Below are 278,709 nucleotides of genomic sequence, written 5' to 3' on the forward strand. Positions count from 1 at the left end.
CCAGATTCTGAAAAAAAATTTGCACCCCTGGGTTATAGTGTATATGCAAGGGCAATATGTGCTAAGCCACCCTTCTAGTTATTCCTAAACCTGATGGTGACATTAGAGTGTGTGTGGATATGCGACAGGCTAATACAGCTATTGTGAGGGAAAGACATCCAATACCCACAGTGGAAGAGTTGCTTTATGAGCTTAACGGAAGTACTGTTTTCAGTAAATTGGACTTAAAGTGGGGATTTCATCAAATTTTACTTGATGAACACAGCAGGCATATCACTACATTTAATACACACAAGGGATTGTACAGGTATACTAGACTAATGTTTGGTCTAAACTCTGCCCCAGAGAAATACCAGAAGATTATATGGGATGTTTTGAAAGGATGTCAAGGAACTGCAAACATTGCAGATGATGTTACTATACATGGGCGTACAAGGAAAGAGCATGATCAGAGGTTGTTTGCTGTGTTGGATAAAATGTCTCAGTGTGGTCTGACACTGAATGCTAAAAAGTGCAAATTTCGTATGGCTAAACTTACCTTTTTTGGCCATGATTTGAGCAAGCAAGGGATTAATCCAAGTGAAGAGAAAATAGCAGCAATCAATAATGCTCAACCTCCCAAAACTGCCAGTGAAGCAAGATCTTTTATGGGATTGGTGCAGTTTTCTGCAAGGTTTATTCCCAATTTATCTTCAATTGCAAGACCCATTTTGGATTTAACAAAGAAAACTGTCAAGTTTACATGGGGCAAGGCCCAGGACATTGCATTTGTAAGACTGAAGGATTTAATTGTGAAAGCAGATACACTTGCCTATTTTCGTAATGACTGCACAACAAGAGTAATTGCAGATGCTTCTCCATATGGATTGGGTGCAGTTCTGACTCAGTGGCAATGTGGTCAATGGAGAGTCATATCTTATGCATCGAGGAGTCTTACTGATGTTGAAAGAAGATACAGCCAAACAGAACGAGAGGCATTGGCTCTAGTTTGGGCTTGTGAGAGGTTTAATTTGTACCTGTTTGGAAAGAAGTTTGAATTGGAGACTGACCATAAACCACTTCAGTTTATTTACTCAAAGTCATCTAAACCTCCAGCACGTATTGAACGTTGGGTGCTGAGACTGCAAGGGTATGATTTTAAAGTTGTTTACAGACCAGGCAAAACTAATATTGCCGATGCATTGTCAAGACTTAACTTAGCATCTGTATTGACAACAGTGTTTCTGAGGACTTCATTGGACAAGTTGTGGAATACAGTACCCCTGTTGCTATGTCATCAAAAGAAGTGGAAAGAGAATCTGAAAATGATGAAGAACTAAGAGTGGTCAGTCATTGTCTGAAAACAGGTGATTGGTCAAAATGTGTGAATCCAAGCTACCTACATGTGAAAAATGAACTCAGTATATATGGAAACCTGATACTTAGAGGCACTCTACTTGTAATTCCAGGTAGTTTGCGCCAAGCTGTGTTAAAACTTGCTCATGAGGGACACCAGGGTATTGTGAAAACAAAGAACAGGCTTCGTTGTAAAGTTTGGTGGCCAAAGATGGATAGAGATGCAGAAACCCTGTGTAAGAAATGTCATGGATGCCAAGTAACTAGTGAGTACAGCAGGCCAGAACCAATTGCAAGAGTTCTACCTCCAAGTCAACCATGGCAGGATTGTGCAGCTGATATACTGGGACCTTTACCAAGTGGAGACAACATATTGGTGTTGGTGGATTATTATAGCAGGTTCTATGATGTAGTGATTATGAGGTCAATTACAAGTTCCCGTGTAATACAAGCGCTAAGCAAAATATTTGCGCGATTCGGTATGCCTTATTCACTTCGGACTGATATTGGTCCACAGTTCATTTCTAAAGAATTTGAAGATTTTCTAAAAGAAAATGGTGTTGAACATGTTCATACAACTCCACTTTGGCCTCAAGCTAATGGGGAAGTGGAGAGACAGAACAGAACTCTAATGAAGGCAATCCGTGTGGCTCATTTAGAACACAAAGATTGGAAGGCTGAGATTAGCAAATTTTTAATGGCGTACAGATCAACACCACAGTCAACAACTGGAGCTTCTCCTTATTACTTAATGTTTGGTCGTGAAATGCGAACAAAGCTTCCGGAGCTTTGTCAAGAACCAAAGGTGACTGAAGAAGAGTTTCATGACAGAGACTGGAGCAACAAGTTGAAAGGAAAACTATACACTGATGAGAAAAGAAGAGCAATTTCCTCCGGAATAAAAGTTGGTGATCAAGTTTTGGTGAAGCAGCCCAAAACCAACAAGCTTTCTACTAATTTTGATCCTGAACCTAAAAAAGTTGTCAGTGAAGAAAGTGGTCAAGTTACAATTCAGAATGAGGAGGGGGTGGAAATGAAAAGAAATTCATCATTTCTGCGAAAGTATGTCAATGACGAAAGTAAATCAGAGGATGTTCCCCATGTACCACCATTGGTCGATGTGGAAGCCTCATCCCCAAATTCGAAGTCGCTCTGGGCGACAAATTGTAACGCCAATGCGGTTTCGTGATTTTGTGTAACATTGTTATGCACATGTGTTTTAATTTCTTTGTTGTGATGTTTAAAGTAAAAGGGGAGGGATGTAGTGTTTTATAATGTGCTGGTTACCATCTTGTGTCGTCTGTTGCATGAACCGTTGTGTGCATTGTTATTCTACCTAGCGTGTGCTGACTGCTGATGGTGTGCTGCGTATTGGACAGCAACATTCATAAATCTGGTTTAATCCCGCAAAGCGTGAGTGAGACGCTACAGTCAATAATGAGAAGGAACGCCAATCCAGACATTAAACAAATTGGATATGGATTGTCTAACATTTCTCAAAGAAAAATTATTAAAAAAATAAAGGGAGGCAACACCACATTCGGAAAATCCAATGTATGGACAACAGAGTTGGGCATGGATCCGGATCGTGATCCGGCAGGATCTTCGTTTTTTGACGGATATCGGATCCGGATACTACTTTACAGCTGCCGAATCAGGATCCGGATTATCCAATCCAGTTTTTTGTACGACATACTCAGGCAAAATAATATAATTTTTGTTGTATAAAATATCATTCTTTCTCCCGTGCATACTGCATAGGCCTAGTGCACAAAATAAAATGCATATATGCGAGACTTAGGGGGGAAACACTGAATAACTTAACTATAACCAACTAATACTTGGAAACTCAGTTCTAATAAAATTTGAAAATTTCGGATCTTATTGTTGCTCGAAAATTTTGGATCCGGATCGGAAAATCACAATTCAGGATCGGATTTCGGATCTCAAATTTCCCGATCCGCCCATCTCTGATGGACAAGTGTGTGTGAAGAACCATTGGGCAAAAAAATTAAAAAATAAATAAAATTCTGCTGCAAGTTTTTCAACGATCATGCTTTTTATTGTGGTCGTTCTTCACATGCAAATTTTGAAATACAATAATACACCTGTTACGGGCATTGAGGAAACAAAATGGCAATACAAATAAATGTCAAAGAAGATAGTTGAATTTATACTCCAAAGTGGGAATTTCACTTGGATATCCGCTTGAGATCACCACGTAGCCCAGCTGACTGAATTGTAACGACCGCTAGGTGCGCAGCCTGGCCCTGCGCCGTTCGTCACACTAGATAACCTTTTTTGTAAAACGCGCCCGTCCTACAGCCTGTCCTCCAAGACGACCCACTCTTGCATTTGCAACGAATGTTCTTTTTTGGCGATAAAAGGCAACGCTGACGAATAAACCAAGACGACAACGTCAATAGCAACGGTTTTTCTGTAATCACAAATAACATACATAAGCCGTACGTACACATTATGACGTCATAGCGATAACTACACAATAACCTTTTTAACAGTACACACAGGTTTTAAATTAAATCTACATCAATCGGTCATATCTTACATTAAATTACTTCCAGATTACTCGTAATAAGTCCAGTTACGGTTTTAATACACTTTGACACAAGTTAAACACAATCAAATAAGAACATAAAACATACCAACTGTTGGGTAACCAGGGCTTTACTAGCACGCGGCTAGAGGTTCCACAACTGACAATTCAGCATTTTAGCTATTGCTCTTAACATTTACAGTTTCACTATAAACAAACAGACACAAGAAATTAGGATAAATTCACTTAAATTGACTGCAAACCTAGCAACTAACGCAGCTCACAAAAACGTGGCATTCAAAGCACATGCTCTGTCGCGGATGAATATTTCAATACGTCACGAATAAAGGAGAACTTAAATCAGCCAAGCGGAACAATTAATTCTCGCTGTAACATGAATATTTGGCTTTTTGAGATACTTGTGAAGTGTAAATTTTGCAAAATTGTGTGACAGAACTTTAAAAAACAACACGTAATCTAATACTTGAGTTACTGAACCAAAATCCACTTTCAATTGGTCACACAACTTTTTTATAAAGTTACAATAATAAACATCATTTTTTGCTCTTTCTAAAAGATTTGTAAAGTTAATACGACGCACCTCTTTTTTAATTTCTCTGCAATGATTCAGATTTTTTTTCAACTAAAGTAACATAATGAGTAGTGGCATGCTCCTGACATAAACTGTTCAATATTGGTGTTTGATGGGGAAACTTTTTTGTTGCTTTTCTTATCAAATACCCAGACATGTATTCCAGAATCTCTGCAAATAAGACAAACAAATAATTCGTTGCAAATGCAAGAGTGGGTCGTCTTGGAGGACAGGCTGTAGGACGGGCGCGTTTTACAAAAAGGGTTATCTAGTGTGACGAACAGCGCAGGGCCAGGCTGCGCACCTAGCGGTCGTTATACGACTCAAAAAACTTATTTACAATGACGAAATTACACCCATTGCCTGGGCGTTATCTGCCATTTACAGCCGCCATGCGCCCATGTCACTCAAGCGTGACTGCGCTGAACATCAAAAATGCATTAAAGTATTAACGTTTAAATCAAAGCTCTTTTTGTATCAACAAAAAACAAAAAAGCAACAAAAAAAACATTTTAGACATACATGCCAGTTTTTGTTGTATTCCGAACTTTAATTTTAAAGATATCTCCGATTACTTTGTACGCATAAATTAGACGGTGTAGTCCAGCTTATAGTAGTCTATGATTGCGCTACTCCGTTGAACGGTTGGGTGATTTTTGAAGCAAATTGAAGCGTAATGGCGGCTGAAAAGGAAGCCCCAAAAATGGGGTCGACTAAAAGCCTGACTGTCTGACTAGCCTGACTGGCCTGACTTTGGCGGCAGTATTTCACAAAATATTTTTCGGACTGACTTGTTTGAAAAGTATGACTACTGTTGATTGGGAAAGGCCTGACTACGTAAAGCGTCATCGGAGAAGGCCTGACTTAAGTGATTGTCGATTGGGAAAGGCCTGACTGCAATATGAAAGGGCCTGACTGCAATATAAAAGGCCCGACTTGGGTGATTGTCGATTGGAAAATGCCTCACTGCGTAAAGCGTCATCAGAGAAGGCCTGACTTTCGTGATTGTCGATTGTGAAACGCTTGACTGCGTAAAACGTCATCAGAGAAGGCCTGACTTTCGTGATTGTCGATTGGAAAAGGCCTGACTTTCGTGATTGTCGATTGGAAAAGGCCTGACTGCATAAAGCGTCATCAGAGAAGGCCTGACTTTCGTCATTGTCGATTGGGAAAGGCCTGACTGCGTAAGCGTCATCAGAGAAGGCCTGACTTTCGTCATTGTCGATTGTGAAACGCCTGACTGCGTAAAACGTCATCAGAGAAAGCCTGACTTTCGTGATTGTCGATTGGGAAAGGCCTGACTGCGTAAAGCGTCATCAGAGAAGGCCTGACTTTCGTGATTGTCGATTATGAAACGCCTGACTGCGTAAAACGTCATCAGAGAAGGCCTGACTTTCGTGATTGTCGATTGGAAACGGCCTGACTTTCGTGATTGTCGATTGGAAAAGGCCTGGCTTAGGTGATTGTCGATTGAGAAAGGCCTGACTGCAATATAGAAAGCCTGACTTGGGTGATTGTCGATTGGAAAAGGCCTGACTGCAATATTAAAAGCCTGACTTGGGTGATTGTCGATTGGGAAAGGCCTAAATGCAACATGAATGGGCCTGACTGCAATATAAAAGGCCTGACTGCAATATAGAAGGTCCGACTTAGGTGATTGTCGATCGGAAAAGGCCGGACTCCTCGTAAAGCGTCATCACAGAAGGACTGACTTTCGTGATTGTCGATTGTGAAACGCCTGACTGCGTAAAACGTCATCAGAGAAGGCCTGACTTAGGTAATTGTCGATTGGAAAAGGCATGACTACGTAAAGCGTCATCAGAGAATGCCTGACTTTCGTGATTGTCGATTGGAAAAGCCTGACTGCGTAAAACGGCTTTAGAGGTCTGACTTAGGTGATTGTCGATTGAGAAAGGCCTGACTGCAATATAGAAAGCCAGACTTAGGTGATTGTCGATTGGGAAAGGCCTAACTGCAATATAAAAGTCCTGACTGCAATATAGAAGGCCTGACTTGGGTGATTGTCGGTTAGAGAAGGCCTGACTTGGGCGATTGTCGATTGAGGAAGGCCTGACTGCGTAAAGCAGTGGTGGCCAACCTATGGCGCATGCGCCATACGTGGCGCATTGCATGATTAGAAAGGGCGCATTGCCTTCTTTTGATAATCATGAAAATCAAATTAATAAACTAATAAAAAAATAAAGTAAGCCAGTCCTATTATTTATATATATATATATTCATGCACAACATTATTCAAACATATCTTTATTTCCACTATTCTTATTTTGTATTACTATCCTTCTCATGCAAAAGTTGTTTCTTTCTCTTAATCTCTATATGCAAAAAGTAGTCATAGAAGGTGGGGTTACGAGACATTTATTGGGCATCCAACACAGTATGTTAAAAAGTTGGCGAATGGTGTGTAGAAGGTTGGCCACCCCTGGCGTAAAGCGTCATCAAGAAGGCCTGACTTTCGTGATTGTCGATTGTGAAACGCCTGACTGCGTAAAACGTCATCAGAGAAGGCCTGACTTTCGTAATTGTCGATAAGGAAAGGCCTGACTGCGTAAAGCGTCATCAGAGAAGGCCTGACTTTCGTGATTGTCGATTGGGAAAGGCCTGACTGCAATATAGAAGGCCCGACTTGGGTGATTGTCGATTGGGAAAGGCCTGACTTAGGTGATTGTCGATTGGGTAAAGGCCTGACTGCGTAAAGCGTCATCAGAGAAGGCCTGACTTTCGTGATTGTCGATTGGGAAACGCCTGCCTGCGTAAAACGTCATCAGAGAAGGCCTGACTGCGGTGATTGTCGATTGGGAAAGGCCTGACTTTCGTGATTGTCGATTGTGAAACGCCTGACTGCGTAAAGCGTCATCAGAGAAGGCCTGACTGCGGTGATTGTCGATTGGGAAAGGCCTGACTTTCGTGATTGTCGATTGGGAAAGGTCTGCCTGCGTAAAACGTCATCAGAGAAGGCCTGACTGCGGCGATTGTCGTTTGGGAAAGGCCTGACTGCGTAAAGCGTCATCAAAGAAGGCCTGGCTTGGGTGATTGTCGATTGGGTAAAGGCCTGACTGCGCAGAAGATTATGGGGAAAGGCTTTTTGTAGTAATGTATTACCACATCGTTTATCGTTTTTTAAAATTAGAGCAATCCATTCTAAGCTTAGTTACAAACGATACAAAATATTTTATACGTAAATAAAAAGGTAATTCGCAACCACCTACTGCTTGCATCAAACACCTGGTCAACACAAAACGAAAGGTATTTATTGAACATGCTGTGGCCGGTTTTGGGGAGTATTATAATTGCATAATTTACAAACATAGTATAATGACGCGGACGAAACTTCTCCGCATGTTGAGTGAATCCATCTTCGGCACACACAGCACATGTATTGGATCTCCTTTTCGGTAAAACCTCCTTTACACCAAGGCGCTGAACAATCAGACCAGCCACTAATGGAGTTATGAAGGTTGTCGGCCAGAAAAAAATGGCCCGATTCAGTGATGACCTATACCAACAAAACGCGATTAATGGTTTTGCAGTTTAAAATTCAACACTTTGCACCTAAGGCTCAAACATTTTCGCCGTTATTGCCCCACATATTCGCTTTTTTCTTGTGTTGTCAACTTGACGATTGGGTTGAGGGAGGATGAATCTTTTCTAGTCAACATCGTGTGTACAACATAATTTCTTGCACAAGTTGAATCGAATGAGGCAAGTGGGCATTTTGATAAAATACAATAGGCATTGACAATGACATGAATTCCACAACCAAAGCTGTTGTTCTGTTGGTGTGCGGAGTTAAAGCGAATTACGGACCAGGAAACCATGACACGCAGAAGTTCAGCGGCAGCATAAAACGATTTTATGAATCTCAAAACTGTTTGACCGATGTTTTTTATCCTTGTGGATGACGTTCTCGACATAGAATCAAACAGGTAAATCTGTTGTGTTTGGACAATTGCCACTGCAAGCAACCAATGGCAAGATTTGTGACAAACGGGAAAAAAGAAGATATCCCGATAAAGCGGGGCATGTCGCTGAATAAATCCAATAATGCAGTCTAAGCGATTATGTTCTAAAGCAGTGAACATGTGGGAAGGTACAACTAAAGCATAGGAAGTTGACTCGTCAATAAATTCTGTAATGCAGATTTCTATTGAGTAGTCATCTATCCATTTTGCTGTTTTAACCAGCTCTATACTGTTCCAAGTTGTCGGTTTTCAACTGTTTTGATAGGCATATCTGAAACATTTTCCCACGGGTATGGTATTTTGTTTTCTTCCTTCACATCTAACGATTTGTCAGCTGGATCCTTTAAGCTTTGGTTGTTTATTGTGGAAGAACGAGGTTCTGTCTGAGGCTCGTCCAATAAAAGAGCATCTGTGTCATTTTTGTCCACTATGATTTTTTTCTTCTTAAGAATAGGAGATGCTGCTGGACTTTTTGCTGGCTCACTAAACTCAGAATTTATTTTTTCTTTGATAGGCGTTGAATAATGGGGTGTCGGAAGGGTGGAATCTGGAGCTGGGATGGTGTCGTAATCATAATCTCTGGTTCTCGGTTTTTTTCTCCCAGACTTTCCCTCGCCTCTTCTAGACCGTTTGCGTAACATGGACAGAGAACATGTTTTTTTTGTCTCCAAGTGAAACTCCGATTGCCATTTCTACCGCGTAAATGTGGAAACACTTGCCAGTACTGTTGCATGAACACCTTGATTTTGGAAAAAGTTGTAATTCGTGCGATAATTTAGAAAACCTGTTGTATACTGTAAATGTTTGACAGAAAATGACAGTGTAACGGCATTATTTTTTACGCAATCAACTGCCAAAGCTTTCTGTGACGTGCGGTGCGTTGGGTGATTTTCCACAGACTTTGCAATAGGTTGAAACTTGCTCTTAATTTCTTTTACAATCGATCCTGCCGATGGTATTTTTTCGTGGGCCCATTTGCATTCCTGTGCTTCTTTAATAGGAAATTCCGATTTGAGGGTACCATTTCCAAAACCACAAAAACTTCTTTCAAACTTATACAATGTATACACTGGATAACGATGTAGAGCAAGTACCGTGCAGTCTACTGGCATCTCCGACCATTCAGACCATTCCTTCAAAAACTTTGTTGAATGATTCAGAAATGTTATTAGTGCACAGGATGTCGTCCCCAAATGCTGAAAACTTGTTGGTGACAAACCGTCAAGTGTGATTGAAAAGGTCATTTAAACGTTTTAACGTAACGTGACATTTTACGCAGTCAGGCCTTTCCCAATCGACAATCACGAAAGTCAGGCCTTCTCTGATGACGCTTTACGCAGTCAGGCCTTTCTCAATCGACAATCACGAAAGTCAGGCCTTTTCCAATCGACAATCACGAAAGTCAGGCCTTCTCTGATGACGTTTTACGCAGTTAGGCGTTTCCTAATCGACAATCACGAAAGTCAGGCCTTCTCTGATGACGCTTTTAACAGTCAGGCCTTTCCCATTTGACAATCACGAAAGTCAGGCCTTCTCTGGTGACGCTTTACGCAGTCAGGCCTTTCTCAATCGACAATCACGAAAGTCAGGCCTTTTCCAATCGACAATCACGAAAGTCAGGCCTTCTCTGATGACGTTTTACGCAGTCAGGCGTTTCCTAATCGACAATCACGAAAGTCAGGCCTTCTCTGATGACGCTTTTAACAGTCAGGCCTTTCCCATTTGACAATCACGAAAGTCAGGCCTTCTCTGGTGACGCTTTACGCAGTCAGGCCTTTCTCAATCGACAATCACGAAAGTCAGGCCTTTTCCAATCGACAATCACGAAAGTCAGGCCTTCTCTGATGACGCTTTACACAGTCAGGCATTTCCCATTTGACAGTCACGAAAGTCAGGCCTTCTCTGATGACGCTTTACGCAGTCAGGCCTTTCTCAATCGCCAATCACGAAAGTCAGGCCTTTTCCAATCGACAATCACGAAAGTCAGGCCTTCTCTGATGACGCTTTACGCAGTCAGGCGTTTCCCAATCGACAATCACGAAAGTCAGGCCTTCTCTGATGAGGGTTTTAACAGTCAGGCCTTTCCCATTTGACAATCACGAAAGTCAGGCCTTCTCTGATGACGCTTTACGCAGTCAGGCCTTTCCCAATCGACAATCACGAAAGTCAGGCCTTCTCTGATGACGCTTTACGCAGTCAGGCCTTTCTCAATCGACAATCACGGAAGTCAGGCCTTTTCCAATCGACAATCACGAAAGTCAGGCCTTCTCTGATGACGTTTTACGCAGTCAGGCGTTTCCTAATCGACAATCACGAAAGTCAGGCCTTCTCTGATGACGCTTTCAACAGTCAGGCCTTTCCCATTTGACAATCACGAAAGTCAGGCCTTCTCTGATGACGCTTTACGCAGTCAGGCCTTTCCCAATCGACAATCACGAAAGTCAGGCCTTCTCTGATGACGTTTTACGCAGTCAGGCCTTTCCCATTTGACAATCACGAAAGTCAGGCCTTCTCTGATGACGCTTACGCAGTCAGGCCTTTCACAATCGACAATCACTTAAGTCAGGCCTTTCCCAATAGACAATCACGAAAGTCAGGCCTTTCCCAATCGACAATCACGAAAGTCAGGCCTTCTCTGATGACGTTTTACGCAGTCAGGCCTTTCCCAATCGACAATCAACTACGTCGGACCTTCTATATTGCAGTCAGGCCTTTTATATTGCAGTCAGGCCCTTTCATGTTGCATTTAGGCCTTTCCCAATCGACAATCACCCAAGTCAGGCTTTTAATATTGCAGTCAGGCCTTTCCCAATCGACAATCACCCAAGTCAGGCCTTCTCTAAAGACGTTTTACGCAGTCAGGCTTTTCCAATCGACAATTACCTAAGGCAGGCCTTCTCTGATGACGCTTTGCGCAGTCAGGCCTTTCCCAATCGACAATCACGAAATTCAGGCCTTTTCTGATGACGCTTTGCGCAGTCAGGCCTTTCTCAATCGACAATCACGAAAGTCAGGCCTTCTCTGATGACGTTTTACGCATTCAGGCGTTTGGCCTTTCCTAACCAGGGAGTCGAACCGCTTGTCATATGGGTTCAGGTTCGGTTCGGGTTCGTTTGTTTTTGTTTTTAGGGGTTCGGGTTCGGTTCCGGTTTTTAAAAATGTATATTTTCGGGTTCGGGTTTTGTTCCGGTTTGGGCAAATTATCCGGTCCGAACCGGTTTGCGGTTTTTAAACCGGTTCAAATTTGTATTTGTTTTAATTTAATTCTACCCATTATCTACCTGGCCTTAACAAACTCCAAAATAATTTTGCCAGTGCAATGTTAGTTTTGACACGCCCTATAAGTGCTATCTTCGTGTGTTCTTCCGTGCGCTGCTTTCAAAAAAATCACAAAATATAAAACAGACTGCATTTTTTACTGGTTCGGTTCCGGTTCGGGTCCAACGCAAAACAAAATAAGGGGTTCAACTCCGGTTCGGGTTTTTAGAAAATCGTAATTAGCGGTTCGGGTTCGGTTCGGGTTTAATGAAATCATAGTCTTTACATACCTATGTAAAGACTATGATGAAATTAACCGCTCAAACCGGTTCGCGGGTTCGGGTTCAGTTCCGGTTCGACTCCCTGTTCCTAACCAACAGTAGTCATACTTTTCAAACAAGTCAATCCAAAAAATATTTTGTGAAACACTGCCGCCAAAGTCAGGCCAGTCAGGCTTTTAGTCAAACCCCCCAAAAATGCATTGCAGGCAATGGGGAGAGTGGGAAAATGACGATAATTTTTATTTTAGGCATTTGTGTAGCGATTTTTGCAGATATGATTTGTAGATTAATAGGACGCATGTATTCCAGTGTTTAATAACCAATAAATATGCGTAGATTGACTGTGATGTGTATTAGTGTATGTGTTCTGGGAATACATTATTCAGTTAATGTTGAAATAAATCATTATTAAGTGGTAATAAATGTTTTATTGTGCAATATAAGTAGTTTACATGCATTTATTAATATTTAAGACACAAATCCAACAAGAATGGCTATTTTCTTCACACAAGACGATGTGATACTTTATTTGGCATCACCTTCTGCTGATCCAAACTGCTGTTTTTGATTGTCAGCAAAGTCTTGGAGCTAAAATATGGCTGTTTAAAAGTTTTTTTGTAATAGGTTCAACATTATTTTGCTTCTATGTTACAAACCATAAATCTAGTAAGCTCACAATTAGCTCATTTAATCTACCCTTTTCAGTTTGCAACCAACATGTGTTAAAAAAAAAAAATTTCTAATGTTGTGAATTCTCAAACTACAAACTGTTAACAAAATTCTAATATCTCAAAGAGATACATGTGCATATAAATACATTTAAGACATCATAGCAGTTAGGGTGGACAAGTTTAACTACCCAAATGAGTTGCCTATTTATGTACTATTTCAGTCAGAATCATGAAATATTGTTTTTATTCTACTTAATAAGCAATTTTCTGCAAAAACACACCTGCACACCAGTTATCACCAACACTTAAATTCTTGCTAAACAGGACTGAATGCAACAAATACACCAGCCAAGTTCATACAGATATCCTGTATTTTTTGTTAGATGATCACCATTATAACAGATGGTGCATTCACAAAATAAAAAAAAAAAAACCTCAAAGTTGTTTAAGTTTAAAATGTGCAGCATATCATGTTACAGGCAGTGTCAGAAATGATTACAAAACATACACAGTGGAAGTAGAACAGTATACACACAAAAAATATTTAATCTGATTCCAATCCCTCTGTAGTGCATTTGTTGTCGAAAAAGGTTGTATTGTAATCTTGCAGTGTCATAAAGCTTGAGGGTTTGGGAGGAGACTGAAACATTCCAGTGGAATCTTACCAGAGACAATAAAGGTTGCTTATTGGAGAAATATAAACCCTATTATGTCTGAAATGTTTGAAAACAAATTTATCATAAATGTAAAATGGAATTGCAAAATTTCATAATATCACCATGGCAAGATAATAAAGACCCAAACCAAATGCACTCAATCGAGAAAAAAAGTCAAATAGTGTTAAAATAAATGAAATATTATTTTAGTTTTTGTGATTTTAATTAAAACATTATTCCACATGTTGGTCAGAATTTCCTGAAGTTTGATAACAGTCAAAAACAGCAGTTTGGATAAGAACAAGGTAATGTCACACAAAGAATTACATCATCTTGTGTGAAGGAAGTAGCCATCTTGTTGGATTCATGTCTAAAATACTTAAAAAAGCACGCAAACCACTTATATTGCATAATAAAACATTTATTTCCACTTAGTAATGATTTATTTCAACACTAACTTAATAACGTATATCCAGTACACCTACACCAATACACATCACAGTCAATCTACGCATATTTATAGGTTATTACACACTCGAATACATGCGTCCTATTAATCTACAATTCATATCTGCAAAAATCGCTACACAAATGCCTAAAACAAAAATTATCGTCATTTTTCCACTCTCTCCCCATTGCCCGCAATGCATTTTTGGGGCTTCCTTTTCAGCCGCCATTACGCTTCAATTTGCTTCAACCGTGACGGCCAGTAGCGCAATCCAGGGTTTATAGAGATCAGTGAGTCCAACCCATTGTTACGCGCAGAGCCGCATGGACGCCATTTTGTGTCCAAATTAATACAGTAGGTATAGGGAAAAACACATAAACTGTCTGATTTTTACAAACTGGTGGGCTTTAACGCGAATTTGAAAGGCCAAATCGAATAAAACTTTTGGGTTCTAACATTTGAAGTAACAGAAGAAGTAACATGCTTAGAGGAGAAAATCGACCTAATTATTGTCGAAATTGATTAAGAGACCAGGGCAACCAGGGTTGAATGTCCAGGAACAGCGTACAGGTTGTCTCAATGCTACCAAGACCGATGTATCAACTCAAGAAGTGGAAGATATCTATTCTTTTGCTGCAAAAATGCCTAAAAGTGTAGTAGTACATGTACCAGACGTTTGTCCTGATGTCTGCAGGCCATTCATTTAATCAACTATACAGCAATATTTATTAAACACCAAAGCAGAACATTCGTACAAAAATATGCACAAGTTCGCAAAAATGCATGTGAAGTTCCTGGAATGCAACAAGTTGTTTCTACTAATTTGTCCAGAGGACCCATTCGTTTTGTGTCAAAAAACCTAATAAATAGTTTGTGCCAAGTTGTCCACCTGGAAATTTTATCATACCCCTTTCACAAAAGGCTATTTAGGACACATTTCTACTTGCACCACAGAGTTTGGACAATCAATTTCATAAATTTTTCAATTCAAAAAAAAGGTTACTGAAATGGGCTTAACTGTAAAAGTAATAACATTGGTACCTGCAAACAAATGTCAGTTGTTTGAAGATATTAGTCTGGCGTTTGCAATTTGCTGAGAAACTTACTTACAGTTACACATGGTGCAGTTGGCATATAAAACAAAAGAAATAACCACAACATAACTCTTCAAGAGTTACAGAAGTAGAAATGATTTCTTTGAAAACATCAGCCTTGACTGACATAATGGGTTTGTTCAGCCGAATCAAAAATTCCGCTAGGTGGCAGCACCTTCCGGTTATACCAGGGGTGTGCAACCTTTTTCACCGTGGGGCCAAATACAATTACCATGATCAGATCGCGGGCCGCACCCCCAGCTGAATTTAATTTTTTTCATACCAAATATGCTTATATTGAGTTAAGTAAAAGTCGTATTTATTTATAGTCGCATAGAATTACCACCGGGCGCACCAATGTGCTCAAAAATATATGATAATTGAACTCGTTTGCCAGTAAATTAGAAAATTCCAGCGTCACCGCGGGCCGCACGAACTTTATCAACGGGCCGCAGGTTGCACACCCCTGGGTTATACAATGCGTTGGTTTGTGCTGGAGAAAATAGCAAAAAACATATATCGGCAAGCTTCGCAGGTGTTTGGGGTGCATTTTTGTGGTCTAAATGTATGTTACGAATAAATGGACTATTATTCTTGTTATCTGAGATAAGTTTGTATAAACTGCAGGTTCAATATGCGTATTTCAGCTAAAATTCAGTGAGTTCTCCCCGCAAACCACTGCAAATTTCGAACCAGAATTTATAAAACTTTGTCTTGGAAAGTACAATAATTTGGTCACTGCCAAGTGATTTTTATGTACATCTATATTGAAGTAAGCGGAACTCACGCTTCAGTATGTCACAATTTTAGTGGCTACCCTGTATGCCGGTAATGTTTTGTCACCAGCTGTAGCCTACTGATGAGACCTTGCAGGTGAAAACAGTGTGCACTATCTTTAACTTAGCCTTCATGATCATTTTTTCCAGCTCGTGTTGTTATAATACACATAACAGACCTAAACAACCCTGACAAGTAAGTTTTATGACAATCAGGTACAGCGAGTAAGCTCACTACTAACAACTTTCGCTTTAAAACTGTAGTGTGCATTGCTGGAAATCGGCGATCTTACCCGGGTCATCCAAGCGTGACCGATCTGGCGATATTTAGGAGTGTCGCCTTTAGTATGTAGTATCTATATCAGGGGTGGGCAACCTGCGGCCCTTGATTAAAGGTTGTGCGGCCCGCGAAGACACTTGGACAAATGTACTGGCAAACGAGTCCAATTATTATACATTTTTGAGCAGATTAGTGCGCCTGTGCTATTTTTCTACGACTTGACAATATGCTGCGAGAATCAAATGCGAATTTTACTTGTAGTAAGGCATTTTTTAATATGCAACGAAGTAAAATCATTTTGTGTTATATAAAGGTGCGGCCCGCGATCCAATTATCGCAATTGTATTTGGCCCCACAGTGACAAAGGTTGCCCACCCCTGATCTGGTTTAACCATAAGCAAGCAGTTAATTTTAATTTGTTGTCTTTTGTTTTCACAAATATCTAAAACGCTTTTAATATTACGGTAAAATGTTAGAACCCGAAATTTTCATTCAATTTAGCGAATCAAATTCGCGTTTAAGATCTCCAGTTTGTAAATATCAGACAATTTATGTGTTATTTTCCTCTACCCACAGTATCATTTTGGACACAAACTGGCTCCACAGGCTTTATTGCGTAACAATAGGTTGGACAACTTGTGTTTGATAGATAGACTTTAGTTTGGACTGACGAACCGGCGGTGAAAAAAGAGGTTCAATACATTCAGCCGACTTTTTTCCGCAGCTTAATTTATCAATTTATATTTACATAAAGAACACTCTGGTTAGGATATTCTCTACTCATAGTGAGGTTTGCATCGGGTTTATCTTGCTACACACACATGCAATTTAGTGCCTTTCACATCTGACACCATCAAGGAGATTTTCTTTTGTCTTGAATTCCGGTTGAAATTGTCGGCAACAAGGCATCCAAACCATGACCGCTTGACATTTTTGACAAATAATTTTATTTTCTTTAACAGAGTATGCGATAATAAAGTCTTGTTTACACTTAGACAAAAGTTTTCTTTGTTGCAACTGCAGAAAATCACATAAGCTTTAGAACTTGCTGTTTGGTAATGATACGGGGCTTGTTCGAGCTCGTTTTTGGATTGCTGCCTTGCGAAATGTATTCCGTTCCCGTTTACAATCATTGGGGCCTTCAGGGATTTCCGGAACAGGTTGAGATCCGTTTCCGTTAGCTTGGTTCATTTCCAAGTCTCTATCGCAGATTAATGCGTCCGATGTTATTTTTCAGCGACCTGACAATATGTGACTAGAATTAAATGCGAATTTTACTTGTACTTAAGCATATTTGGTAAGCAAGAAAGTAAAATCACCTTGTGTTATACACAGGTGCGGCGCGCGACCTTATTTTGGCATGTGTATTTGGCCCCACAGTAACAAAGGTTGCACACTCCTGATGTAGAATATGCTATTTGTAGGTTTCAATTGGTGTGTTTTACCTTGTAGTCCCAACATTTTACCCGCTCCACTAGCCCCCTAAATCAGGTGAATTTTCTAAAGAACGTCGGAATTAAATAAAATTTTTAGGTTTTTGAACATACTATTTTAAGTCCTTAAATGTTGTGTTTTGCCCTGTAGCACCACAATTTAACCAACTGGCCCCTAAAATGGGTGACTCTTTTAACAATGTTCAACTTGAATGAAAATTGGACAGCTTGTAGAATTTGCTATTCATAGGTGTCTATTTTTTTTGTTTTACCCCATTATGCGACTATTTATTTTCTTTAAAAAAGAACGTTAAATAGGACATACTTCAAACAATATCTGAATTTGATTTGTATAGTTTGTAGGCCTACTCTACAATATAGTATTCTTGTTTAAGCCCCCACGCTATGTTTTACCTTACAACACCCGACTTTCTCATGGTTTCACATACGCTTCATTTTTAGATAATTTTAACGCTAAAAGAAAATTTTCATTGTTTTGCCCGACACATCAAGGAATGTTGCCAAATTTTTGTCGTGTCGACAAGCTAAGTTAAAGGTTGTGTTGTTTCGATAAGTCTATCTGCACAATAGTGATTTAAACAAACTAAGGATGACAAAAATACAGAGGTCATGCTGATCGCAACAATACCGGATTATTTTACAGATGACCAGGGGTAGACTAAATCCAATGTCAATGAGAAAACATGACAATCGATAAAAGGTGTCAAAATGGTCGATTATGTGAGGTGGTCCCTACGCGGGCTGCTTTCTCCATGGAAACCTGTTGCAATCAATAATATAAAGTGATCAAGACTCATCGTATGTTCCTTGGTTGTTTCACACTTGTCTTTTACATGCATTTAACCAAACCAACAAATCCCCTAGTAGCATTTTTTAATTCCGAAATTGATACCTATCACAGACATGGAGAATATAAACAAATGTTCGAAGGTTAACCTCATGACCAACTGTTGCCATTTCCGCCTGCTTGCACTCATTCGCTTTCTTTTGTTTTTGGCGGTCGATTGGACATGATTTTTCCCTGAGGAACAATTCGAAGCGGTTGAACCCGAACAACTGTAGTCAAGAGTAGAGATTTATGTACACAAAATTACAAAACAGCATTGTGGAAATATCTACGTAAATATTTCTGACATTTTTTACTAATTTTCTTTTTAACAGTTTTTACAATACGCAACCGTAGCTTATAATCTTGCGTGGTAGGTAGGTTTTGACCCAGGAATTAAAGTCGGGCAAAACGGAACAGATGGCGGCGAGCGCCCTTTCTCTTTTGTAGCGTGGATTTATTTGGCAGTAACTAACGCTTATTTTGTTTGTTTGCATTAGTGTAGTTGTTGTAAGAGTGTTAGCTTTGTTAACAGAAAACTTTATAGTACTTGCAAATGTAATCTGTGATTAATATTGAGTAGCCTACCCGCCTGCAGAAAACGTTATTTTTAATTTCAGCGACTATCACCAAAACAAACCTTTTTTGTTTGTATTTGGACTTTTACAATAGGCTCTTGTTAAATTTCAATTTTAATGATTTAAACAAAAATAAAAGAGACAAATTGCAGCTTTATTAATAGCTTTGCTCGATGCCAGATTGTTAAAGAGTCGTCATGTCTGGTTGTACGAACACGTATAACAGTAGTGTTGAATGAGTCGCATGAAAAAGTTTTTAGTTTTTACCGATGGTATCTGCTTGAAGAATAAATAATGTAAAAGATGCCCAGTTTGTGATTGAAAATTCGAGTGACAAAAATTTACCAAAACGACTGCGATGCATGGTTAGCAATGAATAATGTAATAGTCGATTTGGCCTGTTTTAAAGTCGACAATTCTTATTAGGTCGTTTCAGTAGGTGTTTAACGTTTTTATCTTGCGCACGATTTCGTGAATAAGTCGTATTAGTTCAATGAGGCTAGTTAACATAGGTTTCTTTATGGTTGTAGTTGCGGTTGGCATCTAGCTCATAGTAGGAGGAATGAAAAACAAAATGTCTTCTCTTATCAACAGTATTGTGCCGAAGAACTTGGGCCAACAGATGAACTACACACAAAATGAAAAGATTACCACAGCAACTGATAATGGGGAAACGACAATCGTATCCCGCCGAAACGCTTCGACCTCCGATGAAATCGTTTCGTTTTATGCTACTGGCAAACTCGACGAATTTTTAGATCAATCAGATGATGAATTTGCGTTTCATGAAAATGAAGATGGGGATGACGGCATTGTCCTGGATGGAGATGATGAAGGTGAATCACTAGCAGACCTTCATTACCCTTCTTTCTTGCCTACTCAACGAAACAAAATTCCAACACACCAAGAATCTGATGCGAAACCTTCTGTTTCTTACCGCAACAGAAACAACAAATCTGAGAATGTCGTTATAGCCAGCAGTTTAAACTCTGAATTTGATGATTCGGGTGTTGGATGTAACGCTACCGAACATGAGACAAGCTCATTTGATGCAACGCAGATAACTTCTCATTTAGATTCTCACACAACAAACGACGTTTTGTTTTCGTTACTTTCATCGGAAACAACTTTTAAAGGTATTTAAAAACTATGCAAAACCATTTTTAAAAGTGCTTGCAATTGAAAACTTATAATCGACTTTATAGAGCCATTAACAATGCAATCACGTTTTGTGAAAAATCGATTTTTGCCACTAACTATCACATGTTTGTCTAGACATTTAACTGGCTGACACTGTTGGCTGGGATTAGTTTGTTAGTTGAGGTAAATATTTCTGCTGGCAAGAATGCTTTGCAGAATATCCTTAACTGTTTTACTGAGCCGACAAAACAGAACATATCATCTAAAATTTATAAGGCGTTAGTGAGTCTTGAAAACCCGATGGCCATTTGTCCGCGTAGATTTCGTTCAATGGACAGCCGTCACACTGCATTTTATAAATATTTTATTGTTTGAAAGCACTTGACGCCTGGAGTGGCAATAAAATCACTCTTTAAACGTACAATATAGTTCAATTTAAATATATTTTGCGTTTGGAAATTTAACTTATCCACCGCGCTTCACATAAAACATGTGCAAATATTTGTTAGGTGAATGGCACTGTTTGATTCGTGTATGAAACAAAGTAACGTTAGGTACTCGTCAGAAGTTCAGCGACATCCGCTTACTTCATTGATTACAACTAATTTGTTTGTTTGTGTGCCCAGTGACACCTTCCTTGTTTATTTACTCCCCACGAGGTTCCAGTACAACTTTTAAGTAGGCGAAACGGAAAAAGGACGGACAGTGCGTGTTCGAATATATAAACACCAGCAAAATGCTTTTCTGTCAAAAGTTAACTGACTTATTTACCTGAAGTTAAAAAAATCACTTGACATTTGATCAGAATCTGAAAATGGGAGTTACTTCGTTTTTCGAGGGGTGCAATGTTACAACAAGTAAATTTAAAAGTTTTGTCAATAACACTGCTCAGACCTGCAAATATACCAGTTTGAAGCGGCAATGTACCATTTTTTCTAGTCATGAATTGTACGGCATTTTATCATCTCTTTGTAAGTGCGTTCATGTCTTAGGTCATACAAGTACTAATTATTTTTACAACAAAATGTTTTTTAGCTGAGATTCCGAAATGCACCGGATGCGATTCGCATATATTTGATCGGTACATTTTGAAAGTTCAGGAGCGGCCATGGCATGCAAACTGTCTGAAGTGTTCCGAATGTGGGTCTCAATTAACAGACAAATGTTTCTCTCGTGGGAACACTGTGTATTGCAAGGAGGACTTTTTTAGGTAAGTCGAGTTTGTGTTAATTTTTGTTACCGTGACAATTGAGATTTTTTTTTCAATTTAGGCGACATGGAACAAAGTGCGCATCTTGCCATCAGGGTATCCCTCCAACCGAAGTTGTACGCCGCGCTCAGGACAACGTTTACCATTTAGAATGTTTCCAATGTTTCATGTGCCAGCAGGAGCTTGGCACAGGTGACCAGTTTTATCTCCTGGACGACAACCGCCTAGTATGCAAAAAAGATTATGAACAGGCTAGAGCACGAGGTATGTTAGAAATTTGTTTTTGCATATTCATTAAGTCACCTTTTCTTAAGATAATTGTTTGCTTGACCCAGAATTGTGGGGGGTGTTAACACCTATGGGCAGAAAATTAGAGATAAGAAACAGCCTTTCTCTGAAGCAAAAGCCAACATCCCGTCGCCTTGAACGTCCCACATATCAAACCGTTATTTCCCAATGGAGCACTTCTGAACATTTGCCGCCGATCGATATCAAACGTCGTTTATCCGATTAACCGGCCGCTTGGGTTCAAAAAAACTCTTGTGCTGAAAGATGTGCCACTTGCCAACCCTGATCCATAAATCGATAAATGTTGTAGATTAACGGCTCAAACAAAAAGACATTTAGAATGCTTCATTTGTTTAGACAAATTCGCTTTGACTTGAAAATGCGCAAACTTTGCAGATATCGACGTCGAGAACGGTTTGAAGCGACCACGAACAACAATAACTGCAAAGCAACTGGAAACACTGAAAATCGCCTACAATCAAAGTTCTAAGCCCGCAAGACATGTTCGAGAACAATTGAGTGCTGAAACCGGCTTGGACATGAGAGTTGTTCAGGTATGATTTTAATCAGCTGTTGCATGCTGTGATAAAAATTCCCATCTCTACTTCACGTTTCAACGGACGGGACTCGTAACAATTAATGAAGACGTATTTAGAATTTGAATAGTTTTACATGACCTAATACTAGGTTCCCAACGTATAAGCTTTGTCTCGAGACATTCTTGGCATAGCACTTTTCGTTGGTTTGCCTGATGGTAGGCCTATACTATACGTAAAAACAAATTCTGGTAAACCATAAAAGACCGAATGAACCACGGCCCCAGATAGGAAAAACTTTTGCTAATGCGAGACGTTTTGTGCCTCCAATTCAAAGGGTCATGGCTTATAGATTGACCATTGCATCAAAAGAATCATCACCAACCTTTTCAGCTTCAAAGAAACAGAAACTTTGGTATTTATGAACCCTGGAGCGGCGCACCAGTTGCACGCCTTCGCTTAGGGCCTGGAGCGCACTATTCACATAGTAAATAGTTACGATATATGTCGCTTTTAGGTGTGGTTCCAAAACCGAAGAGCAAAGGAAAAAAGGTTAAAAAAAGACAACAGTCGTCAAAGATGGGGGGATTTTTTTCGCAATGCCAGTCAAAACAACTCTTTGCATACTCCCGTGCCGAACATAAACCAAAAACGTCATTCACACGGTTCACAGAGTTTGTCTCTGGTGACAGATGAAAAAAGTGAAATAGATGGCAGTTGCATGGCACATATACCAGGTTGGTAACATGTTACAAAGTGCTATATTTGTGGTGGATTAAAAAAAACACTTTAGATTATCTCAGCTGTAATTTACCAAATTACAAGGAACTTACAACTTCCATCAAAACAAAACGTTAACATTTAAAGGTAACAATTCGGCGAGTGTCGGAGTCACGCTTCCATGTTCGTCAGATCCTGCACAAGAGTTTCTTGTTAGTTATACTCCGTCGCACGCAACATATGTTACCTCGAATCAAGCTTGTTTATCTCAATTGGAGGATACAAAAGGTCCTCAACTCTATTCTGAATCCGAAAGTTTTAGAGCTTTGTACGCTATAACAAGTACGAAGAACCGCTCATTAAAAACAGGCAAACGAAGTGAAACATTTGAAATGGCAAACAAAAGCAGTCAACTAGTTAACGGTGACGGTTTTACTTCAGCTAACAATTTACACTTCACCTCTAATTACGACTCTGTAAGAAATGAATCTGACGGATGCTCTAACAGCAGCGCCAAATCAAACATTAGTGACATTTCATCAAGTCCAACTTCTTGGCTGGGAGAATTTGATCAGGTTCAAAACTTTTAATAAACTAAGTTTACTTACTGCCTGAAAAATCAACCGTAGTAAGCGACTACTAGCTGAATCGTCGACGATTACATGTACTGAAACAGAATTTATTTATGTATCTATTCTGTGCATTTCGTTTTGTTACCATATTGTGCAAATCATTTCTTTCAATCCTTCCTGTTCATTCCAGATGGTTTACATTTTTTTACTGTAGCCTCCAATTACGTCGTATGTGTCAAAACTGCAAGATTTATCGTTTATTTGACTATAAAATATTATCGCATACAGTAAAAAAGTTTCACTGGCTTATTTCTTCACACGGTAAAAAGTACACGTTGCCTACGTTTTAGTCGTTCGATTAAACTAGTGTTGCAGCATTTCGAGCATTTACTTAAACACGTTTTATAGACATGTTTGGTTAAAAGTTGAATAACTGAAAACCTACATACCAATGAAACAACGATTTGACATCGAAACTAAACTTTTCGTGAGATATTCATTGCGATCAGCCCTAAAGGCTTCATTCCTATTGGCTGGGATTTCGGGACTAAATGGGAAAATCCCGGGATCAGGCTTCCACAGCTAAGTAGCTAGTTGATGGACCTGACATAATGTCCCCAAAACGCCTTGTTTAAAACAGCCCCAAAACGTTTCAATTGTCTATTATTGTCTATTGTGTTTGTTGTCTTGGTCTTTCCTGGGGCTTCAATGTATTCGGATTAGGGCCGGGTTTCGGACTTGTACTTTCGGGTACGGGCCAGGTTCGGGCTCCAATTTCAGGACCGTTTACAACTCTGTACCCGGGGTTTTTACTTCCCAAATCAGGGATTAGTACGCGAATAAACGGGTGATTCAATGCAATGCAAGTATGACAATAATGCAACTAGAAAGGTACTGACTTTCCTATATATTTCCGTATATATATTCTATATCCAATTTACTGATTTTCTATACAGACCATTTGACCTACTAACACGACTGTTTTGCAAGTAAAACCACAGTGGTTAAAATGTAAAAGTAAATATGTTTACAAAAATTGTACAAAACGAACGGAAACATTTACAACACTGAAAATGCGCATGCTAATTTAAGAAAACCACATAATACTGCTGGGCGAAAACAGGTGACTTCTCATCACCAAAAAACTTCTTAGTACAGTGGTTCTCAAACAGGGCCCTTTGGCCCCCAGGCAGGACGAGCTGAATTCCGGGAGGCGACGGGTGTAGGCTCACTAGAAACATCCACCAAAATTCAGTGAGCCATTTTCTTTTATAATATGCAGAATAAAAGTTGCAAATATTTTTATTTCCCAATTTAATTGACTACTTCGCACAATTTTTGTCCATATTGAGGTAATTATCGCGAATACAGTTTGGCTCATAGCCTATTCATAGTGGTACCACCCGCTCTGCATTGAACTGCCACAATTGTAAATCAGTTAATCACTTGTGGTAGGCTATAGTTTCTGAAGGTTTGGCGAACGTTTAAACCCACTATGGTGGGGGCTGTAAAAGTAATCTGGACTGATCGAGCTTAGGTTTTAAATAACAAAAGGAATACCTTACAAACAATTATTTGTTTAATATTTCAGCACAATTTGAAAGTTTTATTGTTGTTACTTCGAATCTAAAATTGTATTGTTCAAAGTATCATTAAGTTTGAAGCAATCTCTCTTGACCAAACGTATGGAACAAACCAGCATTAGACAAAAAAAAATACCCCCGAATTTGCACCTTTATTTTATTATCTCTTAAGTTGACTGCGCTACTTGACGTGGAACTATATGCCGAGGTTGTTACCATATATAGCGCAGTGTTTCCCAACCCGTAGGTTGCGACCACCCAAAGTTTGGTAGCCTGTTTTGTGACAGCATCTATTTTTGACTTGATTTCGTAGCGTATTGCATTTTTATTTAGGCTTCAAAAATTGTAGCCCAACAACAATTTCATGACAACTAGGCGTGATAATGATTAATTCTATTTATTACGTCGTAAGTCACGTGTTAGCTCAATGCTAAGCGTTGTCTGGCCAATAATGGTTTGAGCGAGCTCTAAAGTTCGGACTCTATGCAAAAGTTTGATCAAAAGAACGAATAATATCGGTTTGATTTTCCCAAATCGTTTGGTAATTTTCGATAAGCTTTCCTGATTTGCAGACAAAAATACAACCAAAATATTAAGAATGTATGTGTATTGGTGGTGAGAAACTACAAAACAAATTTTTGGGCAGAATTTGGTTCGCATCAAAAAAGGTTGGGAACCACTGGCATAGAATGACCGTCTGTGAATTGCAACCTGCATGCCGATCAGTGTTAACTGTTTATGAGCTCTGAAGTTCGTCGTTATATATATTGTGACGCTTGTGGCGCCTGCCTTTTTTCAGTGTTTGCACACAATAGGCGTACAAAACGTCTTACGCCTATACCCATCAACTAATTGGCAAATGAGTTTTATTTACGTCACGGCCGCCAGTACATGTATTTTAATATACATGTTCACGGCCACAGGTTGTGCACTGCCCTAGTAGAATACATGTGGGTAGCACGCAATAATTTTAGAATGACGTGTAATAAAAACTATGACTAGTAGTAGTACTGCTAGTTTATGAAGGTTTTCTTCGACTCAACACACACCACTATTAAGTGTTATAAGCTAGGCGGCTACAATCCCATGATTCAGCAAACACACTCTTTCCCAACACTACTAACAACGGCACACTCAGGTTAATCACACTGGTGTGCTGGACAAATGCTTGACGGGGGCAAGCGCTGCGCCCAAATTACCGACGTTGGCTAAGTTGCACAACTATTAAAAGCGGTGCCGTAACATTTGGTCCCAGATGTGGCATACTAAGATGAACATAAATTCATAACTGAGATCAGCCTTGAAGCGTCTATGCAGACCAGCGATCACAGCACACTCATATGTAAACCACAGGGCCTGGCGTACTGTGATATATTAAGATAACTAAATGTTTACATGGAAAATCACTGTTACTTTTGCAAGTTTTATTAGTGTACTTGAAATATCGCTTGGGAATACACACTTATACACAAAGCAGCTGTCATCATTATTGGGTGCTTTTGCTGCATTTCCTGTACAGTAGACGGCTAAATTCTAAGAAAAGACAGGTCACTAAAATGATGCAGTCTTTACATTGTGCAATAGGTACCAGGACCAACGAGTAGATGCAGCGTTTGTTCCAGAACAGGAAACTGAAAGGCAGTCCGCAACATGGAATAGCATCGTTTAACAACAAGTGCTTTCTGTTTGCATAACATAATCATTACCGAAAAGCACAGGGGAAGCGTCAAGCTGTATAAATCATACTGAACATTTTTTCGATTTAAAAATGATATACAGCACAACTTTTGATAAGCATAAATTCCATTTACAACTTAAACTGGAGTAATTTTTGGTATGTTTAAAAACGCCAGAGAAACAACGCAATACAAAGAAAACTATTTTGGAAAATTCAGTACAGTGAAGAAATATTTTGTCATCCTAGTGTTCATGCTAAAGACGGCACATAATGACTTAGTGACATGACTTTAAAGAACAAGTTCTCTTAACAGCTGCACTACATGATTGTTACACAACTCTTAGCAGGTAATAGACAAGTTATACATTATGACCAATTAGCCACAAAATCAAACTGTGTAAATTGCTTTTGCTCTTCTTTGGAAAGAGGGCGAGGATTTTCATGAGGCGGGGTAAGTACTGGCTTTTCTGTGGTAAACTCATCATCAAAATTACTAACATCAGTCGCAGATTTCTAAAAAAACAGTCGTGCCATAACTTGAACGACACATTAACAGTAAAATACAACTTACTATTGTCGGTACAAACTCCGGTTTGACTCGCTTTTGTAATAGTTGTTCCCAATTTACTTTCTGGTAAAAAATGGCTCGTAAAATGTCTGATTGCGACATTTTTTATTTATCATAGTCAATTCATTAAATATATTTACCTTGAAAAATGGTTGACGTTTTACATCTTCAGCATCACGTTCACTGGCTCCGAGCCTTCGCTCTGGATTACGTCGAAGCAAACGCCGCATGATTGATATTGCGTCAGTGGAAAGAAATCGCGGATAACGAACCTCATCATTTACAATGGAGTCGAACACTTCCTCCTCGTCATCTCCGGGAAATGGAGACTGATAAAAGTTACATAAATTTATAATCCACCACTCAAATTCACTTTGGAAATAAGTGTAAAAACCAAAAGTTAATTTACCTCACCAACCAGCATCTCGAATATAAGAACTCCAAGCCCCCACCAATCAACAGCTCTTGTGTACGATGTGTCAGTAAGAACTTCAGGTGCTAAAAACTCGGGAGTTCCACAAAACGTACCAGTTCTGTCACCATGACCCATATCTTCACACAAATAAACAGTGTTAATGACCAGAATTTCTGAATTTAACTTGTTTAAATTTCAACTAGAAGGTGGCTTTCTAATATACTTCCATAGTATATATATTCTATATCATATTTACCAATTTACTATACACATATGATTGTTTTGCAAGCAAAAACGAATGGGTCATGCGTGATTGTGCGGATTTACGGTAAATAAATGTTCCGGTTATGTTTAGATTCTAAGGAAATCTGTACTTTTTGCTATTTTTTGCCATTGCATATAAACTACTTAAGCAAGCTTGAGAAAAAATGTATAAATCGTCTACACCGTATCACATTGCAGGTTATAAACGACAAACTCTTTTTTCGCGTCTGGGTGAAAACAAAGCGCGAAACAAAAAAAAGGTTGTCCGCAATTTCACGGTTTCATTTCCGTCAGCGTAATCACTATCTCCATTGTGAACATGGCGCGAAACAAAAACGAAGCTATCGCTGTGCGTATTACCCGGTGTGCATTGAGCTGTAAATCAGTGAATCACTCCCCTGGGAACAGAGTGATATAGTGTTAAACTCCATCAGACGATTTAGCAAATGTCTTAACACTTATTTGGGGCTGTAGGTCTACGGATAACCACTTGTTAGATTTGACCGATATTTTAAATAACAAATGAGTAATCCAATGTTAAATATTTAAGCACATTAGGGCTTGTGTTCCCGGCCTAAAACTAAAACCAATTATTTAGGGGTTTTAGGGGTGAATCCAATGAAAAGTTGGAAAATTCTTTAGAATTGCACCGACCAACACAGCATGAAACTCCTAGATTGTGTACTTTACTCAGTAAAGTCGATTCAAAAAATTTACGTTTTGGGGGCCTGTGGGTGAACGGCTGGGTCATTCAGAGTCAAACTTCAGGAGGATCAAATTCGTATTAATAACTAACATCTGTCCAAGTTTGAATAAATTTAAAGCACTCTTTCTTGACCAAACGAGCGTTAAAAAATATGTTTTGGGGGCCTGTGGGTGAACGGCTGGGTCATTCAGGGTCAAACTTCAGGAGGATCAAATTCTGATTAATAACTAAGATCTGTCCAAATTTGAAGCACTCAAACAATATGTGTCCCCTTCAGGGAAGGGGACCCATAATAATCATTGACAAAGCAAGACCGAGCACGCTCAGTGCATTGTGACGACACAAACATTCCCAATTTCACGCTAGTTTTGTAGCTTTCCAAGGTCTCTTACGTCACCAACGGCATACTAAGCTGTACAGAAGCAAGCGTTTTTCTACCATCTCGGAAGCATTAAAAACAGTCATTCTTGTTCTCGGATACCCTTTTGAACACTAGTATCGTATGTTAGCAGGCCATGAACATGCAAATTTAATGCTCGGGTCAGTTTGTGGAACTGCTCGGCTGAGCATGGGTTTTAAAAAAACAGCGATGCTCAATATCGAAACTTCTGTCTGAGCAGGGCCCATTCCCAGTTAATATTGTATCATCATAGAATGCAGATTTTGCACAGCGGCAAATGTCATTTTATCTCGGAAAGACCTGCACACTTACCTTCCTTACACAGTCCAAAGTCTGCGATTTTTAAATAGCCATCTTTATCCAACAGAAGATTGTCTAGTTTCAGATCACGATAAACAATTTTGTTTTGGTGAAGGTATTGCAGACCCAAAACAACACAACCAGTATAAAACCTTTTTGAACATGTTGTAAAATACAGTTAAACAGCTCAGACATTAAATGTACAAAATCTTCTTACACTGTGCGTGATTCACTGAAAACATCGGTGTGTATATGAAGCATAAGATCTCCACCACTAGCATATTCAGTGACAAAGCACACATGCTCTTGTGTTTGAAAGCATGCATACAAGTTGACAAGAAAAGGATGACGGACACGTGTGGCACACTCAAATATACGACGTTCCACCATTAAACTGTACAACAAAAATTATCCAGCACTTACCACACATTTTATCACAATTTCTTGAAAGTATAAAATTTTAATGTTTTTGACTTACTGACAATTTTACCAACTATTCCTTATAAGTTAGTTTCTGTATATACCTGTCAATTTCATCTCTTGCAATTATATCTCCTTTTTTAAGAGCTTTAACCGCATACATTTTGTTAGTTTTTTTGTGTTGTGCAAGAAGAACTTTGCCAAAATGCCCTCTTCCCAACACAGCTATTGGCCGAAAATGGCTCATTGTGATGCTAGATCCACTAAAACAAATAACAGAGTTGAATATGAACAAGGGTGATTTTTCGTGTACAATTGGTTAACACTGTTAGAGGACAACAATGTAGTGTCACTGGATAAAAGTAAGCAACAATTTTACTAACCTAGTAAAAATAGTTTTATTTTAAAGTAGAAAACTTCTCAATGACCTGTTGAAACCTTTATGCTATTACTACACCATTTGCCCAAAAGTTAAAATTTCAAACATCAAGAAGCGAGTGAATGCTCTTTTTTACCAATTCCCTAACTGTGACCTATCATTAGTATACATTTCCCAGTTTTAAAAAGTTAGGTAGAAGTGTCATCCAAAGTCCCCTGCACAAATGTTGAGACCTAGCTTAGAGAAGAACATTGGGCTTTCTGATAAATTGTACTAAGCCCAATGATTTTGTTCTGAATTAATTCACCAAAACAACCTTGAAAAATCATTTCCCTGAGTTGGTGTAGATGTTCTTTTTGCTGGTTTGGGAGGTGAGGAAGGCTGATTCCACTGAAGAAAACTGGATTTATTTTGGCGTGGTGCAGCAACTGGCTGATTGGTATCTGACATACTAGCTTCTTTGAATGCTGGTAGTATTTCCTAGACAGAAATTTATTCATTATTTCATATGCTACTTCATTTTTTTTTATTGAAAATCACATTGAGGTTTGGAACAGATGAAGGTTGAACAGCTTGCTTGTATGAAGATCGTGATGTGGAGATGCTTGACCTGACAACAATTAATATAAATGCAAACCTAAAAATTGTCCATACAGTATAAAACAGTATCACACTTGTCACTGTGCAGGTCATCTGATAATGATTTCCGCTGCTTGTTGGTTCCTGGAACATTCCAAGTTGGTTGCCGGGATATATTACTCTGATTGTTGGTTGCAAATGCTGATTCTTTGCTAGATCTTCTCTCTTTGGATGCACTAAATGCACTTTCTTCAAAATCTAACTTTTGCTTTGCAGGTTCAACTGAAGACCTACAATTTTACTTCCATTTCAGATTGCTTTGTTGTGCAATTGCATTGATTCTTAGATCATAATATTTTCCTACAACTTATCACTTGTTTAACAAACCTTTTGCCTGCTTCCTCATCAAGTGAAGATGTGTGTTTAGTTGGTGACATGGAACCAACGATTGTAGATTGTGGACTAAAAGTTGATGGGTCACTACAAGGGGGAATAGCTCGTTTCATTAATCTTCCCCATGTTGCAATGTTAATATTCATTTGCTTTGCACGAAGAAAACTTCTTCCTAACACAAAACAAACAATATCCTGAAAGTTTTTGTTTAAATCAGCTTTTAAAAAAACCCATAGACATACAAAAATAATAAATTTTATTTATTTTGCATATTCCACAGTGTAATATACAGCATGAAAAAAATTATAAAGATGGTTTCTATTAATTTTCAAGTTATATTTACCACAATATTTGAGAGTTTGCGGCATATGCCATTTGCTGTATTTGTTTATTGCTTTATTTTAGGCCTCATAGTGCTAACAGTATTGGTGGGTGCACTGATACAATGCGATCAATTAATGATACGCAATGACAAATTTGTAAAAACTAAAATAAATTATTGTTGAACCCAATCAAACATTTTAAACTAGATAGGTGGCTTTCCTATATATTACCAATTATATATTCTATATCCTAAACAATTTACTATTCCCTCTATTTGACCAACTAACTTGATTGTTTTTGCATGCAAACCAAATGGTTTCTCACACACATGTACAGGTTTTTTTTTAAGGTTTGGTTTGGGTGACCGCTAAGTAGTTTTAAGAGACCGCAAGTGTTTCATTTAAATACCCAAAAAAGCCATATTTGCTTAAACGAATTATTTATTAGGCTACTGGCAGTGCACAATCACAGAACAAATTTTTCAGGTTCTATCTCATGCAACAAAACAGATTCGCAATCCCGTTCCCATCCGCCAGCTTCCATTTCTTCGTTGTTTGCAGATTCCAACGCTTTGAAGATTTATTTCTGATTTCAAAGGTTACTTTAGGACAAACATTAATCTCTAAAGATGCGGTACAAACCTAGGCATTTAAACTACATACAATCAACGCAACATAGAATGAATTATTCGACAAGGCACAGCTTAAATGATTGCGACAGCGACCAAACAGCCTGCCCAACATTGCTGCCAAACATGTTTGCTGCACAATCAAACAAAGTGTGCTTGTTGGCTTCTGCTTGTTATGTTTCCACACGTAAAAACTGATCATTATGCGCCATAAATCAGAAATAAACATTGACGAGTATCGAAGGTGCACTTCTTTTGTGAATAACTCTTTGATTCAGCTGTTAGCTGTACCTCCACTTATTCTTTTTTCTGGACGTGAACTATTGATCGTAGGCTATATTCGTATTATGGACAAGACATAGTGAGAAACAACCATTACTTTTCTACTGTAGTTGCAAGTTCAAATTTTGGGATACCGCTGGAAAAATTTGGGGGACCGTTTCGGTCCCCCAAAATACCTTAAAAAAAACACTGCACATATATGCAGCATTTCAGAACAGTATCTATATGAATTGATTATGTTTAAATTCCAAAGGTCAAGTTAGCAGGGCAGAAAGCATTAACCCGAACTTTTGAAGATTTTGTCCACATATATAATTCTTCAATCATTAAAATTTGCAAAAGTCTTAAAAACCGACTTAGTGATGGGACGGGTACCCGGTACTCAATATCGATGGTATCGAACGATTTCAGTGGTATCGATACTCGTACTCGGTGGAAAAAAGTTCCGGCAGGTTACGTATATTTTTTTCACTATCATATGGAGATGACATTTTTCTGCATGTGTGTGTGCACGCCTGTACCCCGGCCATGGCAGATAAATTAGCCAGTGATATACAACTAAGTACAACACTGTACTTAAGTACTCGATAATTGTAGTTCGTACTCGGTATCGAAGGTATATACATATGGTACTCGTACTCGGTATCGTTACTCGCTTCAAAACCTGGTATCGTCCCATCACTAAAAATACTGCTTTAACCTCGCTATTGTTGACCACGGCCTAGGCCAATTATATTTCTTGGCGAAATTAGAAAGCCAGCTGTGACAAATCTGTCTTAACCAAGTTTGTAGGAACGTAACAGTTCATTAATGCCCTGAAAGTGGTTAAATATGAAATCTTGCACTGAAACGCACAACTTGAGGGTAGTGTTTGCTGTACCCACTATGACAGAAATTAGACATTTCACCACAGTACAAGCAAGCAGTTTCGATAGGTGTGTCATTATTGTTGCTCTGTATGAATATGATTGTTGACTAAGGTGAAATCTTCCCAATCTGCCAATGTTTAAAATTTTGACCACTAGAGGTGTTTTGAGCAACAACCGTTAATGCTAGGGCCGTTAACAACCCTGCCATGGCGCAAAAACGTCCACCAAGCAACCCACCAACCAGTAACATACAACTGGTTGCCCATGTAACACTATCGCGCCACAGAATTCTTTCGTTTGTGGTGCCCAGTAACATAGGTTTTACACTTTGGGGGCTTGTGGGGTAAATGTTGGGGCTACAGGGTTGAACACAACAATCAACACCTATAAATGTCATACTCTACAAGCTATCCAAATTTCAGCCAATTCCGACATTGTTTACAAACTCACCCATTTTAGGTGGCTAGTGGGATAAATACTGGGTTTATCAACAAAAATGAAGTGGTATGTACATCTACATAACTATATCTACCATCTGTGTAAATTTCATCCAAATCTATTAAACATTTGGTGAAAAAATGAGTCGGACAAACTTTAGGCGGAAAATAACCCATTTTAGGGGGTAGCGGGGTAAATACTGGGGTTGTCAACAAAAACAAAGTGGGATGCACATCTACATAACAAAATCTACCATCTGTGTAAATTTCATCCAAATTCATCAAACATTTGATGGAAAAACGAGTCGGACAAACTTTGGGAAGAAAAAAACAAAAAGAAAACAAAAAGAAAACAAAAGAAAAAAAACAAAAAGAAATGTGAGTAAAATCAATATTCAGGGAAGGGGACCCATAATAATTTCTGATGTTATTTAAATAAATTTCACAGTTATTTAAATAAACAATGAGACTGGGATAGGGTTGCAAACTACATTTAATGATAGGAAGTAAGTTTACTATCGTTGAAAAACATACAACCACATTAACTACTTAATAAAGACGACAGAGTAGCAATACCAACAATATATGGTAAAAATATCTGCCACCCTTCACAGTTTGATACAACTAACCATGAAGCAGCGCCCATTGCGACGAGAATTGAGTGTCTAGCTAACCATAAATATTTGTGGGTGAAGGAGTGAAAAATTGGTGAATCCAGATGCAAGTCGCCAAATAATTTAAAATATTTACAAAGTATGAACCAATGAAGTAGGAGAGTCCTGGATCATGTGCATAGGTAAGTACAGTTGCTTTAAAAATTTCACATTTTGGGGCCAGTGTGTGAGCTGCTGGGTCATCTGGAGTCAAATGTTGCGGTGATTTTTAGATTCTTAAGGACAAATTTTTAAAAAGCATTAACCCAACAATACAAAAATTTTGTTCGTATTCTTTTTGCACTATTATTGTCATATAATTACAAACACATTCAAAAAAACGAAACAAATACTTTAATCTAATCTCTTGCTTTGACCCAGATGTTGTCATCCAAGGTAGGTTTTTTAACACACTTTTTTCTAGAAAGCTGTAACAGTCGTGTTACAGACACTTTAAATTAAAAAGCAATTTGCTACAAGTGTACACATAACAAATTGTTTTTCATTTAACTTTGTTTCGCATTACCATTGACCTGTAGTAACCTCTCAGGGTGCACACGCCAAAAGACTGTTTGACCTATTGACACCGTTTTCAATAGTACGCCGTCCTTACTGTTCAACAACACCGTTTAACCTAATTTATACATGCCATGAGTATTGATTCCTAAATTGATTGCAAAAAAACGCTAGGTTATGATGAAAGAAAGTTCTGAACTGTGTTAGTAATACCTACTAGTTGACCTTAAGTAGCCCGTGGTCATGCGTCGGCGGCCGACCTGACAACGAGCATTTAAAAAAACATTTATCTTGCAAAAATGTCAAGTTTATTTTTTTATCTTTATTTTGATTAACAAGTTTTGCTTGACATATACGAAACCGAAGCACGCTTATTAGGTTTAAATCACGTCATAGGTGTGAAACCTTTGCCAAAACTGAAAATGTGAGTGATAACTTTACAAAATGAAACAGCATTGCTGTGCAAAACAGCTGATTTCTGATCACCAAAACGACGTCTCGTAAAATGTCTGTCCGACGTCAAGCTGAGCCCTCCTGCTATCGTAAACCATTGAGTTACTCTCTTGGGACTTCTGCCTACAGTGTCTTTCCTGACCAAACGAGCGTTAGACACATTTACGTTTCGGGGGTGAACCGCTGGGTAATTCGGGGTCAAACTTCTGGAGGATCAAGTTTGGATCAATAACTAACATATGTCCAAATTTGAATAATTTTGAAGCACTCTTTCTTTACCAAACGAGCGTTACAAACCAGCGTTAAAAATTTTACGTTTCGGGGGCCTGTGGGTGAACCGCTGGATCAAACAGGGTCAAAATTCACATGGCCATCTTTAGACCAATATCTATAATGTGTGTACATTTGAAAAAGTTTGAACCATTGTTTCTTGACCAAAACGTGGGAACAAATCGGCGTTAGAAAGAAAAAAAGAAAAAAAAATACGGACAAAAACAATATGTGTCAAATGTATTTTACAGGAACATAATCTCATAATTTACACTTAGTAATAAGGCAAAGCAGAAAAAAAATACGCAGCATATCTTTAATAATTTTCCCTATCACTTATTTGTGTCAAAGGCCTGTTTTTTTAGTGAAAACTTCTGCTAAAGAAATACAAAACAGTACAGACACTCAGTGTTTTTTTAAGGTGTTTTGGGGGACCGAAACGGTCACCCAAATTTCTCCAGCGGTTTCCCAAAATTTGGAAATGGCTATTTTTTGGTATTTCAATGAAACACTTGCGGTCTCTTAAAACTACTTAGCGGTCACCCAAACCAAACCTTAAAAAAACAACCTGCAGACACTAACAAATTAAGTAGCCATGTTGTGGCAATAATAAAAAAACATTGCTACCATTGTGATTTAAGTCAGCAGTAAAGCTGTCCAAGGCCAATTAGTCTTAACATGGTGCAACCATACCATTTGCACCCATTTTCAAAAAAAAATTATGTTGATTAAATTGGCCCAAAACATTCCGTACTGCTGGGTGATAACAAGGAGTTGTTATCTCACAGCCAAGTGCTTTAGTTCTTTTGCATAGGCTTATCAGGTTGTCAATTGCAACATAGCAAGGGTTTAAATCAGTGGTTCTCAAACTCGGTTTTCGGGGCCGCATGCGGCTCCAAACTACTTATTTTGCGGCTCGCACCAGACCTCAGAAAACCACCAAACATTACTATTTTAGCTTTCAAAGTCATAATGTTTAGTGATTCTCTCAAGGTTTCGTTGTTTTGCGGCTCCCTACACACTTAAAAAACTACCATTTGACCCCGACAATAAAAAAGTTTGAGAACCACTGGTTTAAATCAACGGTTCCCAACCTTTCTTGTGCTGTGACCCCTTGAGAACATTTGCCAAATTGCGGCGACCCCAAGAATATAATTAGTAGGCTCTAAATTAAAACTAGAAGGGTGGCTTAGCACATATTGCCCTTGCATATACACTATAACCTATTTTAAAACATTGATATATTTCCTATGCTTATTTTATATTGGGTCCCATACCATCCACTGTCTTTTATAACCTTAGTTGTTTCTGCAAGCAGAAACTCATGGGTCCCCACACATGCAAGGTTGTAGATCAGGGGCGGGCAACTTCTCCAGTCGGCGGGCCTGATATGGGAAAATGAAGTACTTGGCGGGCCGGATTCCTGAATCGATACATTAATCGCCTATTTATCCAGTGATTTAAAACGGATTTTTGACCACCTAAACCAAATACAATCAAGAACGTCACAATTACAGTACAGTCCAAACAATCTAACTGATATAACATAAAATTATTCACCACAGCAAATTTAATGCATACACCACGGACTTGGATACTGCTGAAACACTAACTAGGCTACATGTGTGGAAACAAAGGAAACCATGAAAGCAGGCCACACACAAGGTCGGCAGTTATGTCGTAACAATGGATGTATGGTGCAATGGTAACAACGGCGGGAAAGTTTTTTGCTATTGGGGAGCGTTACTGTCCGTTACAACTATAATTTGACATAGTAAGCAAGTAGTGGGGGATTGCGGCAGACTGTGGTCACGGGCCACATTATCATGTAAGACCAGAAACTGTCTGCGGGCCGCTCAAAATCCCGTCGCGGGCCGTACGTTGCCCGCCCCTGTTGTAGATAATGCATTCAAGAGATAACCATGTGAAAGTTTAGTGTTGTAAGGTAAAACGCAGTGATCGGGACTGGGTTTAAATATTAATGCTATGTAGAGAACAAGCTATATAAATTTAGATTCACCCCAGGTATTGTTTGAAGTATGTCCTATTTAACGTTCTTTTTCAAAGAAACGAAGGAGTAAGAAGTGCCATAATGGGGTAAAACAAAAAATGAATAGCAAATTCTACAAGCTGTCCAATTTTCATTCAATTCGAACATTGTGAAGAGGGTTACACATTTTAGAGATTAGTTGATTAAGTTGTGGTGCTACAGGGCAAAACAAACATTTGAGGACTTAGTATGTTTAATAAACTTTGCAAATTTCATATAATTATGACGTTCTTAAAAGTTCATTTATTTTTTAGGCCTAGTTAAGTAAATGTTGGGGCTACAAGGTAAAACACATCAATTGAAACCTACAAATAGCATAGTCCACATACTACCCAAATTTTATCCAATCCCGACACTGTTTAAAAAACTGACCCATTTTAGGGGGCTAGTAGGGTAACTAATGGGGTCCGACACACAAACTAAAAAAATATGAAACCTCAATGACTCAATCAATAGTATTGCACAATTTCAGCCCAATCCGCCAATGTTTAAAATTTCGACCACTAGCGGTGTTTTGAGCAACAACCGTTAATGTTTCTTATGTCATAGGGCTGTTAACAACCCCTAACTGCCATGGCACAAAAATGTTCACCAACCAATCCACAAAGTCACAAACGAGTAACATACAACTCCTTTCCCTTGTAACACTATTGAGCAACAGAAATCTTTCGTTTGTGGTGCCCAGTAACATACAAATACGTTTTACACTTTGGGGGCTTGTGAGGTAAATGTTGGGGCTACAGGGTTGAACACACCAATCGACATCTATAAATGGCATACTCTATAAGCTATCCAAATTTCAGCCAATTCTGACACTGTTTATAAACTCACCCATTTTAGGGGGTAGCGGGGCAAATACTAGGGTTATTAACAAAAACAAAGTGGGATGCACATCTACATAACAAAATCTACCATCTGTGTAAATTTCATCCAAATCCATCAAACATTTGATGGAAAAACGAGTCGGACAAACTTTGGGAAGAAAATAACCCATTTTAGGGGGCTAGCAGGGAAAATACTGGGGTTATCAACAAAAACAAAGTGGGATGCACATCTACATAACTATATCTACCATCTGTGTAAATTTCATCCAAATCCATCTAACATTTGATGGAAAAACGAGTCGGACAAACTGTGGGAAGAAAATAACCCATTTTAGGGGCTAGCGAGGTAAATACTGGGGTTATCAACAAAAACAAAGTGGGATGCACATCTACATAACTATATCTACCATCTGTGTAAATTTCAGCCAAATCCATCAAACATTTAATGGAAAAACGAGTCAGACAATCTTTGGGTAGAAGAAAAAAAACAAACATTTTTTTGAGTAAAATCAATATGTGTCCCCTTCAGGGAAGGGGACCCATAATTAACTGTATTCTCTCTCAACAATAAAGTGATCCATGAGTTTATTTTATTGGGGCTAGTGGTCCATGGCCTAAAACGAGTTAGGAACCATGGCTTAGGCCAGTGCTCTTTAACCTTTTTTGGTTTGGTGAACCCTTAAAGTTGTTGTGACAAACTCATGCACCCTGTTTACTTAAAAGGTAAACTGAGGTAAAAAGCGACATGAAAAATCATTATGCATATCATCATGTCAATTAAACCAAGCGGAGCTGTCGAAGTTTTAAACACTGTCGGTGAGACTTTTGAAGTCAATCCACCAACTGCGCAAAAATCCGCACTCTTTTTTAATGCCAATCCGGACTCTGCACAAAATGTCTTTTGATGTAGATATGCGTCAACTAGTGATGGGACAATACCAGGTTTTGAAGCGAGTACCGATACCGAGTACGAGTACCACATGTATATACCTTCGATACCGAGTACCGAGTACGATTACCGAGTACTTAAGTACAGTGTTGTACTTAGTTGCATATCACCTGCTAATTTATCTGCCATGGCCGGCGTACAGGCGTGCACACACACATGCAGAAAAAAGTAATCTCCATACGATAGCGAAAAAAATACCTAACCTGGCGGAACTTTTTCCCAAATTTGTGCTGTCCGAAGCATATATTGGCACAAAGTTTTCAGTGTTCTTATAGTGTAAATCGGCCTTCGGTACTCGCACGTTGGTATCGAAAACTGAGACAAAATATTTCGATACCGAGTACGAGTATCGATACCACTGAAATCGTTCGATACCATCGATACCGAGTACCGAGTACCGGGTACCCGTCCCATCACTAGCGTCAACCCTCTGAAAGTGTTAGACATCAAGATTTAAAAAAATATATTTACCTAGAAACCTACATCTTTTTTTTAATATCCGGAAAGTCAAAGTCGAATATTAATGGTTCATTAAAAGTTTGTGATGCACCCTTGTATACTTTTTCGTACTGGTGCACCCCATGTATATTTTGGTGTACTCTATGGTGCACCGTGCACACCGGTTGAAAAGCACTGGCTTCGGTGACCCCAGGCAAATTGGCCACGAGTTGGGAATCGCTGGTTTAAATGAAGAGTTTATTGTGCTAAAAATGTAAAACTGATGTTCCGCAAATGCAAATGTGCATTTGTGACGTTGTGCAACTTAACATGAGGATCACCATTTCAAAAATGTTCTTTAGAAGTTGTTGCCATTTTATTTTTCAAGTTAAATGACAATTCTGTATTTGGGTTACAGGACAATTCTGCTTATCTCGTAGCTGCAGCTTTGGTGAGTAAGTTTTCGCTAAACTCAATTATTTGTTTTGTCAATTAGAGAATGGGTAACATAAGAGCTGATGCCGTTTGCCTTAAAGCCCTTGAGCTGTAGAAATTCCAAAAGTTGCAATTTGGACTGGGTTTGGTATTGTACTTTCGGGCTTGTATACGATTCTCGAAAAGGCACTTTTCAGCTTAACATGATCCTTTAAATTAGAAAACAGAAGGCAACAAAACAATTATTAATAGTTTGACGTAGAAATTAAGCAATTCCTGTGCGGAAGAGCACATTTGAAGAATATTTCCCAAATCAGAACAATTGACGCCATAGAGCGCCATTAGGGAAATTCCCAAACAAATGTGGACCCCCACCCATCCCTCCTTAAAATTTCTGGATGAGCCCCAGGGCACTGGGCAACACATTTTAAACAACTAAGAAAACCCTAAAACAACTGTTCAAATTTTGGTGAGGGTTAGCTTGTTAAGGTTTGTATAAGCAAGAGTTATGTGATAAACAAAATTACATTGGTAAAAAAATTACTACAGACAAAAACAATATGTGTCCCCTTCAAATAAGGAAACCTATAAAAAGAATAAAGCCAATATGGGTGCAGTGTATCCACTATCATACCTTTATTTCGAAATATTTTTTTCTGGCGCTGCAACCTCGGACGGCGCTCTATTTTCGGATTGCTGAAGGTGACCTGCAATATAAAAAATAAGTTTTGGTAATATAATTTTTTGAACCACATTTTTTTACTATCATAAGCACATAGAACTAGACAGGTAGCTTTCGCACACATTGCTAATGCAAATACACTATGGTCTATTTTAAAACTATTTTGTCTCATATAAATGTACATATATATTCCCCACAAGAGAAACTGAAACTCTATCAACCGAGCTAAACAGGCTCAGCAGGAAACCCATCAAAAGTCGAATCACAAGCACCATAAAATGCAGGCATTGATGCTTGTGTTTTGACTTTCTGCAGCTTCCCCACTGAGCCTGTCTAGCTCAGTTGGTAGAGCGTGAGTCCCGGAAAGACCCCTGTCGTGGGTTCGGTTTCCACCGCAGACCAGATTTTTCTAGCCTACGCCATGCTGGTGAATGCTTGGTGACCAGCTGATTCATTATCACGCATTTAATGGGCCTGGCATACTGTGATTTGTATATGAGTGTGCCATGATCGCTGGTCTGCAATAGTTTCAAACTATTACTGACACTAACAAATTGGGAAGCTATTTTGTGGCAAAGGTATAAGATATTGCTGGCAACATTGTTTAATATTATGTATATGTTGACCGGTAGCACCCTCCTGCCATGATTTGATGTTTTGGTAGCACACAGTTAATCCACCAAGTTCAACGAGGCAGAAAAAAAATATATTATGCCCTTCAGAAAGGATCTAGCCTAAACTGGTTAAAAGTGGTCACCAAAAACATAGTCCAATAAAATAAGTTTCTTGATGCCTGTATTGTACGTTTACCATGTATCAAACCTTATAGTTTATTCAAATAAAGTTACCCCCCCAAGGAACAGATAATGCAATGACCTCAACACAAATTAACAACCAAATAAACTTAAACTTATCTAAGAACTATGTTTTTTGCAATTGTACCTCTGCAAACAGGATTCCCTTTGGTTCAAGCTGTAATGCCATTCCATGGCGTTTGTTATCCAGGAAATCTTCCAATCTCAAAAATTTTATAGCTGACATAGCTCTCCAGTCCTTCCAGTAAACTTCAATCTCAAGTTCTCTCGACTGCAAATTTACATTTTTAGGTTGAAATTGATCAGCAGTTAATTAACAACTTTGAAATTTTTGTAATTCATTATTTGGGTTGGTGTGCCTTTAAATGGTTCCAACAAAGTTCTGCTTTGTAAAATCCAACAGCTAAAGAAGTGTTTTTAATAGAAAATATGGAATTTCTAAATCATTGTGTGACAAAGGGGTATGTAATAGAAACATAAAAAAACACTTGAAACCAAAATGAATATCAAAAATGTTGACAAGGAAAAAGGGTTGTTTGTAAAGTTACTTTTCAAATTTTAACCTAACATTCATTTTCAAGTTCTAATTGTTAAAACTAATAAGTCAGTGTATGAACTTTTTAACCCTTGTTATTGACTAGAATAGTGACTTTCAAATATTTTAACATTAAAGTAAATTTTGTCCTTTTTAATGAATTGTTACATAAAAAATTCTTGCACTTTCAACAGATATACATCTACCTAAATTCAATTGGGTCAGTAACTTTATTGACGTTTAACAACATATTTTTTATTCTAAGTAAAACAAATGAAACATGTGTATGGGAAATGGTAACATTATTAAAAATTTACAGAACATACAGTTTGTGGTGTATGCATTAAATTGTCTGTGGTGAATAATTTTATGTTATATCAGTTAGATTGTTTGGACTGTATTGTATTTGTGATGTTCTTGAATGTATTTGGTTTAGGTGGTCAAAAATCCGTTTTAAATCACTGGATAAATACGCGATTAATGTATCGATTCAGGAATCCGGCCCGCCACGCACTTTATTTTTCCATATCAGGCCCGCCGACTGGAGAAGTTGCCCGCCCCTGGTATACAGTCAAACTTCGATACTATGCCACCCTTTGGGACCGAGATAAAGTGGCATAGTAGCGAGGGTGGCATAATACCGAGAGTTTTTTGTAAAACTTGTGATGTGACAATGTACTGTAATGCCACGTTGTGTTGTACGATTGCAATTTATTACAGTATAAAGCAGGAGTGTCAAACTCGTGGGGTTCGGGGGCCACATTGCAGTTTGGAAATTATGCCGAGGGCCGCATGTGATTTTTAATCTAGTTTTATACACTGAAACGACCTTTTCGCTACGACGGCCGCATTGCAAATCCTTATTTCACCAACAGCCGCCAATTATCTGCTGGTTTTTGTGTTTGAAATTGGTAAAGAAAAACGTTTATATTATATATATATACCATTGACCCCCCCAAAACCCAGATTAATTTCCAACTTCATGCACAGATTGAGCTGCACAATGTAAAGATCAGTTTTAACTGTTTATTACGTCATAATCTATATTGTGACACATTTCATACCTGTTTTTCGCATTGTTTGCACACAACAGGCCTACAAAAGTCAGACGCATATGGCTGCTAGCCTGGTAATACTCTTTTCAGTAACACAAAATCTGTTTAAATGTCTGTTTAAATAATAGGTTTCACTTTGAAAAGTAAGAAAAACTAGAAGGGTGGCTTTCTGATATACTTCCATTTTATATATTCTATACGATATTTACCAATTTACTATACACATCATTTGATCCACACATATGATTGTTTTTGTAAACAAAAACTAATGGGTCCCCAAACGCGTGTTTGTGAGGATTTACGGCAAACAAATGTTGCGGTGACAGATTTTTAAAAACAAATTTTTAGAAAGCATTAACCCAACAATAAAAAAAAATGTTCGTATTCTTTTTGCACTATTATTGTCATATAATTACAAAAACATTAAAAAAGAACGAAACAAATACTTTAATTTAATCTCTTGCTTTGACCCAGATATTGTCGTCCAAGGTCGGGTTTTAAACACATTTTTTTCTAAAAAAGCTGTAACAGTTGTGTTACAGACACTTTAAATCAGGGGTGGGCAACCTTTGTTCCTGTAGGGCCAATTATAAATGTCCAAATTTTATCACGGGCCACACCTGTGTACAACACAAAGTGATTTGGCTTGGTTTCTTACCAAATATGCTTAACTACAAGTATAATTCGTATTTGATTCTAGGCACATTTTGCCAGGTCGCAGAAAACTAGCATCAGGCACATTAATCAGCTCAAAAATATGTAATAATTGGACTCGTTTGCCAGTACTTTCAAAAACCCAGCGTCTCTGCGGGCCGCACAACCCTTAATGAAGGGCCGCAGGTTGCCCGCCCCTGCTTTAAATTAAAAAGCAATTTGCTACAAGTGTACACATAACAAATTGTTTTTTATTTAACTTTGTTTCGCAAAACCATTGACCTGTAGTAACCTCTCAGGGTGCACACGCCAAACGACTGTTTGACCTATTGACACCATTTTCAATAGCACGCCGTCCTTACTGTTCAACAACCCCGTTTAACCTAATTTATACATGCCTTGAGTGTTGATTCCTAAATTTATTGCAAAAAAACGCTACATTATGACGAAAGAAAGTTCTGAACTGTGTTAGTAATACCTACTAGTTGACCTTAAGTAACCCATGGTTACACATTTATCTTGCAAAAATGTCAAGTTTGATTTTTCAACTTTATTTTGATTAACAAGTTTTTCTTGACATATACGAGACCGAAGAATGCTTATTAGGTTTAAATCACGTCATAGGTGTGAAACCTTTGCCAAAACTGAAAATGTGAGTGACAACTTAATAAAATGAAGTAGCATTGCTGTGCAAAACAGCTGATTTCTGTAAAATCGGAAAAAATATTACAAGCGCTGTTGACTGTTTGTGGGCCGCATGCGGCCCTGAGTTTGACAGGCCTGGTATAAAGTACAGTATACAGTATAATTTATTACAAAAAAACGGATAGATCGTGCATAGAACAAACAAGATCTGTTAGTTTTGTCGTGACACAAGCACGGAACAGCGTTTACATAACTCGCTGCAAAGCCGTGAAACCTCTAAACATGACCACGTTTGTTTACTCAACGATTTGCTTTTCATTTTTTCTCTGTTTTATCATGCGCTCAAACCGACAGTTGTCAGAAGGCCCAATTTTCAATCTGAAACCAGACCGTTAATACAGTAATACTGTACTCTCATGTGTCATAGTATCAAGGGTAAGGGGTGGCATAGTAAATTTATTTTCTATTGAATTTAGTTGGTGACGATCAAAAGTGGCATAGTAGCGAGGGTGGCATAATAGCAAGGTGTCATAGTATCGAAGTTTTACTGTAGCATCAAAACTGGAGTATACATTTCCATTTTATATATTGTGTATCCTATTTATTAATTTACTATACACACCATATGATCTACAAACATGATTGTTTTTGAATGCAAAAACAAATAGGTCCCCCCCACACACATGTTTATGCGAATTAGTCATGGTAAAAAGATTTTCAAATTCTTTTTTTAGATTTTATTTGATTTTTTTAGAACGACAAATTCATAGAAAGCATCAACCCAAACTCCAAACGGATTTGTATTCGCTGAACGATTGTTTAATGTTAATAGAACGCAGTCCTTAGTGATTAACAATAACGTTTCTCCCAATTTATATTTAACTTACATATTGCTTCTGGAGTATATGTGTAAAAATTAAATAAGCTATGTTGTGACAAAAAAAACATTCTCAACTGTGTTCTGTGGAACCTACAAGCTAACCATCAGTCAACATAAGGTGGCCAACTTGTCCATGACTGTTTAATGACTTTTTATTGCGTCTTTGGAAAACGTCTAGTTTTTTACCTTCATCATAATTAACAACGTTTGCCTAAAATGTACAAAACCGAAGTATCATTTTAATCACTTCTAAGAAAAAAAAACTATCCCTGCGTCAAGCAGCAATCTCCCGCTATGTAAAAATCGCCGCAATTGTAAATCATTGATTTACTCCCTTGGGCTTTCCAGTGTACACATATTATGGGCTGTAATGGTAACCATTTGGCTTTTAAGCAAAAATCTTGAACACCAAATGGGTAACCAACTGCAAACATTTAAAAAAAAATTTTAGCGCACATTACGGGCTTGCATTTCTGACCTAAGGACTGGACAAACTAAAACCGATTATTTCGAGGTTAAAGGGGTGCAAAATGGGTGAATCCAATTAAAAGTTAGAAAATTGGACTGAAAAAACTAAAACCGATTATTTCGGGGTTAAAGGGGTGCAAAATGGGTAAATCCATTTTAAAAGTACAAAATTATTTAGAATCCCTTACATTGCACCAAACAACAAACCATGAAACTCCTTGATCATTTACTTTAGTCAGTACAGCAGTTTTTTTTAAAATACGTTTTGGGGGTCTGTGGGTGAACCCTTGGGTCATTCGGGGTCAAACTTCAGGAGGATCAAGTATAGATAAATAACTAACATCTGTGTAAATTTGAATAAATTTGAAGCTCTCTACCTTAACCAAACTAGCACTTCAAACCAGCGTTAGGCAGAAAAAAAATATATGGACAAAAACACAGTGTCCTTTTCAGGTATGGGGACCCATAATAAATTTGAAGCACTCTATCTTAACCAAACAAGCACTACAAACCAGCGGTAGACAGAAAAAAATGGACAAAAACAATATGTGCCCCCTTCATGAAAGGGGAACCATAATTAGGTCAGTGTTACTAAAAGTCACAAATGTGTTTTTATGAATGCTGTCAGGAAGACGACATATCCTAACTTTTGTGAGATTGCCCTGCTTTTTGTAAATATTATTGCTTCAGTTTGCGATTGTTGTGTCAGTGAAACCAATTTTGAAGCATAAACTAATGAAAACTAGAAAGGTGGCTTTCTAATATACTTCCATTTTACATATTCTATATCCTATTTACCAATTTACTATACACATCATTTGATCTACACCAGGGGTGGCCAACCGGTTAAAGCCTAAGAGCCATATTTTTTATTGTGTTGCCACAAAGAGCCACATTATACACATACCGTATTTACTCGATTGTAAGCCATACTCGTTTATAAGCCGCCCTCGATTGTAAGCCGCACACTGGAATTTTAAATACGATTGTTTCTTAATACAACTTTCTGTTGTTATCTGGTATGACTATTTGCCCATATCTGCTAGCTACGTTGATAACTGTACCCAACAGAACGTATATCGACGTATAATCTGTACACGCATACATGTTTTGAACCCAAAATAATTTGAAATGTTGGAGTGTAGAAATAATTTTGGTATAAAATTAAAATATAAGCCGCCCTCGATTATAAGCCGCACAAACGGCAGCTAATAAACAATATAAGCCGCGGCTTACAATCGAGTAAATACGGTAAGCATATATGTTAAATGGCTCGTCCCTTCCTCACACACAGAGAACTGAACCAACAATCGCCCAATTCAAACCCAAAACAAACTGCCGATAAAATATAACGTTCGTCATAACCCGAAAAACAGCAGATTGAAGCTTTATTTACTTTGGAAAACGTTTGTTGTAAATATTGCTGTTGCTTTGTGTCTCATTCGCATTGTACGCAACAATGAGCACCCATTCATAGTTTAACAATTGAATGTATGCCGTCATAATCAAGCCATTTGCCACATAAAGTTGCAGTTTTAGGGCAAGGTTTGTGGCCATACCGATAATAAGTTTGTTCAAAAGCAAAATTGTTGAAGCTTTACATAAAATAACCATTTTTGTACCAGATCGTCGCATGCTCACCAAAATATACACAGTGGCCCCAAACTTCGAACATAACGTAAGAGCCGCATAAAACAGGGCAAAGAGCCGCATGCAGCTCGCGAGCCGCGGGTTGGCCACCCCTGATCTACACATATAATAGGTTCTGCAAGCAAAAATGAACAGGTCCCCACACACGCGTTTGTGCAGATTTATGGCAAACAAATGTTCCGGTTATTTTTAGATTCTCAAAGGAAAAACTTTCAAAAGGCATTAACCCAACTTTAAGTTTTGTCCGATTTCTTTTTGCATCATTATTGTCATATAATTACAAAAAAAACAGTAAATAAGAACAGGAAAAATACTTTCAATTTAATCTCATGCTTTGACCTTGATATTGTCGTTCAAGGTCAGTTCTTGAACACAATTTCCAAAACTAAAAATGTGCGTGATAACTTAATAAAACAACATAGCATAGCTGCGCAAAAACAGCTGATTTCTAATCACCGAAACGACTGTCTCGTAAAACGCCTGTCCGGACGTCAAGCTGAGCCCTCCCGCTCTGTATTCACCCACCTTAATCGTAAACCAGTAAACTAGAAGGGTGGCTTAGCACATATTGCCATTGCACATACACTGTGACCTATTTTTTAACACTTATTTACATCCGACACTTATTTTATATTGGGTCCCATATCATCCACTGTCTTTTATAACCTTAGTTGTTTCCGCAAGCAGAAACTCATGGGTCCCCACACATGCAAAGTTGTAAATAATGCATTTCAACAAATTACAATGAGAAAGTTTGGCATTCTATCTTCAAACACAGTGATCGGTACTGTGCTTAAATAAATATGATATATGAAGTAAAGACTATTTAAATGCATTCCATTCATACCTTTTGAATTTTTTATTTATTTTATGACTATCTGGGAAAAGTGTTAAATAGTGAGAAAATAGGCTAAAACACAACAATCAGCTCCTATCAATGGTGAATTGTACATGACTGTAGGAGTCTAGTGGAGTAAATGATAGGTACTACAGAGTTTAATGGAACAACCAACACCTGCAAATGGTACACTCTACAAACTGTCCAAATTTCATTCAATTCAGACATTGTTTAAAAAATTGAACCGTTTTGGGGGGCTAGTGGGGTAAATATTGGGGCAACAGGGTGAAACACAACATTCTACACCTATAAATGGCACACTCTATTAGCTATGTAAATTTCATTCAATTCTGACATTGTTTACAAAATGGACCCATTTTGGGGGGCTAGTGGGGTAAATGTTGGGGCAACAGGGTTGAACATAGCAAACAACAACTATAAATAGCACACTCTATGAGCTGTCCAAATTTCATCTAATTCGGACAATGTTTAAAAATTTACCCTTTTTAGGGGTCTAGAGGGGTAAATATTGGGGTTACAGGGTTAAATAAAACAATTGACACCTATAAATGACAAATTCTGAAAGCATTTCAAATTTCACTAAATTCTGACACTGTTTAGAAAACTCACCCATTTTAGGGGGTCAGTGGGGTAACTGATGGGGTTTAACACCCAAAAGTATAACATATGAAACCACGATGACAAATGTCCTGCAAGTTATGTCATTATCCTGATGAAGGCGTCTTGTATAGGACGTCGAAACGTCGATTGTTTACAATAAAACTGCTGGATGAGCAATACTTGGTCATATGAAACCACGATGACCTAATTAACAGTCATGTAAAATTTTATCCAAATCGAACAATGTTTAAAATTCTAACCACTAGAGGTGTTATTAACAACATTCGTCAACACTTCTGACGTCATAAGGCTGTTAATACCCCTCTGACTGGCATGTGCAAAAACGTCCGCCGAGTAATGCACAAACACAAGTATGATATGTACTGGTGCCTTTATTATACTATTACACTACAGAAATCTTTCGTTTGTGGTGCGCACCAACATACAAAAACATTTTACACTTTGGGGCCTAGCGGGGTAAATACTGGGGTTATCAAGTCAAACAAAGCAAAGGGCACATCTGCATAAATATATCTACCATCTGTAAAAGTTTCATCCAAATTCATCAAAGATTTGATGCCAAAAGTGCATGGACAAACTTCACCGGAGAAAAAAGAAAAAAAAAAGAAAAAAAAAAATCTGAGTGAAATCAAGATGCGTCCCCTTGGGAAGGGGACCCATAATTACTCCCTTGAGATTTGAGACTTCTATCTGACTGACATTGTACACATATTATGGACTGTAAAAGTAACTATTTGGCCGATTAAGGCAAAATTTTAAATACTGAACTAATAACCTACTGCAAACAATTGTTTAATATTTTAGCACATTAGGGCTTGTATTTCTGGGCTAAAACTAAAACTTATTATTTCAGGGTTTACGGGGTGAAAATTGGTGAATCCAATAAAAAGTTACAAAATTCTTTAGAATACCTTACATTGCACCAACCAACAAAGCATGAAACTCTCAGATTATGTACGTTAGTCAGTACAGCCGTTTCAAAAAATTTTCGTTTTGGGGCCCTGAGGGTGAACCGCTGGGTCATTCGGGGTCAAACTTCATAAGGATCAAATCTGGATTAATAACTAACATCTGTGCAATTTTCATAAATTTGAAGCACTCTTTTTTGACCAAACGCGTCTCACAAACCAGCGTTAGGACAGAAAAAAGAAAGGGGACCCATAATTATTATGAAACAATAGGCAGCACATATGCCTGAACTAACTGTTAGACATTTTTTTACTTTGAAATCTTTTACTTTGAAATGCTTATTTCGATGAAATTGATACTTGCCCAACTGCAAGATGGGGGGATTACCGCTTCCTTTTGCTATGTTGGTAACCGCACAATGTTAAATATTTACAAAATGTAAAGAGGTAAAAATTCTGGTTCTATAAAAAAAATGACTTGGGTGGAAAGAGTGAACATGGCTTCAGTGAAATGCAGTACATCATTTGATGAGTTTATGTTGTGTTTTAATAAAAGAAAAACAACAAGCAACCATATACTGCAAGAGTTTGCTATTGTTGGAAAATATAGGGCCACCATATAACTGTAAATCTCGGCAAAGCAGCAAGACGAATCAATGAAAATAGTTAATTTTGAAACAGCGGGCAGTATCTGGTTGAATACACGTTTATGCCTTAACCAGGGATCTCTAACGGGCCGATCTTAACTTACTCATCACTCTTGAGGCCCTGGATGTGGTGCCTACTGTAGAGCACAAAGGTCTACTATTTTTACACATAACTTCTCAGTCACGTACTTTAGCAATCATAGCTGTTAAAATTTTCATGACTAAGAGCTGTATATACGAAATTGTTCACCCTTTTTTTGTGTTGTTCACTCACCTAATCCAAATACAACACTGCCCTGCAGCCAACCCTATGTTGATTGTTTTGATTTGTTTAAAAGAAAACTTATCTAATTTTTAACATCAGTATCAGGACATTGCTGAAATGATTTTGCCAAAGACACTGGTTAGAAAACACAGTTGAAACACTGTTAGTGAGATATTTACCCGCTCAACGTCAACAAGAAATTGTTGATTCCAACATTGTGATCCAATAGTTTTCCAGGAAGTTTGCCCAATAACAATGTTGTCAAGCTTAAGTACCGCTGAAACTTCGTCTAGAATTTAACACATTATTCTCTCAGTGTGAAATCAACATTAAGTTTAAGATAAATGCCCACTTGCAAGATCATCAGGTTTTACTGTATATTTGTTGGCCCCTTTTCCATGAAAGCTTTTACTTGCTCCTCTGATCCATGTTGTCCGATTTTCTGGACTAGCAGTTGGTAGTTGCACTAAATTGTTTCTTGAACGACCAGGGACATTTTCAAGCAAATCTTGACATCCCAATAACCTAACATCCAGCTTTCCTGATGAACAAAAGAGAAACATATGAAATACATCTTAGATTTTCTTCTTAGGGAAAATAAAACTTTTAAAACCACTGTAAAAACAAACAGTCATAAACAATGAATAACAGTATGCCAGGCCCATTGAAGGCGCCATACCGAATCAGACGGTCATCAAGCACTCACCACCATATGACCAGGCGTAGGCTAGAAAAATCTAGCCTGTGGTGATATTAGAACCCACGACAAGAGTCTTTCCGGGATTCATGATCTACCAACTGAGCTACACAGGCTCAGTAGAGAATCCGCTGAAAGTCGAATCACAAGCACCATTGCCTGCCTTGTATGCTGTACATGTCAGCTTTGTAGTAGGAGATCGCCAGATTGACCAGTATCAGTTAAGATGAACATAAATTCATAACTGGGACCAGCCCTGAAGCGTCTATGCCAGGGGTTCTCAACATGTGGTACCGTACCATTAGTGGTATGCGAAGGTTTTTTAGGTGGTACGCGAGTAGCTTCCGTTTTTTCACAAAAACCTGGATTCACAACTTTATATTTTGTTTATCTGGTTTTGTTTACAAAAAAATCCCTAAGTCTATTTTTATAGCTACGTAACTATTCCTGTTGTTTCGTATCATTACGATCTTCAAAATGCAGGCCATGTCAATTGTCAACAAGAAGTACAGTTGCTTTGAAAAGCCGTATAATCACAATGAGCGTCAATTATGGCAAATAGCACATTTACACTGCGCATCTAACAATTGGTGGACAGTAAACAATCGGTGCATCTAAAATATACAGGATCGCTTGGATCCATTTAATATCGCTTGGTGCACCTTTACATTGCTTGTTGGCCCATATTTCGCTTGGTGCACCTTTATATCGCTTGGCGCAACTTTATTTTGCTTGGTGCTCCTGTATAATAATTAGTGCACCTTTACTGTAGCGATAAAAAGGTGCGCCAAGTGGCATTATGGTGCGCCAAGCGGTGATAATAATGCACAAAGCGATCCTGTATACTTTAGATCAGTGGTTCTTAACCTTTTTGGTGCGGTTTCCCATTAAAGTAAATCACCAAGTTCAAATTTCCCCCTCTGTTATTTTTATAATAATGTTTTGTGCCAAACATTAACAAAAAAATTATTCTTTAATCAAAATAATTTTGTAAAGCGATTTGGTCGGGACCTTAAAGGTATACTGCGATTTTATTTAATTTGAAAAGTGATTTCTTGAGAAAGTAATATCGTGTGGAATTTTGAAAAATCTCAGGTACTTGCATTGGTCATTTATTGCATCACAATCAACAGATCAAATGCATTTATTCGCGAACAATGACAAAGTCATTGATACTTTTAGTAATGTCTGTGATGTAACAAACGATGTTTGGATTTTTATGCGCCTTGCAAAACTAGATGTAGTTAATCTTACATGTTGTTGCGGAAAATACTGTATTAAATTAACTTTCAATGGTTAATTTCAACCCACGGGTTCGAGTTTGGTGACTTCTGATTCACATAATTTCCCTCTAAAACCATTAAATTTCCCACTAGTGGGAAATTTCCCACCGGTTAAGAACCACTGCTTTAGATGCACCCGTAAACAAAAATATAAATCTCATTAAATTTAGTTATGGTGCTTTAGTGTCATTTTAGTTAGCCAATATTATTTTTCGGAATAAAATATTATTCGAGCAAGTTAGTTGTTCTGCAAGAAGTGGAAGGTTGGGAACCCCTGGTCTATGCAGACCAGCGATCACAACACACTCATATATCAGGGCTGATCCCAGTTATGAATTTATGTTCATCTTAACTCATAAATAAGGCAAATATTTTTTGACCTGTCAAAAAATTGTCAAAATTTATCGAATAGGTCAAAAATTGTCAAAATTGTTTACAAAGTCAAAATTTTTTACAAAGTCGAAATTGTTTACAAACTGCATTGTCGTGGTGTTGTAGAGGTGCACTGTTAGTTATCTTTTTATTTTACACTTTGTAACCTACTTTATACTGTTGTAAATGGCCCATTGTCTGCTTATTGTGAATCATAAACCAATAAGTGAAATAATTAGGTTGATATGGTGTGATGCTGAACACACGTGTAAAATTTTTGGCTGGTCCTAATTAAATTATTTTAAGGCAGATATAGGTTTGGTGCAGCTTTTGTTTCGGTTTTGCTTAAGATACTTCATGTATCTTTAGTTTAGAACAGTTTTTGTTGTGTATTAGCTGCAGTTTTTTGGCAGTGATTGTAATTAGCTCATTTTCCTTTTCAGAATAGGCTAGGTCTGTGTTCAGATTAAGGTAGCTAGACTTTTGCACATTAACTGTTTACTCAGCAATTTGATTCGAGCATAACCAGGATCTTGTTGTTTTAATAAAGGCTGCTGAATTTTTATAGCTGTTTGTAATTTTTCGAAATGCCGAAAATTTCAAATACACACAAAAACAAAACTAAGCTGAGCACTCCCGCTGCATTCACCCGCCTTAATCGTAAACAAGTGAATTACTCCCTGGAGAGTTGAGACTTCTATCTGACTGACAGTGTATACATATTATGGGCTGCAAAAGTAACTATGTGGCCGATTAAGGCAAATTTTTAAATACTAAACGAATAACCAAACAATTGTTTAACATTTCAGCACATTAGGGCTTGTATTTCTGGCCTAAAACTTATTATTTGGGGGTTTAAGGGGTAAAAATGGGTGAATCCAATAAAAAGTTACAAAATTCTTTAGAATACCGTAATTTTCCAAGTATAGTGCGCCCCCGTGCATAATACGCACCCTAAAAATTGGCATGTCGATGCTGGAAAAAAGCCTGTACCCATGTATAATATGCACCCAAATTTTTACTCTTAAATCCGTAAACGTAAAATTATTTCAGAAAAAAGATCATCTTTTGAAACAACCGGATGTTATTCTGCCGGTCAGTATCACTGCGCATGCGCTCGCAAACTTGATAGCGAAAAATGTTTAGGATTTGTGTAGGGTACATCGTGACAGCAAACAAGATCTTACTGGTCACGTTCAAGCGGAACCGATCTTAATACTTGCAGAGAACATTTTTATTTTTAAAACACAAATGAAGTTTAATATGTATCAGATTAAAATACCTAAAAATCAGAATAATTAAATTCAAACTTATGTACAAAATTTTAGTTCGATCCGTTGCATAACGGCAATGATATCACCCCATTTACGTTGTCGCTAAATGGGCAGTGTGCAGTATTTGACAATAACACACCATCAAGGATTGCACCATCGCATCAAACGATGTGTCGTCAATTATGAATTTTACTGACTAAGTGTGTTGGGCAGGATGGCTAAATGTGATGCGCGATTGACAACAAACAAGAAGAAAGGTCTGATTTCAAGTTTTATTTCGAGGCAGATTTTCTTCAAAAATTGTTGTACCCATGCATAATGCGCACCCTAGATTTTAGGACAATAAATTAATTAAATTTTGCGCATTATACACGGAAAATTACGGTAGCTTACATTGCACCAACCAACAAAGCATGAAACCCTCAGATTATGTAAACTGGTCAGTACAGCCGTTTTTAATTTTTTTCGTTTTGGGGGCCTGTGGGTGAACCGCTGGGTTGTTTGGGGTCAAACTTCAGGAGGATCAAATTCTGAACAATAACTAACACCTGTGCAAATTTGAAGAAATTTAAAGCACTCTTTCTTGACCAAACGCAATAAACAAACCAGTGTTAGATAGAAACGAATATTTTGGGAGTTTAAGGGGTGAAAATGGGTAAATCTTTTTTTAAGGTACAAAATTCTTTGAAATACCTTATATTGCACCAAAAACCAAAGGATATAACTCCTAAATGAAGTACTTTAGCAAGTATAGCGGTTTTAAAAATTTCACGTTTTGGGGGGCTGTAGGTGAACCGAGGGATCCAACGGGGTCAAAATCCACATGGACCATCTTTAGACCAATATCTATAATGTGTGTATATTTGAAAAAGTTTGAACCATTCTTTCTTGACCAAAACGTGGGAACAAATCTGCGTTAGAAAGAAAAAAAGAAAAAAAAATATAGACATAAACTATATGTGTCCCCTTCAGGGAAGGGGACCCATAACAAAACTAGGATTTACATGCAAGAGTTTTGCTGCCCAAGGTCGGTGAACAGCTGTCTAATCTTTAAGTTTTGTAGCTTGTACAAAGATGTCTGCCGCTAGGAAGGCCCCAACCAACTTAGTCTTGAAGTCCTTCTTTGAACTTTGAATAAAAGACTGCATTGGTTTACTTGTGTCGGCAGGCTCCGTCACTTGGAGCAGTTTTTGATGTTTTGCTGACAACCGGTGGCTTTCCACTCTAAAACGCTTTTCACAGTTTACTAATTGGCAGCACAGGACGCAAAACAGTTCGCCATTCGGGTTCCAGTGCTGTCTGAGGGATCCTGTTGTGCGCATGTAGACAAGTTAGCTGTAGGCGAGGTAAATCTAATCAAGGAGCGCCTCTATGGCAAGCAAGTATTTCTAGTAGTTGACGGGAGTGAAGTTGTCGGCAGCAAATACTTTAATATACTCATTGGTGACATTGCTGTTCCAGAAAAGACATACATCTTAGATTGCAGCATTGTGGAGACAGTGAACCAGCACGTAGTGGCAATGAAGATTGACGACCCACTGAAGAAGCTGGACATTGAAAGAAACAATTTCATTCTTCTGCTTTCCGATGCAGCCAGGTATATGACTGCTTGCACTACCACAATCAAAATCCTCTTCCAGCGACTCTTCCATGCCACCTGCTTGGCTCATCTTCTGCACAATTGCGCTGAGAAAGTGCGCAGTCACTTCCCAGAGGTTGACAACCTCATTGCAACAGTCAAGGCGGTGACAGTGAAGAACAAGCACCGGCGCTACCAGTTTAATATGATCGGCAGTCCGCCACAGCCAGTGCTCACTCGCTGGGGGATGTGGCTAAATGCTGCAGAATACTACGCCAAGAACCTCGTGGAAGTGCGCCGCATTGTCAATTCGTTTGAAGGCGATGGCGTTTTGGTAAAGCGAGCTAAAGCAGCTGTGAATGACTGCAAAGTTATAGAGTCTCTGGTCAATATCCAGCGTGACTACCAAGCTCTGCCGCAGCTTATCAAAAAGATGGAGAGCTCCTACTACACGATTAAAGAAGCTCACGCCGATATCTCAAATCTAAATCTGAAGCAAGACAGTGTGGACATTGGTTCTTATATCAAGAAGTGCATGATGAAAAACAGCGATGTAGAAAACATTGTCAGTATGAAGCAACAGGGTGTGTCACCAGCAGTATACGCTGAACTTCAGTGCTGCCAGCCTACAACTGCTGCTGTTGAACGTTCTTTCTCTATTCTTGGCAAGCTACTTCGTAAGGACAGACCGTTCCTCTCAGAAAATGTAGAAAAGTACCTCTCGTTGTACTACAACAAATTTTGACTGTTTGTACAATAATGCGAATTTAACTACGTGAATTTTTCATAGGTCAAAATTTTGTCAAAATTTTCAATTTTTAGGTCAAAATTTTTCATTTTTTAGGTCAAAAAATAATTGCTCTACTCATAAACAATATTTATGGAAGAGGACGCCTAACTATTACAAACTAAGTAATGACATATGTCAATATTTGGGACAAAAACTGTTTCAGGGGAATAGTAGTTTCAGTAAATTGGAAACAAAGGGAACTATTCTATTTATTTTTTTCTGTGAGGTGGATTTCCTATAAAAGGTTTTGTAAGACAACATGACAAATCAGTTTCACTAAATTTCACCATACAGGTTCATTTACTTGCAGTAAACATTCACTGTATTGTAGCCATCGTTAGTGTCATATAATAGCAGTAAAAAAGAACGGAAAAATACTTTCAATTTATGCTCTTGCTTTGGCCTTTTTATTGTTGTCCAAGGTCAGTTTTTAAACACAAATTTTCATATAAAGCCTTAACATTTGTATTACAAACATTACAAATTACGAAGGTATTTGCTGCAAAGGTATACATAACAAATTGTTCTTTAATAACTTTGTTTCGCAAATTTAATACCATTGACCTGTAATAACCTCTCACAGTGCAGACACAGAATGACTGTTTAGTTACAATTTTACACGGTTTTTAATAGCATGCAGTCCTTAGTGATCAACAATATCATTTTGCCTAATTTATTAATGACTCAAGAATTGATTCTCGAATTTATTTGTAAAAAATAAAGAAGCTATGTTGTGACAAAAAAATCGGTTTTAACTGTGTTTGCAATACCTACAAGTTGACTTTCAGTGACCTGCAATCATGCGGCGGCCAAGTGGACAAAGACCATTTAACGCGGGCACCACTTCGAACAAATCCCATCAACGGCCCTTTCTTAGAGTATGGTCAACTTTAATGAAACATGTTAACTGACACTCATTAAACAGCAATGTCAATCCGTTCAAAAGAGTTTTTGAAAACCCAAAATTCATATTTTAACTGCATGTGCTAGAGCAGGGGCGGGCAACATACGGACCGCGCACCGGATCCGGCCCGCGACGGGATTTTGAGCGGCCCGCAGACAGTTTCTGGTCTTACATGATAATGTGGTCCGCGGCCACAGTCTGCCGCAATCCCCCACTACTTGCTTACTACATCAAATTATAGTTGTAACGGACAGTAACGCTCCCGAATAGCAAAAACTTTCCCGCCGTTGTTACCATTCCACCATACATCCATTGTTATGACATAACTGCCAACCTTGTGTGTGGCCTGCTTTCACGGTTTCCTTTGTTTCCATATGTGTAGCTTAACAGTGTTTCAGCAGTATCTAAGTCTGTGGTGTATGCATTAAATTTGCTGTGGTGAATAATTTTATGTTATAGTTAGATTGTTTGGACTGTATTGTAATTGTGACGTTCTTGATTGTATTTGGTTTAGGTGGTCAAAAATCCATTTTAAATCACTGGATAAATACGCGATTAATGTATCGATTCAGGAATCCGGCCCGCCAAGTACTTCATTTTCCCATATCAGGCCCGCCGACTGGTGAAGTTGCCCGCCCCTGTGCTAGAGCGTTTGTACAGTAATATAAGCGCTTAAATGCAAATACTTGGCCTTGACATGTACTGCATTCGCTTACCTTACACAAGGCGTCACCAAACTACAGCCTGCGGATATCGTATAGAATATATAAAATGGAAGTCATTTCATCTAGCCTGTGACCGTTTTTTGGTTTGCCAAACCGTATCAATAACTTTGCAGCATTTAAAAATTAGTTTACTCCTTATAAAAGTTTTTCTGCCATGGCATGTACAATTAATTTTATCTAGTTTCATAGGATTACAATGCTCTTTGATGCAAAGTCAGTTTGTTATGTCCCAGAAAAGAGTGTTAACTGTGCTCGAACAATTGCCTTTATTTGTTACTTGTGACATAATAGAGAAACATTGTTGGTAAAATGGGACAACTACACAATTTAAGTCATATCACCAGACTTTAAATAGCATTGCAGAAGAGACCATCTCTTAACGGTCGCATAAAAATCGCCACATGGGGCAAGTTTGGAAAGACTGTGCTAGGGCATGTTAACTATGGGGTTCTCGCGAATCATTAATAAACTTATCCGACCTGCAGTAAAAAAAGTTTGGTGACCTCTGCCTAAAACCGAGCAACAAGTACAATGCTTAATGCCAGCATAAACAAACTAGAAGGGTGGCTTAGCACATACACTGTGACCTATTTCTTAACATATATTTACATCCGACACTTATTTTATATTGGGTACCATATCATCCAGTGCACCATCTTTTATAACCTTAGTTGTTTCTGCAAGCAGAAACTCATGGGTCCCCATACATGCAAAGTTGTTAATAACGCATTTCAAGAGATAACAATGAGAAAGTTTGGCATTGTAATGTCAAACACAGTGATCGGTACTTTGCTTAAACTAGAAAACTGGCTTTCTGATACACTTCCATTTTATATATTCTATAGGATATTTACTAATTTACTATACTATACACAATTTTATCTACATATATGATTGTTTTTGCAAGCAAAAACGATTGGGTCCCCACACGCGTATTTATGCGTATTTACAGTAAACCTATGTTGCGGTTATTTTTAGATTCTTAAGGACAAATTTTTCACAAAGCATTATCTTAACTTTAAAAGTTCATATAATTACAAAAAATCTGTGGAACAAGAACGGGGAAAATACTTTCAGTTTAATCTCTTGCTTTAACCTTGATATTGTCATTCAAGTTCAGTTTTTAAACACAAATTTTCCTAGAAAGCCTTAACTGTTATATTAGACAATGTTTTTGTCCGTATTCTTTTTGCATCATTATTGTCATATAAATAAAAAAAATCGGTGAAAAAAGAATGAGGAAAATACTTTCAATTTAATCTCTTGCTTTGACCTTGATATTGTCGTTCAGTTTTTAAACACAAATTTTACTAGAAAGCCTAACTGTTATATTAGACCAGGGGTGGGCAAACTTTTCAGTGCAAGGGCCGCATTCAAAAGTTTATAATCTTATCGGGCCGCATGGTATTTCACCAACGGCCGCCAATTGCTTGCTTGTTGTTTTGTTTTAAAACAACTGATGTAAAGAACAAGGTTTGTATCATATATATACCATTTAAAGTCGCCTAAAATGCTCTGATTAACAACTTCTAACTTGTGCATAAGTTTAGCTGAACGGAGCTGACTGTTTATGACGTCATAAACTGTATTGTGACGATTGCAGTGCCCGTTTTTTCGCATTGTTTGCACATAATAAGCGGATAAAAAACCTGGTGCATATGGTTACTATAGACTGGTAATATTTTTTCCAGTCCCACGAAATCTGTTTTAGCAGTTTGAAAATCAAAATATTTAGCAAAATAGATTGCGGCCGCAGGTTGTGCACCCCTGCACAAAATTATTATATAGTATATTTTCAGCTTTATGCAAATACGTTTGTTCATGATTATACAAACATTGGTTGAAACGCTACAATCGTAACTGTTTCAAAAAAACAAGCGTTTGTTGCAACAAAGGCTGAACCACGTTTTTTGTTAATAAAGTCCTTGTGCCAAAGTTTGGGTGTCAACAGTGCAAAGTGGGCTGTATTTAAAAACGTGAATCGCTTTTACTTTTATCGAACGAAGAAATTGTGTCAAGTGACGATTTGCATAATAACGTGGCAGGCTAAAGTACGTGAAAAGTATCTGTGTTTTGTTCCAAAGTATCGTACAGGTACAGATACTGCACATGGTATTGGTATCGGCAAGTCGCACCCCCGGTATTTTTAAAACTCTGCGCCTGTGCTCATAGTACTATTCAGCGTTACTCGGAAACATTTGGCGGGCCGCGTGAACTCCTTTGCCGGGCCGTAGTTTGCCCACCCCTGTATTAGACACTATATAAAAAAAGTCGTCTGCTACAAAGGCATACATAACAACTTGTTTTTCATTAAACTTTGTTTCGCAAAAACGGCCGTTTAATGACCTTTTGACACAGTTTTAACAGCATGCAGTCCTTAGTGTTCAACAATACCATTTAGCCTAATTTATACATGACTTAAGTACTAATTCTGGAATTTGTCAAAAATAAAGAAGATACGTTATGACGAAAAATTCTTAACTGTGTTGTGATGCCTACAAGTTGACCTTCAGTGACTCGTGGTTATGCGACGGCCAAGCTGACAACGAGAATTAAAAGACTATTTATCGCGGCGTTAGAAAAAGTTAAGTTTATTTTTCCATATTTATGTTGATCAACGATGTTTTGCCTGACATAAACGAAACTGAAGTACGTTTATCAAGTTTAAATTACGTCTTAGGTGTAAAACCTTCACCAAAACTGAAAATGCGTGTGATAATTCATTAAAACGACACAGCATTGCTGCACAAAAAAACAGCTGATTTCTAATCACCCAAACGACTGTCTCGTAAAACGTCTGTCCGGGCGTCAAGCTGAACACTCCCGCTCTGCCGCCTTAATCGTAAGCCAGTGAATTCCTCCCTTGGGACTTATATCTGACTGATAGCGTACACATATTATGGGTTGTAAAGGTAACTGGCAAAATTTTAAATACTAAACGAATACCCTGCTTAAACATTGTTAAATTTTTTAAATATTTCTGCACCATAGGGCTTGTATTTCTGGCCTAAAACTAAAATCATTATTTCGGGGTTTAAAGGGTGAATCCGAAAAAAAGACACAAAATTCTTTAAAAACCTTACATTGCACCAAACAACAAAGCATGAAACTCCAAAATGCTGTACTTTAGTCAGTACAGCCGTTTTAAAAAAATTACATTTTGGGGGCCTGTGGGTGAACCGCTGGGTCAATCGGGGTCAAACTTCAGGAGAATTAAATTTGGATTATTAACTAACATTTCTGTAAATTTGAATAAATTTAAAGCACTCTTTCTTGACCAAACACGTATCACAAACCAGCGTTAGACAGAAAAAAGAAAAAAAATACGGACAAAAACAATATGTGTCCCCTTCATGGAAGGGGACCCGTAATAAATACGCTCTATGGAGTACAGACTATTCAAATTCATTCCATTCATACATTTATTAAGGTTTTTCTATTTTATGGCTATCTCAGAAAAAAGTGTTAAATAGTGAGAAAATAGGCTAAAACACAACAATCAGCTCCTATTAATGGTTAATTGCACTTGACTGTAGGGGTCTAGTGGAGTAAATGATAGGTACTACAGAGTTTAACACAACAACCAACACCTACAAATGGTACACTCTACAAATTGTCCAAATTTCATTTAATTCATACATTGTTTAAAAAAAATTGAACAATTTTGGGGGGATAGTGGGGTAAATGTTGGGGCAACACAACATTATACACCTATGAATGGCACACTCTACAAGCTATGTAAATTTCATTCAATTCTGATATTGTTTACAAAATGGACCCATTTTAGGGGGCTAGTGGCGTAAATGTTGGGGCAAAAGGGTTGAACATAACAAACAACAACTATAAATAGCACACTCTATAAGCTGTCCAAATTTCATCAAATTCGGACAATGTTTTAAAAATTCACCCTTTTTATAGAGCTAGAGGGGTAAATATTGGGGTTACAGGGTTAAACACAACAATTGACACCCATAAATGACAAATTCTGCAAGCTTTTCAAATTTCACTAAATTCCGACACTGTTTAAAAAACTCACCCATTTTAGTGGGTCAGTGGGGTAACTGATGGGGTTTAACACCCAAAAGTATAAAATATGAAACCATGATGACCCAATTAACAGTCATGTAAAATTTTATCCAAATCAAACAATGTTTAAAATTCTGACCACTAGAGGTGCTATTAGCAACATTTGTTTACGCTTCTGACGTCATAAGGCTGTTAACACCCCTCTGTTGGCATGTGCAAAATCACTCACGAAATGTTGCACAAACACAAGTACCATATGTACTGGTGCCTTTATTATACAATCACACCACAGAATGCCAAAAGTGCATGGACAAACTTCGGCGGAAAAAAGAAAAAAAAATCAAAAAGAAAAAAACAGAGTGAAATCAAGATGTGTCCCCTTCAGGGAAGGGGACCCATAAAAAGTACGATCCAATCTGAGAATTTAATCTCTAGATTTAGCTGTGCTAGGCCAGTTTTGAAACAGTTAAAACTTTACCAGAAAACCCGGACAATATTACAGACACTGACAAATTGGAAGCGATTTTTGCACATCGATTTTTGTACCTATTTGGCACAAAGGTATTGCTACATTGTAATTCAGTAGTCTATCGCAGAGTAGTCGCTGAACGACCGATTAATAATATTTTGACACGTTTTTCAATAGCACGCAGGTGATTAACAACAACTTTTCCCAATTTGTATTCAACTTTTGTATTGTTTCTGGAGTATATGTGTAAAATTAAATAAGCTATGTTGTGACTAAAAAATCATTCTCAACCGTGTTCTGTGGAACCTACAAGCTCACCATCAGTCGTCATAAGGTGGCCAACTTGTCCATGACTGTTTAATGACTTTTTACTGCGTCTTTGGAAAATGTCTAGTTTTTTACCTTCATGTTAATTAACAACGTTTGCCTAAAATGTACAAAACCGAAGTATCATTTTAATCACTTCTAAGATATAAAACCTTTGCTAAAACTGAAAATATACGTGCCAACTTAATAAAACCACATAGTATTACTGCGCTGATGTCTAATCATCAAAAAGACTGCCTCGTAAAAAACCTGTCAAAGCGTCAAGCAGTGATCTCCCGCTATGGATAAAAAATCGCTGCAATTGTAAACCAGTGAATTACTCCCTTGGGCTTTCCAGCATACACATATTATGGGCTGTAATGGTAACCGTTTGGCTACTGAGCCCAAATTTTGAACACTAAATGAGTAGCCCACTGCAACCAATTTTTTTCAAAAAATTTCAAAAACCAACTAAAAACTCACAGTTTGGTTTTTCTAAAAAATGAAATTCCATCCTTCCATGGACTCGCAATTAACTCATAGTAAATGAGGGGGAATTAAAAACAGTGTGGTCCAACTTTATTTTGTTGCAAGCCATTCAAAATCGTTAACTTACTACGCGGGCCAAGGTTTAAATTTTTGCAAAACTTTTTTCTGGGTCAAACTCTAGGGTAACTATACACCTTTTTTATCTATAGATAAGTTTATTTATATATTTTATAGTTATTTACTAAGTAAAAGCTGACAAAAACATTCAGTTTCCACTCTAGCGCAAAAATGCCCCCGAACGGTTTACAGAAGCAGAATCCCTTTATTACATAACAATGCCTTGTCAGGCATCACAATAGGAGATTTTGCAGTATTTTGTGTGTGTTAATCCTCACATTTCAAAAACATAGAATTATTGAAAACAAAACTTATAGTTGTCTTTAAAATCTTGGGACTTTCGCGGGCCAACAAAATTATCTCGTGGGCCACAATTGGCCCTCGGGCCTGCAGTTGGACCACGCTGTTGTAAAAGATACATACCATCCCAATTCACCCTTATAAGCACCAGCAAAAGTTAAAAACACAAACCTGTTAGTTCAGCAGGCTTTGGCATAGTTGAGTAGCGATTTACACTGATGCCTTTATTTTTGCCCTTGTCTTCAAAATCTGATCCAATAGGGTGATAATGAACTGGGGACAACATATTTAATTCTTGTTCCAGTTGGGCACGGTCATGTGATCCATTTGGCAACTCTGCAGAACGAAGCTCCAATGAAAGTTTCAAAAGATCTAGTTTATGAGACGATTCTTGTAGTTTTTCTTGAACCTGAATAGGAACAAATCAACAAAAATACTGTACAAACTTTGTGTCATAAAGTTTTTCCATTTTTTTGTTTTAAAATATAACCTAAAAGCTTATTTTCTAACTAGAAAGGTGACTTTCCTACACACTTCAATTTAATACAGGGCTCTTCAACAGGGGTTCCGCGGAACCCTAGGGTTCCATACTAACATTACAGGGGTTCCGCGATCTTTAAGGGTTGCTCAGGGGTTCGCAGCGGTTTGTTGTACAAATATGAATCATAACAATATCATTGTTGCGAACAGCAATGCTCGCCCGTACAATCTAGTAGTTAACCTTGGTTGCACCATTGATCAATTGTGACGTAATAAACACAACATCATGTACTTTAGTTAGTCCAGCCGTATTAAACTTTTTACGCTTTGTGGGCCTGTGGATGAACCGCTGGGTAATTCAGGGTCAAATTTTAGGACGGGCATTGATCAACAATCTAATATATATGTGTGTAAATTTGAATAGGTTTAAAGCACTCTTACTTGACCAAATGCGTGGAACAAATCGGCATTAGACAGAAAAAAGAAAAGCAGAAGGAAAGAAAAAAATATATGAACAAAAACAATATGTATCCCCAGAGAAGGGGACCGATAACAAATCAATATTTAAAATTTATTACAGTAATGCAAAATAACACTGTTTTATCCTACTGGTTACAGTTTATAATTCACTGTTGTTTCTGAGAGCGAAATGCACCCTCTCCCCCAAACTTATTGTTGTTAATGATAACACTTAACAATTAGTGCTTTAAGCAAATATTTTGACTCAAATTAAACCAAACATCTACTATAAAGGCAGAAATAGAACTGCATTCATACCAACACAAAACTGAAACTCATGGGTCCCCACACAAGAGTCGGACAAACTTCGGGGATAAATATCCATTTTAGGGGGCTAACGGGGTAAATACTGGGGTTATCAACAAAAACAAAGTGGGATGCACATCTACATAACTACATCTACCATCTGTGTAAATTTCAGCCAAATCCATCAAACATTTGATGGAAAAACGAGTTGGACAAACTTTGGGAAGAAAAAAAATGAAAGAAAAAAAAAGAAAAAAAACAAAACAATTTGAGTAAAATCAATATGTGTTCCCTTCAGAGAAGGGGACCCATAAATAGTGCATTTCAAGAGATTACCATAGTCCACATGCTACCCAAATTTTAGCCAATTCCGAAATCGTTTTATAAGCTTACCCATTTTAGGGTTTCTAGTAGGGTAATTAATGGGGTTTACACTGAACTAAAAAATATGAAACCTCAATGACTTGATCAATAGTACTGCAAAATTTCAGCCCAATCTGCCTATGTTTAAAATTTCGACCACTAGAGGTTTTTTGAGCAATAACCGTTAATGCTTCTGACGTCATAGGGCTGTTGACAACCCCCTAACTGCTGTGGCGCAAAAACGTTCACCAAGCAATCCACAAAATCACAAACGAGTAACATACAACTGCTTGCCCTTGTAACACTATTGCGCCACAGAAATCTTATGTTTGTAGTGCCCAGTAACATACAAATACATTTTCCACTTTGGGGGTTGTAGGGTAAATGTTCGGGCTACAGGGCTAAACACAACAATCAACACCTATAAATGGCATACTCTACAAGCTATCCAAATTTCAGCCAATTCTGACACTGTTTACAAACTCACCCATTTTAGGGGGCTAGCAGGATAAATACTAGGGTTATTAACAAAAACGAAGTGGTATGCACATCTACATAACTATATCTACCATCTGTGTAAATTTCATCCAAATCAATTAAACATTTGGTGGAAAAATGAGTCGGACAAACTTTGGGAAGAAAATAACCCATTTTAGGGGGCTAGTGGGGTAAATACTGGAGTTATCAACAAAAACAAAGTGGGATGCACATTTACATAACTATATCTACCATCTGTGTAAATTTCATCCAAATCCATCAAACATTTGATGGAAAAAAGAGTCGGACAAACTTTAGGCAGAAGGGGACCCATAATAATCTTACCTTTGAAATGTTTTGGGGATAACAGGTTAAATATTTAAAAACACAGTTTGAAGGACCTTGGATAGGTCCCAATAACAACAAACCTCTTGGATGGCTTTTTTGTCAGCTTGTTTTCCAGCACTTGCCAGCAACCGAACAACGTTTTTAGAACCATCAACTATAGCAGTTTCAATTTTAATATGGTGTCTGATGACTGCTATTCGCAATGCCAAAGAATCTGAACCGCTAGCATGGCTCACTAAAAAAAGCAAAACTATAATTTTTCTTGTCAAATGTAAAATGTGAAAAAGAGTCTAGAGTGAACATTTAAGGTAGGCCTACCATGCGTCCTCTTTTTGGAGGACATGTCCTCCTTTTTAACAAAAAAAGAATTGTCCTCCGAGGACAAGAAAAAGTACCCAAATGTCCTCCTTTTTAAAGAATTTCTGATTTACTAAATACATTAGTGACAATTATGCCAAAAGAGAAAAGAGTCATTTTAGTGTGGTGATGTGATAAACGTTAAACTTTATCCGAACTATAATTCAATACAGTCTAATTTCTAAGTTTTTTTTTTACGGGGGAGTATTTTTTCATGTTCTTTTCAACAATGTGTCCTCCTTTTTGTGAATGGAAATATGGTAGGCCTAATTTAAGGCAAAAATATGTGGAGCTCAAAAGTTTTCTTTTACCTGGAGATGCTCCTGTGTCCTGAACAGTTGTATTAGTGCTTGTTTTAAGTTGCAATATCTGCATTCGAATAACCTCAATCTTTGTTTTGCTTTCACTAAGCATTTGCTCTGCAGTTGATATCAACTTCCGATCCTTTTACATAAAAGCATAAGCAAGAGTTAGGTAGACAATCCCATTTATTGTACAGTCAAATCCTGTATCTACTTAATTGATGTCTCCTCTATTGTAAGCTGCATGTTGTCATATAAAAACTTATTGTAAGCAATGTGTATCAAAATCCAGAGCAGTTAAAAAATGTTACCGCCCATGACATTAAACATGTAAGCCTATTACCTGCTCTGCACTTCATTGTTAAACCTGCAGGGAGGAAGAAAGTTTTTTTGCATTCTATACAAACTTTGAAATTTTTGCCAAACTAAAAACGACTGTATAATACCAATTTAACGCTGCTTTAATCTTTTGACTGCTATGGCTTGAAGGTTTAGTGGACATGGAAACACAACAACAAGCTTTTGCTTCTGTTAAGTGTGTAAATTAAAAAAGTCTAAAGCATTCTTTGTTGACCAAACCGGTGGAACACACCAGCTTTAGTCAGAAGAAAAAAACTAACTAAAGACAAAACAATGTGTTCCCCTACATAAAAAAACAAAAAAAACAACTTACTACTTCGTAAAGGTTACTAAAAAATTTCAACTAACATAACTATGTTTTACTAAATATCACCTTGCTGTGACCAGCATTGTATGATTTTAGCATGTTTTCAGCTCCTTGTTTAACCATAGTTTCTATTCTTAACTGTTTCTCTAAACCAGCAATTCTGAGATCAGAAGGAGCAGAACTTTCAACCTCATGTGATGCTGTTATATCTAAAAAACAAAACAAGTAAATTTTTAAAAACATGTAGGACAGTGGTTCTTAACCTTTATTACTTAGCAACTCCGTTTGGAGGTTTTCTAACACAACGTGACCCCTTTACAAACATATGCAACAAGTCTTACTACCAGATAGGCTCAACATACATTTACTATTAAGTGTCACTGCAACAGTTGCTTTTGGTCTGCAGCAAACCCATGAAGCCAAAAAGTCTTCAAGAAGCTTTGAAATTTGAAAATTAAAGGGTGGTAAAAAAATAAAACCAAGGTTTTGGCACTCGCTTACAGGAGAAGGAGGAACGCCACTGCCCCGGGTCATGTGTTAACACGAACGTGATAATAAAGTTTAGTGTTTGTGAACTAAATTTTGAGAATAGAGTTCAATCTTTTTCTAACTGCCTTTAACGCAAGAACTACGACTGTCTAGTTTCAACCTAAAAAATAACAACGCTTATTGTTACGTAACAAAGGTTGGAACTTATAAAAATTAATGTGTTAGCTTGACAAAAGTTTCTGGCAGTTTAGGACATTGTTTGAAGTACACTAAACTTTAAAGTTAACTAGAAAGGTGGCTTTATGATATACTTCCATTTTATATATTCTATACGATATTTACCAATTTACTCTACACATCATTTGATCTACACATATGATTGTTTTTGCAAGCAAAAACGAATGGGTTCCCACATGCGCGTTTGTGCGAATTTACGGTAAACAAACGTCCTGGTTATTTTTAGATTCTTAAGAAAAAACTTAACCAACTTTAGCAATAACCCAGCTTTAAAAGTTTGGTCCGTATTGCATCATTATTGACATATAATTACAAAAAAACAGTAAATAAGAACGGGAAAATACTTTTAATTTAATCTCATGCTTTGACCTTGATACTGTCATTCAAGGTCAGTTTTTAAACACAATTTTCCACAACTGAAAATGGGCTTGATAACTTAATAAAATGACATAGCATAACTGCGCAAAAACAGCTGATTTCTAATCACCGACACAACTGTCTGGTAAAGCGTCTATCCGAACGTCAAGCTGAGCACTCCCGCTGCATTCACACACCTTAATCGTAAACAAGTGAATTACTCCCTTGAGAGTTGAGACTTCTATCTGACTGACAGTGTACACATATTATGGACTGTAAAAGTAAGTATTTGGCCGATTAAGGTAAAATTTTAAATACTGAATTTTAAATACTACGCTGCAACGTACCCATCAAAAAAGTATGAAACTCCAGAATCATCTGCTTTAGCAAGTATAGCCGTTTTAAAAAATTTACGTTTTGGAGGGCTGTGGGTGAACTGAGGGACTAAACGGGGTCAAAATTCACATGGACCATCTACAGACCAATATCTATAATGTGTGTAAATTAGAAAAGTTTGAACCATTTTTTCTTGATAGGCAAAAACAATATGTGTCCCCTTCAGGGAATGGGACCTATAATAAATGTTAAACACTATAATTATTTGCAACGTAAGGTGGCGTCCGACCTAAATCTTTTTTTTATCTTTATTGTTCTGCCTCCCCGTAATTTGGCAAGTGGTTCCTATTTTTTTTAATATTACCGCGTTACCACGCACAAACATGCTTTGAATTGCAACACTAGTAGAAGAGCATGGCAGTGGAACTATGGTGTGTAAATTTATATACTGCAAGCTTTAACGGATCATATGTAGTGACAGGAAATGAATTTGGTATTTCATGACGTCATTTTGTGACGTCATATATATGGCATACCCGGGAAAAAATTTTTAGGCGCCGAAAACTTTCAAGTTGGCGCCTTTGGGTTATTCACATAATTACTGGCGTAGAGTACTTCAATATTGCATCAAGTTATGTTTGTTTTAAAACGTGTTCTTAACTCAACGTGAATGCGTCTATAGTCATGTCATTGATCAAACCAACATCGGTTAAAATGCAACAATTATATTTGTTTCGAAACAAAACGGTTATTTTATTGCAACGTAATCATGACATTTAGACAAACATTTTAGTATTATTTGGCGCAATAACTTTCTGAAACAGAACAGAATGAATTTTTTAGTTCATAAAAGCCAAAAATAAACAATGCAAGGAGCTTATAGCCACTTTTAGACGTTGTTATGCTGGTCTGCATGTCCGTTTGCGAAGTACTGCAACGGCCTAAACTTGATCCAAGGTGACCTAAGTGTAGGCGTCAACAAAACGAGTGGGCTATATTTAAAACGTAAATTGCTTTTACTTTTATTTCCAGCCATTACAAACTACTTAAAAACTAAACCGTTGTTAAAATTGCTGATTCGGCAAATTGGCCTTTCTGTATGTGCATATGTTCTCAGATGCACAGCAAATGCCCCAATCAGACAAAGAAATTGTGTCAAGTAACTATTTGCAAAATAATGTGACAGAAATTACAGGCTAAAGCACGTAAAAAGGTCTTGGTAATTGTTTCCATACCGCAGGTACAGATTCTGCACATGGTATAGGTATCGGCATGGATGTAATCAGTCACACCGGCTGGTATATTTTAAAACTCAGCGCCTATGCACTTAATCCAATTTATTGCATTGTAATTCCAAATCTTGTACTGTAGCCAAAAATTTGTAAAAAAATAGTTCTCTTAATCCAGACAGTTGTATTTTTTGTGCGAAGGTTACATAGTCCTGTGGTTCTAAACTTTTTTTACTTTGCAACCCCTTTCCAGAGCTGCCAATCTTTAAAGTTGTGGCTGTGGTTTAAGTTATCTTTAACTGTTATTCTATTTGTTACATTTTGTAAGTTACAAAAAGCCAAAACACTTTGGTAGAAGTATATCATTAGAAATATACAACAATATACAACTCTAATTTTTGTTGTGTCGCTCCATTTTCAAAAATCGCCAATCAACCTAAATACTGTTTCAATCTAAAGATGAAAGCTTGACATAACACCTGAAAATGGTAATTTCCTTCTTTAAAAATAATTCTTACAACAATGTGCAGAATTGGGATCACCTAAATTCATAGGATACCACACTTCGGACAATGCAAGTGGAATTCTTACATCACAGTTTTTAGATTAAGAAAGATTATTTGATAAAAAGCCAAACCTGAATCCATGTTTGTGTGCATAATGCAAAAAATCAATGATGCACATCTAACTCGATAGGTGGCTTAGCATAATTTACCATTCCATATACACTATAACCTTTTTTAGGAATGTTAATGTATTCCCCAAACAATGAAAAAGTTTGGTGTTGTAAGGTAAAACACAATGATGAGTACTGGGCTTTAATGATCATGTTATTAAAAGCATAAATTATACAAATTTGATTAAATTCAGACAGTGTTTATTTTAAGGGGTAAATAGAAGGGGTAAATAGTGGCAAAATGATGTAAAACACAACAATCAACACCCATAAATAGCAAATTCTAAAAGTTGTCCAAATTTAGTTAAATTTAAACATTGTTAAAAAAATCACCAATTTTAGAGGGCTAGTGGGGTAAATGTTACAGTTATAGGGCGAAACACAACAACTAACATCTATAAATAGAAAATTCTACAAGCTATCCAAATTTCATTTAATTTAAACATTATTTAGAAAATTTACCCATTTTAGAGGGGCTAGATGAGTAAATCTTGGGGCTACAGCAGGGGTGCAAAAAATGCGGTCGCATGGTCGCGCGACCAATAAACTTGCATGCGCGACCGCAGTTTGTAGTCACAATTAAGGGGGTCTATATTTTTTTTATTAATTTTCAGAAATTTTCTCAGAATAATAATAAAGCAATGATGAAGTGGCACAATTAGCGGGAAAATTGGGAGTAGGCAACGATCTAACAATATTGTTTTCACGAAAAACAAGCTTGAGTCAAGCCGCGACCGAATTACGTTAGTCGCATATTATATGAGGCACTATCGCGATGCTACAGTAACTGTGTAAAATGTGCAATCATCAATTGACATGACGTGACTGTGACTGTCATCAGTTAAAGTAGTGATTTCCGCACACGTTTTTACAACCTAAAAAGAACATTTACTTATCACTATCATAATAAGTATTCTCACACATTGGGCGCGAATGTTATGCTAACCGTCATGGGTATGATGCAATCGCACACGTGTCTCAAAAAGAATTTGCAACGTACATGCACTCAACAACACGTCACTCACGCCGCACAAACATTTTCAACGTATTGTAGCTATTAGATTTGAAAAGACGCAATATTTTGGCAAAAAACGTTTGCCACAAAAATATGCTGAGGTCATAGTTTCAAATCTTCGTATATTACGCCGTATAAGATTTTCTGATTTATCAAATACATATGTGACAATTGTGCTATTCCAAACAGCAAAATATAGATCTTCAGCTTATTTTTGAAAGAATACAGGTTTTCCTTTTTAAAAATACAAGCTTATTTTAATGTTGTGGTATGATAAATGTCAAACTATATTGTATATCAATTAATTTCTCAAGTTTTGTTTTGGTGGGGGGGGGGGCTTAAATTGTTTTTTTCATGTTCTTTTCAACAATGTGTCCTCCTCTTTAGGGATGGAAATATGGTGGGCCTAGTTGCAACGTTTGCTGTTCGTATCTGAGAACATATGACACGAGCCGAAAGACCTATTTGCAGAATCAGCAATTTTAACTACGATTTGTCAGGCGTCGGGTTAAAAACTGGATATCGGGAAAACCCCAATCCCAAAACCTATGCCAATAGACTATGCCGTGATGTTATCAAAGCACAGTGCTCCACAAGCTGCCGCCGTATGCGTACACGAATTAGCGCGGCCACGAAACTGTATATGGAAGTATATGTGTTGGCGGTAATGTGTTGATTTAAACTTAATTTTAGGCTATAAAACTGGTATAAATAGATTTTTCGGGGCTACTCTCGGTAGCAATACGTGCAGTGGCGTATCCAAGGGGGGGGTTTTGGGGGTCCGAACCCCCCCCCCTTTTCAAAAAGTTGTGCGTAAATTAAATAGGCCAAAATCGTTCCGTTTACCACTGCGTGATAACAGGGAGTCGTTATCTCAAAGACGCGAGCCTTCAATCTTTTGTATTTGCTTGTTATCTAATCGCCAATTGTGACGTAACACAGGTTTAATAAGGAGGTTTATGCGCTAACAATCGGAAAGTTACGTTCCGGCTAGGACGCTGGTAGCAGTTTCTTGCTAAGTGGTAAGTGCAACATATCAAACTGTTTTTGCATTTGAACAATGTAAAAGTGTTAAAATCGTGTAATGTTGTGTTGCTTTGATCCGCCAAACACGTAACAGTTTGTCAAAACATTAGATCGATGTAAATCGAGTTATGTTATTAGGGTAATTTGTTACTTGCCAGGCACAATTTATGCCTTCTGCAGTTACGACCTTTAGTGTATTCGTGACTTTGCGCAGATTACCGCTTCAGCAAGAGATTTAGTTCTTTAGAAATTGGACCCTGTTTTTTTAAGCAACGATTTTGATTACCTGACAGTCACGCTTATTTTGCAGCTGCAGTTTGGCTGAGTAAGCTAGATAGCAGCGGGAAATCAGAAAACTACAAAGCTTTCGCTAAACCTGTTCTTCCTATCAATTAGATGGGTAGAGAAACCGCCAATTTTGGAAAAAGTGCTTTGCCGCATGACGTCATTAGGGATTTCCCCCCAAAAAAATTGCTGGACCCCCCCCTTTAAAAATTTCTGGATACGCCCCTGAATACGTGACAGACTTTTTGTACGCTATTGTGTGCAAACAATGCCAAATGTCAGGCAAGAAACAACTTAACAATTTAGATAGTGGCGTCATTAACAATTGAAACAAATCATTAAAGCTGTTCAGTTCAATCTATGGATTAGGCATAAAATTCTTTAAATCACTAAATTATAAACAATTTGAGACATTTGGTGGACGTTTGTAAAATAGGAACCTGCGATAAGGCTATTAGTAGCGAAATTGTTGTGCATTAAGTGGAAAAATACACATACACAAAAACGTATGTGCTACTAAAATTTTTTGCGCGCTACCAGATTCCGAAGAATTTTTTGCACCGCTGGGCTACAGGGGTGAACACAGCAATTAACCACAGAAGTGGCATAATTTACAGGATATCCAAATTTCATTCAATTCAGACACTGTTTAAAAAACTCTACAGTCAAACTCAAATAAAATATAAATCCACAATGACCCAACCAACAGTCCTCTCAATCAACCAATGTTTAACATTCTGACCACCAGAGAGCAACTCTTAATGCTTCTGATGTCACAAGGCTGTTGTCAATCCCCTAACTGCCATTGTGCAAAAGCGTTCACCAAGTAATCCACAAACACAAGTGACATATGTCTGGTTGTCCTTATAACACTATTACACCGCAAAAACCTTCTGTCTGTGCTGCGCAGCAACATAGGGGGACACTGTTTAAAAAATCACCTATTTTAGGGGAGTGGCGGGTAAATTCAGGGGTTATCAAGACAAATGGAGTAGAGTGCACATCTACATAACTATTTCTACCATCTGTGTAAGTTTCATTAAAATCCATTGAACAAGTCAGCAAACTTCGGGAAGAAAAAAAGAAAAAAGATCAATATGTGTCATAATTACTTTGAGAAGTTTAACCTGAAGCTGTAGCTCAGTGAATTTTGTATGTTCAAAAAATAGGGTTGCTAAATGGCCAAATGTTTGAATGAAAAGTAAAAAAATATTACAGGCGCTGACAATTAAGACAAATAAGAATTTGTTTTGTCTAGTTTAGTGTTTAAAATCCTTGCGATTATCCAAATCATAAGTTTATCTGACCATTTAATAGCTTTATCTGTTTCAAACATAGAAGTATTAAAAACTATTCAACTCCATGTCTGGTACACACAGTTATCCAGGAGCTCCAAATGAAAAAGTGAACAGGAGCATGTTTAACTATATGTTACAATTCTGACCTCCACCAGCTTTTGTGTAATCAACAGTGCTGTCAGAGGAGTGCATTGTAGGACGGGTGAGTTGAGCAGCATCCAACTCTCTTAATTCTTGATGCAAATCATCTAACTGTCGATTTGAAACTCGCAACATTCCTTCCAAAGGTGCGATTTGCTTTTTGTCTGCTGTTGCCTGCAATGTGTGGGAAATTTCAACTTAAACATGTTTTAATTAAAAACCAGTTAGAAAAAGAGACAATTTTCATGAGAAACCCAATACTGTCAACATCAGGCGCCAACTTCCATTTTTTTGGTATGCCACATTAAATGATGTCCTGTAAAACTGCGAAAGGGCTTGAAGTACAGTAAAGGTTGGTTAATCTGGACCCGATTGGAATAAAAAAATTGTCTGGTTTATCCCAATAAACTATATAGCATTGCTGCGCTAAAACAGCAGATTTCCAATTACCGAAACGGCTGCCTAGTAAAACTTCACAGCATTAAATAACGTTCCCCAGCAGGAGATAAACTCTTCCCGCCACTAATTGCCCATTACATCACAAATGTATTGTGACATCATACTTAACAACTAGTTGGACGACTCGCGCTGTGACTTTGATAAGTGTTACCTCCAGGTTAAGCAAATTTGTGAGTAACATGTTTATGCACTGGTCATATTGGTGATAACAAGCTACGAATCTTCAAATGTACATAGTGTGGTTTAATCCCGCAAAGAACCACCTGACTTCACCAAGTTTGCTACCTCACACAAAACTTAAAAGTTAAACTAAACTGAACAAAATTTGATTGATACATTATAACCAGGAGTGTATCCAGAAATTTTTAAAGGGGGGGGTCCAACATTTTATTTTGGGAATTTCCCTAATGACGTCATTAGATCTGTGGAAAATTTCCCACACAAATACGCTAGACTGCACGAGACTAAATACGTAATTCACACGTCAAACTACCACTCAATTGTCCCGTTGCCTATTTCGTTTTCTTGTTAAAAACGAGCACTTTAACCCGAAGGTACAAGACCGAAACCTAATCCAACTTTTGACTTTGGCGGTTTCTATCCGTCCAATTGACAGAAATAACAAATAATTTTCGCGACAGCTTTGTAGTTTCCTGATTTCGCCGCTGCCATCTAGCTTACTCAGCAAAACTGCAGCTGCAAGATAAGCGATAAGTGTCAGGTAATCGAAATCGTTGCTTAAAACACGGGGAACAGATTCTCAAGGACTGAACGCCTTTCTAAAGCGATAATGCTACTGTTAAGTTGCACAATGTCAAGAATGCACTAAAGTTGGTAACTGTAGAAGGCATAAATTTAATGAACATCGATCTAATGTTCGTGACAAACTATTACGTGTTTGGCGGGTCGAAACAATACAACATTAAACGTTTTTATCCATTTTTTACTCATTTTACATTTTTTAAATGCAAAACAGGTTGATACGTTGCATTTAGTGCAGTTAACAACCAGCGTCCCAGCCGGAATGTAACTTTCCAATTGTCAGCGCATAAAACTCCTTATTCAACCCTAGTTACGTCACAATTGGCGTTACATAACAAGCGAATACAAGAGATTAAAACTTCGCGGCTTTGAGATAACGACTCCCTGTTATCATGTAGCGGTAAACTAAACAATTTGGGCCTATTTAATTTACGCACAACTTTTTGAAAAGGGTGGGTACCGACCCTAAAGGTTCGTTATAGGCACTAAAGGTAAAGATTTAAATAATAAACAAGGAACACCCTACAAACAATGAAGATAAAGCCCTAAATCGTCTAAATTCATACTGGGCCCTAAATTGTCCATGCAGACCATCAATAGCATAGCTTTTATGTCTCTTGGTGGATTTAAGAAGCAGGTTCACAAAGCTGGACTTCTATCATGGGTTCAAATTCAACCACAGGCTAGATTTTTCTAGTCTGTACCTTGCAATATGGGAATGCTTGGGAGACGGGCTTGATTTGGTATGGCGTCTTTAATTTGCAGGGCGGGCTATAGGGATGTTTAAAGTAGAATAATGAATCCTTTGGATTCAAATCCAGTTAAATTCGAATCCATTTTTGGGGGCCTGAGATTAAACAGCTACATGTATGTGCCCTTCAGGGAAGGGGACCTATAATAATCATAAAATTTCTTTTTTTGGATGACGCAATACTTTCCAATACACTTTTTAAATCAAGCGCTGGTTTGCTGAAACTAGTTTTCAGCCATAACAATTTGTGCACATGTGACTGCGAGTAAACTGCAAGGATATAGTCAAATGGGGTAAAAAAACAATACCCCCACAGCTAAACCAAAAATTTTTTTTATACCTTCTTTTTCTTGAGATGTATTCATTCTGTGCCTAAACAATAAGCCATAAACCATTCTCAGATTTTGTTTCTAGGCAATGTTCTGCAGGTTGAAACAACAGCAGTAAAATTTGTATGTTAAAAAGTCTTCAACAACCTATAGAAACTTTCCTGCAGATTTTTTGTTACAAGTTTGGTGTCAATGACCTTTGTTCTGTGTTGTGTTATAACTATGACCGATTAAACAAAAAAGACTCCACTTGGCTAGCTTCTATATTTTTTCAGATATCCTGTTGTTCGTTTTTACCCCAAACGGTTCTATAGGAATGGGGTAATAAAAAACTATGTATTTTTTACACCAAAAATTTTGTTTTGTCTAAAAAAATTTATTTGTCACCAGGAAGTTTAGAAAATAAAAAAGTAAGCTCATAAAACATGTACTTAAACCAAAGCTGCATAAAATTGCTTTGGGGACCCCGCTTTGAAAGAAGTTTTTACCAAAAAGTATACCTGCATGGCTAAAAGTACAAATTTGAGTCCAGGCCTTAAAAAAAATGCTACAAAGTAAAGAAAAAAGGGTGAATCAATTCATTTTGTAATGATTCAATCAGTTTTGGGTAGAAAATTAAACTTTATTTCAAAAAGGTTTTAGGTTTTAAGACAGGCCAGCAAGTGGGTGAGCTCTATTTAAACCTAGTTGCATGTACCAACAAGACTGGTAAATGAAAAAAAGACCAAATCAAAGGCAATAAATGAAGTGCAATAAAGGTACAAAGCCATGGAAAGTCTTGGCACCAATTTAAAAGTGTTTAATTAGTTTCCAAACAGTTTGCTAACTGCTTTCAAAAGTGCTTAATTAGTTAACAAACAGTTTGCTAACAAGTTTGGTTTGCAAAATTTCGAAAATAAAGAAATTTATGTGGCTTGCGTTTTTTAGGCCTATTTATTGTAACAAAGTTATAAATGTAATTTCTGTTTTACCTTTGACTTTAAGATGGTTCATGAAGTTCAAATATTTGAATTAAAGTTCCAACTGGCACTTAATTTTTTTTTAATGGTCCTAATGTCCACCTTTATTTACCCTGACATTGTTTGTTTTTTACCTTTTTGGGGTTAAAAAACAACAACAGTTTTCGTCAAATATTTTTTTTTGTTTTTTGGTAATTTTAAAAACTTGCCACATAACTATAAAAGTAGTCCCATCAGCTTTGTTGGGAAGAAAAACTGACCTTTTGTTGCCTAAAATAAAAGTTTGGCAAAAAAGTTTCAAAAAAATGTTTTTTTTACCCCACTTGACTATACCACGTATTTATCTGTTATTTGAATGAGTGACTGTTTCTGCAAGCAGTAGGATGTTAAAAGTAGAATATTGAATCAGTTGGATCCGTCTTTTGTCAGAATCTCTATTTGCTTTTTATATCAGGTAATTGGAGTAGAAATATATTTGTGCACTGGCTGTTTGTAAAAAAGCAAATGTATGCATGACGTTTTTACATGAACGTCGGGTATTTTTTTCGTTGAAGAACTATTGCCATTAAATCATTGGGTGATAACAACACCATAACGATTGCAGTGCATTAGATTCATGCTTAATTAGCAAGTGACAGTTGTTTGTTACACATCAGTGACTATGGTTATGTGTGTTTGTAATGTGTTTTCGATGTTTAGGTGTTACCCAATTTTGAAAACAAAAAATTACCGATCAGTAATTTTGTTAGGCATCCATTAAAAGTTTCAGTACTGTCTGTAAATATCGCAAAAAGGAATGCAGTATATAACTCCTGGTGCAAAAACATCTGATAACTGGAACATTTTTAAACACCAGACAAACACAAAAATGCAGTGGGCAAATGCTGCAAAATTCAAGCAGTTTGATCCCAAAAGTTGGGTTTTGAAACTTCTTAATCCTCTGGTCCATAACCCAAAAAACTATTACACAACGTGACAAATAACAAAGCGATAAAGCCGATAATATATCTAACTGTGTTTTGCAATATGCATATGTTGTCCTGCAGTAACATTTATCATGCAGTAGCAGTGACAACAAAAACCATTTAATGACCTTTTTAAACATGGCGTCTGTGAAATGCAGTATATTGTTATTGATCACACCCATAACACCACCTGCAGAGTCTAGGGAAAAAACAGTTAAAAGAATTGCAGCGCGGAACAGAAACATTCTGCCAAAAACTTTTGTATAAAATGTAAAAGAATTGTGGTACTGTGCAATTGTGCACCTTAGGAGAAACACTGAGCACCAAAATTTTACATTCCTTGTTTAAAAGGGGTACTTATAACAACTTATTTACCTTAAGCATATTTTCAATTCCCTCTTTTACACGCAACTCTTTTCTTATATCTCTCCGTATTTCTTCTTTAATATCTTCCAATTTGTTTTGAATCCTAGGATCCTCCACATCGAAAGTTTCAACATCAGACATGGCTATTTGATCATTTAATCATGCGGCTAATTTTACCTACTGATTATACATTTCGTCTTAAATTAGTTTTAACAAAAATCAATGTTGTTGTTACGCAGTATCTCAGCTATCCAAGCAAAGAGTAAAAAGACAGAACTAATGTTGTTGATAAGGCATCATCTCAAAAAATACATACAGGTATAACGAAACATATAATGTATCGAAACAAAATAACAGTAGTTACTAATAGTCCAATAGCATTGCTCTGTTTTGTAAAACGGTCACTGCGGTTTCGCTGGCGAGTTTTTCGCAATTTTTACCTTAATCATTTTCATTTCATCACAAATTTCGATGTTCAAACCCATAAGATGATAGATGAACAAACGCAAAACTCGAGTAATTTTGGAACAGAGAGCGCACTAGCGCCCCTAACGTATTTTTTTCATTGACATAAACCCAGTTTTTTCAACTTTGGCTTAAAATCTCTGTCCGGAATTATATTTCAAAAACAGTCTTATAAAGTCCAGAATTTTAGAATCTTTTAGCTTAATCTACTGTATTTCTTACAATTCTTTTCCTACGTTTAAGGTTTAGCCTACGTTTGAACTGTTGCCTGTACTGTTTTTTTGTAACTGTAGGAGTACTTACTTACTTTATGCAAAGCAACGTATCAGCATGAATTAAAGGCTAGGCTATATGGGGATTTTTTTGCGTCTTGAAAGCCAACAAAAAGCTATTAAAAGAATCCTAATCTTGAAATCTTGATCTTTTTTGACACACAGCAACAATCAACTAAGAGCCAAAAAATGTTAAGGCTACACCAGGAAATACAATCACGCGGTTTTACATTTTGCAACAAAGATAATTATAGCATTTGACATTTCGGTTTTGTTTTTACGCCCATATGTACAAATTACTTGACATCGCAATTCATCTACGTGATTATTTAGTTGATGTGTTAATAACGTAGGCTAAGCTACTAGCAAAAGAAGAAGCGGATCCAATTCAAAAGCTACCCAATTCTATACCTGCTGCAAACAACAAATAGGCAATTAATTAAGTCTCGTAAAGACAACAACACTAATAATTCCATTATCAGTGATTGAACTCAGTTTGCATCGCAAATGAAAATTAATACCTTAAAAAAAACTGTATTCATATCATTACCACTAATAAAATCATTGTATGTAGCCTACAGAATGTAAACATTTGGAATTTATAGAGACTTCTTGTAATCGGCGCATGTTTCATGAATTCGAACCAACATTTACGTTTGGGTGGTAGATTAGGCCTAATGCTATAAAATTTCGGCTACAATTTGCACAAACATATATATACACCGTGATATACATGTAACACTTATTTTGAATTAAACGTGTCGATATGAAATGATCACATATTAAACCCAAGATTGACAATCGGTGTTTTTTTGTGTAGGTTCCATATGAAAAGTTTATTTACAATCGACACCCGAATTTACAGAGGAAGCGATTTGCACAAAATCACCCCGCGATCCTTTATGAATAAAATAATACTGTAACCAGCAATTTCGCTTGTTTTTATTAGCTTGGTAAGGGTTGATTTATAGATGAGTCACGTCAGTTTGTCTAACGACAACAAGGAAGTCGTAGCCGATACAACGCTTTGGCGCCATATACTACAAATATCAAATATGTGGGCTATGTCGACTTAATTTGCAAATAGCTCCTATTTTTTGTGTGCAAGGTTGCAAAATCAGAATGAGCGAGAAAGGGCACTTATTAAAAGAAATTTCAAAAAAAGCTAATAGGTTCTGCGCAGAATGTACATCAATCAGTCCTACATTTGCCTCAACTGCGTTTGGAGTATTCATATGCCAAGAATGTGCTGTGTTTCACAGACTTTTATCCAAGGCCGAGGTCATACCAGTACTTTCTGACAAGTAAGTCTGTAGTAGGCTAATTTGTACAAAGGTGATGCAACTTAAGGATTGTCTTAAAGCTGGTGGAGAACAATTATTTCACCGTATATAGCCTATTTTCAAAATATTAGGCTATACCTGCGATTTTACACTGTCAGACAATCCAGTGTTCTATTTTTAATATTATTGAATAATTTTAGTTACTAAATTAAATATTGAAACATATTTATATATCTGCTGTTATCAGAAGTGGATTGTTAAAACAAAGGATTTGACACATAATAAACACACAGCTGTTGAATTTCTGCCACAAATGACAAAATAGTAGTGATATTTTACAGTTATTCTAATTAGTTTAGCGGGAAAATATTTACATTGCTCACTACAAAAACATTTTCAGATGTGTGAGCGCAAGTCTAAACACTTTATCTGTTTTAACTGATGTCATGGGTTCCCAGACGTCCGGAATTTCCTGGACACGTCCAGTAGCCTATTTGGGAGTAGCAGCCTGTAAATTTGTGTGCAGAAATAATTTTCATAAAGCGTTGCATCGTCCGGAATTTTTTAGCCTCCAGTATACTGGTCTATAGACTACAATATTTCTAAAAGATGGCGAAATTGCCCCTACGGGACGATTTTTACAATGGGGGCATTTAATTACCACATCAGGGTGGGCTTATCTAAGATATAGGCTACCACAAAATCAACTGCTTGTGGGTTCTTACCTTCGTCGATGAACATTGACGTAACTTTCGTTTTTACTGTTGTCTACTGTGACATGTGGTTTTGTAATGCTCTTTTAAGCAAAACAAAAAACAAATTGCCTTAAAAATGGTGCTTGGATTGGTAGATATGGAACAACATGCTATAATCAGGGGCGCAAATCCATTCGATCAAGCCACCCAGGGGCGTATCCAGAAATTTTTAAAGGGGGGGTCCAATAATTTTTTGGGGGGAAATCCCTAATGACGTCGCACGTCGTTCAAAACGGCGCGTTATGCGGCAAAGCACTTTTTCCAAAATTGGTGGTTTCTCTACCCATCTAATTGACAGGAAGAACAGGTAATTTTAGCGAAACCTTTGTAGTTTTCTGATTTCGCCGCTGCTATCTAGCTTACTCAGCCAAACTGCAGCTGCAAAATAAGCGTGACTGTCAGGTAATCAAAATCGTTGCTTAAAAAAAACAAATCCAATTTCTAAAGAACTAAATCTCTTGCTGAGGCGGTAATCCTACTGTTAAGTTGCGCAAAGTCACGAATGCACTAAAGGTGGTAACTGCAGAAGGCATAAATTGTGCCTGGCAAGTAACAAATTACCCTAATAACATAACTCGATTTACATCGATCTAATGTTTTTGACAAACTATTACGTGTTTGGCGGATCAAAGCAACACAACATTACACGTTTTTAACACTTTTTAATACAAAATACATAAAACAGCTTTCCTAGCACCCACTTACAAATTTCCTATATCGTAAAATTTAATGTAAAACTTGCCCAAACTTCCGAGTACGTTTCAGATTTGTGCTTCTGTAGAAACAAAATCTCAATGGTAAATTCAGTGAACTCCTTCCATAAAGTGTTCCCGCAACAAGTTGTGTCACATACATGACTACACAGAGTTGTGCTCAACACAAAAGACTGACACACTCCACCTAATAGGAGACGACATTTTCGTACATTGCTGGCAAACCGGCCCTGAATAGAATTAGGGTGACGTACTGTGTCTGTGAGATATTTTACAAAATCGACACGTTCATTGGAACAATATTACACCGATCTGTTCATAAGTTTATTAAAGAAAATAATGGCCCAATTATATAAGTTACATGTAAAATATGTGTGTTAATGGCAACTTTGCAGGACGCAGAGTGCAACATATATCTTAGCCTGTGGAATCTTCATTTTTACTGGATAGCTAAAATCGAAGCTCACGGTTTTGAATACGTTTTTTAATGCGAAAAGCGTATTTTGTTGTGACATGCATTTCTTCTTATCGAAGGTCTCTTTGTGTTAACCAAGAACAAAATTGCCACTTGAACATTAATTGAAGAGTAGACAACTACTCGAGCACTGAATATTGTTTTAATATGTTTAATAGATGGACGGATAAAACTGTGAGTTTCATGATTAACAAAGGAAATGATATTGTCAATGAAGAGTATGAAAAATATTTGCCGTTTTACTATCATCGACCAAATCCAGAAGATTGCGACATATTGCGAGGCGAGTAGCCTACTTAAGTTTTTTAAACGGGCGCTTTTTAACCCAGAAAGCTTGGAAAAGCCCAGAAGCAAAGCGCCAACACTAATCACAAAGGTCTTGTGACACAATAACCTAAAAAATGTTAAAATGGGCAATTAAACTTTGCCTGTATTGTGCAACAACAGGACAAAAGATAAATTTGGTATATGGTCAACGAATGAGTAAGAAAACTGCTGACATTAATGACTTCAACGCGAAGACAGGCTTTTGAAATTTAATTTTTATGTCACCAACGAATCCACTAAATTAGAATGTTTAGGAACCTCAAGTGACTAAAACCTGCGTGAGGTGCAGATCTATTAAGTGCGTGTAGATTGTTGTTGCATTGCAAATGCACATTGTTTAACTGGCCATGTGAAATGAGACAAAAACCAAGCGATTTTTCAGGTTTCGAACACAGCCTATAAAACTGCGACAATTTATCGTTTTTATCCGATTTTAGGCCATCGCTGGCAACCCTGAGCATTGTTAATGCCAGTTCAAATTCTCAAAAACCACAACTTTATGACTGTGAAAACGGTCTCAACCATAAAAAGCGCAATTTAGGTCTAGGCTACTCATAAACGTAGGCTATAATTGCACTTCATTACACTAGGTTTAGCGTACCACTAAAACCAGCACATCAGCAATGCAACAATAACATACTACAAAACGGGCACGTGAATGTTGTTTCATGAGAGTTGTTGGTTCCAAAATGGCGATTAACACAAATAAATTGTTGCATGTTTTTTACTGCAGCAATTATTGGCACTGCAACTAACAACTCCAAACACCAACAAACTTTTTTGGAACTTGTTAAACTGGATTATTTGCTGCAATTATATTAACTATTGTGCAAATTTTAAACGTTTTTAAATATATTATTTGATGTATACCAGAGGTGGACATATACCGCCTTGTGTTTACAAGATTGTGGATCTTAAACCTGTCTCGACCACTTGTACTTTCCTGGGCAGGAAACTTGAACAGCACAGCATATCGTCCTTATTTCTATGATTGCCCATATTTTGAACGGTAGTGTCCTAGTAAAATTTATTGTCTTTATTTCTAAGAAACGTCATTGTTTTTGCCTGAGTCCTTATTTTTTCTTATTGTTAACAATTGCAAGAAACAAACTTAGTGAAATATTAACAGTCAAATCCCTGCTACAGGGAAAGTAAACCATAGACCAGAGATGTCGTGAGATGCACGAAACATGATGGTGCATGCCTCGTGTGAATGCAAAGATTTGTTTTAAAACATCTGTTTCGTTTCGTGTAAAAAATAATTTTTCTTGTCGTTCTTTTGGCTTCCTTGTCTATAGCAACCCTGTCTATAGGCCTAACTCCGTTAAAGACAGCTTTGTTCAACCGCCCAAGTGGAAATCGGTTAGCACATGGCTAAATCGGAACGAGATCGTACTGAAACGCGCCGATCATTTGTGATAAAGTTATCTTTACATGGGGTGAAAGTTAATTAAATGCCATTAAAATCATTTAAAAAAAAAACATTTGTATTTTTGTGTGTGTGGTAATCATTTTTCGTTGTGTATATTATCGAAGCATTACTGATAGCGTGCGGTAAAGGCGATTTATTTTAAAAAATAAAAAATATTTCCCCCCCTGATGATAGCACCCTGAATTCATACGTTGGTGTAAAGGCCTATAATAGGCCGCCTATTACAAGCAAACAGTTTCTTAAGAAAGTTCCAGTTTTGAAAGTCTTCTGTATTTGGGACATGCATATTAAGCGATCTGTATTGTTCGATTCAAGTATTGGAGATGGCATGAGCACGTACGTCTATTTAGGCCGTTATATTCATCATTATAATTATAGGCTACATAGCGATTTTAAAGTTATTCATTTTGTGGTAAGAATAGTTAAACTGACTCGGATTTTTTTCACGGACGCTCCCGGGGACGAATCCCGATCAAGGATGTTACAACTTATGCGCTAATAATGGCTGATCTCTGTATTTCACGTATTTTCTCTCCACAGCGTGTGCAGCAATCTAGTGTCTTTGTGTGACGTAACATTTAAATGTCAGTTTGTCTGATAACGCAACGTGGTTTAATTCTTTCTTTTCGTATTTCCGTACAGTGTTGCCAAGACATTTATGCTGACTATACTATGGTTACCATATTTGATGATACACAATCCCTGACAATTTATCTCAGTTGCGTTAACCTTTTTGCGATCCAAGCATTTCTATTACGGAATAAATTTAGAAGATTCTAAAGTAGCCTACATTGTTAAACATTAACGTTTATGAAAACGAAAAGTATCACAGAACTACTAAAGACTAAACGATGTTCCAAGGAAATCAAAGAGGACTAATGTAGCCTACATATAAATCAGTTTTTAGATAATCCTCTCTCTAATAAGCAATAACAAAGCTGACATTTTAGCACTAAACAAGTTCTCGTGCCATTTTGGCCGACGTGTTTGTTACGGACTGGCCCTTCGTGCGTATCAGAAAACGTTAACCCTGAAACCTTGAAACAATAAGCACATATATCAGGGGTCACCAACCTTTACCACCCTAAAAACCATTCGGTCCGGACCTCCTGCCCCCTCTTTTTAAAAATTGTGCGTGAATTAAACAGGCCCAAATCGTTCCGTTTACCGCTGCATGATAACAGGGAGCAGTGCCGGATTAACCATTAGGCAAAGTACAACAGGGCTTACGGCAAAAATTTGCACAATGTGCGCCAAAATGTGCAGGTCGAAATGTGCGCACATTTTTTGAAAATGTGCAGGTGCCAAAATGTGCAGGTCAAAATGTGCAGGTGCCAAAATGTGCAGGTCGAAATGTGCGCACATTTTTTGAAAATGTACAGGTAAAAATGTGCGCACATTTTTCGAAAATGTGCAGATGCCAAAATGTGCAGGTCAAAATGTGCGCACATTTTTCGAAAATGTGCAGGTGCCAAAATGTGCAGGTCAAAATGTGCGCACATTTTTCGAAAATGTGCAGGTGCCAAAATGTGCAGGTCAAAATGTGCGCACATTTTTCGAAAATGTGCAGGTGCCAAAATGTGCAGGTCAAAATGTGCGCACATTTTTCGAAAATGTGCAGGTCGCATATAATAACAGACTGAAAACTTTGACAAGTCTGAAGTCGTCCACCGTTTTATTAGACATATATATTTCGCCTAAGTAATAGGCATCGTCAGTATCTAAAAACAAAACAGCGCTAAAAAATGGTATGCAAGTTAAACTGTAAAGCACAAACAAACGTATTAAAACCTGCTGACAGTAAGGTAGAACTGGGACCTGCAGATGGCGCGGCCAAACACGCACTAGTAAAGACGTAAAGAAAAGGAAAAACGCTCAATCTGTGGCGCGGGGCAAAAGAAGGTAGATAAGGACGGCAGAAGCGTTGTAAAAAACAATGGCGGAAACACTGATAAAAAATGAACGGACAAAAATAAAAGAATAAAATGTTATATTTAATGTAGGGTAGAAACATTTTTTGTATGTTTATTTCAGCTCCCATCTTGCTGGCCCACTTACTTTCATAGATGTCCAGTAGATGGATAGGTGACTGCTCCAAAAACTGCACCCGAAAACACGTGGTGATAGGGTCACGGGCATTGGCGCTATGCTCTGTGGCATAGTGCTGACAAAGGGCTGCCTTTTCGTTATAATCACCCGGTTTGAATGAATTCCACATAGATCTGTGTCCCGTCCAACGTACTGAAAACTTATTTTTCGTTTGACCGACATACTGCTTTTGGCATATTGTGCAGGTGGCAGCATATATGCCATAGTTGCGGCATGTGAGTGTTTGCCGTAACTTTGTTACACCCTGTTTGCTTTGTATGTTAGTGGTATAGTCAACCATTCCTTTGTGATTTCCAAAGTGTCCACACAAAGCACAGTGTCCACAAGGTGCAGATGAGCCCCCAATAGGCAAGGAACTGTTTTCCCCAACTTGCGCTAGCCGCCTGTAGCAGGTAAGAAGGTTTCCGAGTGTTGGTGGTCGTTTGTATGTTGTTGTGATATTTTTACCAAACTTCGGTCTTTTGCGGAAGGTTGGATAGTAGTGATGGAAAGCTCGTTGCCCAAACATTCAGAGCCTTTTGCGAGATGTTGCCATTCGAGGGTGTAAATCTGTTTGTCCACATACTTGCTTTTTCAATGACGTCATTTGTCATTGACGTAGGGAAGCAGGATAGTTTGGCTTTGATACGCAATTTGCAAAGGCTGGCTCTGAAATCATCGTCCCGTTCGTTTAAGCGCCGTAGTCGTTTTGACTCTCCATGTATAATGGACTTAAAAACGGAAGGAGGGTGGTGGGACCATCCGTTTAAAAATCGTCGGCCGGTTGCGGTGTCTTTGACGTAGTCTGTTGTTTTGAATTTAAATTTATTCTGTCGGCTGATGACGTGGTTCACATCCAGAAATGGAATATGCCCCTCGGTTTGGGCGGTTGTTATGTGGTTGTGTGTTATTTCCAAACCGTGAGTGGCAAACACGCTCTCGATACCCCTAATGGTTGTTCTGAAGATATCGTAGCCAAAACAGAGATAAATCATATCGTCAATGAACCTCATGAACAGTTCTGTCTTTTGTATAAAGCACGCTGCCTGCACCGTAATATAATGAACGCCAATGTTGGCGAACGAGACAGAATGGTTGTCACCAGTTACGATGCCCTTTTTCTGAGTGTAAAAATTGTCCCCGTGTTTGAGGATGGCATTTTCCAAACATAAGAATGTTATTTCGATAAGGTTTTCTATACTATGTTTGCTGAAGTTGCTCTCCGTTTCAAGCGCGTCTTTAAGCGCCGCACGGAGGTGCGACCGGTCCATGTTGTTGTAAAGTGATTTGACATCTGCTGTTACGATAAACAGAGGCGTATCCGCAAGTTGTTTTTCAATTGTTGATGTTGTCTTGTCCTTCCAATTTAAAAGTTCACGTAAATAATGACAGCTGTCCCGGCAGTACTCAGGAACAACGGCTTGGTTATATGAGACACTTATTGGCTTTAACAGATATTCTAAGAACGCTGTAATTCTGGACATGGGTGTGTGACTCAGCGATTGCAGCAACCGAACAGGTATTTCACTGACGCCCATCTCTACCAGTTGCTTCAAACCCACCTTGTGCGTTTTGAACAAGGGATAGGCGTATGAAGGTGTACAACATGAAAAGTGCTTAGCCGAGGGGCCAGGAACATGTTGATAGCTATTTCCCTTGCATTTTATTCCGAGTGTGTGCCATAGCATTATGTCGCTTAAAACGCTATCTCTGTGAAGGTTTATGATTTTTTCTTCACACTTCTTTTTGGCCCGAGAAAGGTTTCCTAAGTATACTTCAGAGGAATATTCCAGCTTGACGTGTGTTTCGAGCGATTTTTCCATAACCTGTTGGTAGTCTTCATAGTCAATGATTATGATTTTGCCATCCTTGTCCGATTTGCAAATGACAATTGTGTGGCTTGATGTCAGGTGAATCAGCTTGCGTAGACTCCACTTCATGCTGGTATTAAGGTTGCATCGTTGGTGATACCGTTGCATTACCTTTGTTCCTAATTGACGCAGCTTGGCGAAGGCAATATCACCATAAACTTTAATGGCGTCACCAAGAAGGTCTTTATGTGCATGGTCTGGAGTATTTTTGTACTTTTAGTTTTTCGGGTATCGCTGGTTCTTCGTGATTTTCTTCGAACAGTGAACTCCACTCGAGCCTCCGAACATGTTGGTAGGCATTTAACCACTCGCGATTTTCAATTGTTTCCGTCCACCGTGGTGTAGGAGCGAAATTGAGACCGTAACTAAGCAACAGCTTGTCGTTAAAATCCAATGTCACGGAGGACTTATTGATAACGGTTTGTTCCAGGTTGCCGACTTACGCCGCTTTTCTTAACGTATCACGCCGGTTGTTGTATCTTTTTCTATCTTTCCTGTTCCTCCTGTTTTTTGACGTATTTCTGTAGTTGGTGGGTGTTTTGAATTGAGATAAATTGGTCATTAAGCGCGTTTTTTTCTGTTTTCCGTATAAAAAGCTGCTACAGCGCTGTTTTGTTTTTAGATACTGACGATGCCTATTACTTAGGCGAAATATATATGTCTAATAAAACGGTGGACGACTTCAGACTTGTCAAAGTTTTCAGTCTGCTATTGGTAAAATCAATTATTCTTTCTGTCAATTGGAGGGGTAGAGAAACCGCTGAAATCGAAAGTTGGAGAATAGTGTGGGAAATTTTTCAAAGAGATCAAATGACGTCATTAGGGAAATTCCCAAAATAAAATGTTGGACCCCCCTCTTTAAAAATTTCTGGATACGCCCCTGCTTGCACCAGCATTTTTTTTTGTCACAAGGGCCCATGGATTGATCGAAGAGCTTACGAAAGCATTGGGCGAAAAACTGCACAAACGCACGGTTTTAATGGCGGTCAGTTAACTATGGGGCGCCGTTGTCGAATAAATTAAGTTGCCGCAACTTAGGCCCAACTTAGGCCGGCGCCTTTAGGCCGTTTTGAAAACAAACAAAAAACTTGCAAGATATAGGCTAGTTAACTTGCGGCAAGTTGGGTTATCTTGCGGCAACTTAGCTGTCTTGTGTCGCAAGTTAGCTGTTTCGTTGCAAGTTAGCTAACTTGCGGCAAATTAGCGTTGCAAGTTAGCTAAGTAACCGCAAATTAGCTATATTTTGTTGCAGGTTAGCTATCTTGCTACAACTTAGCTATATTGCAGTAAATTACCTAACCTGCTGCAACTTACTTTATTCGGCCCCCCAGAGTTACAACGGCCCCCCAGAGTTACAACCAAAGTCTACCAGAAACTGTCTGCGGGCCGCTCAAAATCCCGTCGCGGGCCGGATCCGTTTTGGGCAAATTATCCGATCCGAACCGGTTTGCGGTTTTTAAACCGGTTCAAATTTTTATTTGTTTCAACTTAATCTACCGATCATCTACCTGGCCTTATAAAACTCCAGAAGAATTTTGAGTGTTATCTCGCGTGTGCTGTTTAGAAAAAAAAAAAACAAAAAAAATGAAACAGACTGCATTTTTTACTGGTTCAGTTCCGGTTCGGGTCCAACGCCAAACAAAATATGGGGTTCAACTCCGGTTCGGGTTTTTGGAAAATCGTAATTAGCGGTTCGGGTTCGGTTCGGGTTTAATGAAATTTACCGCTCAAACCGGTTCGCGGGTTCGGGTTCAGTTCCGGTTCGACTCCCTGCTTGCGATAGATAAATGTACATACTGCCACAAGTGGTCACGTTGTCTCCTATGTTTGCCACCATTTTGTATTCGTTTTAAAATATACAGCTGTGGCTGTGAGGGCCTGAGGGGCGGTCGTTAGTTTGTTGCACACATGTGGCCCGTTGCGACTGTGGTAGACTGAGGCCAGCGTGTTACCAGTCTGGTGTGTTTCCAGTTCGGACTCCAGTGCGTAGAGTGTGCACAGTATCTAGAGTGTTTTATTAGGGCTACTCTAAAATACGCAATCTACGCAATCTGCTAAAAAAAACTAACTAAGATGTTGACGATTAGGGCTATTAGGGTCTGGGTGAGGGTTTATAATAAAATAACACTATAATTATGGGTCCCCTTCCCTGAAGGGGACACATATTGATTTTACTCAAAATGTTTTTTTTTTTTCTTTCATTTTTCTTCTCCCCAAAGTTTGTCCGACTCGTTTTTCCATCAAATCCTTGATGGATTTGGCTGAAATTTACACAGATGATAGATGTAATTATGTAGATGTGCATCCCACTTTGGTTTTGTTGATAACCCCAGTATTTACCCCGCTAGCCCCCTAAAATGGGTATTTCCCCCTGAAGTTTGTCCGACTCGTTTTTCTATCAAATGTTTGATGGATTCAGCTGAAATTTACACAGATGGTAGATGTGCATCCCACTTTGTTTTTGTTGATAACCCCAGTATTTACCCCGCTAGCCCCCTAAAATGTTTTTTTCTCCCGAAGTTTGTCTGACTCGTTTTGCCATCAAATGCTTGATGGATGTGGCTGAAACTTATACAGATGGTAGATGTAGTTATGTAGATGTGCATCCCACTTTGTTTTTGTTGATAACCCCAGTATTTACCCCGCTAGCCCCCTAAAATGTTTTTTTCTCCCGAAGTTTGTCTGACTCGTTTTGCCATCAAATGCTTGATGGATGTGGCTGAAACTTATACAGATGGTAGATGTAGTTATGTAGATGTGCATCCCACTTTGTTTTTGTTGATAACCCCAGTATTCAACCCGCTAGCCCCCTAAAATGGGTATTTTCCCCCGAAGTTTGTCCGACACGTTTTTCTATTAAATGTTTGATGGATTCGGCTGAAATTTGCACAGATGGTAGATATAGTTATGTAGATGTGCATCCCACTTTGTTTGTCCGGATAACCCTAGTATTTACCCCGCTAGCCCCCTAAAAGGGGTGAGTTTGTAAACAATGTCAGAATTGGCTAAAATTTGGATAGCTTGTAAAGTATGCCAATTATCGTTATTGCGCCATTGCAGTTCGGGGGTTGTTAACAGCCCTTTGACGTCAGAAACATTAATGGTTGTTGCTCAAGACACCTCTAGTGGTTGAAATTTTAAACGTTGGCAGATTGGACTGAAATTTTGCAGTACTATTGATTGAGTCATTGTGGTTTCCTACTTTTAAGTTTGTGTGTGTTGAACCTCAATTAGTTATCCTACTTACTCATTGTTATCTATTGAAATGCATTATCTACAACTTTGCATGTGTGGGGAGTGGGGACCCATGAGTTTTTGCTTGCAGAAACAACCAAGGTTATAAAAGACGATGGCTAATATGGGACCCAATATAAATAAGTGTAGGAAATATATTAATGTTTCAAAATATGCTATAGTGTATGTGCAAGGGCAATATGTGCTAAGCCACCCTTCTAGTTTAATCTCAGATACCTTTTGGGCTTAATTTTCTTACACGTGTTGACATGCGGCACCATACGGTATTTAGTAGCACTCTTAACACATATGTGAATATTAAGCCTCAACTGGGCATCTAAAACTAATTCATGATGGAGTGTTAGATGAGGATTGGTGCGAGAAGCTATCTAACACTGGCCAAAAAGCTATAAGCTACACATTTATCAAGCTGTAAAGCCAGCAAGTCACAAATAGTCTAAACCAGAAGTCAACACCATTTACACCAAGAAAACTTACAAAAGGTTCACCAGAATGAAACTAGTACAGAACGTTGCACCAAATGTACAAGTATTGTGGAAAACATCACCTAGAAGAGAAATATCCAGCTGCCAGCATATGGTAAAACCTGTGTAATTGTGGTGTACATAATCATTTTGCAACTATGTACAAGAAAGTGTCCACAAGTGCTGTACATGATTTTCCTGCGAGCTGAGCAAATTAACAGATTCTTGTCAATTTAAGCAAGTGAACATTTGTGGGCAAGCAAACAAAGATGAAAGTAACTTGCGAATAAGTAGTCCCAAACATTGAGTTGTAAGTCGGGCTGGGCTTTTCAGGCCGGATTCAGGCTTAGGTTTTGTTAAACAAACAGGCTTGATTCGGGCCTGGCATTAAATTCTGTGTGCGTTTTTTCAGATAATATTACCCAACTAATTATTTAGTTGCTGTACTTCACCTACTACCTTACAGCATTCTAAAACACCATTTTTAATTATATACTGTACAGTAGTATGTTTCCTAGGCTTTTATATAGAGATCTGTCCATCAAACTTTCAGGTCTAAATGGGCTCCTCAAAAACAATTTGGGCTGGGCTTCAGGCTTGTACTTTTACGTTTCGGCCGGCTTCAGGCTTCAATTCTGGGCCCGCTTACAACTCTGATGTAGCATGTAAATGAACTGAGAGGCATGATAAAACAAGTCCACTTAAACAGGTGTTGACAAGTCAGCTTGTGCTTGCATTCTATGATGTAACTAAGCCTGTTAAACTTCCTACAGATGCATCAGAATGTGCTCTTGGAGCTTGTTTAATCCAAGAAGGAAAACCAGTTGCTTATGGTTTTAGGTCCATGACTTATGCAAAAGTCAACTATGCACAAATAGAAAAAGAAGTGCTGTCTGTTGTGTCTTCTACAAAGAAATCTTAGCAGTACATATGGAAAAGAGCTTGTCACTGTGGTAACTGACAACAAAAAATGAGGTGTTCTACACACAGCTGACGGAATTGTATTTGCAGATGATAGAGTAATCATTCCTGAAATACTTCGACCATACATGCTGAAACTCATTCATGAGAGTCACCTTGGCATGACCAAATGCAAGGCGCAACCAAGAGACTGTGCCAAGACATAGAGGACATGGTTTTAACCTAATGTACCTAATGTTGTGAGTACCAGGGAATCAACAGTGAGAGCCGATTATGTGCCATGAAATTCCAGATTGACATTTTTTCAGAAAATTAGTATGGACATCATGACTTTCAAGAACAAGGACAACTTAGTTATTGTATGTGTAATGTGTGCCAACAGTACATGTTGCTGATCCTTAATTGAAACTCACAGGATCAATTGCACAACACACAAGAGAATGTGGGCTTGAGGGTCACATTTCCTTCTAGAGGTGTAAGCACTGAAAGTGATTTCATTTGTTTTGTACTTTCAATGAGAGGAATCGTCTCATTTTGGCCAATGAGCTTCATAACAACCTATTTTCCACTTAGCAATTGTGTTAACATGTAGCACTGTTTATACAGAATTTGAAAAATCAGGAAAACTGGTTAATCAGAATGAAACGCTTTCCAAATTGCAATTCCGATTAACTGGTTTCATCTGTATTATAATTGTACACGTTTGGGTCTTCAAAAGTTGTCGCTCACACTTTGTAGACAGTTAAGATTCATGAAATCGGTGCAAAATTGCTTGTGTCAGCTGGTACTGAACTTTAGACGAACATCTATAACTGAAAAGTCTGCCAAATTTGCAGTGATTTGTTTTGAGTAAGCGATTTTGCTTGGTTCTGTTTTGAAACTAAGCATAATTCTAACCAATGTATATACATACATTATCACATGAGTTGGATGAATGCCTGATTAAAAGACAAAGCTTACTACTGTATGTGTCAATATTGTATTTGGGTAGTATTGGCTTGAATAGATGGTGAAATAAGGTCTGCAATCCCAAATTTGTTTGACTTTGATACCACAGTGTCACAAATGTTGTAGACCACCCCATGACAATATCTCGCTATGCAGTTACCATGGATATTGGGCAATTTCCGTTAGTCTAGAATCCATTGTTATAGACGCTATTGTAATGTTGTTGTTCTAATGTGCCAGTTTTATCACATCGCCGATACCCGTTGCAGTGTTTATTGTTTTATGTATTGGAACTGGTCATAGCGAATTAACGCCTTTTTTCCCAACCAGTATAATACAAACTTTATAAGGTTCTCCAATCTAACGATTTGGAGGAGACCAGAGAATAGTAATATAGAGATAACTTGAAGTAGCGCCGGGCTAGTGAATTTGTTGTTTTGATTACATGTTGTTGGACATGAATAAATGTAAAAGGAAAGGTTTGTTGCCAATCAGAGTACACAAGCATTAGCAATCTTTTGCTTTCCTGTGAAAACGGAACATGACACACAGTTGTATAGGTGCAGAATATGACTTAATAAAATAGTCAGTCTGTACTAGAATAGGGGATTTGTAGAAGATCACCTTTCATTGATGTGTTTGTCTAAATCTAAACATGTCTTTGTACCTTTACTAGATCAATGGATTCGGGCTAAATATGAAAGAGAAGAGTTTAGAGATGTGTCTCAGCAATCTGCTTATAACCAGGGAACAAAATTTGGGGCATTATTTAAACGAGCCAAAGATAGCAACAGGTTAGTAATGATTTGTTCCACCATGCTTTCTCAGACTTCTTCCTCTAAGAGGAGTTTTATACTTTGTTGTTTGGTACAATGTGTTTTGTACCTTTAATTTAGATTTTGGCTGAAATTTTAAACATACAGGGTTCCTTGTTTGTTGTTTAAAATTTAGCTGCATCAGTCCAGTATTTACCTTTAAAGCCTTCAGATGATAAAAAAAACTTCCTCTCCATACAATAAAGCACCCTTTTTTTGATAAGCTGCAGTGAATTTAAATCAGTAAAAGTCACTGTTTCAGTTTGTTGCAGATTTCAGCGAAGAAAATTCATCTTGAAAGAGCCAGAAGGTTTTTTGCAGTATTTCATCAAGTACAGTGATAATGTACCTAAGGGAAACATTCCAGTGGAGGTTAATGATTTCATAAATTGTTGCTGCTAATCTTAAGGTTCCAAAGCAATGGTGTTTACCTTTTTCATCTATATCAGGGGTAGGCAACCTTTGTCACTGTGGGGCCAAATACAATTGCAATGATTAGATCGTGGGCCCATCTTTATATGACACAAAGTGATTTTACTTCATTGCATACCAAAAATACCTTACTACAAGTAAAATTCGCATTTGATTCTAAAATTTGTTTGCCAGTACATTTTTAAATCCAAGTGTCTCTGCGGGCCGCACAACCTTTAATCAATGGGCCGCATGTAGGGATGTTCAAAGTAGAAAAACTGGGTATTCTAGAATAATTATTTTGAATCTAGAATCCATTTCTTATATTATTTTTGAGGAAAGCAGACCAGTTTAAAACATTTTAAAACATATTTTTCATTTACCAACCAAAACAAAGAACAACACTGGGAACAACTTTACACAACTGCATTGAAACTAAATGCCCCCAAATCAACAAAGACAGAAGAATTAGCATAAGGTTAAAAATTAATTATAACATTTTTGTTTAGTGATTTTTATTGCCTTCAGTAAGAGTAACTATGTTGTAAGCACGTAACTATGTTGTAAGCATACTGAGGTATTTGATTTGGCTGGTGGTAGAGGACTGACATAGACTTTCTAGTGTACAAATATATAACGTTTGTAAATTGCAAAAATATAAAACAATTGAAAAAACAGGCACCCTAGCAAAAAAGTTTCTACATTGGGTGATTAATTTTAAAAGTCCAATTAAACTACCTGTGACTTTCCAACATAAAACATGAACTTTGCAGCGTTTACTCACTAGAGTTTTATGTTTAGAGGGTTAAGAAATTACCCAAACATCATATGTTTTGGGATTTTTTGGGATTCCTTCGTTAAAAGAAAATTAGACGCCGGTAAGACGATGCAAGGCGCATGACATAAACATAATTACATGATCAGATGCGTTAAAACAAGTGCACCAAGTGTTAATTATGCCTCCAATGCAACACCGTTGTTATAGCACTTCGTGACTTGGCATGATGATAGCGATCACTGATTTGACAGCGACGAATCCTTTGCCGTCTTTTGCTACGGTTATATTGACTGGGCGTCAACGTAAAAACGTAACGCATGTGTTTACAGTTTTACCAACAGCGAGAGCACACATTTATAACGGTTCCAATTACCCGATATAAACTGCAAAATGGATTCGATTCTGACTGGATTGGATATTATACTTTGAACATCCCTAGCCAACCCCTGATCTATAAAGTCAAATGGGGTAAAAAATGTGTGCATAAAACAATGCCCTCATTTGACACTTTTTACAAAATTTCCTGGAGAATTTGAACCACAAGCTTGGTGTCAATGATCTTTGTTTCATGTTTTCGCTTTTTCTGTCTAATGTAAATGATAATTTATATCAGTGAATTTCCGGTTCATAGAGAGAAGCACATATCAGTTAGTTATCTATCACATGATCACGCACTAATAAATGCAAACCATGCAGTCTCGCACAAGGTAATTGCGCCACAATTGATTTGACGTCACAACATCAATAGCAATGCCAGGACAATTATTCTGGCACCCACATATAACAGCTTGGCGCAAATAGAGGCAAGAATTTTTACACGTATTATGCTCATATATGAAACATTTTGGTCATACATCAGTATGATTTTTGTGCCAAAAAACTTTGTAAAAATTGATTGACAAAGGTCGAGGGGATAAAACCAATAAACAAATGTTTGGAATAAACAATATTGCAAAAACATGACCATTTGGGCTTCAGGTTTGGTACTGCAAGCTAACTACAAGCAAAGCTTTTTTTGTTTGTCTTTAAACATAGCAGTACTCTTTTACATTCAGCATAAACCAGTGATTTTCAACCTTTCTCATACTGTGATCCATTTTAGCAAAAAAATGTAACTTGTGATTACGTTTCAAAACTTTTTATAATGTTTTTGCAATCACTAAATTAAACTCTCATGTTGAGTCAATCTAAGTTTTTTAGGTATTGTTACACAAATCAGTTGACCTTTCACACAGCATATTGTCATGTCATTATGGGTCCCCTTCCCTGAATGGGACACATCTTGATTTTACTCGATTTTTTTTTCTTAAAGTTTGTCCAACCTGTTTTGCTATCAAATGTTTAATGGATTTGGCTAAAACTTACACAGATGGTAGAAATAGTTATGTAGATGTGCATCCCACTTTGTTTGTGTTGATAACCCCAGTGTTTACTCTGGTAGCCCCCTAAAATGTTTTTCCCCCCAAAGTTTGTCCGACTCGTTTTGCCATCAAATGTTGGATGGAACCTACCCAGATGGTATATATAGTTATGTAGATGTGCATCCCACTTTGTTTGTGTTGATAACTCCAGTATTTACCCCGCTAGCCCCATAAAAAAAAATTTTCATCCAAAGTTTGTCCGACTCCTTTTGCCATCAAATGTTTGATGGATTTGGATGGAACTTACACAGATGTTGATAACTCCAGTATTTACTAGAGATGTACCGAATATTCGGTTTGCCATATTTATTCGGCCGAATCGGCCACTTTTGCAAATATTCGGTTTCGGCCGAATAATTTGTTGCGATTCAGCCGAAACCGAATCTTTTACGAACACACATTTAAAGCGTTAAACATGTCTTTTCTGATTATTACCAACGAAAATTGCGTCAATCATTATATTTTTTAACACATAGACGCTTTTCCCACTGCAGACAAAAAATCAGTTTATTGATGTCGGGTTGGCAATCATACTTGAGGCAATGTTAAACCCCACAGAACTAAAATAAGGACGAAACACAACCATTCTGCACTAATTTCCTGGTAGATAAACGTATGTTTTCATGTCAAACGCGAAGGGTACGACTTTGCGTGACGTCATAAATGATTCAGTTGATCCGGCCGAATATTCGGTTTCGGCCGAATCTAAATTTAGCCGATTCGGTACATCACTAGTATTTATCCCGCTAGCCCCCTAAAATGTTTTTTTTATCCAAAGTTTGTCTGACTTGTTTTGCCATCAAATGTTCGATGGATTTTGCTGAAACTTACACAGTTGGTAGAAATAGTAATGTAGATGTACATCCCAATTTGTTTGTCTTAATAACCCCATTGTTTACCCCATTAGCCCCCTAAAATGGGTGAATTTTTTAACAGTGTCGGAATTGGCTGAAATTTGAATAGCTTGTAGAGCAGCGGTTCTTTTTTGTCCATGCCCCCCCAACCCCCCCTTCCTTTCTTCAAAAATAGAATGTCAAATAGGACATACTTTAAACAATATCTGGGGTGAATCTGGTTTTTATAGTTTGTATTATACATAGTACTATGAGTTTCACCCGCAGAAACAACTAAGGTTATAAAAGACGGTGGCTAATATGGGACCCAATAAAAAATTAGCGTATGAAATTTAATAATGTTTTAAATAGATTATAGTGTATGTACAATGACAAAATGTGCTAAGCCACCCTTCTAGTTTAATATTGTCAGTCATTTGGCAGTTAAATAACCTTGTTTGGTGAATTTCTTATTAATTAATTAGGAGCTAGCTACGTCAGCTCTTTTTTAAACAGGTTTTTAACATCCAGATTAAGTGGGCAAAAAATATTTAACTTGAAGTCTTAGGAGACAGAAAATAAAATTAAAGGTTGCCATGTAAGACATTACATGCAAAGATGTATTTATATTGTTGGCTTATAACGGTACAATTGCATATTGCTAAAAATAACTTTGACTTAATGGTACTTTTGTTCTTATTTTTCTTGAACAAAAACTATTAATTTACTTTTTTTAAAGCACTTGGTAAACGTGTATATGGTGCCGGAAAAAATTGGCAATGTAAATGGTATGCAAATTACCTTTGAACGTGAAGGAATCCGCAGGAATTTGTATGTTTTTGGTGAAGATGGAAAAACAACTTCAGGTACTTTTTATTGCTCCACTAGCCTTTATTGTTTGAATAAATACCATTGTAAGCCATTGTAAATACTATGCATGCTGTGTATTGCTTTGAAATTTATGTTTTTTTATTTATTTACACATTATTTAAAATTCTAATTTGCCGCAATATTATTCATCAAAATAAATATAAAAAAATATAGGGAGAGATAATTAATAAATAACTTGTTATGTTTGGATTTCAGATTGGTACCATGCTATTCGTTTTTCTATGGCAAAACACAAGTATAGAACTTTTCACGAAACTGAAACACAACGCTTTCTCAACATGAGTATAATACGGGTAATTCTTTTGGTTTTTATATGTTGACTGGCAGGAAAATCTTGTGTATGATGAGCTCAGATGGCTTTAGTTTATATTAATCATGACCTATTTGTTCAGGACTTGCAACATTTGTATATGGTAGTTTGAGTCAGGATGCGTATCATGTGATTACTTCAAAGCACTGGTCCTTGTCCACACTCCGTTGTTTTTCTCCCTAAACATTGCCCAATTGTGACAAAATTTTACAGGCAAAAATTTAGGCAAAAAATGATAGCCATGTTTCAACTCATAGATTTAGAAAAAGCGTGTTGACGATTTCCCAAGTTCCTTATGAAGGAAAAGATAGAGACTGACTTAATTTGCAAACAATTAACATAAAATTGTGATGCTGTTTCTGAAGTGATGGCAAATGCCCTTTTTACTAAAAAGCTATGATTGTCAATTAACAACACCTGTTTCTGATTGTCCAGAATCTTCTGTAGTTGGTATTGTTATAATATTTCATGATCACAAATTTATATACTAGGCAAAATGATATTGTTGAATACTAAGGACTGAGTGCTATTGAAATCCGTATTAAAAGGTCATTAAACGGTTGTTCAGTGTATGTATTGTGAGGGTTTACTATCAGTGATGTACCGATTCGTCGGAAACCGAATATTCGGCGGTTTTGCTGAAAAAATTCGGCCAAATCAACCGAATCATTTATGACGTCACACGAAGTCGTACCCCACGCGTTTGACATGAAAACATAAGTTTATCTACCAGGCAATAAGTGCAAAATGGTTGTGTTACGGCCTTATTTTAGTTCTGTGGGGTTTAACATTGACTGCCAACCCGACAATGAATTACTGATTTTTTGTCTGCAGTGGGAAAAGCAACAATGTGTTAAACAATATAATGATTGACGCGATTTTCGTTGGTACTAAGCAAAACAGATACATTTCCGGTTTCCGACCGAAACCGAATCTTTGCAAAAGTGGCTGATTCGGCCGAATAAATTCGGCAAACCGAATATTCGGTACATCTCTAGTTACTATAGGTCAATGGTATTCGTTTTGCGAAGTAAAAAACAATTTGTAAGAATGAATTTGTAATTATGGGTCCCCTTCCCTGAAGGGATGCATCTTGATTTTTTGATTGTCACTTTTTTTTCTTTTTTCTCCGGTGAAGTTTGTTCATGCACTTTTGGCATGAAATCTTTGGTGGATTTGGATGAAACTTTTACAGTTGGTAGATATAGTCTTGTAGATGTGCCATCTGCTTCGTTTGACTTGATAACTGAAGTATTTACCCCGCTAGACCCAAAAGTGTAAAATGTTTTTGTATGTTGCTGCGCACCACAAACAAAATATTTTTGTGGTGTAATAGTATAATAAAGAAACACATGGAAGTGTTTGTGCATTGCTTGGTGGAGGTTATTGCACATGCCAGTGGGAGGGGGTGTTAATAGCCTTGTGACATCAGAAGCGATAACGAATGTTGCTAATAACACGTCTAGTGGTCAGAATTTTAAACATTGGTCGAATTGGATAAAATGTTACATGATTTTTGATTGGGTCATTGTGGTTTCATGTTTTATACTTTTGGGTGTTGAACCCCATCAGTTACCCAACTAACCCCCTAAAATGGGTGATTTTTTTAAACAGTATTGAAATTAAATGACATTCGGACAGCAACCGCCGTGCCAAATTTAGTTTTAAAATATACCTGCATGCCAACATTTGGTATTTTTTTCAAACCATTTGTTAAACGTCTTAACGGTACTGGCTCAATTTATGATACTCCAAAAACCATTTGTTATGTTTATGCGACACAAGATACAAATAGTTTGCAACGGGGCTTAAGTTTTGTCAAAAAACGAACAATTTAATTAACGTGTTCTGTAACTATATCTCTGTTAAAATAATCTTTACTGAAGTTAGAATAAAGGCCAAGAAGAATCAATAGAAACAAATTTAGTTATGTGACAAATCCTAATGTTTGAACCATCTGAATTTGCAAAAGCTTGTGTGCTACTTTCAAAGGCTCTGTGTGCCACTTTTGACAAGCGTGCCACGTGTTGGACACCCCTGGCTTATAGACTGTGCCATTCATAGTTGTTGATTGTTGTGTCCAACCCTGTGCCATCTGCTTCATTTGCCGCAAAGTGTTAAATTTTGTTGCAGCGCACCACAAACTTTAGTTTTCTATGGTGTTATAAAAGCAACCACATATGTTACTTGTGTTTCTTGGCTGCGTGATGAACGTGTTTGCAGATTGCAGTTAGGGGGTTGTTCATAGCCTTATGACGTCACAAGTCGATACGGTTGTTGATTAAAACTCCTCCTAGTGGTCAAAATTTGAACATTGGCTGATTTTGACGAAATTTTACAGAATTATGGGTCCCCTTCCTTGAAGGGGACACATCTTGATTTTACTCGATTTCTTTTTTTTTTTTTTCTTTTTTTTTCTTCTTTTTTTTTTTCTTCCCTGAAGTTTGTCCACCCCATTTTGCCCTGAAATGTTTGATGGATTTGGATGAAACTTTCACAGATGGTAGATATAGTTGTGTAGATGTGCCATCTGCTTCGTTTGTCATGATAACCCCAGTATTTACCCCGCTAGACCCCAAAATGTAAAATGTGGTTTGTGCGCACCACAAACGTTAGTTTTGTGTGATGTTATAAAGACAACTACATATGGTACTCATGTTTAAGGATTGCTTGGTGAACGTGTTTGCGGATAGCAGTCAAGGGGGTTGTTCACAGCCTTGTGACGTCATAAGTCATTAGGTTGTTTGTTAAAACGCCCCCTAGTGGTCAAAATTGAAACATTGGCCAATTTGGACAAAATTTTACAGGATTGTTGTTTGGGTCATCTTGTGACGTCATAAGTTATTACGGTTGTTGGTTAAAACGCCCCCTAGTGGTCGAAATTGAAACATTGGCCGATTTGGACAAAATTTTACAGGATTGTTGTTTGGGTCATTGCAGTTTCATATTTTCAACATTAGGGTGAAGAACCCCATCAGTTACCCCACTAGCCCCCTAAAATGGGTGAATATTTAAACAGGGTCGGAATTGGCTGAAATTTGGATAGCTTGTATAATTTGCCATTTACAATTGATGATTGTTGTGTTAAAACCTGTAGCCCCAGCATTTACCCCACTAGCCCCCTAAAATGGGTGAATTTTTAAACAGGGTTGGATTTGGCTGAAATTTGGATAGCTTGTACAATTTGCCATTTACAAATGATGATTGTTGTGTTAAACCCTGTAGCCCCATCAGTTACCCCACTAGCCCCCTAAAAAGGATAAATTTTTTAAACAGGGTCGGAATTGGCTGAAATTTGGATAGCTTGTACAATTTGCCATTTACAAATGACGATTGTTGTGTTAAACCCTGTAGCCCCAATAGTCACCCTGCTAGCCCCCTAAAATGGGTGAGTTTTTAAACAGTGGGCAATTGTTGGAAATGTTATGCCATTTATAGGTATCGATTGTTGTGTTTTACTTCTTTGTTTTAAACTAGACAAACTTTAAACAATGCTTGAATTGAGTCGATTTGTATAGTTTGAACTTTGCATAGCATGACTATTTAATCCTAGTACCAATCACAGTGTTTTACTTTACAACACCAAAGTTTCTTATGGTTATCTCTTGAAATGCAGTGTTTACAACTTTGCATGTGTGGGGACCCATGAGTTTCTGCCTGCAGAAACAACTAACGTTTTAAAAGACGGTGGCAAATATGGGACCCAATATAAAATAAGTGAAGGAATTATATTTATGTTTTAAAATAGATCATAGTGTATGTGCAAGGGCAATATGTGCTAAGCCACCCTTCTAGTTGTTGATTGGGTCATTGCGGTTTCATATTTTTAACATTAGGGTGAAGAACCCCATTAATTACCCCACTAGCCCCCTAAAATGGGTTATTTATTTAAACAGGGCCAGAATTGACTGACATTTGGATAGCTTGTAGAGTTTGCCATTTACAAATGATGATTTTTGTGTTTGACCTTGTAGCCCCAACATTTACCCCACTAGCCCCCTAAAATAGGTGAGTTTTTAAACGGTGTTGGAATCGGCAGAAATTTGGATAGCTTGTAGCCAATGCCATTTAGAGAACTGATTGTTGTGTTAAACCCTGTAACCCCAATATTTACCCCACTAGCCCTCTAAAATGGGTGATGGGACTTTTTTAAACAAGGTCGCAATTGTAAGAAATTTGGTTAGCTTGTAAAATGTGCCATTTATAGGTGTCGATTTTTGTGTTTTACTTCTTTGTTTTAAAATAGAACATTATTTGTTTTAAATAGGAAAACTTGAAACAATGTCTGATTTGAATCCAATATATAAAATATAAGTATACAGGAAAGCCACCTTTATTCTGTCTATTTCTACTTGTACGTTCAATTTCAGTGTCAATGGTGATTTGCATTGACTGCAATTTTGTGTACTGACAGGAAGGTTGGCTAAACAAGACAGGACCAACCAAACTGGAAAAATTTCGAAAGCGGTGGTTTAGCTTAATAGGAACCATGATGTGGTACTTTGAGCAACCATTGGATGCACATGCTTTAGGATTTATACCCCTTGGATCAAAAACATTTGGATATGCTATCATGAAAGGCTTTCCACAGGGTGTAGTGGAAGGAGGTAGACTCATGCATGACCTCATTTAATAAAATTACTTACTTTTTGCTTTTTGTTTTAAGGTTTTGGAATTACAATTCATACCCCTGATCGAATTTTTGTTTTAAGTTGTAATACATTAAATGCTAGAGATAAGTGGGTGAATTGCATTGAGCAGGTAGGTGGATAGGTTAATTTGTGTTGTTGGAAAATTTCAATTTGTCATACCACTGGGTGTAGATACCAACAATGAGAGTATATATTTGTGTGATGTATATTCTCCTCTTTTATTAATTTGGAATAGTGCTCATTTGCAGTGCTAGAAAGATGCAAATTTCCCGGAAAGCCAGTAAAAATTCCCCCTCACTTTTCGGTAAATCCCCTAAGTTGTGATACGTAACAAGAATTTTAACTAAACCCACCGTATTTCGTGCAATGTTGCAATTTGCCTACATTATGTGTCACCTGAATTTATTAATCTCTATTCATGGTCTCTACTCATTTGTAGAAGGCCTGTTGTCAGGGAACGTTTCCAATTTTAGACAAAAAAGACATGGTATTCAAGGTTTTATGGAAATGCACACAAAAATAACCGTACCATACCCACACCTAATCTGCTGCTCAGATTTAATCATTTCTCGTTTCTAATTGAAACTACAATGTAGTATAATCTTAATTTTGTGATACTAAGTTGATCTATGACTCTATAAAGCTGGATGTAATGCTGTTTAGTTAATTGCACAGCCAATTTTACATTTTTTAAACACCAGCTCTTAAGTGCATTGTTGCTCACAAACTCTCTATATAACACAAGTTGTCCAAGCTATGCGATAGAGACTCATGAACAACATTTGTGTCCAAAGTAATACAGCAGGTATATGGAAAATCACAAAAATTTCCAACTGAAGAGCTTTAACACTATTTAATTGGCTAATTTGTTGGAACCCCAAAGTTTCATTTAATTTGATCAATCAAATGCACAGTGAAGTTCTCCAATTTGTATTACTTTAACCTAGTCTGATAATGCCCAAAATGAAATGCTTGGTTTGCAGATTGGTTTTCTTTTGTGAAGGTATTGGATAGTTGCACTGAATCATATTCCAGTATTAGTGTTGGTCACACTTCCTTCTTTGGGGCCACAGTTAAACAAACTAAGAATATGGATGATTCTGTAAAAGTGGTATCTGATGGTATGTTAAACTGATTAAAAAATATTGAAGCAGTGTAAGGCCACTAAAAATGGAAACTTTGCTTTTAGAATTGGTAGAAAACTTTGCTAACACACAAATCATGGAAAGTCATTTGAGGTAAGGCTATTGATATAGTTTTGTGTGACATGACAGATACATTTAACATACAAAATAATAAAAACCTAATTGTAGCTTAGACATGACTAAAACTTTGAGAACACAATATCACCCGAGTCTAGAAATCAGTGTTTGTCAGTGTGTTTTATAGTTAATGTGTGTGTGTGTGTGTGTCAATTTACGAAGGGTTATTTTTGCTAAAAAAAAATGTTTTGTTGCAGTGATAGGAACAGCAGATATAAAACTTCAAAGCATATTGCAACTCATTCTGAAAGGAAGAAAGTTGCAAAACCTGGTAATTTTCCAAATAGGGTACATTAACTAATAGTTAATTGTGTGACCCCTTTTCTGAAGGGGCATATACTGTTTTATCCGTATTTTGTATTTTTTCTGTTTAACGCTGGTAAGAAAGAGTACTTCAATCTTATTCAAATTTATCCACATGTTAGATAGTTGTCTAAAGTTTGATCCTGGATGATCCAGCGGTTTACCCACAGCCCCTCCCCCCAAAAAAACGTAAAATGCAGGACAGCCTGTACTTTTGCACATGGCTTGGATTGTGACATTAATATTTGGTATTGTCATTGTTAAACAAACTACAACGATGTGTTTCAATTGAATGATTGGTGTATTTTTTCTTGTAACTCCCGTAACATAACATTTTTTCAGGTTTACCGGTCCTTTAGGTCAGAAATACAAGCCCTAGTGCACGGGTGCACAACCTTTTTGCTACGACATCCACATCGCAGATTCTCATTTTACCAACAGCGCCATTTACTTGCTTATGTTTCTTTTAAAATTAGTAAATTACTGATGTAAAGAAATGGGTTTATATTTGATGAAGATCTGTCTTAAGTGTTTATGATGTCATAATCCAGGGGTGCAAAAATGCGGTCGCACGGTCGCGCTGCGCGACTATTAAACTTGCGTGCGCGACCACAATTTGTAGCCACAATTATAGGTGGTCTATATTATTTTGAATAATTTTCTCAAAATAATAATAAAGTTATGATGCAGTTGGCACACCTAGCGGGAAAGGTAAAGATTACGCAACGATCCACCAATATTGTTTTCACGAAAAACACGCTTGGTTCTAGCCGATTTACGCTAGTCACATATTTTTTGAAGCACTATCACGATGCTACGGTAACTGTGTAAAAGATGCAATCATGAATTGACATGACGTCACTCACGCCGCACAAACATTTACAACGGATTTGTAGCTATTAGATTTGTAGCGACGCAATATTTTGGCAAAAATTTTTTCCAAAAAAAGCTGAGGTCATAATTCCCAATCTTCGTGTGATGCATCGTATTACACAAATCAACACATGTTGTTGTATTTAGGGTTAGCCCGATAATACTGTATTACCTGGTGCTATGAGTGGCATCGAACTTTTGACTCAGTTGCCATTGTAACACAATCTCTGTGTTTAAAAGTTTGCTGTTTGTATCTGAGAACATACATACAAGACGAGCCGAAAGACCGATTTGCTGAATCAGCAATTTTAACGCCGATTCGTCAGGCGTCTGACTAAAAACTAGATATCGGGCAAACCCCATGCCAACAGGCTATGCCATGGTGTTATCGAAGTACAGTGCTCTACAACCTGCCGCTGTATGCGTACTCGGAGACGAATTGGTGCGGCCGCTAAACTGCATACGGAAGAAGATGTGTTGGCGGCCATGCATTGATTTGAACTTATTTTTTAGGGTATAAAAACTGGTATAAATATATTTTGCGGGGCTGCTAGAGAGATCTTGGTAGCAATACATCACAGACTCTTGTACGCTATTATGTGCAAACAATGCCAAATGCCCAGGCAACAAACAACTTAACAATTTAGATAGTGACGTCATTAACAATTGATGGGTTAGGTATAAACTTTCAGACACAAGCAAATGGGATATTGTGAGATATATCAGAATTCTTTAAATCACTAGATTATAAACAATTTGAGACATTTGGTAGCCATTTGAACCTGCGACATGGCCATCAGTAAATGGTTGTGCATTAGGTAGAGAAAGACACTTATACAAAAACAGATGTGCTACTAAAATTTTCTGCGGGCTACCAAATCCCAAAAAAAATTTTGCTCTCCTGTAATAATCTATATATTGTGATGCTTGTGGTACCTGTTTTATTTGCATTGTTTGCCCACAATAGGCGAAAAGTCTGACGTATATGGCTACTAGGCTGGCAATACTCTTTTTAGTACCACTAAAACTGTTGAGAGCAGTTTAAAAATCAAAATATCTAGCAAAAGAGTTTTATTTACTTCACGGTTGCCAGTACATATATTTTAATAAACATGTTTACGGCCGCAGGTTGTGCACCCCTGCCCTAGTGTAATGAAATTTTAAGCAATCGTTTGTAGTAGGTTTCTTATTGTTATTTCCAATTATAGCATGATTGGCTGAATGGTTACCTTTACACCCATAATATGTGTACAGTCTTGACAGATAGAGGAGTGATCCCAAAGGAGTGATCACTGGTTTACCGTTGTGTTGGTTTAATGGCGTTTTGAACAGAAGCTGCCTTTCAATAATATAAATCATCTGTTTTGGGGCAGTATTGCTTAGTGATATTATCAAGTTAGCATGCCCATTTCAAGTTTTGGTGGAAGTCTCATACCTTAGACGTGATTAAAACTGCGAAAACCATACTTCGGTTTGATATATGTCAGGCAAAACGTTGTTAATTAACATGAAGGTCACAGTCGTCGTTGATAAATATTCATTGTCTGTTTGGCTGCTACACGATGAGGGGTTGCTCTAGGTCAGGGATGCACCACCTTTTGTTTTTAACAATCTAAAAATCACGATACCATATTTATACTCGATTGGGACAAAATTTTACAGGACTGTTGATTGAGTCATTGTGGTTTCAAATTTTATACATTTGGGTATAAAACCCTACCAGTTACTCCACCAGCCCCCTAAAATGAGTGACTTTTTTTAACAGTGTCAGAATTAAATAAAATAAAAAAAAAAAATATAAAACATACTATTTTAAGTTGTCAGTTGTTGTGTTCCCTGCAGCCCCATGATTTACCCCACTAACCTGCTAAAATAGGTGAATTTTTTAGCAATGTTCCAATTATATGAAATTTGGACAGCTTGTAGAATTTGCTATCTATATGTGTCGATTGTTGTGTTTTACTTTATTTTGCCACTATTTCCCTTTCTTTACTTTACAATAGACCATTGAAAGGACAAACTTCAAACAAGGTATTAATTGAATTAGCTTTAGTTAGTTTGTACTTTTAACAGCATGGTTATTTAGGGCCAATACTGATCTCTTTGTTTTACCTTACAACACCAAACTTTCTCATGGTTATCTCTTGAAATGCATTGTTTTTAACTGTGCATGAGTGGGGAACCATGCCTGTCTATTGCCTGCAGAAACAACTAAGGTTATAAAAGACGGTGGCTAATATGGGACATAATATATAATAAGTGTAGGAAATATATCAATGTCTTATAAAAGTATATTATGTTTGTGCAATGGAAAAATGTACTAGGCCACCCTTCCAGTGTAAACTTGAAACACTCATACTAGTTTGAGGTACATAATAAAACATTTAAATCAGTGCTCCGCAACCGCTGTGCCGCGGCACACTGGTGTGCCGCAAGACGATGCTGGGTGTGTCGCTCCAAAAGCATAACTTTTTAAATTTTTGTTTTTGTGTGTTTCAACATTATAGCAAATGATACAGTGCACAACACCAAGCTAAACTACTCACTACACACTCATGTTTTCTTCTGTCATAATATACTTTATATTGGCTTAACGCAGGCGTCTCAAACACGCTGTGTGGCCCTTTAAGAGGGTTTTTGTGCTGCCTGTGAACTAACTTTTAAATTTTAGGTGTTAACCTATGGTTGAATACCCTGTCAGGCCCTCAAAGAAGTTTGAGACCCCTGGCTTAATGCTTTTTTAGTCGTTTTTTCGAACGCAGCTACTAAAATTTTGCTCCATTTTTGCACAACTTACTTGTGCAAACAAAGCTTTTCTTATTTGTTGTTGATAAAAAATGACAAACGATCTTGCTTAAAAAACCTTGACGAGGAACTTTAGGTCGCTCTGTCAAATATTGAGGCTAACATACCGCGATTGTGCTCATCTAAACAATGCAAGATATCTCACTAAATCCATAATGTGTTTTTGTGCTGTCTCGTACATCTTCAATCACATTTTGGTTCGGGTGTGCTGCCGACAATTTAAAGCTTGTATGGTGCGACGTGCGTAGAAAAGGTTGCGGAGCACTGATTTAGATGACTGAAACTTACGTGACAAAAGTTTTATAATTTGAATAAATAAAGTTTCTTCACCAGCTGAATGAACTAGTATTGGTGTAGTAGGTGACCCTAATGTAAGTCACTGTTTACATTCTAACCAATTCCACATTGAAAAATACTTATAATAACTTTTTAAAGAGTTTAAAAGAACATAGATTATATATTGTATTTTACACAGCAGCTTTTCACTCGAATAAAGAACTTACCTCCCTTCATGGAAACACTGAACGAAAACAGAAGCTTATTTTGTCAACCAAAGAAATAAGAATTGATCAAACCACCAAATCAGAGGTGATTCTATAATTGATGCCACTCATAAAAATGGGAGGTTTATTTGTAATTGTGTGATTAATACCAATTTATCTAGCTTAAATCACTGAATATTAGGGTGAGATCGATTATGGGCTGAGCCGATATCCAGCATTTTACTGATATATCTACCACTAGCAATGAAAAAAATGATTCATTAGTAAACATAGTCCAGTTAGTTTGTGAAGTGACAATACTGAATGTTTGTTAAAAACTGAACATTTGTTTAGCTGATTGTACTATTCATAAATTTTCAATTTAGATGACACTTGAAACTGGTATAACAAAAAGCAGTGAAGAAACCATTTCAAAAGCACACTCCCTGAAATACATGTCTAATGGGTCTACAATGAAGACATGCGAAGTCATTATAACTAACAGTGGGTTACTTCATTATGTATCAGGAGTGTTTACACAGGCAGACGCGAATGCAGGCATGAAATATAATGTCACAAGCCCCTGATCCATGTTTTTGTTACTATTTCTTTCATGCTGTAGACCAGTGGTTCTTAACATGTGGGTAATTATCCCCAAAGGGGTAATTTAAATTTTTTCATGTGGTAATAACATTATTTTTTTGTAATATCATAGTTTCTAATTATAGTTTTTTGAAAACAGAAATAACTGGAATTAATCTGGCTGTTCTCGGGGTATCAATAATGGAATGGTTAAGAACCACTGCTGTAATCAAGTTAATTGTGCACCAATTTGCTACTCTGTATAACAGTACACATAGTTATTTTTTACACTTTTTCAGCTGATGGTGGTTATCCCTATGGCAGAGATGCTTTCTTTTGCTCTTGTAAAATTACTCTCTTAGAAACAGATTTAATGCTTACACCACAGTGCACAATGTGCCATTACATTTCCCAACTTCCAATGTATGGTGCTTTTTTGTCATGTAGCTCTAGAAAAAGTAGCAAGCAACACTCACTCCATATTATGCCACACACCCCGCAGATACTTTCTGTTAAAGTCCCACACCTTATTCCTTGGATTTAAAAATATTGGATTGTGTGCTTCAGAATGAACACCAAAATTGCTTCTATATTTATGCTTTGATGCAATGTACAATAAAAGGACTATTTAGAATTAGTTTGGAAGGTACTAACAGCATGTCAGTGACGGTGGTGTATAGCTTTTCCACTGACCCCCCTAAAGTTGTTCAAACTGTACATAATTTCTCTATACTGCATAAAAGCGCAACGCACCCTTTTTTCAGTGTCCTTTGTGTTTTTGCTAGTGATGAATCATACTCCTTTGTGTTTTTGCTAGTGATGAATGAATCGTTGTGGTTTTACATATTTCAAGCGGAAAAAAATCCTGATGTACAAAATAGTTATGTAACTCCATGGGTAGGAACTCAAATTTCGGAGGTATTTTTATGACAGTAATTGTTTTTTGTATTTTTTCACTTTATTACTTTTTACATTTAAATGTTTTTGTGCATGTAAGGGGAAATCGTTTAGTTTGACCCATAGTTCCATAATTATAAAGCTGTTTACACCAGGGGTCACCCACCCTATACCCACATCCAATGCAACCAGACGCCATTTTTGGGTCCCAATGTCCCATTTGGATGAAATTTGGACAGTTTATAGAATAAACGTTAACAAACTTAATCATTGTCTGAATCATGTATGGTTTAGATCAGGGGTGTCAAACTCATGGGGTTCGGGGGCCACATTGCAGTTTGGAATTTATGCCGTGGGTCGCATGTGATTTTTAATCTAGTTTTGCACTTACACAATCTTTTCTCTACAATGGCCACATTGCAGATCCTTATTTTACCAACAGCCACCAATTACCTGCTGGTTTTTGTTTTAAAATTACAGACGTAAAGAAATAGGTTTATATCATATTTATACTATCTAATGGCGCCCAAAAATCCTAGATTAATTTCCAACTTAATGCAGATTGAGCTGCACAGTGTGAAGATCAGTTTTAACTGTTGATTATGTCATAATCTATATTGTGATGCTTTTGGTACCTGTTTTTTTGCATTGTTTGCACACAATAGGCCTACAAAAAGTCTGACGCATATGGTTGCTAGGCTGGTAATATGCTTTTCAGTAACCCAAAATCTGTTTAAAGCAGTTTGAATTTGGCAAAGGAGTTTTAATCACATCACGGCCGCCAGTACATATATTTTAATGAACATGTTCACGGCCGCACAAACTCGTCTCTGTGGTCCTACGGCCGCAGGTGGTACACCCTTGACTGAAACTTAACGCTATTCATAACATGTGAATTTTCATTGCAGAAGTTCACAACGAATTGTGTGGGTTTAAATTCCAGTTTTTGCATTAAAAAAATTTTTTGTAGAATGCAAACAGAGTTAGAGTCACATTTAGTAAATTATGGGTCCCCATCCCTAAAGGGGACACATTTTGATTTTACTTTGTTTCCTTTTTTTCTGCATTGCAGTTTTTCCACCCAGTTTTTCCATGAAATCTTTGATGAATTTGGAAGAAATTTTCACAGATGGTTAGCTATGTAGATGTGCCATTTGCTTTGTTTGACTCGATAGCCTCAGTACAACACCTGAATTGAATTCGATTTGTATAGTTTTCCTTTTACATAGCATAATTATTTAACCCTTTAACTGCTGAATTCTTTTTGACAAAAATTAATGTTTAGACATGCTCTTACGAAATGACGTCATATCAATTCTATTTTTCCATAGAATTGCAGTTTATCGGTGTTTTTCGTTACAATTATTGGTTCCAAGTTGTTTTACAAACAATTCCTTACAAAACTTGATGTGTGTTTTTTCGATGACATCATTAATTAGCTCATGACGTCATAATGATCAATTTTAGTTTCTTATTTTTCTGTAGTATAGGATAAAATTAATGTTTATGAGCATATGAAACTTGTTTCCAATAATAATTTTTGGCAATCTTGACAATTTACGGACTTATTCAAATGTTTACTAAATACCTGTACACACATAATTCATTTACAAGTGTTTGTACATGGGATATTTATTATGTATCATTACACCACAACATGTGCAAGTTTGAAACACAGTTCACAGAAGTTAGCAGAAAAAACACAATTCCAAGCATTCCCAAGGTACTTCGCACTGATTCTTCTGTATTTGTTGTCCATTCATGAGGCCAAATCCCCCTACCATTTGACAATGTAAATGCAGTTGAGGGCCAGATATAATCAAAATATTGGTCAGCAACCACAAACTTCCTAAGTCAAAATGCTTCTACAACAATTGTTTTCTTGATAAATAACTGCTATCACCACGAATAGTAAAGCTAAACTGACTGTTACAGCAGTATATTCAAGCAAACCAAGGCAAATTTACTGCCCAAAACTACCCACTTTCAAGCCCAATTCAGCTGAACACACATCAAATTGTAAACAAAGATCGCCACAACGCCCTTACAGAGCCCTGAAACAAACTCTAAACGGCTGTGTGTTAATCAACCAAACATAAAATAACTAAAAAATGGCTGCAAAACATAAATTAGAAAGAAAACACGTTTTTTCTGAATTTTGACTTTCTCCTTGGTGTAATTAATTTTTTTCAAATACTAACATATCATTTTTTCGAATAAATTGAAGCTAATTTGCATAAGCTTTCAAACGCACCCCAGTTGTAAAAAATATCTGCACTAATACGATTTTTATCGCTGTTTAGAACCAGACATGTGTTGGGGTGCATTTATGCGCCCGCCGCAGTTAAAGGGTTAAGCCCAGTACTGATCACTGTGTTTTACATTACAACACCCGACTTTCTCTTGAAATAAATTATTTACAATGATTATATTTGCATGTGCGGGAACCCATGAGTGTCTGCCTGCAGAAACAATAAGGTTATAAAAGACAGCGGCTAATACGGGACCCAATAAATGTAGGAAATATTAACATTTCATAATAGGCTATAGTGTATGTGTGGCAATCGCAAAATGTGCTAAGCCACCCCTCTAGTTTACTCCTTGCTTTTGATTTTTATAGCTATTTGCTTGAAAATGTTAATGCCAATTCATTTTGAATTTACTCATATTGTTTTATTTTATTTTCCTTTCTTCCTAAAGTTTGTCCGACTCGTTTTTCCATCAAATGTTCAATGGATTTGGATGAAATTTACACAGATGGTAGATATAGTTATGTAGATGTGCATCCCACTTTGTTTTTGTTGATAACCCTAGTATTTACCCCGCTAGCCCCCTAAAATGGGTTATTTTCTTCCCAAAGTTTGTCCGTATCGTTTTTCCATCAAATGTTTGATGGATTTGGGTGAAATTTACACAGATGGTAGATTTTGTTATGTAGATGTGCATCCCACTTTGTATTTGTCGATAACCTAAGTACTTACCCCGCTACCCCCTAAAATGGGTATTTTTTTCCCAAAGTGAGTTTGTAAACAGTGTCAAAATTGGCTGAAATTTGGATAGCTTGTAGAGTATGCCATTTATAGGTGTCGATTGTTGTGTTCAACCCTGTAGCCCTAACATTTACCCCACAAGCCCCCAAAGTGCAAAACGTATTTGTATGTTACTGGGCACCACAAACGAAAGATTTCTGTGGCGCAATAGTGTGACAAGGGCAACCTGTTACTCGTTACTCGTTTGTGACTTTGTGGGTTGCTTGGTGGACGTTTTTGCGCCATGGCAGTTAGGGGGTTGTTGCCCTATGATGGCCCTATGACGTCAGAAACATTGTTGGTTGTTGTTCAAAACACCTCTAGTGGTAGAAATTTTAAACATTGGCAGATTGGGCTGAAATTTTGCAGTACTATTGAATGAGTCGTTGAATTTTTTTAGTTTGTGTGTCGGACCCCATTAGTTACCCCCACTAGCCCCCTAAAATGGGTGAGTTTAGTAAAACATGTCGGGATTGGCTAAAATTTAGGTAGCACGTGGACTTTGCTATTTAGTAGGTTTCGGTCGATGTGTTTCACCTTGTAGCCCCAACAATTCCAAACTAGCCCCCTAAAATAAATGAACTTTAAAAAAACGTCCTAATTATATGAAATTTGCAAAGTTTCTTGAGCATACTAAGCCCTCAAATGTTATGTTTTGCCCTGTAGCACCCCAACTTAACCAACTAATCCCTAAAATGGGTGACCCTTTTAACAATGTTCAAATTAAATGAAAATTGGACAGCTTGAATTTGCTATTCATAGGTGTCCATTTTTTGTTTTACCCCATTATGCCACTATTTACTCCTTCTTTTCTTTGAAAAAGAATGTTAAATAGGATGCACAATATCTGGGGTGAATCTAAATTTATATAGTTTGTACTCTTCATAGTATTATTATTTAAGACCAGTGCCGATCACTGTGTTTTACCTTACAACACCTGACTTCTCATGGTTATCTCTGAAATGCATTATTTTCAACTTTGCATGTGTGGGGACCCATGAGTTTCTGCCTGCAGAAACGACTAAGGTTATAAAAGACAATGGCTAATATGGGACCCAATACAAAATAAGCATAGGAAATATGTTAATGTTTTAAAAAAGGTTATAGTGTAAATGCAACAACAAAATGTGCTAAGCCACCCTTCTAGTTTGCATATGTATTTGGGAAACCATTCATTTTGCAAATTTATTAGATGTAATGTATAAAAAAATGGAAATATATAAGAAAAATAGCTTTTTAGTATAAGTGTCATATTGTCAGATATAACTCTGTCATGTTTGTGGCCACATGTAAAAATGTACTTTGGATCTTTCTACCATTGCCCTAACATGTGTTTTTTAAAGTTTGCCTGAACTTTAACCACAAGCCTACATGGGGACTACAAACTGTGGTGTATAAGTGCTGAATGAGTCAAAAAAACAGTGACAGTTTACTTATGATGCAAAAATGTATCTATTAATTTTATATTGATATGATGCAAAAAGTGTATATTGATTGTTATATTAATAGAAGTTTTCTCATAATTTTGTAACATACAGCAAAGTGCTTGGTTTCTTTACAAAAAAAGGATTTTTGATCCTAATCTTGTGTGTTTTGTCAGTATCCAGCATCAGTTGGACCTATTTCTGTTTCTGGTGGTTTTCAAATTGCTATAATTGATACACCATTGGGAGAAAATGGCATCCAAAGGACTACTGGCCCATTTCATGTTGAAGCAGGGGATATTTGGGAGGTGGAAATGGTGGAGAGGGATGGTTCAGCACCAGAAATGTACTATCGTGAGTAGCCTAAGTATGAAAAATGCGGGGAAGTTTTGTGCAAATATCTTGTAGATTTGTGTTTTTCTTGTAGAATATTGTAACTGTTTCCAAATTGACATTATACTTCACTTTCCAATACAATTGTGTGACAGACTGCTGGTTGTAGATCCTCTTTCATTAGGGAACCAAACATTAACCACACAATAGTAGTATGGTTATCAAACAAATTATTACTTGAAATTTTTAGTTGTATAAATTTTTATGGGACCCCTTTCCTGAAGAGGATACATTATTTTTGTCAACATGTTTTTTTTTCTGTGTAACTCTGGTGCTTATTATGGGTCCCCGTCTGTATTTCTTTTTTCTGTCTAACGCTTTTTTCAAATTTATTCAAATTTACACAGATGTTAGTTATTTATCCATACTTGATCCTCCTGAAGTTTGACCCCTCACCCAAGGGTTCACCCACAGGCCCCCAAAACGTAATTTTTTTAAAACGGCTGTACTGACTAAAGTACATGATTAGGGGGTTTCATTATTTGTTGTTTGGTGCAATGTAAGGTATTCTAGATAATTTTGTACCTTTAAAATGGATTTACCCATTTTCATCCCTTAAACCCCAAAGTATTCGTTTCTGTCTAATGCTGGTTTGTTAAACACGCTTGGTCAAGAAAAGAGTGCTTCAAATTTACAAAGATGTTAGCTCTTGATCCAAGTTTGATCCTTCTAAAGTTTGAGTTATATGCTATGTTAGTTGGAGCAATGTAAGGTATTCTAAATAATTTCCAAACTTTTAATTGGGTTTACCCATTTTACCCGAAACAATCGGTTTTAGTTTTTCCAGTCAGAAATGCAAGCCCATTACATGTGCTGAAATTTTTAAAAAATGTTTGCAGTGGGTTACCCATTTGGTGTTCAAAATTTTTGCTCAATAGCCGAATCGTTACCATTACAGCCCATAATATGTGTACACTGGAAAGCCCAAGGAAGTAATTCTGGTTTACAATTGCCACGATTTTATGCAGCGGGAGATCGACGCCCAGACGGACATTTTACAAGGCAGTCTTTGTGATTATTAGACATCAGCGCAGTGCTATGTGGTTTTAATAAGTTAGCACGCGTATTTCGTTTTGGTGAAGGTTTTATTTTTATTTTAGAAGTGATTAAAATTAGAGATAGACCGATTATCAGCCAAGCCGATTATCGGTATCGGCTTTTTTTTAATCAGTTGATAATTGTTGGGGGTTTAGTAGACTCAGCCGTGTTCCTTCGTCTGATCGTCTCAGTCTGGCCGCCAATTGGTTTCACCGCAAAAGTGAAGCACGTGTCTGTTTTGTACAAATTTACGTTTGCGTAATGCGCGACGGTAAGCGACCTAGTGCTCATTAACAATGACCCCTAACATTAAATCTGATTTTTCTGTTTTATGTACAGCATGTATTAAAAGATACAAGACTAACTTTCTTTGCAGTTGTTGAACATTTTGTCGCACAATCATTACATGCGACACCATTATTTTTTACTTACTCTGTCCTGCAGTATTGTTAAGTTCATGCTCAAGCGAACACAGTTCATTAGCAGAGCTTGGTCCAAGGATGTAAACCAAAATTGTGTGGCCTGTAGCGTCCACATATTGTGTAAACAGAACATTTCCATGACGCAATGACTTAAAACTAGATGATGCTCGAGATGGTGCAATCTCAGTATTGCATATGAATGTTGCGAGAGTTATTTGAAACAAACTGAAAGTTAGTTGTTGTGTTTAGATGGAGCCATTTCCGGCATTGCATTGGAATGTTGCAATCTCGATGTAAAACAAACTAAAAACCGAAAAGAACCGCCATTGCGAAACATCGCTATAAGCGGTATATATAAGCTCGCGTTGTCCTTCGGTTTAATTACTGGTGCGGGCTAGGACAGCATCTATTCTTTCACCTATGGCAGAAAGCGTTTTGGCGCTTGCTATATTCGAGATACATGACAACTTGTGGTAGCCTAATTTTGAACTTGGTCCAGTTTTATACTTTGATACTATTGCGGTTGTTTTTATCAGGGGCTTTAAAGTTTAGCATATAATAGTTAGCCATAATTTTAGTTGCAAAATAAATTAATAACTTGTCGCGGCAAATAACTGTTTTTCTCCAGTGGTATAATTTCTGTGCTGTCCTTGCCATTGCCGGGTAACACGCTCGTGTGCATTACTAGCCTTAATCCCTCTGCCCCAGTGCACAATACAATTTAAAACATGCACAATGCGAGAGTGATGGTCATGGCAAAATCTACGTGGTACACCAGAAATTTAGGAACAGTGACTCAGGCACAATGACCTTTCGTTTGAACTATTACGCATAGTGAGCATTGTTACGTTTCAGGGCATGTCATGTTGCAATATAGGCTGCAAGCTGCAGCGGGTAAATGTGCACAAGATTGCAACAACAGGCTATTTGGTGTTTTTGACTGGGTTAAACCTAGATGATAGCATTGATAGAAAATAGTCAGTGACAGGAGTGTTTCTAGTTTCTCAGATATATGAAAGTAAAAAAAGCCGTCCCACAGGACAGCACGCTGAGCAATTGTGCTTCTCGCACCATAATTTACCCTTTCTTAATTGGGAATACTAATTAATGACACTTTTGCTGACTTTGGGTTACCTGTTACCATATTCGTTTTTGTTTTCATTGAAAAAACATTTTAGTTATTGTCCAATAAACATGTGCTTGAAGGCATACAGCCAAGGTTAAGTGAGATATTTGATTGTTCCTGAGACTAATTTTTTTTCCTAAAATGTAAACAAAATATCGGTTATCGGCCTTCTTGACTACCGATAATCGGTTATCGGTATCGGCCCTTAAAAACCATATCGGTATATCTCTAATTAAAATGATACTTCGATTTTAGGCAAATGTTGTTAATTAACATGAAGGTAAAAAACTAGACGTTTTCCAAAGATGCAATAAAAAGTCATTAAACAGTCATTGACAAATTGGCCACCTTATGACGACTGAAAATGAACTTGTAGGTAATGCAGAACACAGTTGAGAATGTTTATTTTTTGTCACAACATAGCTTATTTAATTTTTACACAAATACTCCAGAACCAATATGTAAGTTAAATATAAATTGGGAAAAACGTTTGTTAATCACTAAGGACTGCATTCTACAAAAAAACGTGTCAAAAGATTGTTAAACGGTCGCTCGGGCGAATAAAAAAAGTTTGGGTTGATGCTTTGTATGAAATTGTCATTCCAAAAAAAAAGATTTTGTAAACCTTTTTACCATGACTAATTCGCATAAACATGTGTGTGGGACCCATTTCTTTTGGCATGCAAAAACAATCATGTTTGTAGATCATATGTACTCTGTTTCCGTGTCGCGTTTGGGCTCAGCCCAAAACTTTTTGTCCGTGTTTTAAATTTAGCACCAATAATTGGTCGTGTTTCCATGTCGACAACGCATTAAAGCATAACGTGTTACAACGATCTGTTGCCTGCCTTGCGGGGTTCAAGACCAAAATGAAGCATGAAAAAACTAGCCTTGGAATGTAACAAAAAGTACACAACTGTGCTGCAAATTAACTTGTACACCTAACGCTGACTTGAGTGAAGTAAGATATGAAAAAAAGTTACAAAAATTAGCTTCTACAGATAAAAAAGTTGATACTGGTCTAATACTAAGAAATTAGTTTGATGTATTAGGAAGTTTTGAAGATGAACAAGTAAGAACAACCTGCAACCAACAAAGACCAGTATAAACTGTGTGTGGTAAGACTTGCTTATTATGGGTCCCCTTCCCTGAAGGGGACACATATTGTTTTTGACTATATTTTTTTTTCTTTTTTTCCATCTAACGAGGATTTGTTCCCACGTTTTGGTCAAGAAAGAATGGTTCAAACTTTTTCAAATTTACACACAATATAGATATTGATCTAAAGATGGTCCATGTGAGTTGTGACCCCACTTGATCCCTCGGTTCACCCACAGACCCCCAAAACGTGAAATTTTTAAAGCGGCTATACTTGCTAAAGCAGATGATTCTGGAGTTTCATACTTTTGTGATTGGTACATTGCAGCGTATTTTTAAGTATTTTGTAACTTGAAGTTGTATATATCCATTTTCACCCCTTACCCCCAAATATTTGTTTGTTTGTTCACATGTTAATGAGGTCAGAAATACAAGACTTAACCTGCTGAAATTAAACAGCTGTGGATAGGGTGCTCCTTGTTGGCTGTTAAAAATATCAGTGCAATCGGCTCAGTAATTACTCTTACAGCCCCAAATATGTTTTTACATGCTGTCTTTTGTCAAATTTATGCTTGCTCAGTGCACAGCTGACACAATGGGAGTGATTGACGATAGTGGCGCATGAAAAAATGCCTCTGCTTCACGCATAAACACAGTTGTCACTTGACCATTTTCTCACTGGTTGGAATTAAGATGTTACGATGTTAGTTATATTGCGCTGTAAACGTTAATGTAGGTCAACTTATACGTGTTTCGAAATGCAGAGCGACAACGCAGCACAATTTGTTACACCTGTGTAACGTGACTTCTCAAACTGAAAAACTGTTTCAGAACAGGTTTTGGACATAAAAAGCCCAGCTAAACAATCGTATTGTTGGTATGTAAAAACTTAACTGCGCCAGGGAATGCTATGTGCGGATTAAAAATCATAATTCCACAAACAAAGGACCATTAAGGAAAAAAAATATTGAAACTTTGTTAAAAGTTTAAATAATTGGACTCATCCATTTTCCACCTCGTGAAAACAACGCGCAACTCCAGTCGAAAAAAAAACAATTGGGCGCGAAAAGCGCAAACCTGCTCACTGAAAAGCGAATTTCTCGGCCTTGCGCATAACTGGACGTGCTATCAGGCAGTCTTTTTGCACTGTGCAATTAAGATATGTTTGTAGATCATTTAAAAACGTTAGTTATGCAATTGTTGTATCACACAGTTTTGCGTCTTATGGTGGTTAACGACAGGCCCCTCCTGCTGCGATCAGCGTCATATCTTTATCTAACAACATTCACATGCCGCGAGACAATGAACGCTGACGGAAATGAAACCGTGAAAAATCGTCACCATATTCCAGTTTAACAATGATTGTGCCCTATTATTACTGTTACCAAATCGCATATGCACATGTGTGGGGACCCATTAGATTATGCTTGCAGAAACAATTATGTTATCAAGTGCCAGGAAAAAGATAGGGACCCAATGAAATGTAGGTGCCAAATATATATCCATTATAAATATAGTAAATGGTATATGTGATTCATCGTTAATATGATGTAGTTTATATAAACTGGCAATATATAGGAAAACCACTATTCTAGTTTTATGTTAGCAATCAACTTTTTAATGACTTATTTTAACAGAGTAATAATTATTGGTCCCCTTCCCAGAAGGGGACACATATTGTTGTTGTCCGTATTTCTTTTTTCTGTCTAACGCTGGTTTGTTAGACGCGTTTGGTTAAGAAAGAGTGCTTTAAATTTATTCAAATTTGCACAGATGTTAGTTATTAATCTAAATTTGATCCTCCTGAAGTTTGACCCCGATTGACCCAGCGGTTCACCCACAGGCCCCCAAAATGCAAAATTTTTAAAACATGGTTTGTTATATGCGTTTGGTCAAGAAAGAGTGCTTCAAATTTGTTTAAATTTTGTCAGATGTTAGTTATTAACCAAAATTTGATCCTCCTGAAGTTTGACCCTGAATGACCCAAGGGTTCACCCACAGGCCCCCGAAACGTAAAATTTTTAACGCTGGTTTGTAACGTTCGTTTGGTAAAGAAAGAGTGCTTCAGATTTATTCAAATTTGGACATATGTTAGTTATTAATCCAAACTTGATCCTCCAGAAGTTTGACCCCAAATTACCCAGCGGTTCACCCACAGGCCCCCGAAACGTAAATGTGTCTAACGCTCGTTTGGTCAAGAAAGACACTGTAGGCAGAAGTCCCAAGAGAGTAACTCACTGGTTTACGATAGCAGGAAGGCTCAGCTTGACGTCGGACAGACGTTTTACGAGATTTTTTCAGTTTTGGCAAAGGTTTCACACCTATGACGTGATTTAAACCTAATAAGCGTGCTTCGGTTTCGTATATGTCAAGCAAAACTTGTTAATCAAAATAAAGTTGAAAAAATAAACTTGACATTTTTGCAAGATAAATGTTTTTTTTAAATGCTCGTTGTCAGGTCGGCCGCCGCATGACCACGGGTTACTTAAGGTCAACTAGTAGGTATTACTAACACAGTTCAGAACTTTCTTTCGTCATAACGTAGCGTTTTTTTGGCAATAAATTTAGGAATCAACACTCAAGGCATGTATAAATTAGGTTAAACGGTGTTGTTGAACAGTAAGGACGGCGTGCTATTGAAAACGGTGTCAATAGGTCAAACAGTCGTTGCACCCTGAGAGGTTACTACAGGTCAATGGTTTTGCGAAACAAAGTTAAATGAAAAACGAATTATTATGTGTACACTTGTAGCAAATTGCTTTTTAATTTAAAGTGTCTGTAACACAACTGTTACAGCTTTACACCTTGGACGACAATATCTGGGTCAAAGCAAGAGATTAAATTAAAGTATTTGTTTCGTTCTTTTTTAATGTTTTTGTAATTAAATGACAATAATAGTGCAAAAAGAATACGAACAAAAAATGTTTATTGTTGGGTTAATGCTTTCTAAAAATTTGTCCTTAAAAATCTAAAAGTCACCGCAACATTTGTTTACCGTAAATCCGCACAAACACGCGTGTGGGGACCCATTAGTTTTTGTTTACAAAAACAATCATATGTGTAGATCAAATGATGTGTATAGTAAATTGGTAAATATCGTATAGAATATATAAAATGGAAGTATATCAGAAAGCCACCCTTCTAGTGTTTTAAGTGTGTTTGATCATTTGTGTGTGCTTCTACACATTCTTTTCTTGTTTAACAAAGGCAACAATCTAACTGTTGTCGGTTCACATTTAACAGGTATTTACTAAATTAACTGTTGCTTTTAGGTTTGGCAACCAAAAACCAGTTAATGATTCTGTTTATGCAGATGGTTGTGTTAACAATGTAACTCTATCTTGTCTGTTTTCATTTTGCAATACAAAAATTTTACAATTTTTAAACTACCATTAGTGATTTTATTACACAGTCAATGTACCGAATACAGTTGAACCTCTGAAAAAGTTTTTTTCAATAAAGTAGTCAGCAATAGTTGATGCACCAGAACAAGCAAAATAGACAGAAGATGTACATATCACAATTTGCAAAATTCATATCATCACAACCTTTCAGAAGTATTTTCCATAATAAGTATTACTCTGTTGATTCTGAGAATGGTCTTGTAAAGGAAGCATTGAGTTAAACCACCTGAATTAGATGGCCCAAAAAAATTCGATTTGGGCCAAGTAATTTTGCTGCTTCATCTTTTTCTCTTCCAAATATGGTCACAGTGCCCAAACTCGCGACATGGAAACATTGTAATGGTGTGTATAGTAAATTAATACATAGGGTACACAATATATAAAATGTTGATCTAACCCAGATGACCTAGTAGTTCACCCACAGGCCTGCAAAATAGTTTAAAGCAGTCTTTCTTGACCAAATGCTTTAACTGGCGTAAGACAAAAAAGGGAAAAAAATCGGACAAAAAAACATAAAAATCATTCTTTAAACCTGATTAAAATCCACATTGTTCAATTGTAATCCTACTTTTTATGTCAAACTCTAAAAGAATCTTGACATCAATAAATTTTGTGATCTCAATTACAAAAAGTAACACAGGCTACATTTATATTGGTTTGGTACTTGTTCAACACCAAACAAAATATATGTTTCCACTCCGGTTCAGGTTTCGAGGAAAGCATAACTTGTGGTTCAGGTTTTATGAATTATGCCGCTCAAACCAGTTCTCAGGTTCAGGTTCAGTTTACCCCCTTATAAAACCACTTTCATGTTTTTTGATATGGATGAATTCTTGCTATGTCATGCTTAACTAATCACAACAGGCATGAAATATGTCTTCATTAAAAACACTGATGATGCCCAGATAAAAATATAATTTTGACTTTTGTAAAGGTGTAATATTGTGTGAAAAGTAGGTAACATGTTAAAACATGTTTCAGATTGTTCTTGTTTTATTCAGAATATTAACCTTGTCATGGCTTTGTAGATGAAGGTATGGAAACAGATGATGGCAGTGTTGTCTTGTACTCAAGTGCAAAAAACATTATTCCTATTGAAGTAGCGATTTTCAAGAATGGCAAAAAGATTGTATCTCGAAAGAACATACAACCTGGACAATGTGCTTATCTGGAAATTAATCCCTTCATCTACCTTCTGCAGGTCCAAATAATATGCATGTTTTTGTTTGTAGACTCTGAAATGTTCATTGTTTTGTTTAAAATATTGATAGTCAAGGGTTGGCAACCTTTGGCTCACCAAGCAAAATTATCCAGTCTGACTTACTGATTTTGGTTTAGGTCCACTGTATGCGAAAGGTTGCTGACCCCTGGCTTAGGAAATGGGCATCGTTAATCCCTAAAAACAACAATCAACTCATTTCTAATCATAGGCGCCCACTTGCCAAAATCGGCGGGGAGGCAGAATTTTATAACTTGGTAAAGACAGAAATATTTCCCCCCGGCCGTCACCTAATGTCGCAAATTACACTCTTTGCCGCGTGTTTCTCTTTTTAACATACATAAGCAGCTGATTTCAGCTGAACTATAGTATGTTTATTTTTATGCAACAACGCGAAAACGCGTGTAAATAAGCCATATGAATCGTTCACATAAATCGTTTACGTTTCTAGGTCGATTGGTACGTTTAAAACGTGTTGTCTATTATAGCAATGAGTTGTATGTAACGCATTTTTAGCTTTTAAGTTTAGTTTATTATCATAAATCAGGAGTCACCAAAGTACGGCTTGCGAAGATATTTTTTATTGATATATATCTTGGAAAAAAACGAGTTAAACGTTGAACATTAATTTGCTGCGAAAGTATTCCCACAACAACACGTGGGATTAAGTTTACCTAGTTTTACACTTCACAGGACGCATAACAATGATCTAAAGGCAGTTTGTTACATCACAGATAAGACTATAGGCAACAATGCTTTCGTTATTTTGCGCAAACAATTGCCTTTATTTGTCAATTGAGTAATGCCAGTCGGGGAGATAATTTATGCCAAATAATTTCGACAGTAGCGCTATCTGACTCTAGATAATATTGTAGTTACTGATGGTCTAGTAAAGGCGCTTTGTAGACCATAGTTATCGAACGGCGCTGCGTTAGGGCTTGCAAGCTTTGTGGCCATCGAATGTCATTTTCTTATTATACAGCTCGCCGTGAAGTAAACTTGTTAACCCTTGCTTTCAACGGTGTTATGTTGAATTTGTGTCGATGTTGCTGACTAAGTTTTAGTAAACACTACTTACATGGTTTTACCCAATGGCCCTACATATAACGCTTGAAGTACGTACGTTTGTGACGTAACAAAATGCGTTTTTTTTTTTTCAGAAAGGCCGTACTAGACAGTCGTTGACTGAGCAGTAGTTTCAGTTAGAACAAAACCGTATGCGCATCATTTTGTAAGTTAACGCAAAACTTGTTTATGACGTAGTAAGCGACGCAGATACCCGGGGAGGCGGCGCCTCCCCGCCTCCCCATAAGTGGGCGCCAGTGTTTCTAATACTAACATGAGCTTTTTGAGTTTTGTTCCGTCACTAAGTTTTAAACCCTATGGTAATGACATTTTTACCGTTGGTTATTTTTCAGTTGTAAAATCTCATTTTTTTTCCATTATGCTAGTATTTATGGTCCCCTTCCCTGAAGCATCTTGATTTCACTCAGTTTTTTTTTCTTTTTTCTCCGGTGAAGCTCGTCCATGCACTTTTGGCATGAAATCTTTGGTGAATTCGGATGAAACTTTTACAGATGGTAGATATATTTATGCAGATGTGCCATTTGCTTTGTTTGACTTGATAAGCCCACTAGACCCCAAAGTGTAAAACGTTTTTGTATGTTGCTGCGTAACCACAAACGAAAGATCCCTGTGGTGTAATGGTATACTAAAGGCACCAGTACATATGGTACTTGTGTTTGTGCATTACTTGGTGGACGTTTTTGCACATGCCAGTCAGAGGGGTATTAACAGCCTTATGACGTCAGAAGCGTTGACGAATGTTGCTGATAACACCTCTAGTGGTCAGAATTTACACATTGTTCGATTTGGATAAAATTTTCCATGACTGTTCGATTTGGATAAAATTTTCCATGACTTCCATGAATTGGGTCATTGTGGTTTCATTTTTTATACTTTTGGGTGTTAAACCTCATCAGTTACCCCACTGACCCACTAAAATGAGTGAGTTTTTTAAACAGTGTCGGAATTTAGTGAAATGTGAAAAGCTTGCAGAATTTGTCATTTATGGGTGTCAATTGTTGTGTTTAATCCTGTAACCCCAATATTTACCCCTCTAACCCCCTAAAAAGGGTGAATTTTTAAAACATTGTCCGATTTTGATAAAATTTGGACAGCTTATAGAATGTGCTATTTATGGTTGTTGTTTGTTATGTTTAACCATGTCGCCCCAACATTTACCCCACTAGCCCCCAAAATTGGTCCATTTTGTAAACAATGTCAGAATTGAATGAAATTTACATATCTTGTAGTGTGTGCCATTTATAGGTGTAGAATGTTGTGTATAAGTGTCGGATGTAAATATATGTTAAGAAATAGGTCACAGTGTATGTGCAATGGCAATATGTGCTAAGCCACCCTTCTAGTTTTTATGCTGAATCTGTTTACTACATCTGTTAAAAATATACTGTATCTGTAACAAAACAGTGGCCTAATTGTGTATGTGCATAAGTAATTGAGTTGGAAAAGTTTGAGAATCACTTATATAGCAGGGTAGTAATATAAAAAGTAGCAAAATAGGCTCATTTTAATTGGTTACACAAACTTGGTTTGTAGTGATAGATTCCAGTTTCCTGCTAGTCAATTGCGGCTTAAATTAAATGGTATGCCCTCTGTTAAATGGATTGCCTACCCCTAGGATATTCCTAGCCATGTTTTTTTTGTTTATTACATTTTTGGAAAAGTTGTATTAGTCCTGCATTTTTAAATATCTTTTTAACAAAGAACCACATGTGCCTAATTTGGGAATGTAGCGAAAACCACCATTTCACTATTTAATATGTGTTGAATTTTTTTTAGGTTGATCGACATACATTTAATGACATGAGAGGAATAGATATTCAGGCATGTGAAATTCTTCCAAGGGCTGCATGTTTTCGGATGACTTCTGAAAGGCTATCAATTAATATTAAAATGGAAAAGGGCAAACCCTTTTTTTTCTTGGTATGAAAACAAAGACTGGCGACATTCAGGGTTCCCGCGGGCATGGAAAACCTGGAAAAGTTATGGAATTTAAATTTGTATTTTTAAGGCCTGGAAAAGTTTTGAAAAAGGCAAACTTTTGCAAAAGTCCTTGAAAAAGTGTGGAATTTGGCGCATGTTTTAACATGAAAATGCCAGATAGAGATAGGAACTTCAAATTGAGTAATGTTTGTATATTCGTTATGGTAAATTGGCTGCATATACCAAAGCATCTTTACTAGTTTTACTGTGGGAATTGCTCGATTTTTTTGTTTTTGAATAAGGTTATGGAAATTTGTTTTTTTTTCTTGAAAAGTTTTGGAGAAGTTATGGAATTTATAAACGAAAATCGCACAGGAACCTTGGACATTTGACAAAGACGCGTTTCTTTCAAAAGTATGGACTCCCACACATGCAGAATTTAAAAAGTCTTGCCTCTTTTTGCACAAACCCCTAATATTACATTTTTTGATGCACAATGACTTGCAGTGACCCTTTGTTTTTTGTTTGTTTTATTTTTTCCCGTGCAGGCAATGTAATGCAGTGTGCTCAATTATTTTTTAATTTAGTTCAACCTATCAGATGTCACTGGGTTAAAGCAATGCTGCTAAAGTATCTTGCTCAGGGAAACAGAAGTGGCCACTGCTGAACTATATGCCACAACCTTGTGAAAACAAGTCAGGTGTACCACAAACCTTTATGATATAAAATAGACTGCTGTGCCTTTGAGCCCAACTTGTTTAATCAATTCTTCTCGGATTTTTTTACTAAATTTAGCATTTATTTTTAGTTTAGTGGTTTTGGGATCAGATATACAAATCTATGTGTTGAAAGGTCAAAATTATAATGGATAAATTACTTCTCATTTGTTTTAATAATCCACTTAATTGGTTGAGTTATTACCCCCACATTCCAAGCTATGATATCGCGTAAGTGTAAAAATTGTTGATGACACCGAAGCCAAAATTCTTCACCAAGAACACCTGTTCGCATTATGCAGAAAGAAAACAATGTTTTTTTAATACAATTGTGTTTAAGGTTTAAAGTAATGACAGTATATTTTCTGCATTCCCAAATAGGTTTGCCAGCGCCAGGATAATAATACCCAAGGTTTGTTTTAAAACCATTGAAACTTCTGCCCAAGAACCCAAACGTTTTATCAGCTGTGGCAAAACCATAACAGGTTGTCCTTACTGTGTTTAATATGCATATGTTGACCTGCGGTAACTCTAATTGGGGGCAGCCATTGTTGGAAAACATACGAATTACCATACATCGCAGCAGAGTAGCAAGACCAAACAAAAATCACTTGGGGTCAAAATAACCAATGCAAAACTTTAGATGCCTGTACTTTATCACTATGTATAATTATTAAATGTTATGGATTGATTACATCAGGGGTCCGCAAATAGTGGGTCGTGACCCAAATTTGGGTCCCGAGACCTTCCAGTCTGGGTCACGAAATATTTCAAAATTTCCCATGAATATAAGCATCGCATCAACAGTATTAATGAACTTCGACATTTTTCAACCTTTAAAGGTTACATATGACTACGTAACTGTTACATACAGTCTATGTAACAATGCACTAAGTTAAGTGCACCTGCACAAGCAGTCATGCGTTTTCTGCACTATCTTATAATAAAATAGGCTTACCATATTTCCATTACCAAAAAGGAGGACACATTGGCAAAAAGAGCCTTAAAAATACTTCCCTCCAAAAATAGGGAAATTAAACCAAACAGTTTGGATGAAGTTTAACGTTTATCACAAATCACACTAAACCAAGGTAGTATTTTCACAATAGTGGTATGTAAAACCCACTTGTATTTCTAACAAAATAAGCTTAAGATATATTTTTGGCTGTTTTCAAAGGCATAGCTGTCACATTTTGATTTACTAAATCAAAAAACTTGAAAAGGAGGACATTTAGGCACTTTTTATTGTCCTCGGAGGACAACTTGGTTAAAAAGGAGGACATGTCCTCCAAAAAGAGGATGTATGGTAGGCCTATAATAAAAGCAAACAGATAAAAAATGGAAGTAGAGGATGATCTTCGGCTTGCTGTCTCTCAAATTATACCTCGAATTGATTTGCTGTGTTCTCAGCACAGAGCCCACCGTTATCATTTGTTAGAATAAATACATTTTACCTACTGTTTTATGTGAAAATAGCTACTAACAATAGCATAATAGCAGTCCTCATATTGATATTTAGTTGCTTAGTATTTTTCACAAACTTACATGCTAACAAAATGCTAGGGTCGTGAGAATTTAGAGCAATTTTTTAGGGTCGCACCAAAAAGTATTTGCGGACCCCTGCTTTACATGACACATAACATAAGTATAAATTTTGCAACATATGCCTGCACATTGAGGTTGTTGACTTTTCAGAATGGCAGTATATCATGCATTTGTACAGTTTGAACGAACTGCTTTTTGCAAGAATGTAAACATGATGTGTCAAAAGACAACAAACCCTTCAGGAAAGGGACCAATAATTTAACATATTGGTTTCCTGCTTTCGGTATTTGTAAAGAATAATCACAACTGTAGGCAAAAGTGGAAGACTACTGGGCCATATTTGCTTCAGGATTTAATTTTCTACCGCTCAGCCATAAGGATTGCACTTTCGGTATAAGAACATACACACATCACCAGGTGATGTAGAGAAGTGAGACTAGTCTGCAAGTTGACAGTGGAATTCGTTAGTAAGTAAGTAGTGCACTAGACTCTGTTATAGAGGCACATTTTTATATGAAACATACCCCTGGTGACAAGACTGTTTTCCAACACATGTACAAGGAGTTTATTTTGTGTATATACAAGCGTAACAAACAACACAGAAAGGGTGCATTGAAATTCCAATTAAAAACAAATTTTGGCAGCTTTTGTTTGTCTGTGTTCAAACATATCGTATTTAAAAATAATTTTGAATGTCAATTTTGATCAAAAGCAACATAAAACCTGTTTACTAGTTTAAAACTAATCAACAGAATCCGATTGACTGGCTGGTGAAGTGACATTTTGTGCCGAACCTCCACTGGTGTCTTGTCTTGACCACACACCATTCTAGATAAACATTAAATGCTAGTAATGGCATTTTTAATCAAAACAGAAAATTCACTTCCAGATAACAACCCTGAACATATTCAGCTAAACAAAAATTGCAACTTATTTTTGTCCAAATTGGGTTTAAATTTGTTTCCTAAATTTTCATACCCACCTGTGGACTGTATATGTTAGCTTGTCCACCCAAAGCATTTCTTTCTCCACCAAATCCCACATTCTGCAAAGAAGTTATAATTATTAGTAAAAGTTCTATTTTGTGCAGCAAAAAAAAATACTGGTACCTGTTGTTGATTGGCAAAACGGTCTCCATTAACTCCGATGAACATTTCACCCTGTTGCCCGTATGCTCGTTGAGAAGGACTCGAGTAATCTGCAACAAAATGTCATGGTCATTTAAACAGTTCCTTATAGTGTTAAATACACAAATTACACATTGTACGTAAAAAAATACAAAGGCATTATAGGTTTATTGTGAATTTTCTTAGGATTTGGGCACTTATTTTCCAACATTTTTTAAATTATGGACTCCCACACATGGAAAGTAGCGAATTATGTACTTACTGGAGGCCTGCTTAAAACAACAGTTTACTCACTTTTATAAACTTTTTACACAAAATATGTCACAAGCATTTCAAAATCATCCTAATCTTGCACAACCACCATTTGCCAAAATTTTGAAAGCAAGATTTAGCTGCACCGATGATTTAATATAAGCTCATAACTTTTCTTTGTGATAACCATAGGTATGAAAAACTTCGTTTCTTTTTTTAGAGCAGGGCTCGCCAAACCCGCAAAGGGATTTTTGGTTCAACAGAACGTTTTGTAACTTAGTACATTAAAGTTTGCAGAAACAAAGAATCACAGACAAGAGTAAAGAATTGTGATTATGTACAAACAATCGAGTTCTTGTAATAGAAGAAAGGAACATTCCTAGTTACAGGAGACACCTATACATTCTATATAATTTTACAATTTAACAACTGCACCACATGACTTGTGCAACTTTTTGTCTACAATTTTCAGAGTATTTCTATGCAAAAATCTACTTTGGCCTGAAGTAGGTGTATCAGATCCTGTGTCTGGGGATCCTTCCATCAGTGTTTGGTTGGAATCCTGGTCTGGTGGCGTTCCACTTATTCCATCTTGCTGGACACATGCTTGTTGTGCTTCAACAATAATTTCAGTATTTCTGAAAACACTTGATCTCACAATAATGTCTCACCTGCACTAACAGCTGCTTGTGCTGTTTTGGCTGCATACAAGTTTGCTTCTTCTTGAAACTTTCCGATGTTTTTTTTGTAGCGAATTCTTTTGTTTCCAAACCAATTAGAAACCTATGATAATGATACATAAGATAATTTACAGTGATTTTAGTACAAATACATGAAACACATGTATTACAGTACATTGCCTTTTCCTGCACAATAAGCACGAAAAGCCAAATTTAAATGTTTAAAACCAAAGTGTAGTTTTTTACCTGAGATACAGTAATTGTACATTTTCTGGCCAATTCTTCTTTTGCTTCTTCACTTGGGTAGGGATTACTTAGATGTGAGTAAAAGTATTCATTTAAAACCTCAGTTGCCTGCTTGCTAAAATTCCGTCTTTTTCGTCTGTGAAATACAGGTAATTAGATAAAAACATAGATAACACATGGTACTATTACCTAGCATCCAAAAAACGGGATCTGAGTATCATAACTGCTTCACAAGTGCTTTGCTTTAGCTGAAGTTGGATGTTGTTAAACTTTTTGGTAATTATTGTTATCATTCTTTCAATTTCTTTGTTGGAAATTGGCCTTGTGCGACTTTGTTCTCGTAAAAGGTTCATGACATGGCTAGTGAACTCATTACATGCCTATAAAACAAACAGCATTTATAAAGCACACAAAAACAGCATAAACATGTCTTCATCATACAACATCCATAATACCTGATTGTATTTTTCTAACTCTGAGTGATATATCTGTCGAATTTGGGCTAACTTTGCACGATAATCACTATGTTCAGCATTATCATTTCCTGAAGAGGCAGCTGCTGCGACTGCAGCAGCTGAGCCACTACCTTCTGGACCAGACACGCCCTGTAAGGGTTAAGTTATAGTTTTTTAACATGCAAAATGGAAGCAAAAAATAGATCTCAAACCTCTGATTCAAGCATTCTATCCAGACGAAGCTGCTGTGGGTCAGGTGGTTCATCTTCAGGAGGAGATCGCATATTTAAAACTTAAAACATGTTACTTGTTAAAAGGCAAGTTCACACTGCTCTACGGCATGCTAGGTATATAATTAAGATCCTTCATTGCTTGTCGTTCAGCTTGTGCTTTTGTAGATACATTTTACTTTAAGCAAATGTTACAATTTGCTGCGCCCATTTTTGTGTCCAGGTTTGTGAGGAGTATGTTGTTAAAACGAGTGTCAAAAGGCAAAGGGCAAGAGAAAAGCCTCCCTGTTTCTTTCCTCTCAGTTTTCAATGCATTCTTTGAGTATTTGAGCAGAAAACAAACTGGTAAAAAGTCTGTACTTTTCATAGAAGGAGTAAAAAACAAAAAGAAACTTCCCCCTTTTATCAGCATAATTTATTCGCTTTAAGCAAGTTCATATTTGTTTAAAATTACCCTGTTTTCTACCAGATGATTTTAAAACGTTAGCAGTGAAAAATTCAAAACGCCACATGCCAGCCACGTTACATATTTGTGACACATTTTTTAAAGTTGATAGCATCATGTTATTTTTTCCCCTTTTTTGGGCCCCCTCATTTGAGTTGGTCCATGCACTTTTGACAAGAAATTTACATAAGATTGGGATGAAACAGGGGGTAGACACAGTCTTGTCATCTATTTTTACTACATAGCCACAACAGTAAACTTTTTTTAAAAATGACAATTTTTTTGCATATTAGACTTGATCATTGTGGTCGTTATTTGATTAGTTTGGCTGTAGAACCCCTGGGCAATTACCCACCAAGTCACAAACATGGGGCAAAACTGTATACAATGTTAGAGTTGGATAAAATTCGAACAGTTTGTAGAATGTGCCATTTTTAGGTGTCAATCGGTGTGCTTTGCCCTGTAGCCCCAACATTTACATCACTAATCATAAAATGCGTGAATTTTTTAAACAAAGTCAGAACCGGATGAAATTTTGACAGTTTGTAGACTACACCTTTGTGGGATGCAAATTGTTGTATTTAATTATATAGCCCCACTAGTTTTCCCACCACCTTTCATTAATTTCTGACTGTATGTGGATTATACCATTGTGAATTGTCCACAGTTGTATCACTCCCAAGATGACTCACTGGCCCCCATATGACTGCACTGAAATGGTGCAGCAAAGCAGTAAGATAAACTACAGATGAACTGAACATTTTCCTTGAAGCTTAAAAGTTTCATCCAAATCTATCAGGCGGGGGCAAAATACCCACTTAACACTAACCTGACTTTTCTTTGATTTCACATAAGACTTGAAACAAAGCTCCTTTCATTCGATGAACATTAAGTGCATGTTTTCTGCAAATATACAGCATACCAATTAAAAATCTTAAAATAGTGGTTGGAAACCAACCACATGAAAACTCATCATGCCGCTTCCCTTAAGCATAGAGGTCCAAACTTTAAAGGTGGCTATCCTTTATATTTTCATTTTATATATTCTACATCCTATTTACTGATTTACTATACACACCATTTGATCTACACACATGATTGTTTTTGCAAGCATAAACAAATGGGTGGCCAAACATGTGTTGATGGCAATTGATTACACTATAAAAATCTTCAGGTTATTTTTAGATTCTTAAGGACAAATTAATAAAAAGCATAAAACCAAATTTGAATGGTTTGTCCATATTTTTTATAAATCATTATCTTGTCATCTGTTTTCAAAAGTGGTAACAAAGAGCGGCAGAAAATCTTCAAATCCCCTTCGAATTTAATCTCTAAAAGCTATCTAAATCTCTAAAATTAGAATCACTAACAATTAGGGAGCCATTTGCAGCAAAGGTACACATAACAAATTGTTCTTCACTTACCTTTGTTTCGCAAAACGTATATTGACCTGCAGTAAACTATCGCCATGCAAAAGCCAAATAACCGTTAATGACCCTATTAACACGTTTTTCAATAGCACACAGTCCAGTGTTCAACAACTTATTTTTATTTGACCAAACATAAAGAAGTTCTTTTGTGATGTAAAATCATTCTTACAGGGTTTTGCCATACATACAAGTTGACCTTCAGTGACCTCTTGTCATAAATACTAAACAAGAAACCCACTACAAACAATTGCTTAAAATTTCAATGCATTTTCAGCGCATAGGGCCTGTATTTCGGACCTTTAGGAACGGTAAATGTAAAAACGAATATTAAGGACCATTAGAAATGGTAAGCCTAAAAAACAAATAAATAAAAATATGGAATAAACACATTCAGTAACTGTTTTTTCTTTTAATTACAATCATATTTGACTTAGTTATTAAACTTTAACCAACAATACCTGGCTTGCGCCTCATCCAAGCTTTGGTCTGTTATGGTCATGATTTGTTGCAAAACATCACTGATGTCTTGTTTTCTAGTCACATTCAATATACCATCATTGTTGCTTCTGTTTTCCAACTCTACAGTGCTGGGACCTCCAGAACTATTAGTGTTGTAGTCACCACCACCATGCATTGGTCCAGTCATAAAACCCTATAACATAGAAGTTACATGAACATTTGATGCTAAAAGCCGGAATCAAATAATCATTCGCATTTCAAATCAAACTAGAAAGGTGGCTTTCTGATATACTTCCATTTTATATATTCTATATCCTATCCAATTTCCTATACACATCATTTAATCTACACATATGATTGTTTTTCTAAACAAAAACGAATGGGTCCCCACATGCATGTTTGTACGGATTTACGGTAAACAAATGTTGCGGTCATTTTTAGATTTTTTAAGGACAAATTTTTAGAAAGCTTTAACCCAACAATCAAAAAAATATGTTTGTATTCTTTTTGCACTATTATTGTCATATAATTACTTATCTTGCTTTGACCCAGTTATTGCTGTCCAAGGTCAGGTTTTAAACACAATTCTTTCTAGAAAGCCGTAACAGTTGTGTTACAGACACTATACATTAAAAAGCAAATTGCTACAAGTGTATACATAACAAAGTTTTTTTCATTTAACTTTCTTTCGCAAAACGAGTACCATTGACCTGTAGTAACCTCTCAGGGTGCATACGCCAAACGACTGTTTGTCCTTTTGACAGCATTTTCAATTGCATGCCGTCCTTAGTGTTCAACAATACCATTTGCCTAATTTATACATGCCTTAAATATTGATTCCTAAATTGATTGTCTAAAATAAAAATAAATAGCTACATTATGACTTATGACGAAAAAAAGTTCTGAACTGTGTTTGTAACACCTACTGGCTGACCTTTAGTAACCTGTGGTCATGCGGCGGCCAAGCTGACAACGAGCATTTAAAAAAACATTTATCTTGCAAAAAAGTCAAGTTATTTTTTCATCTTTATGTTGATTAACACAGTTTTGCTTGACATATACGAAACCGAAGCATGTTTATATCACGTCATAGGTGTGAAACCTTCGCCAAATCTGAAAATGTGTGTGATAACTTAATAAAACGACATAGCATTGCTGTGCAAAAACAGCTGATTTCTAATCACTGACACGACGTCTCGTAAATCGTCGAGCATTCCAAAGAGCGTTATACAGATTTATGTTTCCTGTGGGTGAACCACTGGGTCATTCAGGGGCAAACTTCTCAAGGATCAAGTTTAGATTAATAACTAACATATGTCCAAATTTGAATAAATTTGAAGCACTCTTTCTTTACCACATGAGCGTTACAAACCAGCATTATAATTTTACATTTCGGGGGCCTGTAGGTGAACCACTGGGTAATTCGGGGTCAAACTTCTGGAAGATCAAGTTTGGATTAACTAGAACGGTGGCTTTCTGATATACTTCCATTTTATATATTTTATACGATATTTACCAATTTACTATACACATCATTTGATCTACACATATGATTGTTTTTGTAAACAAAAACTAATGGGTTCCCACATGCGTGTTTGTGCGGAGTTACGGTAAACAAATGTTGCGGTGATTTTTAAATTCTTAAGAACAAATTTTTAGAAAGTGTTAACCCAACAATGAAAAATTTTGTTGTATTTTTTGGCACTTATTATTATTGTCGTATAATTACAAAAACATTAAAAAAGAACGAAACAAATACTTTCAATTTAATCTCTTGCTTTGACCCAGATATTGTCGTCCAAGGTCGGGTTTTAAACACAATTTTTTCTAGAAAGCTGTAACAGTTGTGTTACAGACAATTAAAAAGCGATTTGCCGCAAGTGTATACATCATTTAACTTTGTTTCGCAAAACGAGTTTTTCATTTAACTTTGTTTCGCAAAATGAGTACCATTGACCTGTAGGAACCTTTAGGGTGCACACACCAAACGACTGTTTGACCTTTTGACACCGTTTTCAATAGCACGCCGTCCTTGGTGTTCAACAACACCGTTTGACCTAATTTATACATGCCTTGAGTATTTGATTAAAAAAAAACAAAAAAAAAACGCTACGTTATGGCGAAAGAAAGTTCTGAACTGTGTTAGTAATACCTACTAATTGACCTTAAGTAACCCGCGGCCAACCTGACAACGAGCATTTAAAAAACTTTTATCTTGCAAAAAAGTCAAGTTTATTTTTTCATATTTAGTTTGTTTGACAAAGTTTTGCTTGACATTATACGAAACCGAAGCACGCTTATTAGGTTTAAATCGTGTCATATGTGTGAAACCTTTGCCAAAACTGAAAATGTGAGTGATAACTTAATAAAACGACATAGCATAGCTGCGCAAAAACTGCTGATTTCTAATCACCAACATGACTGTCTCGTAAAATGTCCGTCCGGTCGTCAAGCTGAGCACTCCCGCTGCATTCACCCGCCTTAATCGTAAACAAGTGAATTACTACCTTGAGAGTTGAGACTTCTATCTGACTGACAGTGTACACATATTATGGACTGTAAAAGTAACTATTTGGCAGATTAAGGCACATTTTTTAAATATTAAACAAATAACCTACTGCAAACAATTGTTTAACATTTCAGCACATTAGGGCTTGTATTTCTGGCCTAAAACTTATTATTTGGGGGTTTAAGGGGTAAAAATGGGTGAATCCAATAAAAAGTTACAAAATTCTTTAGAATAGCTTACATTGCACCAACCAACAAAGCATGAAACTCTCAGATTATGTACGTTAGTCAGTACAGCTGTTTTACATTTTTTTCGTTTTGGGGGCCTGTGGGTGAACCGCTGGGTCGTTTGGGGTCAAACTTCAGAAGGATCAGATTCGGAACAATAACTAACATCTGTGCAAATTTGAAGAAATTTAAAGCACTCTTTCTTGACCAATCGCATTTAACAAACCAGCGTTAGACACAAACGAATATTTTGGGGTTAAAGGGGTAAAATGGGTAAATCTTTTTTTAAAGTATAAAATTCTTTGAAATACCTTATATTGGACCAAACAACAAAGCATATAACTCCTAAATGAAGTACTTCAGCAAGTATAGCGGTTTTAAAAATTTCACGTTTTGGGGGGCTGTGGGTGAACCGAGGGATCAAATGGGGTCATAATTCACATGGACCGTCTTTAGACCAATATCTATAATGTGTGTAAATTAGAAAAAGTTTGAACCATTCTTTCTTGACCAAAACATGGGAACAGATCTGCGTTAGACGGAAAAAAAGAAAAAAAATATATAGACAAAAACAATATGTGTCCCCTTCAGGGAAGGGGAGCCATAATTACCTGTAAGTTGCTGAGTGATGTCGGAGGGCTGATATAAGATCCTTGGTCAGTCATTTCATGCCACAAAATTACATAATTTTACATGCATTACAGCTGAAGATCTACAATGAACAGGTCCAACTTTGTTAAAAAAAATCATCCAGTTAAGTGCATTTTGCTTTAAAAAAACATTTAATGGGGTTTTAAAACATTTTCACTTTCATGTGAAAGTTGAACAAACACTTTTTTCAAAATTTCAGAAGCATAGACAAAGACAGTGTCAAAGATTTTTTTTTACATTGTGGTGTGTTTGTGCAATGTAAATCTATTTTAAGATTTACAAGATTATTTCAAACAAACTGATTATTTTTTGCTTTTTCCAAACTCGCCACAAAAAGAAAAGGCTGCAAAAAGAGAAACTCTTTTGTAATAAAAAACTAAATTTGCTGTTTTATCAACTGTGCACTTTTGTTGGCGCTTTTTTGAAGTCCCAGAGTTCCGATAATTGCCACAAAAACTATGGACTATGCCTACTGCAATACATACGATGGTGCAGGGAAGCGTTTTAGGCTGCAAAAGGCTACTGCCCATGCCCTATTATTTGGACCACCCAAAGTTGGATATATGGACAAAACATATTTGTTACCACAAACAGATTGGGAAGTAATAAGTGGACTAAAATATTCTGCAAAAATAAGCTATGAATGCAAAATTTATGATGTAAAGAACATCAATATAATTTCTAATATCTAACTGATTTATTTTAATTTCATGTTAGATGACATTGTCCTTATCACCACTGTCAGGGTGTGTGTTTTGTACTCACGGTAAAAAAAATTCATGTGTAGGCAACCTATGAAGACTGTTATAGCATAGCAGATGCAAGCAATAAGTTTAGTAATACAAGTTGAAATGTGAGTGTCAGTCTCAAAACTTTTCTGAGGGGGGTGCCCAAACACCACACAAATCCAGTAACAAACTGTAACATCCGATGTGAGCCCATAAAAAGAGAAAGAATATATTATGTGAGAAGAGATGACATGTTTACTTGACGAACAATGCTCCACATGTTTGGGTCAAGCATGTAACACAAATTTGTTCCATAAAACATATGAAACCCTGGGTTCAATTTGAAAGTTATGATTTGACATGATCCTTTTGTAATTTTCCTATGGTCAAAACTAAATAGAAAAAGTATTAAGACTCCATACTGTTCCAGTTAAATGAATGTCACACAATTATTCTTCTTTAAAAAAGTTCCTGATGTGTGCCCAAAAATTCATAATTATATAACAGTAGAAAAAATTTAAGCTAACTCTAGTGTAAAATATTTTCTATGACAAAAAACAGGCGATTTCAAAAAGAGTTAGTTTGTTATGAGTAACTGTGGTATTTTTAGGTAAAGATGCACAAATTTTAAGCATTTTTTCTGCCACATTTTTTCAAGCTATCAAGTTAAAAACTGATTTTTTTATTCGCTGTTCACTGGTACTTCACAAGTCCGACCACCTTTTCCAAATCTGTTGGGGTGCCTTCGAATACTACAGGTGCGCTTGGTAACCTTTTTTCATGCAACGTAACTTAAAAATGCATTCACTTTAGTGCGATTAAACTCATACTAGGTGCAACATGACTCGAAAATACTACAGCTGACCTGTTTTTATGCGACGAATCGTAAATACTGCAGATAACGTTAAACACGTAAATAATGCTAAAAACGTGCTACGATAGTCCCAACACACACCCAAAACCCTAACCATCGCACTAACTATGAGTTTACTCTCTTCAAAAAAGGTTACCTGCACTATTTACAGGCTTTGCTGCATTAAAACGAGTTACCTGCAGTATACCAAGCGAAGTACCCAGCACACCAAGTGAAGTACCTAGCAGACCAAGTGCACTTAGCGCACCAAGCGGACCTGCAGTATTTGAAGGCCCCAAATCCTTTGCACAAAAAAAGAGCACTAATGAACTAGGACAAAGTACAAAACTCATACATGCAAGCATTAGTGTGCAGCAGGATGAAACCAAGACCAACCAGGTTGCAGCCTGTCATGCTAATTTTTCACTTCTAATTCAGTTACAGTTACTGTTTACCATACTGTTGAACTTGAATTTTGGGTAGTTATTTTCTGTTTAGCTATTGCCTAAATATTGGACAAAATTCAGTCCAGTACCATTAACTTCCTTCTTTACCCCTATAGATGTAAGACTGTCAAGTGTCAACTAACGTACTGTCTTATGATTGTGATGAAACATTTAGTTTCACCATCAAGTGAGTAGTTACTTTTCTAAGTGGGCTGCAGGCTGGAAAATTTTGCTTGGAGGGCTGGATGCCCGGATCGTACTATAAACAACTCATGATACTGAATGTTTGTCATGACAAACCCTCACCGAAACCCTAATAGGTATAATACCCCTAGACCAGGGGTTCACAAACTTTTTTGGTCTGTGGCCCAAATGTCTATTTAATAGTTTGGGAACAAAAAAATAACTCAAAAACAGGCGAAATGGTTTATAGCAATTTTTTTGAATGAGATACATGCTCCTGAAATTTGAATACAAGATTCGGAATTCTTTGCAAATATTAAGTTTTTCGAAACAAAGCGCATAATATCTACAGTATAACAAAACAGTAGAATCTGTTCAAATGGCTCTGTGGCCCATTGAAAATGTCTTGGTGTCCTAGTACTGGCCACTGGGCCATGGCCAGCAGTTTGGGAACCACTGCCCTAACCGTCAGCATTGAAATAAGTTTCATTGATAAATTGCATATTTTTGAGTAGCCCGTACAAAACCTACACACATTGTGCATTTTTTTAACACAAGCTTAATTGCTTAAACACGAACGCAACTTTACGCAAATATAGTTGTCATTTGTCAGAATCATAAACTCAGTTTTGTGGGGCCCTTTGAACTTTCGCTAAAACAATTGAGCTGCTGCGCAAAAGCCAAGTAATTAACTTTCACAATTTTCTAAACTACCGAAGTATATATTTGAAAGTTTTAAATTCTGATTCTAAATATGGATGCCAACTGCCAAATATAATCGGCTTTATTTTTCCAAAAATAAGAAAAACTAACAAGAACATTTTAGGCACCATGACAAATTGCAAAATAATTTACAATTTAAAAGCAAAAAATCGGTAGATACTTTGACGCCAATAACTAGCGGCACTGGAGTCCGGTTCACTTTAGATCAAATGTCAAATAGTTTAATTTCTTTCTTTCTTTTGCAGACTTGTAGAAATGCCGGCGGTTAGGGCTATTCGGGTCAGGTGAAGGTTTAAAATCATAAATAACGTTAAAAACAAACATTTTCCAAACATTTGACCTGACGTTACCTTCTTAACCTAAAGTGAACCGGACTCCAGTGCCGCTAGTTTTCGGCGTCAAATCATGGTCAAATCATAGATGGTAAGCACTTTTTTCCAAGGAATGCAGCCTGACTACGGTAACTATAGCCAGGTGATTGTTTCCGTCATGGTAGTTGGTTTCAATTTGGCGCGTGGTGATACCGGTTTTGTTGCTTCTTGTTATAATGTGACATGTAGTCTGCAGTCTGCACCAACTATTTTTGTTAAAAAAACTTTACGGATAACATTTTGAATTGTAATTTATTTTGCGCAAAGTCGCGAACATCGTCTGCAACCTGTTTAATATCACACAATGTATTTTTGTTTGTTTTTTTAGAAAGACTGTAGCCTATAAAGAACAGCTACACTGTACTATAGTTTACAAAAATTTTAAAATATTTTATAGTATACTAAAATAGTATAATACAGGTCATGTGCCCTTCAAGTCTACAGCATCAAGTCAGCCACTGGTGAAAGCATTTGGTTCTGATGGGCGAAACCTTTTTTCCTGACTGACATGCCATGACCATCACCATTGGGAACATATTGCTCAACTTTAACAATTTTGCCTGCCAATTACAAAAGCAACAAAATGGTGTTGAAATCAGGGACAAGAAATCAACCAATAAGTGTGAGGTAGGTATCAGATGGCAGAACACAAACATATTTTTGTGTCAGATTAAGAACAGACATAAATAACAGAAACTTCACAAGTTAACAGAAAAAAACCCTAATTTTTGAAAGGATTTTGCTTCATTAAAAATGTCCAGTTAACCAAAGACCCCTGCCTTAAAAAATGAATACTCACTCAAAATAGTACATACTGTGTTCCTCATAAAAACTTAACTTTTAGTTACTAATTTTACTAATTCAGAAAGTTCAGGTTTTTACATCAATATTGATTCTGAATTTATAAACAGATCTCATAAACAAGTAAAAGATGCTTCTTGCAATGAGGTGATGTTTACACAAGATGATAGCATCAACAAGAAATTTGGTCAGTTACTATTGTCATCCAGTGAGTGCATGGTGTTTATGACTGAAAAAAGTGCAACTTCTAGAAATACTTAAAAACATTTTTTTTCTATTTTCTAATACAGATTTTGTTGGTTGCAGACTTGCAGTACACTTTCTTTCTGTGCAACCCACTCTCACATAAAATCTCCAGCATGCACGCCTGTGTTATCGGGCTGATAATTGTGCGCAGGTATTTTTGCAGTGTATATGGCTATACTAAATTTTCTTCCAATGTACAAAATTTATTGCTCATACAATATGTAAATCTGTTGCCATGGTAGTTTTATTTTTGTTGAAAAGGTTTAGTATTTCTTTAGCAATGTCTACATCAGGGGTTCTTAACCAAGGGTTCTCGTACCCCCAAGGGGTGTGAGAACTGTTCCTAGGGGGTGCGGGGATGCTGAATCATTAAGGTTGGTTAGATCTATTCTATATATTATAATTAAGAAACCCAGGGGGGTGCAAAAAAAAGAAAAAAAGGTTAAGAACCACTGGTCTACATTCTACAGGCAGTCAGAATAAAGATTGCATATTGTCTGGGTGTTGGTTATTACCCATTGATAAATTAATCATTTCTCCAACCAATTAGAGCTTGGTTGTCGAATACAGTAGTACAAACATTTTTTTTTTCTTGTATGATATTTACCACAAATGACATTTGAAGATAGTTTATATAATGGAAGCTGTTTTTATGCATGCTGAGTGCAGATTTTTTTCTTGGTACTATTGGGTTATTTTTACATTTTGTGAGGAAGACTCAGTTAAGGTTTAATTAACATCAGGAGCTAAATATACCAATAACTTGAGGTTTTTGTTCTAATTGACAAACCTGTCACATCTTTCAGCAAATGTGTTTTTGGTATTTTTGTTGGTAAAAACCTTCTCACTACGGTCAAATTTTACTGTAACTATTTCAATCAAATTGTATACTTTCAGTTTAATATTATAATAAAAATGAATATTCCTTATTTTCTTTCTGAAGTTTTTGAAAAACTGATGTTTGTTTATTGATTCATTTACAATACAATTTCAAAATCAATATGATTACCTAATTTGCCTTTTTAATGATAGTCACAGGCTTGTACTTCATATAACTAAAGGACTCATATTTTATGTGTGTTTAATTTATGAATAAAACAGCCTTTTGCAATGCACTGGCACAAACAGTAAAATGTTACAAAACAGAAATGTGAAAGAGAATGTGAAACATGGATTTTTTTGTTTAAAACAAAAATATGGCTTCTGTAATTACAATTGTATGATTAAATGCTTTTTTAAGAAAATCGCAAACATGTTTGCTTCAAACTAGCCAGTAAACTGTGTTTTATGTTAGGATATTAATGCATGATCAAAACATTGTGTATGGTGTAGTAGGTTCTGGGTGGAGTTTATACCAAAAATAAAAAGGCATTTGCACAGCTTTGTGGTCTTCATTTCTCAGAAAAAGTTTCCATTTAAAAAGGGAGAACAGTTCCGTTTTGTTAGTCATTTAAGTCGCAATATGGCTGGGTCTCCCAACTGTGTTAAAAATTCGATGTTGAATAAAATAGTTCGAGTATATATATTAAAAAAACAGGACAGTGAAGTTCACGAGTAGGAGCAAAACTTCATCAGAATCAACCCTAACATTGAATCTTTTATATGGGAGTGTTTATACGCATTTAATGTTTAATAAGTACCTCAAACTCCTTTTGAGAGCGTACACAATATAACTTACCTACCTAAAACCAAGAACACAAACTGGCGCCAGTTTGTTTACAACGGTATGTGACGTCATAATGCGTACATTTTTATTCATGGTAGTCAGGCTGCATTCCTTGGAAAAAAGTGCTTACCATCATAGATAACTTAAGTTATCTATGGTCAAATTATCTTCAATGGGGCAGTTAATTAAAATATTAAATGACCACACGATGTCGCCACGCAACAGTTATTGTTGGCGGCGGATTTGTATTGCGGGACTACTGTTGTCTGATGAATTCGAACGTGTGAAAGAAAAGTTTAGGAAATTAATCATATTGCTGGTTTAGGCAAGTAATAGAAGATTACTATACTGTACTATACTAAAATGCCTCAGAGTTTTTTTTAACCCAAAGACAGCATTATGGCAGATAGAGGAATCAGAGTGCAAGATTTGTCAGCATCCTTTGATGTATTTGTTAACATCCCTAACAATGCTAAAAGGAAAAAGCCATCTTGAAAATATTTCAGTTGTAAAGGACAGGCCTACTGCATCAGAAGAATCCATGTTGAGAGAGTCATAGGACTTGCTAAAATATACAAGATATTAAAGCAATCCATGCCGGACAATACTAATTTACGGAAAACGGAAATGACGGAAACGAAAGAAACGACATACTAATTTACGGAAATAGGAAAAGACGGAAATAATTCAAATCTAATTTACGGAAATAGGAAATATTTTCAAAATGACGAAAATCGAGAAGGATCATTCTCTATGCGATTCTTATGACGGAAATCGACAGAGATCATTCTCTATGTGTTTCTTATGACGGAAACCGACAGAGATCATTCTCTATGTTTTTCTTATGACGGAAATCGACACTTAACATTCTCTATACATTTCTTATGACGGAAATCGACGTATACTATTCTCTATGCATTTCTTATGACGGAAATCGACAGAGATCATTCTCTATGTGTTTCTTATGACGGAAATCGACACTCAACATTCTCTATGTGTTTCTCATGACGGAAATCGACAGAGATCATTCTTTATGTGTTTCTTACGACGGTAATCGACGGAGATCACTCTCTATGTGTTTCTTATGACGGAAATCGACAGATATTTTCTGAAGAAATTTGGGCAGGTAGTGGCAGTTTGTTTATAATGCAGTAGCAGTTCATAATCAAATGAACGCCACAATCGAATGAATTTGATTGCAGTGGGACATCGGTGCATCGCAAGAAACGCCAATCATCAATTCCGGTTGTTTGAACCGCTACTGCAAAGCATGCTTTGACGATGTTGAATGTGGCCGCCAAATGATTTTTACCTTGGGACAATGATGTTGACAAAGAATCTAATAAAAATATTGCCCGCTGTTTGAAGTCTACCACAATCAGATACCAATAAATTCCAGTATTTGCAGCAAACATTAATCTGTCCCAATTTAAAATCTGCAATAATTTGATGCTCGTTTTCAATCGAGCAATTGATCAAAAAACTGTCACCAAATAGATAACCTTCTGTGTCAGAATGTATCGCCTTCACAGCTCTCTCAATAGTTAAGTCATCCAACCAATTTTGTTCATCTAAGCATTTCCACGTTATACTGGATGTATTTTCTTGTGGTAGTTTGATTTCAACAATTACTTTTTCCCATAGGTATGGCGTTGGTAGAGGAGCATGTTCCGTTTGTTGTAGACAGTCGTCGCTGGTGTCAAGTTCCGAAAGTATAGAAGATACTCTTAATATGCTAAATGTGTCATACACTTGAATGATATTTCTTTTCTTTTTTGGTGTTGATGTAGAAATAACCTTAGAATGGTCTATTGGATTTATCACGTCGGCTGCGGGATTAACTGAGTAGCCTAATCGTAATCCTTGGGTCGTGGTCTTTTCTTTCGATTTTTTTTCATTTCCTTTGTATTTCCGCATCATCATTGATAAAGAATAAGTTGCCGTGTCGTTCATTTGCCCATCAGGAATTTGAAGAGACATGTAGACTGCCGTTATGTGAAAGCATCGCCCAGTGCTCGGGCATGAACAACGCGAAGGTAATGGAAATAACTGCCCCTTCCTGGAAAGCAGAAAACCTGTCTGTGATGAACTTACAGGCATGATGCAAAAGATCGTTGTTGAGCTGTTTGTCGTAGTATTTTTTAAATACCTCGGTCGATTTGCTAGAAAACGTGACATACAAAGCACGATAATCTACTTTACTATTTGCATTAATCAAACGTTCCACGTCATCTTTCAAAAAACCTTTACATCGTCACTTTTGCTGTTTTGTCTGATCCAAGGTCCCACGTCTTTCAGCATGTGATTTGTACAAAATATGTTGGTCAATTTTGGAAAGCATTTTTTCAAACAATTTGACAAGCCCTTTTCACGATCTGTTGTGAATGGAATATTTCAGATTTTTGTTCAAACCGATTGCCGGAATTATATCAGTCAGGAATTGTTTCTGGTGATTCATTAATTTCCGATCGTGAATGAGGAAGGCAATCAGAAATACATAGAGAATGTTAAGTGTCGATTTCCGTCATAAGAAACACATAGAGAATGATCTATGTTGATTTTCGTCATAACAAACACATAGAGAGTGATCTCTGTCGATTTCCGTCATAAGAAACACACAGAGAGTGTTCTCTGTCGATTTCCGTCATAAGAAACACATAGAGAATTTTCTCTGTCGATTTCCGTCATAAGAAACACATAGAGAATGTTGAGTGTCGATTTCCGTCATAAGAAATGCATAGAGAATGATCTATGTTGATTTCCGTCATAACAAACACATAGAGAGTGATCTCTGTCGATTTCCGTCATAAGAAATGCATAGAGAATGATGTCTGTCGATTTCCGTCATAGGAAATGCATAGAGAATGATCTCTGTCGATTTCCGTCATAAGAAATGCATAGAGAATGATCTCTGTCGATTTCCGTCATAAGAAATGCATATAGAATGTTGAGTGTTGATTTCCGTCATAAGAAATGCATATAGAATGTTGAGTGTCGATTTCCGTCATAAGAAACACATAGAGAATGATCTCTGTCGATTTCCGTCATAAGAAATGCATAGAGAATAGTATACGTCGATTTCCGTCATAAGAAATGTATAGAGAATGTTAAGTGTCGATTTCCGTCATAAGAAATGCATAGAGAATGATCTCTGTCGATTTCCGTCATAAGAAATGCATAGAGAATGATCTCTGTCGATTTCCGTCATAAGAAACACATAGAGAATGTTCTCTGTCGATTTCCGTCAAAAGAAACACATAGAGAATGTTCTCTGTCGATTTCCGTCATAAGAAACACATAGAGAATGTTGAGTGTCGATTTCCGTCATAAGAAATGCATAGAGAATGATCTATGTTGATTTCCGTCATAACAAACACATAGAGAGTGATCTCTGTCGATTTCCGTCATAAGAAATGCATAGAGAATGATCTCTGTCGATTTCCGTCATAGGAAATGCATAGAGAATGATCTCTGTCGATTTCCGTCATAAGAAATGCATAGAGAATGATCCTTCTCGATTTCCGTCATAAGAAACACATAGAGAATGTTGAGTGTCGATTTCCGTCATAAGAAATGCATAGAGTATGTTGAGTGTCGATTTCCGTCATAAGAAACACATAGAGAATGTTGAGTGTCGATTTCCGTCATAAGAAACACATAGAAAATGTTCTCTGTCGATTTCCGTCATAAGAAACACATAGAGAATGTTGAGTGTCGATTTCCGTCATAAGAAATGCATAGAGAATGATCTATGTTGATTTCCGTCATAACAAACACATAGAGAGTGATCTCTGTCGATTTCCGTCATAAGAAATGCATAGAGAATGATTTCCGTCATAGGAAATGCATAGAGAATGATCTCTGTCGATTTCCGTCATTTTGAAAATATTTCCTATTTCCGTAAATTAGATTTGAATTATTTCCGTAAATTAGTATGTCGTTTCCGTCATTTCCGTTTTCCGTAAATTAGTATTGTCCATCCATGCCTCATTATGCTGTGCCTGTCAAATAAACTTATTTTTGTTTGTTTTATGTTGACAAATGTTATGCAATGGATTGTTAGAGATAAGTGTTAATTTTTTTGTGTATGTCAGTTAGGTTATGGCAGTTCTGTCCAGGACAATGTGTTTTGTTTCTGGGTTGTCTATAGGACTATCTGGCTGTTGCATTAAAACACAATGATTTTATTTTATTTAGGTGAGTTTTAGGTGACAGTAATTATGATTACCAACAAACTTGGACTCTTTTTTGGTTTGTTTCTTACATTATTTTACCAAATGGCAACAAAACAATAAAGGTGAGTAAAAAAGATTTAAACGTTAATCAAGAGCCCAAAAAGTACATGATAATGTATTCTTGTTATCAACAAAACATTGGTAGCCACACTTTGACATAAAAATGTTGCGATTTGGGCAACATAGGATCAGTAAAAACATGCTTATTAAAGGGTATTTTTTGCACAAATATATCTTTAAATGATTACACCACAAAGTAGCAGTACTGCTTATTAGCAATGCCCATCTGTCCTTGAATCTGAAAACTTAAAAATCTTCGAATTCATACACCACAAAGTAGCAGTACTGCTTATTAGCAATGCCCATCTGTCCTTGAATCTGAAAACTTAAAAATCTTCGAACTCATACACCACAAAGTAGCAGTACTGCTTATTAGCAATGCCCATCTGTCCTTGAATCTGAAAATTTAAAAATCTTCGAACTCATGCACCACAAAGTAGCAGTACTGCTTATTAGCAATGCCCATCTGTCCTTGAATCTGAAAGTAGTATTTATGATTTTTTTAATTGAAGACTCACTCACAAATTCCAGATATGGGAAGTTAGCACCTTCGGTAATAATTTCATTTCTTTCACTATGTGGACATTTAATCTTAACCACACCAGTTTCCTCTGCCTTTGCATCTGGTGTTGCAGCAAGGTATGGCTGTTGGTTGTCAATAAATAATAATAAACAGACCTGCTGGGCTCATGTGGATATTTTTTGTTTTGCTGAACAAAGTAAGTGCCCTTTTTTCATACATTTTGCCATGGCATATTGCTTCTGTGGACAGTGCAAACTTCACATAGTTTTGCATATTTCTTCTTTCAGTTGCCAAAATAATATTCCTAAATTTTGGTGCTTTTATGCGAAACTTTCATTGGTTAACATTCCTTGCACTTAACTTTGTTCGGTTGTGTTTCATTCAATTTTTTAATTTGTAGAAAACATGGTTTACAAGCCACCACTATACAGTACATGTAATAAATAAAGTGAGTAATGACTTTTCAATTGTTTTGCAGGGTGGTGAAACATTTGAAGCTGATCTGGACAACTTTTCTTAACAAATTGCTCTTCTGTGGCTGCTAGATGTTTGCATGTAGCAACAGGTCCTCTTCCTGCTGCACAATTACATTCTGAATTTACAATTTCTCCACTGTTTTCAAGTTTCATTTTGACATTGTAAAAAAAAACATTTTTTTCAGTAAAGCATGTGTCACTTACACAAAACTCAGATAACATTTCAGACCAGGTGTCCTTTCACAATAGCCTTCACAACACTGTTGGAAATTTTGTCACATGTGGACTTGAAATGAAAATAAACTTTCGCTTGTTCCTCAGTTGTGTGTGGTATTTGATCCAAGCTGGTTATTTAAGTATCTATACTTTGGGCCACTGTAACTCAGAGCTGCTACCTACATTCTCCCCCAAGCTCACAGCACAAGTGAAGTTGTCATTAGTCTGAAGTCTATCTACAAGTAGTTGTGCAGAGAAAAAAACAAGCTATTGCAAAAAAAACAGAAATACAACGCATCTTAAAATGAAATCCTCTTGCCAGTTGTTTTGGTGCATCCTCTATTTAACTCGGATTTTAATCTGTATGTTGTCCATTTAGAATACTCCATTTCTACTTGATTTATATTGTCAAATAGCAGTGTTTTTTGGTAAAAATATGACGGAGTGGAGTTGTGTTAATAGAGTAAATGCGAAATTTAGGCCTCTAAATTTGAGCGCGTTTGTGCCGTTATGACAACTATAACTGTTGCGTGGCGACACCATGCGGAAATTTCGATCCTTAACTGCCCCAACCGTGACGGCCAGTAGCGCAATCCAGTCTGCCAGGTTACGCTTTTGTCGCCGAATTGGGCTACTTTTGACGTCGAGTTGCGGGCTTTTTTCATAAGTTGCGGGTTTGTAAATGACATTTTCTGCCGTATGTCGAGTGATGATTGCATTATTGTTGTGACGTCAAAAACGCTGTAAGTTGAATTTTGACAAAAGAACTAATGAAACTGCCCAGAGCGTCGGAGATTTTACATCCAGCTGAGCAAAAGAATGCTTTCAGTCTACGCGATGCAACGTTCATTTTCAAACAAAGAAATTTAATAAACGCCTTCGTTGTTACCACGTACCGTAGTAAGAAATGACTTTTGGCAAAAAGCATTGTTTTGAAGTCATCTTATTTTGATATCAATGCGAAACGTTTTTGTTTTAAAGTAGAGATTACAGTTCTGTTAAAAAAAAACAGCAGGAAAAGTGGATAAACAGACTGTGTTCACAACAGTGTTACTGGAAACAGCTCAAATTCAAATTTAAAGTGACAAATAGGTGAAAGTAGGGAAAATCAATTGTATTTCAGATAGTTGTAAAATTGGGCTCCTTTTGACGGGTAAAGTTGCGCTTTTCCGCAATTTGACCTGGCAACACTGAATCCAGTGTTTATAAACTTTGTAGAGATCAGTGAAGAATACACGGTAGAAAAGTTTGCTTAACACCGATACATGGCGTAAAGAGCGCAGGTATTTAAATTACCAGTGAAACTGGGATATGGTTAGGGACTAAACTTAACATAATGAACTGTTTTTAGGTTGATTTTATTGTTAGTTGTATTATGAAACCGCAGAACAGCCCTAACCCAGTGGCGGATCCAGAGGGGGCGATCGAGTTTTGTTTTGACAAAAGCACACTTGCAGGGATATATTACTATGTCAAGTAATTATGTAGATATGGCATAAAATATATGCAGTAGGTTTGCGTCAAAGATGAAAAATCCCTACACAGCCACGCAACTATTAACCATTTTGTCTGTTTAAAAAACATAAAAATAGCAGAGGCTATGAAAACAACTCCAGATGGGTAAACAATGCTTGTTTTGACATTTACTTTGAATATCTCAACTTCCCTTCTTAGAGCATTATCGTTTTTCGAGAAAATGTTGTAGTTTTGATTTGGTACTTTGAAATTCCAGGGGGGGTCAAGTGCCCACTGTTGTCCCTACGTGCCGGCGCCCCTGGTTACTACATGCAACTTCGGGTACAATTTAAGTGATTTCAGTTTTGTCTGTGATGTCATAAACTAAGTTATCTACCCTGTGCAGTCTTGTTGGATTTATTTCAACATGCGAAAATAATTGCAGTGGCTGCGTTGGGCAGAAGCGTACTGTTATAAAAATATTGAGAAGTATAGTACCAACGCTCTATTCTCACACAAATGTAGCCCACATTTTTTTGTTTATTGGCGAAGTAATTTCAAGACGTTTTTAGTTTGGGCACATTTGTTGTTAAAAAGTCTGGAGATGGAGGTGGTGGTGCTGGTGACGACTCGTCTCTTGATAGTTCGGACTTTTCAACACCCTGGCGAAGAAGAAATAGAGAAACTGCTGCAGATAATTTAAAAACAAAGTTTTACATGGAATCCTGGTCAATCTACTCAGTAAACATGCCTTTCCAAACGTCTGATTTGTGCATTTCTGCTGGACCGCCAAGCACGCGTGTGAAACCGACGTTTATTGATAGTAAAACTACGACCCCTTCCGATTACACGACGCCTTTCGGTGCGCACCTAAGCTTACCAAATGGAATGCCTTATGTCATTTTCAGCTTGAAATGACTGCAAATGACCACAAACTTAAAAGACATAAAAAGATGGCCGAGTGGTTAGCGCAACCGCCTTGTGATCACATGGGTTCTAATCGTATCTCGGTCGCTTGTGCGTTCCTGAGCAAGAAACTGAAGCGGCATTGCTCCAACCCAGTGGTTCCCGATGGGTTGAACTAAATTGGAGTCACCAACTGCCTAAACCGAAAAAATCAAATAAAAAATGATCAATGGACTTGCAATAAAACAGGCAGCTCGACGGCGAACTCGGACTCATTGTGAGCATAACGCATTCAAGTAAACTTATTCCGTTCGAAAACATCCAATAACCGCATACAGAATGAATTTAGTTTAGTTTCGTAAGATCACTTTGCGTGGGAATGTTTTAAAGGCAATTTATTACGTCACAAACAAGATTGAAACAATGTAAACATGGTGCGCGAACTATCATCTCTGTTCGTTAATTGAAAATGAAGTAAAGAACCACTTCTTGTCATAGAAAACTCGTTTGTCTATCTAAATTTTGCTTATACATTCGCAAGATCTCATATTACATACGATTGTAGAAATACTTTAAGCTCCTTGCGTCTTCAACCTGTGGGTCGCCTAAACTTTTTCTTGGGTCGCTATAAATTTAATTTATTGGCGTTTAAATTTATCACCAAAAATGATACGGTTTTGTTCTAGTTCGCAACCTTTGCTCATGTTTTGCGGTACACCTTGGTACCATCGTGTCACAATCTAACCATTGTGATGCAATAATCAAAAACCGAACAGTTGCGACCCAAATCTATATACAACTTGTCTAACCCATTGTTACGTGATACAGGCCCATGATTGACATATTGTTTCCAAATTATACAGCGGGTACAGGAAAAAATATATAAATTTACTGATTTCTGCAAACTGGCGAGCTTTAACGCGAATTAGATTGACCAAATGAAATAAAACTTTAGGGTTCTAACATTTGAGAGTAATAATGCACGCTGAATGCTAATATTTAAAGTCTATTTGATATTTCCACACCCCAAAAGGAGAACACATTGTTGAAAAGATTATTAAAACATACTTTAAGGGCCCCCTAAAATAAAAGCCTCAGAAATTAGATGATACAGACTAGTTTGGATGAAGTTTAACGTTTATCACATAAAATAATAAGCTTGTATTTTCAAAAAATTAAAATCCACCTGTATTCTTTGAAAAATAAGCTTAATATATGTATATCTGGATTTTTTCAAAGGCATAGTTGTCTCATAAGTAGTAAATCAATCAGAAAGTCTTTAAAGAGGACATTTGGGCACTTTTTCTTGTCCTCGGAGGACAACTTGGTTTTTGTTAAAAAGGAGGACATGTCCTCCAAAAAGAGGACGTATGGTAGGCCTACGCTAAGCACAAACTGTGATCACGCAAAGTTGTTGCGAAGGTTTTGGAAAAGATCATTGGACTTGCGACGCACCAATGATCAAGTATCTTCTTTAAACTATAGCAGTGGTTTGGATTTTGCACTAACTCTCTTGCGACCCAAAATTGACGATTTTTTCAACGACATGTTACCTACGATTTGGGTTTACGAAACATGAGCAAACAAACAGACTATTAACAAGCGTTTTCTTAATGTTTAAACCGAAGTTTATGGTTTTACACATTGAATGAAGTCACATCCACAAGGAATAGAAGTTTTTAGATACACAATGTTATTGATACCTTAGACCTGGGTCATGAGTTTCAAATCTTGAAACAGTTCGGATTGACTTGCTTAAGCCAACAAAACAAGAATTTTGAGGAAAAATATCGAAAAGAATGGTTAAAAAGAATTCTCGGTGGAAACATTGTTCTTCATTCGCTGCTGATTTTTAGTTTGAAATTTTAAAAAATGTAGGACTATTTGCACACCAAAGCAGATCAGAATTGCAATAAATATACCTTGTCATGTGCTTTTAGATTTTAGTGACATTATGTCACTACTAATTTGTCTACTGAGAAAATTATAGCTGACACTATTAAAAAGTGAACACATCATCTGCCATTTTGTTTTAGGCATACATAACACAGAGAACTACTTACTTGGCAAACTCTTGGTGATGTCTGATTTGGTTTTATAATGGGGACTTTTGCAGCTTGACTTTGGGTTGAATCCTTGAAACATTACACATTATCAGCAGGTTTTGTTTATGGTGCATGGCTGATATTGTGTTGAAGTTGGACTTGAGAGTTGTTTAATGTACACATTGACATTGACATACACCATACTCACATTGCACATACTCTGAAGTATATAGGAACAATTCATGTATGTATACACACATATACAACAATGTTTCATTCCAAACTTGTCACTATTGTATGGCCTAGTTGTTTTCACAGGCAGAAACAAATACCTTTGACACATGTGCAGTTGTTAAATGTGCCTTTTACAAGATAATCGGTATAACAACTGGGAGGACAACCACAGGAGTCAACACAATGCAAAAGTGTATTAATTTAGTTATGGGTCCCCTTCCATGAGATGAAGGGGACACATATTGTTTTTGACCATATTTTTTTTCTCTAACGCTGGTTTGTTATATGCATTTGGTCAAGAAAGATTGCTTCAAATTTGGAAAGATGTTAGTTATTAATCCAAATTTGGTCCTCCTGAAGTTTGACCCTGAATGACCCAGCGATTCACCCACAGGCCCCCAAAACATATTTTTTTTAAAATGGCTGTACTGACTAAAGTGCATCATCTAGGAGTTTCATGCTTTGTTGGTTGGTGCAATGTAAGGTATTCCAAAGAGTTTTCTAACTTTTAAGAGCATCCACTCATTTTTAACCCCGGAATCTCGTTTCTGTCTGATGCTGGTTTGTTATATGCGTTTGGTCAAGAAAGAGTGCTTTAAATTTATTCAAATTTATACAGATGTTAGCTATTGATCCATATTTGATCCTCAATGTAATCGGTATAACAAATGGGAGGACAACCACAGGAGTCAACACAATGCAAAATTGTATTATTTTAATTATTGGTCCCCTTCCATGAGATGAAGGGGACACATATTGTTTTTGTCCATATTTTTTTTCTGTCTAACGCTTGTTTGTTATACGTATTTGGTCAAGAAAGATTGCTTCAAATTTGGAAAGATGTTAGTTATTAATCCAAATTTGATCCTCCTGAAGTTTGTCCCCGAATAACCCAGCTGTTCACCCACAGGCCCCAAAACATATTTTTTTTAAAAGAATGTACTGACTAAAGTACATAATCTAGGAGTTTTATGCTTTGTTGGTTGGTCAATGTAAGGTATTTGAAAGAATTTTCTTTGAAAATACCTTACTTTTTATTGGATTCACCTATTTTCACCCCTTAAACCCCGAAATGATCGATTTTAGTTTTAGTTCCTGTTTTGGAAATACAAGCCCTAATGTGCTGAAATTTTAAACAATTGTTTGCAGTAGGTTACTCATTTCGTATTTAAAATTTAACCGTAATTGGCCAAATAGTTACCTTTACAGCCCATAATATGTATACACTGTCAGTCGATTTCAGGCGTTTTAGTGCGGAGCGGGAGAGCTCAGCTTGACATACGGACATACGTTTTATGAGACAGTTCAGCGATCAGCTGTTTTTGAGCAGCAATGCCATGTCGTTTTATTAAGTTATCACATGCATTTTTATTTTTTACTGTTTTTGTAAATATGTGACAATAATGATGCAAAAAGAATACAGACAAAACTTTTTTAAAGTTGGGTTAATACTTTCAACAATAAAAATAACCGCAACATTTGTTTACTGTAAATCCACACAAACACGCGTGTGGGGACCATGCGCTTTTCTTTACAAAAACAATCATATGTGTAGATCAAATGATGTATATAGTAAATTGGTAAATGGTATACAGAATATATAAAATGGAAGTATATTAGAAAGCCACCTTTCTAGTGTTTAGGGTGTTTTTACATTATATAAGCTATTGCTGCCAGGCATAGTATCAAGTTTAAAGAGCTCTTCTGGCAAATGTTTGCCAGAAGAGCTCTTTAAACTTGGTGTTTTTACATTCTTCAATAGGTTGATCTATTTAGGGTGTTAGCTTGGCTAAACTGAATGCAAATTAGACAATGTCTATTTTGAAGTGATAATTGCTGTATTTGGCACTATAGCACCACCATTCACACCATCTGCCTTTCAAAATTGGCCAAACGTCAAATAATGTCTCAATTGAATGAGATTTAAATATCAAGAATTGCTTTGTTTAACCTCACAACGTCAAACTTTCTCCAGCAAATCCTTTGCATTATTTAAAAAATTTACATGAGTGGGTATCATGAGTTTCTGCCTACAGAATCAAAAAAAGGGATAAAAAGCATTGGGACCCAATTTAATATTACAAAGGTGGATTTCCTGTACGCTGCCATTTTATATAATTTATTTCCTGTTTAACGATTTACTATATACATCAGTTGACTAACTAATGTGACGTTTTTTGCAAGCAGTGTAAAAAATTGTTTTCACTTTCTAAAAGACAAATTAGCAGAAAGTATCAGGCCAAATTTAAACCTTCACATTATTTTCACATCGTTGTAATGTTATGCAATATGCAAAAATAAGAAATGAAAAAAAAAACACTTCCAATGTACATAATTTTAAATCGTTCTTCACAGTGTGTTTTTGTGACACCTAAAAGTTGACTGATAGTAACCCTTCATTGTGCAGCTACTAAACTGACAATGACTGATATTGACCACTTAACTAGGTCATGTAGTACATCTTTTACCCTTTATGTTGACAAAACAATCGTTTTGACTTAAGCGAAAGTAAAAAAACTATCATGTAACATTTAAAACTCAACAATAAGATGTGAAACCTTAACAAGGTATGAAATCCAAACACCAAAACAAAAAATCCATTTGATAACTTTTGGTTTTGCAGTTCAAAAACCGGTGATTTCTGATTACCTAAAAGAGTGTGTAGTAATGAAAAATGCACTTATTAAATTTAAACCAAGCTTTAAAACGTCTTGTCCACACTACTTTAACATCATTATCATTTGTTTATTGCACAAAATAAAAAATCACAAATGCGCTCCAATTCACTGAAAATTTAATGTAAGTGTGAAGCTTTTAAACACTTCTGATCTTCCATGGTCTGAACATAAGGTTACTTTGACATGGATAAGGTTACTAGGTTCCTTTGACATAGGTCATTGCTTTTGTCACAAAACCTACACAGTATTGTAAACACTGACAAATTGCCTAGGTGCAACACTTTGTTTTTTAATACCATAGCCCTGCCTGATCTAAGGAAAAATACACAAACGTTTTGTACAACATAAATGCTTAACCAGCATATTTCATGGAAAGCAAAAAAAAACTAAAAGGGTGGCTTAGCACGTATTGGCATTACACATACACTACAGTAAAACCTATTTTGAAATGTTGACGTATTCTCCAAACTTTTTTTGGGTCCCATAGTAGCCAGCATTTTTCTAAACTTTGTTTGTTTCTGCAAGCAGAACTCATGGGTCCCCAGATATGCTAAGTTGTAAATAATGCAAATTCTGAGATAACCTTCATTAAGTTTGGAGCTATAAGTTTAACATGGCGATAAATATTCTGCTCAAAAAATCATTCTAAATGAGGTAGGCTACATACTATCCAAATCTCATTCAATCTGTCCATTGTGTGTTAAATTCGACTATAAGGTTAGCGAGGCAAATACTGGGGCTACATGGTGGTGCATTGTAAAAACTGTCTAAATTTCATCCAATTTCAATATTGTTTACAAATTTCAACCATTTGTGAAGGGTTAATGGTGGGCCTACAGGGTAAAACACCTCAATACAGGGTAAAACACTTGGGTTATCAAGTCGAAGCTGATGGCACATCTACATGACTATATCTACCATCTGTAAAAGTTTTATCCAAATCCACCAAACATTTCATGCCAAAAGTGCATGGACAAACTTCACTGGAGAAAAAAGATACCTTACATTACAATGATCGGGAAAAAGTTAACTCGCTTTGACCATTTCCTACAGATAAAACAATGAACACTGCAACAGGCCACGGCGGGGAGATAAAACTGGCACACTAGTAGAACAATGACAACACAATAGCACATGCAACGATAGACTTCAGGGGTGCAAGAACAGGTCCTAAGGGGAGCGGGGATGCTTGTATAAAATTAAATTACAATGGTTTTGTTATTTAAGCAATTACAGAAGGGGGTGCCAAAATTGGTTGGTAAATTAAAAGGGGTGCAGCAAGGAAAAAAAAGATCGCAAAATTGTTCTTGTAGTTCATCAGGAATATTGGCAACATCTAAAGTAGCAGAGAACAGATTTCGGACAAGTAAAGCATCTTTTTCTCTGAGCTCAGGAAAGTATCGTTCAACCTCAACTTCAACGGATTAAAGATACAGTGTAATTAATGTCTTTAAACGCTCATCAAGCTCTTCAGATTCTTTGAAAACACTGGACAAATTTTCGAACATGGCAATGTTCCCTTGTATTACTTTTCGACACCAATTCTGAAGTTTGGACTGAAAAGCCCACAGATTGTCTCGGAGTTGAATAATGTATGTGTCTTTATCCTGTAAATTCAGGTTTAGACTGTTCAATTTTTCAAAAATGTCTGCTAAATAAGCGAGACTTTTGATCCAGAAATCATCATTGAAGTAAGCCAAGAGGTCTTTTTAATTTCTGCAAATGACTTAATTTCGTCCCTCATCTCAAAAACGCAGCTTAGAACATTTCCCTTTGACAGCCAACGCACAGACGTGTAAAATAGCAATACCAGAGGTGTCGAATTCATGTCTTTACAGAGTTGTTTGCGTGTTAAGACTTCCTGATTTAATCCAATTGACAATTTGTATCACTGACTTTAGTATGTTGTGGAGAGAGACAGGCAAGGTTGCAATATCTATGAATGATGTAATGTGTTCCTTTTGCCATCAGAGAAAGTTCCTTAACTTTTGTTTGAAATCCAGAGTGTGAACCTAACATCGCTGGAGCTCACAGTGCAAACCCCGCAAACATTTTTCCACTGCAGCTTTGTTGCACCAAAAAACAGATTTACTTTTCCAACACATCCATGCTTCTTATAGTGCTATTGTTGTTCAACATCTTCTCTATCACAAGATCACAGAGCCGGCGCACAGAAAAAAAAGATTAACATCAAGGTGGCCTTTCGTACCATCAGCTCTTGAGCTACTCGGCGACAATAGCACCTCAGACGGAACCGACTGGATGTCCACCAAGTGGAAAAAGAGATGGGAAATCAGCAGCACCCCACTTCACTTCTACTGCCCCGATCCATCGAACAAGCCACCAGGGTTCGGTCTGCCTCGGCGGGCCTGGACCCGTCTGAATAGGCTGAGAACAGGGGTTGGGCGCTTTAGGTCATCCATGTACAAGTGGGGCCTGGCTACTTCTGCGGTATGCGAGTGTGGCATGGAGGAACAGACAGCCGACCACATAATATCACGGTGTCCGATATACAGTCCACCAAGTGGAAAGAGCGGCCTGGCGGCCTTGGATGACGAGACTGTCCGCTGGCTGTCAGACAACTGCCCAGACATTTGAACGGCAATAACAACGTCCAACAGAAAGAAGAAGAATAGTGCTATTGAGTTCGCTACAGAACAAATATTCTTCTTTGATGTCTCCACAATGATTGTATCTGACAAAAACGAGCAACTGGGCACATGAAGGCATGTGGGTCGATTCATCCACTAGGAAGGAAAACATTGGGGATTCTTGTATTTCGTTTACAACTAACTCCATCACATCAGTCGACATGTCTGCAATGCGCCTCTGAATGGTATCATTGCAAAGGGATATTTGTCTTATTTTTGCTTCACTCGAAACTCCAAGAGTGAGTTTTACCGTTTTTACCAAGCAGGGTTTAATAAGGGTTTCTCCAAATATATGTGTTTTTTCTGCTTCGCTATTTCTAGTGCCACTTCATAAGATGGCTGTATCATGGCCGAGTTGTATGATAAAACTTTCCTGTTAAATCAAGTTTCTGGCTTGGCGGACTCGTGACGCCAAAAAAATCTAAATCTTTTCCTGATAGATTGGAATGAGTTATCTCCAAATGCCGCTTTAACTTCATAGATTCAGCACTGTGGCACACAACACACTGAGGTCTTTTAGTGCCATTGCTAACTATTGATGTACAGCCGAACTTTAAATACTCTTAAAATATTGGCGTTTTTTGCTCATGTCTACAATTGAAGTAAAAGTACTGATGGGACTGCAAATCTTCACTTTCTATGACACTGCTCAAAACAGCAACAATTATAAGATAACTAGTTTCTTATTCATAAAATAGCAACTGTCTTTCATTCTGACAATATCCACTTTGTTACGCAACAATGTCTATTCATTTTCTGTTTCAGTATTTGCTGCGGTTTAAACGAAAACTAGTCGCAGTAACACCTTGTTACAATTTTATTTTTGGTTAAGGCAAGGATGTTCCATAATTTTTGGTGAATTTTTTAACATCTCGGCGACCCCTCCAAAATACCTTTGCAACCCCCAGGTTGAGAAACACTGCTGTAGGTCAATACAACATTACATCACCAAGTTTTGTACAATTGGTGACAAATTGGACCCATTTTAAGGGTATACCAAGAGTCTGGTGGAGCCATAGAGTTAAACGCAGTAATGGACTTACCAATTTGACATTCTCTTCTAACTACCCTTTCCCCAAGTTAGATATAATTTAGTTTGGGGACTTGTAGCGTGACTGTTGGGACTACAAAATAGGGTTGGCAAGCCTGTCAATTGACCAGTCAAATACGGTCAATTGACCGCACTTTATTTAAGCGGTCAAATACCCATATTAGAAGCAAATGTTGTAAATTTTATCAAGCTTGTTTTGTGATTTAAAATTTGAATAATCTTGGTTGCAACATTTTTAATGAATTCAAATATAAAATGGTAGGGTTTACATGATGCAAACACATGTGCTGTGGTAATAACTAAGTGTTTGTAAATTGTAATAGCAAAGTAGATTTATTTTGTTGAGTTTAGAATAACATGCATTTCAAGTTTTTGAGTCTCCCAGTCTGTTTTTCTGTATAAGTTGCACCACACAGTGTAAACTCACTGGCTTTATTTTACTGTGACATCACAATGGTATATCATGGATTGTGTTTGTCATGAAAGGAATGGAAGGGAGGTAATAGAATAATTGGTTTTGCAGTTCAGATTTGATTTAAACTCAGCTTTGCAGTGCAGCAACCTTTTGTCAGTAGCTTAGGAGTAAATTTTAACAGGGAAATATGCTTGTAACTTATTGATTATGCTGAGCATTTATACTGTTTTATCTGTACAGAATTTTGTAATTGCTAAAGTTATGGGTAAGCCAAAGAACTTGATTTGGAAATTTTACAACACAATTAAAAGAGGCAGCAAAGTTAAAGTGCAGTGTCTGTTTTATGCTAAAGAGTATGTCACCCATGTGGACAGGATGGTAAATCATTTACTGTCACAATGCAGTTCCTGTCCAACTACTGTGAAGGAAACCATTATGCAACATCAAACAGCAAAACCAGGATCTACACAAGATATAGCCAGTACTAGCAGCAATGAAATAAGTGTCAATTTATGTGAAGAAGAAGAAAGTGATAAGATGTCAGTGTCTTCTGCATCTGCAGCTTCATATCAAAGTAGTATCAAAGGATTTATAGATCGTATGACACCACAATTGAAACTGCATCTAGACCAATCTTTTGCAAGGGCAGTGTATGCAAGTAACATGTCATTTCACATTGTAGAAAATCCATATGTAAAGGAGTTTTTTGAGAAGCTAAGACCAGTGTACAGTTTACCATCTCGCAAGCTCCTGTCTGGGCGTTTTTTAGATGAGGAAGCAGATGAAATAAAGAAAAAGGTTCACGGTATTTTGCATGAGGCTGCATTTGTCTCAATTGTATCAGATGGCTGGAGTAACATGCGGAACGAGGGAATAATTAATTTCATGGTTACAACACCCAACCCTATCTTTTATTCTTTTCAAAACGCTACAGATCATCGCCATACAGCTACATATATTGCAGAACAATTCAAAAATGTTATACATGAGATTGGTTCTGAAAAGGTTATGTCTATTGTAACAGACAATGCAGCGAACATGAAAGCTGCTTGGCACATTATAAAGGAAGAGCTTCCACATATCCAATGCTATGGATGTTCTGCACATACTTTGCAACTTTTTGTACAGGATCTTGAAAATTTCACAACAGTGTCAGCCCATACTTCAAGTGTCAATAAAATTGTGACGTTTTTCAAAAACAAGCAAGTTCCAGCAGCAATCTTCAAATGACAGTTAATGCAGCACTCTATTTCTTCCACACTCAGTAGAATTTGTAACACACGTTGGGCATCTATGATAACCTGTATTCAAAATGTACAAACATGTAAAAAGGCCCTGCAATCTGCAATTGTAGAAGATGAAGTATCCAGTGTATGTCCCAAGGATGTAAGGAACAATATTTTGGATAATGATGTATTTTGGACCAAAAATGCAAAACTTTTAGAATTACTTAAGCCAATTGCAGATTCCATTTATAAACTGGAAAGTGACGGAACTACATTGTCTGACGTTAGACAAGAGTTTTTAAATATCCAAAAACACATTGATGAAGCTGTACATTCCAGTCCATTGAGATGCTTGGAAGAGGAAAATGTAAAGGCAAGAATTTTGTTCCGTAAAAATCAAGTAGTGACACTAACACACAATGCTGCATACTTACTTGACCCCAGATTTCAAGGCCAGGAGTTTAGTGATGAAGCATGTGATGTTATTACCTCTATTGCAAATTTCAAAGGAAGCTCATGCAACGATGAAGTAATTGCACAAATTGGAAATTTTAGAGCAAGAAGTGGCATATTTGCCAGAAAAATAATGTGGAACGCAATTTCTTCAGTCCAAGCAAATCGCCTCAAACCTAGCTCATGGTGGAAAGGCCTTGCCCCTTCTTGTATTTTAAGTAAAGTAGCTGAAATACTACTTCCACTTGCAAGCTCTTCTGCTTGTGCTGGGCGCAACTGGTCTGTCTGGGGAAATATACACACGAAAAATCGCAACAGGCTTAAAACATCAACAGTTGGCAAACTGGTTGGTGTATACCACAATCTCAGGCTACTTAGAAATTTCGAAGAACCAAATCCCTTGTCTCCAGAGGATCCTGAGTCTGAGTCAGATACTGGTGATGACTTTGAAATTTCGGATAGTGGCAAACAGGAGTAAAAATATATATTTTTACTGATACATTTATTTGCTGTTAAACTTCGTTAATAAACTTGTTGGTTTGACTTGGTGGTTGTAGTGATGTTTGGTGGTTGTAGTAGCGGTAAAAATGACTACTGCTAAATAGTAATGCTTGCAATATGGGTATGATTTTGTAAAGATTCTTATTGATGGACAAAAAATAATTGTTTTGTTTTACAAACCATTGTACTTCAGCTAAAACGCTCATATCTTTCATTTAAGGGTAAAATTAAGGTTTATTTTTAACTTAAATTGCATTTTGATAGTGTGTATAGTATTTGACCGATATTTGACCTATTTGACGAGTATTTGACCGGATTTTATTTGACTGGTCAAATGCCCAACCCTACTACAAAGTCTCACTAAATACTAGGTCACAACAGCATGACTTAGCAACAGAAAAGAGTAAAAGTTGTTAAAAAAACACATGATTGTTATATTGCATGTAAATGCAAAGCACAGAAAAAATTTCCTGTTAATATAATTACCTGTGGCCATTGTCCAATATCAGCAATCATGGGTTTATTTTTTTCAACAGAAGTGGCATTCAGGCTGCAAATTCATAGTAATTGTTGTTTTGATATTATTTTCATACATAAAGTGACTAAACATAGTTTGTTTAGAAACTTTACAACAAGGGTCGGCAACCTTTTAGGCGACACATGCCAATTTACTTTTTATTTTCATGTATTAATGACCTTGCGTGCCAAGGTTTTTCTAAATAATAGTGATTTGTGCCAGCAGGTATCAATAAAAAAATAGAAAGCAGTGTGTTTTGTGCATGTAAGGCTGAATGTTAAGACAATGGTGTGATAAAAACTATAAAAAGCAGTGTAAGAGGTTAAATTGTTACTTCAACATAAACACGCAAATCGGTTGGCATGCCATGAAAAACAACCTCGCGTGCCAACCTTGGCACGCGTGCCAGGGGTTGCCGCCCCCTGCTTTACAAGTTCCCTAAAGAATAAATCTGTTAAAGTTTTTATCTTTCCTGATTTCTCTTATTTTCTATTTTTGGCTTTTAGTTGTGTAACGGCCATGTTTGGGATAGTACTATAAGCCTCTTAACCCCCTCTTTTATTGCTTTTTATATACACTCAGTGATTTGTAGCAAAATAAATTTGTCAGATTTTAAATATAAAATAAATGTTTCCAAACTTAAACTGTTCAAATGAAACTTTTTTTTCAATTACCACAAGAAATTGTAACTTTCAGCACTACAGCATTAACTTTTTTAACTTAATTGAGGAGCAACTCTCTTTTTTCACCCTCAGATGGACTATTTGTTTAGTACCGTCAAAGCCACAGTGCCTGTATGAACTGGTTGATAGCTACTGACATAAAACACTACCTATACATATACATTTCATGTTCTGCACTTACTTTTGCACATTAAGGTCTTGCGATGGAAGATTTTTGTTCAATTCTGTGGTTTCAAACAATGTTGCACTTAGTTCAATGCCCATATCACTGATTTCTGAGACATTGAGATCAGTTTGTGATGTAGCAGACACCATTCTTGGCAGTGGATCTGGTCAGCATAAATGAATATCATGTTATGTTGCTGCTTATGTGAGAGTTAGAATCGAGCTCAAAAGTAAATAAGAAAGCACAAAAAGATGATTGGCAACCAAGGTTTAATAATAAACTAGAAGGGTGGCTTAGCACATATTGCCCTTGCATATGCACTATAACACATATTTTCTACACTTATTTTATATTGGGTCCCATATCATCCATTGTCTTTTATAACCTTGGTTGTTTCTGCAAGCAAAAACTCATGGGTCCCCACACATGCAAAGTTGTAAATAATACATTTCAAGAGATAACCATGAGAAAGTCGGGTGTTGTAAGGTAAAACACAGTGATCGGTACTGTGCATAAATAAATATGCTTTATGGAGTACAAACTATTTAAATTGAGTCAATTTATACATTTTTGAAGGTTTTCTATTTTATGGTCTATCTGAGAAAAAAAGTGTTAAATAGTGAGAAAAAAAGCTAAAACACAACAATCAGCTCCTATAACACAATAATACAGGGTGTAATACAGGGTCATGTAACAGCTACAGGGTTGAACACAAGAATCAACACCTATAAATGGTGCACTGTACAAGCTGTCCAAATTTCATTTAATTCAGACATAGTTTGAAAAATTGAACCATTTTGGGGGTCAAGTGGGGTAAATATTGGGGCAACAGGGTAAAACACAACATTCTACACCTATAAATGCACACTCTACAAGCTGTCCAAATTTCATTCAATTCTGACATTGTTAAACAATTGACCCATTTCGGGGGGCTAGTGGGGTAAATGTTGGGGTGACAAAGTTGAAGATAACAAACAACTACTATAAGTAGCACACTCTATAAGCTGTCCAAATGTCATCCAATTCGGACAATGTTTAAAAAATTCACCCTTTTTAGGGGGCTAGAGGGGTAAATATTGGGGCTACAGGGTTAAACACAATGATTGACACCTATAAATGACAAATTCTACAAGCTGTCCAAATTTCATCTAATTCTGACACCGTTTAAAAAACTCACCCATTTTAGGGGTTAGTGGGGTAACTGATGGGGTTCAACACCCAAAAGTATAAAATATGAAATCACAATGACCCAATCAACAGTCATGTAAAATTTTATCCAATTCTGACAATGTTTAAAATTTTGACCAACTAGAGGTGTTATTAGCCACATTCGTCAATGCTTCTGACGTCATAAGGCTGTTAACACCCCCTCCCACTGGCATGTGCAATAACCTCCACCAAGCAATGCACAAACACAAGTAACATATGTCTGGTTGCCTTTATACCATCACACAAAACTAACGTTTGTGGTGCGCACCAACCACATTTTACATTTTGGGGGCTAGCGGGGTAAATACTGGGGTTATCATGACAAACGAAGCAGATGGCACATCTACATAACTATATCTACCATCTGTGAAAGTTTCATCCAAATCCATCAATTATTTCATGGCAAAAGAGGGTGGACAAACTTCAGGGAGGAAAGAAAAAAAACAAAAAAAAATCGAGTAAAATCAAGATGTGTCCCCTTCAGGGAAGGGGACCCATAATAACTGTATTACCCCAAATATTTTATACACTGCAAAAGGCTTTTCATATATTTAATGCAAGATTGGCATTGGATCCCATAGTTTTGTGCATTAAACTAGAAGGGTGGCTTAGCACATATTGTTGTTGCATTTACACTACAACCTATTTTAAAACATTAATATATTTCTTATGCTTATTTTGTATTGGGTCCCATATTAGCCATCGTCTTTTATAACCTTAGTCGTTTCTGCAGGTAGAAACTCATGGGTCCCCACACATGCAAAGTTGAAAATAATGCAATTCAAGAAATAACCATAAGAAAGTCGGGTGTTGTAAGGCAAAACACAGTGATCGGCACTGGGCTTAAATAATAATACTATGTAGAATACAAACTATAAAATTAGATTCACCCCAGATATTGTTTAAAGTATGTCCTATTTAACGTTTTAAAAAACTGACCCATTTTAGGGGGCTAGTAGGGTAACTAATTGGGTTCGACACACAAACTAACAAATATATATATGAAACCAAAATGACTTAATCAATGGTACAGCAAAATTTTAGCCCAATCCGCCAATGTTTAAAATTTCGACCACTAGAGGTGTTTTGAGCAACAACCGTTAATGTTTCTGACGTCATAGGGCTGTTAACAAGCCCCTAACTGCCATGGCGCAAAAACGTCCACCAAGCAACCCACCAACGAGTAATATACAACTGGTTGCCCTTGTAACACTATTACGCCACAGAAATCTTTCGTTTGTGGTGCCCAGTACAATACAAATACGTTTTACACTTTGGGGGCTTGTGGGGTAAATGTTAGGACTACAGGGTTGAACACAACAATCGACACCTATAAATGGCATACTCTATAAGCTATCCAAATTTCAGCCAATTCTGACACTGTTCAAAAACTCACCCATTTTAGGGGGGTAGCGGGGTAAATGCTGGGGTTATCAACAAAAACAAAGTGGTATGCACATCTACATAAATATATCTACCATCTGTGTAAATTTCACCTAAATCCATCAAACATTTGATAGAAAAACGAGTCAGACAAACTTTGGGTAAAAAACACCCATTTTAGGGGGCTAGCGGAGTAAATACTGGGGTTATCAACAAAAACAAAGTGGGATGCACATCTACATAACTATATCTACCATCTGTGTAAATTTCACCTAAATCCATCAAACATTTGATAGAAAAACGAGTCGGACAAACTTTGGGTAAAAAACACCCATTTTAGGGGGCTAGCGGGGTAAATACTGGGGTTATCAACAAAAACAAAGTGGGATGCACATCTATATAACTATATCTACCATCTGTGTAAATTTCAGCCAAATCCATCAAACATTTGATGGAAAAACGAGTCTTTGGGAAGAAAAAAAAAAGAAAGAAAAAAAACAAAAACAATTTGAGTAAAATCAATATGTGTCCCCTTCAGGGAAGGGGACCCATAATAATTGCTTTTTGAGGTAAAGAGAAAACAAGGTTTTTGCATTATTTTACAAAGGCAGTTTATTGTGATATTAATGACGAAGAGTAGTGCCTCTGTGTCAGAACTAGTCAACACAAACTGCTCTGTGAAGACTTTCACCCATGTTGTGTCAGACTAAATGTATACATTTCATACTAACATTTCACCTAACACAATCAGCTGGGTGCAGACAGCCTGTAGACCACAAAAACAGGAGTAAGAGAAAGCAGAACAGCATATAAAAGTCTGGGGTGAATGGGGTGCTTGCTGGACATTATTAAAACACAAGTAAAAACACAAAATAGTAAAAACAAAAACAATTTAAATCAAAAACTAGAATAGTAGTTTTCCTATATATTGCCAGTTTATATATACTACATCATATTTAACGATGTATCACATATACCATTTACTATATTTATAATGGATATATATTTGGCACCTACATTTCATTGGGTCCCCATCTTTTTCCTGGCACTTTATAACACAATTGTTTCTGCAAGCATAATCTAATGGGTCCCCACACATGTGCATATGCGATTTGGTAACAGTAAAAATAGGGCACAATCATTGTTAAACTGGAATAGTGCGTCGATTTTTCACTGTTTCATTTCCGTCAGCGTTCATTGTCTCATGGCGTGCGAATGTTGTTAGATAAAGATATGGTGCCGATCGCGGCAGGAGGGGTCTGTCGTTAGCCGCCATAAGACGCAAAACTGCAAGATACAACAATTGCAAACAAATCTTAATTGCACAGTGCAAAAAGACTGTCTGATAGCACGTCCAGTTATGCGTGAGGCCCAGATATTCGCTTTTCAGTGAGCAGGTTTGCGCTTTTCACACCCAATTGGGCTTTTTTCGACATGGAGTTGCGCGTTGTTTTCCAGAGGATGGATGAGTCCAAACTATTTAAACTTTTAACAAAGTTTCAACATTTTATTTCCTTAATAGCCCTTTGTTTGTTGAATTATGAAATCCGCATTTTTTGAATTATGAATCCATTTTTAATCTGCACATAGCATTCCCTGGCGCCGTTAAGTTTCTACATACCAACAATACGATTGCTTAGCTGGGCTTTTTATGTCCTTTCAGTTTGAGAAGTCACAGTACACAGGTGTAACAAATCGTGCTGCATTGTCGCTCCGCTTTCGATACACGAATAAGTTGACCTACATTAACGTTTACAGTGCAATATAACTAACATCGTAACATCTTAATTCCAACCAGTGAGAAAATGGTCCAGTGACGACTGTGTTCATGCGTGAAGCAGAGGCATTTTTCCATGCGCCACTATCGTCAATCACTCCCATTGCGTCAGCTGTGCACTTAGCGCACACAAATTTGACAAAAGACAGCATGTAAAAACATATTTGGGGCTGTAAGAGTAATTACTGAGCTGATTGCACTGAAATTTTGCCAACAAGGAGCACCCTATCCACAGCTGTTTAAAATTTCAGCAGGTTAAGTCTTGTATTTCTGACCTCATAAACATGTGAACAAACAAACAAATATTTGGGGTAAATGGGTGAAAATGGATGTATACAACTTCAAGTTACAAAATACTTTAAAATACGCTGCAATATACCAATCAAAAAAGAATGAAACTCCAGAATCATTTGCTTTAGTAAGTGTAGCCGTTTCAAAATTTCACGTTTTGGGGGCTGTGGGTGAACCAATTAACTGTATATTTCTTCAATACTCACCTATGGTTGTTCCATCAGGTGCTTAAAGGTTTTTGTTTGGGTAATACACTGTTATTTTTACCAAATCTCTTTTTAGAACAATTTGCGTCAACTGATTTTGAAATAAAAGCACTGATTTATCACAGAAAATGTAGATAGATCAGTGATCATAGATATAAGGTGCCTAGTAATAGAGGGAACGATGTCATGCTAAACTTTAGTTTGCCATGACATACAAAGACTAATATCTGGAGCATTTCTTGTGTAATGAAATGGTCGAGGAAGTATCCTTTCTCTGTGTTTTGTATCAGATATTGTTGCCATCGCAGATTTGGTTAACTTGATCCGTTCTTTGAAGAAAAAAAAAATTAATAAGTGCGCAACTTCTCTAATTGTAACTGGTTTCTCTTGCGGCGCAAATTGAATGTAACTTCAATGGAAATAGTGTGTTGCATAAAAGTTTCCGTAACATCCACTAAGGCTAGTATCAAATAAAAGTTTTTACTAATTAATACTTAATTTTTTTTACCTTATTTAAACCACTCTTTGTTAACTAAACTATTTAAAGAAGGCTTTATTATACAAATAAAGAACATAAAATAATGGACAAGGAAAGTAATAACAAATGGCTGCGCATGAGAAAAAGCACAAAAAAAAACTTTTATTTATCATACCTGAAGGTGCAGAAAAACTTGGTATGTTCTGTTTTACATGTTCTCTCTTCACATCACATCTAATAACACAACAATTGAAACAGTCAATAATAATTTTACTTTAAGATATCATAACAATTTTTGAGCTAAAAAGTTTTTTGTAGGTGGCTAATTCATATTTCAATGATTAACCCCATACACTATTTTCTATTTTTCCTCACAATAAATATTTACCTAATTTCAGTTACCGTATTTTACGGACCATAAGGCGCAACTTAAATCATTTTTTTTCCTCATAAATTGATCGTGCGCCTTATAAGCCGGTGTGCCTAATGTATGGACCAAGTAGTGCTTTATTGCTTTGTTTAATGAGCTTTATACGGTAACCCATACTCCTTAAAATACGTTGCGTTCTATAGCCCGGTGCGCCTTATGTATGAACAAAAAACTAATCAAAGCAATTTATTGACAGTGCGCCTTATAATCGGGTGCGCTTTATGGTCCGTAAAATACGGTAAGTGATCTTTACATGCACAATACAACAAAGAAACAAATAGTTTTTCCACAACACGGCTTACTAATTCGTCAGATTTATTTATGCAGGGTTATTAAAAGAAATTGTTTATTTCTTTTTTTAGAAAAGTTTTCAATTGTTTCAAATCATACTTTAGACACAAAACTTGACTAAAACAAAGTCTTAAACCTCCAATGAAACTAGGTATATTGTTTTTTGTTCTTCTTTATCATTTAATGTAAAACATCCTATCAATGTAAAAACAATGTGGACAAAAAGTTTCAAAGTATGGTTGAATTTAAACCAATCTTTTGAGTTCATTATTTGCTGCTTTTTTACTATTCTACCATGCTAATGATGTACAAAAAAACTCGACAAGCTTGACCGTTTAATGACCTTTTGAGACGGTTTTAAATAGATTTAATCACTTCTAAGATATAAAACCTTCGCTAAAAATTAAAATATGCATGCTAACTTAATAAAACCACATAGCATTACTGCGCTGATGTCTAATCATCAAAAAGACTGCATTGTAAAACGCCCTTTCACGTGTCAAGCAGCGTTCTCCCACTATGCATTAAATTGCCACAATTGTAAACCAGTGAATTACTCACTTGGGTTTTACAGTTTACACATATTATGGGCTGTAAAGGTAACCATTTGGGTTTAAAGAGTAAAAAAATGGGTGAATCGAATAAAAAGCTGAAATTTTTTTTAAAATGCCTCAGATTGCAACAACCAACAATTTATGGAACTCCTAGATCATGTAAAAACTAGTCAGTAAAGTTGTTAAAAAAATGTTTTGGGGATTGATGTGGATGACCTGCTGGGTCATTCGGGGTTAAACTTCAGGATTTGGATCAATAACTAAGATCTGTGTAAATTTGAATAAATTTAAAACAGAAAAAAGAAAAAAAGTATGCTGATACGGACAAAAACAAATATGTGTCCCCTTTGGGAAAGGGGACCCATAATTAGCCAGCATTTTGGCTGGTGTAGAAGCATCAAATAAACAACAAAAAATACATCATGAGTGCAACAAGGTAGTAGGTGTGCTGGCATGTCAATTTTTCTATGAATGTTTATGAGTGCAACTGCTATAACACAGCAAGGATAGTAAATGGTGCTTTCTATAAAGTGTTCAAATTTCATTTAATTCAGACATTGTTTATAAAGTTTACCTATTTTAGGGGGCTAATGGGGTAACCAATCTGGCTGCAGGGCAAAACTTAACAAGGGACACCTCAAAATGACATATTACATAAACCGTGAAAAGTTTATCCAATTCAGTCAATGTTTACAAATTACCCATATTTAGGGGTTAATGGCGTAAAAGTGGGGCTTACAGGATAAAACAAAACAATGGACACTTTAAAATGATTTATTCTCTAAACTGTCTAAATTCCATGTAATACTGACATTGTTTAAAAAAATCGGGGTTATCAGGACAAACGAAGTGGGATGCACATATACATAACTATATCTACCATCTTTATAAGTTTCAGCCAAATCCATCAAACATTTGATGGCAAAACAAGTCGGACAAACTTTGGGAAGAAAAATACCCATTTTAGGGGGCTAGCGGGGTAAATACTGGGGTTATCAACAACAAAGAAGTGGGATGCACATCTACATAACTATATCTACCATATGTGTAAATTTCATCCAAATCCATCAAACATTTGATGGGGGAAAAAGTCGGACAAACTTTGAGAAGAAAATAACCCATTTTAGGGGGTTAGCGGGGTAAATACTGGGGTTATTAACATAAACAAAGTGGGATGCACATCTACAATAACTATATCTACCATCTGTGTAAATTTCATCCAAATCCATCAAATATTTGATGGAAAAACGAGTCGGACAAACTTTGGGAAGAAAAAAAAACAATTTGAGTAAAATCAATATATGTCCCCTTTAGGGAAGGGGACCCATAATAATACTTGATACCAGGTACTTGCCCCAGCAAAAGAAAAACATACATAAACAACATGTAATAAAATCAAGCAGCAATAAAATACCTTAGAGATGTGTTTTCATGTTCTTCATGTTGTGTCATGTTTTTGCTGGATACCTAAAAATTGCTGCTTCTTTTACCCAATAAACTATAGTATACACATATTTGCTTATGCAACAATACATAGTGTCATCTTAGTTGACTTTTTATGTTGTCATTAAACTACCACTACCCCAAACAACTAATATACTTTATCTCCCAAATTCCCAAAAGCGTTCAAGCAAAGTTTTATACAAATAATTAACCCACTAGTGGTGGTTTAAATAGCAACTGTCTCAGCTTCTAATGTAATAAGACTTAACACCTCCCTAACAGCCATCTTCTAAATTACCACAACTTAATAAAAGTAGATCACTGACATAAGATACATAACATATGTTTGAAAACCTGTGATTATTACAACACAGGAACTTTGTTTGTGGTACCAACCAGCATACAAAACATTTGAAAGCGGTTTAACACTTGGCCAATGGGGTGAGCACCAGATAACGGGATAAGCACCAGCTAAAAGGGTAAACACCAGTTAAACGCAACAGATGGCACATTAAATGACTATATCTAACAGGGAAGCAATAATTGTTGTTAACTGCGACTATGTTGACCTACGGAAACCTTTTGGCGGTGTCAGGGTAAAGCCAATAGTAACCTCTTTATGGGATTTGCGACATTCTGTTTATAGCGTTGTGCAAGAACAACATGTTGCCATCCAATGGCATGACATCAATTGTTAAGAATGAAAAGGTGTGTATCACAGAACCAATTAAATATGTTTTTTGGGCCTGTGAAATCAAAGTTTGTGAGGGCAAATTTAGATACTTATCTTTTAGGTGTATGAATTTGAGAAAGTTTGAAACACTGTTTTTTGCATGTTGGGGAAACAAAAATACATTGAACAGAAAAATGTGATAATGAACCAAAATTAATCACACAAATGTTTGCATTCATGCTGGTTGGGTTAACATTAAAATCATACATACCAAAACAAGAGAAGGTTGGCCTGTTTGCTTCTGTGTTTTTTCTACAACAAGATATGTTATTAAAATTCTGCTTCAATATTCTGTTTTTGGAAATAATGAGTTACCTGGCCATATAAATGATTGTCCCCATTGCATGCTGGAATTAGGTAAAGATCTGGGCTTGCCTCTGTGTAACTGATCATTTCTATAACTAACAATAAATTAAAATTCACAACAAAATAAGAAAATTTATTACCAATAGAATTTGAACAAAAATATTGTATCCATCCAAAACTAGAAGGGTGGCTTAGCACATATTGCCCTTGCATATACACTATAACCTATTTAGAAACATTAATGTATTTTCGACACTTATTTTCGACCCCACACATGCAAAGTTGTAAATAATACATTTCAAGAGATAACAATGAGAAAGTTTGGTAGTGTAAGGTCAAACACAATGATTGGTACTGTGCATAAATAAATATGCTGTATGGAGTACAAACTATTTAAATTCAGTTCATTCATACAATTTTGAAGGTTTTTTCTATTGTATGGTTTATCTGAGAAAAAAGTGATAAATAGTGAGAAAAGAGGCTAAAACACAACAATCAGCTCCTATTAATAGCGAATTGCACATGACTGCTGGGGGCTAGTGCAGTAAATGATAGAGCTACAGGGTTGAACACAAGAATCAACATCTATAAATGATACACTGTACAAGCTGTCCAAATTTCATTTAATTCAGACATTTTTTAAAAAATTGAACCATTTTGGGGGGCTAGTGGGGTAAATATTGGGGCAACAGGGTAAAACACAACATTCTACACCTATAAATGGTACACTCTACAAGCTGTCCAAATTTCATTTAATTCAGACATAGCTTGAAAAATTGACCCATTTTGAAGGGCTAGTGGGGTAAATGCTGGGGCAACAGGGTAAAACACAACATTTTACACCTATAAATGCACACTCTACAATAGTGGTTCCCAACCTGGGGTTTGTGGACCCCCAAGGGTCTGTGAGATGGTTTTAGGGGGTCCATGTAGGCAAACATTGTTTTGTACCATTAACCAACAGTCAAATATTTGTAAGATTTCAAACCGATTTAACAATCATGCATACAAGTGCAGACTGTGTATCACACCTTAAATGGAAAAAATACTTCTTTGTGATTGTTATCTCTATTGTGACAACACAACACACATGAACAATAGAATTTATAGTGCTTTGTTTCAAGTTTTGTACACTAGAAAATGTATCTCTCTGTTGCGTTGACTTCTACGGTACGGAACATCATTGAGATTTAAGGACTGTGAAAGTTTATTAAAATGCTGCTTAAAAATGTGTAATACCGTATAATGCAAAAAACAAAACAAAGAAAGACTTCCAGGAAATTATGTTGGGGGTCCGCAGGTGCATAAAATTTATAAAAGGGGGCCGTGACTACAAAAAGGTTGGGAACCACTGCTCTACAAGCTGTCCAAATTTCATTCAATTCAGACATTGTTTAAAAAAATCACCCTTTTTAGGGGCTAGAGGGGTAAACACAACAATTGACACCTATAAAAGACCAATTTTACAAGCTGTCCAAATTTCATCTAATTCCGACACCATTTAAAAAACTCACCCATTTCGGGGGTTAGTGGGGTAACTGATGGGGTTCAACACCCAAAAGTATAAAATACGAAATCACAATGACCCAATCAACAGTAATGTAAAATTTTACCCACATCTGAATGTTTAAAAGTTTGACCACTAGATGTGTTATTAGCAACATTCGTCAACGCTTCTGGTGTCATAAGGCTGTTAACACCCCTCTAACTAGCATGTGCAAAAACGTCCACCAAGTAATGCACAAACACAAGTAGCGTATGTTTTGTTGCCTTTATTACACTATTACACCACAGAAATCTTTCGCAGCAACATACAAAAACGTTTTACACTTTGGGGTCTTGCAGGGTAAATACTTGGGTTATCAAGTCAAACGAAGCAGAGGACACATCTGCATAAATATATCTACCATCTGTTAATTTTTCATCCAAATTCACCAAAGATTTCATGCCAAAAGAACATGGACAAACTTCACCGGAGAAAAAAAAACAAGAAAAAAAAACTGAGTGAAATCAAGATGCATCCCCTTCAGGAAAGGGGACCCATAAATACTATTCACTAGTGATGTGCAAAAAATGCAAGTATCTGTTTGATAAGTTGGCCTGTATTATGCCACATAAATGAGTGGATGCAAAACAATTACAATTTTGAGAATGTGTTTAATGCTTCTTGTGTCAAAACCACACGAAAATAGGGATGTTCAAAGCAGAATATCGAATCCGAATCTGACTGGATTCAAATCCATTTTTGCTGTTTATATAGGGTAATTGGAACCGATATAAAGATGTGCTTTTATGGTTTGTAAAATGTAAACACATGCGTTAGGTTTTAACGTCACGTTAAACCCCAGATAAACATAAAAATGTAGTGAGTAAACGCTGTAAGGTTGAACTTTTGCAGAAGCGCAGGTAGTTTAATAGGGATTTAAAATCCTAACCACCCATTGTCCAAACTTTGTTTGCTAGGGTGCTTGTTTTTTTGGCAGCTGTTTTAACTTAAACGTTGTACATTTGTCCACTAGGGAGTCTATGTCAGTCCTCTACCACCAAACAAACCAAATTACCTCAGCAACATAGTTACTCCTACTGAGGGCAATAAAAACCACTAAATAAAATTGTTAGGCATTAGCTTTTAACTGTTGTGCTAATTTCTCCATGACTTTGTACATTTTGGGGCATTTCCCAGTGTTTTTCTTTGTTTTGATTGCTTATTTTTTATTCAGAATGAAAAATATGTTTGACAGTGTTTTAAACTGCTTTGCTTTCATTGTTGTTAAGATTGGTGATTAGTAATCACTGATTACACAGCCAAAATAATATAAGAACTGGATTCGATATTCTAGATTTGAAATAATTATTCTAGAATACCCAGTTATTCTACTTTGAACATCCCTACAATGGGAACCTCTTTTGCCTTATATTAAAAAAATATTTAATTTAACTTACAGTTTACCCGTTGCATTGTTAATTTTCATCTGTTTTTTAGCTCTTGATGCAAACACAAGACTTTGACTGTGATGAGTGGAAACATTTTCTGGCAAATTAATTCTTGAAGAATTACATAGAGTTGATTCCAATCTATAAAAAAGGTTTGTAATACCTTGGTCATCATAAATAATCACCCAATGAAACTCATCAACTGGTAATTTTAACTTAATAATTTAGTTATAGAAGTATGTGTTAAAAAGGCAATGGCATCTAGAGAGATACAGATAATATTACATGTAATTACAGATATGCATTTTTGTAACCTAAATTTATTACGTATCTATCTGTAAAAAATAAAACTTCCTAAACACAGATGGATTGTACCCAATGAAATGATTGCACTGCATCATATGTTAGCACCATTTTTATATTTCTTACATTGGAGACCTGTGGGTTGATGGTTTGACCAGTCATGGTCAAGATTTAAGGGACACATCTGTAGGTACCCATATATTTTACAACACACTTTTGGCAAGTTATGTTTGACCCTTACCTTGGTAAAGGTGATTGGCGTGAAGATTCTTTGCTAAAAAAACAAGTAAAAATTGGGTAAACATACTTCATGATGCACACAATTTTATCAGTTTAGTTGTTTTGCAAAATATGTTAATTTGTTTTGGTGTTTCTTTGTGTATAGATATATTTATACTGTATTAGCTACTTTTTCACATACCTATTTTTTGTGGAAGAAGTCCAAGTATATGCTCTATTGGAATTTATAACTTGATGACAAAGCTTGACATCAAATTTGGCACACATGTAAAAACTGTTTTGAACCCTAGTTTGTTTATGGGTATTTTTGTGCTCCCAGTTCGTTTCATTTTCATCAAATCCATGCGAGGAAGGCATTTTCATTTCAGCAAATCCATGGGAACTTTGTAGTGGAGTATTAGCTGGGGCTGGTGTAATTTCAAGTAATGAGCCTCTTCAAAATAAAACATCAATTTCATCCATTTGTACATAAAAGTGAACAGATAAAATAATTAATGTTTTTACATCAAGTTTACAACTCAAACACTTCTTTGGTTGTAATAACCCAATGATACAGACAAAACCAGTTAATAAGGATTCCAGTTGCCAAGCGTTTTGACCCAATTAACCATTTTACTAGATTGCCCCAGCCTAGATAAGGTTGTTATGAAGCTCATTCAAGGCAACAGAGATGCCTCCTAGTCCGAAAATAAAGTAAATCACTTTTCCTCAAGAACACAGTTTTTTAAACAAAATTGTCCTCAGTATTACAATACACATTTAAAGTAACCTCTTTTATCACTCAATATTTAAAAAAATGGCTGTGGGTCTTTAAAACAGAAATTTACAATCAAGTTCATCATCCCAAATAATTGTCTTTACCGATTCACCCAATTACATTTATTCAACTTATTTTCCTGATAAATCATAGGCAAGACTAACCGATTTGGGGTTAACCAGTTTCATCTGAACCAAAAAGGTAGAGCTACTAACACCATATCGAGAATCACACCCAAAAATCGATTGGTTATATCTCAAAAAATGCTCACGGTTAGGGCTATTAGGGTCAGGGTAAGGTATTAGCACTTAAAATTCAATAAAACTAACCCAAAAAAGTAGGTACTAATGTAAAAATTTTAAAAACTTATTTCCCAACCCATTTATAGCCGCTAAATAAAAATTCAGCTCTTTACGCCCCCTTGTGAAGGCAAAGTTGTGATTCTCGTTGTGGTGTTAGTAGCTCTACCGATCAAAAAAGGTAATATTCTGCTTTGGCCCCATTAACAGCACTTTATCAAACTACAACTGCTCATGTCAGATAAAATCTACAAATACTTCATCCAATATTTAATGCTACCTGTTGAGAGGTTCCCAGTGAAACTTTTGCATGATGTTTTCATCATGTCTTGAAATGGTTGTGGGTGTATCAAGTTTATTAAAAGGTAAAGATTTTGTAAAACAGTTTTGTCCCAAGTTGAGGATGGATATACATGGTAACACATCTAAGTAACAGTATATAGTGCAAGTTGGTAATTAAATTGCATGTTAATGTTTTTAGTCACATGTAAAATATACGTATTTCACACTTACCATCAATAACTTTCTTGTCACCTTTAATAAATTTATATTCTCTGCAGAAACATAAATTACAAATATTGGAACTAAAAGCATTTTATTTTGAAACAAAACACATAGTTTTCCACATACATTAAACTTCAGTTGATACAGATCTTCGCCTAATCTGGATAGTACTTAAGGTGCAAATGGTTTGCAATGATATTTTTTACAAAATGCACCAAGTAATCCAAATTATTTACTTTGCATTTTTGCTTGGTCAAAATTGCTCTTTATTCATCTTCTAATTTTGATTTTTACTTTAAAGACAATTTAAACACCAAATCACATTGCAGTTATGTCATAGTTTGTGACAAAAGCTTTATATTAGCTAATTATGGGTGCCCTTCCCTGAAGGGGACCCCTTTTTTATTTTACTTGATTTGTTGTTTTTGTCTTGATAACCCTACGCTAGACCCATAATGGGTGATTTTTTCAAAAAATGTGTCTGAATTGGCTTAAATTTACATAGCTTGTAGAATATGCCATTTATAGGTGTCAGTTGTTGTGTTTAACCATGTAGCCCCAACATTTACCCCATTAGCCCACTACGTTGTTGGGCACCACAAACGAAAGGTTTCTTAGGTGTAATAGTCTTATAAGGGAAGCCAGGCATATGTTACTTGTGTTTGTTGATTGCTTGGTGGGTGTTTTTGCACTATGGCAGTTAGGGGGTTGTCAACAGCCTTATGCCATCAGATGCATTTAAGTTGTTGTTGCCCAAAAACGATTCTAGTGGAAAGAATTTTAAACATTCGCTGTTTGAGACAAAATTTTACAGGACTGTTAATTGGGTCATTGTGTTTTCATATATAAACGTTTGGGTCAAAAATCAGTTACCCCACTAGCCCCCTTGAATAAGTGAGTTTGTTAAACAATGTTGGAATTGGCTGAAATTTAGATAGCTTGTAAAATGTGCAATTTAGGTGTTGATTGTTGTGTTCAACCCTGTAGCTCCAACATTTACCACTCTAGCCCACTGAAAGTAGTAGATTTTTTAAATACTGTTTATATTGAATAAAATTTGGATAGCTTAAAGAATTTGCTATTTATAGATGTTGATTTTTGTGTTTCACTCCTATAGCTCAAACAATTTCCCCACTAGCCCCCTAAAATGGGTGAATTTTTTTTAACAAAGTTCAAATTAAATTAACTTTGGACAGCTTGTAGAATTTGCTATTTGTAGGTGATGATTGCTATGTTTTGCTCTATTTTACCACTATTTACCCCTTGAAATATAACTTCAAATAGGACAAAATTCAAACAATGTCTGAATTGAATCAGATATGTACAGTTTGTACTTTTAATAACACCAAACTTTTCATGGTTATCTCTTGAAATGCATTATTTTCAACTTTGCATATGTGGGGACCCATGAGTTTCAGCCTTTTGCCCTTTATATCAGGTAATTGTAACCAATATAAATATGTGCTCTCGCCATTGGTAAAATTTAAACACATGCGTTATGTTTACCCATTATGCCGGTCCCAAAAGACATTGAAGAAGTCGTCGGTGTCATGTCAGTGGGCATTTGAGACTAGAAAACTGGCTTTCTAATATACTTCCATAATATATATTCTGTATCATATTTACCAATCTACCATACACATAATTTGATCTACACATATGATTGTGTTTGCAAGCAAAAACGAATGGGTCCCCACACATGTGTTAGCGCAGATTTATGGTAAACAAATGTTCTGGTTATGTTTGGATTCCAAGGAAATCTGTACTTTTTGCTATTTTTTTTTGCTTTTACTTTTTGCTAGCTCCGATTCTACATAAAACGCATAAAGGTTAATATATGGCGGAACAACACAAAAGGAATAAAAGTTAAACTATCAAGATCAACAGACTGAGTTAGAAAAACTGCATTTAACGTGCAAGTATAACCTCATTCTGACCAACAAAAAAGCCTACAATTGTATGCTGTAAACCAAGCTTGTTTATTACCCGCTGTGCATTGAGCTGTAAATCAGTGAATCACACCCCTGGGTCCAGAGTGATAGTGTTAAACTCCATCAGAAGATTTAGTAAACTTTTTAACACATATTTAAGGCTGTAGGCCTACGGATAATCACTTGATAGATTTGGCTGATATTTTAAATAACAAACGAGCAACTCAATGTTAAACATTTTAGCACATTACGGCTTGTATTTCTGGCCTAAAACTAAAACCGATTATTTAGGGGTTCAAGGGGTGAATCCATTAAAAAGTTTGAAAATTATTTAGAATACCTTACATTGCACCAACCAACACAGCATGAAACTCCTAGATCAGGGGTGGGCAAACTTTTCAGCGCAAGGGCCGCATTCAAAATTTCTCAATTTTATGGGGCTTCATAGTATATTTAATGCAAAATGTTAACATAGTATGTTTCCAGCTAAATACAAACATGTTTGTTGTCACTTCATTGAGCGTACAAACATTGGTTGAATTGCAATAATTGTAATTGTTTTAAAATAAACAGGAATTTGTTGCAACATAGACTACACTACAATTTTTTGTTAATAAATTCTTTGCGCCAACATTAAACAATGCGAGTCGCTTTTAGTATCCATCTTTTTTAGGAGTTGTGCGGGTCTAAGTTAACAATTTTGAAGGTCGGTTTAATGTCCGTTTGCAAAGTACTGCAACGACCTAAACTTGTTCCAAAGTGACCAAAGGTTTGGCATCAACACTGCAAAGTGGCTGTATTTAAAAACATAAATCGCTTCTATTTCCTGCCTTTTACTTTTATTTCCCCGCTGTAACAAATAACTTGACAAACTACAGGCTAAGGCAGGTAAAAAGTATCTGTGTTTAGTCTCAAAGTATGGAACGGGTACAGATACTGCATATGGCATAGGTATCGGCAAGTCACACTCAGGTATCTTATAAAACTCTACGTCTATGCCTATGCTCATAATACTACTTAGCGTTTCGCGGTAACTTTCTCGTTCAAGTTTACTAACATTTGGCGGGCCGCATGAACTCCTTTGCCAGGCCGCATGCGGCCCGCGGGCCGTAGTTTGCCCACCCCTGTCCTAGATTATATACTTTACTCAGTAAAGCCGATTTAAAGAAATTACGTTTTGTGGGCCTGTCGTTGAACCGATGGGTCATTCGGGGTCAAATTTAGGTTAATAACCAACAGGAGGATCAAATTTAGGTTAATAACCAACATCTGTCAAAATTTAAATAAATTCGAAGCACTCTTTCTCGACCGAACGCGTATAACAACCATGTTTTAAAAATTTTACGTTTTGGGGGCCTGTGGGTGAACTGCTGGGTCATTCGGGATCGAATTTCAGGAAAATCAAATTAGGATAATAATAACTAACATCTGTTAAAATTTAGATAAATTCGAAGCACTCTTTCTTGACCAAACGGATATAACAAACCATGTTTTAAAAAAATTATGCCTTGGGGGCCTGTGGGTGAACCGCTGGGTCATTCGGGGTCAAATTCGAAGCAATCGTTCATGACCAAATACGTATAACAAACCAGTGTTAGACAGAAAAAAGAAAAAAAATACGGACAAAAACAATATGGGTCCCTTTCATGGAAGGGGACCCATACTTGTTGCACATTTCATCATGTGATTATGTTTATGCGATGGGCTTTGCAACGTCTTGCCGGCGTTAAACTGTTTTCTGACTTTGATAACAAAAAAAATCAACAACCAGGGCATTATGGTTAGGCAGCAACTAGATGGGAACATCTGTTAATATATATAACACAAACAGTGATGCCAAAACATATGACGTTTGGGTCATTTCTTAACTTCAGACAAAATTTCGAAACCCCTAGTAAATGCTGCAAAGTTCAACTGTTGTACTGCAAAAATGCAGGTGCTTACCATACATACTCGCAGATGGGTCGCAATTTTTTCCTTAAATTTTTTTTTTAAATATAGGTGCGACCAATCCGCTCGAAAATTGAAAGTTTTCGGCTATTGCAAGTACCGTATTTTCCGGCTAATTAGCCGCTTTTCAGGACCTACGTTTTCGACATAATTTTCTGGAGTCGGCTTATTGGGCGGATAAAACGTATTTATTCGAGTATGACGCGCAAAATTTTATGCTAATTTTCAATGAAAAAAATTAAGGGTGCACGTTATAGACGCGAATTGTAGTGGAAATGTGCTATTGCCACTGTGGTTCTATCGAATACGGGTGCATGCGCTCGATGCGAAACAGTTTCATGAGCGCACACACACATGCGACCGCTCAGCGTGCATTGGATTTTCCCGCTTTTGTTGAGGCATTTTGTTTCAGTGCAGTTGTGCAAAGCTTTTTCCCAGTGGTTTACTTTGTTTTGGATGGTTCTTGTTTTACATTTTAAATCAGTGGTTCCCAACCGGGGAGGAATTCCTCCCTAGGGAGGAATTTTAGGAGTTCAGGGGAGGAATTTCATAAAAACTGTAAAAAAAATTTACATTGGAAATGTTACACAATATTTTTGTACACACATTATTATGTCCATTATAATTTGGACCCGGTTCACATTTGGAACCGGTTGTAAAGGATTCTGAAATGGACATCCCTAATTATAAGGTCTATTTCAAATTGCTATAATTTTTTATGTTAGCCTATTTGTTTTTCGTCTTATGGGGAGGAATGAATAGTTCGAAAATGGGCAAAGGGAGGAATGTAACAAAAAAGGTTGGGAACCACTGTTTTAAATGAAGAAATATTTTTTATGGGGTATTAAAGCAGTTTGCTTTTATTGTTGTCAAGATTAATGATTACCGTAAACAACCGATGATATAAGACTTGCATTCAATATTCTGGATTCAAAACAATTATTCTAGAACACCCAGTTTTCGACTTTAAACATCCCTAATGGTGGGGCTGCAGCAATGGTTCTCAAACGCGTCTCTCAGGGTCGCATGCCGCTCCCAACCACTTATTTTGCGGCTCCCACGAAACCTCAGAAAACCACCAAAGATTGCTATTTTAGCTTTCAAGGTAATAATTAAGTGATTTTCTCAAGATTTCGTTTTTTGCGGCTCCCTACACATTTAAAAAACAACCATTTAGCCCCGACTATTAAAAAGTTTGAGAACCACTGGGCTACAGGGTAAAACACATTAATCAACACTTCAAAATGGTGTATCCTATAAATTGTTAAAGTGTTGCTTAAAAAGTTTACCCATTTTAGAGGGCCAGTGGGGTGACTAATGGGGTTTCACACCCAAACTAACAAATAACCCAACCACAATGACTCAAACTATAGTTCTACAAAAGTTTATCCAAATCAGACAATGTTCACATTTTTTGACCACTAAAGGTGTTTTGAGCAGCATTCGTCAATGCTTTTGACATCATAAGCTAAACTACAGAAACCCAGCAATATACAAACACATATGTCAGGGGCGGGCAACATACGGCGGCGCGATTTTGAGCGGCCCGTAGACAGTTTAAGGCAGGGGTGTGCAACCCGCGGCCCGCGGGCCACAATCCGGCCCGCCAAGCCTGTTAGTGTGGCCCTCAACAACACTCTGATTCAGAGCAAGTAAAAATGCACATTTTAGTAAAAAAATCCCCGCTAGTTTTCAGTAAATCTCCTAAGTTGCTACACGTAACAAGAATAAGCTAAACCAGCGCATGAAACTTAATTCACCCAGACCTATGGTCTTCTATGCGCACTAGGTGGTGGTTGCGTATCTATACCGAATGTGACGTAATACATCTCATTGTCTAGTAAACAATTACTTTGTTGTCAAAGGCATTGTTGCGGCGCAACTTACTTGTAACATTTTCAAGTTGATTTTAAACGCAAAATAAAACAAAACGCAGGGGTGTGGAAATAATATCGACATGATATTATAACGCAAGCCGCACCAACAGTAGCGTAAAAAACGTGTAAATACGGTACATGAAAAACATTGTGTGGCCCTCGCTTGATGTCTGAAATTGGTTATATGGCCCACCGACGAAAAAGGTTGCACACCCCTGGTTTAAGGTCTTACATGATAATGTGGCATGCGGCCACAGTCTGCCACAATTCCCCCTATATGCTTACTGTGTCAAATTATAGTTGTAACGGACAGTAGCGCTCCCCAATAGCAAAAAACTTTCCCGCCGTTGTTACCATTGCACCATAAGTCCATTGTTACGTCATAACTGCCAGCCATGTGTGTGGCCTGCTTTAACGGTTTCCTTTGTGTCCACATGTGTAGCAGGGTTGCCAGGTGGCCTAAAAATCGGACAAAAAAACAATAAATTGGCCTAATTTTACATGCTGTGTCCGACACCTAAAAATCATTAGGACATTTAGTTTTTTGTCCTAATATGTCCGAATTTTGCTGATTGAATAACTTTTTGTCTCCTTCCTATTTTTTGAAGGTTGCAAACCCTTTTTTACGACAAAACGTGGTTTAAAAGTGCAACTTGTTTTGGTTAGTATCTTGTTTATGACATTAAACACAATTGTTTGCCAGTGAATGTTTGGCCATTGTTGTGTACAATGCAATTGTACTGTAATATGTGGTTATCTAAGGTGATATGAAGCAACAAGTTACCGAAACATTTTTTAAATGTTGCGAAACCAATGATAAACGCTACAGCAAGGTGTTGCAATTGCCAACTAAATATTATTTCAAACATATCGTTTTTTTCGAACATGGAAAGTTTGTTGGGCTTTAAGTTTGGATTTCAGTTCTTGTGGTTGCATGCATAAGTGACGTCATATTTTACGTCCGCCACTTTGCAATTTTGTATAACTGGTCGCTTATGAGTGTAGGGAACGTAAACACACAAAAAATGGCAGTTGGCACCTCGATATTGATACCTTGTTAGCAATTATACGCTCTGTTTTTTTTGTCCTAAAATGTCTGATTTTAAGACAAATACTGTCCGAATCCAGTCGACAGTACCTGGCAACCCTGACGTGTAGTTTAGTTAGTGTTTCAGCAGTATCTAAGTCTGTGGTGTATGCATTAAATTTGCTGTGGTGAATAATTTTATGTTATATCAGTTAGATTGTTAAGACTGTATTGTATTTGTGATGTTCTTGAATGTATTTGGTTTGGGTCGTCAAAATTCCGTTTTAAACACTGGATAAATACGCAATTAATGTATCAGTTCAGGAATCCGGCCCGCCAAGTACTTCATTTTCCCATATCAGGCCCGTCGACTGGAGAAGTTGCCCGTCCCTGACATATGTATATGTTCTGTTGCCTTTAGGACACTATTGCACCATAGAAACCTTTCGTTTGTAGTGCCCAGCAACATACAAGACGTTTTACACTTTGGAGGCTAGCGGGGTAAATACTGGGGATATGAAGTCACACGAAACAGATGACACATTTGTGAAAGTTTCATCTAAATCCACCAAAGATTTCATGCAAAAGTGTATAGACAAATTTCACCGAAGAAAACAGGGAAAAAAATGAGTAAAATCAAGATCAGAGACTCATAATAATACAGCAGAGTAAAAGTTCAATTTACTTACCGAATAAGTTCTTTTCGGGAATTAAGTAATGACTGTCTCATTGTTTTCCAGCAAACAGGATGCTGACATAATTGCAAATTACAAAAAGAATGTTCTTTTTCAAAAAGCATGCTCACAAAAGACAGTAAATTCTGCACAAATAGTTTTTGCTTGCAATATGTTGTTTAAATAAAGGCTGTGGAAAGTTCACTACATTAGACTTTTTTATTATTCAATAGTTTGTGCTGAGCAAATATAAAGCATCTGTGGTTAAGTTATTAGACCATGTTTTTGTAACTATTTTTGCATGCAGAAACTTTGGAGATTCTCACATATGCAAAACTACACATTTTATGAGGAAACATATGAATGTTTTGTGATGTGGGTTCAAAACAGTGATAAAATTAAGGTAAAACTATTCAATAACATATAGAAATTGTTTAAAGTTTGACCCATTTTAAGTACTGAGTGGTAAGCTCAAGTCAAGTAGATACACTTTATCAGTATGCTGCATTAGACAGTTAGCGATTTTGCAAAATATGTGTGCACATATGCACTTGTTAATTACCACACAATATGGTAAAATGCAAGCATCCCTGTTCCCAGAAAGTCTACAAGAAGAAAAGGAGCAATTTCCATATGATGAGCTTGTGGGGTAATCGCTGGGGTTCCACAGCCAAACAAATAAAATATCAGCATTTACAAAACTTTTACACCACAAAAACTTTTCATTGGTGTTAACAGGCAGCATAAAAAACATATGAAAACTGTTCTAGGGCTAACAAGGTAAACAGCAGGCTCATAAAGTTTAACAAAACAGATGGTGAATCTAGATCAGTGCTCTTCAACCGGTGTGCAAAATATGTATAGGGTGCACCAGTATGAAAGTGTATACAAGGGTGCATCACAAACTTTTAATGAACCATTAACATTTGTCTTTCAGGATATTAGAAAAAAAATGTAGGTTTCAACTGATGCATAAATGAACCTTTGTATTTGTTTAAAATGTTCATGTCTCACACTTTCAGTGCAGATTGACTTTAATTTCTGTCAAAAGTTTTGATCAGTGTGTAAAACTTCGGTAGCACCGCTCGGTTTAATTGACTTGATGATATGCATAATGATTTTTCATATTGCTTTTTACCTCAGTTTACCTTTTAAGTAAACAGGGTGCATGAGTTTGTCACAACAACTTTAAGGGTTCATCAACCTAAAAAAGGTTGAAAAGCACTGATCTAGATGACTAATGTATCTACCAGCTGTGAGAGTTTTATTACAATCCATCAAATTTTTATGCAAAAGTGGTTGGACATATATGTATAGCATATATTCAAACTATTGATCCCCGACTACAAAGTTGACATGTGTCTGTGTGAGGCAGACAAAGTGCTTGTAATTTCACTTTCCACGAGATTACCTCTAAGCAGCTCAGTTGATAGAAAAAAAGATGAGATTGAATGCAACTGCAGACTTGGTATAACACATTTAATATGTCTGGTGCATTCAGATTCAATATGCCTCTGATTTATATATAAATATGCCCTGACCTGAAGGTGTGAAAACTGTGAATGCTGTTCTGCACGGGGGACATGAAGGTCCTGCACGCACAAGATCTCGTCGGGAACTGCCATGTTCTGCAGGCTGGCCACTATACTACATTGCCGTATTTTTTAAAAGCAGGGTAACAAGGCAAATAAAACGATTTTATCAATGTATTATTTTTCAAAGTTTCTATCTCGGTCAAACGCATCTTTTCCTGGCAACCTACTCAAGACCAAAGTATATATAAAACACAAGTAGTCCAACCCATTGTTACGCGATAGAGCCGCATGGACGCCATTTTGTGTCCAAATTAATACAGCAGGTATAGGGAAAAACACATAAATTGTCTGATTTTTACAAACTGGTGGGATTTAACGCGTGTTTGATAGGCAAAATCGAATAAAACGTTTGGGTTCTAACATTTGAGCGTGATAATGCACGCTGAACGCAAATATTTAAAGTTTACATGAAAACTAAGCGGCCAAATTTACATGAAAAACAGCAATTTAGCTTTTAATATTACGGTGAAATGTTAGAACTCGAAATTTTCATTCAATTTGGCGAATCAAATTCGCGTCTATGCTCTCCAGTTTGTAAAAATCAGACAATTTATGTGTTATTTTTCTCTACCCACAGTATCATTTTGGACACAAAATGGCTACATAGGCTTTATTGCGTAACAATAGGTTGGACAACTTGTGTTTTATATAGACTTTGCTCAAGACCAAGAGGATCTGCAATTCTATTCTACAGTCAAGCAGCCAAAAATCCATTGCCTATGGCAACCTCTTCTTTAAAAGGGGGAAGTCCCCATTATAGACATCATGTTAAGTTGTGTTTATTTCGCTTGGCGTGGGGGGGGGGGGATGTTGGTGATACCGTATTTACTCGATTGTAAGCCGCGGCTTATATTGTTTTTTAGCTGCCGTTTGTGCGGCTTATAATCGAGGGCGGCTTATATTTTAAATTATTTCTACACCCCAACATTTTATATTATTTGGGGTATAAAACAGTTATGCGTGTACAGATTATGCGTCGATATACGTTCTGTTGGGTACAGTTATCAACGTAACTAACAGATATACGCAAATAGTCATACTATATAACAACAGAAAGATGTATTAAGAAACAATCATATTTAAAATTCCAGCATGCGGCTTACAATCGAGGGCGGCTTACATTTTTTTTAACACCTCACATGCGGCTTACAATCGAGGGCGGCTTATAATCGAGGGCGGCTTACAATCGAGTTAATATTTTATATTATTTGGGGTATAAAACAGTTATGCGTGTACAGATTATGCGTCGATATACGTTCTGTTGGGTACAGTTATCAACGTAACTAACAGATATACGCAAATAGTCATACTATATAACAACAGAAAGATGTATTAAGAAACAATCATATTTAAAATTCCAGCATGCGGCTTACAATCGAGGGCGGCTTACATTTTTTTTAACACCTCACATGCGGCTTACAATCGAGGGCGGCTTATAATCGAGGGCGGCTTACAATCGAGTTAATATGGTACCCAAGAATCTAACCACCCGTACTAGGGGAAAAGGGAGAGGTTCAGCAGGAAAAGAAATTACCGAAAGAAACCCTGTCGAATAGTTTCAAAACGCAAATTCAAAAGAAGTCGATTAGGGACCCAAATCAAGACGTTCTGAGGTGTATGGGGCGCCGTTGTCGAATAAATTAAGTTGCAGCAAGTTCGCTAAGTTGCTGCAAGATAGCTAACCTGCAACGAAACATAGCTAACTTGCAGCAACTTAGCAAACTTGCCGCAAGCTAGGTTATCTGCGGCAACTTAGTTAACTTGCAACGAAACTTAGCTAGATAGCTAATAGCTAACTCGCGATGCTAAGTTGCCGCAACTTAGCTATCTTGCAACGCTAAGTTGTCGCAACTTAGATAACTTGCGATGCTAAGTTGCTGCAACTTAGCTAACTTGCAACGCTATCTTGCGTGGCAAGTTACCCGGTGCATTGTGGGAATTCTCCATACCTTTAGATATGAATTTCCCACAACGGCGCCCCATAGAGGTAAACGTCGGTTTGACGGAAAATCTTCTAACTAATCTAACACCATAAATCACATCATTTAACAAATTTGTCGTTCAACTGGTGTAATGCTAAACAAAATACTAGTTGTTGTTTTCAAGAACTTGTATTCGCTAACGTTTCGCCCACCAGAGCGGTAGGCATATTTCCAAAATGTTTCCGAATTCGAATTCGGACTTTTTTAGCCAATCACAAGAGCGGAATTGTGCGGGTTGTCGTTACGTCACGTCTAGGTTGCTATGCGGTTACTTTAACTTCAGTATTGTCGCTGATACAAAGTTTGATGTCAGTTGTGGTATAAAAAAAATGTTTTGCGGGTTAGAACAAGATGAAGACTGATACATTTGGGATATTTGAGCCGAAGGTAATTTCATTAGGTTTTGTATAGCAGTAAATTATTCAAACATAATTTTTATTGAGTATGAAATGGCTTTTTTGCAATATGTGCTTCATTAATGGTAGATTATACACGCATTTCATTAAGTCTGACATAGCTTTTGTGTAAAAAAATTCGCTCATTAATGGTAGCTTATGTGTTTTGTTAGGATATCAACATATCCCGTTTAATCCACCAGCACCAACATAAAAATTTTACTCTGTATGTGATGAGCACTACACAGCAAACAAATTGAATGGCATAATAAAGCATATTATATGCATTATTGTGTCTAGCGCAAGCACCTACGATCAACGCAATTTTATTACATTATACATGCTATCTTGGGATCCACAAACTGATACTAATCTACAGCTACAGACATGAATGGTTTTTAATTATACACAGAGCAACACTATTTTTCAGTTTTTAATGTTGTTCTGTATCCCCAATGTAGCCTATATGTTGCTTTAATGGTGAATGCTGTTAAATTTGTCGTAAGTGTTTAATAAAACCAAAGTGAACCTAAATGGCAACATGACGTAGTGTATTTTGAAACAAATGCAGGATTAAAAAACGACTACTACAGTAAGTAAATTATGAGAAGATTTACTTGTGCAAGCAAATTTATTGTTTTTCTTATAACATTAAAGTAATAAAGATTCTTCCCAAAAGATGTACAGAATAGCTACCAGTAGGCTACCACTTAAAAACAGCTATGCAGCAGTGTCAGAAATTAATTTTCCTTATCTCACCTTATGTGAGCAGCTTTTTTTTCACTTATTTTATTTTTTCTTGTTCACACCAGTTTGATTTATTTGCAATCTCATGTATGAAACAAAACACCTTTTTACTTACTATACTATAAACTTGCAGGACATGGCCGCTTTAATAATGATTATTGCGCTGTCGAATTATGTAGCCTTTAGAAGCTCCAGATTTTAAACGGTTAAAGATAAACACAAACGGTTTTCACAGGTCAACTCTAAAATACATCCAGTAAAGGCATACAAAATATCGTTTAAATCTGATCATAACCTCGTAAATGAGAGGCGTGCATCATAAGCGAATGCAGGGCGTGACCGCTTTAAATATGATTTTTGCGCAGTCAACCAATGGTATACAAGCTCCAGATGTTAAACGGTTTAAGATAACCACAAGCGGTTTTCACAGAACAACTCCAAAATACAGCTAGTAAACGCATACAAAACATCGTTTAAATTTGATAATAACTTTAAACCGTTTAAAATCTGGAGCCTGTAGGCTACATGCTATATGGGTAGACCGCGCAAAAATCATATTTAAAGCGGTCACGCCCTGCATTCGCTTATGATGCACGCCTCTCATTTACGAGGTTATGATCAGATTTAAACGATATTTTGTATGCCTTTACTAGATGCATTTTAGAGTTGACCTGTGAAAACCGTTTGTCATCTGGAGCTTTTATAGGCTACATAATTCGACAGCGCAAAAATCATTTTTAAAGCGGTCATGTCCTGCGTTCGCTTATGATGCACGTCTCTCATTTACGAGGTTATGATCAGATTTAAACGATATTTTGCAAGCGTTTACTGAATGTTGTTTAGAGTTGGCGTGTAAAAACCGTTTACATATACCTCAAGCCGTTAGTGGTCTCAAACACGTTAAAGCCTGTACTAATGAAAATGATGAAACACCAAATGCACAGTGAGGACAACACTTTATTGATGGAAAAAGCACCTTATGAACCCAATTTCCACACTTCAACATTTTCAAGTTGAGTCCCATAGTTATATGAAAGCAGAAATAAATGGGAAGAGAATAAATAATTACATTCACAGCAATTGGTTGATTGGTCAGTTAAAAACCTGCATTTACAAGTACATAGTACATACTAAACAAGGATCTTTAAGTAAACAGACTAAAATAAAACAAAAAGGTGAAACAATATTGTACAGCTGAAAATGTAATGATTTGCTGAATTATCAATAAAATTAAACCGCATATCATGTGAAAAATGAGGTTGAACCACCCAATTGTTACAACATGCTATCATGCAGACTACTGGTCAAAACTAGAGGTTCTCAATTTATGTCTGATGAATCACTTCACTGTCCGATTCTACATCAGAGTGCAAAACATTCTCAGAATTTACATGAGACCATAATCACCATGGAGGTAAAATAATATCAACGCCAACACAGTGGAAAAGAAATAACACATATTTCGATTTGATCCATGTAAAACTAAAGTATGTGGTGCATATCTTAACATACAATTTTCTCCTGTGAGGCAAGTAACAGGTTGTATACATCAATGATTTTGCTGACACTTTAAGAGAGAGCTGTTTTTGTCGACAAAATTCTTCCGCAATGAAAGAGTTTCTTCAATTTTTTTGATATGGAATGTTTCTGTTGATTTTTTCAAGCTTTAAGCATTTTTCCAGATGGTGAACTGCAATAAAAAAATAAAGATAAAGTGTATGCTCATTTGACTTGACAATTATGGGTTAAACAAAAGAGGCTTGAGTTTAGTCACCAATAAGCAGTCTAAGTGTTATAAAACAGAGTTAATATTCAATATTGGGGGTTTTAACTGTGCTAAAATTCAAAATAACATCAGCCAGAAATACAGAAAGAGTTGAGTTTAGAAAGGCAGTAACAAGGCAGCCACTTACTGTGAATCATTTCAATTCAAATCCAATCTACAAGCCCTCATATGACAGTGTGCTGGTCCTCACTTTGCTTCATATAAAGGTAAGAACTTGATATTCTTCTCACTGAAAGGTCTCTTTGCATTGCTTCATTGCCAGAACCTTGATGCCAATCAGGCACTTCAATCTTGATTCTTGGCTCATTTTAGTGTTTAACATATTCATTTCACAGCTTAGAATGCATTTGTTTTTGTCTTGCTGTTTTACAATTAACTGCCATTTTGATATAAAACCCAATTTACCTGCGATTATTATCACAGCAAAAATAATATTTGCCAATAAAAAACAAATTTAATGCTCCACTGCCATTACCGATAAAACCGTCCGCGATCGGGCTGTGTTATAACTAGGGCAATTATTTTTTGACCTAAAAACGAAAAATTTTGACCTTAAAAAACTATTTTTTGACAAAATTTTGACCTATGAAGAATTCAAGTAGTTAAATTATGCATTATCGTTCAAAAAGTTAAAATATGGCTAGGCTAATCTAACTAGAGCGAAAGAATGTGCAAAAGTCTAAGAGAAGGGCAAAAATCTGAACATAGACCTAACCTATTCTGAAAAGGAAATGAGCTAATTAAAAAATCACTGCCAAAAAACTGCAGCTAAGACACAACGAAAATTATTCAATACATTTGTATAAACGAAAGATACATGAAGTATCTACAGCAAAACCGAAGCAAGAGCTGCACCTAACCTGCAGCTGCCGTAAAATGACTTGGGACCTACCAAAATTTTGCACGTTTTGGGGTATGTTGAGCATCACGCCATATCAACCTAATTGTTTCACTCAGTTGATGGTTTATGATTCGCAATAATTGGGGCAATGGGCCAATTACAACAGTATAAAGTAGGCTACAAGGTGTAAAACAAATAGTTTGCTGGCAGTGCAACCTCTACAACACCACAATGCAGTTTGTGAACAATTTTAACTTTGTAAAAAAATTTGACTTTGTAAACAATTTTGACAATTTTTGACCTATTCTAAAAATTTTGACTTTTTTTGACAAGTCAAAAAATATTTGCCCTAGTTATAACACAGGTTCTAAAGATTCTAATCCCGCCCGATAAGAAACGCATTATTCTGCGTAACACAGCCGATTTTAATCGGGGACTTCCAGACGGATCGGGTGTACAAGCTTTTTATGCTCATTGTTGCAAACCATAAGAATAGATGCAACAACAGTGCATCATTACAAAGGTTTCCCCAAAATATTTTAGGATTGAAAAATGTTTTGTATACATTCCAGCTAGTACCAGAAACTACACAAAAAGACTCAAGCAACTCGTCCCATTCTTTTGCTGATTGTAAAGTCAATCTAAAAACCATTTCTTAATTTCCTTTTGTTACTAATTTTCCTCCAAGTTCCACCATTGCTGCAGGGAAACCACTTAACAATATACGAAGATTATTTACAAAAAAGCTTATGATTAATTATTAAAAATGCCCTTTAAAATGCTTTTATTTTAGTAATACAATTATAAAACCACACACAACCTTAACTTTCAAATACAGTAACTCAAGGCAAATTGACTGGTTACTACGCAAGCTGTCGTCTGATTGGTTCAATGAGTCGACTACGCTGATTGGTTAAAAAGTCACATGACCCGGGGAAACCCGCCTTTGTGATTGGCTTAAAAAGCCCTGTGGTTCGAATTCGGAAACATTTAATGTATTGTGTCTAAATTCGAATTAATTAAGGCCCGTTTACACTATGCGTATCGCGCTCGCTCAAACCTGCGTAAGTTTGTTTGTTTCATTTTTTCTGTCTGGTTTCGCGCTTGACTGATTTCGGGCGCTCAAGTCTCGTAGAAATGTGCTTGAACCTGCGCAAACGGTTTGTGTTATCGCTGTGTACGGGTTTGTGATTTGAAAAAGCTGGTTCAATTGCCAAAAATAAATGATGACACGCTATTTGCCTTCAATTTAAGTATTTATTACATGGTTATGATTGCATGTTGTGTTTTATTGTGTTTAAATATTGTAATTAATTGCATTTAAAATGTACATTTACCCTAGCACAGCGGACTACATGTTATAGAAACATGAAAGTGAGAAAAAATGTCACCAATCTATGCAACAACATCCAGAACAATCCTGTATGATTACCAAGATGCAAAATCATATTTACTAACAAATATGATTTAATTTAGATTGATACAAAGCAGGAAATTACACTTTGTGCTATTGATATCAAGCAAAAATAAATGTGAGTGTCAATAGCTGGTCACTTTAAACAATTGCTGTCAATGTTTTGTGGTGTCTTGACCATTCTGTTCTTGTCCTTTCGACTTGAGGTTTTCTTTTCGGGTAAGACTTGATTCTGTTTCAACTACACATGTGTAGCAGATTGAGCACAAGAGAAGATGGAAACTTTCCACTTCTTTTTGTCTCCAATCAAAACTACTGAAAAGCCTGGTCATAAACTTATCTATGCTGTATTTGGTGTGTTGGCTTGGTTTTAAATTTGTTTGAACATTTCTGTAGATGCAAGACAAAAGTGTCAAAAATCTCAAGTTAGAAAACCATATTCATTAATAATCCATTTTTAGTTGCTCAAGTTCCCCCACTTTGCTGCAGAGAATCCTTTTCATGAATGATAGACACTGACATTGCTATCAAAATCGTTTTAAAGCGTTATGTTTAAAAAAGAACAAAATAATTGCGATTGCATTTAACTATTACAATTTACAACCATTACTAAACTGTGATAAACATACTTCAAATACGATAAAAGGCAGGTTGCTACGCAAGGTGTCCTCTGATTGGTTAACAAAATCTGATACGCAGGGTGTGTTGTGATTGGTTGAAAGATGCCGTGACCCGCGAACTTTCTCCATTGTGATTGGCTTAAAAACCCCGTTGTTCGAATTCGGAAACATTTTGGAAATATGCTAACCGGTGGGCAGTTGCAAATACTTCACCGAATGTGACGTAATAATTCCCTTTGTCTAATAAACATTTTGTTGTTGTGAAAGCCAGTGTCACGGCCAAACTCTGTATGTTTTAGAAAATAAATGTATCGATTCTTTCAAATTTAAGAATTTCAAATTTATTGGGTACAAAAAAGTGGTATGACCCTCGGTTGATGTCCGAAATTGGTTATATGGCCCACCTACGAAAAAGGCACACCCCTGCTCTAGCTTCGAGCGTCTGTCGAAATTGCGCGGTTTTATTTAAAATATTGGTATGCAATATGCAAATCGGTTAAACAGACAGACACAGCTACATTTGTAGTTTTGTATGGTTTTGACAAAACAATTTTCTAGATTGATGGGTAGGGTTGGTAAAGCCACCTACCGTAGCCTACTTTGGAGAACCCACTAACTATACTACACATATATAACTTATTATTACGTTATCATTAAACGTATAATTCCTCAAATTTGTTATCGTAGTTGTAGTGTAACATTCTAGTTCGCTTCACTATTGCCCTTCTTGGTCGTTGAAGTTGTATGTTAATTTTGCGAAATATGAAATTCGAATGCGGCATGAAAACCTGTAACAAATCGAGGTTTTGGTCGAAATCGCCTCCCTAGAAAGAATTTTGGATCTGCCCCTGGTATTCCCTGACACTCTGTGGCAGTTTGTTTTTATTTGAAAACATTCATCTCAAAAACGGAAGATGCTAACTAGCACCACTCTCTATTTGACTGAGGGTTTCAAACGTGCTACTTCAAAGATCCTGTAGAACAAAGTAGTTCTCAAACTGGGGTCCGCCACGCGATTTCAGAGTATTTCTTCAATCTTATGTAATCAGATCTTGCAAGTGTATAAACAAAAATTAATCAGACAAATGAGTTTTCTGTGACAAGAAGTGGTATTTTGCTTCTTTTTTAAGTAACAAACAGAGGCGATGATTCGCGCACTATATATATTGTTTTAAGGCCCGATTACACTATGCTTAGCGGCGCCTAACATTATCTTACCTTGCGACCCCTTCCGTTTACACTGCGATTATCGGTGCGTACCTAGTACTAAATAATGTAGCCTACTAGACGTCTTTTTTTAGTTTACAGCAACTGTCGAAGACCATAAATCAGCGCATAAATTTATTGCTACCTATTTTGGATCGAAAGAGCTTTGTTTCATCTTGGTAATCATACAGGATTGTTCTGGGTGTTGTTGTAAAGGTTGGTAGCATGTTTATCTCACTTTCATGTTTCTAGAACAGGGGTTCCCAACCTGTGGTACGCGTACCACTAGTGGTGGTATTATGTCAAGCAACGAAAATGCAAGATCTCATTAAATTTAGTTGTGGTGCTTTGGTGTTATTTTAGTAGGCCAATATTATTATTCTGAATAAAATATGATTCGATCAAATTAGTTGTTCTGCAAGAAGTGGTACGCGTGGCAGTACAGAGCGTCCAAGTACGAAATCGTAAAAAGGTTGGGAACCCCTGTTCTAGAACAGGGCTTCTCAAACTTTCTTGCTCTGCGACCCCATTTTAGAAATGAAATTTCTACGCGACCCCTTTATAGGTATAACCTATACACATGAATGATGTTTAAACAATAAATTTACGCACGTATAACATTTATTGTGACAATGACATAATAACGCATGATGTTTCGCGACCCCAAAATTATATTTCGCGACCCCATAGGTATAACCTATACACATGAATGATGTTTAAACAATAAATTTACGCACGTATAACATTTATTGTGACAATGACATAATAACGCATGATGTTTCGCGACCCCAAAATTATATTTCGCGACCCCAATTTGGGTCGCGACCCACAGTTTGAGAAGCCCTGTTCTAGAACATGTAGTCCACACTATGCGTAGAACCTGCGTAAGTTTGTTTGTTTCATTTTTTCTGTCTGGTTTCGCGCTTGACTGATTTCGGGCGCTCAAGTCTCGTAGAAATGAGCGAGCGATCGCCTACCGAGCGTTTTTCTGCGTATCAAGCAGCTTGAACCTGCGCAAACGGTTTGTGTTATCGCTGTGTGCGGGTTTGTGATTTGAAAAAGCTGGCTCATTTGCCAAAAATAAATGATGGAACGTAATTCGCCTCAATCTTAATTATTTATTACATTGTTGTGAATCATGATTGTATGTGAAGTTGTTTGTGTTTACACATTGTAATTATGTGCAGTTAAAATGTACATGCTGACCAGCACAGGGGACTACATACTATAAAAACATAAAAGTAAGATAAACATGCCAAATATCTTTACAACAACATCCTGAACAATCCTGTATGATTACCGAGATGCAAAATGATGTTTACTGACAAAATATCATTTAATTTAGATTCATACAAAGCTTTTTCGAATCTAAAATAGGTAACAATAAATGTATGTGGTGATTTATGGCCATCGATAGTCACTGTGAGCCAAAAATGACGTCGAGTATGTTATTTAGTACACCTAGGTAGGCTACGCACCAAAAATCGCAGTGTAAACGGAAGAGGTCGCAAGGTTAGGTTAGGTTAGGCGCCGCTAAGCATAGTGTAAACGGGCCTTAAATGTACATTTTGAATGCAGTTAATGATAACTTCATATTAAACATAATAAAACACAACATGCAATCATAACCGTGTAGCCTAATTGGCCTTGAAACATTCCCAGGCAATCTTACGAAAAGTGATTTTACAAATCTGAACTAAATTCATTCTGTATGTTGTTGTGGGGATACTAAATTAACTTTTATAAATCAACTTGGGAGTTATAAAAAAATACGAAGGGACGGTTATGACAAAAAAAACATGTAGTATCTAATTATCTATGGTTTGAGAAACGCTGCTTTAGAAAATGTACTGCAGTTTTGTGTTACGTTAAAGTATTATATACATACGCGGAACGCCGCGGTTTACTTCCTTCTTCGTCAACTTTACCCGTGCATCCTGGTAAATTGCTGTTTTTTTGCAACTGCGAAGTGTTTACGTTGTGCATATAGCGTAACTGCAATTACTTGTTAAAGTTTCGTTTAATGACAAGAACGTTTTATTGTTATGTAATAAAGTGATAAAAAACAGTTCACCTGTAATTCTAACAAAAGAACAACTGTGTCAGTGTGACCCACATTGGATTTTATGGCACATTTCGCCGAGATCTCGGGTGTGCACGAAGAATTTTTAAGTGTGCAAGTGTGCAAGAAGAAATTTTAGGGTGTACACGAACCAGTCAAGTGTGCACCTTATCAAGAAAAATTTACAAATATTTAACAAAATCTCAAAATAACAGTCAAATGCAATTGCGCCACTGGTTAACTAATGTAACTAATCTGGAAAACAGAAGTTATTTAGCACCTCTAAATAATGTTTTGTCAATAACGCAAGAAAACAATAGAAAATTTTCGTCGAAGGCTTTTTCCGAGGGGTTGTTCAAGTGTGCAATCAAACTTGAAAAAAAATAGTCTCGGGTGTGTAGCTGCCATACTATCCATACTGGAGTTTGACAAAAGCTAAGACTACCTGCTGCATGCTCTAAAATGTTTGCATTCTGAGTTAATAGCTAAAACCCTTAAAACAATCATCCAATCCATTATAGTGTACAAAAATGTTAAAACATTTCATAAAATGTACATGACGATTGCTGTTTTAGTTACCAGTGTTGAGTTTAACAAAATGGCAAGTGACTATGAAAACAAATTAAAAACTCTTATAAGTGAGTTATTTGATGCCATTCTTGAAACCGAACTGAAAAGACAAAGTGCAGTACTCAATCTGGAAATGATTTCAAAAACTCATGAAAAAGTACAATCTGAACAAAAAATATCCTCATATTATAAACAAAAATTAAATTCATTGTATAATACTGCATTACAAGACTCTGATGCAGAATGTGATATGTTAAGAAAGTGCCTTGAGTTAATTGCAGGAATCAAATCTGTGCAAGAGGAAAAACGTGTTACAACAAGAGTTTCCACAGCATCTGTTGTTGATGAACAACCAAGAAAGAGTATGCGCCGGGGAGTGTTAATGAGCATGCTGCAAAAATCTGCACAGACCCTGCCTTTATGGATTGGTAAGCCCCATGAAAAGGTCCCATATTTATGTGGAGCTATTAGTGCTTCAGTAGATTACATTGCTAAACCTGGTGATAAGGTTGCGGCCAAAGTAAAAACTGAGGAAGAGGAACAGTGGATACTTGCAGAAGTTGTTTCGTACAATTCAACAACACTAAAATATGAAGTTGATGATATTGATGAGGAGGGAAGAGCATTTCACACACTAAGCAAGAGAAAAGTTGTGCCTCTTCCACAATGGAAGGCAAATCCTGAAACTGACCCAAATGCATTGTTTGAAAAAGGCACTCTGGTGATGGCTCTTTATCCACAGACAACATGTTTTTATCGTGCTGTCATTAGTGAAAGACCTACATCTTCTTTTGATGATTATCTTGTGTTGTTTGAGGATAATTCCTATGCTGATGGATATTCTCCTGCTTTGCGGGTGGCACAAAAGTATACTGTTGTTCCAAAAGAAATAAAAGATGTAAAAAGAAAATAGCAGAATAAATAATTGTGAAATTTTAGGCTCACAGAAATTTGGTTACTTTTTAAATAATGCTTTAAAATATTTTAATTTTAAACTTTAGACACACATTATTACTTTTAGTTCACTCCCCTGCCTGTTAAAAAGAATTGTTCAGCGTAATAGTAGTAGGACAGTTCATAATATAGCAACATAACTTGTTACTGTTTGTGTTAATTTCAGACATAAAATAAGGTACGTCTGACTGTTACTGAATTGGCTGTCTTGAAACTGGTGTTCATATTGTAAGTATGATAAACCTAAATACGTATTTTTGTTTAAACATGTGGATCGATTCACTTTAAAGCTGATTTTCATGTCTTTTATATCTGAATTGTAAATTACATATTGTGTTAAATTGCTTTGGGATGCTGGATCCAAAATTGTAGTCTGTCATTGGTTATAAACGGCAATGCATGATTCCATACACTTTAATCGGTGTATGTGATAAACTAAAAGATAGATACATATTAAAAGTGTACAACAACATACATTTCACTAATATATACTTCTTACAAACTTAAAAGTTTGAATTGATTTATAGGGTGCTTAGTCATAATGTCTGACTGCCAACTCTTAGATGAGCTACGCTGCATCTGGTTTCTAGTAATTATTGAGTGTAACTTTCACTACTTAATGTTGTCTAATTTGTTTAATGGGTAAAAAAAGGCTTTCTGGTTTGTTCCATTTGGTTGGACAAGAAAGAATGTTTCAAACTTAGCTGCACATTCGGGTTAAAACCTTACATTGGTTTTTGCTTTCGAAAACATTCATGTTAGTATGATAAAACATGTAAACCGTTTATTGTTAAATAGGACATAGAATATAAAAAATTGAAAATAAATAGGAAAGCCACCTTTCTAGGTGCTTTTACATTTGTTTAAAATAACACTATTTTACTAATCAAGTGGACAATTTTCATATAAACGTCAGGTTCAGAATTCCCAATCCCTATGCAACTCAACAGATTTGTGTGTTTATGTATAAATTGGCAACATATAGGAAACCTAGCCTTGTGGTGTTATGGATGTCAAAATTTATTAAAAAAGTTTTTTACAGAAAAAATAGTCTTTTTCACTATGTCAAAAACAATCAGCTCTGGTGTCAAGGGTTTTCGGAGAATTGATGTTGATCAGTATGACGAAGAAAAATTTAATGAAGATCAAGTGGACCAAAATGACTCTGGGCCTGATAACCAGGAAGTTAATCAATTGTTGCTTGGGTAGGATTTATTTCACAATCATCATTATGGGTCCCCTTCCCTGAAGGGGACTCATATTGTTTTTGTCTATATATTTTTTTCTTTATTTCTTTTTTTCCGTCTAACACGGATTTGTTCCCACGGTCAAGAAAGTATGGTTCAAACTTTTTCAAATTTACACATATTATAGATATTGGTCTAAAGATGGTCCATGTGAATTTTGACCTCGTTTGACCCCTCGGTTCACCCACAGCCCCCCAAAATGTGAAATTTTTAAAACGGCTATACTTGCTAAAGCAGATGATTCTGGAGTTTCATTCTTTTTGTTTGGTACATTGCAGCGTATTTTAAAGTATTTTGTAACTTGAAGTTATATATCCATTTTCACCCCTTTACTCCCAAATATTTGTTTGTTTGTTCACATGTTAATGAGGTCAGAAAATGAAGACTTAACCTGCTGAAATTTTAAACAGCTGTGGATAGGGTGCTCCTTGTTGGCTGTTAAAATTTCAGTGCAACCGGCTCAGTATTTACTCTTACAGCCCCAAATTTGTTTTTACATGCTGTCTTTTGTCAAATTTGTGCTCGCTCAGTGCACAGCTGACGCAATGGGAGTGATTGACGATAGTGGCGCTTGGAAAAAATGCCTCTGCTTCATGTATGAACGCAGTCGTCACTTGACCATTTTCTCACTGGTTGGAATTAAGATGTTGCGATGTTAGTTATATTGCGCTGTAAACGTTAATGTAGGACAACTTATTCGTGTTTCGAAACGCAGAGCAACAGCACGATTTGTGTAATCGTATTGTTGGTATGTATAAACTTAACGGCGCCAGGGAATGCTATGTGCAGATTAAAAATCATAACTCAACAAACAAAGGGCAATTAAGGAAAAAAAATGTTGAAACTTTGTTAAAAGTTTAAATAATTGGACTCATCCATTTTCTACCTTGTGAAAACAATGCGCAACTCCATGTCGAAAAAAGCCCAATTGGGCGCGAAAAGCGGAAACCTGCCCACTGAAAAGCGAATATCTCGGCCTCGCGCATAACTGGACATGCTATAAGGCAGTCTTTTTGCACTGTGCAATTAAGTTATGTTTGTAGATCATTTAAAAACGTTAGTTATGCAATTGTTGTATCCCGCTGTTTTGCGTCTTATGGCGGTTAACAACAGGCCCCTCCTGCCTCGATCGACGCCATATCTTTATCTAACAACATTCGCAAGCCACAAGAAAATGATTACTGACGGAAATAAAACCGTGAAAAATCGACGCTTCTTTTATGAAGTAAGGAAAACGTGGTAATGTTGCGATGGTTGTCAATAAACACACAACTACAAAGTGAAGACAGTGTTCATAAAAGCTCTATTGGATGTTTGGCTGGATTTAATTTTTTGCGCTGTATTACGTATAATGTGTGACGGTTGAAAACAATGATTGTGCCCTATTTTTACTGTTACCAAATCGCATATGCACATGTGTGGGGACCCATTAGATTATGCTTGCAGAAACAATTATATTATAAAGTTCCAGGAAAAAGATAGGGACCCAATGAAATGTAGGTGCAAAATATATATCCATCATACATATAGTAAATGGAATATGTGATACATTGTTAAATATGATGTAGTAAACTGGCAACATATACAAAAACCACTATTCTAGTTTTTAAAATATTTGACTGGGTTCAATATAAAATATGAGCATGATTTTCATAGTGCACTATAACAGGGGTGTAAAACTTAAAACAGTGTGGGCCTAAAACAAACTTTTAAGTAAGTTGAGGGCTGCTCTATGAAAGCATTTGTTACAGTTTAACATTAAAAAGTAAAATGCTCATTAATGCCATTAAAAAACACAATGTTGTAATAAATAACAAGCAGATATACAGTGTAGCACAGTGAAAGAGCCAACTGTGCTTTATTGCTTTGTGTAAAAAGAATGGCACCACAATCACAATTGCATATACCACTATTAAAATGCTGCATATACCAGTGTTGGGGAGACTTGAGTCAGTGACTCGACTCGAGTCACCTTTTTCAAAGACTTGACTTGAGTCTCATCTGTGAAAAGACTCGACTTAGACTCGTCTTAGTAGACACTTGGCTCGAACTCGTTATTTCACCAACAAAACGGAAATTCCTTATAATTAATAACCTGTTCAGTTGGCTTCAACTAAACAACAAAAGCAATTTAATGTGCGATGTGAAGTTATTTTTGCTTAATTTTAACGTAACGAAGTCGCTGCTACATGCACAAAATTACGCTGGCATTAAGCATTGTACTTTTTGCTTGCTTTAAGGTAGGCTACACAAATGCAGTACATGTCAAGGCTAAGTATTCGCTTTTAAGTGCTTATATTACTGAACAAATGCTCTTCTAGCGCATGCAGTAAAAATGATTTTGGATTTTCAAAAACCCATTTGAACAGATTGACATTCTTGTCCACTCTGTTTAATGAGTGTCAATTAACGTGTTTCATTAAAGTTGACCCTACTCCTAAGAAAGGGTCGTTGATGGGACTTGTTCACTGTAATAAAGTGGGGTCCGTAAAAAAGTCGCGATGAACCATTCAAATAGAATAATTATCTAAACCTTTAACCTTTCCTTGCAAAAACTTTTTGGGATTTGCCTTGACTCGAACCGCTAATGACTTGACTTGACTTGAGACTCGAACCTCATTTGACTTGACTCGACTTGAGACTCGAACCCCTTCTGACTTGACTTGGGACTCAAACCCTTACTGACTTGACTTGAGACTCGACTAAAAGGACTCGTTACTCAACCCTGATTGGGGCATGATTGTGTCATGTAAACTCTCTTGTCTGACAGGGTATTCCGCCTGAGTAAAACACATAAATTCTAAAAGTTACGTCGTGGGCTGCACAAAAACTCCTGGAGGGTCACGTGTTTGACAACCCTGCACTACACTATCACGGTTTATTACACATATAGTTAAGTTTACTGCCAAAAAGAAGTGTCGGTCTTGTTATTGTAGAACAGCTGTCTTGCAGTCTTGTTATTTTAGAACAGCTGTCTTGCAGCCCTGTAGAACATATTTTGATTTCAGACTGTGTTGTCTGTCAATGCATTTTGACATGTAATAAAAGTTGAATGGTTGAGAGTTATTATGGGTTCCCTTTTGTTGTTGAACACAAAGGATTACCTGTGTGCTACCTTGCCAAAAGATTATTCAATGGTCATTTAGTTTAGCAACAGCATGGCTAGAGGCTTCTACAGGTGTATACATTTTGCAAAACAAAATTACCTAAATAACAATTGTTATCCCTTTGCTGCAATATGGCTTCTTGGTTTGTCAGTGTCTGTAATAGTATGGTTTTCTAGGAACAGCAACAGTATTTACTGAATCAGCTATTCAGTTTGGCCGAAACCGAATATTCGGGGTTTTATCATTGCCACAAAGGTTGTCAACCTGCCAATAATTTACAGATTTTGTCTACAGTGAGAAAAATGATAATGTTTTAAAAATAGTTGACATGATTTTAGTTATAGTGTAGTTTGAAAGATTGTGTGGTACTGTAGAAAAGACAAGCAGAAAAGACATGTTTAACGTTTTAAATTTGTGTTCGTAAAAGTTTCGGTTTCGGTCGAAACGCAACAAATTATTCGGCCGAAACCAAATCTTTTTAAAAACTAGAAGGGTGGCTTAGCACATATTGTCCTTGCATATACACTATAACAGGGATGGCGAACCACTGACCCGCGGGTCACAAAGTGACCCACCACGTGAATTCCAGTGACCCACTTGTAGTTTCAAAAATTTATACTGATTACTATAGGTAGGGTTACCAGATTTCCAAGATTAAAAACCAACGCAACAGTTAACTTTAAGTCCTTTGCCAGATTGCCTATTGTCTCAATATACAGATTGTTGAGTCAATTGTGAGGCAACAGATATGTTTATTTAAATGTACAACTTGAAACGATTTGTTGACGCTGTTCGGTTCCGCATGTTCATGCGAATCTTTGTTTTCACGCATGAATTTCATAAAATCAAGTGCCAGGACTCGTCTCAGCTCAGATATGACTGCTGCGTGTATTAAACTGAAAACTACCTAGGATCACAAGCCTTGCAGAAAAAATGCAGCAACAAGCATCTTAACATTGACATTGACATATAATAAAATATGTGACCCACTTTGTTTTCTTTCCGAATTTTGATATCATGTTTGACCCATTCAACTAATAAGGTTCGCCATCCCTGCACTATAACATATTTTAAAACATTGATATATTTCCTATGCTTATTTTATATTGGGTCCCATACCATCTACTGTCTTTTATAACCTTAGTTGTTTCTGCAAGCAGAAACTCATGGGTCCCCACACATGCAAAGTTGTAGATAATGCATTTCAAGAGATAGCCATGTGAATGTTTAGTGTTGTAAGGTAAAACGCAGTGATCGGCACTGGGCTTAAATAATAATACTATGTAGAGTACAAACTATATAAATTTGGATTCACCCCAGATATTGTTTAACGTATGTCCTATTTAACGTTCCTTTTCAAAGAAACGAAGGAGTAAGTAGTGGCATAATGGGGTAAAACAAAAAATAAATAGCAAATTCTACAAGCTGTCCGGTTTTCATTCAATTCGAACATTGTAAAAAGTGTCACCCATTTTAGGAATTAGTTGGTTAAGTTGTGGTGCTGGGCAAAAACAGGGCAAAACATAACATTTGAGGACTTCGTATGTTTAATAAACTTTGCAAAATTTCATATAATTAGGACGTTTTTTAAAAGTTCATTTATTTTAAGCGGCTAGTTGAGTAAATGTTGGGGCTACAAGGTAAAACACATCAATTGAAACCTACAAATAGCATAGTCCACATACTACCCACATTTTATCCAATCCCGACACCGTTTAAAAAACTGACCCATTTTAGGGGGCTAGTAGGGTAACTAATGGGGTCCGACACACATACTAAAAAACATAGGAAGCCTCAATGACTCAATCAATAGTACTGCAAAATTTCAGCCAAATCCGCCAATGTTTGTCGACCACTAGAGGTGTTTTGAGCAACAACCGTAATGTTTCTTACATCATAGGGCAGGGGTGGGCAAACTTTTCGGTGCAAGGGCCGCATTTAAAAGTTCGTAATCTCAGGGGGCCGCATAGTATTTCACCAACGGCCGCCAATTGCTTGCTTGTTTGTTTTTTGTTTTAAAATAACTAGTGTAAAGAATTAGGTTTATATCATATATATATATACCATTTAAAGCCGCCTAAAATGCTCAGATTAAAAATTTCTTACTTGACGCATAAGTTTAGCTAAACGGAGCTAACTGTTTATGACGTCATAATCTGTATTGTGACAATTGCGGTGCCTGTTCTTTCGCATTGTTTGCACACAATAAGCGGATAAAAAGCCTGGCGCATATGGTCACTAGGCTGGTAATCTTTTTTCCAGTCTCATGAAATCTGTTTTTAGCAGTTTCAAAATCAAAATATTTGGCAAAATAGTTTTAGTTACGTCACCGCCGCCAGCACGTGTATTTTTTGACATACATGGTCACAGCCGCACAAACTCGTCTCCGTGGCCATACGGCCGCAGGTTGTGCACCCCTGATTTTTCCCAAAATATTAACGGAGTATATTTTCAGCTATGTGCAAATACACTTGTTGTCACTGAAATTATTGGACAAACATTGGTTGAAACGCCACAATTGCAATTGTTTCAAAATAAACAAGCATTTGTTGCAACATAGGCTACGCCACGTCTTTTTGTTGATAAATTCCTGCGCCAACATTAAACAAAGCGAGCCGCTTTTAGTATCCATTTTTAGGTGTTGTGCGGGTCTGTGTTAACGAATCCAAAGCCGTGTTTAATGTCCGTTTGCAAAGTATTGCAACGACCTAAATTTGATCCAATGTGAACAAAGTTTTGGCGTCAACAGTGCAAAAAGGGCTGTATTTGAAAACGTGAATCGCCTTTACGTTTATTTACCTTTATCGAACGAAGAAATTGTGTCAAGTGATAGTTTGCCCACCCCTGTCATAGGGCAACAACCCCCTAACTGCCATGGTACAAAAACATTCACCAAGCAATCCACAAAGTCACAAACGAGTAACATACAACTGCTTGCCCTTGTAACACTATTGAGCAATAGAAATCTTTCGTTTGTGATGTCCAGTAACATACAAATACGTTTTACACTTTGGGGGCTTGTGGGGTAAATGTTAGGGCTACAGGGTTGAACACAACAATCGACAACTATAAATGGCATACTCTACAAGCTAACCAAATTTCAGCCAATTCTGACACTGTTTACAAACTCACCCATTTTAGGGCTAGCGGGGTAAATACTAGGGTTATTTGGACAAACAAAGTGGGATGCACATCTACATAACTATATCTACCATCTGTGTAAATTTCATCCAAATCCATCATACATTTGATAGAAAAACTAGTCAGACAAACTTTGGGACGAAAATAACCCATTTTAGGGGGCTAGCGGGGTAAATACTGGGGTTATCAACAAAAACAAAATGGGATGCACATCTACATAACTATATCTACCATCTGTGTAAATTTCATCCAAATCCATCAAACATTTGATGGAAAAACGAGTCGGACAAGATTTGGCTGAAATTTACACAGATGGTAGATGTGCATCCCACTTTGTTTTTGTTGATAACCCTAGTATTTACCCCGCTAGCCCCCTAAAATGAGTATTTTTTCCCTGAAGTTTGTCTGACTCGTTTGGGGACCGATGAGTTTTTGCTTGCAGAAACAACCAAGGTTATAAAAGACAGTGGATGATATGGGACCCAGTATAAAATAAGTGTAGGAAATATATTAATCTTTTAAAATTGGTTATAGTGTATATGCAAGGGCAATATGTGCTAAGCCACCCTTCTAGTTTTTATTCTTGTTTACTACTTTTGTCAATATGCACAACATTATAATCGTGTCATGAACAAACACTTATAAAGTTAGGGTTAATGCTTTCTACTAATCTAAAAATATTAGTACTATATTAATACTGTTAATAGTTTGCTCATAACCAATTATTTTAGTGGGTCAAGAGATGCATGTAGAAAATTGTCAAATATGCAATGGAATATAAAAAAATACTGTTTTGTAACATGTAAAAATCTATATTAATTGATCCATGTTTTCGTAACCAAATAGTGGAAAAACTAAATATATAATATGATAACTAACAGTGTATGGTCATTAGCAACATATGCTAAGTCTAAATTTTGTGTAGCATTAGATCACTCCTGTTGAAAACTGTATATATATATTTTTTTTAGTGGAAACAATGCTCAAGCACTGAGGACTTGTTTAGCAAGTTTACCGGTACGGACAAAAGACATTGCTACAAAGGTAAGTTAAAAGTTGGTCCTCCCAATGTTTAACCCAGCAGTTTACTCACTATATATTAGAAAAATGTTAAATTAAATGGTTTACAGAGTATACTAGTGTAAGGTATAGATCAGCAGTTCTCAAACTAAGCGTCGCGATGCCCTGGTGCGTCGTTTCAATTTTCCAAGGGCGTCGCAGAATAGTTCCATTTCGATGCTTATTGTTGTTTTGTCAATAAACACAACTTTAATATTACGTTTCCTTTTAACTTTTATTTGGTGGTTCGTCGCAAGTCCAGAAAACTTTTCCAGAGGCGTCGCAACAAAAAAAGGTTGAGAACCACTGGTATAGATTGTTGTAAAATTTGGCTGAAACCAAACTTTTTGTGTGTGTGAAATGCCAAAAGTTTCAATATTGCCATTTAACAACAAGTGCATTTGAATACTACAGCTGCACTTGGTAACCTTTTTCATGCAACGTTATTTAGGCATGCAATCTTTGATGAATTTAGAAACTTCCACAGCTGGTAGATACATTCATGTAGATGTGCCATCGATTTCATTTGACTTGATATTATTGATGGGACGGGTACTCGGTATCGATGGTATCGAACGATTTCAGTGGTATCGATACTCGTACTCGGTATCGAAATATTTTGTCTCAGTTTTCGATACCAACATGCGAGTACCGAAGGCCGATTTACACTATAAGAACACTGAAAACTTTGTGCCAATATTTGCTTCGGACAGTACAAATTTGGGAAAAAGTTCCGCCCGGTTACGTATTTTTATCGCTATTGTATGGAGATTACTTTTTTCTGCATGTGTGTGTGCACGCCTGTACGCCGACCATGGCAGATAAATTAGCAGGTGATATACAACTAAGTACAACACTGCACTTAAGTACTCGGTAATCGTACTCGGTATCGAAGCTATATACATGTGGTACTCGTACTCGGTATCGGTACTCGCTTCAAAACCTGGTATCGTCCCATCACTACTTGATATCCCCCACAGTTACCCCCACTAGCAACTTAAGTGTCAAATGTTTTGTATGCTGCTTATCGACACAAACGAAAAGTATCTGTATTTAATATTCTTATACAGGCAACTGAACATATATTACTTTTGTATGATCTACCTGCATTAAACAGTGTCTATATGTTAACGGCCTTATGACATCAGAAGCATCACTGGTTGCTGGGTCAGTTTCCCATCCGATATTAAAAATAGTTGCACTTATTTTTGTTTGCAAAAACAATAATGTTATTAAATGCTAGATAAAGATAGGAATCTAAATAAATTTGAGTAACTTCAGATTGAGCATGACAAATGATGCAGGTGGTAAATTATTAAATAAGACAAAGAAAATTGGCAATGTATAGGAAAGCCACTTACCGGTACTCGGAGAATTGTTGCATTGCGACTGACGTTTGTTCGATCAATGGCATCACTACAAGCGCGTTTGCACTTATCTGGAAACAAAAACAACGTAACTTGAACAAACATGACATTGTGACGTTATGCAAAGGTTAAGGTTGGGGGTGTGCGGCACCCCCATACTCTACGCCAGTGTATGGAGTACTTTCTGCAAAATTGGTACAGCTCTCTGCGATCCCTCAAGTTTGTTAAGCGACCCCTTCCGGGGTCGTGACCCCCAGTTTGGGAAGCCGTGTTCTAGAGAACCAAACTATTCTTTAAAGCAGGGATGGGGAACCTACTTCGTACTGCGGGCCCCATAAACCACAACATTTTCGTGCGGGTCAAATATTTTTTTATTTTAAAATCCATATAATAATACCCTAAGCACACAAGTGATTTTATATTTCATCGCTCCAGATTTGATTTTTTCTTTACTGTTACTTGTTTGGAACAAACAAGGCATACGGGTTTATCACTTAATTTGGCTAAAATCTGTCCATTCTTTCTGAAACACCCTAGCTCCATTATACCGAATATATTTTATGTAACAATATAAGGATCCACGCTAATAGCTCTAAAATCAATTTTAAACTAACACCACATGGCAAATGATTTGTTACTGCAAGGAGAGACAATCAAGTGACTGTTATGTCACAAATACAGCAAGTGGTTGACTGTGTGGCAATTTTAGTAAGTTTGGCGTCAAATGTGGAAATGTCGAAGTCTTTTCAAGTAAATATTTGTACATAAACATTTTATTGTTGTTGTTTTTGCTATGTTTTATGCTGTACTTTAACAAAATTGTGATGCGGGCCACATTGAAAAGACAAGCCCGCGGCCCGCAGTTTCCCACCCCCTGCTTTAAAGTTTCAACATAAAATTGTTTCATTTTCTCAGGAGAATGCCACACTTCTCACTATCAGAGTTCTGTCTTCTATAAAGGCTGGTGATGTAGCCTCAACCATTCAATCTCTCAACATTGAAGAATTGGATGCAATAATGAAGTACATTTATAAGGGATTTTCAATGAACCTGGATGGACAACAGTGTGCTTGTTTGCTTACATGGCACGAGAAGGTATTTTTAGTGCACACACCTTTGGCAATTATTGTACTGTTCCTTATAGGTTGTTTGTGTTTGGAAATTTGTGTGAAAGGATTAAAAAATCAAAGATTTGTTTGTACTAAATTAACTTGTAGATTTTGAGTCGTATAAAAGTAATTCTAATCATATATTAAGACTATATTCAGATGTTTGCAATGTATTGACAAAACCAGTGCAGAGTTTACAATCAAAGCTTTTGTGCCACACATAACATAAATTTATATGCTTTATTAGGTGACAGCAAAAGGTGGAATGGGCTGCATTATTAGAGTTTTAGCTGATCGTAAAAGATTGTGAAGAAAACCAAAAGTGCTGTTTTGGAATATACATTAGTTTTTTTTTGGGGGGGGGGGGGTAATTTTGACACATTTTATCGCTCATAAACTGTGAAATGTGGCAGACTATCCCATATCATGTTTCACAGCAAATAAGTAAAAATATGATTGTGCAACCTAGTTGAAAGTTTAAATTCCCAATTTACCAACGTTGTATGCAGTTGTTTGAATTGTTATGCCTTACTTGTGATTTTGTATGTAGTGTTGTACCTGGACTAATCAAATAAATCTCTTTAAGCAGTACAAATTAAGGTAAATAAAGCTTTGCATGAAAGAGAACTGAATAACTTTACATTTTATAGTTACATTTCTGCACAGTGTTGTTAATCTAGTATTTTGTGTTATACACATTTAAACCCAACAAAGAATATATATATTCTTACGTTTGATCCTAACTGGCAATCATGGATCAAGAGGTGGGGTCCCGAACATCTTTTTTAGAAAAACTTAGATCACCTTAGCTCTGCGTAATAACAGGAAATGGTCTTCTTCAAACAGATGCCCGTTATCCTTTTGTATAGCTTATTTAATCCTCAACTGTGACTAATAAGCGTGGAAACGAAAAATCGTTTAAAAATGCGTGCTATAACTGCCCTAAATTCGAATTTTTGACGAGTTTTATGCCATATTCAAATTATATGTGCAGTTCCACATATTCGTCGAATATTCGGAATCGATCCTACCCGTTTGAGGCGGGATTAACAAGCTTTGTTTTGTTTGCAGCAACTGGCAAAGTGTTCCAGACGTATAGGTTACTGGTGATGGAAGAACTAGGGCCAAACAATTGTCAGAATACTAGCGGTTATTTGAGGTTTAGAAAAGAAAATGTTGCCACGCCAGTAGCCTATATTCTTTTGAAAAAAAAATAACGCAAAGGGTGTTCGAGACACATATCCCTGATCTAAACCTCTTTAATTATATGCATAAAATAATTACAAATGAAGCCCAAATAGCAATGACTTTGAAACCTTCATTAAAATGATTACCGCCTTAATTGCCAATCGAATGGGATCAAACTGCATGAGGACTTTTTCTAATTCGAGGCATATTTAGTTAATAATTGCTAAGATTCATTTCAAGTGTGTAAAAAATCAAACGATTACTTTATACCCACAAAAACAGCAAAAAATGTTTGTTAAGCAAGGTGGCGGCCACCGTGGAAATTTTGGGTTGTTTATAGCGGTATCGTATGAAACATCGTAAAATCTAAATAAAAATTAATAAAATGTTCCTTTTAAACCAGTGGTTCCCAACCTTTTGTAACGCGACCCAAATACTTACCAAAAATTCGTTAAGTGTTTTTTCGCGACCCATGGACATGTTATTTTAATTGTATATTTTATCTGTAAATTAAGAAAGCTTTTTGAAAATTGCTACGTCAGTTTAGCAAATCAATAAGTTTATGACGAACAAATGCTGTTGTTTTTTTCGACCAAACATTTTCATTCAGCCCGAACTAGGAGCTGAATCGAAGCATCATTAGCCAGACAACGCTCAACTGTGAACTAACGGTAGAGCTACTAACACCATAACGAGAATCACACACCCAAATGTGGTTGGTTGTATCTCCAAAAATGTTCACGGTTAGGGCTATTAGGGTCGGGGTAAGGTAAGGTTCTTAAACTTTTTCGGTCGCGCCCCACTTTACACTAATTATTTATTCTCACGCCCCCCCTAAAAAACGTTAGCACTAATGATGCTTGTCTTGTTTTTTTGGAAACAACATACATGGTAGGTCCGCTTTAAGCTACTGTCAAGTTAGCTCCGAACGTTGGCAAAAGCCACTTCAACACTGATAAGTTGCGAAAAAGTAGGCTTTTGCGAACACAGAGACACGTTGCCAGTATTCTTTTAAACTACGCATATGTTGCCCAGAAATTTTTGATTCACTCAAAGTCAGGGCAATCTCTAATGCGAAAATGCGAACAAATAAAGAATGTACAGCCGACTATATAGTACAGGGGTCACCAAACTACGGCCCGCAAGGTCATTTCATCCAGCTCGCGACCCAATTTTTGGATTGCCAAATCGTATTGATAACTTTGTTACTGTCAAAACTTAATCTACTCCTTACGAAAGTTTACTGTTACGACATGTAAAATTAATATTACCGACTCTCAAAGGATTGCAACGCCCAGGATTGATCCAAACCCAGTTTATTACGTCACAGACAAAACAAAAAGTGTTAATTGTGCGCAAACAATTGCCTTATTGTGTCACTTATGCCGTAATATACAAGCATTCCTTGTAAGATGAGACTAACTATATAATTTAACAGATTTTAAATGGGGTTTTAAAAAGACCATATCTTGGCGCCCATATAAAAATCGCCTCATGGGCTAAGTTTGAGAGGACGGCACTAGGGCATGTAAACTATGCGGCGGCCCGCAGTGGGAAAAGATTGGTTAATACAATTGGACATCCATTTCAATGTAATGAAGCGTTTATACTTTAAACAATAAGTTCGAAATCAGCGCCGACATAATTCCAATGCATTAATTTACAATCGTTTGCAAGTTAAAACTTTGCTGCCAGATTGGGCTGCGCCCCTCTTGCGAACCCTTCACGCCCCCCTAGGGGGGCGCGCCCCCCAGTTTAAGAACCCCTGCTCTACCTGAACTAACACAACACTTTATGACGTCACAAAGTTTTAACGATTATCAAAACTAGTGATGGAATTATAATTGGGCAACAATTTAAAGTCTTGGGAAATATTAAAATAACGCCACAAGCCGAAGTCAAAAAGTAGATGCTCATACTGTCACTAAAACAAGCGACCCAACTTTGGGTCGCGACCCCATAGGTTGGGAAACACTGTTTTAAACAAACATACTGACAATACCGTATTTACTCGATTGTAAGCCGCGCCTTATATTGTTTTTTTAGCTGAAGTTTGTGCGGCTTATAATCGAAGGCGGTAACTTTATACCGAAATTATTTCTACACTCCAACATTTTAAATTATTTGGGGTTCAAAACATGTATGCGTGTACAGATTATACGTCGATATACGTTCGGTTGGGTACATTTATCAACGTAACTAACAGATATGGGCAAATAGTCATACCACATAACAACAGAAAGATGTATTTAGGAACAATCGTATCTAAAATTCCAGCGTGCGGCTTACAATCAAGGGCGGCTTGCATTATTTTTTTAACACCTCAACATGCGGCTGATAAACGAGGGCGGCTTACAATCGAGTAAACACGGTGTTGCAACGAAACTTGCTTAAAAACTCCAACCTGATTTGGTTAATCCCTTGTTTATGACATCAAACAAGCAACTGTTTGAGTGTTTGGCCATTATTGTGTGCAATGCGAATGTGTTACAATAAAAAAAATGTTTTTTTCAGGTAATACAAAGAAACAACAACTTGACGAAATATTTTTTAAACGTTGCTAGACCAATGATAAACTGCAACGTGCAGTCAAAAATAAACAATATGCTTCAAACATTTAGTTTTTTTCTAAATCTTGAACGTTCCATTCTATAAGGGAAATTTGTTAGGCTTTGAGTTGAGTTCTTTGTTTTTGCACGCCTTTGTGACCTCATATTTTACGTCTGCCACCATTTTTTTTATTTTTTATTTTTTTATTGACGAACAATAAAAAGAGCGAAAAACAGTAACAAATTACATCACACTTCAGTACATAACAGGCGACACCACTTTTTGCGGTATGCAAGACAGTTTCCACGTTTTTTTGATACATGACATTCTGATACACGTACTGAATTAAGGAAGCGTACAAATCTAGATACCGTAGGTTTATTTTCACTATATTTACATTGGTAAATGACATATCTGGCACATAACAACATACAGTTAACCAATTTATCGCCGGATCCACCGTTGTGGACACCAAAAAGTAAATTCACGGGGGGTAACGTCAGTGGGACTCGGGTTCTAGCACTAATCCATGAACAAACGTTTTCCCAATAGTCTAGTTACATGACAGGAATAAAAAACATGGTAAACGTTTTCTGTAGCATTTTTACAGAATGTGCACAAGTCGGAGTCCATTTTCCCAAAGGAGTGCAATATTTGGTTGCACACTATGGCATTCAGATTTAATTTAATTTGAAAACTTCTCAACCTATTTTCAATAGTGGAATTAAAGTTGTTAATATATACTTCTCGCCACGGTATGTCAAAATCTATGCAAAGCTTGTTTTTCCAAAAGTCTTGGGACTTAACTGGTACGCGAGCTACGTGGTCTTGTAGCTTTGTGTAAATTGTTTTGACGCTGTTTGTGTCTTTAATAAGATTCAATATATGTTCTGACTGAGTTAGTTGTTGGTCGGTATAGTTCGAGTCCCATTCCTCAGGCAGACTTGAAACAAGTTTTATGAATTGAATGAACTCTGCGTTGTTAGCCTGAAAATTAAATTGTTTCATACTCTCCTTCATTAGTCAATAGGTGTTTATGGAGCATTACGCCAGAATCGATCAGGGGTTTCATTAAGATTGGTACTTAATTTTTTTGTTCAGCCAAAGTGTCCTTTCTGTCGATTTTGGTTTTAGCAAATATAAGGTATTTATGCAACTGACAAGGGTATGGCGCAAGGTTCTCAAGGGTAAAACACGTTTAACCTCGGCTCGATTAAGGGATATAGTTGCATTTAGAAAAGCGTTAACTCTTTGTCCCCGTAAGTATGGTGCCTCGATTTGTTTCCAATCCGCGACTACGGTTTCGTCAAAAAGTTTTTGAAACCATTTAAGGTTTAGGGCCAGAATATAATTTTCTACATTAATCATTCCCGCCCCTCCCTCTTCGATACTTGCGCATAGCGTTGTTCGTTTGACCATTTCCCATTTTGATCCCCATAAAAAGCGGAAAAGTATACGGATTAGTTGTTTCAAATATTTTGCTGAAACAGTTACGGGCACAACGCAAAGTTTGAATGTTAACATTGGCACCAGTAGGCTTTTAATTATTGTTACTTTCCCCAGTAAGGAAAGACCCCTTGTCGACCACAGGTTTGCAATAACTCTGATCTTTTGCAGTATAGGCAAAAAATTGTATTCTAGCAATTTTTCATCGCTGCACGTCGTGGTCGGAATTACAACCCCCAAATACCTAATTTTTTCAGAAGGCCACAAGAGCCCGGCTTGTTGCATCGGTTTGTGGCAACAAGATCGTTTGGAACCAACAAAAAATGCGTTTGATTTGTTCATATTTATTTTGCATCCCGACATATCGCCAAACTCTGTGATTATACTTAATGCTTCGCGGAAGTCATTATCGCTGCCGGAGAGAAACAAAACGGTGTCATCCGCAAACATGGAAACATTAAATTCTTTGTCATGTACTTTTATACCTGAAAAGTTCCCCTGTCTTAACATTATCCCTAGACATTCAATACTTGTAACAAAAAGCGTGGGAGACAGAGGATCACCTTGCCTCACTCCTCTTTCGACTTTAAATGGCGCAGATACAAAACTGTTATTTATTATTGCCGATGTCGGGTTTTGGTAAAAACATTTAACATACCTAATAATTGTTGGGCCAAAACCAAAAGCTTCTAATGCAGAAAACATAAAATCCCAACTTAACGTATCAAAAGCTTTGAATATGTCTAATGACAAAATTGCTCCTGGAATGTTTTGGTGGTCGGCACTGTCTATAATATCAAATAAAAGTCGAATATTAGTACCAATGTATCGATTTGGTATGAAACCATTCTGGTCAGGAGATGTAATATCTCCTGACCAGAATGGTTTCATACCAAATCGATACATTGGTACTAATACCATGTATGGTTTAAAACCGACCGTATTCGGTTGTTAACTGCTTTAGAGGCAATTTTATAATCAGCATTTAGTAATATCTCCTGACCAGAATGGTTTCATACCAAATCGATACATTGGTACTAATACCATGTATGGTTTAAAACCGACCGTATTCGGTTGTTAACTGCTTTAGAGGCAATTTTATAATCAGCATTTAGTAGCGTAATTGCCCTATAACTACCTGGGTGAAGCGGGTCCTTATCCGTTTTGGGAAGAAGAGTTGTAACAGCTCTGGACTGCGAAGGGGTCAAATTTCCGATTGTTATCGAATAACTCCACGCCGCCGTAAAAAAGGCCTTTTAAGTCTTCCCAAAATGTTAGGTAGAACTCGGCGGGGAAGCCATCGAGTCCCGGTGACTTATTTTTGCCCATATCTTTCAGTGCGTTTAAAAACTCGGTCTCTAGAATTTCAGTTTCTATTTTTTCCATGGCTTCTAGTGGAATTCGGGGAAGTCCCAACGATGCTAATTTAGATGCATTGGTGTTTTTATGTTGGACTTTGTCATTTTGTCTATACAATTGTTCATAAAATTCGGCTAAGTTTTTTAGGATTTTTTTCATGATCAGTAAGGATTTCCGATCCTGAAATTAGGCGATTTATACTTTTCTTTTCGCACTGTCGTTTGTCTAGGTTTAAAAAGTACTTCGTATTTTTTCTCCGTCTTCAGCCAAGCGAGTCCGACTACGGGTAATGGCGCTTATTGTCTGGCGCTTTAGAAGTTTATCAAGTTCATTTTGAAGGGCGATTAATTTGTCGTGTAGTTGGTCACGTTCCTCACCCGTCGTCACAAACAGCAGTTTGGATTGTAACAATATCCTTTTCTATTTTCGTTAGTTTGGCGCTGTTATTCCGTTTTTTTCAGATGCGTACCGGATTGTTTCCCCTCGGATCACAGCTTTTAAAGCGTCCCATATGACATGCGGATTGAATCTTGATTCTCCGTTTTGTACCCGTCAATGAGAGATTTAATCTTTTCTATTTAATCTTTTTTTAAATCGGTCAGGAAACTCGCGTTTAGTTTCCAGTAACCCTTTCCACGTGGTAAGGGATTGACGGTGACCTCTAGGGCGAGCATATAGTGGTCGGACATGGTCCCAGGAACAATGTCGACGTGTTTTACATTTTGTATTAATTCATTACCAAGTAAATAAAAATCAATTCAAAATGCCGCTGGGGGATTATTTTGAACCCTTGAGAACTTTTTTAACATTGGGTTTTTGTGGCGGAAGATATATGTTAGGTTGAAATGATGAATGTAACGTTGTAGGGTTGCTTTTGCTTTTTGGTTACTGTGGATTGATTTTCCGGTTTTATCTAGGTCTGTATTAATTACAAGATTAAAGTCTCCTCCCATTATAATTGACGCGGTTGAAAATCCGTTAAGCGTGGCAAATAATTTTTCGAAAAAGTCTGGATCATCTTTGTTGGGTGCATAAACGTTTACAAACAATAGTGGCTGAGAATTGATGGTCGCTTCTATCATTAAAAATCTGCCCTCGACGTCTCTGTATATATTCGTTAAAGAATAGGAAAGATGTTTGGCAAAGAGAATTGCGACCCCGCGACTATTGGTGCTTCCGTGTGCCCAAAACGCTTCCCCGCCCCACTCCATTCCCCACAATTTTTCGTGCATCTCACAGCCATGTGTTTCTTGTAAGAATGCTACATGACATTTTTTACGGTGCAAATATTTAAATATAGTTTTTCTTTTTAGGGCGAGGTTCAAACCTCGGACATTGTGAGAATTAATTTTAAGAGCCATAAAATCTAAATAAGAGTGATATTTATTTAATGCACTTGTACTCCTATATTAATGTCCCATTCATATTCTATACCACATTCGCACAAAAACGGTTGGCTGGGACTGATAAGACGAGACAATTTCTTACCACACTTACAATTAATAATTTTGCATCTGCAATCTTTGTTAGAACATTCTTGGCACATTGTAACTTTCGGCAATAAATTAACGGTATTACACAAACACGCTAATGAAAACTTTTGGCACACAACACACTCAAATAAATTACCTTCCACTTGGAATTCCGGTTGGAAGTCCCTGCAACAAGGCATCCATCTCATTTGATTGGTACAGCCTGGGCATTGGCACGTTTTCGTGTTTTCCTGGACCAGGAAGATCTCGTCAGTGCAGCATTTAATTGCTACCAAAAACTTTTTTGAACAGCTCCAACATATGAACGTTTTTGATTCTTCAGTTAGATGCGCTTCTGCTTGGCACCCTGGACAGATTAGTGATATAGTTTTCTCGCAAAAGCTTTTGCTTTGGGGAAACTCCTCTGGGCTTCGTTCCAGTCTTTTCCTGCTGGCTGTTCTTGAAGGTGCCTTGTTGTCATGTGGGGTGCTTGTCATCACATTTTCTGTTACAGGTACGTTGCCCGAATCATCGCGATTTTCCTGCTGGTCACCAACAATTAGGTCAGACCCGTTTGTTGTGATTTTTTGATTGAATTCGGGCACCTCAGGGCTAGTCGGGGAAGGCTTTTCGGCGTCGGTGCGCTTTTCAGTTTCCAACTGTTTCCCTGTTACAGTTTCAGATAATACTGGAAAATCGCTTTTCCTTTGTGAACATTCAGCTTGTTTGTGGCCTTCCTTTCCACAGTAGGCCTATTTACAAGTGAAAACTTGACCGTTGTAGGTAACATAAAATTCACAGTTTTCAATCCTTATATAGCTTGGGATAGGTTTTTCTCCACATCTTCAGCATTCATAGTTGCGATGCGCATTCCAGTTAGCAGTCCTTCTTTACCTTTTCTATGTGTTATTTTTAACACTTTGCAGTATCTATCAGAAAGTACTTTAGCTATAGTTTCATTTGGAAACGGCACCGGCACCCATCCAATAGCGACATTAAGCCTGTCGCTTTCGTAAAGTTTAACTAGTTTAACTTTACCTGACAACTTTGCATAAAGTTCAAGAATATTTTGTCGGCTTGTGCAAGTAACATCTATGCTGTTCCCTCGCATCTCAGCTATTCCAATGACTTTTTTTATTGGGAAATCCAATTTTTTCAGAATCTCTATAGCATCATTACGCTTGCATACATTTCCAGTTTTGAAGTTGAGACAATTCGGTCTTCTTAATCCTACCGCTGCTTTATTTAGCGCCTGTGCGTAACTTGGTTTGTCGGCCATTTTTTTGCTCCGCACTCCACGAGCACAACACGTAGAATGAGACGTCTGCCACCATAGACTACTATAAGCTTATAGTAGTCTATGCTGCCACCTTGCATTTTTGTGAAACTCGACGCCTATCCATAGGGGGCCACCAGCCGGGAAAAGCTATGTAGGCTAGCCGATTTAACAGTGGTGGCTTTGTGGGTCAAATTAGCAAGTGTTCAAAAAAGATAAGTTTGTTTTGTGTCATGTAAAATAAAAAAGTATGAAAAGACAAAACATATGTTTATTTTAAAAACGTATTTTTTCTGTCTAGCGCATCGGTTCTTAACCTTTCTTGTCAACGCTCCCTAAGATGTTTGTCCGGCACTTCACGCCCACTCTAAAACAGGCAAAAAACGACTGTTTTTTCGAACACTTGCAGCAATGGAACTACCCAGAAGTCCCCCTTGCCTATGTTTTAAGCCAGGGGTAACCAAATTACGACCCTGGGGCCGGTATTTTTGGTTTATCAAAGCTTAAGGAACATTTTGTAACGTAACACGTTAAAGATTGTGCAAACATGCAGAATACATTTTAGTTAAAATTTTACCTGGATTACGGCATAAGTACGATTCAAAAGCAGTTTGTTACGTCACAGACAAAAGCAATAAATAGTGCGCGAAATTGCCTTTTTTGTTCCTTGTGATAGAATATAGGTGCATTAGTAGGTAGATTAAGATAAGACACTTTTATAATTAAACAGCGGCACCAACTGAATACAAACAAGATCGTGGAAAGAAATAAACCCTTTGTGGTCTTGTCAAAATCGCCTCGCGATTGCCAGTTTGGGAAAGGCTGCGTCAGTACTTGCAAGCTATGCGGCTCTCGCGCGTGATTATTAAAACATTCCGACCCGTTGTGAAAAAAGTTTGGTGACCCTGTTCTAAACTGATAAACTAAAAACTTTGTCACGTATGCCATTATTCAAAATGGGTGTTACGCGATAAGGTATTGCATCATAATATTCGTTTCCTTTGAAATCCCCTTTCTTTGGATTCACGCCTAAAAACCATATTCGCCTAGAATAGGGTTGCCATACGTCAGGATTTTCCCTGACATGTCAGGGAATTTAGTGTTTTAATGTGCGTCAGGGAGAAATGTTAAAATGTACTTAAAAGTCAGGAATTTAAGAAAAAATATATATACTATGAAATTAATGTACCAACGGCCAGTGTCCGGCCCGCGGCACCTATTTTCGTGGCCCACGCAGACTACAAAGTACTCTATTAATTATGTATACTTTTTACTGTTAGAGCATGGAATGTTGCTATTTGTACACAATCACCGGTATTTTTGAGTTTGTACAACGACACACCGTGATAAAGTTTTATACACTGTGACGACATATTCCCATTGTTGCATCATAGTGTGCATTATGACAGAACTGCCTTTCTAGCAATAATTCAGTAACATGATTTATAGGTGCAGTAAAAATATTGACATTTATTTAACGAAAAGGTTAGCAGATATCCTATTGATTAAAAAGTACTCAAAGAGTAACTTGACTGTGTTCATGCGCTTTGCTATCCAATAAGCTGTTTAAAAATGTATGTGTTGCTTTATTGTCTGGCCCCCAGCATTATTTTAAGTGTAAGTTGTAGCCAACTGCGATAAACAGTTGCACGCCCCTGGTGTAGAAAAACAAGTAATACAAATCTTAATTAGCAACTCCATTGTGACGTAGTTTTTGTTACGCAATAATGTACACGAGTGTAAACAGCAGACGGCATCATTTGTGTATTTTGTTTACTTGCACAGCGACGGGCCAAACACAATAACGTTCAGTAATAATGTGAAAAACAAAAACACACGTGACACAGCTTTGAAACGAAGCGGTTGTAAATACGGTAAAACACAACAGGAATATAGAAAAAAAAGATATAAATAAGTCGAAAAAGGTCGAAGTATTTCAGTTCGACAACAAAATTTGTCATGTTTCATTTAAGTAAATTTAGTCACAGTCAGCGTTTTCAACATATTCTATGACACTTCACAGATTATTGTCACACAAAAAAACTAGCCATACAGCTTTTTATTGGTATCATAACTAACAAATTTAACAACCACATTACATTGGTTTCAGAACCTGTTCATTTAAACATCTTTCTTAAATTTTTGTGTACAGACTATTAATTGTATTTTAGTTTCTTGACTGCTATAATTGCTGCTTGCTGGCAAATAGCTTATAATTCCTTTTTTAAGTGCAAAACGCCTTCAAGCTTTAAAATTTACAACACTCTCACTTAAATTTAAACCATATTATTAAATCTTGTGCTTCCTTTTTCCAACCAAAATGAATCATGAAGTTATAGTTTGGGCATGATAATTGATAGCTTCTTCCTTAATCCCAAATGATAACTAAGAAACTGTTTTTCTATTTAGTATTCTAGTTCTAGCACTGCAAGTGCAAGTCTTTTGGAAATATTGGTGTTCCTCAGAAAAAATGGCATCTTTTTCAGTGTTAAAAAGAACTGTTTTGCCTTTGAAGGAATCATGGAAACAGGAAAAAGGATTTTTCATCCTAGTAATTTAACTTGTCAAAACATCATCTCTAGATTAATTAATTTCAAAGTAATCATGAACATTAGATCTACAGAAACATTTTCATTTGAGTAACTAGCTTTTCTTTGTCAACAATAGGATGTGCTTGGTGTCACTACTATCTTGTCTGTAGAATGTTCATTCTTAAGAAACACTTCCTGTGAAGCAATTTAGCAGCTACTGTTTAGACCAGTGGTTCTTAACCGGTGGGAAATTTCCCACTAGTGGGAAATTTAATGTTTTCAGAGGGAAATTATGTAAGTCAGGTAACCAAACTCGGGCCCGAGGGTCGAACCCGGCTTTAAATTAATCGTTGAAAGTTAATTTCCTAAAAATTTTCCGCAACAACATGTAAGATTAATTTTAGCAAGGCTTCCAAGACACATACAAATCCAAAGGCCGTTTGTTACATGACAGACAAGACTAAAAGTATCAATGACTTTGCTATTGTGCGCGAATCAAAGCCTTCTCTTTGTTGATTGTGATGCAATAAATGACTATTGCAAGCAGAGGAAACTCTTTAATATATCCAAAAAACTTTAATTTTTCACAGAAGCACTATTTAAACTGAATAAGATTGCAGTATACCTTCGGAGTTCCACACCAAATCGCTTCACAAAATTATTTCGATTAAAGAATAATTTTTTTGTTAACGTAGGGCACAAAACATCATTATAAAAATAACTGGGTGGGAAATTCGAAGTTGGTGGTTCACTTTAGTGGGAAACCACACCAAAAAGGTTAAGAACCACTGGTTTAGACAAACAGTACATGTCCATTATATCAATACACATGATTGCACTTGGTTGCAAATACTGTCCACATGGTGTGTTAAGAAATCCACACTTTAAATTGTCTTCACTCTTTTTTTGGTCTTCATTTCAAAATTCCTGTTGCTTGCAGTTGTTTATTCTGCATTTGATATTGCCTGAATTTCAGTGAGGCATTTAACTTCACAGTCACAAATTTAATGTTTCTTTGGTAGCATTAGGAACAAAAACTGAGTATTTCTTGTTGTTGCTTACTCCTGCATGACATTGGAGTAGCAGATGTTTTGTCCCATACTTTCATAAATCTTTTTAATTCAGTTATTTATTATAAAGGTTAATTGTGACTTTTAAAGGTGTTAGATGACCTTTTTTCTTTTTCAAGGTGTGAGATACACTTATTCAATTCAATGATAACTGTAAAAACTGAAACTCACTTACAGTCATCTTAAAAAGTCACGACTAACAGTCAAACAATAAATTTAATGATAGCAAAACAATTATTTAACTGCACTCACTGTCGAACTTAAAAACACAGTACACGGGTTTGGCTTTGGAGCTCACTGACGCGAAGCAGACAACACAACTAGCGCTACGTCACGGGAGGGGCTGCGCGAGCCACAGCCCCCTCTCGCCTATTTCGCCCGGCATGTAGCTTTTCCAAGTGCGCATGCGCACAACTGAAAACGTCATGAAACGTCACGAAACTGGAGCTCCGCCATATTATTATTATTATCATTATTATTTAAAAAAATTTTTTTTATTAATTTTATTTTAATAAAATGCCGATTAATGCCATAAAAGTTATTCTTAGTATACACTGATCAAACATAAAAACTATATGTAAAGATTGTTTTGTATGACAACTTGGAATAGGAATGTCAAGTAAAAATACTGGGGGTGCTGCAGCTCCGCAGCCCCCTCGCACGAGCCGCCCCTGGTGCTTATTGTTTCAAGGACATTAAGAGTAAAGAGTAGTGAGCTTAGCCTAATAAACTTAACTAAACAGAAGCCTACGCAGAAAGTTAATTGACAAGGATCAATATTCAAAATTTATTCCGTAATAGAAGTGTTTGGATCGCCAAAATGGTTATCGCAGCGGTTCTCAAACTGGGGTCCGCGGTCCATTTTGCAGGGAACGCCAAAAGGTGGAAGTAATTCTACATTCTTATTTGGCGTCAGTTTGTGCAACTGAATAAGTTTAAATCAAAGTGAAAGTGAGAATGGACCGTCTCCATTGCTAAACAATAGGCTTTATTGCATGACAACTATTGAAAATGCAATTGTTCGCGCACAATTGTAATGTTTTTTTTCTGTGATGTCAGATTTGGATCATTGTTATGCGCAATTTTGCATAACTAGCTAAAATCCTGCAATCAACTTTCGTTTTTCTGAAATACACATCAGACTTACGTTAACACAGCCCGCAGAGACGCTTGGATTTCAAAAGTACTGGTAAACGAGTCCAATTATTACATATTTTTGAGCTGAGAAATGCGCCTGATGGTAGTTTTCTGCGATCTGGCAAAATGTGGCTAGAATCAAATATGAATTATACTTGCAGTTAAGCATATTTGGTAAGAAACAAAGCAAAATCACTTTGTGATGCACATGTGCGGCCCTCGATCCAATTTTGACATTGATAATTGGCCCTACAGTAACAAAGGTTGCCCACCCTTGCGTTAACACATTCCGACTTAAAGTTTGAGAAAAACTGGGTTAACGCAACCGAGATAAATTTTGTCAGGGATTGTGTATCATAAAATATGGCAACCCTAGCCTAGCACTTGCTGTTCCGTGATTCCTCGCAAACAATTTTGCTGAACGTCAGAAAACTTGTTGAATCTCGTATTGGTTGAGACAGGATTTGAATGTTTTATTATTCTTAAAGCCCACCCAAAGCTAAATTGCACTAACCGTCAGCAATTTAGCTATTTTTTATTAGACAACGAGTCTTATTAAGTCTATAGAGCTCTTCTGGCAAAAGTATTTTTATTCCGACGTTTCGACGTCCTATACAGGTCGTCTTCATTAACGAGTCTTATTATTACACAACAAAAAATGAAGTCAATCACCATAGAACATTCCAACTTGTGAAATAGGAATAGGAAAATTACTTTCTTGAAAGAAAAGCCTTTCCGCCCATTGTGTTAAACCAATGATTTTCGACCGGTGTTCGACATGAAACACTAGTCAAACCATTAAAGTCTAAAACATTAGAATCCTATATTCAAACCAGCAAATTTCTCGCGGAACACCTGACGATCTTTCACCGAACACCAGGGCTGCCAATGAGAATTTCAACAAAACCCAAGACTCACAGCAAAATAACCCAAGAATTTAAATGAAAACCCAAGATTGCAAAATGTGGTTAGAAATGCAATTAATTAGGAAATTTACTCGGTTCATTGACAAATTTTTGACAATTTACAGTCCAGAAATGCAACTTTACAAACTGGCAGGGAATGGTCAATGCAAGCAAAGGAAATATTATGTCCAATAAAATATGCAGCAATCGCCAGTTCACTCTTGGCTGTTTGATGATCATAATCTGTTTTCTTTTTCATAAAATTAGTAATGTCTACAGTATATTTAGAGTTTTCATGTTTAACGAGCATTGATTTATTTGCATTTTTAAGTGTAACGATTGCTTTCCCTGTATACTTATCTAGAAAGAATTAGGGTCTAGAAAAGAGAGAAAATAAAAGAGATGATAAAATGGCCTAAACACTGCAGCTACCCGAAAAACTTTTCTCGTTAAAATAGTTCTTACATATATTTATTTCATCAATAAGACTCAAAACCCAAGAATTGCTATAATTTTCAAAATAAAACCCAAGAACCCAAGACGTCAAGTAAAAACCCAAGATCTTGGGGCAAAACCCAAGCTTTGGCAGCCCTGCCGAACACTAGTGTTCAGCGGAACGCCGGTTGAAAACCACTAACTTATTGGTATTGATTTGAGAGAGAATATTACTTATACATTAAGAGGTTGGGAGGATTTTTTCTAGTTTTTGTTATTACTTATGTAACGGACAGTAACGCTCCCTTAGCAAAAAACTTTCCCGTCGTTGTTACCATTGCACCATATTAGTGTTTTCTAGTTAGTGTTTCAGCAGAATCTAATTAGTCTGTGGTGTATGCATTAAATTTGCTGTGGTGGATAATTTTATGTTATATAAGTTAAACTGTTTGGACTGTATTGTAATTGTGACTTTCTTGATTGTATTTGGCTTAGGCAGTCAAAAATCCGTTTTAAACTAGAATAGTGGTTTTCCTATATATTGCCAGTTTATATATACTACATCATACTTAACGATGTATCACATATACCATTTACTATATTTATAATGGATATATATTTGGCACCTACATTTCATTGGGTCCCTATCTTTTTCCTGGCACTTTATAACATAATTGTTTCTGCAAGCATAATCTAATGGGTCCCCACACATATGCATATGCGATTTGGTAACAGCAAAAATAGGGCACAATCATTGTTAGATATTTACCAATTTACTATACACATCATCTGATCTACACATATGATTGTTTTTGCAAGCAAAAACGAATGGGTCCCCACACGTGTGTTTGTGCGGATTTACGGATTTATACTTAAACCCAACTTTAAAAGTTTTGTCCGTATTCTTTTTGCATCATTATCTTCATATAATTACAAAAAACAGTAAATAAGAACAGGAAAAATACTTTCAATTTAATCTCATGCTTTGACCTTGATATTGTCGTTCAAGGTCAGTTTTTAAACACAATTTTCCAAAACTGAAAATATTGGTAACTTAATAAAATGACATAGCATTGCTGCGCAAAAACATCTGATTTCTAATCACCAACACGACTGTCTCTCGTAAAACGTCCGTCCGGACGTCAAGCTGAGCACTCCCACTGCATTCACCCGCCTTAATCGTAAACAAGTGAATTCTGAGCACTCCCGCTGCATTCACCCGCCTTAATCGTAAACAAGTGAATTACTACCTTGAGAGTTGAGACTTCTATCTGACTGACAGTGTACACATATTATGGGCTGTAAAAGTAACTATTTGGCCGATTAAGGCAAATTTTTAAAAATAAAAGGAATAACCTGCTGCAAACAATTGTTTAACATTTCAGCACATTAGGGCTTGTATTTCTGGCCTAAAACTTATTATTTGGGGGTTTAAGGGGTAAAAAAGGGTGAATCCAATAAAAAGTTACAAAATTCTTTAGAATAGTTTACATTGCACCAACCAACAAAGCATGAAACCCTCAGATTATGTACTTGGGTCAGTACAGCCGTTTTTAATGTTTTTTACGTTTTGGGGGCCTGTGGGTGAACTGCTGGGTTGTTTGGGGTCAAACTTCAGGAGGATCAAATTCAGAACAATAACTAACATCTGTGCAAATTTGAAGAAATTTAAAGCACTCTTTCTTGACCAATCGCATTTAACAAACCAGCGTTATACAGAAACGAATATTTTGGGGTTTAAGGGGTAAAAATGGGTAAATCTTTTTTTAAAGTATAAAATTCTTTGAAATACCTTATATTGCACCAAACAATAAAGCATATAACTCCTAAATGAAGTACTTCAGCAAGTATAGCCGTTTTAAAAATTTCACGTTTTGGGGGGCTGTGGGTGAACCGAGGGATCAAACGACGTCAAAATTCTCATGGACCATCTTTAGACCAATATCTATAATGTGTGTAAATTTGAAAAAGTTTGAACCATTCTTTCTCGACCAAAACGTGGGAACAAATCCGCGTTAGACGGGAAAAAAGAAAAAATATATATAGACAAAAACAATATGTGTCCCCTTCAGGGAAGGGGACCCATAATTACTGATGAATTAGTAAATTGCATCTGAAACCGACTATCTTATTCTGCCACTCAAGAGACTGGAAGGTAGAATTGGCAAGAAGGCTTGAATTCTACAACTTATATTGTATAACATTATAATGATGTAAAAAATATAAAGGTTCAAATTCATTGTAAATACAACTAAATTTCGTTATCGAAGCAGAATGGCTGCTCAGGGTCAAAACCACTGTGCATTTTACTGTATAATCTGTAGGCCTAATTCTTATCACCATTGTCGGACAAACCATATTTTAGCAAAAACATTAAAAACAGCGTGTTTCACTTTCAAAAACAAAGGAATTAACAACTCCTTTCGCAAAAATCGTATAGATTCAGTATTGGATAGGTTACCATATCTGCGAAAGAAAAATTCCGGACGGTTTCAATTAATATCTCAGGCGACACCAAACATGCGTTATGTTACCATCCCAAACAGTCCCATTTTTAAACACGAATATTTCGGTCGAACTGCAAGAATCAGGAGGAACAAAATAGGTAACTAAACTAACTAACATGTGTGTAAATTTAAATACGTTTAAAGCACCCTTTCTTGACCAACTGCGTGGAACAAACCACCATTAAACAGAAAAAAGAAATACGGAGAAAAACAATATGTGCATGGGCGTCCACAAGAAAACAAACAGTGGAGGGCAATACTATCATCACATTGCTGTTCGAGAAACAGTATTTCAGAACAAAAACATCTGCCAGTGCTACTCATTCATGCCAATCCCAGTGTAGCAAAGTAATGCAATAAACACAATATTAACTGTTACTGAAGAATGTGGTAGGGCATGCACCCTTGCTAAATTTAAAAAAAATCACCCCTTGCTAAATTAATCCTGTACTTAGCACTGGCTTCTAAACTGTGGTATACCAAGCCTTTCCTGTGGTACATTCACTTACTTAAAATAGTTGATTTGCAGTAACTCCCAAGGTTATGTAAGATGGAATATTGCATCATAAATACTTTTATTGGTTTACCAAAAACAGTAAATCAATGAAGTCAAGCAAATCAGGTCACACCTATAAATGACCCGTTGTACCCAACATCACAATTGACACATTACTTTGGGTGATTTCAGTTAATAGTATTTTTTAGAGCTACCAATGTATGACCTGCATAAAGCACCAACAATCAGAAACAAAAAACAACAGTTAAACTGGACCTAGAAGGGTGGCTTAGCACACATTGCCATAGCATATACATTATAATGTATTTTGAAACGTTAACCTAACTTAGTTTAGATTGGGTCCCATATTAGCCACCGTCTTTTTAAACCTCAGTTGTTTCTGCAGGCAGAAACTCATGGGGCCCCACACATGCAAAGTTGAAAATAATGCATTCAAACAGATAACCATGATAAAGTTTGGTGTTATAAGGTAAAACACAATAATCAGTACTGAGCTTAAATAATCATGCTATTAAAAGTACATGTACAAATCTGATTCAATTCAAACATTGTTTGAAGTTTGTCCTATTTTCAAAGAGAGAAGGGGTCAAAAACTATAAATAACAAATTCTACAAGCTAACTTTAACTTAATTTGAACAATGTTAAAAAAATTCACCCATTTTTGGCGGCTAGTGGGGTAACTGTTGGAGCTATATTCCCTTCAGGGAAGGGGCCCCATAACTAACAATACCAAACGGTGAGTTATAGTATTTTGAATGATATATGTGATGCTACGAAACCTTTTTTGTAGTCATCTGGAGTCTTGAGCTGTTAAACAAAAACAAGGATTTTGAAATTAACTACTCATTTGTATGCAAATATACAACCTACTTTGATTCCTGTAGTGAAGCAGTATATTCGAATTTTAGGATGTTTGGTATTAAAGTGGAATCCCGAATCATAAAAAACTTACACACCTTCAATTCAACCAATATTGGAAAATAGGTGGTAAAAATTACCTGCAAAACATAATAAAAATTGTTTTCCAAAATGGCATAAGTGACTGTTGTTATTGTTTCAAATTTTTGTTAAAACACTAAAAAGGTGGCTTTCTAATATACTTACATTTTATATGTTCTAAATCCTGTTTACCAATTTAATTACCGATCATTTGATCTACACATATGATTGTTTTAGGAAAAAAAGGAATGGGTCACCACATGTGTGTTTGTGCAGACATACGGGCAACAAATATTGCGGTTATTTTTAGATTCTAAAGGACAAATTATTAGAAAGCATTAACCCAACTCTAAAAAAAAAATTAAAAACAGTTTTCCAAAACTGATAATGTGTGTGATAAAATAAAACGACATAGCATTGCTGCGCAAAAACAACAAATTTCTAATCGCGGAAACGACTGTCTCGTAATACGTCTGTCCGGACATCATGCTGAGCACTCCCGCACTGCATTTACCCGCCTTAATCGTAAACCAGTGAATTACTCCCTTGGGACTTCTGTCTGACTGACAGTGTACACATATTATGGGCTGCAAGGGTATCTATTTTTAGGGCAAAAACCTAACTACTAAACGATTAACCTACTGCAAACAATTGTTTAAAATGTCAGCACATTAGGGCTTGTATTTCTGGCCTAAAACTAAAACTTATTATTTAATGGGTGAAAAATGGGTGAATCCAATAACAAGTTGCAAATTTTTTTAGAATACCTTATATGCACCAACCAACAAAGCATGAAACACCCAGATTATGTACTTTAGTCAGTACAGCTGTTAAAAAAACGTTTTAGGGGCCTGTGGATGAACCGCTAGGTCATTCAGGGTTAAATTTCAGGACGATCAAATTTGGATCAATAACTAGAATAGTGGTTTTCCTATATATTGCCAGTTTATATACACTACATCATATTTAACGATGTATCACATATACCATTTACTATATTTATAATGGATATATATTTGGCACCTACATTTCATTGGGTCCCTATCTTTTTCCTGGCACTTTATAACATAATTGTTTCTGCAAGCATAATCTAATAGGCCCCCACACACATGCCCATGCGATTTGATAACGGTAAAAATAGGGCACAATGATTGTTAAAATGACATAGTGGTTTTCCTATAAATTCCATTTTATAGAAACTGTGCCATATTTACGCACCATCCATAATTGTAAGGGATATATATTTGATGGATACATTCAGTATGGTACCAATATTTTTGTGGTCTGTTATAACATAATTGTTTTTGCAAGCAAAAACCAATGGGTCCCCCCCCACACACACACATATATTTTGAATTCGTAACAGGATGAATGGCGCATGCATATGGTAGGTAAGAATTTGGGGTCAATGCAAACCTCCAGACAACAGAAGTTATCGTCGATTTTCACGGTTTTATTTCCGTCAGCGATCATTGTCTCGCGGCGTGTGAATGTTGTTAGATAAAGATATATTTTTTCGTTATGAAACACAAATAAGTTGACCTACATTAACGTTTACAGCGCAATATAACTAACATTGTAACATCTTAATTCCAACCAGTGAGAAAATGGTCAAGTGACGACTGCGTTCATACGTGAAGCAGAGGCATTTTTTCCATGCGCCACTATCGTCAATCACTCCCATTGCGTCAGCTGTGCACTGAGCGAGCACAAATTTGACAAAAGACAGCATGTTAAAACATATTTGGGGCTGTAAGAGTTATTACTGAGCCGATTGCACTGAAATTTGTAACAGCCAACAAGGAGCACCCTATCCATAGCTGTTTAAAATTCAGCAGTTCAAGTCTTGACCCATTAACATGTGAACAAACAAACAAATATTTGGGGGTAAAGGGGTGAAAATGGATATATACAACTTCAAGTTACAAAATACTTTAAAATACGCTACAATGTACCCATCAAAAAAGTATGAAACTCCAGAATCATCTGCTTTAGCAAGTATAGCCGTTTTAAAAATTTCATGTTTTGGGGGGCTGTGGGTGAACCGAGGGATCAAACAGGGTCAAAATTCATATGGACCATCTTTAGACCAATATCTATAATGTGTGTAAATTTAAAAACGTTTGAACCATTCTTCCTTGACCAAAACGTGGGAACAAATCCGCGTTAGACAGAAAAAAAAATATATAGACATAAACAATATGTGTCCCCTTCAGGGAAGGGGACCCATAATTACTCCCTTGGGCTTTCCAGTGTACACATATTATGGGCTGTATTGGTAACCATTTGGATATCGATAACTAACAGCTGTGTAAATTTGAAGCATTCTTTCTTGACCAAATGCGTTTAACAAACCAGCGTTAGACAGAAACAAATATTTTGGGGTTTAGGGGTGAAAATGGGTAAATCTTTCTTCAAGGTACAAAATTCTTTAAAATACCTTACATTGCACCAAACAACAAAGAATAAAACTCCTAGCTCATGTACTTTAGTCAGTACAGCGGTTTTCAAAAAAAATACTTTTGGGGGCCTGTGGTTGAACCACTGGGTCATTTGGAATCAAACTTCAGGAGGAACAAATTTGGATTAATAACTAACATGTGTCCGAATTTAAAATAAAAGGAAGCACTCTTTCTTGACCAAACGCGTATAACAGACCAGCGTTAGACAGAAAAAAAATACGGACAAAAACAATATGTGTCCCCTTCATGGAAGGGGAACCATAATAATTGATTCATTACTAAATCTTTCAACAACAAACATTAAAAGAAGCAAATTGTTAACCTGAGTTAGTGTAAACCAAATCATTCCCAAGAGACAGCCAATCAATAGGCCAGAAAAAACCTGGGACAAAGTGTGATACTTCAAATAAAACCGGCTATAACTGACCATGACAGTTATAAGGAACATGACCAAAGCAACAAAATGCTTCCACAATTTATCCAGCCATGTGAGTTCATGCTTCACTCTGTAAAAAGGAAGATTGTGGTAAAAACTTATTTCTGACAATTACAATGGCGACACCCAGGTTGAGAAACACCGGTGTAGGCAAAAGAGTGAAAGTTTAATCCAATATTGGACTGTAACCAATGAACAACAGGGTAAAATTGTATTTGAGCACAATAGGGTTGAGTATTTTTTGCCAGAAAGACCAGAAAATTTAATGTCAGGGGGTAAAAAGTAGTGATGTACCGAATCGGCTAAATTTCGATTCGGCCGATACAGAATATTCGGCGGTTTTGCCGAATAAATTCGGCCGAATCATTTATGACGTCACACGCGAAGTCGTACGCTACGCGTTTGACGTGAAAAAAATGTTTATCTACCAGGCAGTCAGTGCAAAATAGTTGTGTTTCGTCCTTATTTCAGTTCTGTGGGTTTTAAAATTGCCTTTAGCATGATTGGCAACCTGCCAATGAATTACTAATTTTTTTGACTACCGTGGGAAAAACGATAATGTGTTGAAAAAGATAAACATTGACGCAATTTTCGTTATGTTTGGGCTTTTGAAAGATTGCGTGTACCTTAATAAGCAGAAAAGACACGTTTAACGCTTTAAATTTGTGTTCGTAAAAGATTCAGTTTCGGCCGAATCGCAACAAGTTATTCAGCCAAAACCAAATCTTTGCAAAAATGATCGCTTCGGCTGAATAAATTCGGCAAACCGAATATTCGGTACATCTCTAGTAAAAAGGTGAACATAGGTAAACTATATCAAGTAAATGTTTAAAATATCTTTGCAAAGGTTATTCCACAAACTGTCCAAGATATATCCAATTCAGGTTTTGTTTAAAATGTGACCTATTTAAGGGGGATTTAATGATTGAGGTCACATGGTGAAATAACAATCAATGCACCACATTAGTTACATTCACCTATTTCTGGGGTATAGTGGGGTAACAAGATAAACAAACACTACTGTCTACTATTGACAGTTTGACACCCTCTACAAGCTTTCTAAATTGCATGCAATTCCGACAATGTTTAAAGTTGTGACCCATTTTACGGGGGTAACTGGTTTGGCTGTGGGAGAAAACACAACAATTGAAACCCTACAGTGCAACATTCTACAAATGTTGAAATTTGGACATTGTTTCACAGACACTTTCATTGGTGGTGACTGACAGCATGCAAAACATTTAATCTTTTAGGGGCTATAAAGGTAACCATAGACGCCGAACACTGGTATGCCAGCATTGCCAGGCATACCCCAACGAAAACCTCGGGTATGCCGCATACCCGAGAATCGGACCAACATTAGTCATGAGTTATATGCTTTGTGGAAAATATTCTGATACGAACCAATAAGTACTGTACACAATTGGTTTCAATCGCGGTTACTGTTTCACGACCCATGAATTATTCGCATTCATTACAATCATGACAATTGTAACGTCTTCAAAAAGCATTGGAATTTGGACATTCAGGGTGGTAAAAAAATAAAAACGAAGGTGTTGGTGTTCGCTTAGAGGAGAAGGGGGAACGGCGCTGCCCCGGGTTATCTGTTAACAAACATGTGATAAAATTTTATCACTTGTGAACTAAATTTTGAGAATACAGTTCAATCTTTGTTCTAACTGTCTTTCAACCGAAAAAACAACAACGCTTGTTGTTACGTCACAAATTCGTATTAACGTGTTAGCTTATCGAAAGTTACTGGCAGTTTAGGACATTGTTAGAAGTACACTAAATTTTAAAGTTAATAATATATCACATATGATTCACTGCGTTAAATAGGCGACACGTTGTAAACGAAACAAACGACTTTATAACGTATAAAACGAGACTAGTCCAGCGGAAGTGTGTGGGCTTTGTTGTGTGAAAACAAAGTATTTTTGTAATAGTTATGACAGAGAAAATAAATGTTAAACACTATATTAATTTGCGACGTAAGGTGACCTCCGACCTAAATTTTTTTTATCTTTATTGTTCCGCCTCCGCGTAATTTCAACAAGTGGGTCCAATTTTTTTGGAATGCTAACGCGTTACCGCGCACAAACATATGTCGAATTGCAACACTAGCAGAAGGGCCTGGCAGTGGAACTAAGGTGTGTACTGCAACCTTGACGTAGTCTCATCATATGCAGCGACAGGAACTGAATTTGGTATTTCATGGTGTCATTTTGTGACGTCATATATATGGCATACCCGGTAAAAAAATGTAAAGGCGGTGCCTATGGAGGTGACTACTAGTGCTATTGGATAAAACGGAATATATGGCTCATCTCTGATCTAAATGACTGTATCTAATATCAATAAAAAAAAAGATTTTTTGCCAATAGTGAAATGGGAATGTGTTCAAATAATAGTATCAATAATAAACAGCAAAGAACATGGTCAATACAAACAGGCAAATCAAAATAAAATTGTTTTTTACAAGGTTTAAACCTGTTCTAATCCACAAGATGAACTCTGATTATATTTAAATACAGTTTTTTGTACATACCTGATATAACAAAACAATATTATATATGACATAAAAAATGACATAAACTGTGAATGAGCAGATGGCCATCCATATTCCACTCCATGTGTCATGTGCACACCTTTTGGTCTTAATTCACGGTAATGTAGTTTCAAAAAAAGGTTGATAAATTCATTGACAAATATACCCCCTAAAAAGCAGATCTAAAAATGTTTTGAAAGGTTAATTTAACTTAAACAGAAAGATAATTTTGCTTGGTCCATATAGCTCTAATTCCATGTATTACTGAATTTTGCAAGCAGAAATACAGACCTATCGGACTGAAAACTAATAGTGGTATAACAAATTTCAAACAAAGCATCGGAAAATGCATGGAGAAAATTGCAAAAATAAGCTAAAATTTATCTTGTAAAATGATGAAAAATTTTTCAATTTTTTTAGTTGTCTAATTTTTGCAACAAACAAAAATTCCTACCGTATGTATTTCCCTTCGGAAATAAATATGGGTAACAAACGAGACCAAAATAAATATAGGGAAAAGACTTGAAACAGCTAGAATAAATCCCAGAATATCCCCTTGAAAGGAAACAAATATTTTAGTTCTTAATTTAGTAGGAAAAACATATAACCAGTAAATAGAACCAACAATAATTACCTTCCACATATTCAATGTGGGTAAATGACAATGGCTTCCAGCGCACCAGGTCTTCTTGGCTCATTGTGTAGTTAAATGTACAGTTGTACTTGTTTCCACTTGCTTTATCTCCAATTTTAGGAGTTGCAGTACCTTGGGTGAAAAATAATTGTACAGATTACAGAAGTATATATACAGAAGTACAATACATCTTCCTGTGAAATACTGCAAGCTTGTAAACAGGTATCTTTGAAAACAACAGTTCCGCTCAGTAATATATTTTGATGTAGTGAAGTTAATAAATACTACAGGTACCGTAGTGTATTTAGATAAAGCAAGAGCAAAAAAATCCAGGTTACCTGTTTTAGTACCACAAAACCTTGTAAATTTTGCAGGAATTTGGATATGATGATTTAGATGTGTTGTTTATGGAAATTCAAACAACTTCTTATGTCTTCTATGAAATGTAATTAGGTTATGTTTAATAAAGTACAATACGATATGTCATCAAATCAGAGTCTCAGACTAATCTCAAACTATTGTCAGGGCTGCCACCTTTGTTTGAATAAAAACATCTAGTTTTGCCTTAAAAAATATCTAGAAACATCTAGATTGAAAAACAAAACACCCAAACACGTATCTAAGCATAAAACAATCCAGTTTATTGTAATATATTAGTCAAATGACAACACTTATGAAGGTTTTTTAATATAAATTGCTCTATATTAGATGTTAAAGAAGCTTATTTCTTACTTTTCATCAGTATACGTTTTCTGATACAGTGATAGCGTTGAGACTTGTGTGGTTATCTGGGTAGAACCTTTGTATTAGCACGGTTCCTACAGTGTTTACAAACGGTAAAAACATATCTAGATTTTATAGCTAACATCTAGATCCCAAATTTTACATCTAGGCTTAACCAAAACTAACTAGATCTAGCTATAAAATATCTAGAGTGGCAGCCCTGACTATTGTCATTCTGGCAGAATGAACTTTCGAACTTCGAAGATGTAAGAAACAGTGTTGCCACTTGCCAGGTCAAATTGTGGAAAGGCGCAACTTTACCCGTCAAAAGGAGCCCAATTTTACAAACACCTGAAATACAAATTATTTTCACTACTTTCACCTATTTGTGTGACAATTATTCAGGTTTATTCGTTTCCGGAAACAGCTCAAATTCAATTTTAAAATGCACAAAAATTGAATCTGAGCTGTTTCCGGTAACACTCTATTAAACACTTTGTTTACCCACTTTTTATGCTGTTTTTTTTTAATTTTGTAATCTCTACTTTAAAACAAATATGTTTCGCATTAATAACAAAGTAAGATGACCCTTAAAACAATGACTTTTGCCAAGAGACAATTCTCATTACGTGGTAACAACGAACGCGTTCATTAAATTTCATTGTTTGAAAAATGAACGTTGCATTGCGTGGACTGAAAGCATTCTTTTGCTCAGCTGGATGTAAATCTCCGACGCCCTGAGCAGTTTCATTAGTTCTTTTGTCAAAATTGAACTTACAACGGTTTTAAATTCACAATAATAATGCAATCATTACTCGTCATACAGTAGAAATGTCATTTACAAAGGGCTACTCTAAAATACGCAATCTACGCAATCTACGCAATCTACGCAATCTACGCAATCTACGCAATCTACTAAAAAAAATTAACTAAGATGTTGACGGTTAGGGCTATTAGGGTCAGGGTGAGGGTTTGTGATACAAATAACTTTATAATTTAATTTCAGATGCCTTTCAGGTCTAATTTTCTCACAAGTGTTAACGTGCGGTACCATACAGTGTTTAGTACCACTCTCAACACATATTAAGCCCAAACTGGACATCTAAAACTAAATTATAGTGTTATTTTTATTATAAACCCTCACCCAGACCCTAAAAGTCCTAACCGTCAACATTTTTAAAAGTTGCATACGTTTTATAAGTAGATTGCGTACAGATTGCGTAGATTGCGTAGATTGCGTAGATTGCGTAGATTGCGTATTTTAGAGCCGATTTACAAACCCGCCCAAACAGGCGCAACCCGCAACTCATGAAAAAAGCCCGCAACTCGATGTCAAAAGTAGCCCAATTCGGCGACAAAAGCGCAACCTGGCAACACTGGTAAGAAAGTATTTTACGCATCAATGCACAAAATTGCACAAAATTTTACTTCTCACAAAGTGCAATAATTGATTCCAGACTACCCCAACTAAATATTGCTCTAAACATGTTAAATGTTGTTTATAACGAACCAATTCAGTCTCTATTTTTTACAGGTATTTGAACACAACCAGAAGTTCGGAGTTAAGGTCCGTTTACACTGTGCGTATCGCGCTCGCTCAAACCTGCGTAAGTTTGTTTGTTTCATTTTTTCTGTCTGGTTTCGCGCTTGACTGATTTCAGGCGCTCAAGTCTCGTAGAAATGAGCGAGCGATCGCCTGCCGAGCGTTTTTCTGCGTATCAAGCTGCTTGAACCTGCGCAGACGGTTTGTGTTATCGCTGTGTACGGGTTTCTGATTTGAAAAAGCTGGTTCATTTGCCGAAAATAAGTGATGACACGCTATTTGCCTTCAATTTAAGTGTTTATTACATGGTTATGATTGCATGTTGTGTTTTATTGTGTTTAAATATTGTAATTAATTGCATTTAAAATGTACATTTACCCTAGCACAGCGGACTACATGTTACAGAAACATGAAAGTGAGATAAATATGTCACCAATCAATACAACAACATCCAGAACAATCCTGTATGATTACCAAGATGCAAAATCATGTTTACTAACAAAATATAATTTAATTTAGATTGATACAAAGCTTTTTCGATCTAAAATAGGTAACAATACATTTTTGTGGTGATTTATGGTCATCGACATTTGCTGCGAGCTAAAAAAATACGTCTAGTGTATTATTTAGTAAGCTTAGGTACGCACCGATAATCGCAGTGTAAACGGAAGGGGTCGCAAGGTAAGGTTAGGTTAGGCGCCGCTAAGCATAGTGTAAACGGGCCTTTACCCGCACATGTTCGGACTTGAAATATGTAGGCGTAGGCCTACATGCGGAGGATTTCTAAAAGCACCACCAACGTCCGATATTTTAGCGTTTCAAAGCGAGCGAAACTACCCCAAAAGATTCATGCAGAAAATCGTCTGCTTGATTTCTTCTGATGTGTTTTTATGTCGTTTTCGTTCAAATGCCTCCAATCAATCTTTTGGATAGGATGAGGATAAATGGCTTAATAAGATCAAGGCCGAAATCAACATCCAAAGAATGATCCTACCGCGCGTGAGGTAATTGTCCATTGTTTGTTTCTACGCCCTTTATTTTGTGTTTGCTGTTTTCTCGCCCTTGGGGTTGATTACCGTATATACTCGATTGTAAGCCGCCCTCGTTTGTAAGCCGCATGTTGAGGTGTTAAAAAAAATTGTAAGCCGCCCTCGATTGTAAGCCGCACGCGAGAATTTGAGATGCGATTGTTTCTTAATACTTCTTTCTGATGTTATATGGTATGACTATTTGCCCATATCTGTTAGTTACGTTTACAACTGTACCCAACAGAACGTATATCGACATATAATCTGTACACGCATACATGTTTTGAACACCAAATAATCAAAATGTTGGAGTGTAGAAACAATTTCGGTATAAAATTAAAATATAAGCCGCCCTCGATTTTAAGCCGCCCTCGATTATAAGCGGCACAAGCGGCAGCTAAAAAACAATATAAGCCGCGGCTTACAATCGAGCAAATACGGCCTCCGCATGTTTTTTCTTGACTTATCAGTTGTGTTACGTCTCCTTTTTCTTGTTTTTTCTCGTGTCGCTTGTTGGTACCCGCCAGACATGGTTTGCCTCTGTGCTTCGCAGGTGTTTAAATTGTAGAGTTACAACTTTCAGGTGTTTTACATATTTTATTTTTTTGCCACTTTATATCGGCAGTCCACCACGTGTCTGCTTTTTTACAAATGATGATGCCTGTGTATTCAAGGCGAAATATATATTTCTGTTTTTAAAGAAATGATTTATGCTTTGTACCTGTTCTTCATGAAACAGTCTAAATATACTACTGATAAGAAGCAAGAATCTTTCTTTTTTACATTCTATTGACTGCGGGAGATTCTTTAGGTGACAAAAGTTTTTCAGCTGGTTTCTTCTTATGTCGAAAAAATGATTAGTGTACAGCGTTTTATGTTTCAACTGTTGTATGTGCGACATTTGTTGCACAAGCGCATGGTTCAGCACAGTTTGGTTTCGTTTTTTCGAAAGGGTGGGATATTTTCAACCAGGGAGTCGAACCGCTTGTCGTATGGGTTCAGGTTCGGTTCGGGTTCACTTGGTTTTGTTTTTAAGGGTTCGGGTTCGGTTCAGGTTTATAAAAATGTATATTTTCGGGTTCGGGTTTTGTTCCGGTTTGGGCAAATTATCCGGTCCGAACCGGTTTGCGGTTTTTGAACCGCTTCAAATTTTTATTCGTTTCAATTTAATTCTACCCAACATCTACCTGGCCTTATCAAACTCCAAAATAATTTTGCCCGTGCACTGTTATTTTTGACAAGCCCTATAAGTTATCTCGCGTATTCTTCAGTGCGTTGTTTTGAAAACAAAATCACAAAATATGAAACAGACTGTATTTTTTACTGGTTCGGTTCCGGTTCGGGTCCAACTCCAAACAAAATATGGGGTTCAACTCCGGTTCGGGTTTTTAGAAAATCGTAATTAGCGGTTCGGGTTCGATTCGAGTTTAATGAACTTAACCGCTCAAACCGGTTCGCGGGTTCGGGTTCAGTTCCGGTTCGACTCCCTGTTTTCAGCATTCCGATATGGCAACCCAAACTTAAATGAACTTTTCATCCAATAAAGCCAACTAACTCCAAACTTTTGTGGCGGTCATTGTTGCGTATTTAATGCCTCATGTCAGAATGGCAAGCATGGCATGCACGTGTTTCATTTCTTCCGCGTTGTCGTTGGGTTTGCACGTTGTTTTTAAATAATATTGTAGAAGTCAAAGCTATTTTGGTCGTTTAGGCAAATTTGTGAGTTGTTCACTAAAGTTTACTTAGTCAGGTAAATCTTTGTGAAGCTTTGAATTTCGGTTTACCATGTATAGCAGTGGTAGCATGTACAGCAGTTGTACATGACAGCTTGGCGATTTTTAAGTCCTTGGCGATTGCAGCATAATTTGAACACTTTCCGCAAATAAGAAATGTATAAAATTTGGCACAGATGTACACCAGAGCATACTTAACAACATAGTAATAATGAATTTTTGGAGAGATTAAAGAATTTTCAGCAAAATTTGATTTTTCTTCGGACCTATGTATTTTAGCAAGCTCAGCATTATTGCCTTGTGACACAACAAACGACTAATTGACGTTTGTAACTTAATTTAAACACTTTCCGAAAATAAGAAAAGTATAAAATTTGGTTCAGATGTCCACCAGAGCATACTTAACATTGTAGTAATATTGAATTTTTGGAGCGATTAAAGAATTTTCAGTAAAATAACTTTTTCTTCGTCACATGTGTTTTAGCAGGCACTGCATTGTTGCGTTGCGACAAAAGTAAAATAACATTTTTTGTCTAAGACCCCCAAAAAACTTTGTCTGTTGTGCGGTAATAATTGCTTTGGTATATCGCAGTACACACTGAATATTCAGAAATTTGTAAAAACATTTGTAAATCATGGGAAAACGAACTCCTCCAGTAAAGTACGAGATGGGTGACAGTGGAAAGCATACAGGCTACCTCCGTGCTGAAGCTTCACCCTTCCTTCCGTGTTGTTGGTGACCGACAGCAACGGGAGGAACCTTGTTTACCCGCGGGTGGTATCATGTAACAGTGATTCATTCGTTTTTAATGCAATTTCTCTTCCAGGGGGTCATATCGACCATGGATGCACCGAATTGGAGTTTGGGCGAAAGTTCGGCAACGTCGACTTTGTGGTTTTAGCACTTAGCTCTAACGACGTTGATTCAGGCAAATCAATCGCCTGCGTCGAAGCAGCTTTCCGAAGCTTGGTTGAGGCGTCTTGCAGCGTGTACCCCCAAGCGCAGGTAGAATTGAGATAAAGTGATTTACGTATACACTGTAGTATATTGGATAAAAGTAACAGTCAAGTATTAATTGATCAATATGGACGTCTATTTTTGTAGATAATTGTGGCTGGAATTTTGCAGCAAAGGGGGAATCACGGGCACCTTGTTCCAGAGATCAACAAGGTGTTGCGCAACCTCGCCACGGGAATGGGCATCAGCTTCCTGGGCTTTAACATCGGCCATGATCGAGAGCTTTGGCACGACCGCCTTCACTTGTCTGACGTCGGTTTGCGTCATTACATGGCCAGTCTTGAGGCTCATATTCATGCCCTTCTTGCTGCTTCCAGCGTGCCAAGTAAATACTTGTAAAATACTTTTGTCTCAGCATAAGGTTTGATGGTTGATCCCGAAATAGTCCTAAGATATTTCATTTTTTAGAGAAGTTGTCCGACTTTGTCAAAAACAACGCGACAAAGGAAACTAAGAAGAAGAAATTCCGAAGTCGGCTGTGTTTTGGATGTGTGCCTGATCACATTCGCCCCTCATCCAGAAAGGTCAATTTGCGGATTTTCCAGTCGCCTTCTTCCATCTTTCTTCCATCTCCAAAAATTCATTATTACTATGTTGTTAAATATGCTGTGGTGGACATCTGTGCCAAATTTCACAAATTTCTTATTTTCGGAAAGTGTTTAAATTAAGTTGCAAACGTCAATAAGTCGTTTGTTGTGTCACAAGGCGATAATGCTGTCCTTGCTAAAATACATGTGCTGAAGAAAAAGTTATTTTGCTGAAAATTCTTTAATCGCTCCAAATATTCATCATTACTATATTGTTAAGTATGCTCTGGTGTACATCTGTGCCAAATTTTATAAATTTCGTATTTTCGGAAAGTGTTTATTTGAGCAGCAAGTACGGAAAACGCTAAAAAACAAAAATGTCATGCGTGTATGTAACAATGAAATTTTTTTGTTCTTTGCATGTGATAAAGTCTTATCTGCGACTAATAAAATCTGTTCAGCATTGCATTTGGTGCTTGAATTCAGCCATTATCAAGAAGGACACAAAAACTACAATTCGATTGTTGTAAAAAGGTCATTATCGACTACTTGAAGCCTTGTGCAGTGGAGCATAAAAAAAATCTTTTTTGTGCACATTTTATTCTGCCAGAATGACAATAGTGATCTCAAAGTCAAAGCTTGATTGAAAAATCCACGAAAATCGGTCGAACGCTGACGCATCGGAGGGTTAGAGCTACTAATAACGTAAGAACTCACTGTTGCCAGGTTTGGGAATTTACGATAAGTGGCGCAACGGTCCATAGGCGTCGCCCCCTCTTGCCCCCCGCTGTGGACGCCCATGGTTGTGTCATGAATTGTACACTTCAATCAGCCTTTTCTAAAACTGAAACCTGCCTATTGTGATACCTGGTCATAGGTATATTATATTTTGTATCTGGCACCCCATCAAAGTGGTACACCCTGGGGACTGGGTGTGCTACGATAGTATCGTAACGATACACCCGGTTGGAAACACCTACGTGATCAGGGCAAATCGCGGAAAAAAGGCCCCAGCAAACACACAAAACATCGCATATGTTTAGTTGTAAAACAGGTAGAAAGGTGAAATTTCATACTTTTATAGCTGTAAAGAGTTTTTAATACTCTTTGCCTGTACTAAGTCGAGCATGCACAATTTAAAAATGCAAAAAAAATTTTGCTACAAAACCCACAAAATTTTGGGCCGAATATCCCGATTTTGGTAACTTAAAATAAAACGGGAAAAATAAAATATTGCTCATTTTTTTGGAAAAGCTTCACGTTCCTGAAAATCTAAGTAGTATGCGCCAAATATTGGGGCGGCTATAGTTCAAAAACTGCAATTTTGTTGAAAAATTCTCGAAGTAGCCAAATTGTTACATGCGTTTCATTCTGGTGTACTACCTTCCACATACAACTCCCTGTTTACACCTACTACGTCAGTACATAGTCACAACACTAGAAGGGCTGCCAGCCAGAATTACTTTCATTTCCCGGATAAACACCACGATCGGCGCAAGATCAATTTGCTATCGAGGTCCAAAAGTATGGGAAGAAATACCATACGACATTAAGTCTCTGCCACGCTCGTCCTCTTTCAAGAAAAAGTTTCGCTCGTATCTATTGAAACAATACAACCCCTCAATAAATACTACACGTTTGTGCCCTCGCTCATTTCAGGATACTTAAAATACAGCTTGCTCTCTCATACCAATTTACCCTTGTTTTCACTTTTCTTTCTTTTTTTGCTCCTAGTTTTATTTTAGTGTGTTTTTATTGTTTTTTTTTGTTTTTTTACATTTTTATATTATACCAGTTAACTAGATAACTATGTCACACACAAAAGAACAAAAAACTGCCGTAGGATTCGGTCTTTTTTTAGATCAGCCATCCGGGTGCAGCACCTTCCACAGCGAACTACCACCTGAGATCTCGTCATCGATCTAACGAACGTAGAGGAGTAGATGCTCGACGGCAACATTCCCATCGTCGCAACGAACTTTCCTCGGGACACCCGGGTCTGCCTACGGGATCACAGGAAACGTTCCGAGGAACCGCGCTGGTGTTTCCGTTTAGGCGGGTTTCATTTGGTCAGCAGAACCCGCGGGTTCAACTACCGTCTCATGCAACCGGACGTACCCCGCCAGGTTCGTGCGTTCGGTTGCAATCCTACGGCAGAAAACACCCAGCAAACGGATTTCAACCAACATTCAAATAACAGGACACTTGACTCGATAACCCCCGGTTTTTTCGGTGTCCTTGCTGTTTACTTAACTGTTCAACAATTAAACTGTGATGATGATGTGACAATGCAAATAAAATCTTGACTTGACTTGAAAAAATTTATGACGTAAAAACGTGGCAGTTTAGGTTTGACGCTCAAATTTGGGGGTCAAATCCCAACGGATTTTAATGAAACTTGCAGGAAATGCATTTGAGGGTCATAACTTTGTACAGCAAAAAAATATCTACTTACAACGACCAAATGGTAAAAATTGATAACCGATTAAATGTTATTACTGTGAAAAAAGTACGATCTCCAAATCATCTTCAACAAACGCAAGAAATTGACATTTGAATGCAATGAATCACACACACATGCAATTATGAGGTATTTAGGCTTCTATATTGTAAAAATCAAAAGAAAACATTGATTCTGCACGAAATATCAATCATACGAAATTGAATATTGCCATAACGACCAACTTCGAGGTGAATTTTTAGCTTTTGTGTTGAAACTTGAAACGGCATAAAAGCCACTGTCATATTCTTTTTCTGCAGAGCATGCCGTTTTCAAAAAGCTCTAAATCGTTATTCTAATTTTGGGGCCACTGTTTCGGATATTCAGTTGAAGTTCATAACTCCCGCATATTGTCGCGGTCCCGCTCGCCAGCAAACAACGACGCGCGACCGCTCAAAATCTCCAAAAAGGGCCCCAATATTCACTTTCGACCCCAATATCTCGCGAACCAAACAAAGCTGAACAGAAAAATTCGCACACAATACTTTTCAAGGCATTAACAAACCATCGATGGTACTCGTTTAAAAAATAATTAAAACCAAAAACATTAATACGCTTATGAATATGACTGCTCAATGCTCTTCACTACGTTTCGCGGCATAAATGCCGCTGCCATATTCTTTTTCTGCAGAGCATGCCGTTTTCAAAAAACCCTAAATCGTTATTCGAATTTTGGAACCACTGCATTAACAAACCATCGATGGCACTCGTTTAAAAAATGATCAAAACCAAAAATATTAATACGCTTATGAATATGACTGCTCAATGCTCTTCACTACGTTTCGCGGCATAAATGCCGCTGCCATATTCTTTTTCTGCAGAGCATGCCGTTTTCAAAACAACCTAAATCGTTATTCGAATTTTGGAACCACTGCATTAACAAACCATCGATGGCACTCGTTTAAAAAATGATCAAAACCAAAAATATTAATACGCTTATGAATATGACTGCTCAATGCTCTTCACTACGTTTCGCGGCATAAATGCCGCTGCCATATTCTTTTTCTGCAGAGCATGCCGTTTTTAAAAAACCCTAAATCGTTATTCGAATTTTGGAACCACTGCATTAACAAACCATCGATGGCACTCGTTTAAAAAATGATCAAAACCAAAAATATTAAAAATCAAAAAACAAGTCGAAATATACAATTTTTAATTTTAATGTAATTTTACAATTTATAAAACCAAAATTTCTGTTCAGGGCGCCTTACTCAAGGGGACAAAGAGTTAACGCTTTTCTGAATGCAACTGCATTCCTTAATCGAGCCGAGATTAAACGTGTTTTACTCTTAAGAACCTTACGCCATATACCCTTTTCAGTTGCATATAGATACCTTACATTTGCTAAATCCAAAATCGACAGAAAGGACACTTTGGCTGAACATAAAATTAAGTACCAATCAAAAACTTTTTTTATGAAACCCCTGATGGCGTAATGTTTCATAAACACTTATATTGACCAATGAAGGAGAGTATGAAACTTCCGACAACTTGGCGTTAAAATTCAATTTCCAGGCAAATAACGCTGAGTTCATTCAATTTCTAAAACTTGTTTCACGTTTATAAATTGAACTGCCTGAGAAATGGGACTCAGAAAACTACACCGATCCAAAAATAACTCAGTCAGACCAATGTATCATTGGTCAGACCATATATTGAATCTCATTAAAGACACAAACAGCGTCAAAACAATTTACAAAAAGCTACAAGACAGCGCGGCTCGCGTGCCATTTAAGTCCCAAGACTTTTGAAAAAAACAAGCTTTCCATAAATTTTATCATACCGTGACGAGAAGTGTATTTCAACAACTTTAATTCAAATGTTGAAAATAGGTTCAGAAGTTTTCAAATTAAATTAAATCTGAATGCCATCTTGTACAACCAAATATTGTACTCCTTTGGAAAAATTGACTCCGACCTGTGCACAGTCTGTAAAAATGCTACAGAAAACGTTTACCATGCTTTTTATTGTTGTCATGTAACTAGTGTAGTTACTAGACTGTATTGGGAAAACGTTTGTAGACCGACTGTGTCCAGATTTATACACTTTCTAAATTCAGTGCATGTATCAGAATACCATGTGTCAAAAAGCGTCTAAACTCTTTTGCTTACCGCCAGGGCCCCCGAGAGCGAAAAAATATGCTGGTGCAAGTCAATTTCTGGTTCACCCTTTGAACACTATAGCCATGTCTTTAATAGTTTATGCGCTGATGATCAAACATTTAATACGTTCATTTGCCAATCAGAACAAACAAAAGCAAGTTGGCCAATGGATAATTGGCACTCATTAAACAGCTTGGACAAGAACGTCAAACCTTAGAGTTTTGAAAACCTAAAATTTCTATATTTTTACTGCATGCGCTAGAGCAGGGGTTGGCAACCTTTTTTGCACTGCAGGCCGTTTTTGTCGCGGACCAGTCTTCAAAAAACTACATATATTTAGCAATAAAAACGCCTAAATTAGTTTATCATCCCCGGGATAGAAGGGCAAAATGTTTAATAGGATTTAACCTGAAAACCTATGCGGCCCGGTAACGAACTCCTCGCGGACCGGTACCGGGCCGCGGACCGGCGGTTGCCGACCACTGCGCTAGAGCAGTGGTGTGGAACCTGCGGTTTAAGGCCATATGCGGCCTTGCATTTCAAATGCATTTTTAGAATGTTGATAATAACGACAACACTAGGCGCCGAAAAATAGACAGAAACGTATTTGTTGACCTTGTACACAAAGCGATTTCCGGAGGACTACCAAGAGCCCAAAGTTCTACAATCTCACTTGAGTTTCAAAAGACGATTTGTTTGCGCATAATCGAATGTCTTTGTGGTGTCACAAGCTGCTGTTAGATCATTGATTTTTGTAAAAAAGCGAGTATTTAGGACAGGTTATATAAATCCTGAATTATGTAGTAAAGGTGGAAATGTACTGATTAATTTTTATTTGGCTTGGACCGTAAGTCCTACAACTCTACAAGGGCATAGCAAAACAATCATTCTGTAAGTCAAAAAGTTGGAACACCACTGTTCTTGGCCTGGGAAATTGTGGCCTAAACGAGTGTCGATAAACCGTTTGGTGGCCTTTATAATTAATAAGGTTCCCCACCACTGCGCTAGAGCGTTTGTACAGCAAAGTAAATGCTTAAAAGCATTGGTCTTGGCATGTGCGGTGGTTCGAGCGGTCTTCAAAGCACTGCTCTCACAATTTAACAACGCAACAAGTTTGCGCTATGAGCCTCACTAAGTTTATAGTTCAAACTGCTGCCAAGTTTATAGTTCTAAGATTCCTTGGAGATAAACTCCAGAAAACACCACTTGTATAATCCGTTGACTATATTGTTGGTTTATTTGGTTATCAGCGACAGAAACATTTCAAGAAGTCTTATTCAAATAGAATCGTAATTAAAGAGAAAACAGTAATTAGCAATTAACACCAAAGTATAAAAGAATCCAAAACTTGATTTAAATATTTAATAGTATAGGTACTATTTCACAAACACGGTTAAGTATTAACTTGAAACTCTATGTGTCAGTTCTAAGTAGTTAGACTTATATTTGCCGGTTAATTAATTATTTGTTCTCGGTCTAGTACAGTGTTTCTCAACCTGGGGGTCGCGACCCCCAAAGGGGTCGCCAAGCACTTTTGAGGGGGTCGCGAAGACGCAACTCAACTCGGAATGATTTTATCAGTAGCATAAAAACTTTCCCTGTGACTTTTGTTTAGCACAGTAACTCACACGATTGTTTGACCTAGAACGGGCGCAACAGGAAACTTGGCCGAATGGCCTGGCGCGCCTGACCCATGTACAAAACCTGATCGGGTTTCGTCCCCGGGAGTGTCCTGGGTTCGAATCCCGTGAACGACAAAGGGCAATTTTCAGTTCTCGGACTGCCGCCTGATTGTCACGGGCGCAACAATATTTGCGATTGTAGCCTATACTTCTATAATTGCAGTTTTTGGCTTTTCTTAACATAAAAAACACGAAATAGTGAAATGGTTAGTGAAAATGAGCCACAAACACAATTTTAAGGGTTTTCTTGAGTACAGCAAAACGCCGAACTATCGGAGCCACGTTAGATTGCAAATGTATGATGAACACAATCAACACATTCTGGTAGTTAAACTTCTTGTGTGCGTGTTAAAGGGGTCGCGTTGTGTTAAAAAATCTCTGAAGGGGGTCGCATAGCAAAAAAGGTTGAGAACCACTGGTCTAGTATGTCTAATGGCCGTGGGAAGACTCGAGGTCAGAGCCGCCATTTTCAGTTAAATTCGGTTAAGTCCGTGCGCCTCTATTTAAACTTTAACACTTAGTCATTTTTCCAGCCACTGTTAAATTTTCCAAGTCCCAGCGCTTCAAGTAAAACTCAAACACTTAGGCTAGTCATTTTTCCAGTCACTGTTAAATTTTCCAAGTCCAAACGCTTCAAGTAAAACTCAAACACTAAGCTAACGCGGGTTTGCCTTTTCTTTAGCTCCTGCCAAGTCGGACTCGAGACCCCATTACTGCTAATTGGTTGAAAACAAGGTATAACTGCCTTAACGGTAATTTTCACCTAGGTACGTACAGACCAGTTAAAAAGACAGACAGCAAAGTAAACGTCTTCACGCACGCAACTGTCGCTTTATGAACGTTAGCAGATATAGTCCAAAGAAGTACCTTGCTTATAAACAAAGCCGTGACCAAATTAAATACGTGTAACAAATGCTACTACAACGCACGCACCAGCACCATATTAAAACTATTTTAAAATACATACACATTTAACCCTGTAATTTGTAATTAACCCAACAATTATGCACCTGTAGGTGACGGTCACATGCAGCCCTAAAGGGTTTTCCTGTGGCCCGCGAAACATTTTGAAATTTGAAATTGTGTTTTACTCGGAGCTAAGTGAAGGGACCCGACGAGCGAGTTCACTTAATACATTGAATTCAAAGTAAAAACAACTAAAAAGTATGTGTTTTTAAGCGATCCAAATGTTAAGAGAAAATTTATAGCGAAGCTGTGGCGACCCGTTTTTTTCTCATAAACCTTTTTCTAAATCTAAAGTATTAAAATGTCACAGAACAAATTAGCAACATCTCCCTGCAAGAATTTGTAACATGCTATAAATTACGTCTGTTATGTGTGTTGCATCACGTTTTGTAACTATTTTAAAGCTAGCGATACCACCGCTGTGTTTTTTACTTTAGCATGAATGTAATCCATGTTCTGGATTTCCATCATCAATTGTTTGTCAAATTGTCTTTCTTGTAAAAAAACAAGCCGGCTTAATTTAGCAAGTTTTATTATTTACCATGGACATGTATGAGTTAGAAAGACAAATCAATGATTTTGCACAAAATGCAATCATAATCCCCATAATAGTTACGAGGAATGTATATTGTAGTAATTTAAAGCAAAGCAAATTAAACATGAATCCAAAGGCATCTGAATTACAGTAAAACCTGGTGAAGATGTCATTAGCAAACCATTGTATTTTTAGTTGATATCAAAACATTTTTTGGTTGCTTGCAACAAAAGCAAACCATTAAAATCAGGTTGCATGGCCTTCAAAAGAAACCATTCTATATACAGAGGTGAAATAAGATACAACATGTTATGAATAAGCAAAACAAGAAAAACAATGATAGAAACTGCTGTCCAGCAATGAGTAAAGTGGTCAAAGCATATGTGACAATGGATATAGCTTTAATGTACATTTTAGGAGTTGCATGACAAAGAAGAATTATCATTTACAATCTAAATCACACCAAGCATAAATTCTGCAACAATAAAATTTAACTCAACTGTTTTTGATATGTCCTGGTTTAATCCAGCTATATTAAGTTTGTAATACCCAATATATTAAAAATTCGCAGTGTGTACTAAAAAGTATTATAAGTCAACATCAAAAACATACTAGTAAATCTAGTATTTGGTATTTTACTGATGACCATGGTTGATAATGGGCAAAACAACTCACAATAAAGTTATTTCACAGCAAATCAATGGCCAATTACTATTTTTTGCACATTAATATTAACAGCTGACAATTCAATGAGAGCTACAACATCCTTTTGAACCTCCAGGTGGATTTGATTGTGTAATATCAACCTCTGGTCTGGGTCGATTTGTCCCCCCTTCATTTTTAGGTAGTTTTTCCGCTAAAAACAAAATTTTTACTAAAAATGTGGCCTAGTACATTGCCACTGCACCTACACTGTTATCCATTTTTGAAATAAACACAAATACTATATTACTTTACATTCTTAGGTTCTGTATTTGGCAATGTTTTTATAACCTTGTTCATTTCTGCAGGCAACCCTTAATGGGTCCCCACACATGCAAGACTGTTAAATAGTTAAATAGAAAGGTTACTAACTTATATGATTGAAATTTTTTATCAATTTCTTTGTTCGCCATGTATACCATTTGTTACCTAAATGTAAATGGGTCCCCCATCTCTTTCTAGCATTTCACGACATAAATATTTCTGCAAGCAGAAACGAATGGGTGCCTAAACATGTGTATGCGGAAATTGGTACTAAATGGTTTGATCATGTTGAAGTTCATGATAACGATTTGTTAAATTCAACAAACTACCCAATAGTGTGACAGGCAGTGACAAATTAAAAATACCTCTTCAGGGAAGGGGACCCACAATGAACACCATACAGAACATTCAAATACCAACTTATGTAATACTCTGCAATGTACCAATCAACAAAGTCTGAAACTCCTGGGTCAAAAGCTGGTCAAAATTCACAGTGCACAACTTTAGATACCTTACTGCCTTTTGTGTAAATTTAAATATGTTTAAACCATGGTTGCTCAACCAAATGTATGTAAACAATCTCTTCAAGGAAGGGACATATACAATCAAACATGAACTTTACTAGTTTTAGACACATGGTAGCTACGTAGACAGTTTAAAAAAAGAATTTACTGGTACCCACCAATTGCTAAAAATATTTCATTGACATGCATTGCAGTTTTAGCTGATGTTTCCATGAACAAGAGACCATTCTCTTCAGAATATGCTGCTGCCTCCTATTTAAAATAGAAATCTTATATAAATGAAACCAAAACATAGCTGATTTTATGTGCCATGTATTGGTTGTTTAAGTGAGAACATCTCAAAAACTGTAAGATTTAGTATTTGCCATTGTGATGTAACAATATGCAATAGCTTTTATTTCCAGTATTTTATTAAATCATGGAGATATAAGCTTACAAGAACTGTGAAACTCACCTAACTTTATCTTACAAGCAGATTTTATTCGCCTTGCAAAGAAACACCAGGGACAAGGGGTGCATCAGCTTAAACATGCCGCTATTTGAATATATTTTGTTTACTGGCGATTGTTCATGCTTTTTGTGATCTCGAGAGCAAGGTTGGGCATTTATTTTTGCCACAGGGGACACTTTATTAAGGCCAGTAGTGCACAACCTTTTCGCTACAGCCGCATCATCGCAGATTCTTATTTTACTGACGGCCTCGAATTACCTGCTTGTTTTTGTGTCAAAATTGCTGATGTAAAAAAACTTTTATCTATCTATATATATATAAGTATATACCATCTAATGGCGCAGAAAAAGCTCAGATTAACTAGAAAGGTGGCTTTCCTACATATTTTCGTTTTATATATTATATATTTATCAATTTACTATACACATCATTTGATCTACAAACATGATTGTTTTTGCAAGCAAACACACATGTTTATCCTAAGATATAAAACCTTCACTAAAACTGAAAATATGCAGGCTAACTTAATAAAATCACATAGCATTACTGCGCTGATGTATCATCTTCAAAAAGACTGCCTCGCAAAACGCCGATTCACACATCAAGCAGCACCTCCCCTTATGCATTAAATCGGTAAACCAGTGAATTACTCCCTTGGGCTTTCCAGTGTACACATATTATGGGCTGTATTGGTAACCATTTGGATATTCAGCCAAAATTTTGAACACTAAATGGGTAAGCCACTGCAAACAAATTTTGAAAAATGTTAGCACATATAACGGGCTTGCATTTCTGACCTTAAGGACTGGAAAAACTAAAACCGATTATTTCGGGGTTAAAGGGTTGAAAAATGGGTGAAATTAAAAGTTAAGAAAACTATTTAGAATACCTTATATTGCACCAACCAACAAACTCCTAGGTCTTGTACCTTGGTCATTTTAAATATTTTTTGTTTTGGGGCTGTGGGTGAACCGCTGGGTTATTCGGGGTTAAACTTCAGGAGGATCAAATTTGGATCAATGGCTAACATCTTTGTAAATTTACATAAATTTGAAGCACTCTTTCTTGACCAAATGCGTTTAACAAACCAGCGTTAGACAGAAAAAAATAAATAAAATACGGACAAAACAATATGTGTCACCTTCAGGGAAGGGGACCCATAATTTCTAATTCATACACAGATTTAGCTGCATAATCTGGCGATGAGTGTATATGACGTCATAATCAATATTGTAAAGCCTCCGTTATCTTTTTTTTTCCGCATTGTTTACACAAAATAAGTGTACAAAAAGTCTGACACACATGGCTACTAAGCTGAAACTAGAAGGGTGGCTTAGCACATATTGCCCTTGCATATACACTATAACCTATTTTAAAACATAAATATATTTCCTATGCTTATTTTGTATTGGGTCCCATATTAGCCATCATCTTTTATAACTTTAGTCGTTTCTGCAGGCAAAAACTCATGGGTCCCCACACATGCAAAGTTGAAAATAATGCAATTCAAGAGATAACCATGAGAAAGTCTGGTGTTGTAAGGTAAAACACAGTGACTGGCACTGGGCTTAAATAATAATACTATGTAGAATACAAACTACAAAATTAGATTCACCCCAGATATTGTTTGAAGTATGTCCTATTTAATGTTTTAAAAAACTGACCCATTTTAGGGGGCTAGTAGGGTAACTAATTCGGTTTGACACACAAACTAAAAAATTTATAAAAACCACAATGACTCAATCAATAGTACTGCAAAATTTCAGCCCAATCCGCCAATGTTTAAAATTTCGACCACTAGAGGTGTTTTGAGCAACAACTGTTACTGTTTCTGACGTCATAGGGCTGTTAACAAGCCCCTAACTGCCATGGCGCAAAAACAACCACCAAGCAACCCACCAACGAGCAACATACAACTGGTTGCCCTTGTAACACTATTGCTCCAAAGAAATCTTTCGTCTGTGGTGCCCAGTAACATACAAATACGTTTTACACTTTAGGGGCTTGTGGGGTAAATGTAGGACTACAGGGTTGAACACAACAATCGACACCTATAAATGGTATACTATACAAGAAATCCAAATTTCAGCCAATTCTGACACTGTTTAAAAACTCACCCATTTTAGGGGGCTAGCGGGGTAAATACTGGGGTTATCAACAAAAACAAAGTGGGATGCACATCTACATGAATATATCTACCATCTGTGTAAATTTCAGCCAAATCCATCAAACATTTGATGGAAAAACGAGTCGGACAAACTTTGGGTAAAAACACCCATTTTAGGGGGCGAGCGGCATAAATACTGGGGTTATCAACAAAACCAAAGTGGGATGCACATCTACATAACTATATCTACCATCTGTGTAAATTTCAGCCAAACACATCAAACATTTGATGGAAAAATGAGTCGGACAAACTTCCGGGGAAAAATACCCATTTTAGGGGGCTAGCGGGGTAAATACTGGGGTTATCAACAAAAACAAAGTGGGATGCACATCTACATAACTATATCTACCATCTGTGTAAATTTCAGCCAAATCCATCAAACATTTGATAGAAAAACGAGTCGGACAAACTTTGGGAAGAAAAAAAAGGAAGAAAACAAAACAAAAAAACACAAACAATTCGAGTAAAATCAATATGTGTCCCCTTCAGGGAAGGGGACCCATAAATACTCTTTCCAGTCCCACAAAATCTTTCTAGAGCAGGTTGAAAATCAAACTATTTAGCAAAAGAGTTTATTTGCATCACGGCCGCCAGTGCGTATATTTTAATAAACATACATGTTCAAGGCTGCACCAACTCGTCTCATATATTTTAGGCTATGTACGGTGATGGGTAATACTTTTTTTTTTAATAAAAGTTGAAAAATTCTTTAGAATACCTTACATTGCACTAACCAACACAGCATGAAACTCAAAAAAAAAAAATTGGGGCCTGTGGGTGAACTGAAAAAAAAAAAAAAAATTGGGGCCTGTGGGTGAACTGCTGCGTCATTCGGGATCAAACTTCAGGAGGATCAAATTCGGATTAATAACTAACATCTGTTCAAATTTGAATAAATTTAAAGCACTCTTTCTTGACCAAACGAGCGTTACAAACCAGCGTTAACAATTTTACATTTCGGGGGCCTGTGGGTGAACCGCTGCGTCATTCGGGATCAAACTTCAGGAGGATAAATTCGGATTAATAACTAACATCTGTCCAAATGTGAATAAATTTAAAGCACTCTTTCTTGACCAAACCAGCGTTACAAACCAGCGTTAAAAAATTTACATTTCGGGGGCCTGTGGTTGAACCGCTGGGCCATTAAGGAGTCAAACTTCTGGAGGATCAAGTTCAGATTAATAACTAGAAAGGTGGCTTTCTGATATACTTCCATTTTATATATTCTATACGATATTTACCAATTTACTATACACATCATTTGATCTACATATATGATTGTTTTTGCAAGCAAAAACAGATGGGTCCCCACATGCGCGTTTGTGCGGATTTAACGTCCTGGTTATTTTTAGATGCTTAAGAAAACACTTAACCAACTTTAGCAATAACCCAGCTATAAAAGTTTTGTCCGTATTCTTTTTGCATCATTATTGTCATATAATTACAAAAAAACAGTACATAAGAACGGGAAAAATACTTTTAATTTAATCTCATGCTTTGACCTTGATATTGTCGTTCAAGGTCAGTTTTTAACACAATTTTCCACAACAGCTGATTTCTAATCACCGAAACAACTGTCTCGTAAAACGTCTGTCCGGACGTCAAGCTGAGCAATCCCGCTGTATTCACCCGCCTTAATCGTAAACAAATGAACTACTCCCTTGAGAGTTGAGACTTCTATCTGACTGACAGTGTACACATATTATGGGCTGTAAAAGTAACTATTTAGCCGATTAAGGCAAAATTTTAAGTAGTGAACGAATAACCTACTGCAAACGATTGTTTAACATCACAGCACATTAGAGCTTGTATTTTTGGCCTAAAACTTATTATTTGGGGGGTTTAAGGGGTAAAATGGGTGAATCCAACAAAAAGTTACAAAATTCTTTAGAATACCTTACATTGCACCAACCAACAAACCATGAAACTCTCAGATTATGTACTTTAGTCAGTACAGCCGTTTTTAATTTTTTTGGGGGGAGGGGGGAGGAGGCTGTGGGTGAACCACTGGGTCGTTTGGGGTCAAACTTCAGGAGGATCAAATTTGGAACAATAACTAACATCTGTGCGAATTTGAATAAATTTAAAGCACTCTTTCTTGACCAAACGCATTTAACAAACCAGCGTTAGACAAAAATGAATATTTGGGGGTTTAAGGGGTGAAAATGGGTGAATCGAAAAAAAAGATACTAAATTCTTTGAAATATCTTATATTGCACCAAACAACACAGCATATCACTCAGAGATGCTGTACTTTAGTCAGTACAGCCGTTTTTAAAAAAATACGTTTTTGGGGCCTGCGGGTGAACCGCTGGGTCATTTGGGGTCAAACTTCAGGAGGATCAAATTTGGATTAATAACTAACATTTGTGTAAATTTTATTAAATTTGAAGCACTCTTTCTTGACCAAACGCGTTTAACAAACCAGCGTTAGACAAAAATGAATATTTGGGGGTTTAAGGGGTGAAAATGGGTGAATCGAAAAAAAAGATACTAAATTCTTTGAAATATCTTATATTGCACCAAACAACACAGCATATCACTCAGAGATGCTGTACTTTAGTCAGTACAGCCGTTTTAAAAAAAATACGTTTTTGGGGCCTGCGGGTGAACCGCTGGGTCATTTGGGGTCAAACTTCAGGAGGATCAAATTTGGATTAATAACTAACATTTGTGTAAATTTTATTAAATTTGAAGCACTCTTTCTTGACCAAACGCGTTTAACAAACCAGCGTTAGACAGAAAAAATAAAAAAATAAAAAATAAATAAAATAAGGACAAAAACAATATGTGTCCCCTTCATAGAAGGGGACCCATAACTAGAAAAGTGGCTTTCTGATATACTCCATTTTATATATTCTATACGATATTTACCAATTTACTATACTATACACAATTGTATCTATATTTATATATATGATTGTTTTTGCAAGCAAAAACGATTGGGTCCCCACACGCGTATTTATGCGGATTTACGGTAAACCTATGTTGCGGTTATTTTTAGATTCTTAAGGACAAATTTTTCACAAAGCATTCACTTAACTTTAAAAGTTTTTGTTCGTATTCTTTTTGCATCATTATTGTCATATAATTACAAAAAATCAGTAAACAAAGAATGGGGAAAATACTTTCAATTTAATCTCTTGCTTTGACGTTGATATTGTGGTTCAAGTTCAGTTTTTAAACACAAATTTTCCTAGAAAGCCTTAACTGTTATATTAGACAGTAGACACTATATAAAAAAAGTCGTTTGCTACAAAGGTATACATAACAACTTGTTTTTCACTTAACTTTGTTTCGCAAAACGACCGTTTAATGACCTTTTGACACTGTTTTTAACATCATGCAGTCCTTAGTGTTCAACAATACCGTTTAGCCTAATTTATACATCACTTAAGTACTAATTCTTGAATTGATTTGTCAAAAATAAAGAAGATACGTTATGACGAAAAATTCTCAACTGTGTTGTAATGCCTACAAGTTGACCTTTAGTGACCCGTTGTTATGCGACGGCCAAGCTGACGACGAGAATTTAAAGACCATTTATCGCGGTGTTAGAAAAAGTTAAGTTTATTTTTTCATATTTATGTTGATCAACGACGTTTTGCCTGACATAAATGAAACCGATGTACGTTTATCGAGTTTAAATTATGTCTTAGGTGCAAAACCTGCGCCAAAACTGAAAATGCATGTGATAAGTCAATAAAACGACACAGCATTGCGGCGCAAAAAAACAGCTGATTTCTAATCACCCAAACAACTGTCTCGTAAAACGTCTGTCCGGACGTCAAGCTGAGCACTCCCGCTCTGCCGCCTTAATCGTGAACTGGTGAATTCCTCCCTTGGGACTTATATCCGACCGACTGATAGCGTACACATATTATGGGTTGTAAAGGTATCTGGCAAAATTTTAAATACTAAACGAATACCCTGCTTAAACAATTGTTAATTTTTTTAAATATTTCTGCACGATAGGGCTTGTATTTCTGGCCTAAAACTAAAACCGATTATTTCTGGGTTTAAAGGGTGAAAAATGGGTGGATCCGAAAAAAAGATACAAAATTCTTTAAAAAAATCTTACATTGCACCTAACAACAAAGCATGAAACTCCAAGATGCTGTACTTTAGTCAGTACAGCGGTTTTAAAAATTTTACGTCTTGGGGGCCTGTGGGTGAACCGCTGGGTCAATCGGGGTCAAACTTCAGGAGGACCAAATGTGTCTCACAAACCAGCGTCAGACAGAAAAAAGAAAAAAAAAATATGGAAAGGGACACATAGTAACTACTGTTTACCTCATGATCAACCATGCGCTTATTAGCCAAATCAGCTTTGTTTCCAGCAAGTGCTATAACAATATTGGGACTTGCTTGCCTTTGAAGTTCTCTGACCCACGTTTTTGCCCTAGCAAAAGTATCCTGGAAAACAAATTTTGTACTACAGGTACCTTCATTCACAACAATGGTTTGTAAATAGGATCATAGCATATATTTGCTACACAACCACAAAGTCTTCAAAAACAAAAATGTGATTCCTAGTGGAAGGTGCCTTACCTGATTTGTTATGTCATAGACAACAATCGCTGCCTGTGCACCTCTGTAGTACATTGGGGCAAGGCTGTGATACCTTTCCTGCCCAGCAGTGTCCCATATTTCAAATTTGACTGTTGTGTCTTGTAGACATACCGTTTGTGTGAGGAAGGCAGCTACAAACATATAATAATAAGAAGCATTGTTTACAATATTTAGATCAAGTATAAGATATAAAACCTTCGCCAAAACCGGAATTTGCATGCTAACTTAATAACATCATACAGCATTGCTGCACTAAAACAACTAATTTTTCATCACCAAAAAGACTGCCTAGTATATAATACATCTGACCATGCACGAAGCAATGCAGAGATATTCCGTTCTGCTTTAGACTGCCACAATAGTACACCAGTGAATGGGATTTCTGTGCTATAAAGCCTGAAGGTTTACATATTTTGGGCTGTAAAGGTAGCCACTCGCCTGTAACAGCCTACAAACAACTGTTTAATATCAGTACATTAGGGCTTGTATTTCCGACCTTGGGACTGGTAAATCTAAAAATGAATATTTCGGGCTTAAGGGGTGAAAATGGGTGAATCTAACTAAAAGTTACAAAATACTTACTTTACAATACATCAACCAACAAAGTATAAAACTTGTGGATAATGTACTTTAGTAAGTAGAGCTGGCCTCTAGGTGATCTGCTGGGTCATTCTGGGTAACTTCGGGAGGATCAAATTTGGATTACTAACTAGAAGGGTGGCTCAGCACATATTGCCATTGCACATACACTACGTACACTCTATTTAACAGGTCCCATATCAGTCACCATCTTTTATAGCCTTAGTTGTTTCTGCAAGCAGAAACTCATGGGTCCCTCACACATGCAAAGTTGCAAATAATGCATTTTGCAAAAAAAACTATGAAAAATTTTGGTGATATTTGTTTAAACAAGACGATAAAAAGTCTGAAGACATAATCATGCTATATGAGGTACAACTATTCAAGTCACATTCAATTTGGCAATTGTTTCCAAAATTTAACCATTGCAGAGGTTAATGGGGTAAATGGTGGGGCTGCAGAACAAAACTCAACAATCAACACCTTAAAATAGAATATTATAAACAATTTCTAAATTTCATGACATTGTTTAAAAAGTTAACCCTTTTTAAGGGGCTAATGGGGTAACTGATCGGACTACAGGGTAAAACGTCAAATTCGACACCTAAAAATGCCATATTGCACAAACTGTCAATATTTCACAAACTGTTTAAAAATCACACCCACTTAGGGGTTACTGGGGTAAAGGTGGGGCTCACAGGGTAAAAAAGATCAATGGATGATGTATTTTATAAATCGTCTATATTTCATTAAATTTAGACATTGTTTAAAAAATTCACTCATTTTAGGGGGCCAGTAGGGTAAATATATATTGGGGCTGCAGGATGAAACACAACAATCAACACCTAATTATGGCAAACTGAACAAACTGTCAATATTTTTTGCAATTCAGACTTTGTTTAAAAAGTTAACCGTTTTTAGGAGGCCAGTTGGGTAAATATTGGGGCCACAGGGCGAAACACAACAATCGACACCTAATTATGGCACAAAGAACAAACTGTCCAAATTTCATCCAATTCGGACATCGTTTAAATTTTACCCATTTTAGGGGGCTGGTGGGGTAAATATTGGGGCTGCAGGGTGAAACACAACAATCGACACCTAATTATGGCACAAAGAACAAACTGTCCAAATTTCATCCAATTCGGACACTGTTTAAAATTTTACCCATTTTAGGGGGCTGGTGGGGTAAATACTGGGGCTGCAGGGTGAAACACAACAATCGACACCTAATTATGGCACAAAGAACAAACTGTCCAAATTTCATCCAATTCGGACATTGTTCAAATTTTTACCCATTTTAAGGGGCTGGTGGGGTAAATACTGGGGTGATTAAGTCAAACAAACCAAAAGGCACATCTACATGACCATATCTTCAATCTGTGAAAGTTTCATCCAAATCCAACAAAGATTTGTTGCCAAAAGTGCATGGACAAACTTCACGGCGGAAAAAAGAAAAAAAAAAAGAAAAAAAAAAGAAAAAAAAAAAAACATAGTGAAATCAAGATGCGTCCCCTTCAGGGAAGGGGACCCATAACTAACATGTGTGTAAATTTAAATACTTTTATAGCTTTTTTTTCTTGACCAAATGCTTGGAACAAACCAGTACAAATTGATGTGCATGGTGATGAAACAGTCAATGAAATGCATTGACAGTTTGCTTATGGTGTAACTAAGTCTATTTTTACATTGTTCATAAGTTTTTTTTACATGATATTGTACTCCATTCCCTTGGATCTACGAAAGCGAAATTGTCCCATAGTGGCCAACCTTGTGGGTAAATTACCTGACCAAACTGCAATACCCATTCAATTCACTTATAACATTAAACATGTATACAAACTAGAAAAGTGGCTCTCTGATATACTTCAATTTTATACATTCTATACGATATTTACCAATTTACTATACTATACACAATTGTATCTACATGTGGTTGTTTTTGCTTGCAAATTTAGAGATCAAATTTAGATTATTATCTAACATCTCTGTAAATTTGAATAAATTTAAAGCACTCTTTCTTGACCAAACGCGTCTCACAAACCAGCGTTAGACAGAAAAAAGAAAAAAAATACGGACAAAAACAATATGTGTCCACTTCAGGAAAGGGGACCCATAATAACGAATCCTTTGGACTCGAATTCAGTTAGATTCAAATCCATTTTTGCAGTTTATATCGGGTAATTGGAACCGATATAAATGTGTGCTCTCGTCGTTGGCAAAAATGTAAACACATGTGTTGCGCTTTTACGTCGACGCCCGGTCATTGTACCAGTTGCAAAGACCGCAAGCGCATCGTCGCCGTCAAATCAGTGACCGCTATACAACGTTATAACACCAAGTCACGAGTCGCTATAACGACAGTTGTGCGTTGGAGGCATAATTAACGATTAGCGCACTTGTTACGCATCTGGTCACATGATTATGCTTATGCCGTTAAATGACATACCGGCGACTTTTTGCAACGTCTTACCAGCATCTAATTGTTTCCGACTTTTTTTCGGGCACAACAAAAATTTAACGGCCATGGCGATGGGCAGCGATTGGAAGCATAGGATTGTCTGTTAATATCGCAAAAACAGTGATGGAATCCCATAACATATGACGTTTGCATCATTATTTAACCTCATACAAACATAAGAATGCAGTTAGTACACGCTGCAAAGTTCACATTTTGTGTTGCAAAATCGCTGGTAGTTTAATTGGAATTTAAAATCACCCAATGTCCCAGCTTTACATCACCTAATGTTTTAACTTTGCTAGGGTGCCTGTTTTTGCAGTCGTTTTAGGTTAACAAACGTTATATATTAGTACACTAGGGAGTCTATGTCAGTCCTCTACCATCAACAAATCAAAGGTCCAAGTTTCATCCATACCGGACAGTGTATGACTAATTTTGGGGGCTAATGGAATAATAGTAGACCAATAAATCTAACAAAATACCAAAACAGACTAAAAAAATCTTAGGTGCGAAACCTTGGCCAAAACTAAAAATGTGCTTGATAACTTAATGAAACAACGTGGCATTGCTGCACAAAAACAGCTGATTTCTAATCACAGAAACGACTGTCTCGTAAAACGTCTGTCCGTATGTCAAGTTGAGCCCTCCCATTCTGCACTAAACCGCTTTAATCGTAAACCAGTGAGTTACTCCCTTGGGACTTCTATCCATCTGACAGTGTACACATATTATGGGCTATAAAGGTAACCATCCGGGCGATTAAGGTACAATTTTAAATACTGAACTAATAACCTTCTGCAAACAATTGTTTAAAATTTCAGCACATTTGGGCTTGTGTTTCTGGCCTAAAACTAAAACCGAATTTTTCTGGGTTTAAGGGGTGAATCCAATAAACGGTTACCAATTTTTTTAGAATACCTTACATTGCACCAACCAACAAAGCATGAAACTCCTAGATCATATATTTAGTCACTTAGTCAGTACATCCGTTTAAAGTTTTTGGGGCCTGGGGGTGAACCGCTGGGACATTAGGGGTCAAACTTGAGGATGATCAAATCTGGATTAATAACACCTGTCCAAATTTGAATAAATTTAAAGCACTCTTTTTTGACCAAACGAGCGTTACAAGCCAGCGTTAAACAGAAAAAAAATACGGACAAAAACAATATGTGTCTTCATGGAAGGGGACCCAAACATGTTTTTGCACAATTTACTTAAAATATTACACGTACCACAAAGTAGAAACCAACTCACCCCCAATAGTGGATTCTTGATATTCATGAAATTGGCCCTTAACAAATCTTAAAACCAGGCTACTTTTTCCAACAGCTGATTCTCCAAGTAAAACCAGTTTGAATTGACAAATTTTTCCTTGTGCAGCATTGTTAGTTGCACGTTGCGCTGCCATATTTATGTTTTTGTTTGCAAACTCAGAAAATGTTAATGTATAATGAAAAACAGCGTTGATTTTCAATTACAGTCTGTCAAAAACAAAAGTATTTTATATGTTAATTACATTTAATGCATGAAAATATACTGCAAATAAACTAGAATGGTTTCTCTACATTGTAATTTAGCACTATGATTCACAAACACAACTAGAAGGGTGGCTTAGCACATTTTGTTGTTGCATTTACACTATAACCTATTTTAAAACATTAATATATTTCCTATGCTTATTTTGTATTGGGTCCAATATTAGCCATCGTCTTTTATAACCTTAGTCGTTTCTGCAGGCAGAAACTCATGGGTCCCCACACATGCAAAGTTAAAAATAATGCAATTCGAGAGATAACCATGAGAAAGTCTGGTGTTGTAAGGTAAAACACAGTGATCGGCACTGGGCTTAAATAATAATACTATGTGGAATACAAATTATAAAATTAGATTCACCCCAGATGTTGTTTGAAGTATGTCCTATTTAACGTTTTAAAAAACTGACCCATTTTAGTGGGCTAGTAGGGTAACTAATTGGGTTCGACACACAAACTAAAAAATATATAAAAACCACAATGACTCAATCAATAGTACTGCAAAATTTCAGCTCAATCCGCCAATGTTTAAAATTTCGACCACTAGAGGTGTTTTGAGCAACAACCATTAATGTTTCTGACGTCATAGGGCTGTTAACTGTTGGCGCAAAAACGTCCACCAAGCAACCCACCAACAACCAACATACAACTGGTTGTCCTTGTAACACTATTGCACCACAGAAATCTTTCGTTTGTGGTGCCCAGTAACACACAAATACCTTTTACACTTTAGGGGCTTGTGGGGTAAATGTTAGGACTACAGGGTTAAACACAACAATCGACACCTATAAATGGCATACTATACAAGCTATCCAAATTTCAGCCAATTCTGACACTGTTTAAAAACTCAGCCATTTTAGGGGGCTAGCGGGGTAAATACTGGGGTTATCAACAAAAACAAAGTGGTATGCACATCTACATGAATATATCTACCATCTGTGTAAATTTCACACAAATCCATCAAACATTTGATAGAAAAATGAGTGGGACAACTTCGGGGTAAAAATACCCATTTTAGGGGGCTAGCGGGGTAAATACTGAGGTTATCAACAAAAACAAAGTGGGCTGCACATCTACATAACTATATCTACCATCTGTGTAAATTTTAGCCAAATCCATCCAACATTTGATGGAAAAACAAGTCGGACAAACTTCGGGGGAAAAATACCCATTTTAGGGGGCTAGCGGGGTAAATACTGGGGTTATCAACAAAAACAAAGTGGGATGCACATCTACATAACTATATCTACCATCTGTGCAAATTTCAGCCAAATCCATCAAACATTTGATGGAAAAACGAGTCGGACAAACTTTGGGGAGAAGAAAGAAAAGAAAAAAACAAAAAACAATTTGAGTAAAATCAATATGTGTCCCCTTCAGGGAAGGGGACCCATAATTAGGACAATACATTTTTCTAAAACATTGCCTATCAAATAAGGACAAATCTTAGAAATAAGGATGGTATGGCAACCATGTCTATTGGCAATACTTACAACAAATAAACATTTCTTATGTAATATAAATTAGGTGCCAAACTTTACACCGCATTAAACAACTATTTGCAAGCCGATCTGAATCGGTCCCCACACACATGTACCCTGAAAATGGTAGCAGGAATAGTAGTGTCTTTTTTTATTTTTTTATTTTTGCTAAAACACAAAAAATACATTTATTAACTTTACACAGAGCATTAGGAATTCTTGTACATTCTAATCTTAAATCTGTCATCTAATAGTAAGCATGTCAATGGCAATAGTCTGGGAGTTAAACTGTCACAACAAACATAGAGTGATAGTATACAAACAGTGTAGTTTCACAAATTGACAAGTTTTAAATCTAACCCAAGACCTAAATTGCAAAAGTTACAGTGTGTATACAGTAAGTCGTACGTTGTACCATATGATATGCGGATGTGTAGGACAAACAAAAAATGCCAAGTGAAGGATATAAATGACAATGCAGCATTACTACACCGCTAATTGTGCCAAACTCGCTCTTCAGTGAGCTCCCTTTGCATAAAGTTTAATTATGTGGTGTAGCTGCCGTACGCTCAGTCATGATCCACTAATTGCGTCACAATATTGTGCTCCATAACATTTCATTGTTTAGTGCAATTGTGTCGGCCATGGGCAGTGCGCACATGCATAACCTCCAAGACAGTGTGAATGACCAGGCCCGACACAACTGATAAACAGGACCAGGCAGCAATTTATGCCAAATTTCTGCAGGGGCTTAAATTGGCATGTAAAGTTTGTTTCCGAAGCAACTCAGGCGTGCAGCTGACATACTCTTGCAGACTATTGTGTCGCTATCGCTATGTGTTCTTTCACCAAGCAAATAAACTTAACTCAACCATTATTGCCTTGTTGGGATTTTAAAATACACTCACATTGCATGTGAACTTGCTGTTGTTACTTGTGTGCTTTCTTCTCCAATATTTTTGACCTTTAAAAATAATTTTTAATGATTATCGAACCTATTTGAGTATTAATTGTACAAAAACCACAAAAATGGTAATTTGGACAATGTATTGCATTTTTATTTTCTATTCAAAAATTTCAAAAAATGTGTAGTGCGCTTGGTATGTATCTGTATTGTTATTTGCTTGTATGTGGTAATGCCATCACAAGTTCAAACCCATGACCTGCAGAAGCGAGCACTGTTATTTTACGGGCACCGTCTAATACAGTGGTTCCCAACCTGGGGTTCGCAGACCCCCAAGGGGTCCGTGAGACGGTTTCAGGGGGTCCGTGGTGGCAAACAATTGTAGTAGCATTAACAACAGTACAATTAAGTTCCCAAACCGTTTTTACAATCCTGTATATAAGTGCAAACTGTTAATCAAACCCTTGGATCAGGAAAACTTGCGATTGTTACCTCCAATTTGACATCACAACACACATTAACAATAGAATTCTTTGTGCTTTGTATTAAGTATTGTACACTAGAAAATTTTATCTCTTTTAGTGCATTGACTGCTACAGTACAGAACTTTATTGAGATTAACGGACTGTGAAGGTTGATTAAAATTCTGCCCCCCAAAACGAAAGTATAATAACGCATAATGCAGTAACGAAAAAAAGATTAAATTACGTTGGGGGTCCGCGGACCGATAAAATTTATAAAAGGGGTCCGTGACTACAAAAAGGTTGGGAACCACTGGTCTAATAAGTATTAAGTATGAACTGTAAAATAAATACAAATTCAACAAAACCTCATTTTCAGAGGATCGGAAGTAAGGTTCATACAGTAACGTTACTACATAAAATTTGTTTCACACCTTTTTCGCACTTACAAGTACATATAACATCATTACAACCTAATAAACTAAACGAAAGCCCAAACTAAACTTTGCATTGTGACTTGTATTTACTGATTGCCCGTGATTTGGTTTGCGTTATGACGCGATACTTTCCTAGTCTGAAATTGAAACTTGATCAATGTTCAACTCTCGTTAGCTACATTAGAAAGGAGAACTACAAACTGATTCTGCGATAATAAGCACAAAACAATATCTTAAACTTAAAAAACAAAACATTAACTTGAACCTAGAACAAAACTCGGATTACATTGCTTTTGGGGCACAAAAAAGCTGAGATTTACAAAGCTGCCTGTTAGATTTTCCAACAACAAAAACGTCACGTCTAGGCCAATAGCAGCGCCAAAGCGTAGCAATTATTTGAGTAGTGGGGTATAAGTTGGCTTTATAAGAACATTCGCTCTATTTGTTCCTCTTTTATAATCACCTCTACCATTATGGGTAGTTACAAAATTTAGTCTGTGTAATAATAACGTCTTGGTTAGTTTGTTTTAAAATAATGAGTGATAACCAGTAACCACACCCTCTTTCCCCAGCACGAGTGGTCAGTTTTTGTTAGATCCGACATTTTTTAGGTCCACCATTTATCCACAGATCCACCATTGTGGACGCAAAATTACCAGGGGAAAACAATGAGTGGGACTCGGGTTTTAGCTGTAATTTAATTCACGCGTAATCGTTTTTCCAAATTCTAACACGTAACAGCACAGGACAAGAATAAAAAACATTTTACGCATTTTTTGCAGCATTTTTAAAAAGGTGCCCTGGTCAGAATTAATTTCCACAAAGGAGTGCAGCTGTTGGGTACAGTTACACATACTGACAATTTAAGTTAAGATAAACTTTCGGCCACTGCAGGCTACTTACTGTTTTACGCAAATCTTACTTTTTCAATAGTTTTACCGACTAGCAGTAACACGCGGGTGCAATATCTACTGTAGGCTAGCTTTTTGCAATTTTATTTGACACTCAAAAAAAGGAGAACAAAAAATGTGCGTGTGCGAAACATTATCTGACCCTATTTGGAACACGCGTAATACCTACATATGGTCCCTAATTTGTATCAAGAATGGAGATCTAGCATGCTATACTCGGCGTAGGCTAGGCTATATTATGGCGCAATTGGTTCTTAGGTAAATCACTAACTTTCGCTCGATTAAGGGATATATTTGTTCGTTTGTTGTTTGCTCGAAAACAATGCACCACACTTGCAAAATAAATTTTAGGAGGACGCACCACACTTACAAAATAAATTTTAGGCGGAATTTTGTTTAGTTAACTTTGGACTAACGCGCCCCCCTTGGAAATATCTGGCGCCGGGCCGTAACCCCTTGGAAATATCTGGCGCCGGGCCGTAATTGGTGACCCCTGGTTTACAACGTAGGTAAGGGGGACTTCCGGTTCCATTGCTGCAAGTGTTCGAAAAACAGCCGTTTGTGCCTGTTTGAGGGGGGGGGGCGTGAAATGCCGGACAAACATCTTAGGGGGGCGTGGACAAAAAAAGGTTAAGAACCGCTGTTGTAGATGGATCAATTTATAAAAGGTCTCTCTCTTTAACAATAAGTTTTTTTTTACGAACAAGCTTTTTTCAGCGCATGTGTAGGCCTACAAATAGATTTCTTATTACTAACAGCAAAACTGCCTAGCGATTTGCAGAGATTCGCATTCGTTGTAAGATTTTAACAGAAAAGTGCTTACAGGATTCTAAACAAAACAGTTTCATGATAAATTTTTTAAACTCAGAATCTTAATAGTTTTATTATGCACGAAAAATTGTATTGATCACACGCCGAAAACAAAACAACCAAAATCTCCTTTGGTGAAACAGATAAGGGTTGCTCAAGATGTATCGGGGGCATCAGACGCAGGACCAAATTGAACGTAGCCTTCCTGTTACCAGATTCTACCATTTTATCTTTTAAGGCGACACCCAAAGTGTGCTAAACTGATTAAAAGCAATCGAACTGTCATTAGGTTGCCACCGGTTGACAATATAACCACAAACAATAACTTATCTCAATAAATCCAAAGTGTCATGAAAAAGTCCACCACTTGATATGACGAAAATCGGAATCACGTGTAACGAAAAAAGTTATATTTCACAATTGCGTTTCATCATGTATCATTTATTGTTTTTGTTACGCTGTGTATGCCTTCCAAAATAATGTAACGTTTTCACGACGAAGGGTATATAAACAACATGTGATTTACGTTGACGTCATTCAAAGGTTTTTGTAATGCAGACGACGTAAAACTAAACTAAATGCGCAATTGCAGTTAGCCGAACTGTTACATCATGGATTTACATTAAGGGACTGTCTGGTTTCGTTAAATGACAACAGAGTGTCAAAATATAGTTGTAGAAATGCAAATTTATTTTAAAAAACAGTGTGTGTTTGCAGGGTTTTTTAAGGTTTGGTTTGGGCCGCTAAGTAGTTTTAAGAGACCGCAAGTGTTTCATTTAAATACCAAAAAATAGCCATATTTGCTTTTTGGGAAACCGCGGACCGTTTCGGTCCCCCAAAACACCTTAAAAAAACACTGTGTGTTTGTATAATTTACCATCAACTAGGAAGCCACTTAGCTCTCTTGTGTGACCGATTCAGGTTGGTTATACTAGATTGAACAAACGTGAGTCAAACCGAGCAGAGTTTTCTGGCCTAAAGTTAATGTCGCCACGTGAAGAACATGCATTCGGTAATACCAAACGGTTATACAATGTCGCGTCCGGCAAACGAGCAAAAATTTACTTTCAGGAAAAAAACTCTTTCAAAAAACAACTTAGCTCGTGTTTATTTTTAAACGTGGATTCTCAAAAGTGTAGCTTTATTTCTTTTATATGTAGCTGTCCGTCACAAAAGACTCTAGTGTTGTTTGGTTATGCACTGAGATGAGTGATTAATTTGTTTATCAGTTGGTCGTTTTCGAAAAAAATAGGCAATCAGCACTACATTTCAACGGTGACGTAGATAAACAACGGTGACGTAAATGAACAACAGAATATTTAGTTGCCAGGTCAAACGCACGGTTTATGAAAAAAAACATTCCCCAAGGCAATCGACACTCAACAAAATTTTGGCATTCATTTTCAAAACTTTCAGTCGACGAATACATTTTCTGCACCTGCTCATGGTCTAAGTGGCGCTTATCAGTGGTTGCGGCGACAGTTACGGCAATAACAGTGAAGTCTCTAATGGCCCATTATACGACATCGCAGGAGAAGTGACATTTTTGGCATTGTCAAGTCACAATTGTACATGTACCTGTGTCAAAAGGACGCACTTCTACAAATATTTTCTTCTTTTTAAAATTCTCAAAGGCAACAGTAATTGAACGGAATTTAAATTCAAACCCTCGAGGCATCTTTGTATTGTAAACCACAAGCAGTTAATGTATAAACCCATGTAAGGCGCTTAAACAGATTAAAGACACATGGCAACTCCTACTATTAGTGGCCATAAAGCAGATTAGTGACGTTGCTTGAGGACGAACATAAATTCGTACAACAGTTTATGTCAATCACTTTTTATCAAAATGGCTGATCAACCTCGAATAAAAAATAGCGGTATAGTCACACAGCACGATACCCATCAAAGAAAAATGTCAAAAAATACGCTTTTTATTTCTTTGTGGTTCAACCTTATACTGTGTAGAACAATGCCAAGGATTCAAACTTTCGTCCGCGTTTCAGAATGCGGATGTTAAGACTAATTGGCGGGCACCTGCTTAACTTGATGACTTAATGACCATGTACCAAATGGTAAGATCGATGTAATGGAAAGACGACTTGAGGACAATCGGCCAAGTTGCGTGAGAAAGCGCAGCAATTTGTGTTTTCACAAAGAGGAACATTTTTACAGTAACCGCGTAGTGACTGTAGATTTAAGTGAAATCGTACAACCACGCCTCCACAAAACGCATCCAAACAATAGTCTCAATAATGACACGGGGTCAGTCATCAATCGCCCGATATGTTGTCTCTCTATCATACAATAATCATCTGTGAAGATCTTGGACTACACGCAAAAGGTCGGAGCGACAGAAGGCGAAGATTTATGATAGTTTCGGTTTGATGTCGTTGATTAGTGGCATGTTAGGCACTTCCTTGTCACTTTCGTGTTTGCTAGATGCCAATGATACACCCACATCATCGTTCACAGCATGAGCTTTGACATGTTTGCTCAAATGATCGCTACGTTGAAAGCGCTTATTGCACACTGGACACGCAAATCTCTTTTCACCTGTAAATAACATTAACATCGTTAAAACCTTCAATAGACACATCCATTTTTAGAAATATAATTTACCAGTATGCCAACGCAAGTGTGCCTTTAAATGGGAGGTTTTGTTGTAAACCTTGCCGCATCCGGGAATATGGCAGCTATGAACCTTTGGTTTAAAAGCGGCTGCTGTAGGACCAATCCTTTCTGCTTCTTGACAGTTTGGGCAGCTGCAGTTTGATCTAACAACGTGAGACATTAGGATAAGATTTATGGTTATGCTTTTTTCTGGAATCCACAATCGTTTTACCTTCCCGGATACCTTCTGGAATTTCTGCTTGAGTTTGCTATTGGGGATGGGCTAATCATAGAATTAATGCTTGAGTTTGATTCGTTGTAAGGAGAAGATGGTATCACAGGCTTGAAAGAATCATAAGGTGAGTGTGGCTGAGCTGCAACGGAAAAAAATGTTAGCAATTTTACTCATCAAAATACGTGCACAACAGGCATAGGTAAAATGTACCTGCAGATGAGAGCAGAGCTGGGTTGGATCCTAAAGGTGGAAGCGTCGAAGGAAAGGCATGGTGATAGTCTGAGGAGTATGCAGCCGCCATCTAAAATTTACATTATTTACATAGTTAAGGAATTATATGCATCATAAATACTTCTTGATTTGTACGGCACAAACCTGACTGTGATGATGCTGAAGACTTTGCATTTCAAGCCACGTGTTTGTTGAATGAAGTGCAGCTTCCCATGGAGATGGATGATAAGGGGTGCTGATAGCTGCTGATTGTAAAGAACTGTTTCCACCCCCGAGTCCGAGACCAGTTGTGGAGCCATGTTGCTCTCCGGCAATTAAAGATTTGCTGTACCATGGGTCGTAACTAAAATTAAATTTGAATTAGACAAAAACCTTATCATTCATTTGATCAACGTACCTGCTGGAAGTAGTACGGGCCACAGAACTAGACAAAACTTTCGGCATGCAAGACGGTGTTGTAATTTGCGAGTACATCATGACAGTAGGCGATGTTGGAGGTGGCGTTGCATGATATGGTGAGGAAGTAGTCGAACAAGAACTTTCTGTTGGTGATCCAGCATCTTAACAAAATATTTAACATTTTAGAACCTATACTTTTTGTTAAAAGATTTCTTATATTGTTAAGAAGGCGAAGCATGCCTTTCAGTAAGCTTATGAGTAATGCGTTTACTTTTAAGGTTTATTACCTGGATTGCTTCTAATGTCGACTGGAGACAACGAATCTGTGGCTGGTAAAAAAAACGTACAAAGTGTCAGCGAGATATACCGCGTTATTGCCTACACCAAACGTATAAAGTGAATTACCAACGGAAGGCACGTGTTCAACCTTGCCCACAAAAGCGTTCACATGGTGATGATGAGGAAGAAGAGAGGCACCTACTCCTAAAATGATTTGTTTTGTTAAAAACAATAGAAGCCGTTTTTCAAGCCGTTAAAGAAAAAGTTAAAGACATACCTAGGGTTGGTCCAGGGACAGATGCCGAAGATCCTTGGAGTATTGAAGCCGTGGGAGCACTCATACTTCAACTTGATGGAGGCAAAACAAAACATATAATCATGAACTGAAAGCTACACTTTTAAACAAAAATTGTAGGTATTTATATAATGTATACTGTTTTTAGGTCAATAATACCGACACTATCAAAAATAAGTTTTTTTCACAAAGCTTCTCTCATGTTAATTTTTCTAAGACCAATATTGACAACTAAGGGTTTCTTAATAATCCGAAGTTTCTATGTGTTGTTTATCGGTAAAAATGTAACTGAAAGACGTTTTTCCCTGAATTAAAGCTAAATGAAAGATCCTCGGTTGATTTACTAACTAAACTCGAATTTTAACATGAGACATATTGTTTTCACAAATTTGTACGTTAAAAACTTATACTTATACGACACGTTTTGCATTAGGCATACAACTGTGCATCTCCTCACTGAATGTATAATTATGAACGTCCGCCATTTTCACAGTGCCTTTTTCTTCTGTCGACGTGTTTTTTCAGTCCGCAATGCGTTATCTTGTCCGCGCACAGCTGTACACGGTAAGCAAGTGATTACACTTTCAGCTAAAGGCGCAAACGTTGCGATTAAGTGTTCTCATTTTTGACCTCTTAAGAAAAATTTACAAAAAAGCTCAAGCATATTATCCCTTTTCAAAGCTAAAAATCTAACTAGGAGCTTACTTTTTGAAACCAGATGTACCATACATATAGGGTTCCTTTGCAACCTACATGCTTCAAACAAAATAAACCCAAATTTACCATCAAGCATTTCGACAAGGGTCGCACTAAGAACTTTTATTAGTTATAAAACAACAATCTTGCTACCGTAACGTCATTGCAAGGCAACGTTGTGAAACAAAGTGTTCTGTCATATGATTTACAAATGTATCCCGACATCGAAATTCATTTTTAAATTACACTTTAGACATTCGATAAACCGTGCCAGGTGGTTTCAATTTACGCCTCGTTTCACTCTCTAAGCCTGTCTTACCTCGCCAACAATTTCCCAGACACAAGGAGGCGGATAAAAAACACTAAAATGTGCATAAAACGCAACTTTGAAATGTGGACTTCAAAATATTTCTTATCTGTTGTTTTTGACGATTTATATTTAAAACTAAACCAAATTTAGAATGAATCCAAATGATGTTTGCGAACAAGGTAATTATATTGCGAGCAATATACGCTTTCGCAGTTAATCAACCGTGGAGAGTATCTCCAGGTGTCCATTTGAAATTTATCCGAAAATGAGGCACCGTGCGTATGGCCTGGTAATCCATCTATTATGAAGATTCAAAATTCGTTTTTGACAACAATGGTTTTGTGTCGAACGTTACATTCCGAAGCAAATTTCTTCCATCTTGCTCGGAGTGATACTCGAAAGAGACATATGCTTCTTAGTGGAAATTCTTGTAATAAATAATCCTGCGTAGGTCTTATACACCGGAAGATTAGAGGAAGTCTGGTTCCGGAAACATGTTATTAAATGGTATTACAGACTTCCCGTCAGAGAAATTGTTGTAAGTCCCACGAGAATATCACGGAAAAAAAATAAAAAAGGCAGATTTTGAGACTAATTGTCGGTTGATAAATTCCTCCGCTGATTGTGTGGTTGTTTTCGGATTATGAGAAACACATAAAGATGTAAGTCACAGACAAGGACAATTTCCGCCGTAATCAAATCATGCGCATGCACACACATCAACTAGTTAAGTTCAATATCGTAGTACATTGCCTGAGGTATTTTTGGTCAAAATCTACAAAAAATAACCGCATTATGAGTCATCGACTATTTCGCGTAGGCTAAACTGCCGAACATTTTTATTACAATTAGCTTTAAGATCCTAAAATCCTTTTAGAAGCCCACAACGGTCAATATCATTTTTGCCCGATTTCAGAAAATCGTCCATCTCAAACGCATAAATAACCAAAGATTGTAGTTTAACAAGGTGGGCTGACCCTATAGAAAGTCACGTGTCAATTTACTTTGTAAAAATGGAATGGCTTGTTATGCGTTTTTGTGTGTAATAGTGGTTTGTGCCAGCTGATTGAAAGGAGTCAGAAAGCAGACAATTTTGTACGCGAAGACTTGTTTGTTTAAGTCTGTCAGATAATTAAAACGCACGTAAGAGCAGCATGATATAGACCGGTAAAGCACTTTTTGTCGTGGCAACATTCCAAATTTTTCTCATGGGGCTCGAACCTAGGATGCCTCCCATTAACGAATCACCTTCATTTTTTAATTTGTGTGTTGGTTAGACGCCCTGGACCTGGACTATTTGGTCGAGTACCTGCCAATAAGCGAATGTTCTAAAATCTAAACAAAGACTTTTCTAGCTGAGCAACAGCGCCCACCACTGGTTTTACAGACAGAAATAGTAAGCGGTACGCACTTCGATAAGACAATACATCAGATTGTGATTGTGGATATACAGTAAAGCTCGGTTAGTACACACCCGATTAAACCCCAAAAATTGTCTTTGTTGTCTTTGTTTTTCGAAGTCTTTTCTCAGAAAAACGGTACAAATCATTTGTGCCCCAAGTTTTATCCCAATTAAGCGAGGTCATCCTAAAATACATTTAAATTCCAATTATCGACAAATATGCATTTTAGATTCAAACACTTCCGGAATCTATTCTGACAGGGAACATTTTTTAATCATTGGTCTTCGAAACAATACGCACAGATCTATTCGGAAGTGTAATAAAAAATAAACTGGCAGAAATGGAAGTAAAAAGCAACAGCTGTATTCTGAGGCTGAACGGCAAATGCTCATCCAAAGGGCCACAATGATTACACTTGATTTTATAACTGGGTCGAGGAAAACTGATCATTAAAAGGTGTAAAAGGTTTATTGGACTTGTTACATATGTTGTGAAGTTAATGTGAAAAACTTGCAAGACGAAATTGTGACCCACTGTTATACATTCTATCATTTGTGTGTAAAAACATTGATTTAATAGGCTTAACAGTAGAACACACAGCAGGGTATTTTATCTGCTATGTGATTCTTAGTATTCGTCACGTATAAAAATGGTGGAAAATGGACACATTCTTAGTCTAACGTTTAATAGTCAACAAAATGAAGTGTATCCGCGTCAAATGCAAAAAATGTAGGCCTACAGTGGCAGACATAAAATTTAATTCAATTTATTGTGAAGTGAATAGTGTGTGAAACGACAAGAATCAATTTCAACGCAAACTTCCTACGGAAGCAAGCCCTTTTTTCGTTTTCTCGCAAGACAATATACGAAAGATTTTCAAAGCTTGGCTGTTCAATGGACCTTTATTGAGCAAAACCCTCGAGATCCGAAAAAACACCGGTCGCCAGCAAAAACGGTTTATTCAAATAACAGCATGTTTATTTTATGTATAGTTTGTAATTTGAAATTGCCCGCTTAGAAGTACAACCGCCCCTTTCGAAATAAAATCGCCCCTGATGAAGGACCCACATGATCAGACTCAGATGTTCGACATTGTGGTGCCCCAAAGTCCTGCAAAAACAGGTATTTTTGTTAGCCATTTAATTTGGAAGGAAGTTCAATTCGCAGGTAATAAAAGACTTTGCGACCCACGATATTTAGCGGCGAGCGCTTTATCCATTATACAACGCCCATGATCCTTTAATATTTATTTTCTACCCCAAAGATAAACTCGTTTAGAATTGCAAATTTTTGTCGAAATTTATAGGTCCTCGTTAAAAAAACAGATGTATCGTAGCAAGCATTTTATCAACGTTAAAACCTAATGTTTGCAAAGCAGTGTAAAAAATCCACTCGATTGTATTAAAGCTCATTTAAAAGTATAGTGCCTGGACTTTGACAAAAATCCGCAAAATCTTTTACAATAGGTAATAAACAAAGGTTGTCCCACAAAAAAATCTACCTTGAGTAAATCGAATCTGGTCTCGATTGAGAAAGTGGTGCAGTTTTAATTTTATACGACTATATTTCCCTGTTGCAGATCATAACTTAGTTTTATTTTCATATGGTTTCTTCAGAGAATTTTACCAACTCGTCCAAAATATTATTTGGGTCCGAACAAGCGAGCTATACTATAGCTGTGCTC

At 36.8% G+C, this 278,709-nt stretch overlaps 11 protein-coding genes, 4 long non-coding RNA genes and 3 pseudogenes across 27 annotated transcripts; 8 read left to right on the forward strand and 10 right to left on the reverse strand.

Annotated features, from left to right (window-relative positions):
• The first annotated feature begins 18,878 nt into the window (after positions 1 to 18,878).
• LOC145205335 (LIM/homeobox protein Lhx3-like) lies at positions 18,879 to 23,626 on the forward strand. Its single transcript, XM_080078027.1, has 6 exons — positions 18,879 to 19,919; positions 20,959 to 21,133; positions 21,195 to 21,397; positions 21,818 to 21,975; positions 22,475 to 22,694; positions 22,825 to 23,626. The coding sequence occupies exons 1-6, from the start codon at positions 19,346 to 19,348 to the stop codon at positions 23,265 to 23,267; spliced, it is 1,773 nt and encodes a 590-aa protein (XP_079934153.1). The 5' UTR covers positions 18,879 to 19,345; the 3' UTR covers positions 23,268 to 23,626.
• Positions 23,627 to 26,241: 2,615 nt separating this feature from the next.
• LOC145205334 (serine/threonine-protein kinase N2-like) lies at positions 26,242 to 79,778 on the reverse strand. Of its 2 annotated transcripts, XM_080078025.1 has the most exons (21): positions 79,526 to 79,778; positions 74,931 to 75,099; positions 67,903 to 68,045; positions 67,179 to 67,311; positions 66,591 to 66,745; positions 64,249 to 64,486; positions 51,099 to 51,287; positions 50,926 to 51,035; positions 41,687 to 41,830; positions 40,697 to 40,769; positions 30,929 to 31,106; positions 30,637 to 30,831; positions 30,503 to 30,572; positions 30,279 to 30,442; positions 29,688 to 29,846; positions 29,381 to 29,557; positions 29,176 to 29,315; positions 27,488 to 27,630; positions 27,219 to 27,407; positions 27,082 to 27,141; positions 26,242 to 27,023 (listed from the first exon to the last, which is right to left on the reverse strand). In XM_080078025.1, the coding sequence occupies exons 1-21, from the start codon at positions 79,655 to 79,657 to the stop codon at positions 26,877 to 26,879; spliced, it is 3,108 nt and encodes a 1,035-aa protein (XP_079934151.1). In that variant the 5' UTR covers positions 79,658 to 79,778; the 3' UTR covers positions 26,242 to 26,876. The 2 variants fall into 2 exon arrangements, with proteins under 2 accessions (XP_079934151.1, XP_079934152.1); XM_080078026.1 differs by lacking the exon at positions 29,381 to 29,557.
• Positions 79,779 to 81,411: 1,633 nt separating this feature from the next.
• Positions 81,412 to 128,759, forward strand: LOC145205447 (uncharacterized). The gene is made up of 16 exons (XM_080078173.1): positions 81,412 to 81,557; positions 95,462 to 95,579; positions 95,873 to 95,972; positions 99,783 to 99,909; positions 100,130 to 100,227; positions 104,659 to 104,851; positions 104,911 to 105,005; positions 105,900 to 106,017; positions 106,086 to 106,134; positions 106,356 to 106,429; positions 110,615 to 110,727; positions 111,008 to 111,125; positions 112,021 to 112,121; positions 116,730 to 116,907; positions 125,063 to 125,235; positions 128,116 to 128,759. Exons 4-16 carry the CDS (start codon positions 99,801 to 99,803, stop codon positions 128,263 to 128,265), a joined length of 1,569 nt encoding a protein of 522 aa, XP_079934299.1. The 5' UTR covers positions 81,412 to 81,557; positions 95,462 to 95,579; positions 95,873 to 95,972; positions 99,783 to 99,800; the 3' UTR covers positions 128,266 to 128,759.
• Positions 128,760 to 131,061: 2,302 nt separating this feature from the next.
• Positions 131,062 to 139,317, reverse strand: LOC145205445 (pre-B-cell leukemia transcription factor 1-like). Of its 3 annotated transcripts, none has more exons than XM_080078170.1 (13): positions 139,192 to 139,317; positions 138,262 to 138,324; positions 135,844 to 136,037; positions 134,785 to 134,858; positions 133,493 to 133,572; positions 133,281 to 133,430; positions 133,015 to 133,205; positions 132,826 to 132,961; positions 132,571 to 132,682; positions 132,395 to 132,514; positions 131,630 to 131,718; positions 131,503 to 131,565; positions 131,062 to 131,348 (listed from the first exon to the last, which is right to left on the reverse strand). In XM_080078170.1, the coding sequence occupies exons 1-13, from the start codon at positions 139,243 to 139,245 to the stop codon at positions 131,262 to 131,264; spliced, it is 1,413 nt and encodes a 470-aa protein (XP_079934296.1). In that variant the 5' UTR covers positions 139,246 to 139,317; the 3' UTR covers positions 131,062 to 131,261. The 3 variants fall into 3 exon arrangements, with proteins under 3 accessions (XP_079934296.1, XP_079934297.1, XP_079934298.1); XM_080078171.1 differs by lacking the exon at positions 139,192 to 139,317 and adding an exon at positions 138,594 to 138,611 and having other exon boundaries at positions 138,258 to 138,324; XM_080078172.1 differs by lacking the exon at positions 138,262 to 138,324.
• A 3,266-nt stretch (positions 139,318 to 142,583) lies between these two features.
• Positions 142,584 to 144,962, forward strand: LOC145205156 (uncharacterized). 5 transcript variants are annotated; one of them, XM_080077808.1, is made up of 4 exons: positions 142,607 to 142,624; positions 142,973 to 143,162; positions 143,447 to 143,544; positions 143,643 to 144,962. In XM_080077808.1, exons 2-4 carry the CDS (start codon positions 143,119 to 143,121, stop codon positions 143,822 to 143,824), a joined length of 324 nt encoding a protein of 107 aa, XP_079933934.1. In that variant the 5' UTR covers positions 142,607 to 142,624; positions 142,973 to 143,118; the 3' UTR covers positions 143,825 to 144,962. The 5 variants fall into 5 exon arrangements, with proteins under 5 accessions (XP_079933938.1, XP_079933937.1, XP_079933935.1 ...); XM_080077807.1 differs by having other exon boundaries at positions 142,614 to 142,638; XM_080077812.1 differs by having other exon boundaries at positions 142,584 to 143,162; positions 143,447 to 143,523; positions 143,627 to 144,962.
• Positions 144,680 to 145,396, reverse strand: LOC145205157 (uncharacterized). The gene is made up of 2 exons (XR_013853605.1): positions 145,265 to 145,396; positions 144,680 to 145,061 (listed from the first exon to the last, which is right to left on the reverse strand). It is a non-coding gene; the product is annotated as an uncharacterized LOC145205157 (long non-coding RNA).
• Positions 145,397 to 149,247: 3,851 nt separating this feature from the next.
• On the forward strand, positions 149,248 to 150,862 carry LOC145205493 (uncharacterized). The gene is made up of 2 exons (XR_013853674.1): positions 149,248 to 149,545; positions 150,545 to 150,862. It is a non-coding gene; the product is annotated as an uncharacterized LOC145205493 (long non-coding RNA).
• A 1,873-nt stretch (positions 150,863 to 152,735) lies between these two features.
• Positions 152,736 to 187,679, reverse strand: LOC145203958 (uncharacterized). The gene is made up of 15 exons (XM_080076344.1): positions 187,352 to 187,679; positions 179,887 to 179,927; positions 179,654 to 179,798; positions 178,499 to 178,750; positions 178,319 to 178,351; positions 177,784 to 177,915; positions 174,850 to 174,935; positions 174,746 to 174,786; positions 173,773 to 173,825; positions 171,259 to 171,317; positions 170,821 to 170,934; positions 165,755 to 165,902; positions 164,860 to 164,923; positions 155,183 to 155,254; positions 152,736 to 152,875 (listed from the first exon to the last, which is right to left on the reverse strand). The coding sequence occupies exons 1-15, from the start codon at positions 187,459 to 187,461 to the stop codon at positions 152,771 to 152,773; spliced, it is 1,455 nt and encodes a 484-aa protein (XP_079932470.1). The 5' UTR covers positions 187,462 to 187,679; the 3' UTR covers positions 152,736 to 152,770.
• Positions 162,401 to 163,423, forward strand: LOC145203959 (uncharacterized). The gene has a single exon (XM_080076345.1). It carries the CDS (start codon positions 162,401 to 162,403, stop codon positions 163,421 to 163,423), a length of 1,023 nt encoding a protein of 340 aa, XP_079932471.1.
• A 5,315-nt stretch (positions 187,680 to 192,994) lies between the features above and the next one.
• LOC145203965 (uncharacterized) lies at positions 192,995 to 195,030 on the reverse strand. Its single transcript, XR_013853426.1, has 2 exons — positions 193,969 to 195,030; positions 192,995 to 193,745 (listed from the first exon to the last, which is right to left on the reverse strand). It is a non-coding gene; the product is annotated as an uncharacterized LOC145203965 (long non-coding RNA).
• A 4,934-nt stretch (positions 195,031 to 199,964) lies between these two features.
• On the forward strand, positions 199,965 to 213,133 carry LOC145203964 (SAGA-associated factor 29-like). The gene is made up of 6 exons (XM_080076352.1): positions 199,965 to 201,421; positions 201,675 to 201,686; positions 202,588 to 202,713; positions 209,975 to 210,047; positions 212,345 to 212,524; positions 212,786 to 213,133. The coding sequence occupies exons 1-6, from the start codon at positions 200,535 to 200,537 to the stop codon at positions 212,846 to 212,848; spliced, it is 1,341 nt and encodes a 446-aa protein (XP_079932478.1). The 5' UTR covers positions 199,965 to 200,534; the 3' UTR covers positions 212,849 to 213,133.
• A 3,331-nt stretch (positions 213,134 to 216,464) lies between these two features.
• On the reverse strand, positions 216,465 to 218,600 carry LOC145203962 (uncharacterized; annotated as a pseudogene).
• Positions 218,601 to 220,448: 1,848 nt separating this feature from the next.
• Positions 220,449 to 221,905, reverse strand: LOC145203966 (uncharacterized). The gene is made up of 2 exons (XR_013853427.1): positions 221,592 to 221,905; positions 220,449 to 221,482 (listed from the first exon to the last, which is right to left on the reverse strand). It is a non-coding gene; the product is annotated as an uncharacterized LOC145203966 (long non-coding RNA).
• Positions 221,906 to 230,972: 9,067 nt separating this feature from the next.
• On the reverse strand, positions 230,973 to 240,022 carry LOC145203963 (dolichyldiphosphatase 1-like). 4 transcript variants are annotated; one of them, XM_080076349.1, is made up of 9 exons: positions 239,955 to 240,022; positions 238,684 to 238,739; positions 238,290 to 238,387; positions 237,952 to 238,083; positions 237,772 to 237,872; positions 237,318 to 237,499; positions 234,656 to 234,839; positions 231,803 to 231,930; positions 230,973 to 231,739 (listed from the first exon to the last, which is right to left on the reverse strand). In XM_080076349.1, the coding sequence occupies exons 4-9, from the start codon at positions 238,013 to 238,015 to the stop codon at positions 231,703 to 231,705; spliced, it is 696 nt and encodes a 231-aa protein (XP_079932475.1). In that variant the 5' UTR covers positions 238,016 to 238,083; positions 238,290 to 238,387; positions 238,684 to 238,739; positions 239,955 to 240,022; the 3' UTR covers positions 230,973 to 231,702. The 4 variants fall into 4 exon arrangements, with proteins under 4 accessions (XP_079932475.1, XP_079932474.1, XP_079932473.1 ...); XM_080076348.1 differs by lacking the exon at positions 239,955 to 240,022 and adding an exon at positions 239,304 to 239,371; XM_080076347.1 differs by lacking the exon at positions 239,955 to 240,022 and adding an exon at positions 238,965 to 239,122.
• Positions 240,023 to 240,166: 144 nt separating this feature from the next.
• Positions 240,167 to 244,989, forward strand: LOC145203960 (uncharacterized; annotated as a pseudogene). Its single transcript, XR_013853425.1, has 3 exons — positions 240,167 to 243,984; positions 244,084 to 244,321; positions 244,405 to 244,989. The product of XR_013853425.1 is annotated as an uncharacterized LOC145203960 (transcript).
• Positions 244,990 to 247,967: 2,978 nt separating this feature from the next.
• On the forward strand, positions 247,968 to 249,120 carry LOC145204772 (uncharacterized; annotated as a pseudogene).
• A 3,168-nt stretch (positions 249,121 to 252,288) lies between these two features.
• Positions 252,289 to 267,972, reverse strand: LOC145204198 (ras-related protein Rab-5C-like). Of its 2 annotated transcripts, none has more exons than XM_080076663.1 (5): positions 267,950 to 267,972; positions 265,283 to 265,509; positions 260,968 to 261,119; positions 253,957 to 254,050; positions 252,289 to 253,164 (listed from the first exon to the last, which is right to left on the reverse strand). In XM_080076663.1, the coding sequence occupies exons 2-5, from the start codon at positions 265,434 to 265,436 to the stop codon at positions 253,055 to 253,057; spliced, it is 510 nt and encodes a 169-aa protein (XP_079932789.1). In that variant the 5' UTR covers positions 265,437 to 265,509; positions 267,950 to 267,972; the 3' UTR covers positions 252,289 to 253,054. The 2 variants fall into 2 exon arrangements, with proteins under 2 accessions (XP_079932789.1, XP_079932788.1); XM_080076662.1 differs by lacking the exon at positions 267,950 to 267,972 and adding an exon at positions 260,710 to 260,832.
• A 3,798-nt stretch (positions 267,973 to 271,770) lies between these two features.
• On the reverse strand, positions 271,771 to 275,048 carry LOC145205072 (uncharacterized). Its single transcript, XM_080077716.1, has 9 exons — positions 274,599 to 275,048; positions 274,448 to 274,525; positions 274,330 to 274,371; positions 274,041 to 274,203; positions 273,788 to 273,986; positions 273,623 to 273,713; positions 273,410 to 273,551; positions 273,187 to 273,341; positions 271,771 to 273,120 (listed from the first exon to the last, which is right to left on the reverse strand). The coding sequence occupies exons 1-9, from the start codon at positions 274,660 to 274,662 to the stop codon at positions 272,933 to 272,935; spliced, it is 1,122 nt and encodes a 373-aa protein (XP_079933842.1). The 5' UTR covers positions 274,663 to 275,048; the 3' UTR covers positions 271,771 to 272,932.
• Positions 275,049 to 278,709: the final 3,661 nt, after the last annotated feature.

The sequence above is a fragment of the Phallusia mammillata genome, chromosome 8, assembly GCF_965637545.1.
Source record: "Phallusia mammillata chromosome 8, kaPhaMamm4.hap1.1, whole genome shotgun sequence".
NCBI lineage: Eukaryota > Metazoa > Chordata > Ascidiacea > Phlebobranchia > Ascidiidae > Phallusia > Phallusia mammillata.

Coding starts and splice junctions, on each gene's coding strand:
- LOC145203963 (XM_080076349.1), bottom strand. CDS start 238,015: ATGAGCCAAGAAGACCTGGTGCGCTGGAAGCCATTGTCATTTACCCAC. Junction 237,500..237,771: donor TCCGAAGGGAAATACATACG/GTAGGAATTTTT, acceptor AAACATTTTTAG/ATCTGCTTTTTAGGGGGTAT. Junction 231,740..231,802: donor GCTTCACTACAGGAATCAAA/GTAGGTTGTATA, acceptor TTTGTTTAACAG/CTCAAGACTCCAGATGACTA.
- LOC145203964 (XM_080076352.1), top strand. CDS start 200,535: ATGTACATGACGATTGCTGTTTTAGTTACCAGTGTTGAGTTTAACAAA. Junction 202,714..209,974: donor GTTAATCAATTGTTGCTTGG/GTAGGATTTATT, acceptor TATTTTTTTTAG/TGGAAACAATGCTCAAGCAC. Junction 212,525..212,785: donor TGCTTACATGGCACGAGAAG/GTATTTTTAGTG, acceptor ATGCTTTATTAG/GTGACAGCAAAAGGTGGAAT.
- LOC145203958 (XM_080076344.1), bottom strand. CDS start 187,461: ATGCTTTTTGAAAAAGAACATTCTTTTTGTAATTTGCAATTATGTCAG. Junction 174,787..174,849: donor ACAATCATTTATATGGCCAG/GTAACTCATTAT, acceptor ATCTTGTTGTAG/AAAAAACACAGAAGCAAACA. Junction 164,924..165,754: donor CAAGACCTTAATGTGCAAAA/GTAAGTGCAGAA, acceptor ATGAATTTGCAG/CCTGAATGCCACTTCTGTTG.
- LOC145204198 (XM_080076662.1), bottom strand. CDS start 265,436: ATGGCAGCGCAACGTGCAACTAACAATGCTGCACAAGGAAAAATTTGT. Junction 261,120..265,282: donor TCAAGAATCCACTATTGGGG/GTGAGTTGGTTT, acceptor ATATGTTTGTAG/CTGCCTTCCTCACACAAACG. Junction 260,833..260,967: donor TCTATGACATAACAAATCAG/GTAAGGCACCTT, acceptor TTTGTTTTCCAG/GATACTTTTGCTAGGGCAAA.
- LOC145205072 (XM_080077716.1), bottom strand. CDS start 274,662: ATGAGTGCTCCCACGGCTTCAATACTCCAAGGATCTTCGGCATCTGTC. Junction 274,372..274,447: donor TGAACACGTGCCTTCCGTTG/GTAATTCACTTT, acceptor TTTTTTTACCAG/CCACAGATTCGTTGTCTCCA. Junction 273,552..273,622: donor AGCTCTGCTCTCATCTGCAG/GTACATTTTACC, acceptor TTTCCGTTGCAG/CTCAGCCACACTCACCTTAT.
- LOC145205334 (XM_080078025.1), bottom strand. CDS start 79,657: ATGTCTGATGTTGAAACTTTCGATGTGGAGGATCCTAGGATTCAAAAC. Junction 29,847..30,278: donor CAGGGAAATGATTTTTCAAG/GTTGTTTTGGTG, acceptor TATTTGTTTTAG/TGGATCTAGCATCACAATGA. Junction 27,408..27,487: donor TCGAGATGCTGGTTGGTGAG/GTAAATTAACTT, acceptor AACTTTTATCAG/TCTCCATTTCCCGGAGATGA.
- LOC145205447 (XM_080078173.1), top strand. CDS start 99,801: ATGGTGCCGGAAAAAATTGGCAATGTAAATGGTATGCAAATTACCTTT. Junction 111,126..112,020: donor CGAAGTCATTATAACTAACA/GTGGGTTACTTC, acceptor TGTTTTTGCTAG/TGATGAATGAATCGTTGTGG. Junction 112,122..116,729: donor TAGGAACTCAAATTTCGGAG/GTATTTTTATGA, acceptor GTGTTTTGTCAG/TATCCAGCATCAGTTGGACC.
- LOC145205156 (XM_080077808.1), top strand. CDS start 143,119: ATGGTGTTGAAATCAGGGACAAGAAATCAACCAATAAGTGTGAG. Junction 143,163..143,446: donor AATCAACCAATAAGTGTGAG/GTAGGTATCAGA, acceptor ATTTATAAACAG/ATCTCATAAACAAGTAAAAG. Junction 143,545..143,642: donor TCAGTTACTATTGTCATCCA/GTGAGTGCATGG, acceptor TGTTGGTTGCAG/ACTTGCAGTACACTTTCTTT.
- LOC145205335 (XM_080078027.1), top strand. CDS start 19,346: ATGAAAAACAAAATGTCTTCTCTTATCAACAGTATTGTGCCGAAGAAC. Junction 21,134..21,194: donor TGCAAGGAGGACTTTTTTAG/GTAAGTCGAGTT, acceptor TTTTCAATTTAG/GCGACATGGAACAAAGTGCG. Junction 21,398..21,817: donor TGAACAGGCTAGAGCACGAG/GTATGTTAGAAA, acceptor CAAACTTTGCAG/ATATCGACGTCGAGAACGGT.
- LOC145203959 (XM_080076345.1), top strand. CDS start 162,401: ATGCTGAGCATTTATACTGTTTTATCTGTACAGAATTTTGTAATTGCT.
- LOC145205445 (XM_080078170.1), bottom strand. CDS start 139,245: ATGACTGACCAAGGATCTTATATCAGCCCTCCGACATCACTCAGCAAC. Junction 136,038..138,261: donor ACATTTTACGAGACAGTCAT/GTTGGTGATTAG, acceptor TCTATGTTATAG/GGTTTTATGACTGGACCAAT. Junction 133,573..134,784: donor TGAAATCAAAGAAAAGTCAG/GTTAGTGTTAAG, acceptor ACATGTTTTAAG/TTTTAAATATGCGATCTCCT.